This window comes from Leptinotarsa decemlineata, unplaced genomic scaffold (genome assembly GCF_025532065.1).
Source record: "Leptinotarsa decemlineata unplaced genomic scaffold, Ldec_3_MD MMD2_tig00000035_RagTag_RagTag, whole genome shotgun sequence".
Lineage (NCBI taxonomy): Eukaryota > Metazoa > Arthropoda > Insecta > Coleoptera > Chrysomelidae > Leptinotarsa > Leptinotarsa decemlineata.
Genome location: NW_027412540.1, coordinates 12,269,242 through 12,488,759, shown reverse-complemented (window position 1 = coordinate 12,488,759; position 219,518 = coordinate 12,269,242). Strand labels below are relative to the sequence as shown.

Below are 219,518 nucleotides of genomic sequence, written 5' to 3'. Positions count from 1 at the left end.
TACCATATTGTGGCAATTGATTGTGCATTATTAAAATTTTCGGGTTGTGGCGATAAGTTGATAACAATGTAATAACAATCTGAGTAAACATAATTCACTGATTCACGTACATATCAATTGTCGATTGCAGTGTCGAAAAAAAAAACAAGTTTATAACTATTGACACATCGTAGGTTGTAGAGGTCCTAGAAGGATTTACAGTTCCGAAATACCACGATACATTTGGCCTTTGTTCAACCTGGCAGAACATGGAATACGATGGAATACTGGGGATTCTATAGAAATTAATAGGTTACAATTGGGCATTTCTGAAAGAAACAGGTAAACAAGAAGACGAAAATCATTAGTGGGAAATTCATAAAATTGGTCGCGAAGATTGTGATAAAAATTATGACGGATAAACAAACTGGTACTATTGGGCCTGTTGGGCATCGTCAGTACCGGGCAGGCGGTCCTTGATTAAAGACAAAATGACGATGCCTAACAGACTGAAACAGTCTACCGGTGGCTCTTGAATTGAAATCAATATGGGAATGATCAGAATAGTACTTATCTATTAATCTTTCGAATTTCATGGAATCATTTTCCAGCAGCTTGACTGCATCAACCTTTCCCAATTCCATATCATTTCTAGAAATATGTGGAATCGTTTTCCGATGGTATTCCAGGATAGCTTCCCGAATTCTGCTACCGCAGTTGTCGGTTGTTTGGTCAAACCACCAACACTGACATAAAAACTTGGCAAGTTGACTTGGTTGTCACACCAATAGGTGGTTACACTTATGTTTCGCTTGCGTTTACGCAGTTATTTTCATCAGGTACTTTTCTTGGTTATCCACTTTTTGTCTTCAATCGAGGATCACCTGCCCGGTACTGACGATGCCCAACAGGCTAAACAGCTGTTTACTGGTGGCTCTTGAATTGAAATCAATATGGGAATTATCAGAATAGTACTTTGTTTGAAGGTGATTAACAATGTTTCATGATGAATTTAATTACTTCGGATTTCCATTGTCTGATTACTTTCACAATGGAGAATTGTCCACAACGAATTGTCAGTGAAGATGACCGACACAAAATGGAAAACATCTGTATACCGAAAACCCACTCACACGGGACGGTATCTGAACCATGTATCCAACCACCATCAATCGATTGAAAGAGGAATCATCAAGACTCTATTAATACAAAGAAAGGTCTCGAGAAGGAACTAGACATAATCGAAAATGATCTTTAACGGAATGGCTACTCCAAAGCGATGGTGGACCAGACTTTGGCTAAAAGACAGCAGGAGCCTCGCAAGAAAGAGGAACTGTCACAACCAGTGTCTATACTTCTCTACATCAGAGAATTATCGAAAAGGATAAGAAGAATGGGTCCAAGTACAAAATCAGAACCTGCTTCAGATCTGGAAACACTGTCTGTAGCAGCCTCACGAAAATCAAGCCACCAAACGCGGACTACGATTCCAAGAATTGTATTTACCGGATACCCTATGAGTGCGGAAAATTCTAAATCGGTGAAACTAAGAGGCCATTGAATGTTATAATGATAATAATAATAATAATTTTTATTTTCCTTAAAAGTAGAAAGTAGATTAAAAGAAGTTAGGCATACTAACAGTACAAACCACATTCTTATTCTAAAGATAATTAGATTACATAAAAATAAAATATCACAAAGATATCACAATAGAGTTACATTACATTACATTAGCTTACAGAAAAAACAAATCCACGTCATAAAAACATTTTTCGATCAAGTACGATTTCAAGCGAGATTTGAACAAAGGTGCAGGTACACAATTTCGAATATCATCGGGTAGAGAATTGAAGACTTTAGGCCCTATTACATTTGGTGACATATCATTGTTCTGCAATGGGGAACATCAAAATTATTTTTTTGTCTTGTATTAAGATGGTGAATATCAGATCTCAGTATAAATTTAGCTTTATTATTAAATACGTATAAACAAGTTTCAAATATAAATATAGACGACATTGTTAAAATTCCCATATTTTTAAAACTAAAGCGGCAGGATTCTCTTCTTTTCAGACCAGTCATACTCCTTATAACTCTTTTTTGAGCAATAAATACTTCATTTGCCAAGGGGGATACGCCCCAGAAACAAATTCCATAACGAAGTCTATTATCGACTTGTGCTTATAGAGTTGTCGTAGCATATCAAGACTGAGGATATGTCTTAGGTTCCTCAGCTGGAAGTTCGCATCGCTGAGCCCAAGAAACACACACAGCGGGGGGAAACCAGCAAATCAGGAATAGCAGAGCATGTTTGGACCCATCAACATAACATCGAGTGGTCTTAAGCTGAGATTATACACAGGGAGGAACATTGGTTTAGGAGGAAATTCAAGGAACCCGCATACATGTCGTCTAACAATGTATTCAGCCAAGCTAGCAGAGAGATACGCAACATATGGAAACTCATAATCAAGCGAAAAATGGCCAACTCCCGCTAAACGGCCATCTCCCACTGAACTGGTGAAGCGAAAAAAGGAAAGCGGAGATAAGTGAATGTATTCGAATGACTCATAAATAGTGATACTTCAGTGATTCATTTATGCATTCCAAATCTGTTACTTTCTTTGTCACCAGCCAATTTCATCTTGACACCCTTTTAGGGACCTCTATTTTAAATTTGTCATGGATTTCGGTATTAGATTTGTAAGTACTAACCGAGAACTATATTGTGAGAAACTCTCTTGTAGAACTGCTAGTTATTGTTTGGGTGTCTCCCTTCATTTGTTTCTAGAGTTTTGAATTTTCTAGAAACATCTGCATAATGTTTGTTCATATTGACGATTTATTAGTTTCAGTTGAATCGTCCAATATCACTGAACGTCTAAAAATGCTATAATTCTGTCCAGTATATATTAAATAAAATTTCAAATATATATACAGAAGTCAATCACTAAATTGGCTTCAATAAATTAGTTGAATTTGTATCACTGAAAGCCAATAACATTGTTTTCTTCGCAATAGCTGGTTTAGTAAATTTGCGCTGGCTTACAGGATGCCCAAGAGAAGATATGGGGATTTACCACAGTTAAATTCAGAGAACAGGATTGGATTTTGACCGTAAAGTAACATATAATATGTTTTGAATAAGCAGGATTCTTTCGTTCATTTTGTAATTGATGTTCTCAATGAGAAATAATTCTAAACATTACATATGGAAGAAAAGATACCGTTTTATCATCATAATTTTTATAAAGCCAGGCAATCAGTAGATCTTGTATCGATTGATCGATACAGAACTGAATGTGAACCCGATCATGTTTACTAATAGGAAGGAAAGGTTATTTGTTAATAAAATCTTTTATGATTAATTTGTGTATGTATATGTACATATATCATAGCTACCATAAGCCGAAAGTTACCTTTGTAGGATTGAATAATGATACTAATAATGTTCCTACACGAAATTATTATTATTATCGTTTTTGAGCTGCGTTTCAAATAATAAAAGAATATTACGTGCTTGCTGACATACACTAAACACTGAGCGTCTGTCCGACGAGAGAGGAGGAGCCTGCCTTCCGCTGATGTATGAATGAGAGAAAGGAAAGGCAGACAAACTGGCGCTGTTACGCATTAGGTAACGAAGCGGTTTACCCTCCTATAAGAAGTTATCACTTCAAAAATAGATATGAGTCTGAGTCTGATTATTATCGATCCAAAACAAGCACTGCTCCAAAACACCAGGACTGCAACACTTTTTGGGCGTGTCTTCCACAAAAGTTGATGTCTTCAGCAGATGGAGTAGGCGAATGCTAAACCTAAACTTGGTCTCTAAATCACCTTCACAATGATTCAGGGTAAAAAATTTACGGAAAACAACAGCGATTGATGTAAAGGTAAGCAGTAGGCTGTTTGGAATAGCATCTGTGTTACTGTTCATTTTTCTCATGCCACACGTTGCTATTTTCAGATTTTTGGCACAAAAAAAACTACGCATCCGTAGATTTGTTCGTGTCGAAAGGTGTAAATATATCATCTGCATATTGGATTTGAAATTCGTGAAAATTAATCTAACTCCTCTTTTATTTACATACATGATTAATATTTTGAGTAAAATGAATTGTGAGGACTGTGACGAGAGTATATCGGTTCTATTAAGCAAGCTATCAAAACTTGTTTACAAAAAAGCATTGCAAAATCTAGTGTTACTCAACATACTTTGGAGAATGACCCTAGAATAAATAGATTATCTAATCCTTGACGTTTTCCCATAATTATTATCTACCAATTTTTAAAAATATTTTTTGTTGACTGTGACTATATTTTCATGGGACATTATTATTCTTATTTTTCTTTCTGTAGTGTGCGCTGGTCAAGCTCTATCCCCTGAAGCCCCGATACATTCGAGAGGGCGTGCCAGCATTGTCAACCAATGACCACTCCCCACACCGTTGGGTAAGTGATCATTTGGTCCGAGAATCGTGTGCCCTGAACAAGCGCAGTGAGCCAAGAATGACAGACTTCTGCATTTGCCCGGCTAAGATTTCTGCCTTAGTGCGGCAAGACGACATAATTTTGAGATTCGAGAGTAGAGAAGGCATCATTCGACCAAGGATTCCAATAATCAGAACAACCATCTTGACAGAGTGGTCTGGATAGAGTCTACGGATTTCAAAGAGAAAATCTTGATGTTTTATACGTTTTTCCTCCTCTTTTCGGACGATATTGTGTTAGCAGGAGCTAAAAACTCCACGACAAATATCGTCTTGCTCTGGTGGTCGAGAAGGACTACATCAGGCTTATTGTCATGTATGAGCCTGAGGGTAGGGAACGAATCGTTCCAATACTTTCGGTACTTCTCGTTTCTCACAATGGATTCAATGTCCTCCGGAGTGTAGGGCAACACCGGTGTCTCGTCAATATCGTAAGAGTACCGCAGATGGTAATACAACACTCTTATGGCCTCGTTATGCCTATGGATATAGGCCGAGACCGCATATGCTGGATGAGTTGACAGCAAGTACATTAGATTCTCAGACACCTTGCGGCAGGCCCTTCACCTCATTATTATTATTATACAGAATCCAGAAAAGTGAGTAAAAAAATCATGATTATATGAAGACTGTTACTGAAAATGAATGAATGTGAGTTTATTTTTGAAGAACTGGACATGATTCTAGAATATACAGAATTGATCAAACAAATTTATAGCACTCGTTTGACAAATATGTACAAATATGTATTTTGGAGGAAAATTGACAAAACAGAGTTAACGAAATTCAAACGCATTCAAAGTGAACACATCTCCTTGTACTTAAAGCCCACAAGAATTTTTCACGTTGTTGTTACGTTGATGATAGCAAAGCATGATAGCAAAAGAACGCTCATCAAAGAAGCCACTGAGACTGAACATTTCTTATTACATTTATGTCGTTTTTTCAAATGAATTAATATTAATGTATCTGACCATCAATATCTGAAAAAGTCTTACAAACATAACTCGTAATTTAATTTTTGAGAATTTCTTGATGCATTTTTCAGATGCATTAATCAGTGATGATACATTCCTAAAAATACAGTTTCGTTCGTTTCGTCCTCTTGTAACTGAAAACCACTATCTGAATTAACACCACAAGCATCTTTCGACTTAATATGCTCCTACAGTATGCAACCTTGATAGTCTGGAACATCGAAGAAAGGTTGGAGATTGGTTTGTGTTCTATAGATACTTTCACGGAAAGTGTTCAAGTGACTTGGCACATTTGATTCCACCAAGAGCGGTACATATCAGAAATAAGCGACGGACTGTGTCTGCTCATAGTTTTGAGGTTCAACTCAGTACACCTTGAACTTCACTGTTTAAGAACTCTTTCTTTTGGAGAATGGGTTCATGTGAAATAAACTTCCTGATAGTCTTTTTTCAAATGGGTTTAATTTCCAGCGATTCAAGTCCAATGTGAATCGCTATTTTCTTACAGGCACCGCTCTTAGAGCGCTTTGAGGATTTTCTTGTAGTGCTTGTGTATTGTCCTTGAAAAAAGTATGCGGCACCGAAAGCGAAACAGGTCGAATATCTTCAAGACCTATTTTTTTCCTCACCTTCCATTTAAAGTGACAAACATCATAATCCGACTATTATTGATGAAGATATGAACTAGTATTTTTGACACGTCACTATTTCAATGAATTTGCCTCTTTCCTTTTAATTTAATGTTTTGAACTTCCTGATCCGTGTATCGTTAACGAAGCTTCAACTTAGTCCCTTTTCGGCATGCAATTATCTTTGATATTCTTCTACCACTAGTTATCGGCTTCTCACTCATCCACGCCACTCATCTTATTCTCATACATGTTACACTCCGCTCGACTTGGGAGTTTCACAAGGTCCCAATTGGTGGTCCGATAGTAATCAGGATGAACTTCAATAGAAAAGCATGGTATTTTGTCACCGTACTCGTATTGTATATTAACTTCATCCTCGTTTTTTCGTAACATGCTCTTTATATTAATTTAAATATTTTAAAGTTGTCACTAATTGTTTCGACAAATAAAAGATGACAAGTGACATTTGTGGTACTACTCACTCGAAATATGCTTCTCATATAAATTTTAAATTCGTTGTCCTGCACAGAAGCCGTATCTTAGGAATAGGCAACATGACAATCTTAATTTTCTTACATGAAAATTGTATGTAATTTTCCAGCAAGGCCCTCATCCGAAGTGAATGCTGAAATATTCAATATTGGCCAATATTTGATGAAAATCTATAACTCATTCAAGTAACACATTATTGTGAGATTTTCACTGGAAACTCACAATGGCTTTCTTAAACGTTTTTATCTCACAATAAAAGAAACAATTTCATATTGAACGGTATTTTGTCAGAATTCTTTATCCGGTGCATTCCTAATAATTCTTCTAAATTACGACTTAATGTCCTTATATCATTGTATGACGAGCTCTCTCCCTCACACACGCATAATCAACATAAAAAATGTTCCGATAATAAACTACGCTGCCCAAATATATACCGAGCGCTCAAAACTGGTCTTGTACAGGAATCTCCTGATTTTGATTGTCGCAATTCTCAATTTTGAGCTAGTCTTCTCATTTTCATATTACTTGTGATACACCATGATTTTATCTTTCAGAGTTTGTGAACGGCATGTCTGGTCGATGAAGAGAACGATAGTTAATGAAGTTATGAAAGTTGTCAATTGCCACAGTCTTCTGGAAAAATCCATCGGGATATTGAATTGAATCAGTATCATGATCAATTGGACCATAGTGGTAACTAAAAACTCTATGTTGTTCATAGAGATATTTCATTAGGAGAAAAAGTACCCAAATTTTCTGAAAAAACCCAATCATTACTGATGATTAGTTGACAATATTGAAGAAAAAAAACAAAGATATTTTCACAGATATTCATTGAATATTTTTCAGAATGTTTATAGAAATGTGATGAAAGAGGTACGAATTCAAAAATTGTGACCAAATTAATTCAACGCCCTATAAGAGATTGTTCTGTATCTGTAGAGTAGGGAGGGTGAGTGTAAGCCCACAGCACTTAGGCCTCATGTGACCCATTGTATATGACGAGTTGTGCTCCTTGATCATCGTCCATCCTGTCGTTTCCAGGAAGATGGACAGGTCTCTGAGATATATCTTCTTTATATCGGCAGGTGTAGACCAAGACTCGCCGAACACACACTCTCTTATTGACGATAACTCCGGGCACTCGCATAGGACGTGCCTGACAGTTTCATCTTCCTGTTCACATATCCTGCATAGAGGTGTGTCCAGTAGCCCCATATTATGGAGGTGTTTCCTTAGTTGACAATGGCCAGTCAGAAATCCTACTGTTGAGCGTAGATTATTCCTGGTCATCGCCAGATATTTCTTCGGCGCCAGCTTCCCAGGGTCGCCAGGGTGGTCCTGGCAAAATTGCATCTTTTGATTCCATCCCGTCTTTTTAGGCAGTGAGCATGGGTGTAACATTTGACTAGTTCCGCAATTGTCGAAGTCATCAGGCCGTGGGTGCCACTGGGTCTTAAAATTCTTAGTCCAGCTGCTTCCTTGGCTAAAGAATCGGCAATGCGATTACCTTTACTCCTGTCGTGCCCTTTAAGTCACCTCAGTATAATGTTATTATCTACCGAGGCTTTGGCTAGATCTTGGTGGTACTCTAGTACTAGCCCTGAGATAACACGTTGTCTGTCCAAGGCTAATAGGGCTTGTCTGCTGTCAGTGCAGATTGTTATGTTTTTGCCAGAAATTCCTTTCCTGGTTATTTCTGTTGTGACGATTGAGATACCAGCCAGTTCTGTTCGGAACGCGCTGGTATTTTTTCCCATTCCCCACTCAATCCTTAGTGATCTGGAGTACACTTCTCATCCTGAGATTTTTGACCCGTCTGTATATATGCGTATTGCATTTGTAGCATCTAACTCTGGGTTCTGTTTTATTTGTATTTTGTAGAGTTTGTTAAACACAAACCTCGGTTCAATTGCATCATTAGTTGGCTGCAGAAATTGTTTTACATTACATTAAAAGTTGCAAAGACAAACTATTCAATCAGCTTATAACATTTCAACGGAATATCCCCACATATGTGATTTGTTGAAAAAAATTGAAATTTTTAATTGTTCCCCCTCTATTTCTTGAATGTGTGCGTCTCTGGATGCCTGACAGAAGTGATAACTTAAAATAATCTCATTTGAACTATTAAGTATTGAAATTGTTCAACTTCAGAAAAAGCTTAGGTTATTACCTTAATTTTATGTTTATCAATATAATACTGTAAGGAAATTTTATTCATTATTAAAATATTATTTTGTGTATGTACTTATATTATAGATACCATAGGCCTATTGTTACTCTTGTGGTAATACATAATGATACTTATAATTCACATATACAAAATTAGTATCATCATTTTTGAGCCACGTTTCACATATTGAAAGAATATTACATGCTTGCTGGTTAAATTTTTGTAAGTAATACATACTGTTAACAGTATATGTCTACACTAAACACTGAGCGTTTATCCGACGAGAGAGGAGGAGCCTGTCTTCCGATGACGTATGCTTGAGAGAAAGGGAAGTCAGACAGACTGCCACTGAAACGCGTTAGGTAACGAAGTGGTTTACCCTCCCATAAGAAGTTGTCACTTTAAAAATGATAAATAGTTCAATAATGTGCTTTCTAATTTGCAACTTTACCTCCATTTGACCCCATGCACTGACTCCTCTAAGCGTATATTCCATTAACGTGATATAATAGAAAAAAAATATGTTTAAAATCTGTTTTTCCGTTAACCAGCTATCGCACCCCCTACGAATCACAATCCTCAGAAGTCTAAACTTGTGCGAGCTATAGATTAACGAGGTCTCACCTGTCAACGTGTGATACCTTTTGATATTTGATATTTGAAAATGTGTTTCTTATAGTAATAACCAATGTTTTCGTTAAGATTGATGTTATAATTTTTAAATCCAGGTGTCACCCACTTCGTGGTCCATTCGATTAGGAGTGAATCAAAGTGAAAACAAAGTTAACAACTGTTTGAAGTTTCTTGTTAAACACCCTTGATAACGTAAATACGAAATTGGAATATGCAGTTCAATTTTATATTGAGCCCCCGATAGGATACTCGTAGTGATATCTTCATTTAGAAAGCTAAATGAACTCTTACCACTTTATAAAACAAAAAGTTATTACTATGGAATCTTTACTGAGTTTGTTTCGTGACTACTAGATGTCGGGACTTGCTGTATTATTATACTATAGAAACTACAGATATATAAAAATTTGCTTAGAGTAAGGTCATTATATAGGCAGTGACCATTGATACAGTTGAAGCTCACTTTGTAAATACAACAGAGAAAGTGACACATTGTTTCTGAGGAGATCGTTTTTCACAAATTTCAAAATTAAGCTGATGATATAATGAACAAATTGAAACTTCTCTTTCTTCTCTATGTCGATTACTCAAAGAGTAGTGTGGAAACTATATGGTTTTCGTTATGTTAGATTCAGTTCCCAGAAGAGCAAAAGAGATCAGCCTCATCAGCATAAACCTGAAATTGTACAACGAATTGAATACGGATCCAATACTGGGTATGTCAGTGTATAATACAGTCTGTCAGAACAATTTTTATAACAGCTTCAAAACTATCACATCAAACAGAGGGGACTGGAAAAACGGCCAACCTTTTAAGGCGGAAAAAACTTGGTGTAGGAACAGACGGCTCAAAAACCTAAGAAGGAGGAGGAGCCTGTATATATGAAAGCAGAGCGAAGACGAGGATTGCAATCCTCCCCCGTTAATGGATGAACAATTTTTCATCCAACCCACCCCAGTCAGGTAGGGGTGAAGGGCGGTACTGATGACTGAGGACCTTCATACCGCCACCACCTCTCAGTCATGCAAGGCCATGATGGGCCCAGAACTCTCCTGTGGAATGGTGGATGCAAGTATAAAAATATCTATCAATTCGTAGATGCAAGCTGAATCGCTAAATTGGTGGAACAAACTTTCAGAAATGAGGCAGGCAGAAAAGTTCATAAGAGAATACTCGGCTGAATTCACAGAAGAAGACCTGCTAAATTACAACCGCAACGTTGTGAGGGGTGTGGTTGGTCTCCTAACGAGGCATGGTCGTTTCATGCAACATGTGAACATTATGGGCCTGGCGGAAGAGACTCCATGTAGGTTTTTCCAGAAGAAGAAAGCGCACTACACGTGCTATGAGAAATGTCGAATTTATTGAAACTATTATCTCCCAACGCTCACTAGAATACGAGGTCAAAGCACACCACACGGTATGGGGGAGCATCGAGATCAACGCAAAAGGTGAGTCACTATTATAATATGTCTCAGGAGACCCGTTTATTATGGTAGGGAACAACCTTTTTCACTACTGCTCAGAAAGAAGTCTTGGATCTGACAGTAAGTATGAGCAGGGTGATTGTATAGAGAACTGGACGGTATCCGATGAGCCGTCGTGCTTCGATCACAGGCACATACGATTCGGCATAGTGAAACCATCACAAGACTGGGGTGATGTTAGCAAAGCGTTAGTGTTAGCGAAGCGTTAGCAAGGCTGGTACATGGGAGATGCAGGAATGAGAAACCAGAGGCTATCAGCTATATATATAGTTGCCAATATCAAGGCTTTGAAGTTTGATTAATAACGTCAAGCTAGATAAATAACTCTGATGACCAAGGACCATCACAATAGATCTGCAAAGGTCGCAGTGAAGCATGTCAGCTTCTTTATAATCTAATCTAATATTCTCCACTCACATACATACAAGGGATTGAGCCTGATGGGAGTTCTTTTAACCATGAGAGTAGGACGGTATTCATTGTGTAAAAAAGGAAAACTCATTCAATATCGAGATTTTTTCTTTCAACTCCGCAGCCTCTACCCAGACTACTCTGTTAAAATAGTTGTACTGATTATTGGAGTCGGTGTAATGATGGCATCCCTCCTTTCAAACCTCAAGATCATGCCGCCTTCCCTCACTAAGGCATACATTTTGGTCAGATAAATATACAAGGCTGTAATTCTTGGCGCCTACTTGAACCCATTGCATACTTATCTCACGATATAGAAAGTAATCCCGACCGACGCCACCTTTAAGGTAAAAAAGTGAGAGTAACACTTTGTTTTGAGTTCATTATCATGTTCGGTTCATTTGATTTCATGCTGAAGGTCATGAAAAAATACTTTGTAGAAACTATATCCGAATTGATTTACCATACATATTACCGTAGCTTTTTGTTTGGTAAGAACGAATACCATCGTTGTTCAATTTTGTAAATTATTATTGACATATTCAAACTTACAGTTTGGCATTTAGAATCAATGTCTCTTTTAGAATCATGCGAACAGATCATTACACATAATGAAAGAAAGGTCTCTAGTGATTTTACTAACTATATATTCTGTACTATTTTTTTGTAATTTATTGTAGATGAAATAATGTTAAAAATGTTTATATTTATCAGTAAATAAGAACGAATAAAATATTTTGTTACCTCTACATTCTCTATATTTTCATCATATTTGTTAACTAGTTTTTTATACTGTATATAACATAAATTTTGTTGTTTCAATATTTCATTTCATTACTCCGGAGGAATTGAAGACAAGTATTTTTAATACCGAACTTTGAGAAGTACACTACTTATTCATTCATTACATTGTGTGGCGTTCCTATGAATGATGTCTGTTTCATTCACTGTTTAATTCAGTGTTGATATAAAAGTAGTTGTTTCAAAAATTATTATTTTTTGTGTAATTCAATACTCTTGTGAATGTAGTAGAATACGCTTTTTCTTCTGGTTTGAAGATGGAGAATTAGAAAGCCAGAACGCCTCTTTTCCGAATACTAAATAAACTACCTTAAAAAATATCTTTTTCAGTCAAATAAAAATAATTATTCACATTGTAGATGTAAACACGCACTGCTGAGTAGTTAAGAAAAAAACTTGGAAAGTATCTTTGGGTGATCAGCAGAACGGAAGTTATTCCAATATTTCAATAAAATTTATCATCATCTTCAAGGAAAAGTTACAAAAATTTATATGAAAATCATACATTTTTTGGAAATTTACAAAAAGGTTGAAACTTACTATTGAGGAGGATGGTCATGTCAAAAAGGATGTGAAATTTATACTTGTATTATTCATTTGTATAAATTTCATTACGAAAAAACATTTCAAAATCAGGAAATTTTTTATATTACTTCAATTACTTCATTTTCAATTAATTTTCTAAAAATATTTGTTTATCAATACCAATAATCAAATGCATGATTTTGGAAACTATATTTTTCAGATATTTTTTTACATTTCATTCACCAGGATATAATCGATTTGTCAATTCTAGCGTTGGCGACAACGTCGTACATAATGTATAGAAATTTAATTCTGTTCTGATGAAATTTGTTTGAATTTATTTGAATTTTTTTTTACACGATTCATACTTTATTTCTAGAAAAAGTTGATGTCACATTTGCATCGAGCAAATTGAAATACATAGTTTTCATCAATGAGATTTGAGTTGCTTGATGATATTGTGCTATACAAAAGGTTATTTTCTTGCAAATGAGAAAATGTAGAAAATGAGTTATAAATAGCCTTTGTACCAGAATATGTCCAATTTTGAGAACTGAAAGAAAATTCATTGGAAATAATAGAATACAATCGAATTTTTTTGGAAAATTCTACTGTTAAACTCTTTTCAACAGTCAGTATATATTGATTGGCTAACCACCGACTATATAATTTCGAAAAAAGATTCCAGTTAGTTTTAAGGTGATTTTGAAAAATTCTGCACTGACACCTGTCGGATATAACCCAACCTCCTTCGTGATATTAGCCAGGGGAGTAGTTTTTTCCGATAGGTTTCAGTCGATTAACCTACAGTGTAGGTGAGTTGAGACTGGCCTGAAAGGATTGTTCTTTCACATAATTTGATTTTGAAGTCATTTGATTTCTTAAAATGTCCATTTTTACAAGCTTTTATTCAACTTGCAATATTTTCATATGCATGTGTGCGAGTGTGTTTATAGGTATGTATGGTTAGCTAAGTGACGCCATTGTATATCCAAAATGATGGGCTAGTTGTGTTTTATGCACCTCCATGAGAATGATTGAATAAAATGATTCAACAATAACTTAAAATAATTTATTACTGCAGTATTGCTTGTGGAATACTGAGGAATTCACAATTTGAGTACTTAAATTCCTATATTATACAACCTACTAACAAACATCTGAACTAAATATGCATAATTACTGTACATTTCCATCTGAAAAAATCAGGAAAATAAAATGATATAAATTATGTATAACACAAGTCGTGTTAATCTGAAGCAGGGCCAAATGATGAAATTTGGACATGCTTCGGATTTTGGAACATTTTCAAAATGTCTTAAAATGAAGTTGAAGGAGATCGTGGACTTTGATGGTGTAGAAAATAAATAAATGTTAATTAAAATCTGAATGATTGTAAAACTAATTTAAAGACACACAAAATTGTATCTACAGAATATTACCAGGATTTCTTTGAAAATCTCCATTGAAATCCCGATGAACCGTATGTCCACGAACTCGATTTGCAAAACTGAGTATACGAGTATGAATAAATTGATCTAGAGGAGAAATTTTGTCAGAGGTAAGTACTCTGATTTCCAAGATGTGTTCAATTTTTCATTGTTCATAAAACTTTTGGCAATATACCTAGAAAATAAAGAAATCACACAAAAAAGAGTAATTGAAATTACGAGTAATTGAATTCAAACCTGAATATTGATTTCTATGCAGATATTCAGTTTGATGAAAAATGAGTTTTTCTTAAATTTTCAAGGCTGTATGGCTGGAAACTTTTGAATTCTGATTAAGATTTAAATCCGTACAATCGTGAATAAACATTCGGAATCAATTTTGAATGGTTGAATGTTTTCTGATTTATTATAAAAACTTTGTTTTCGTCAGCTTTCTCTTCAAGTGAATTATTTTGAACGGATATTGAGATCACTCTTTGTTTTTCAATAATTCGTAAATAAAATTTTAACAAAAGTTGTATTTACCTGGACACAAAAATTTGTTTTGATTTTTTCCAACTGATGCCGAATTAAAAACTTTTCTGTTAGTTCCTACATTTGCACTTATAATATTCACTCTCTTTTGCTACGTAATACTGTTTGTTTCACTTTCTCCTCAGTTTTAGTGAACTATCTCATCTGCCAATTGAAGGCACATCGAAGAAAAAAATAATAAATGGAAAGGTTTGATTTATCTACAATAACTTTTTTGATCAATGATGCTTTTAAATATCACGTACCTACACACATACTGAATAGTCTAAGTAAAATAATTCAGATAAAATATTATATACACTGTGGATAGTGCTCGACCTGTATGATATTGGCAAAAACTGATCTAAATACTACTGCATTTCAAGAAAAATGTCGTAATATTATCGGTACTGGTCCCTTTCTTCTAGAAGACTGCGTATCCAAACTCATCGAGGGTCAGTTAGAATGCCTGGAACAAAATGGAAAAATTAGAAAATTTCTCAACAATGGAAAACATTGTTGTGAAAAAACTAATAATAATGATCTTTAATAATCCCAAGACAAACAGGGATAAAATTTGAAATAGTAAATGAATAGTTTCATAAATAGAAACACAAATATATACATATACCATCACACAAATACAGACACACACACACACACATATATATATATATATATATATATATATATATATATATATATATATACACATATACACATATACATACATATACGCACATATATAAATATATGAGTAATTGAATTATAACAGTAATTAAAAACAAAAAAAAATGGATTAAGGAGATCAGATTTTTAACTATAGGAAGGAATTTCTTCAATGTTTTTGTAGTTGAAAGAGAAATTGATATGACTATTCTTTATAATCACCTACTTCAGCGCAAGTGCATAATGGGAATATAAAAATAAAAAAATATTTATTATTATACACTTTCATGAAGTCATGCATTAATTTGTTATAATGGTTCAAAGAGATTATTTTTTTCGGGGCTATACAGGGAAAGTGACCTTTCTTATGAATAAAAATACCATTGGAGATAACTGGCCATTTTGAAGTTAATATTTTGGATTTGACATGACGAATTTTTCATATATGAAACTAATGAAGGTTTCCATATGTTGCGTATCTCTACACTAGCTTGGCTAAATGCGTTGTTGAACACCATATATGCGGCTTCTTTGAATTTTCTCCTAAACCAGTGTTCCTCCTTGCGGATGATTTCCAGCTTGAGCCCACTTGATGTTATGTTGATGAGTTCAAACATGCTCTGCTATTCCTGATTTGCTGGTTTCTCCTTGCTGTGTGTGTTTCTTGTGCGCGGGAATGCGAACTTTTAGTGGCCTCTTAGTTTCACCGATGTATGATTCTCCAACTCGCACGGTACCCAATAAATGCAATTCTTGGAATCGCAGTCCGCGTTTGGTGGTCTGGTTTTCTTTAGGCTGCTACGGATAGTGTTCCCTGATGTGAAGCAGTTTCTGATGTTACACTTGGACCCAATTCTTCTTATCCTTTCCGACAATCCTCTGATGTAGGGAAGTACAAGTATTGGTTGAGGCTGCTTCTCTTCCTGTGAGGCTCTTGCTGTCGTCTAGCTAAAGTCTGTTGCACCATCACGTTGGAGTAACCATTCTATTGAAGGTCATTTTTGATGATGCCTAGTTCCTTTTCGAGACCTTCCTTTGTATTACAGAGCCCGAAAGCACGGTCTACTAGAGTTTTGATGATTCCACTCTTAGTCGATTGATGGTGGCTGGATACCTGGTTCAGATACTGTCCCGAGTGAGTGGGTTTTCGGTATACAAATGTTTCCCAGTTAGTGTCGGTCCTCTTCACCAATACGTCTAAGAATGACTTCCTTCTCCATTGTGAAAGTGATGGAAGGACTTACGTTGTTGATGTGCTTCAGGAAGGTGTCTAGTTCTGCATTCCCATGGATCCATTTTATGAAGGTTTCGTCCACGTATCTCAACCAGACTCGGGGCTTCTTGTGGGCTTCTTCAATTGCCAGAGTTTCAAACCACTTTATATATATTTTGGCTATAACCGGTGAAAGTGACGATCCCATTTCTTGTTAATGATTTTTAAAATTTTTCCTCTAGTGTTAATATTTCAATTTTTTGGTTGTTTTATTTCATTGTAATTTTAGTTTTTTGCTTTATTTAATTGTTACTTTTCATCTAATCTTTTTAATTTTTTACAGATTCTTTTAGGGATTTCAAATAAATTGTCAACCACCTTCGAACAAACGTTATTTCGCTTAACCCCAAACATAGTTGTAGATATTATGAGTATGTTGGTGTCGAGATGTGTTTTGGAATATTTTTATCGTATCATTTATTAGATTATTCGTGGATAATCATTTCTTGAAAGCAAGCTGTAGAAATCTACTGTTGTGAACTATGTTATGATTCCCGAGAAAAGTTGAGAATAAAAGGTGAACTGTGCATTTTATTGAAGGTATAATGCATCATAACACTTAACAAATATTGATTAATACCCAGATCATAATCGCGGTGAATCAACAAATTTCAAGATATTTCGAAATCAGTGTAAATATTTGCCTGTAAAATTTGACATCTCAGAATTGAATTCAGGGCAAATCCGTGTATAAACAATTCGAAACCAAATCCGGTTCGTACTCCAGACATCTTTTGGTAGGTTTTCAACCTTCCTAAAAAATTAACTAAGCTCATTCGGTAATATAAACCATTGAAGAGTCCAACTGTCAGTCAAAGGAAATTTACCTGTTTCCGTTTTAAGAGTTTTCAGAAGTGATTTTTTTTAGTTTTAGAACAAATAGGTATACTTTCCGAAATATTAAACGTGTAAATTTAATATTTTCCACTGTTTATTTAATTGGCAAGCACATTTTATGAATATGACAAACTACTGACTAATTGGGCTCTACAAACAGTCAATAATTTTGTGGACTTAAATTTTCAGTCTACTTTTTATTACACTTTAACATATACTCCCTTGAAGTGGTTTCGTATATTTTACAAAAAGCGGAATGTTAAAAACCCAAAAAGTCAGCGAGAAACATTGATTTCTTCAAAACGAATATATTCAAAGAAAAAAAAAAGATTTCAACTCCCATAATTCACACTGAAGTATTTTTTGCTTTTTTCTGATCCTTTTTCTTCTATTATTCTCTATTAGATAGCATAACCCCTTAATTTTTATTTTATACCAAAAAATTGATAACAGATAATAATTGAAATTTTAAATTGTACTAGAAGATAAATTGTAAGCACGTCATTGTCTTAAAGAAACTCCAATTGCAAAGCTTAACTTCTTTCAAAACCAAAATGATTATAAGATGAGGCCACTTGAGAGCTGAATCCTCTCGAGTTCACTACAAAATTGATCACTACATTATAATTCATTTCGCAGAACTTGTTTATCTCTTGTGCATAATCTATAGCTCATAATTACCTGTCAGGAGCGTGAAAACAATTTCGAGAAAAAATATACGACTTTAGCCATGACATAATGTTTGGCTTACGATGGGGTAATTTTTCAATCAATTTTGTTTTCAAACGAAATGATGTCATACTTATTGCGCGAAATTTGAGGAACTTCTTGATTGACGACTGAAAATTCCCGCTTCATATCAATTAATTAGCATAAATCATAAAAAACGATTTTGGTTTGCAAATAAAATGAATTGCAAAATTTGCGGTACTATGAAGTTCTTTATGGTCCACAAAAATTCAATGTAATCAATTGATATATTTGATGATATTAATAACCGACAGGAAAAAGGTAATTTAATTTGGTAATATTCAAGGTGAACCTACGGATATGGAGTCCATCACTATACATCACACGTATAAAAGTTTATAGGACATGTTTAGATTCTCGCTAATTATAGTCGTTTGGCCTATATAGTGATGAGATTTTGTTATACAACTTTGATAATGACTATAGAGTTTTTCTTGAATATTGACACGTGAACGTTATTTGTCAATTCAATTTTAAAAAGTTTCAAGGAGAGAGTACAAAAAATTTGTGTATTGTAAATAAAAGACATTTCAATAATTTTCCACAATCGAATGGAATTATCCACGTACTAGGAATCGCACGTTGAAAGGTAAGACCTCACTAATCCTTAGCTCGCACAATTACGCACTTCGGAGGGTTGTCGTTCGTAGGGAGGCGACAGCTCGTTAACGGAAACCATATTTTTAACATATTTTTTTAACAGATTTGAAATATTTTATCGCAGTCGAGTTCAGAATACAAGTTACTTACTGTTTTTATAATGTCAACCTTACTTAGTGGAAAGAGTTCTCATTATAGAACTAAATTTTTTGAGATACATCTGTTATAGCCTTTATACACTGGCAAACATTTTCTAATAATTTATAATTTTTTTTTTATCTCCAAAACCAGGAAGGGGACTTAACTCAATTATTCAGTCCATAGGAAGTTTGAAAACTCACAACCTCACATCACGGATTAATCTGATTTGAATTTTCCTAGCCTACCTTTCAAACACGTCATTAGGGTATTGGATTTTTTCCCGAACACATCAGATTAAGGACGTATACAATGAAAAATGTTCCGATATTTTCGAGATATGGTGTTTATGAATATCGAGAAAAGTTAAGATGTGCCACATATTACAACATACATAAGAATGCAAATAAGAGGCTACTTGGCAATTGGTAGTGAATTGAACAAGTGAAATATTGTTTTCTATGATATATCATCTATTCTAAAAAAGTAATATAACTTTATATTTCATTTTCGGGGATTGTTGAACGTTTTGGTCATTTTGTCGTGAAATTTGATTGAGGATATCAAGTGAGAGCCTGTAGTCCAAAAACATATAAACTGCCGCAAGATTATTCAAGAGTCAACTCTCAAATTCAGTTAATTTGATAAATGGGTTCTTCCAGTTGTTTATTAGCACATTTCATCAACTCATACATATATTAGTTTCATATTCCTCGAATCTAATAAAACAAAGTTTTGAAACGTCATTTCGTTATCTGTTCAATGAAACTATCTTGTATTGAAGGTGCAGGGTGTTTTTTGGCAACATCCGTTGCTTCAAAATGTTGCAAAAAGAAATATTTTTTTCATTATCGACTCGAGACTTCAATGAACATGATATCATCTTTCAAAAAGCAATAAAAAGCATCCCTTTTTGAAACGAGCACATGAAGCTCGACCTTATTGTTTATGTAATCATTACATTACTCTTTTGTACTGTTTCTACAATGCCAAGTGTTCATTAAAACAACTATTGCTTTCTGAGATCAGCAATTTTTTTCTTAGAAATGCGTTCTTCTGATACAATGAATATTTGATTTGATTTGAAGGGGTTATATTTTTAGGAGTGACTAATTTTTGAGAAAGAAAGTTTTTGGCTTTCTACTACTCCATGTTCATACATGGGAATCTTCCAAAGAAAGGAAGGAAGTAATCAATTTTTAAAGATTTAACTTCATACAGAGATAGATGTGTAGATCATGCAAAGAAGTAACTTTCAGACACAAACTGGAAGAAAAAAGCCTTCCTGAAACAGCTACTTTCATATAAACATTAAGTTACACGAAAAAACATTTTTTCGAAACAAATACTTTTATATGAACACTGAATTATACAGAAAACTCTTTTCTCTACTCAGTTTGTATTCCAAACTGAGTGTTCATATAAAAGTATTTGTTTCGAAATATTTTTTCTTTCTAATTCAATGTTGACACATATATTCGATAGATTTTTCAGGCCCCCAAGCCCAATATTTTCCATAGTCTGGCTTTGCTTGAACTCTTTTCAAGTAAGTGTTATAATAGGTTTTCTTCTTATCGAGGATGATATCTAGATATTTCACGTTTGTTTTATCATTGAAGAAAGTGGAAATTTCTATCATCCAAATACTCATCCAGTGCTCTTATTCCTCCTTCTTGCACCAACTATGAACCTCGTCCGTAGGTTGGTAGGTTGGAGGATAAGCACATGAAGTGGAAGATGCATAGTAAGTCCTCATAATGAATTACTATTCAATTAGATTCCAACACAAATTTGAAGTATACTGGTTTTTCCTTTTTAGCAAGTCTTTGATTTTCACCAGTGACAATCCCCCTTTTAGTTAAGAAGATTACGGTAGAATATTTTCTTAAGTGATGTAATATATCAGGCTCGTCATGTACGAATAATCCTTATCGCTTTTCTTACTTACCTACAACTCATAAATGTGTTACGATAATCTCATCATCGATGTCATCCTTTTCGTCGTCAGTTTCTTCTGGTTCTGGCGGCATTACGACTTTGTTCCTTTCTGCTTCGGCCGCCCTCTTCTCCTTCTCCTTCTGCTTGCGGATTTTGTGTAGATGGTGGATTTCCACGGCGACGTAAAGCAGGAACCCGCACAGCAGCATGGCGAGTTGGACGTATAGCTTCATCCTAGCGCAGAGGTGTGTGCTGTAAGCGTAAGCTATTACGAAGCCTACACTCTCCCAGAGACGATAGTTAGAGAAGGCCGCTTCTTTGTTACGTCGGAACAGAGTACCATAGAGTCCTGAAAAGAACAAAAAAGGGTCAAAAATATTTTTTCGAACAATATATAATAGGATTATCGAAAAACGTCTTCATTGATGCATTAACAAATGTTCATTTTTTTTATTGAAAGGTAAAACTGTATCCTCTGGTGTAGGATAAATCCAAAAAACCACTTTTCCTAAAAACCACAACTGCAATACTTTCCTCGATTCTGGTGTTTAGGAAAAGTACTTGTTTTGGATTAATACTCATTCAGTAACAACTTCAGAATAGACCTATCAACCTATGCCAACCTATAGAATGACAGTTGATATTCAAATTATAAGGATAATGTCTTTTATTGGAAGTTGTGATATGCCGTTACTGTTTTTTGACATTATTTGAAGGTTATCAAATAACCTCCTTCATTGCTACTTTTCAAGCTGTACAAGATGGCGTTTATAATTTTCAATCCGACTTTCCGTTTTCTAGAAACCATCATAAATTTTTTAGTTGAACGCGATAAAAAAATCAACCGGTATTAGTTAACAAAACAACTTCTTTGACGTATTACCGTAATGGTTTTATTGGTGAATTCTAAAATGAGATCTGAAATGGGCAACTTTTTCCAAATTTAACCGACTTTGGTATGGTTTCCATTTCTCTGCTAGCCCTGTAGCTCATCTTAGATAATATTGTGAAATGGAAAAGACTAGCTCTCAAGTTATCGAGTACGAATTCTAACAGACTATCGTTGTCACCAATATTACGCCTATGTGTGGTTCTTAATGAATGAATAATTGAAATTCTTTTCAAATTCGTCTTTTTAATCATTAAAAATAACAACAGAACACTGTATTTTAAATCCACTTAATTGTAGTCATTTCACATGTTCACATAGGGTTTTTTCTTCTCGAACCCAAGTTTTGAATTAGAATTGAAACTATTTTAATCTGCTTCTGCAACTTGTCACTTCATTGATGATTTTGTTTTCCTCGTCTGTTCACGATCGCAATCCAGTATTTTCGCGTTTGCGTAATTTCGCGTCCGCTTCTCAGAAACGACTTGACGCCAACGCGCGTGATTGACTACATGTTGTCAGTAGTTCGTTCACTCGCTATCACCCCTCTATAGACACACTCTTTTAAACTTACTTCGTCTCGAATAACTCATCTACTTAATTCTGACGTAACCTTTGGTTCCTGCATCCTGCATATATCACATCAAGTCGTTTATCTTCTTCGTCATCAAGTGAGGGCTTTTTCTTCTTTTCTGTACCTTGGGATATATTCTATTTTTCTTCTGGGGTCGCTATAACCACATGACATATCTCCTCGGTTGAATTCTGTACCGGTGAATTTCTAGTAAAACTACTTCTTCATCTGGTAGTCGATAATATGAAGACACTTTCTCTTGAATGTATGAACTTTTTCCAATCGTTTTCAGATTTCTTCCAAAAACTCGGCTCCTGAGTAGTGTCACTACTGGGTGGCAAGTCAAATAGTAGGAGAGATGGTAGTTTCCTGCCAGTTATTAACATAGATGGACGAATAATGTTGGTACCAGCTTATGTCTTGTTTTTCTGATTTTCTGAAACGAACGTAGACAGGTACGGGCTTATTTTTTGTTGTGTTGTTTTCTATAGTTGTACGTGTCTTTTTTCATTCCTAATATCTCTCTCGAAATTATGCTAAGGTTCTTTCGAAGCCGAAATGTCCTCCCACTCCATTGTTTCATTTTAGTTCTCATAACCGTGAAACAATTGGCATCGTGGAGAAGTGAGGCTCAACCACTGAACCCAGTGAACAGTTGTTTGAAGGCTTGATGCCAATCAGGACGAAATTCGATGCTCAGCCAGCTTCAAATCAGCTTCAGATCATCTTTATATCGCGCTTGTTCCTATCTCACTCATTATCCATAGGTCTAGTCACTCCAAATCCGAAGCAGGGTCGGAACCAGTTCTTTCGTTACAAATATCAACTTCAAAGGCGTATTCTTTGCTGCCCATATTTCATTGGCGGATTTTATTTCCTTTCTGGGGTCGATGATCTCTGCTTTTCCTATGATCTGTGTTTTTCTCGGACATTAGTGATCTGTTGTCAGCCATCCAATCTATGTTATTTCTTCTGTTTTGTTTTGTTATGGGAGTAACATCTTCCTTCTCTTCGTTTTGTGGATACTTTTTCCTATCTGATAATCTAATATTCGTCTTTGATCGGTCTAGTACAAGAAATCGATATAATTACGAAAATTTGTGATTGTTTGAACGATTAGATATTCTAGCATACCGACTTATGTTCTAATTATTATGATTATTTTTCCTAGGGCACATTTTTATTGTGTGGTTTTCCATGAGTGATACAAATCTATGCAATGAATATCCAATGATGTGGTTAAATGATATTTGCATGGATAGATTCCTGGACGGAAACTTAAATCCAAATGGAATTAACAGTTATTTTCATTGAATTCATTGATTATTGAGTGACTCTAATGACAAGAACTTTATATTTTTCTCGAAATACAACAAGTAACCTATGAAAAAGGTTATGAAAAGTATTTCAGAAGCAAACAATTTGAATTTCATATATTTTTTTGAGAAAAAGTAATGCAGTCATGAAAAAAAAACATTAGTTTGAACCTCCGTGATAATGAAATGATATATGGTCCTTATTTATTACACTCTGATAAGAGGAAACTACACCTGAAATTCCTACTTTGAAGCGAAGTATACAAACGGATTACTCAATTAAAGACGTTACCGCGACTTCGATAATATTTTGGCTCATTTGAGGTTGCCAACCTTAAGGTTGTGCCGCTAGTTCTGGACGAGTTTTCATAACTTTGCAAATAGCATGGATCTGGTGATGAGTAGAACAAAATCCTGGCGTATTTTGTTATTCCATTTCTTCAGAAATCATTTGTGAACCCAACTCCTGAGAAATATGTTGGCATAGGCAGAGACTCATTACTGGTACACTGAGACGGGAACATATAATATCTCATCATTAGGTAACTATAGGATGTTAACACATGCATGCACTTTCATTCAAAGAATCCTTATTAGAATAAAATCCATTTATCTTCGTAACAAAATCACATTTCGAACCTAACATTCAGAAACATACTCATATCCCTTCAGCACAGAAAGTCGCATTATGGTTACTTGGTTTGACAATAGACTCAATTATAATTTTAATACATTCAGGAAAAGTCCCGTCAGCGTTATCAATCAATGACCACTTCCCACACCCCGAGGTAAGTGATCATTGGGTCCGGTAATCAGATGTCCTAAGTAGACGCAATGAGACAAGAATGACGTTCTGCTTTGTCCATTGTCTGGCCTTCGTGCGGCAAACCGGCAGATCTTGAGATTCGAGAGTAGTCTGGGTAGAGTCTGCGGAGTTCGAAGGGAAAATCTAGATATTATATCAGGAGCGAAAAACTCCACGATAAATATCGTTTTACATTGATGATCGAGAAGAACTATATCAAGCTGATTAGCTTGTATGATCCTGACGGTGGCGAACGAATAGTTTCAATAAACTTGTCAATTTTTATTTCCCACAACGGATTCAATATCCCCTGGTAAGTAAGGCTACACCGATGTCTCGTTAATACCGTGGAAGTGTCGTATATGGTAATAACACACTCTCAGGGCCGCTTTATGTCGATGGATTATTTTTTATCAATATTATCATTACTATTATGAACATTTCAGAATTATTTTCGGGTTTGTTGGATGTGATCTGCAGGTTTTTATGTCTGACATTATGCCAGAGGTAGACATTATCAAAGGGGACAAGGCAGCATACGAAGTCCTCTATTTGTCCTCACAGTAGATATTACAACTTTGGTTTGGATTTTCGTTTCTACTTCATTGGTAGTACTGTATATAACCTAACTTCATAAAACATGTATGGAAAGCTCTAGAATTAGTTATTGTTGGAAATATCGGTATATTTCAAAATTCATATTTTCAACTCAACAACCAACTTACCCATATGATCAAGAAACTGCGGAATAACTTCTCATTATTGATACTATTAATGGCTTCAAGCTTTAAAATTGAAAATTATCATCTGGCAACGATATCACACTGAATTGGCATAATTTAAGCATTTATCTAAACTGGTGACTGCGTTTATTATTTTACTTGATATTTTCATGTTGTTTGTGATAAAATTCAGAAGCTGTAATATCTATATTTCATACTCCATTGAATTCATATACACATATAGGTATATACTCATGGTATGCTGACATTCTCAACAACTTTTCCAATAGTGATTCGGAGATTCTTCATAACAATTTTTTACCAACAGACCACTTGGGCAATTAACTCACCATGAATTCATATTTTTCATTAGCGAACATTCGAATTCGTGACAGAACATGATGAATCGGTTTCAATATACCTAGGTTACTTTGGATTAATTGCGAGGTTAAATTTACATCTCTCTAATTTCTCACTAGTGTTCTTAATGATATTTCGTTCATATTCAGTGAACAGCTGAAGATAAAGATATTGATACGTATCAAGAATTTTGATTAGGAGTCAGTAATTTTCCTATATTTCACAACAATTTTATTAGATTTCTATTTGATTAAGATAACCGCTATTTCAACCTAGAAATTGAAAGTGCGAAGCCAAGTAATTAAGTAAATTCCGCTATTATTTCCAAATACACAAACATGGGTATGCAAAACTTCACACTTTCACAACATGCACGAAATTCTTACCATAGTCAATACATGGTGATTGGAGATATTAATGAAAATGTCAAAAAAAATTGAATGTATATAATTACGTTATTTTCAAAAAATTCATACATTTGCAAATATGTTTCCAACTTTTTTTATACGCATGATACCTCATTTGAAACGAATTCCAAACTCCATTCAACCTGCAATGTTTTTCAAATTCTTTTGTATATATGTGGCTCATATTGTATGACAGTGGTCATTTCATATCTATACAATTATCGTTCAACCACATTTTGTTCACGTCAGACATTGAAAGATTCCTTATCTTCGTCATAGATTTTACTGATATTGCTTTGGAAATGTCAAGGTAATCGACAACAGAAATTTCTCCGGCTAGATAAAAAATGTATTCGCAAGAAGTGAATGACCACCTCAACATTGAAGTATAGTATTTCTGCAAATTCAGTGACGAAAGTGCCGTACTAAATTTGAGATGTCATAAGAACTTTCTAATCCCGTTAGTTACGTTAATTTGAATGGGAACCGGTCTGTTGAACGTAAACTTGTATTAATCAATACAATATCAGCAAATGTACTCTCAAAAAGGTTTCAACTAGTTTTGCGGAAGTAGTGGCCATTTATATGGTTGTTTCGAAATCATCATTCTTACGTGTGAGTTTTGATAATAATTTTTAACCAGAGTATACTTTCACGAACTTGAATAGGACAAATAGTATGGATTATTATTTTTCAAATTATGCATTTAAAATACATAAAATTTTTGTTCGAAGGTGGTTGACAATGTTTCATGGTGCATTTCATTAGTTCGAACTTCCATTCTTCAATATGTTATAACATGATTTGAAATATCTGAAAGAATCAACAAAATTAGGAATATTAGCTGAAAAAATAATTATATTGAGTGAAAAAACCTAAAATTGAAAGATTTCTAGCCAAGTTACTGGTTTCTCCTCGCTGTGTGTGTTTCTAGTGCTCGGCAATGCAAATTTTCAATGGCCTTATAGTTTCACCCATGTCGGATTTTCCGCACTCGCAGGGAGAGAGAGAGAGAACGAGAGAGAGAGAGAGAGAGATGATGTTGTTCAATTTATGGAAATAAGTTGACGGAGTCTATTTTGGATTAATTCAAAACTAAATCTTTTTTCATCATTGAAATTTTTACTTCGACATAAAAACAAACAAACAGAATAAATATTACGATATTACGAATTATATTGTTCGTAAACATAAAATAGCAGTAATCTACAACATTTTATTCTTGAATGCAGTGCTTTTTCAAAAGGGAAGTGTTTTTCGCTGAAATATATGTAAAAATCAAGTGAATAATAACCATGATGCAATATTTTTTCTTTATTTATATTACATAAACGTTTTCGAAAACTATCATAAAAAAGTTTGAATATATTATTTGATTACCGCTCTATTGTGTTTAAGAACACACTCATAAACTGGACAAAATAAATATTGTTTTATGATAATATCTCCTTCGGCAGTCGTAAAGGTTAATGCATTACGATAAGTCCTGAAATATTCAATATATAATCTTGAAATACCTGTGTTCGATGTCGATATTCCTGTTGATTACTAAGAAACGGTTTTCTCAAACCAACCTACCTTGCCTGGAGCTAAAGAAGAACCAGTTTCAGCTAACGTTAAAAAGCGTTTCTGTGAAGATGAACTCAGTCTTATATTTATAACTTATAATGTACATTGTGTTTAACATGAATAAGAAACGCGCAACCTGAGAATAACTTTTTTAATGAAAAAACATTTTCGAAACTGTTTTCTTTTTTTAAATGACTAGGGAGTAATCGATAATCTTGAAATACGAAGTATTTCTGATAATGAAAAATCTATAAATTTTCTTAGTAAAATTCAAATACAGGTTATCAAAAATTGATTTCGATGGATATTTCAAATCGAAATGAAATTCATACATTTCTGGAAATCAAGTTCATTTTTACCGCTTCAAATGGATATGAACAGGAGAGTGCCATGTTATTTTGCATATCTTTATTTTAACCTCAGAAGTGGGTATCACAACTTATTTTTGTTGAAAAAAGTCAGAGAGGCGTATAAAATAACTACAAATGAGATAATATCTTTATTTTTGAAAATGTAATGAAATTGGCCAATACTTGATGAAAATTCAAATAGGAAGAGACTTGAGAATTCTCTCTCTTTCTCTCACTCTCATATTTTTCTAACGCACGCACATCTAGTGGGCGGGACCATAACAGAATTCTGACAGCTCTTCCTACATTCTACAAGCTGTAATGTATTCTAATTCAACACTTCATTGTGAGATTTTCACTTAACAGTTTACGAAATCGCAACACGTGTTTCCCGATACAAATTGCAAACTTTTCCTTTTGTCTGCATAAAACGTTCAAATTTTACCTGATTAATATGTTTGAAAACAAGGATGGCCACTAACATTCTTGGCCTTTGGTGAGTTGCGCCACCACTTACCTGAGCAACTGGTGCAAAACTGGACCGGCAGCCCAGGCGCACCTGGGAAGGAGGGCTAACCACCCGGTAGACCCAAAACTTGGTTCGTGGTAATCGAGGAAGGGGCCTCTACAATCGACCCGTTCGGAGGGGTCAGAGGCAAAGTGGTGGGGGCCATAACGATGATTCGCCTACCGATGACAATCATGGCATTGACAGTGGACGCTTTGAGTGGACGCATGAGCTAAGAGATAACCACATGCATTGCTACGAGAGTAGTGAGCCCGCGCGAAGAGGGTACATGGCGAGAATGCATGCTCTGTGGTGTGAAACCTATCCGGAGCATGCCGCCTTTTCCGCCCAAAATCTTAGGGATTACCTATGATATCTTCGGCGGCATGGCTATATAGCTCCTTCCCAGCCTGCTAACGAAGTGATAAAAGTGACAGTTCTACCACACCTTGGCACGGCTGGAGAGGAGACACGCATCATGCCACCTATGGAGTCAATCAGAACACGCAGAGCGCTCCACAGAATTGGGCCCCTGAAGCCACAAGAACTGGCTTGTTTTGATGCGGAAGTTCGTAGTGTTCCAACAGAAAAAGACGATATTATTATCATTATTATTATTAATTCACTAATTCCGATATTGTTAGCCGTGGTTTGAAGGTTTTCATGCCTGAAGTTTCGCCCAATATTTCCCAACGCAGAAACTATAATGCCGGTATTTAAGTGGCCTTGTTCGTGTATAATTGGGGACAGGCGGTCAGATTTCAATAATGTTCATTGCCTTATATCTTTTATTAAAATTATCTCTGTTTTTGCAAAAAGATACAATTGAAATTCAAAAAATACAGGGATGAATTCGATAGAAAAGGAGAGGCAATTAACATTAATAAAATATTGCTACCTGTCCTTCGCTGTTCACGAACAAGGTCAGGCAATCCAATAATAATATAAAACCGGAGTCAGTGTATATATTTGCAATTTTCCTAAGTCCTTCCTATCATGCAAGCAGCACTATTATGCTGATTATACACAATTATATTTGCCATTCAAACCTGAAGAATAATACTCTCAGGCTAGTAGTGCTTTGAATATTGATCTGTATATTCTTGAGCAATTGTCTATGAACCATTGCCTGAAACTGAATTCAAATAAAACAGTTGCAATCGTTTTTGGTAGAAAGAATGCAAGGAAAGAATTTTTTGGAGGGGGTTCTTCAACTTCCCAATGAAGTTAATAATCTGTGTTTTGTGGATTGACCAAGATATGAGATTGTCTTATCATATCAGCACAAGTTTACAAAGAGCATACTGTAACCTCTGATTTACCACTGAATAATCAAAATAGACAGTCGTTGAATAAAAGAATTCAAAGTTTACCATGTGACTCTTTACATGTTATCCAGAATGAATTACTCGCTATGTTATTTACGCTCTTTGTATCTCCAGATAATATTATAGGATTTCATACACTTCGAAAACTAACAACTGGCTTAATATGAGCGATCGAAGGTTCCTTCATTCTGCTTGCTGCTTTTACAAAGTTCTAAAATACCAAAACCCTCCTATTTGTATAATACGATAACATTTCGCTCTGATACACACAATATTAACATTCGACGAAAAAGTTTGCATACTCCTCCATATTTCATACATAATTTTACAGAACATCATTTTAATAAATTGATGGATATAGCCGTTGTTACTACGTGGTATGAGATCATAATGAAAAGAGAAATGAAAATTTCTGTTTTTTACCACTTTTATTTGTAACTAACGTTACTGCAGATTCGTCCTATACGGACATTCTCAAACTTATACAATAAACTAACAATGATTCATTACATTCGCCAATATATACCATCCCTGTAGGTACTAATAGTAATAGTAACTTGATTGAGTACCTGAATTTACAGTTCACAATGCGGATGTGCCAATTTAAAAACCGGAGAGTAAATTAAATCGATTTGATCATTTTACAGGTTGCACCTGCAATGTTTATTCTTGTGAATTTCCAAGGATTCTAAATAATTGAGTTTGCAACCCTTCCTTGCATAGTGCAGAATTTCCGTATCGTTTAGATTCGGAAACTTGTGGTTGCATGCCAAGGAATGGTTTGAAAACGTCGAATCATTTTTTCCTATTCTGAAGGAACTTTCATGTTCAGCATACCGTTTTTGGAAATTTCGGCCGCTTTGTCCCACATAAACACTATTACACTCCGGACACTTAAGCTTATAAACTCCAGATTTTTCCAACTTGTCGACCTTATCTTTGGCATTGAAAAGGAAATGAGATAACCTGGCATGTGGTCTGAATGCTACTTCCACATTGGTTTTTCTGAAGAAACCTGTGATTATTTCTGTTTTTTTTTCCAAAATATGTTCGCGTTACCCATTTCGTGATTTCTGGTTATTAATCTGTAAGTGAATTTCCGGCTTTGTTTCCTGACTAACTTCGGGATAGTATCTGCGTTGAAACCATTATTATGACCTATCTGTGTAATTGTATCAATTTCCCTAGCGAGATTGTCCGCAGACAAAGGTAATGAGAATGCTCTGTGCAACATTGAATTGTAGGCTGCTAATTTATGACTGTCTGGATGGAAAGAATCGCTTGGGATGGTGATGTCTGTATAGCTAGGTTTTCTGAAAACATTGAACTCGAATTTATTCTGATTGTGTGTAATGGCCAGGTCTAAGAAATTTATCTGTTTCTCTATATCATCTCTATCAGATCATTTTCTTATCACATTTCCAAATGTATGAATAAAATATGTACTCGTACCACCAGAGTTGAAAGAACTCTCGTTATCGACTTTCTGGATGCGTATCATCAGATTTCTCGATAGATAGTAGGTACGTTCTATTTTTATTTTTAAGTTCTGTTTATTTCGTTTCTAATAATAAAAAAATTATCACTCTTTATCTCCAGTTCGATCTGAGAATTATTAATTCAGCATTTGACTATGTTAAAAAAAATTATGAATGTTTCCTTGACTGATCTTCATCTTCAATTCAATCTGAGATTTATTAATTCAGTGACAGCATTGTTTATATTATTTGTAACGTAAGTGCATTCAGAAGTAATCATTTTTTGTGTTTGTTTTGACTTGACATTTATTTGTAGTAGTCTGTTTCGGGTTAACTGGAAGAACAGCTGCCAGTCTGCACAACTGAAAATTAATTAATACATTTTTTATTATTATCATTAAATACTAGCATTGGAGTTTCGTCGTTGGTAACAACGGCACCAACTTGGGCACATCGACCTTTACCACATCTACCGCAGTAGTAGACGAAACGTCAGGCACAAAAACCTACAGACTACGATCAAAATACCTGGAAAATAACCTCGACACACTAAATTCTATTGTACTCAATTAGCGCTTGTTAGGCCTCTTGAATTTATTTTCTCGCGCGATAGTTCTGATAATGGTAACTCCTAAGACATTATTTCGGAGTGTACGGTGTGAATGGCAAGCCCAAAACCACGACTTCTCTCGAATAACATCGTCATATTTCAAATGCATCACAGAAAACATTGAAGAATTATTGTCCATTGGAGGAAACCGTATGAACATTAGGTCAGTAGTTTATGCCTTTATCTCGCAGACAGGCACGATGGGGAATTCTAATTCATAATATTACTAGCGACACGCTCCGGCTCCGCACGGGTGCAATTGTGATACTAAATATACATATAGCAGCGTGCAATCGCTGTTAATCATGAACATATAGACATAGAACCAGTAAAAAATATAGCAAGTATTGTACCACGGAAGTTAAAAACCCAAAAATGAATTTTGGATCTCTAACTCTGCATAAACTTTTCAGAAAAAATTTTGTGTTTTAGGTTTGTACATAGTTTCAGATGCTACAAAGTTTTGGCTGTGTAATGTCTACTTAGACTGGGCTACTCTTCATGTTCACAAACTAGAATAAATTGTGACAAATGAGAAATTGAACTTTCTATGTTTTCTGATGACCTCCTACTACGTAGTAACGACTACAGCCTTCATATTATTGGAATGAATTGTTATTGGGGTTAGAACTGAGAAAAATGGTATTTTTTAGTTTTTGGCGACGGCCCCTTGAAACTGAGAGTAATCATTGAAAACTAGTTTGAAGTTCTGCTTCCAGCTGAAGAAATTCATAACATTTGTCTGTTTTTCCAGAAAATTATGAGATATGTGTGAAGAACTGTAATTGGTGAACGATGAGAAACTTTGAAAGGTTTTTGTTTTTTACTTTCGGACTAGCATTGTTTTAAAACTTGCAGTCTATAATAACTTTGCTAATTATGATAATTACTTATTTCTCATACTTCACGATTTTCTCACAAACTGAATACTAGTAACGTCTTTGTACTGACCTTGACCGTACCTACCTCGGCATTGTTTGTTTGTTTTGTATTGAAAAAATTTCTGACTCATGAATAATTGAAAAAAAAAATCGTTGAGGATTGTTTAAAATGGAAGCGTGATTACCGCAAGATATCATGGACAAAGCGGGTGATTTACAAAAATTGTGAGTTCTGCAGGATAAATGCCGGTAGTTTGCTTTAATCAAAATTGAATTCATTAAAGAAACGACGTTTCGCGTTAGTCAGGAATGAAGTAATTGCGTTACTGTTTGGTATTAACAATATTCAAATATATAAACAGAGTTCGTACATGATTAACGTCGTTCCTGTCAACAATAGCCGATCAACTTGATGCCGCTAGATACGAATACGTCGCGTATTCTTCACGATTTCATTGAAATTCAGAATAACGTTTCCATTCGAATTAAACATGTCTTATCATACGATTATGATCTTGAGATTTCTGGATATCATATGTAAATTGTTGGTATTCAAGGACGACTTTCAACTAACAGATTGCTGTCTTATTTTCGTGAGATTATGTGGATCAGTGAAGTGTACCAATCCTTTTTTTCATTTCGTTATGTATCTCTTCATTGTACTGGTGTAATATCAATTTGAATTGTCTGAGTTAGGGTCTAGCCTAGATACTGTAGAAGCATTAATGGGAAGTTTCAATATTCAGTGATTGAAATTGTGAGGATGATGCATAACTAGGCCCCGAGAGTCACGTATGATTCAAGAATAATGAATGAATGTTGTTTATTGATGGTAAATGAACATACTGAAGTAATACACGATAAATACAATAAACATTACAATGAACCAACAGAAGTTGTTGAGAGCTTCAACAACGTGTACGTGGTAACACAACACATAATTACATTTTTTACAATAATAAATTTAGTACACTAAACACAATATTCTATCACATAGGTTGTATAAAGTATATAAGTACAATAATGAAAATTAAAAGATTTATACAACAAACAAAAAGAATAAAAGTAAAATTTGAATTGTAGAAACAAGACAGCATCATTCAATTATAGTTTACCAGTATTATCTTGATAATCCACTCAACGATGTGTAGCTATATTTATGATTATTATCATTATCATTATTGTACCTCAATCAACTGACGAATCTCTCTCCTGGATCTATTTCTGATATGAGCTATGAGGCTCCTTTTGAATTTTCTTACATTATTTTCACTTCTGATATATTCCGGTAGATATCACCAATATGGCTTTCAGAAACAAAAATCAACAAGCGACCTTCTATCGTATGTCACCCATATTTGGAATAAGGCAATCAAAAACATGGAGAGTCAAGAGCTGTTGCGCTTGATATTTTCGAGGCTTTTGACTGTGTGTGGCCTGAGGTTTTGCTGTTTTGCTTCGATGCTATGGCTTGTTGCATCACTTTTGTATATAGCTCTCCAGTTTCCTGAAAGAACGTTCCCTGCAAGTTGTCGTCGATGGATTTATCTTGAATACTTTTACCATCAACGCTGGTGTTATCCAGGGATTTATATTGTCTCCCATCGTCTTTTTATTATATATCAACGACTTATTGAAAAAAAACAAGAATTCAATATATTGTTTCGTTGTCGACAGTACACTTGACTCGTTATTCCATTTGGATTCCAGGACATCAGCTGCGGATGACTTTAATCATTTTAATACCAATTTCAAACGATTCTTATTATCTTCAAACTATTAACGATCCAATAGCTACCTACCTATTACAAATCTATAAATAATCATAATATTTTAAGATGATTAAAAATACTTTTTGTTTATTCCTTTGCGTACTAGGCGACATTTTTGAGGTTAAGTGGAAGAGCAATTGAATGATGACTTGTCATCATGCAAATTGAACTTCGCCTTTTATCTTCATATAATAAATGAACTGTTCCTGATTAATTTGCTTTAAATGTATTAGAATATAATAAAGACGATATTATTATTATTATTATTATCACCGTAGTGTGCGCTGGTCAGGCCCTATCTCCCGAAGCCCCGATACATTCGGGGGGCGCGCCAGCATTATCAACCAATGACCACTCCCCACACTGTGGGGTAAGTGATCATTGGGTTCGAGAATCATGTGCCCTGAGCAAGCGCAATGAGCCAAGAATGACAGCCTTCTGCATCTGTGCGGCTAAGATTTCTGCCTTAGTGCGGCAAGCCGGAATGATTTTAAGATTCGAGAGTAGAGAGGACATCATTCCACCAAGGACTACAATAATCAGAACAAACATCTTGACAGGGTGATCTGGATAGAGTCTGCTGAGTTCGAAGAGAAAATCTCGATATTTTATCCGTTTTGCTCCTCTTTTCTGGCGATATTCGTCTCGCCAGGAGTTGAAAACTCCACGACAAATATCGTTTTGCTCTGGTGGTCAAGAAGGACTACATCAGGCTTATTAGCTTGTATGAGTCTAAGGTTGGGGAACGAATAGATCCAATAAATTCGGCACTTCTCGTTCTCCACAACGAATTCAATATCCCCCGGAGCCTAGGGCAACACCGGTGTCCGCGTTTTTATTATTATTATTATACACATCTTCACCGGCAGCAGGAGGTTGCATATCTTAATGAGGATCTAGGAGTGATTTCAAATTGGGGTGAAAGAAAGTAGTCAAGTTCAATTCAACGCCACAAAAACCCTTAGGCATCGATTTTCTCCAAAAAGATGAATGTCTTCGAACCGGATATAATAGTGTCAGGACATATAATCCCACCTTATGTTTCGATAAGTTTGTTGGGGGTTAAAATGGACACCAATATGTCTTGGCACAATCATGTCGTTAGAATTGCGAAGGCTGATTCTCAAAAGTTTGAAACACTGTTCCGAACCAGAAAACTGTACATACCTCAGCAATTTTTGTATGTTTTATAAAGCTCATTTTTTAAATCTCATTTTAATAAATCAATTGGTATGTGTGCAAGAAAAATTAAAACGAAATGAATAAGATATCAATGTTGGCATCAACTCAAATTCAATACATCAATTATATTAATATATCAATTAGTTGTGTTGATAAAACCATGAAATTAAATACAATTAACCCATTACGATCATTACAACTATAAACATATTATCAGTTGTATTTTTGTGATACTGAATATTGTCATCGACTATTCAGTGTGCCAATGAATTAAAAAAATTACAGTATCAAATCAGTTGTCAACTACAAGGTTCATTTCTAGGACCCTTGTTGAGTTATGTATATTATTTTTGGCATAATAAATTATTCGTCAATGTAATTACTGTAATGAATTTTATAAGATCACAGTTAATCGGTATCATTTCACAAGAAGTTCCTGTAAACAATCAAGCTAAATTAGAATGAAAATGACTCACTAATCAGTTCGTATGACTAATCTATATAATGACTGAATTTATTAATTTTAATGTTTCCTGGTATTTTCCTGAATGAAATACATCCAACTCGAATGGAATATTTTTCAAAATCTCATCACGATTCAGTTTGCATGAATAAAGTTGAATTGAATGAAGCTATTAGAATAACTCAATTAAGGTTTTTACGAGAGTAAAATTGAATTTATCATTGAATACAATGTGTCAAGAAAATAACAAATAGTGTTTACATTCGTATTAAAATATTGCATGAATGTTCGGGTAGGTTGGTTTATGTCAGGTTATTATGATTTTACAAGGCGAGTATTTTCTGAACTTTGATATTGGTAACACTTTTTGGTTGGTTAACCTTGATGATATAATAAGATGGGATGAAGAATATGTTCTTTGAAATGCTATTTTAGATATAAAGAAGTAAAAAATATTGAATGACGATGATAATCATGTACTTTACTGGTGTGTGATTGTAGAAATACAGTTTTCTGTTCCAAACTTCACATATATTTCGAATTGAAGACGTTTCGCCCCTGGTCAGGAGCATTTTCAATTATATGTTTTACACATATGATTTGTAATCTGAGCAGAAACTCGAGAATTATAATACTGTAGCATCTTTGCATTATTTGTGAAAACCATTACAATAATTTTTTTGACAGCATGTCTCGTTAAAATATTGATTGAATATGGACGTTTTTTTGTAGTACGTTCATCAAAATATGAAAAGAGGCAAAAATCATCCGAGCTAAGAATTGACGAGGTCTCATCTTTCAACGGGCGATTTCTAGAACAGGTTGTACGATACACAGTGAAAATTGATCGTTCAGCCGTAGAGCTCCACGACTTTCTATATCGATGGAATCATTGCCGCAAGATGGCAGTGCAAAACTCAAGGAAAACAAGGAAAATGTAAAAATGATATTAATTATTGAAATTTCAGTAACATATTAATATTGTTATTTTTACAATGCACATTGTAAAAGTATTGTTGTGAACAATCCATTTCGCTACATCAATAGTCAAAGATGAAGCACTTTTCAGTAATAATCATATTATATTTGCATGAGGTAGGTAGAGGATTTGTCGAAGAAAAAAGTTTTTCCCTTTTTACTTAAAAATTTTTTCACTGGAAACGTTTCCTAAAGAAGAAAGATTATTTCTGGTATCTCCAACAAATGGCGTCTATAAATTGTGTATGTGAAGTAGGTCAGGAACCTTTGAGGTGATGGAACTCTTTTTCAACTTATTTTTCAGAAAATGCCTCTTTTATCAAGAATATAATAGATTGAATGATTGCTAATAAATACACATACATACACTCATTTTTATCGAAGTGTACAGTACACGATGAACTCACAAATTTTCTGATTGATTTTCCAATTCTGAGTATGTTTCATCTCTTTGCTTGTTTTGAATCTTAGGAAAAGCTTTGCACGAACATATTGTCTGGTATATCATTATCAAACTAGCTTACTATTGCTATGAAGAGCTCAATTTTGAATTTCTGTAGAATATTAACACAGATAAATTAACGACAAATAATTGAATGTTTGTGAATGCGTATCTTCGTAATTTGGTTTTTATTTATGTTTAATACATATGTAAATTACGATTACCCTTTGAGGTAACACTATGATTGAAGTGATCGTAAACGTACAGATTTGTATTACTTGATTGTTCAGCATTAATTGAGTTCAATTATTTCCTGTCATTAAATCATACTGATAGTTATTACGGACATACATACAGAGTGAAAAAATATGAATTGGCTTGAATTTCACATTGAGATATTATTATATTAATATAAGGGAGGCGCCTAAGTTGTACAGTGTCATCCCCATGTCTTAATATTCAATAATATCAAATCACAAACATCAAAATAAAATAAGTATTTTGGAAAAACTCATTGATTTTCTGGAGATTATTTTGAAGAATTATTTTTTACAAGAAAATATCCACATAATCAACTAGTTTGTTCCAAAATACCTAAGATGTTTTGTGATTTGATATTATTGAATATTAAGTTCTCGTTACAGTACTGTATAATTTTGAGTAATTTTCGGTGTTAACAAAAAATAAAAATAACTTTGCACAAAAAACTTTGAAAATTATTTTACTGTTCCAAAAAATTGACCGTGGTCAATACCATAATTGTGTAATTCATAATATTACAGGCTTTTAAAATGAACCGTCTTATACAGAATGCTATCTATTTATCGTTTTAGCAAATTTTTTTTCGTAGTTGCCCATTTGAAAAAAAATTGGTAAAAAATAAAACTTCGCTTAGATAGCCATGACTTCAAATTTTGTTGTATTTTTCAATGCTGAACAACTTTTTTGAATTACATTTCCCGAAATTTTTCAAAATAAGAGTATTTTACTCTTGTCTCAAAATCAAATATTTGAAGGTTCCTCTTATATTACGTGTGTTTTACTCTATTTTGTTGGTGCATGTTTAGTTTCAGGAGATGCACAAACTTTTATCAGAAATAACTTTTTGTCGAAAAACTCTTAATAAAGAAGTTTCCCATACTTTGGGGATGACACTGTATATGAGATACTAGTACTCTTAATTTGACTAGAACCATAAAAAATTGTTTCTTTGGTATTGTTACCTAAGTGGGTGTGATTTCATAATTGAATATTGATTTCAAATTTGAACAACTTTTTTGAATAAAATTTTTCAATAATGTCGAATATAGGGATAGTTTCTCTTGATCAAAATTTATATTTTTTGTTCTCCCTTGTACACAGTGCGGAAATTAAGAATTTTGACAACTCAAATCCAAGTTTCCCGCAATGTATTAATTTTTATCAGAAATGAAATTTTCTGACAAATGGATAATAAAAAAGTTTCCAATATGGTGCAAACTTTTTGAAACTCACTGTGTACGTTACCATGCAAAGCCTAATAATATAACACTGATTTCAATAAAACAATGGGAACTTGATTTTTCACAAAACTGTGTGCAGATTCGTGCGAAAATATCTGAGTGTAATTTAAAACAGAATTTCAACTGTATTTTGTTTTCTGATGGAGTGAAAACCTCAGTAAAATACCTCCTCTTTTTAGATAGTTCACCCAGTTATCTTCGATTTATGATTAGAAAGATGATCAGAACTCACCATTGACTTGAGTCTGCCACACTGCATCTCCAACTCCCCATAGCCCTGCGGCTACGAAGAACTTGAAGGGAGTATCGGGGTGCGGCCTCCAAAGCAACATCCATATCTGCAGTCCAGTATGTACTAGCACACCTAGACCCATGATGGGTGCCCTTCCGATGTATTTCATGATTGATCCGAATAAGAGACTGCAGACAGCGTTGACGCATCCGAAACATATCATTACGTAGCCTACTGATGGAATACCCAAAGCACACGAAACGTAGGCTTGGGTGAAGTCTGCCCCGATGAAAGCTTGCTCCATGCCTATCCATACGGTAATGGGAATCAGAAGTTGCTGGTAAGGTTTCTTGAGCTGGTAGGCCGTGGCAGAGAGAAGCTGGATAGGGGTGAGTTCGACTGTGCTGTTTCTTCGACCTTGTTTTTCACCATACCTGTAATGGAATATTGAAGTGAAGAGTAACATAATTTTGAGTATTCAAAAATATGTTAGCGAGATTATGAAATGTGAAAAATGCCTCAACACGCAAAAAATATAACTTTACGTTATACGTCTTATAACATTCAATGCAGATGTATAACTTAGTAGATTCTCATATAATTGAAGATAGAATATTTCTTCACACACTGTTTGACTGACAAAGCAGCGATATGCAAAACATTGGAAAATGATTTTCGATTTGACAAATAATACCAATTTTTCTACTTTCAGAAAAATAATTAATATCAACTATAATAATAATAATAATGTGCGGCACTCTTACGGTATTGACGAGACACCGGTGTTGCCCTACGCTCCGGGGAATATTGAATCCGTTGTGAGGAACGAGAAGTGCCGAATTTATTGGAACTATTCGTTCCCCACCCTCAGGCTCATACAAGCTAATAAGCCTGATGTGGTCCTTCTCGACCACCAGAGAAAATGATATTTGTCGTGGAGTTTTCAGCTCCTGGCGAGACGAATATCGTCAGAAAAGAGAAGGAAAAACGGATAAAATATCGAGATTTTCTCTTCGAACTCCGCAGACTCTATCCAGATCACTCTGTCGAAATGGTTGTTCTGATTATTGGAGTCCTTGGTGGAATGATGTCCTCTCTACTCTCGAATCTTCAAATCATACCGGCTTGCCGCACTAAGGCAGAAATCTTAGCCGCACAGATGCAGAAGGCTGTCATTCTTGGCTCACTGCACTTGCTCAGGGCACATGATTCTCGGACCCAATGATCACTTACCCCACGGTGTGGAGAGTGGTCATTGGTTGATAATGCTGGCGCGCCCTCCCGAATGTATCGGGGCTTCGGGGGATAGGGCCTGACTAGCGCACACTTAATATAGATGAAAGGTATACATAATTCTGGAATATAACAAAGGAGAAAATAAACAACGACATCACAGAAGAAGCATCGTCGAATGGGTGTTCTTTGTACGTGTTATAGCCAAGTCAGTAAATAATAAAAAATCAGTACACATGAGGAAAGTAAAATTAATGTTGAAAATTATTATAATAAATGTGTATTATAAATCAGTGCTTTCTATCGGGCTAATATTTACAGTAGTTCAGCGACAACAGTTGAACGGTTGAACGGTTGAACGCAAAATACATTTTGTATGTGATAAAATGACCAATGTTTGTAAAAACAGTGATAACTAATATGAACGGGGATAAAATAGTACAGAATGATATGAACAATAGCTTAGATAAAGTAATTATGTTACATGGAAGGTTCTGAAAATAGCCGCTATGTTTTTGAAATTTGTTTGTCTTGTGTGTTTTTCGTTTTTTTCTTTTTCTCTGGAGGGTGATGTTTATAGGGAAACAATTTTGTTTATATATATATATATATATATATATATATATATATATATATATATATATATATATATTCCGTGTTAGGAATCACACGTTAAAAGGTAAGACCTCGTTAATCCTTCGCTCGCACAAGTTTCGACTTCTGAGGGTTGTCGTTCGTAGGGGTGCGACAGCTGGTTAACGGAAAAACAGATTTTAAACAGATTTTTTAAACAGATTTCAATTATTTTGATTAACTAGTTTATGGAAAAATGATCTTTCGGTGAGCAATATCCATTTTTTGACTTTTTTCTTGAAATTGTTGTTATTATGATTGTTTTGGATTACATCCGGTATTATCTGGATGAATTCGTGGTCCCAAGTAACATGCATTTATCTGTCCAATCGTTTTCTCACAACGAGGGGCGATCACATAATTATCCATGTTTCTTGTGTGGTGAGAGTGTTCAGCTAGGGTTATCTGAATATTTCCTTTTTGAATATTATTTAGAATACTCATACAGAATTATTGCCTCATGTCAAGGATCTGTGTGTCTCTGAAAAAACTGTCACTTGAGTATGCTAGGCCTTTGAATTGTATCAAGATTCACCAAATAACAATCTTCAACTCCTCCCCATCGAATTATCCCGTAAGACAATTGTGACTAAACATGTGCCGAATATAGAGTTTTCAAGTATTTCATGTCTAGGAAGTTTCTGTGATATTGGAATTTAGAAAGTGTGCCTCTCATCTTTCTTACTGTTTCTTTTATGTGTAAGTCCCAAGGTGTCTATCAATTGTTACCCCTAGATATCTAATTGAGTCACTTTCAGTTATATAGTAATTATAGTTGATATTGAGTTGTTCAATATCAGGCAATCTGTTGGAGTATGACGTGAATGGTAGGTAATTCGTTTTATCGAAGTTAATTGTGAGTTTGTTCTGTCGAAACCAACTTTCGATTGCTAGAACATCTTCTTCTACACTTAACTTGAGTTGTTCCCACGTAGATTCTGTGTAAAGGATGGCAGTGTCATCCGCAGAGCTCAAAACCTTACCTCTTGTATCAAGAAGGAGCAGTTCATTCAAGGAAATTGTGAAAAGAACGAGGCCTAGCACTGTTCCTTGAGGTATTCCAAAGCCCACAGTTTCCGGATTACTCATTGTATTACCTATCCTGACCCTCTGGTCACGATCATTCAAATAACTTTTGAAGAGTTCATACGTTTTTCCGCGAATACCAATGTTTTCCAACTTTTCTAAAAGTTTAGGGTGACTCACTGTACCGAAGGCTTTAGAGAGATCGATAAAAATGCACTGTGTTGGAATCTTTTTGTCTGAAGAATCGTAAATTTACGTAAAAGTTCATATATTACATTTTCTGTCGATCTTCCCTCCCTAAATCCATATTGTTCATCAGCGATCAGTTTATATTTATTTGTAAATTTCACAAGACGCCTCTTCATGATTTTTTCAATGATACACTGAGCTCAGAAGAGCTCAAAAGTGAAAATTATTAATCAGTTTTATTAAAGAATAATATTGGGAAAAAGAGGTTTTTGGCTTTCTACTTCTCCATCTTGATACAAAAAACATGTGAAATCTTCCAGAGAAAGAAAAGAAGCAATCAATTTCAAAAAAGTAATTCTATACAAAGATATGCAGATCATGCAAACAAGTAACTTTCAGACACTAACTGTTTTTTCAAAACAGCTACTTTCATATAAATATTGAATTACTCGAAAGAAAGAAAGAAAGAATATACGAAACGAATACTTTTATATCAACACTGAATTATACAAAAAACATTTTTCTCTATTCAGTTTGTATTTGTATTCGTTATGGAATTGAATCAGATTTTGCGAAACATAATGTGTAGGAATCCTGTGAATGATATCTGATTCAACTCTATAACGAATGTTTGGAATACAAACTGAATAGGAAATTCAGTATAATTCAGTGTTCATAAAAAAGGTTTTTTTTCGAAAGTATTTTCTTTCCTGTAATTTAATATTTATATGAAAGTAGCTGTTTCGAAGAAGCTTTTTTTCCAGTTTCTGTCTGAAAGTTAAGGGGGCTTTACACGCAACGATAAGTTGTAGCAATTTATCGTAATGATCAGACGTTACAATTTATCGTTGTGTGTAAACGGGAGATTGTAGCGATTTATTGGGATTGGAGTTGGAGTAGATGAAGCCGGCCGGCATCAGTTTCTGGGAATCGTAACGATGTGTTGGAACGTGTAACAGTTTACCAATTTATCGCTACGATTTCACTCAGTGTCCAATCTGCTTTTGCACTGTAAGGTTGTTTCATGACATAGTGTTGTAGGTTAACATGGCAAAAAATGCAAGTAAACAAACACCTCGTGAGTTTTTAATTGAATTTATAAAACTTTATAGAAGTTTTACCTGTTTGTGGCTCGTTAAGAGCAAAGAATACTCCGACAGGAATAAAAAAGACCCAGTTTATATTGGGCTAGTCAAAAAGTTCAAGGAGTTTAAAAAATCTGTTTTTCCATTAATCAGCTGTCGCCCTCAGACAAACGCACGGCCTTCCTATCGTGAATCGGGCGCACTACCACCGCGGCCAATTCCGTCTGCTGATAGGAACACTGTCGTAAAAAAATTAACGCGTTGCGTACGTTTTATAAGAAAGAACTTTTGAAAGTTGAGAGTTCGGAGAAATCTGGGGCTGGTGCGGATGACATCTACAAACCTACTTTGTGGTATTTCGACCGTCTTCATTTCTTGAACGACCCGGACTCTGCAAGACCAAGTGAGTGACTTTTGACAAGAAATCGTTAAAATTTATTGTAGCGTGTAAACAGTGCTCTAATCTTTCGATTTGTTGGAGCGATATATTGTTCAATCAATTGTTACGATTTATCGTAGCGTGTGAAGCCCCCTTTACTTCTTCGCTTGATCTACACATCTTCGTATAAAATTACTTTTTTGAAATCGCTAGCTTTCTTGGAAGATTCCCACATTTTTTTTGTATCAAGATGAAGAAGTAGAAAGCCAAAACCTTCCTTTCCCAAAATATTAACCTCTCCTAAAAGTATCCCCCTTTCAATGTCCATTATATTGCGTTTAATAACATCTCAAGTTTTGTTGCCCAACCCTAATATCTTCAGTGGCTGACCTTCAGTTGAGTATTAGTAATTTAAAAACCAGTTAGATAATGAAAAAAAGTAACCAACGTAAGACTTTGTTTATTTACTTCACTAACTGCTTAGATATTGTTCAAACAAACAAATTTTGTTGTTAAAAATCAGATGAATCCAATCAGATGATTCAATGACAATGAAACCCAGTATTAGTTAAATCAAATGTAATTATATTCCAAGAGATTGGGCAGTGTGACGATCGAGGATGAGACATGAAAATCTAACCGAATTGCATTTACTTGGGAACAATGAATCTGATTCAGAATGAATGTGATACGAAACACTCTAAAAAATGCAGACCGCAAACACACGTATGTCTGGCTTATTGTTCGTCATCAGTACGGTAGAGCCAAGTGCAAAGATGAGCAACATTTGCTTGCATGAAAGAACACAAATGCACGGTGTCATCAACAGAAGCCTGTCGCACTTTGTGGTTTCAGCCAAATCCAACTCGAAGTGACCTGACCGACTTCTGTTGATGTTCCGGTTCCTGTTTAGTGAATATTTTTTTAATACGTTATGTATTTTCATCAAGTACCGGCTGATTCCATCAATAAAATCACTGTCTAATTGTCTGTGAGCTTGTGCGCGCAAATCTTTCGCGGTTTTCACAAATGTATTGTGGTTTTACTTTCCTTTTAGTGCTTAATTTGTGTCAATCGGTTCATAAATAAAAACATTATACCAATTTGTAAAACCACACTCAAAATAAAAAAAAAAACGAAGATTGCTGCTAAACTTATTTCTGATTTCCGTGATTTGGAAAAAAGTATCTACAGAGTCTAGTCTGTGGGAAAGAAAATTATGGGGGTGCCGTAAAACGTAGCTTTTTGAAAAATTAATAACTTATAATTTCAACCAGAAATTAACTTCTGTTCGATCAGTTTCGGAAAATAAATTTCACGAAAAAGTATCAGGAGAATGTCATCCATCGATGAATAAAATACCGGGTTGTCACAAAAAGTATTTTCTGAAAAATTTATTTCAGTCTTCATTTAAACATTTTTTTTTGGAAATGTCCAATTTGAAAGGTTGATATTTTGGAGAGTATTTCAGGAAAGTAAATAATCTTTCGATGAGTGAAACACCAGGATGTCATAAAAACTACTGTCCTGAAAAACAAGTTTCAGCCATTATATGAAAAAGATTTTTTTCATAAATGTTCTCATCGGTTTGGGAGGAAGATATTTTCAGGGAGGTGTCTAATAAATGAAGTGTTTAGATGAGCGAAATACTAAGTTGAAGAGATATTATTAGGGGAGCCCAAGCGGGATTTCAGGATTTACTAAAGCGCGGCAGATTAATATACAGGGGGATACCTTGTACCCGGTTAAGAACCTCCACCAAATATGAGCCCCATATATAAGGCCGCTTGTGAGGGATAAAGGATCAGATTAGTAAAAAAAAATTAATCATCAGAAATTCTTGAGCGCGTCAGATTAAAGTAGGGTGAGTTAATTACCTGCTAAAAAGTGTATATTCCAGTAATCTGACAATTCTCGAGCGTAGCTAATTTTTTTTTATTTTGAAGGAAATAATTTAAGGATAACGAAAAATATATAATCTGACGATTTCCGCAAGCCGAAATAATAAAAGTTCGTCGATAAAGTTTAATGCGTGCAGCTGTGTGATACCTATATTTCCCTCTCCGACTTTCTATTCCTCTATTCTCTATTCATTTTTTCTCTATCTATTACTCTCTCACTCCGTCCCCACTCTGAATTCTGTTGCCATGACGCCATCACAGCTGATCACAGAGACTCGTTCGTGATGAAGATGAAGATGATGATTAATTAATCAATTGATTGATAGATGTAGCCATTACTACGTGGTAGGAAATCATAATGAAGAAAAAAAAATTAAACTTTCTATGTTTTTACCACTTTTATTTGTAACTGACGTTACTGCAGTTTCTTCCTATAAGGACATTTTCAAATTTATATAATATATAAGGACATTTTCAAACGTATACAATATATAAGTTTGAAAATGTCCTTATAGGACGAAACTGCAGTAACGTTACTTAAAAAAATAAATAAATAAAAGTGGTAAAAGACATAGAAAGTTTCAGTTCTCTTTTCTTCATTATTTAATCAATTTATTATAAAAAATTAAGCATTTTGAAAAATTATTTTCTTATAAATACAAGTATTCTACTTTAAAAACATACACTTATTTATTTGCATGCTATTTTCTGAGCTTTTTAATCAATAAAGTTCGATGAATTAAAAAAAATTGAAAAAAAAATTGTTTTTGTCAGATTGAGCGAATCCCTCTAGATAATCGTCAGCTTATGAGACAGCACGTCTAAAACATAAAGATGAACCATATATATCTTAATCTGACGCTCTTGAGTATTTCAAAATGACGATTTTTTTTTGCACATTATAATAATGGCCGCAAGTTTGCGTCAGATCGAAATCGTCAGATTATTGAATGAGAGCTTTTTTTTGTTGTACTTAACACCTCATTAGAAAATCTGAAGCGCTCGATAAATTTTTTTTTCATTTTTAACCCTTACGTACAACTACCCACATAATGCAAACAATCAGATTAGCACACCAACATTATTAAAAATACGTAGGACATTGATGCTATCAATATCTCACGCGCTCGAGTATGTCCATGCAACAGTATTTTTTTACATATTTAAAAATCTATAGCCGCTTCCCCCACCGATGAAAAGGTATATATTATATAAAATTTGTTTCTTCTTATCATCTACCTAATATGTCTCAATGACGCTCGAGTACATCCCCATTTTGCATCGTGGGCTCCCCTGCTATATGTTTTAAAAACAAATTTCAATGTTTATAGATATAAAATACTCACATCAGATTGTCAGGATGAGGGGAGTATAGGTATCTAATGAATGAAGTATTTCGATGAGAGAAATATTAAGTTGTCACAAAAATAGTTTTTCAAAAAGAGCATTCTAGGCTTCATTGAAATATTTTTTAAAAACATTCCATCGGTTAGAGAGGGTTGTATTTTCTTCCTCATATTTTTTCAAGTGGGAGGATATTATTTTCAAGTGAGTATCTGAAAAACGGAATCTATCGACGAACAAAATACAAGGTGTCACACAAAAAAGTTTACTGGAAAATAAATTTCAATTCGAACTCCACGTGAATTGAATCGGGTGTAGTTCATAATTCATGAAGAGTTCTACAAGGATTGGAATCTAAATTGCAAACGTCGTTTATCAAATTTTTTCAGTTGCATAAGGAGTTTGTCAAAGAATAAACATTTTACGCAAGAATGAAATACTTTTATTCTTGAGAATATCGAAAATTGTTAATGGAAAAGTTCATTAGAATTTAAAACCACGTTGAAATAAGTAATTCGGTCAATTTGCAATTTTTTGAAACCCATCTTCACAATAACAATACATTTAAAAAAACGCGTTAGAATTTTTGGAATATTTATAAAATGAAAAAGTTAGTAAAAATAAAAATAAAACTGATTTTTCATCAATACTTCAATACAATTATACAGGTGAACGTTATTTTTGATTCTGATCAACTTTTGTTCATAACAATTTTTGATATCTTCAAAATGAAGGTACGGAGTGAAGAATACTGAAAATCAATCCATAATTGAAAGATATTTGTCAACGAAACAGTGCCGGTATCAGGAACCGTGTCAACATTTTAGGAAAACTCAAGGATTCCTCGATTTCATATTGGAGGAAGGAGGATGTATCAGTATTTTACTCCACCACTTCCAAAAATGTTTGAATGGCCTAGGGTTCAAGTAAGATGTCGTTTTGAAACGCTTGGTACACATTTTATTTTTTCATTTCGAAAATTGAATTTGTTTAGGTGTTTATTCACTAATCAGTGAATTGAATAATCAACCTGATGAACACCTGCGCTAATACAATAATTACTATTTCGAATAAAAGAATTTCTGGATCGATTCGACAATACTCTGGAATATTTCTTGGAGGCAAATTTCCTTAAGACGCTGATACGATAATGCTTTTTCTTGATTGATTCTAAATGAGTAACGATTTAAAAACATCCTAATTATTATCAACTCATTTGTGGACACGAATGGACCAATTTCAATTAACTACAATAAAAACTGCCAATTATCGAGGTTAACGATGGGAGGCTACATTGTCAAACAGAAGAACTCACCAAAACGATGTTAGTGACATGGATAAAATAGAGATAATCATCGAGTAGAATAATGAGTACCTACTACTGATATCATGTGGAAAAGAGCAATATTTTTTTCCTTTCTGTTCATGTGCGATAATTTGACACGAACGTCAAGTACCAAGGTCACATTTTGACATATTCTTCGACTGTAATAGCTATTTTCCATGCATATTATATTCAGAACCGGCAACAAAAATTTGCAAATTTCGACGTAGCGAGTGAATGAACTGAAAAATGAAATAATAATATTGTCAGTGTCCACAAATGTTTCTGAGTCGGTACGTTAGTCTGAATATTTAACATCAATATCAGGTCGCTCACTCTATTCAAATTTCTCTTTCTCTTCGAGAAAAAAAATTATGTGAAACAGGCAATTCCGGGTAAGTTCAGCATTACCCTGTACAGTATATGAATATTTGTTTCTGATTTTGAGGTTTGAATACTCGTATCGTGATATTTGTTGTTAATTATCCTATTATTTTGATTTGAGGAAATAATCCATTGTATATTCAAGAGCAAGATTCAATTTCATATATTCACAGTGCCAAAGTTCATGAAATTTCACTTTTACTCGAATCTTTCACGATATTTTCATAATTAAGAAACTAGGTCATGATATATTCGGAGAGTCGTAGTTGAAAAACAATATTTTGGCAATAAATTACCATAAATATTGTGGCCAACTTTCGAGTGTCAAGGCCTCGATATCTGCTAATTAATTTAATATATTACGATCCATAACTGATAGTCGAAACATGTGTATTTTTGTCTTTCACTCCAGTTTTGGAACTTGTTGAGATATGAATCAATCTTGGGGCTGATTGCCTTGTTTCGATCACAACTTGGTAAATGCATTCATATTATGATTAGTGGAGGCAAATTGGGAAATGAAGACTTATGGAATCGACTGATTCCATTACAAATTTTATTACCTGTAAACATTTCTGATGGTTTGGAAGATTTGCTACATTTATGTAACTCACTGAATCTTGAAAAATATTAAAAATAAATCATTCACAACATTCTTATTAACTTCAATCAGGGTAATAAAAAATCATTATGGTATTACTTTAATGACCCGGTTCACAAAAAAATTAAAATTTAATTCACCATAGTTCCTATTTACGATTCCAATAGGGGAGACCGGATATGGTTGTCACACGGGTTGGTTGTCACGGCGGCCATATTGGAAAATTGAACGAACGAAAGAGTTTATCGAACAAAATCGAAGGATTGCGAGAGCAATATCTCCATTCTAACGTCACTTCCGTTCACTCTCACACTTTGTGAGGGAGATACATACATATGTTATCATTTCATGTATTTTTGATGTGACATATGTGGTTCATGATATCACTATCCGTTTTTATGAATGAATATCAATTCAGAGTTATTTCAGGGGGTTATATTTTGAAATATGTTTTGGGGCTGGTTGTCTCAACTTGACGGGGGCTGGTAGTCACATGTGACAATCAACACCATATATTCGTGCTGCATTTTTTATTGACTTTTTGAGCTTCCGCTACATACAATTTTGTTTGTTTCAGAAAAAGTCATAGGAATGTCATGGCATCGTATGAGAAAGTCTGATCGACTAGTATTACACGCAGTGAAACTGCGTGCTGCAAAAGAATATATTTTGGAATTAACTATTATCGCACTCTGACACGGTTTTGTGAAAAATTCACTGTTGAAGAGATAAGCAACACGGTGTTATTAATACCATCAACAAAAATTGATTATCAAAGGTATAGGCAAATCTTCACCGACGAATAGAAGGAAGAATTAGAAAGATACATACTTATGGCCATAAGTATTTATTTCGGTTCATCTCCCGAGGATATTCGAAAAAAAAGTGTTACAGTTACCAGGTTACATTTGTCAAAATTGTGATTTCGAATTTTCACTGAATTTTAGACTGACTAAATATAATTTCGCTAGGATGGTTATTTATAGTTTACAAGCATTGCGGCCTGATGGATATTTTTGTTATTTTAGTTACCAGAAGGATGACACTGTGTGACTAACACGAGACTCAATTTGAGAATATAAATGAGGCTTCCGGAGGCGGTTCGTTGCAAATCCAATCTTCTAATCGACCACCGATCGAAATTATTTCTCTGTATTTCTTTGCAGCCTTTAATGTAAGGCACCTAGATTATTTTTCCTTTGAAACAAATGAGTAATTTGATTTTCGTTGACATGTTATGCCTTATTATATTCGTAAATCAGAATGTAATATTAAAAGTTTCGAGTAATTATCAAAAAATGAAACGTAATGCCTGTCTCACTATTGACCAATCTATATATGATAATAACAGAAACGTTACTTCCTACTCATCATTTAATGACTCATTTTTTTCCAAAAGTTTTTCTCTGTCTATGACCGACATATTTTGATCGAGCAGAGAGAGAGAGAGCAAATTACTTTTTTCAGATGGGCACATCTGGAATGGATTACTGCGAACAAAATACATTTATATTACTAGATAGGATCCACAAATGTAACATTACTTTACAATATTTCTCTTTTAGACCAATAGGTTACCAAACAGGTAAACTTGTTTACTCATCGTATCCAAATATTCACAAAAACATTTTTTACAATGCTCACAAACTGACAGACACAGACTTGATGATTAACACCGATGATAATTTTTGATTCTTTTGGATTCACAAAAGGGAAATAGGGAAAATTTCATACATTTGCAAACATAACCTAAAATAATAGTTTATGGTAATGGTATCACAATTCACATCACACACAGACACACCACTGTACCATCACACGAACAGCGATATAAAGATATATATATTTATAAATGAAATTAAGTAAGCCATATTGGTCAACAGATCTACATAATAATTCTACACGTATGGAGTCGCTACACCAGTGTATAGACATTTTATTGTGGACGCATTTTTAAAATTGAGCGTTTCTGTTGGATTTTTCAAGAAAGAACTTTCTTGATAAGCCAACTAATATTTTCAAAAAATCAGAATGCTATGTGGAAGGTGGGATATTCAGTGGAGAAAGTCAATGGGAATCCAAAAAGCCAAGCAATGAATTAAATATAAACCTTAGAATAAAGAGATAGAAAAAAAGATGACTTCAATACAGAAAAAATGTAAGAAATATTTTTATTTTACCCTGAAACCAACTTCGAACAATCGACTCCAGCAAACAGAATTTGAAAAATTCAAATACCTTCTGCAGGTAAGTCATAAAGAGTATTTTTGTATGCATTTCAATTACGTTAAAAAATTTTACGCCTACGCGCTGAAAGGTCAGCCTCATAACATTTTTATGTTATAATCGACAGTCGAAACTTCAGATTAGCCAAACTGTCTACTATGGTCAGGGCCGGATTTGGAGGCCCTGATGCAATGAAGGAGTGGATAACCCTTAAAAATAAGTTGAATTTCCAACTTCCCGCTAAGAAGTGGGAAGTGGGCGAAAATCGATGCGTTCAATAGATAGTTTCGTTTGAAAATTTCCATTCAAGTGATTTCGTTGAATGATTTTTAAAATTTTGAGCTCGATGAAGCGAGAAGTTGTAAGGATGATCTGCAGTATCTACCGTTTTAGAATTGATTTTCCTTATTTTACTCCTCTTCAACTCATAGATACAAATTAAAAATTACACATTAAAAAAAGGTATTGCCACTGAAATGCTCGAACAAATTAAAAATTTATAATGAATGGAAACTTGCTTTCTGATATATCGATAACATTATTATTTTTGTGCAAGTACTATTAGATAATATGAACAAAGAATGTTTGGAAGGAAAAACGTGAAAGTTGCTTGAATATTTTTAATCTTCATTGTGGGGCCCCTCTCCTGTGGAGGCCCCGGGGCAGTATCCCTCCTTGTCCTCCCCTTAATCCGGCCCTGAGTTTGGCTAATCGGCAGTTTGCACTGTCGATTATAAAATGAAACTGCAATACTGACCCTCAGCGCCTATACGTATGAGTTATATTAACATTCATTTTATAGGATGTCAATAAAAAAGATAGTGTTTCGTGGTATGAAGACGGATGATTTATTCATTTCTAAAGAATTTTCAACATTGTTTCTACGTTATCTAATTACTTGTTTGTTTTACATTGTTCAACAATTCTAGGATTTCAATATCAAATTACCCAGCTCATTGGAATATATCACTTTTGGCGTCGAACCTCCATATGAAAATCAATGCAAATATTTTCAAACTATTGAATATCTCAAAAATAAACTCTGTACACGCCAGTGAATTTGAACTGAATTGTTCCTTTCTCCTCAGCGGAGTTCACGATCAAGGAAAGCAATAACGGATTTTTTATGAATTGTTAACATTATCTTGATGCGGTTAAGTTCTTGTTTCCAGTCAGCTGATTGGTCGTTGAACCCAATCAACCGCGTAGCTTCGACAATAATGTTTCTAAATCAGAGAATTGATAAAACGAAAGTCGTATTTATGTCTGACTGTGCAAAAAATTTCGACTAAGCGAATATTTCTAGTCAGGTTAATTGTTCATGTTCTCAAAATTATGTCTGGTCAGTTTGAAAGTAGAATGGTGAATTTCACTATGTCGGACTTCAATTGTCTGATATGATTCTAATATGATTTGAAATCTCTGAAACAACAAATAAAATCAAAAAGAATAGTTGAAAATATCAATTAAATTAGGCAATAAACGTGAAATGAATTTACAATAGAATAAAAATAAGCAAAAATGAAAAATTGAACAAATCAAAACAAAATTAAAAAAAAATAAAAACAAATTTGAAAGAGATTTCAAACCAAGTTACTTAACGACGTTTCGATTGTTAGTATCCACAATCGACTTTTAGTAATGACTGGGTCAGTCAAATCATATTTAAGTCATAGTAGACAATGTCCGAACTGGTAAAATATGTCTGGTCGAGTAATAGAAGCTACATAAAGACATTTCTGAAATAAAACTATTTTCTTGAAAATTATTTTGTAAGTTTCGAAAAACAAGCTTTTTCAGCCATTAAAAACTGATCTAATTGAAATGTGCTCACTACGGATTTCATCGAGTGGGTACCTAATGGTCAAATACTTTTAATAAGAAATATGGAATTTGATTGCGAAGGTCAGTACTAAATAATTTCCTAAAAAATATCAGAGGGTAAAACAACTGCAACATTTGGGACACGAAGGTTTTTGACTTCCTACTTTTCCATCATTATACAAAAAAAGTATGAATCTTCTAAAGAAAGGAAGAAAGCAATAATTTCAAAATAATCTGTTTAGAAAAATGTGTAGATCAAGCAGATAAGTATCTTTCAGACACAAATTGGAAAAAAAGCTCTCACAAAACATCTACTTTCATAGTAGATTACACGAAAGAAAAAAATCTCTCGAAACAACTACTTTTTTATGAACATTGAGTTATACAAAACACTTTTCCTATTCAGTTTGTACTCCAAAAACTTGTTATGGAATTGAATCAGATATCATTCACAGGATTGCTACATAATATAGTATATGGTAGTATATCATATACAGCTTGTCAAATGTAGTGAGAGATTTCTCAATTCCGTTTTGGTTCCGCCCACTGGATGTGCGTTCGGTAGAAGACGATGAGAGCGAGCGAAAGAGAGAGAGGTGATTGTAGGCTCCTCCTAGATTTACTATCATATTCTTATTGAAACAATTTTCATAAATCATATTGATACGAAAAAGAAAAAAACTCATCCTTTTATATTAATAGAAAGGTGATAATGTTGGAGTTGAGAAAAAGTGAAATGAACCCTTGAAAAATCGATAAGCTGGCAATGGAAACCAAGTTATTACTCTAAATTCAACGGGGATTTGTTTTTTGTTTTCGTTATTCACAACCTGCCATTTACCAAAATAGACCAAAATAGAGTAGTAGAGAATCCTTCAATTCACCATATCACACAATTTAGATGGTATGAAAGCTTGTCTCGAGATTTATTTATTATATGAATAAAATAATAATTTCCCTAAGGAAGGCAAGTGTCTTATAGCGAAACAGCGATGTCTACCAGAGAGGATGACAGTGTTCCATGTAAGTGCAATTTGTTACCATTCATTTAAAGTAGAACTCCTGTGAATTATATCTGATTTTATTCCATAACAAATGTTTGGAATACAAACTGAGTAGAGAAAAGTATCTTCTGTATAATTCAGTGTTCATGTAAAATTATTTGTTTCGAAAGAATTTTTTTTTCTTTCGTGTAATTCAATGTTTATAAAATAGTAGCTGTATCAGGAGGGCTAGGCTTTCTCCTAGTTTGTGTCTGAAAGTTGCTTCTCTGCATGATCTACACACCCATGTATAGAGTTACTTATTTTCAAATTGATTACTTCCGTCTTTTCTATGGAAGATTCCTACATTTTTTTGTGTCAAGATGGAGTAGTAGAAATCCAAAAACTTTCTTTCCCAAAAATTTTTCACTCCTAAAAAAATAACCCCTTCAATCCAAATAAGATTCCTCTTGGCTGGGATTTATTCAAATAGGTGAATGAATGTCATTACGATGTCGACGATGACATAAGTTGATCAAACTTATTCCGTGACATTAAAAATCGTTTTTTATGAATGAATTGTGTGTATTTTCTATAATGATATCCAATTTGGGATATGGGATATGGGATATGTGAATTATATCTAAATTTCATTCCATAACGAATGTTTGGAATACGAACTGAGTAGAGAAAAGTATCTTCTGTATAATTCATGTAAAAGTTACTTACTTTCAAATTGATTACTTCCTTCCTTTCTTCGGAAGATTCCCACATTGTTTCGTATCAAGATGGAGTAGTAGAAAGCCAAAAACTTTCTTTTCAAAATGAGTCTTCTTATATTCTCATTTCTATTTCAAATAAACTGTGTAATAGAATTGATGGGTTTGGTTTCATTCGGAGTTTATTTTCTTCTTTTTAGAGCTGGTGAACGGAAGCTTGCATTTGGGAATTCAAAACTTTTGTTTCTCTTTATTTTTCAATTATCATTGAACTTGTTCCTCAGTCTGTTTATTTCATAGAATGTGTCATTTTAGCATGGTCTATCCCGACGAGATTCGTTTGAGCTCCACCAAACTATACCTAACCTTTAACGACTTGAACTCTTTGAAATTGGTATGCCGCTATTTCAATTTTTCCCCCTTAATTTCCTTTATTTGATGATATCTATACTATAGAGTGCATAAAAACATTCCTCATTCCATTCATTAAAACTTTACATTTGATCTCATATTTTGAGGGTGTATATAAAAAAACGAGTCCGACATCTTGGGCGGTCCGCCATGTTGGATCTAGAACATAGATCCAAAATAAACAGAATAAAAACCACGGCAAGCGAACTCCAAATTGGCTTCAACTCACTTATTTTTAATAGTGAAAGTTTATGATTTTATAGTTTCTAGTTTAATTTGCGGTTTTTATTCCTTTCCTCACTCCACGAAAAGATATTATACAGGATGTTTATTTAACATGCGGCAAAAAATTAAGGAACTATTCCTTGGAATATCATAAGGATATTTTGTCCTTTGATGATTTTTGATAGGGCGGTTTGTTTCGAAGATACGGGGAGAACAAGAATTTCGACAAGAACCATTTTGCTAATTTTAAAATTATTAACGTAGCCGAAATAACTGTATAGCGTATTACACTGGACCTACCAAGCAATAAAAAATCTAACAAATTCGTTGGTACCGATCCACAACATTCCGATTACAGTGGAAATATTGCTGGGTGTAACGCAATCAGAAACGATCCTGGTGTTTTTAAAAGAGTTCGGTAGCCGATAAGGACAAGATTGGATTCTTGCATCCGAGCGGGTGGTAGTTATTTGTAACAGTTCTTGTAGATTAAGAAACATTACATGTAATTTTTGGTAATAAATGTTTATTGTCGAAATTCGTTCTCGCTCCGTATCTTCGAAACAAAGCGCCCTATCAAAAATCATCGAAGACAAAATATCCTTAGAATAGTCCAAGGAATAGTCCCTTGAATTTTTGCCGGATGTTCAATAAACACCCTGTACCCCCCGTATGCGTTAGTGAATGTTTCATCGTAACCTTAAATTTTACCTTTTACGATATAATCTTATATTATATTTTCAAAACTGCTACAGTTATTTTATGCACTAGAGAGCCAAGAATATTATTTTACGAGAAATGGATTTATTACATCACTTCAGATTGGCGAATCTGAGAAATTATTTGACTTTACAGTTCAAGATGGTAAATGATATTTATATTTTATTTGGATAGAACGAATCTTCTTTCAAAACGAAAAATTATATTGATGCTATCAAATAACTGAAATCAATATTTAGGTTAAAAGGTAAGACCTCGTTAGTCTTTAGCCCGGACAAGTTGTCGTTCGTATGGGGCGACAGCTGATTAACGGAAAAACAGATTTCAAACAGACAGAAACAGATTTCAAGTAGAATTGTTATGAAGGAATAGAACCTAATGAAGTAGTAAAGAAAATGGGGGTTCACATGGCAAGTTCGATCGATTGCTCTGTGTTGATGATGATATAAAAAAATAATAACAAGATACTAATCGGAACCTTCAGTCTCTTTGACATCATTGATTATTTGAAAACATGATACCTGCTTTCAGATTTAATTACATGGTAGCAAAAAACTTTATATAGAGCGTCTGCCGGATATTTGTGAATTTACATGTGGTAGAATTTGAAAGTCATTCGCCCGAAGATGTTTATGAAAAAATAAGCGGACTCGATCACAGGTTAAGGCTGAATATAACCAGTGGCGAAGTGAGGGGAATCCGACAGTTAGGTATTCAAATCCCAACTTACCTTAAATGCAATGGAATTGAATTTTTTATGAATTTTGGTGAACTCCAACAGTATTAAAATGCTGTTCTGAAAAAACTTAATTTGAAAACTTTATGTTGAACAATTTTCACAAGTCGATTCTAGGACTTGATCAGGATGTTTTTTCAATAAATGAAACAGTTGTCTATTATTTTATGACCATTTAGCTGCGTGTGTATGATTTCAAAAGAAGATGATAAAATCAATAGAATCACAAGCTGACAACGTTTTCGTTTTAATTAAAAAATATTCTGAGAATTTGGTGCCTACTATTATGAAATTTTAGTATAGTTGTATTTTAGCGGCCCGGAAAAAAAATTTAAAATTGAAATTATTTTCTGTCGGTAGTAATCATTTATAGATTGTATTAAAATTTTTGTTATACATTTGGAGTGTTTCCCTTCTTTGAAATTTTTCTGTGAATATTGAATCCATCAGAAAAATATGCATTTCTGAAAAGTAACTTGTTTCATAAATGTCAACAAAAACATTCGGCATATAATATTTTTCCTCCGTTGTAAATCTGAATAAGAGTTTAACCGTGACACAAGAACTAAGAAACTGGTTCTAGCAATACTTTCGTTTCAATGAATTCAATATTATTTGAGTAGTGGCGCCAAATGGTTGAAGTCGTTTCTTTTTACTAGACTTCGTAAATTAGTGGAGGATTATTAAAATTCAAATAAGCGGAGCATGTTCTTGATACGGTATCTTACAAGAAAATCATATTCTCCGCTTGAGTTAGCACTGATCGTTTGGAATTCAGTACCTTTCTCTCACGAAGGCCGCCATCTTGTTCATGTTGCGATTTATTATTCATTTTCAGCAAGGTCACGTACTTCGTTGGAATGTATCTAATTATACACAAATGCAGACAATTTGAAGATATTTGATCCACAGTACAGACTATCGACGCGACCTTTCAATTTGTTCAACCTTCCTCATTTTTTCAATAAACACGAATGTTTTGTTTTCATTTGAAAATACAAGTGAACTATATTTAGACTGTATTTGAAACCGCAATAGCGGTCACCTGTGTACGTGTTGAGGTTCATTTGATTTCGATAAGTTGTTGACGTCAACTTACTTATAGACTAATCATGAAACGTAGGCCCGTGCTAAGTTTATGACTAATGTGTGCAGCATAAACAAAAAAGCCCGATTTTCATATAAAAAATTAATTTCACTTTTTCAAAAATAACATTTTGGTTAGTTGCGATCCCAAACGTAATTAGTATCTAAGCCTATGAAAACCGTTCAAGAACTTTTGACAAATTGCCTTCTCACCCACATTTTTAAGTTGATGACTATGAAAATCACATATTTTCGAAAAGTCTATTATTTCGTTTTATCTAACAAAAGGGAAACTACTGCAATGAGAAGGTATTCCAGCAAAATATATTATGAAATTGTCAAATGATGGATGTAAAAAAACCACCCTAGCGAAAAAGTATTCTTTGTTTAGAATAGCATAAAAAATGCCATATACGTATATTTCACATTAGACTCAGGAGTACAAAAATCGTAAAAAACCGGTTAGAATGATTGTGGAGCACAAAGTAATTAGCGATATGGATTAGCAAACAATTAGCTTATGTCTGTCTTGATTTCATAAATCTGAAGCGAACAGAATTAATATATGTTTTTGAATGTTTTTGAAGTACATTGACTTGAAATACGAGGTCCGGCTACTAAATAACGAGACTGATCACGAAAAAGGGTTTTATTATAAACATTATTCTACATTCGAATGCAGCCCTTCAATATATTCTCGTCTCCTCACCACAAACCTTTCCATACGTTTTTTCCATTGATCGAAGCAGTGCTGGAACTTTTCTTTAGCAGCTCTGCGGTTTTTTGTTTTACCGCTTCCATCGACTCAAATCGGGCAGATTTTATCTTCGGAAACAAAAAAAAAGTCGCACGGTACCAAATCTGGCGAGTACGGCGCGTGTTTGAGCACTGGAGTGCGTTTATCAGCCAAATATCGCTTCACAGATAGCGCGTTATGGGCAGGTGCGTTGTCCTTGTGCAAAATCCTCGAGTTGTTCTTCCACATCTTGGGCACTGTTGCCGAAACTGACAAATAGTAAGTCTGGTTGACAGTCTGACCCTCTGGAACCCATTCAGTCATCACGATACCGTTAATGTCGAAAAAACGATCAACATTGCCTTGAATTGTGATTTGGACATCCTTGCTATCTCGACCCTCACTGAAGCGCTTACACCACTCAAAGATTTCCCAAGAGAAGATTCCCAGATACCCAACGCACTACTCATTTTCCCCACCCCTTTAGGGCACCCACAGTCTTGTTATTTAGATAATAGCCCGACCTCGTATGCTCGTGAAAATGAAAGTTGCGGAAGCAAATGCGAAAGTTCAGCTATTTTTCTCTACTACGTTTCAAAAGTTAATAACGCCTGCGTTGAGCAGGAATCTCCAGGTTTCTAATTATGTAGTATTCAAAACAAACGGTCTACTGAAAATTTAAAAACCTAGCAAGTCAGTTACCCTGATTATGAAATTTGTAAATGACTAATCACATAGTTCGAGATTCTCTAGACATTATAATCAGTTTCAAGTGTTGATTAAAAAAATTGAAGAAAACATTAAGGATACAAAGTTGCGGGATGGAAATATTTCAGTATAATCTGATATATCTTCGTTTCCAATTGAGAGAAAAAATTGAATATTTCAGTGTTTTTTTATTGCCACTAGTCTGTCTAACTAGGTGTCATAATGGGAAATCCACGGTCCCTCTTCATAGCAAATTTAAACTGGAACCAAAAGAGTAGTTAGATTTTTTTCACAGACTTTGATACAGTATGTAGATGATGTATTCATGATTTTTGAGCCAGAGAAATCCATCATAGAGGACTTTGAATTTTCAACAGAACCCCGAATAGTAGGTTCACATATGGAATTGAAAACAATGAGAAATTGCCGTCCTCAGCTGTCTTAGCAATAAAAAAAAAGAACATCAATACTTTTGAATATATTACTGATATCTCTCAATATTGTTTATAGGCTTGTTAAATTTTCTTTCAGTGGAGAAATATATGATATTGAGAGAAATATTAGGCTGGAAGCAATGGGTATTTGAGAGCATCTTCGTAAATCTACGAATTTTCGTGTCGAGAAGAGTTTTGCAGTTCTAGTATGTGGGAGAAGTGTTTATTTTTGATTTATTCTACTATAAAAGTTCCAGTCATACCCTTCAGCAAATAGAATATCAACAAAAACATTTACTTAGCATCATGAAAGAACAAAAATAACTCCTTGATATCGATATTTAGCAACAAATAAATTGTTAATTATTCCAGTTGAACATTTTTCGAAAAGAGTTTTTTCCTCAAAAATCATTTTTCTTATCAAGGATCGTGGCACCGGTAGCTCCGGTAACGCAGAGCTACCGACCCAAACTGATCTCCCTCTAATATCGGATCAAGAGCGAGAGCTTTTCAGTTCTTCAACTCCAAATCCTGTTATTGAATTCAGATCAGGTGGTGCAAGCAGGAAGCGACTTGTTCTCCTATACAAGTGCAGGGTATCTTATGAATCTGCCTTGGATAATTTTTTAAGCAGCAGAAGCTTGGTCTGCTTGAGTTGAGAAAACAAAATCCCTCCTGCGCTGATCTGCAAATGTTTACGCTCAAACTATGATCTACCTAAGCCAGAGTGAAAAAACCTGCAAGGCTGAATTAACATCTCGCGACTTACAGATGCCCTCATATGTTAAGATCGCTGAGGTCATTAAGGTGGTAAATTGATACGTCAAACTCAGGAGAACAACTTCCCAAGACACACATTTATGTTGCTTACCTACCTGACGAAACTTGCAGAGTGAGCGGTGATAAGGACCTCACTGAACTGACGATCTTTCTACCTTGAAGTGGATTATTCTTCACAAGGAACTGTCAAGCCTTGGTAGAAAAACATACACTGTGGCAGCCCCGCCGTCGACCCGTTCAGGTGCTCAGCGTTTGAAAGAGTCTGATCCTTTCTAGTTGACTCGAATGATCACTCATCAAAACTCATCACTACATGGCACACTATAATGTGGGAAATTACCGAACTTCGTCTTTCCATTATATCCGGTCTGTCTAATATCACGGGAATGTGGTCGAGGTCCATCACTAGGAATTTTAACACTACTCTGAGCAATTTCCTTTTATACTCTAGACTAACTACGTACCGTAGGGCGGCTTTGTTAATAACTTTTTTATTTGGTTGAGTTTGAATGGGTGTGACTGGTTTAAGCCACATATACCCTCGTGGGTTACGGTATTTACGGGCATGAATACTGATGATACCGTTCCGTGAGATGAGATTTTTCCAGTTCCTGTTCTTTGAGGAACCTTTTCTGAACTACCAATATCCCAAATAGGTTTGGAGATATTGGCAAAAAGCCTATTCTTTGGCTTGATTATTTACTTGTATATAATGCAATTTTTGCCGACAATTCTTCGAAAGTTTCAAGATGTCATTTCAAATAGAAATTTTCAGTTTCGGAGAACAGGTTTTCGGTAAAATGCCTCTTGTAAACTAGACTAAACCACACATCATAACAGTTCTCGGTGTACGTTTCTTCAATTTGACAGTCATCAAGTCCTGCTGTTTTAATGGAAATCAGCTTACCCGGCGGTGGGTAGTCTCTTTTTCACTGATTGTCAGATATTTTTGTCTTCAGGGGCAATAATAGAAAAACACATACTGACTGAATTGAAGGTGAGACCAGTTCATATGTTGTTACGACTGCATATTATTGAGAAGTTATGTCGAGTATCTCTCTATTAGATATTAATGGCAGTTACGCAACTAAGGACAACAACAACGACGTTGTCGATCAATAATGAAACACCATGTACCCGTATATAATTGCAATAATTCTTTGTTAGAAATTCAGGTCATGTTATTTCCACACGTAATAATTGAATCCAGACCTACATGGCTTTCGCTTTAGATACTGAAATAGTAAAGAGCCCATTTACGATGAACGAACGATAATGTTCAATTATATTCAAAAGGAGACTGAAATAAAAGTTTTTATTCTAATTTTTGTATATTCCGTTTCGATGTAATTTAACGTTTCATTCATTTATTTTCTAAAATGAATTCATTCGTTTTGAATATTCAAATGAAGTTGTAAAAAAACATTGTTATCTACCACCAGTGAAAAAAGTGCGTATAATGAAAAGACATATTCTATAACACAGGAAATTGAATGTATAGGGTCTTTCAACAGGTACTTCCGAACTTTGACAATTGATAACGGCCATCTTGTTGAAGTAACGTCTGTCAAATTAGTTGTCATTTATTCAGTCTGTTTTGCCAGATCGCCATGGACGGATATAACATTCAACAACACGTGCAAATAATGAAATTGTTGTATCAAAATTGCGCACTCCGCCCATTTTACGGTTGCCATAATCGTCCTATCGAGGGGACTACTCGCAATGTGGTGGATGAATTTGAGTCCACTGGTTCAGTGAACGATTGATTAACACCCGTATGTCGACCAAACGCAAGATCTGTCTAAAACATCTCCGCTATCTGTGAGAGTGTGCAGGAAAATCTGAGGCTGTCGCTCACGAGAACTCGGCTTCTCGCAGACCGCAACTTGGCGAATTTTGTGACAAAGACTTGTGTTCTCTGAATGGGCTCTGGAGCAGTCGACAACTGATTCTAACTTTCATCGAAAAATCATTTTCAGCGATTTGAGACGATACTTATCAGAGAGCATCCAATGCACCTCGAAAAAGTCACGGTTTGGTATGGATTTTGGACTGGAGGCGTCATCGGTCCATATTTCTTTGAGAACGACGTTGACCAGGCCATCATTGTCAACGGTCTATAGGTTTATGATCACCAACTTTTTTTGGCTGAATTAGATGATCTGAATGCCAACCACATGGATATCGGATATCTCACGTGGAGGTGATGTCAACTGGCCACCGAAATCGTGCGATTTGAGCCCGTTACACTTTTTCTTGTGGGTTTTTTTAAGTCGCAGGTATATGCACAAGCCACAACCACAGCTGTCCGCAGAGACAACATAACCTATGTTATCGATCAAATTTAGCTTGATTTTTACGCCTTATTTATGGAAAATTGGACGTTTCAGATGCGCTTCACATATAATGACCCCAATAGGTCTTTCAAACGAATAAAAATTTCGATTTCTCACGTACACTTTGTTTTATTCAAATTCAAAGATACGAAGCGCCTAATGAATGACCCTGTATAGTTTTGTATGATTATATCTGATCTATAATAAATCGTGTTTTAATTTCTAAGGTTGTTTCTAAATCTTTATAAAATTATTCAAAACAGTTTATTTTCAGTAGAAACCGAATTGAAAACCATTCGACACAAATATTCTGCGAGAAATTAAAATTATTGTTTCAGAGTTTTGTTTTGAATTTGGTGAGATATCAATTGAAAATTGCCAATTTTTGAGAATATGAAGTTGAGGAATTCCACCCATTTCTGTTTTCCATTAAAAAATGTTAGGTTAGGTTAGTGAGTGGTCCTATTCGACCCTCCACCGCAAACCGCAAGGGTTTATTGTGGCTCACACCTATTCACACTCGACCAAATAAACCCAGCTTCTTAACGAAGCCGATTTAGTTTGTATGCTGAGTGGTCTTTCAGGTCACATGGTAAGAGTGTGGCTCTGCCGAACTCTAAAAACCTGATTCGGTCCCCAGCGGGACAGGCTAATTCATCATTTTCTTAATAGAGGCGACACACACTGTCTTCCGACAGTCCGAGTCTCTGCATATGATGATGCAAATGACAGTGACCTGTAAGAAGGCCTGTTAGGTATCGTGTTTCGAAGCTTCGAGCTTCGAAGGGTAAATAAACACCTTGGAGTGAGCCAATTCTGGAAGATTCTGTCAGGGCTTCTTGCCATTCAGGTGTTCAATTACTGTTTGGCAAAGTCTAAAGCGATGCCAATGACAGGTTCTGGTCCGATGAAGCTGCTTGCAGCACCCTCCTTTGCAAGGAAGTCAGCAGCCTCATTGCCTTCCAGGCCAGTATGGACAGGAATCAAGACCAGACACAATCTGTTAAGTCTTCCTATTGAGGAGAGTCGTTTTTGGCAATTTGCTAACAATTCAGACGTTGCTCGGTAGGAGCCAAGAGCTTCCAACGCCGTTTGACTGTCCGATAATATTTTTATTGACTTGTGTATGAGGTTGGATTCTTCCAATCTCTCCGCACACAATTCAATAGCGTAAATTTCCGCTTGAAATACAGTCGCATAAGTTCTTAGGCAGGTTGATATCTCTGTCCTGGGTCTACGACTGAAAACACCTGCACCAGAACCTGTAGGTGTTTTTGATCCATCTGTGAACCAACAACTATCTGCTCTTAATATTATTGAGAAATGTACATTTGTACAGTGCCGGAAGATATTGAATATTTTTCAGAAAATATGACTACAAAAGGCCCCCTAGTGATTGTTTTCATAACTGTATTTGGTAATGACCCTTTATACTACAATAAAGATATTGAATTCAGTAATAGAGAAATTTCAATGTAATAGTAGTAGTTATAAAATCGATGATACATTACATAAAGAAGTACACTATAAAAACTCATTTATACAGTTTATTGTATGATTTTTACTTTAAAGGGTTTTACAAAAACCGCGACACATGTTTCGCTATACAGTAGCTTTCTCAAGCGTTAATAATTATCAACGCTCATTATAGTGTAAATCATACAATAAATTAACTTTCAATATGTATTTTCATCAAGTATTGGCCAGTTTTATTCAAGTACACTGTAAATCACACGGAAAGCTCAAATATTCACTTACCTTGAGAGTGGATCGACAACAAGAGCTATTAAAATAGCTGCCACGATAATACATCCCAAATATATCGAGGAAATTTCATAAATTTCCTGATCGTCAGGTCTTGAAAGGTTCTCGTTACTATTCAGGGTACTAACACAAAAATTGGCACCACATACATCAAAATTTGTTGTTGTAGTGTTGCTGTGACTGCCTCCTCCACCATGGGGGTTGCTCAAAACTGAAAAAAGAAATAAATACAATATTTTCTAGAGAAAACTTTCCAGTTCAATTTGTTTACGATGTAATACAGTGTGTAGAGTATCAAAATGAATGAATGTCAGGATGAATCAAAATTTGTGACAAATGTTTTCAGTTTGCTTGGCTCAAATTGATATAACTTTCCATCGACACGTGTTTCGATTACTAAGTGATCATCGTCAAGGGGAATATTAAACTAAATATACATAAATTGTTATCCTTCAACAAGCTATACAGGGTGTTAATTAGGTATGTACCATAAATTCAACAGACGATTCTTTAGGTAATTTTAAGACGAAATGTTCATATAAACATGGGTCAGCAAATCCTTCGTTCTCGAGATACAGGGTTTGAAATAAAAAAAAAAGTTATTCGTAAATATCTTAAATATCCTTTACCTAATTTTGTTGTAATTTGGCAATGGTATTTATAACAACAAGGAGCTAATTTAGCCCGAACGTGATTCAATTTTTCAAGTTTAGTGGCGTCTTGAGCGGGATTTGAACGAATATTTTTGACTTAAAAATGTACGCCACTGACTTTTGTGCAATTTTTATTATTTCTTTGGATTGAGCAATTGGAAATACAATTTTTTTGTGTCTTGCATTTTTTTCGTATCTTGCTTAGTTTTTGAGAAAAAAGACGACCTAATTGCATATTCCTGGACCTCACAAGGAATAATATCGGAAATTAAATGTTTCTTTTGGAAATTATTATTTTTACAATTTTTCATTACTGATTATGTAACAATAACAACAAATATTAAGTAAATAACACTACCATCTAGACTAACGAATTGCACTAAATTAAGTGTTGGAAATGGCCTACTTCGGCTTCAATACAACCGTCTAGCCGTCGCATCATTGAATTTCGCACTCTTCTGAAAATACCTGGCGTATTTTTTATTAAGTCACATGAATTAATTATTTAATTCCGTAAATCCTCCTCACTTTGATTAGCAGTTTTGTATACCAACGCTTGGAAGTGTCCCCAGAGAAAAATCTAAGGGATTCATTTCGGGCGAGCGAGGTGGCCATGGGTGTGGGCCTGCTCTCCCAATCCAGCAATTATGGTGATTTTCATTCAAAAATTGCCGTGCCACTACACTAAAGTGTGATGTACCATATACGGAATCTTTCCATGGAATTTCTTCTAAAAGTCCAGGTAAAACAAATTCTAAAAACTTTCGGTATTCTTCTCCATTAAGTCTAGGTGGAAGGAAGTGAGGCCCAATGAGATGGTCACCGACAATTCCAACCCAAATATTAAAAGGAAACTGTTCTTGAAAATTATTTTCCATCAAGGCGTGTGGATTGTTTCCGGCCTAAATGTGATTGTTGTGGAAGTTAATAATTGAATTGCGAGAAAAACAAGCTTCATCTATAAACAATATTCGACTTAGGAAACCTGGATTTCTTCTTATTTTACGTAACCAATTAGAAAAAGCTAGTGTTACAGGCAAATCTCTGGGCAATAGAGCTTGCACACGTTGCATGTAATAGAGATATAGCTGCTGGGTTCTTAAAATCTCTCACACTGTGACATGGGTAACATTCAGTTCTTCAGCTATTTTCCGACTACTGGTATGAGGATTTACTTCAATCTCATTTAAAACAACTTCTTCAATTTGAACTGTTCGTACCGTTGCAGGCCTTCCCATGACAACCATCGATCTTTTAAAGCTGCCTGTTTCAGAAAGTCGTGCATGGAGACGTACAAAAGTTGTTCTATTAGGCACTACATGCTGAGAAAATCTTTCATGGTAAATGCGTCTTGCAGCATTCGAGTTTTCGTGAGCCATTCCATAACAGAAATGCATATCTGCCATTTCACTGTTAGTAAATTGAACCATGTTTTACAAAAATGCTTCGAAAAATAACCACTAAACACACTTTTTATTACAATTATAAATTAAAAGCTTATAAAGTTGACAACAACTGTCAAGTTGTTTATTGAATGCTGCAATCGTTTTCCAAGGCAACCCTTGATTATTATTTATGGTATTTCCAGAAGAGTGCGAAATTCAATAATGCGGCGGCTAGACGGTTGTATTGAAGCCGAAGGAGGCCATTTCCAACACTTAATTTAGTGCAATTCGTTGGTCTATATGTTAATGTTATCTAATATTTCTTGTTATTGATACATAATTACTAATGAAAAATTGTAAAAATAATAATTTCCAAAAGAAACATTCAATTCCCCATATTATTCCTTGTGAGGTCCAGGGATATGCAATTAGGTCGATTTTTTTTTCTTAAAAACTAAGCAAGATACGAAAAAAATTCAAGGGACAAAAAAATTGTATTCCTAATTGCTTAATGCAAAGAAATAATGAAAATTGCATAAAAGTCAGTGGCGTACATTTTTAAGACAAACATATTCCTTCAAATCCCGCTCGAGACGCCACTGGACTCAATAAATTGAATCACGTTCGAGTTAAATTAGCTCCTTAATGTTGTGAATACCATTGCCGAATTACAACAAAATTAGGTAAAGGATATTTAAGATATTTACGAATAACTTTTTTTTTATTTTTATTTTAACACCCTGTATCTTGAGAACGAAGGATTTGCGGACCCATGTTTATATGAACATTTCCTCTTGAAATTACCTAAAGAATCGTTGAATGTATGGTACATACTTAATTAACACCCTGTATAGTATACTATTAGGTATTGGTCCACCATCATTATTCATAACATTATTATGTTTACTCATTGCTACACTCTTGTAGGCATCTATGTGCCTGTTATCAACTTGTCTAACTAATCTTAATCTTTGGAAATATTTTCAACGAACTAGATATGTGGTATTTGAAACAATTCATACACTATAGAGCCTTTTAGGACAAAGTACAAAGACGGGAATTCGGAAAAGTCTGGAATTAATGATATTAAATGTAGGGACTGCGATGCAAAATATTATGGATAGACAAAAAGATCTATTAAAATAAATATAAGGAACACTTAGCACACCTAAAACTTGAAAGACCTGAAAACTCAGCAGTCGCCCAGTATATTTAGTTTAATCTTTAATGATCATTTGATGATCGAAACACGTATCGAGGTGTAAAAAATGACGGTTTGGTGTTGGGATTAAACTCCAGTAATATTCAGAGCAGATAACATAAAAAAATGATTAAATACCGATCTCTGATTTCAGTGTCTTTTAGTCGAATAAATAGTTCAGTTCTCTAAATCCACATTGGGCATAATTGAACAGAATTTTTGTGATATGTTAATATTTTGAAAATATTTCCAAATCAGGTAAGGACTTCCTTACAATATAAAAAGATATATTAACCGGTATCGAAGAGAATCCACCTAAAGCGATTAGACAAAATTTATCCGAAATGTGAATATTGAGTATGTCGTTTTTTGAGGAAATATAGTTGTATCATATTTTTCGTCACCTTTGTGAACGATCATTTTCAACATTATCTAACATTAAAACCTTTTTACTGGTGATACTAACAAAATTGAGTACTGATAATATGGATCTTCAGACATTTCTCAGTTTAAGGTCAAGCCTATTAAGATTTTGAAAAACTAAGGATCGACAGGCCTTGTAGAATAGAACGGCCAGCTCGTTCTCTTCACCTGAATTAGGTAGCAAATTGACCAAATTACTCTAGACACATCTCTTGCTGTCTTCAATTCTGATGATTTTAAACTTTCAATTTCCAACGTTATTGCAACAGTGAAGTAAATTAATGAATTATTGAGTGAATGTAATACATGTAATAAGCAACCTTATTATAAAAAAAACTATATGACAGGAGGCACAATAGAAATGAGTTTCAACTAATATATTGCACATCCCGTTCTATTCAGAAAATTTGGGTAGGTCGAGATCGTTTATAAATGGACGTATTTCTAGTATTTTCTTGTGATGCACTGTTTGGAATCTTTGGTGTAGTAATGAATATTACTGGAGATTTTTCCCAAAATCTCAAACCGTTATTTTAATATTTCGACACGTGTTTCGTTCACCAAGTGATCATATTCATGTCGAGGTGTTTAAATAACGGTTTGGTGTTGGGAAAAAACTCCAGTAATATTCTTTAGTATTTTCCTTGAAAATTGGCAGTAAAGTTGTACTGCACAGTATAATCACATAATATCTAAAACACAGAATGTCAAACCTTGGAAATTCAATAAACCACAATAAAATTTTGATTTAAAGCAGTTCTTGTGCAAATAGAAAACCATTGTGTTGCGGTATACAATGAATAAACAGGCACTAATAGAACAATAATTACTTGTTGACTTTTCAAGTTATATCATTACTTAAACGGAAGTAAAAAAACTATAGAAAAATACTCTCTGTCCTTGATTATTTCTTAATCACGTATTGAAATTCTAATTGAGCGTGGCTGTCTTCATTATTGGCAATACCGAAAAGTACGGATATTCAAGGATTATCTGACCATCATTATCTGACCATAGTTATTCATTCGAATATCAGTAAGAGTTGATTTTAGATTCTAAAATCCTTTTGAAACAAATTATGTTCCATCAATAACGCATTTGAAAGGTCACTGAGTTATTCAAACTCAAAGATGTTTAATTAAGAAGAAAAAGGTAAGATGAAACAAACAGGTTTTTTTATTTCTTCTGATTCACTCGTCCCAAACATGAACATATTCAAAATTAAAAAGTGATTAATTTACATTGTACATGTTTCGGAATATTCATGGGGATAATAACAGTGTAAGTTTAATTTTTGTGGTGTTTTTGAAATGTTCATATACCATTTTTGAGTCATGTCCTTTTCGTCTCCAAGACGACTTCAGTAGTTCTCTAAGAAGACTTCAACAGAAAAAATATATTATTGCTCGACGAAAGTTTCGTAGATAAAATAAAAGTTCTGTTTGAAAGAACAAAGCTGCAATTTGGAAAGCAAAACCATTGAAAACAATAGGGCTTGAACTGATAACTATGATATGTAAAATAATTATACTGACTATAATCAGTCTTCATGGAATGAACATTTCAATTTTGAAATATGATTTACATGGATGCGGCTAGTGGGAATATATATCCATGATCAGAGACGGTATACAAAACAATCGATACATTTTATTACAAACGTTTGAAACTTATATGGTTTGAATGACAATGTCTATGATTTGGGTATTAAACGAAAAGGTTTCCCGAAAATAATTCGAAAAATATTATGACTAGTTTTTTATGTACCCCCGTATTTTGGTTTTTAAATGAAAGCATTTGCAGAAGTGAAAACTACGAAAAACATTACTAGAGGCAGATATATCGGACTATCCGTGAGGCGGACTAGGCCCATGATGTCACTTCAAATTCAACATGGCGGACTACCTAAGATGGTAGGGATTAATTGGTGGCCTTGAATAAATATTGTGGGGGCCAACCATACAACAATGACTTCTTGATTAAAATAAAAGACTGAGGAACTGAAAATTGAAGATAAATTAATAGTGTAGAAAAATGTTCAAAAACAATCTTTTCAAAGCATGCTATAAAAAGATGAAAATAAACTTTAAATCAAATCAAACCCAATAATTTATTACATTACACAATTTATATGATATGAAGAAATTTTGTCTTGAGATTCATCTTTGCAGATAATAAGGAATACAACATGTTACTTAATTTAAACGTTTATTTTAGAGCATGCATAGAAGTTTCTAAAAATATTTTCAACTATCAGTTTCAGTTTCATGCTTAATGTATGTTCACATATACAAGTTTTTACTTCTACCATATGAGAGTATTGATTATAGATTATTTATTCGTCAGTTCCATTAAAATTTTCTGTGTGAAAAACTCATTGAAAATAATGATGTTCAAAAATACGTATGAATTATTCATTAGCAAGTTTTTAGAAATTCTACAATAATATTGTATTTTGTGTTAATACTGCTCACAATGGGTACATTTTTCATTCTGGAGAATGAAATAGACTTGTTAGTTTGTAGCCATCGTATACAGGGCCGTAGTGAAAAGAAACACCAGGGGGAAAAAGGAATTCAAATTTTCCCAACCCCACCAGCAAAATTTTCCAACTTTCGAAAAAATGAAAGCCGAGGGATTAGTTACTACTTAGCTATCCAAAGATTGGCTGGATCTGAATGCTTATGCCCGTTAGGGTATGCACAAACAAAAATAAATTTTGGTAATTATAAAAATAATAATGGGAATTATTCTACTTTGGACCAAGGTCCTTGGTCTTCCACCATATTCACCATGTATAGGAATATTCAATACAAATGAAAGGAAACAACACTTAAATATTATTGTGCTTATTGTTTTCTACTATTATTTTTTCTATCTTCACGGCCTGAAATTTACCAACTTTTCCAAGTCGAAAAAACAGCGAAAAGTTGGGAATTTTGTAAAATTGTCACTTCAAAATTTGTGGACTGTTCAGGACTGTTCTCTTACTTGGGAGAAATTAAACTTTTTTGAAGTTTTCAAACAACTCAGAATTTCAAAGTATGGGATCTCCAAGTTATGCATATTGGGAAATCCCAACCGTCTCCCGGTTCTTTCCCTTTTCTTATTACCTCTCCCTTTCTTTTTTCTCATTTTTATTTTTTTTTATTTCCATTCATTTTTTTACCATTATTTTTTTCTATCTTCATTGCCCAAAATTTCCTAACTTTTTCCCAAGTCGAAAAAGCAGGGGGGGGCGCTCCCCCCCATCCCCTCCGCCCCATGGCGACGGCCTTGATCGTATACATTCCACCTTCTCTACCTCTTGACAATTTCATTTTATTATTCAGATAAAACTATTATTTTTTGGGTGACACTATTTGTGCATCTTTTATTAAAAACAATTTAGAAGACAGAAAAACTAGCATTATCATAAATATAATGACTTATTTGGATGTGAAACAATATAATTATCCTTTGAACGATTATACTAAAATATTAGCTTGGTATCGAGCAATATTGATTATAATGTATGCCGCGGAACTGTAGCACTGGTCAACAAAGATTTTTTTCATTTATCTATATCTATTGATCCCTGTATTCTTTTCACAAAACGAGACAACTTCAATTTGAATAACACTGACGGATCACTGAATTTCTTGGACAACCTAGTTGATGTAAGTGATAGCGTTGAAAACGTCTACAATAAGTTTTATGGAATTTTAAGTGCTCTCCGTTATCAAGAAATTTCAAAAATGTTCAACCGATTTTGTATACAAGTGAACTAAAAAAACTCATTGAAAAGAAAATGCACAATTTACAAATGAAAGTACAGAAGTATTGGTTACAACTATAATCATGATGAATTTTGCAGGTTCAGACGAAATATCAAGGAATCACTTAGTGACGCATTTTTGCAAAATATTGAACAAACACTAATAGATAACCCCCAAACGTTCTGGGCATTTGTTCATAACAGAAATAACGCTACGAGAATTTCAGAAAGTATTATCTTGGATGGTAAATTATTTAATTTATCAAAATTCTTACAAAATATCAGAAACATTGTTTTTGATAGTTTTTTTGAGGGCGCGTATTCGTTACCTATAACGGAAGATGATAACTTTATATTCAAAGGATTATATTTTTAGGAGTGACTAATTTTTGGGAATGAAAGTTTTTGGCTTTCTACCACTCCATCTTGATACAAACAAATGTGGGAATCAGTTTCAATTTCATTACGATGTCATAAATGACATAAGTAGATCAAACTTTTTCCGTGACATAAAAAATCGTAATTTATGAATGAATAGTTTGGTTTTTTCTCATATTATCCAGATTGGTATTAAAGAGCCCTACGGCAAGTGTTTTATGGCGAAACATCGATGTCTGTCTACCAGTGAGGATGACAATGTTCCATGTAAGTGAACTTTTTACTTTTCATTTCGTATATTGTGTAGAAATCCTGTGAATGATATCTGATTTAATTCCATAACGAATGTTCGGAATACAAACTGACTGGAGAAAGGTGTTTTTGTATAATTCAGTGTTCGTATGAAAGTATTTGTTTGGAAAGGATTTTGTCTTTCAAGTAATCCAATATTTATATGAAAGTAACTGTTTCAGATACTTTTTTTTCAGTTTATGTCTGAAAGTTACTTCTTTGCATGATTTACACATCTATGTATAGAATTACTTCTTTTAAAATTGATTGCTTCCTTCCTTTCTTCGGAAGATTCCCACATTTTTTTTTATCAAGATGGAGTAGTAGAAAGACTTTCAAGTCAAATCAAATCAAATCAGCATGGAAAAAGTCAATTGAACTAAAATATAGAGATTCACAATACAAATACATAATTTTATATATACACACATAAAAGAGTAAAGATATGAAAATATCAAACAGTAGTATGAAAAAATATGAACAGTTGAGTTTGAATACTAAACTATTCAATATGGAAGTTGAGAATACAAATACATAATAACATTAAATTGAAAATAAAACTGAAAATATGACAATTGAAAATAGTACAGTCGAAATTGTTGCAATCAAGTGATTAATATTTCCAAATCAGCCTGGAAGTATTCATTGAGAGAATAAAATGTATTGTCATGTAACAGTTTTTCAACATTTTTTTTAAGGAATGCAGGTTTGATAGCTGTTTAAGAGAGATAGGTAGTTTGTTGAATAACTTGATGATCATGAAAAACTTTGTTCTCAGCTTTGATCATAATTGCTCAATAAATATAAAAGCCGAGCCAATTATTGAAATTGAAGCTAGTGAAAAACTTAAAATCGAATTAACTGCAGGTCCTGACAAAATACCACAATTTCTGATGATGGACTGCTTAAGTGTATTGTTACATCCATTACAAATTCTTTTCAATCTTAATCTAAAGACGGAAATTTTTCCAGAAACTTGGAACATTTTTGTCTAATTCATGAGGCGCAGTATCGTAACGTTATTAGTAACTAGAGGCTAATTTCTCAACCACTTTGCGAAGCAATTGTAGGTGATTATGTATAACCGAATTTACTTGTCAACCAAACATAATATTTACAATCATTTAAATTGGGTTTTATCAATTTCAGATGCACAATCAGTAACTTGGCCGTTTTCAATTAATTTTTATGTGAAAAACTGGACCCTAGGGGCCAAATTGATGCAGTGTACATCGACTTTTGATAAAATTAGTAATGCGACTGTCATTCATAAACTTATTGGTATGGGTTTCAATGAAATCTATAGTCATCATTTCATACCATATCTTGGTCAAAGGAAGCAGAACGTCTACTGAAATGGTTTCTCTTCATATATTTATTTTCCACTAGAGGAGTCCCTCAAGGATCTAATCTTGGGCCATTATTTTCTTTAATATTCATGAATGATTTGTGCAACATATTATACTGCAATAGATATAAATCACTGTACTGGATTGAAGGAGCAGTTGAACATTTTAAATTACTGGTTTGGTGAAAACTGACTCCATTTAATTATCTCCAGATAAAAAATCGTATCATTTACCAAGAAATGCAATACAATACAATTTGTATACAGTATCGATGAAACTATCTTAGTTAGAACTAACACTATTAGGGATCTAGGTGTTCATTTTGATTAACAATTTTTTTTCAATAATAACATTGATTTTATTGTTAACTCTGCCTATCGCTCTTATAGTTTCATTGTCAGAAATTATTTGTAAGAATTTAAATAAAATGATATCGCTTAACTTTTCTACACTTCAGCTTCATAAGGTCAAAGTTAGAATTTGCATCCTTAATATGAAATCCCATTCATTATCAATATAATATATCAAATATTGAAAGATGAAAAGAAAGTTTTTGAAATACTTAAGTTTTAAAACAAATGAGGTGTATCTTCGAAGAAATTGCAATAATATCGGACCACTGCTAACATTCAATCTTGTATCTCTTGAAAGTAAAAAACAATCATGTTTTTCTACATAAGTTGTTGAACGGTAGAATTGATTCTCTGGAATTAATTTTTGCAATAGATTTTTTTGTACCAAGATCAACAACCAGAACTAATATCACTTTTTTGTGCAACAGAGCTCAAACCAATTTATTGTTGAAATCATCAGTGAATCAGATGTGCAGTAGTTACTGGAAACCATTTGCCTACCTTTCATTGTAGCATATGCAAGGCGAATAATAAATTTCGTGCACATTTCTATGTTATGACTATGATTTAAAGCCCTTTTTGTATTATGTGTGATGCAATTCCTTTAGTATCTGGTTCCTTTTGTTCTATAAATAGAAAACTGTTGGGCAATAAACGCATTGGCTTCATGTTCTGGGTAGGCAATGTTAATAATTCCTCGAGCCACGTAGGGAGCATCATGGCCATTCGCAGTTCGTCAGTAATGTAACGTTGCAAAATCATTTCAGTTTCAAGTAGATCAATTCTCCCGAGAAAAATATCTGGTCGAGGTTGGGATCGGGAGGGCGTGAGTCGAGCGCACTGCCACTGCGTCAATTCACCGCTGCTATCATTATTATTATTATTATCATTATCATAACTCTTTTGATTAGCTCATTTCAATTAGAATCAGTTGATATTTTTTTAATGCGGTTTCGTCAAATTTAAATTTATAAATAAACTTCACTAAACTTCAACAGATTATACTTTTTATGTTATGTTCTCTATTTCTACTCCATATTTTGATTTCATACCCTCAGGACCAGTTGAGTCAGTGACCGATTTCAATTATATCACTGTATGATACGAACAGTTCAAGAATATAGTATTCTGAAACCACGCTGATTTTCAATCACTCTCTCCTGACATTTTCATTTTTCCAATACAAGTCCTGAAATTCCAGTTCTATCTTCCTTCTAAGAAAAATATAGTTCCGTATTGAGTTTCATTCATTTTGAAAAAATACCACTTTCGGAAAATGTTATTATCCAATGAAAAAAGATGAATATTCTTGTTGAACTTACCAAGAGAAGAAATGAGATTGCCCCACAGCTCTGCCGTCTGCCAAGCCAGAAAGAAGAATCCAAAGAATCTCACTATGATACCGTCTACAGCTTGGTCCGTGAGTTTAGCATATACGCCTGCTACCTGTGTGAGATAAGTTGCCTTGGAAGCCCACATGGGGGCAGCGCCTACACCGAGGAGAATTCCAGCAGGTACGAGTGTGTAAAACCTGGGGAAAAACTGGGCGCCGATGTAAGGCGCGTACATCAGCAGGGAAAAGCACAAGGTCCATTTAACGGTGAGTTTTTTTATGAGGAAAGTTGGCACGAATATGCAACTAACTACTAATGCCGCGTATACTGCACTGAGGGAAACTGTGCCGAGACCGTCCTTGGCGTTTATACTACTTTGTAGGTTAGCTGTGCCTTGGAAGGCTGTGAACTGGATCATGAATGCACACGATATGGCCGAGACGTTCTTCAGTATTCTCCATTTCTCCTTGGTGGACATTTTGAATTTCCCTTGCTGGGACGCTTCTTCGTCCGTGATTTCGCGGGGTGGTTTCTTTGGGTCGCCATTGTTGCCGTCGCCTTTGAAGCCTTTGTTGTCGTAGGCACCAGTGACGGACACGGTGTATACATCAGAGTGATTGTGGCTGGCGTCGTGGTTGCCACCATCACCCCCACTGTCGCCGAGGGACGCGGTCATCTCTGGGCCGCGATCACCCTCCTCGATCTAGAACAAAAACATTTCGTTGAAAAACCATTGTACTGTATGACGTTAGTTTGGGGAATATTGAATTCACAGGCAATATTTTTGAAATCGAACCATTGGGCGATTATTTATCAGGTTTCAATGCCAATGCAAGTCCCTTCTGTGCCATTAGCAAGTTTGACTACTGAGGGGGATATAAATAATTCTTTAAAATTTCTGTGAAATAATAACAACAGAACAAACTAGAAAACAGAAAATAGACTGAAATAATGGCACTTGGGGTAGGGGTAGATACTATTTGGGCGCTCAAGTGCAATGAGAGTTTTGCTGTTGTCACCTCGATGGGGAAGGGCGAGAGAGACGTAATCGAAAGGAGAAAAGTTTGTCACTTCAGATCTGGCTCCTAGCGTTGATTTGATACTCGACTTTGACACTATTGTTCCTGATGTTGCTTCAGTAACAAAATGTTATTTTTTGACCAACCGTATTGATAAATTATCTTTTTCCTTATTTGGTTACCTTTTGAAGACATTTCAGTTCTTCAATTTCATAATTGTAGAGAAAACACAAATTTTTATCAGAGTGTATGTATTCCAAGAGTTCTGTCTCGGACATAGGCTCTGTCACAGAATACCTTTCAGAAGAGATACTCATCTGGCGGCACACAAATGAATATCTCAAGATGCTGTTATTGAAAGTATCGGAAATTTGTGAAGAAATTATGCTTGCTTACTCGTGAATAATATTTCAGGGTGGATTCATGCATCAGTGTTGAGTTACAAATTGTTCATTATTCATGCATTTGTCGTGAGTTGAAGGCATAACGAATTTTGGCCGGACTGAATTTATACAACTTTGAATGATCAAATAACTTTCAACTACTTCAGAACCACTGGAGTAGGCTCGGTACAGTTTAGAAAACTATCCCCACTACAAAAAGTGGGTAAGCCGATCACATTGAAAACTAGTTCATATAACTTTTCTTTATGTTCAAAATGCCTTTTGGTTCGTATTGAGTTTTGAGTTTTTTCCGTTTTTGTTTCATATCATAATCATTGAAACGTCGTATAACTTTTGTGTAACTAGCACTTATTTGTTTCGAAATATAAAAAAATACAGAACTACTCTTTTGTCTAAACAGTTTAAAAAATTTGAATTGAAGGGGTTATATTTTTAGGAGTGATTAATTTTTGGAAAAGAAAGTTTTTGGCTTTCTACTACTCCATCTTGATACAAAAAACAAGGATGAGGGAATCTTTCACGGAAAGGAAGGAAGTAATCAATTTTAAAATAAGTAACTCTATACATGGATGTGTAGATCATGCAAAGAAGTAACTTTCAGACACAACCTGAAAGAAAGTCCTCCTGAAACAGCTACTTTCATATAAACATTGAATTACACGAAAGAAAACATTCTTTCGAAACAAATACTTCTTTATGAACACTGAATTATACATCTTTCGTTATTATACTTATTTTAAAATTCATTACTTCCTTCCTTTCCGTGGAAGATTCCCTCATCCTTGTTTTTTGTATCAAGATGGAGTAGTAGAAAGCCAAAAACTTTCTTTTCCAAAATGTTTAAAAAATGATCTGAACATTTCTTTCATTACTGTAATCATCCGGAAAATATTTTGGAAAAACGAAAATATCGAATATCTTGAAAGTGATGAAAGTTTTCTATTCTTTGATTTCACAAAGGTCATGAAATACCTATAATAATGGTTATGTCATATAAATTGAAAGGGTATATTTTTGAAAGAGATTAATTTTAGGCAAAGAGCCTTCTATACCAAGATGGAGACGTAAAAGGCCATAAACTTTCCCAAAGATTAAGTTACCATCATTATGATCAAAGTTATTATCCAACTGTTATTTGATTTCGTTCTAAAGGAAGAAAGGACAGTTTTCATACCAGAAGTTGCGAACACAAACCTTTTGGAGCATTTCTAACCATATCTCTTCCATTTTCAATACTGTTGTAACTTGAAAAGATTACTATTCCGCTTCTATTCAGCGATTTTGTTATACATTTCACAAACATTTTTGAAAACTGAAACTTCAATTTCACAGGACTTTGCCATCATGACAAATGTTTATGTCAAACTGACAGATAGTGTGTGAGATGTATAATCTAAAATTGAAACTTATCCAGAACCTGACTCAACTTGATACCTAGATACTGAGATGAATACTACGAAATTATTTTGTGTTTGAAGCACCAAGTATAAAAAATAATCACAACTTTTTTCACCTTAATACGGGAAATTTTAGAATTGAAATTATAAGTAACGAATAAGAACCGTCTCCTTGAATATTTCAAAGCATATAATTATTGAACAATCCTCCCCAAAGTGCTAATTAGTCAGACAATATGTTCCTCATAAAAGGATCCCATTCATTATGATTAAAGTATGAACACTGGACAAGGGTACGATCATTAGGTACTGTTAATATTAGCACAAAGAACGAAAACGTCTGAAACTGCTACCAATGATGACAAAAAAAAATTGATGAAACCGCATTCTCTGAATATAAATACATATTCTCATGGGTAAAGTATCATAAATTCAAACAGAAAAATATAGTTGAAAGGTGTGGTTATGTCACGACTAGCTTTTTATAGTATCGTGCTTTGAAAAAGTCCTCTCAAGAGATACAATTTATCATTATCTCATTTCCAGGTAATTCGTTTCCACCACCAAAGACTGAAATACACGAGTATTATGCTAAGAGAAATTATATAAAAGTAGACCTGCCTATTTCATTTTATCCATTTACGCAATAAGACAGACTACTGAGTAACTGGAAGGAATCAAAACAATCACTAGCAATTAACTGTATATCATTCGAAAACAAATCGTATCTCTGTTGAAATGCAAATGCGGTGTACACTCCTCAAGAAACGATTACTGAACCACTCGAGAATTCGAAATAACAGTAAAAGACAGTCTTCACTGATGATATTGAAAACAACTACTGTTCGATAGTAGTACTGGCCATTATCCTCTTGTCCAGAAAATCGATTTTCATAAAATCAAAATTATTGAATATTACGGTGTTAGGTATAGTCTTTATCGCATCTCACAACGATACACACATGTGGGTGATTGCCAAGGACAACAGGTTTCTTGAAGAACATCAACCCTACGTGGTTCTGACCTGTAGAAATACAGAGTGGTATATTTAATATTATCCGTTCGTTTTCAATTGTGAAATATTTTTTCCTTTATTTTTTCAATCGACTCTGCCTATTTATCGTACCCCAATATTTTTCCATGAGTTTCTGACTAAGAACGAAAATATTCCGAATATTTTTTGGAGAAAAAGACATTCAAAACTCGAGATAGTTGCTTCATTTTAGTTGGAACAAACATAGCATATTTGAAGTTCTATACAGCGATAAACTTCACCTAGAATTCATTTGCAGCTGAAAGTACCAAACTGGAGTACAGAAACATCTTCAACGTTTTAGAAGCATTCAAGTTTCCCGCTATTTGTCACTGTAGTAAAACATGAAGTATTGACAACAGACTTACATTTTTAATTTTTACAAACTTAGGACTACGGACAAGCATTGAATTGGATTTGAATTTACTGATAGTTATTTAGTATCTTGAAATATGAGACATACTTATTGAACATTTGATCACCAACAATTTGATTTGTATCTGCTCGGATCTATTACTGACAGATACATTTACATAAATCTCACCAAAGATACTGTGCCGAGTCATGAACTTTTCTGTTCTCAACAAAAACAGTGCAGAGTTAGAGGTGATGATTATGACTGCTCTTGTTAAGAATATAATTTTTCATCCATAATCCTATCTTGTACCATTAATGAGACCTATGGTAGGTTGACACAGTGCTGTCTGGTATTGGATCATAGTTTTATAGTTTCAATACTTATGGGCTGTAAATATAGATGGAAACCTATTTCTTATTCGGCGGTCGGTGTCAAAGGTCGGCTTTGCAACGACCGCCTTTGAAACCTCTATCTGTTTTGGATATTCGTGGTTTCAGTTGCTTAAAAACAAGAACGATGAATATTGAGTTATATGATATTGATAAATGAAATGGAACTATAGGACAAGTCAACAAAACGCAGACACGTGTTTCTTTCTACTCAGCCTTAATCAGTATGGTACAGCCTACGGTGTTGCCTATCATGAACACTTGGCTGTACCGTACTTCCACTCAGTAACGCTGAGTGGAAGAAGAAAATAAGTTTAAATGGCTCGGAAAAAAGTTAGACGAAGGCTTTCAATTTCCTTTATTTGTCTATTATTCAACGCCTCTGCCACGTTTCTTTTAGAAAATATGTTCTTTGTGTACCGCGCTAACAGTAGTGACATAAACTTTCTTGATAGCGTCGTAACTCGATGTGAACAAAAACCACCTTGCAAGCGATCTTAAATCATAATCAGACGCATCTTGAGATAGCTGTTTTATTTATGTCTTCGGGTTGTACAGCATTCCAAGTTTAGCAACCTGAAACACGCTTCTCGTTCCAAAAATAGCCACCAGAATAAGAAAAAGTCGATCTGCAACGCAGTGCAATTATCGTTTTTTCTTTGCTGATTTCGCATGCAGGCAGGCATTTCTCCTTCTTAGTGTGTGATTTTGTTATTTATGTTTCAGCCTTCACATTTATTCAGTTTATTCAAGATTATATCGTTCTCTATTCAATCTCATGTAATTCATCCAGTTTAAAGTTCAGAATATAGTTAACAAAAGGTGTGTCTTTTTTCAACTATAATACAATATTGCGCCGTTGAATGTTGTACTTTAATTATTGATATTCTCAGTTATGTGCAATCATTCTGATATTTCCAGGACGTCACGAATCCAGGTGAATTATTCTTCTTGAGAGTTTTGATACAGTGATATAGATATCATTTTTCAGCTGTCATTTTGTTTCTTTCAGATACTAAATTCAATTTATTTTGGATAACGAAAAATTATTACTATCGGCAATGGGAAATAAGAATTGGGAACACCTCTGGTTCATTAATTCTTTTCTTTTGTTTCCTTGTTATTATGAGCAGAAGAGGTCAACGAGAGAAAGTCTTCAAAGTCATAAATTTTCAAATACCAAACGAATACGAAACAATGCCCACATCAAAAACTACTCCAAAATTCTAGAAACATTCTGGAACCATACATTTTACAGGAGGACACTCCTTTTCCAAGCGATACACCTGAATATTTTGAAGACAACGGAAGTCGAATAAGATGTCTTTCCGAAGCCCAGAAATCAAAGTTCCGCTTAATAATTTTAGAAAAAAATTAACCTTTGAATTTTAAATATTTGTTCAACAGCCTGTTTGCTGCTTTATGGATCAACTTGATAACTGATCACCACCCGCGGCCAAAGAATAATAAAGATTTCATTGGAAATGTTGGTAAGTTGATGTTTCAACCAGATGGAGCTTTGGAGTATGCCTTGATTGTGCGTCAATATCTAGAATATTTTATGCAGAACCTGACTAGAAGAAGCAGCACCGAATGACCTAAATAGTCACCAAATTTATCACAATTTTGTTTAATATTTTTTTGCATGTAATCTGTAAATTTTGAGCTATTTAGCTCCTCAGGGAGTAGGCTACCACCATAATTAATTCATTTTTTTTTATTTTGATGACTTATTTATTTTGTGGAAATTCATCTTCAATTAGATATAAGAATAAAATACTTTGTCTAATTTCCACTTACTTAATGTATTGATATTGATACGACCAAGGTAGTGCTAGAACACTTGAGAATGGTGTAAAAACCGAAACCTTGGTCGTATTAATATCAATACATTAAGTAAGTGGAAATTAGAAAAAGTATTTTATTCCTATATCTAATTGATAATGAATTCAGAATGATGGCAAATTGCTTATCGTATTCCACTCATCAAATTCATTCATTTGACACTCATACCAAAGGGAAATGATAACTTTTTTTGTGGAATATTGAACTGAAAATGCTGGTATTTCATTGAACGTGCATTGCCTAGAGAACCAAACTTGTGATATAGGTTGACTAGTTTGGTATTCTGTTTTATGATTTGTCCACACTAACATAAAACAAGTCAAGTTAAATATAAGTTGAATAATAAAATAAATTTGAACACAAAATTATTGATGGGAATGACTTATTTTGAACGCACAAGCTTAAAAAAGGTCCAACAAAAAATTCCCAAAAATGATTGAATTTGGATCTATGAAAAGACTGTCCGATTTGAGAAATCGCAGAGACTTGGATTGGATTCATGGCTAAGAATTTGATACAGAAAATAGTTATTGACAATTCTGAATTGAGATAACAATCAGAAAGTAGTTTTGATGGAGTTTGAATTACGATTTATCTTAAAAAAATGAAAGATTGGTACTAGTAATTCTCAAAAGCAGGTAGATAGAAAGATAGGTAGATAGAGAACATTTAATTATTGTTGTTCAAAATAACGAAAAAACCAAGAATCCAATATATTGTTTTGCTGACGACAGCACACTTGTATCGTCATTCCATTTGGATTCCAGGACATCGTCAGCGTATCTACATCTTCACTGGCAGCAGGAGGTTGTATATCTAAATGAAGATCTAGAAGTGATTTCTAATTGGGGTGTAAGTAATCAGGTTCAATTCAATGCTATAAAAACCCAGGCATCGGTTTTTTTTCATGAAGATAAATGTATCCAAACCGGAGATAATAACATCAGGTCAGAAAATTCTGCTTTCTGCTTCGATAAGTTTGTTGGGGGTTGAAATGGAGACCAAAATGTCTTGGCACAATCATGTCGCTGGAATTGGAAAAGCTGCTTCTCAAAAGCTTGGAATACTGTTCCGAATCAGGAAACTGTTCACACCTCAGCAAATTTTGCTACTTTATAAAGCTCAGATCAGACCTTCTTTGGTGTATTGTTCTCATGTATGGAGCTCCGCTCCTAAGCATACCTTGAAGCTGCTGATTGGAGACGCGAACAACACTTGCAACCTTGAGAATCTGGAATATCGGAGAAAAGTTAAAGATTTGTCTCTCTTCCATAGATACTTTCACGGGAATTGTTAAAGTGATTTGGCACATCCAAAAGCGGTACATATCAGAAATACGCAACGGACTGTGGCTGCTCATCGTTTTGAGGTTCAACTCAATATATCTTGAACCCCACTGTTTAAGAAATCTTCCATTCGGTGAATTGTGTTTATGTGGAATAAATTTCCTGAGGCCTGGAGAATCTCCAGCGATTCAAATCCAATGTGAATCGCTAGTTTCGCACAGGCACCGCTCTTAGAGAGCTTTAAGGATTTTCCTGAAGTACTTGTGTTTTGTCCTTAAAATAAGAAACGTGAAATTATTGAATGAAAAAAAAATATCCATAATGTGGGACGATGTGGAGCATCTTGTATTACTAACCAGGGGACTGCTTCTGAGTCAAACTGAAAACTACCCTGAGAATATTATCAGATGAGTATAAAGATGTTCAACTTCAAATACTGGGGGACTTCTATTCATAAACTTCATATTTCAGTTTGTGAATCATTTGGGTAAGGGGTTATACAAATTTTGTTCAAGAAAAACTGGTCGAAATTCGAAGAAGTAAAATATATCTATTGAATTATTATATTTTTGGTTATGGTCGAGAAAAATATTTGAAAGATTCAGGTATTTTATGAAATATTCTGAACAGTATGGACATCTGCTAAATCGAACATTTCAATAGTTTTGTCATGATTGACTATGACTTTTCGAATTACGAGTACACTGTATTCATAAGAATGTATTCTAAAACATTTCATTGAAGAGATAACGCTTCAACTTGCTTGATCCATCTTACAAATCAGCAGCCGTAGCTAACATATTCCGTTATTTATACTGTTTTTATATTTTTATATTTTTGATTGATTCATTCGATAATGTAAGCATATAAAAAGGACAGTTTTTAACTTCCCTAACCATTTAACCAAGATCAATTGGAACAAAACCTCCATGAACAAGGGTAATTACGTGATTAGTCTGTAATTCTTTCAAACGATGAATATTTCAAACGCTACGACTCATACGAGTAAGCTGATTGTTTTCATTTTATGAATTGCACATTATATAATCATTTACATGTATCTTTTTCAATTGAAAATTTCCATAGATTAACGAGAATTTACATATAATAGTTTTCATAGTAACCCCACTTCTGAACCAGCAGCGTACATCATTCTGCATCAGCTGCTACATCACCTCAATTATCAGTTAATGAATGATACTGGTTGGAAATAATGAAATCGTAAAAAGTTTTTTTTATGGGATTTTGATATTCTCATGGATAATAATTAAAGGATACTGATGTTTGCATGCGTGCGCACTCTACGATGACCTTGGTACTCGGTGGCACGGAAGCTTATAATAGTATGTTTCCGACATTTGAATTGTGGATAATAACAAATTCATATATGAGAACTGAATTTTTCAATCATCAGTGCACATCTACGGAATATTCGAAGAAAGACGATTTAATTGGGATCGTTGATGATTTTATTTATGATCTATAGGTACTAGTCTATATATATATATATATATATATATATATATATATATATATATATATATATATATATATAATCCATACTGATATTGTAAATGTGAAAGTTTGTGAGGATGGATAAATGTATGTTTGTATGTATGTATGTTTGTGGCTCTTTCACGTCTAAACGACTGTACGGATTTAGATGAAACTTTCCATAAATACAGCTCTTACATCAGAATAACATATAGGCTACAATTTACAAAGATTTTGTGTAATTTTGGATATAATATAACGATTAGTTTCAAGTAAGTCGGAAAAATTCTTACTACCTGAGAGCCACCAAGACGTGCGCTGCTTATACCGTTAGAGTTACATGAAGATAATGTACCGTAAGATTGTTTATCTTGAATGGTACTGAATAAAAGTTAACCACATAAGAGGTGGAAAGTCCACCTCTTATGTGGTAGCCACTATATGCACGATACTGAGCCATAAATACAATTCAATTGGATACTTTTTTACAATGCACATTTTAGAATATCTTATAAAAATATCTTTGAACCCGTATTTTTCCTCCTTAGCAGTGGAAATTCCCTTTCTTGATGCCTATTTACGCTATACAAAGAACCTACCTGCATATTTCAATGAATATGTACCCACTTATACAATACTAGCTGCGGGAACTGTGGGAACCTACCCAGGTCATGATCCATCTATGTATCAACTTACATTTGAATCCGTTCATATGTTTAGGCGTTAAAAAGTAAAAAAACGTAAATACATTACATTTCTCCATCCTCACAAACGTTACGCATTTATAATAATATTAGCATAGGATTAATATTAGAGTAGGCTAAGTAAAATTACCAATGTATTTTATTCTAATCCTTTCAGTTTTTTTGCTGATGCTATTCAGTACACCTGAAACTACTGAACCTAGAATATTGAAACATGCAGGTAGGTTCTTTGTATAGTGAAAATGAGCTCAAGAAAGGGAATCAGGAATTTTCATCCGCAAGGGGAGAAATAGGGGTTTAAAGATTGTATTGAATTTCGTCAGCTTCGAAGTTTTCGGTTGATGAAAATATATTGTTACTATTTGTTTAAAATGATCTGTCACGAAACTTAATGTGACATTACCTGCAAATCACTGCATAAAATTATGAGGGTTGCCTTTTACGTTTTTACAAACGACCGTTAGTTTCTTAAATTTGTGATCATCTGTGGAAACATTGGGTTATTCATTCTTGGCCAAGAGACTGTTTCTAATTTTGTTTCGGAATAAATATAGTTTCATAGTACGAAGTGATGGCTCGATCTCATTATAAAGCTTGAAGACATTGTAAGTAAAGCTTCTTCGGAACAAAGAAGTTTTGTAAGGTGAACGCGAGATATGACCAGTATGACGTAAATCAAGGTTATGAATATCTGTCCTAGGTTTCATTTTATTGTAAAGATATGGGGGACACTGTTTATTGATTACTGCATGAGTTGAAATGAGAAAATGAAGTTTTCGACGATCTTGCATTTTTAACCATTTTGCGGATCTTGTGAGATATTGGATCATATTTGCGAATACCGTAGATCAATCTAAGACGTAATTTCTGAATTTTTTCTATACAATTAATATCGTTATGATCTAGGCATGGTCCATACAGAACGTCACAAAAGTTAAAGTGACTCAGGACAAGTGTATCATTTAACTTTTTTTTTCAAGTGATTGTGAAAGAACATGTCTATGAGGGTAAAGCATTTTCAATGAACAATAAGCCTTTTGAAGACAAGAATTAATATGTTTTCTAAATCGACGTTCTGTATCTAAGTGTAAACCTGAATTTCTTGCATCACTTGTAAATAGTAACTCTTCATTTTGAATTTGAATTTCGCATAATGGTTTCAATGTGATATTTGTTTTTTCCAAATATCATTACTTTAGACTTGAGTGCGTTGATTTTCAACTTATGCGCATGTGATACTTCTACTAATTGGTTTATATCTTCAGATATAACTTTTTGAGCCTCAAACCAGTGTTCTGTAGCAAATGAGTGATACAGCTGTGTATCATCAGCATAAAAGTGGACATAAACGTGGACAAGTTGTAATGCTCGAAATGAAATTACTTGTGTATATACTAAATAATACGGGGGTTTGAAAATATAGAAATCACCCGTGAAAGTTATCGTGGAAGGATATTTTACGATTTCAAGACATATTCAACTCGAATAAAATGTACAGAATCGCTCAATATTTTTCAATATCTACTGTTTTATATATATATATATATATATATATATATATATATATATATATATATATATATATATATATATATATATATATATATATATATATAACCCTCTGCAATTTCTTTTTAGTGGTCGACATTTCGGGTGATGACCCAGTCATCACCCGAAGACGATTGTAGATACCAACAATCGAAACGTCGTGAATTAACGCGACTTGGAATCTCTACACCTTTTATTTTTTTATTATTTTCTTTTTTCATTCCTTTAATTTTTATTTATTCAATTATTATATTTTCACTTGTAGGTTATTTAGGTTTATTGTTGCTTAATATAATTGTTATTTTCAACTATTCTTTTTTAATTATTCTTTTTTACTTGTTTCAGGGATTTCACATCATTTTATATAGTAGACAATGGAAGTCCGGACTAGTGAAATTCATCACGAAACATTGTCAATCACCTTCAAACAAATGATGTTGTAATGTTCAGCGGAAGGTAGGTACATGTGTTATTGCTAGTAAAAAATCAAATATGTACTGATGAGACGTTGGAAACGAATGTTCGACCCGAAAATAAACTTTCAGAATAGTAGATTTCCAAATAATTATTTTTTTTCTACATTACGTTATGTAGTATTGGTACCAAGTTATTCTTCAAATTCATGTCCATGATCACATCTTTGTGAAGAGTTTATTCTGAAGTAAATTGCGTTTTTTGTCTCTTCAGAAGATTCTAACATATTCTGTGAGGAGACGAAGAACTGGAAAGCCAAAAAAGTTTCGTTACAAAAATAGAAAATATTGAATTGATTACTCATTACATGTATTTTCCTGATTTATTGCTTGAGAACATTTTCATTCTCCTGGAAGAATAAAAAAAGAGTGCACCAGTGATTTCATTCACCTCAAAAAGCTTTCTAAAACAAGTGTTTGGGATGATACAGAGATGTATCAGTGTTACATGGGAATGTTATGAAAAACAATAAGACAAACTGATTTAATCCTTGTTTTATATGAAAACTTGAAAGCTGAACTTGTTAATAGCAATTCTTAATTGAACAGAAATAGGTTGTGAGTAATTTGTAAATTAATTTTTTGATTGATTCGACCGTTATTTGATGAAGATCCATAAACTACAACCCAAGATTTGATCTTCACAAACTTTATTTTAAAAAATATATTCAAAAAGCTATTGTGATAGCGCAACATGTGATATATTTTTGAAAATAAAGTTGTACAGATCAAATCCGATATATCATCAGCAACTCAATTATAATGGTTAATTATTTTCAGAAAAAGCCTTCAGTGCCTATTTACTGATAGTCTACTGAAGCATTTTCACCATGAAAGTTTCCCAAAACCGCGACACGTGTCAAGCAGAAATGATCATTCTATTGAATAGTGGAACCCGTTTCGCGGTTTTGTAAACCTCCAATGAAGAAAATTTACAGTAAATCATGATATGGATTTTTCTGCCAGTTCCATTCAAGCCCCCCAGTTTATAATTGAGCAGCAAAATAAACAGGTTCCGTTATATACAGGGTGTCTTTTATAGAAATATAGAACTTTGAAATAAAATAAAACAAAGATGTATTTTTAAATTTGACACGAAATTTACTTTATTCCAAAGATGATCTTCTGGCATTATGATTCAAATTTGACTTTGGCATATGAACGCCATGGCTAGCTCGGAAGTAGTCTTATCTGGAGGTGCAATTTTCGATGACTTCTTCCAACAATTGTGTGCGTATATCGGCAATAACCCGGTGACTGTTATCCTCCAAGTGGTTAATCGTTTCGGCGTAGACTAGCGACTTCACATATCCCCACAAAAAATAGTCTGGCGGCGTTAAATCGTACGATCTTCGAGGCCAATTCACGGGTCCGAAACGTGAAATTGTGTGGTTACCTTCAATTAATGAATTGTGGTGATATGTTGCACCGTCTTGTTGAAACCACAGCCCCTGCACATCATGATTGTTCAGTTGATGAACGAAAAAGTCAGTAATCATGGCTCTATAGCGGTCACCATTGACTGTAACGTTCCTAGCAGCATCGGACGGACCAATAATTCCACCAGCCCATAAAGCACACCAACAGTCAGTTTTTCTGGATGTAACAGTGTCTCAACATACATTTGATGAATATCACAGCTACAAATACGACAGTTTTGTTTATTGACGAATTTATTCAAACAAAACTGAGCTTCATCGCTGAACAAATTCGCTTATGAAAATCGGGATCAACAGCAATCTTGTTTTGGGTCTATTCACCGAATCTATTCCTTGCTAGGTTATCGTGAGCCTTCACTTCTTGCTCAAGTTGGATTTTGTGAGCACGCAAACAAATATCTACCCGAAAAATATTTCATAAAGTGGATGGACACGTATCCAATTCCTGTTTACGGTGGCTGATAGACTGATATGGGTCTTCCTCAGCGCTAAAGCAGCAATGACTTGTTTTCCACGCATTGTATGACGTTTCTGTGGACGCGTATTATCATTCAGAGTAAACGTGGTGCGAAAACATTCCATAGTTGATCGAAATAATTGCTCTGATGGACGATTATGTTGACCTCAAAATGGATGTAGTACGCGATACGTACAGAACAGCCTGTTGAAAAAGTGCTGCCAACTTAAAGTTCTATACCTCTATAAAAAACACCCTTTATATGATAGAATCGGCCGATACTTGATGAAAATCAATAACGTATTCAAGAAACACTTTGTTGTGAAATTTCCACTATCGTTATGATCGAAAAATTAGTATACTTTTTTGAATGATTAAAAAAGGTCTATCAACAATTTAGATTGTTGTGAATTTTGTTACTATAACATAGATTAATTTTGAGTATAATTGGGCTAACCTGTTTCGGAAGTGATTTCCGTAGTGCATGGGAAATTGAAGTTTGAAACACGGTGTTTTCATTACCACCATATTTGTCACCATAATATTATCAGATTCCCTTTGAGATTACGAACAGATTGTGTATGCAAATACTAGTAGTGTTATTCTTGTATTAGTTCTGGTCTGAATGAATGTTTTGCCGTTAGGCTACTTTCTATGAAAATCACTGCAGTCCAGTTTGATGAATGGATATTATACCACAGTTCCGTTTTACATAATATGCAAATCCGGCTCTGGCCGATAACTGGAAAAACATCAGTAAGTTGGAAACCGGAGACACGGTATTGATTTCTCGTGTCAGGTTGAAGTAACGTGCCTTGAAATTATCGGTGACAACAAATTCACAAAACTACTGTTTCCATTTATCGAGTATTGTTTGTGGTGTCTGAGAACTTCAAAGGTTACTTGGTTGGTTAACCAGAAAACAATAAAAATCAGAATTCGAATTCATTTCTCTTATATGTATCATCAGTTTTATCCTATTGTATTGAAGTAATCGTGTAACCATTGCGATGAAACTTTTACCTTCATTTTTACTTGTAACAAGTTTCTACATACGAGTGTTTATTGTTCATGGAATATTTGGAAAATCAAATAACCATCTTGAAAATTTTAATGATCAATTTTTTTTTCTAGAAGGACTAATTCTGATATGGAAATCCTACCCGAAACTTCACCCCCCTGCGGTCAGCAACTACCCCTCCATTTTTTTCAAAGGCATGGGGGGGTCGAGTGATACATCATTTGAAAGGTCTTTTCTCCCTCTATTACTTCCTTGATTTTTTTCGAAATCGGTTCATTTGTTATTGAGATATTGAATGTTGAACGTTTCATTTATGAAAAAACAGAAAATTCGCTGTCGCATATTTTATTGAGAAAATCAACGAAAGTAATATCAATGGCAACACAATCAACGGATGAAGTGTTCAAAAAAATGACCTCCATCTAGTTCCATACAATAATACAGTCTACTTTCGAAAGCGTTCCTTACATTATTGAAGATGTCCGGAGTCAGAAATCGGCATTCCCGAACAATTTTCTGTCGCAGGTCTTCCAGATTTGTAGAATTTACTTAATCAGTAGCAAACGTTTTGCTACTGATTGTTGTTGGTTTTTTCTGCACTGGTAGTTTTTGTTGAATCTAGTTGTTTCAGAACAAAAAGTAGATAGTTGGCCCCTGTCACTTCTTCACGAATTATTATTCAGTCATTCTTGTTCACTGTATTCCAACATGGTTTATTTTACTGAAGAATAGAAATTGTTGCAACCTATTATCGAAATAATGAATGTGCTGAAGCTACTGTAAGAATTTATAATACGAATCATCCAGACCACAACGTAAGCCATCAATACATCGATAAGTTAATGGATACATTTCGAACTTCAGGTTCTATTCACAACAGAAAACATGAAGTATCCAGCCCCGTCAGAATTGACGTAGCTGAAGTTGCAGTTTTAGGACATCAACAAATGGATAATCGACAATCTATCAGACAGGTAGCTAGAGTATCTGGTGTATCTGGTGTTTTTCGGATTTTGAAAAGAAAAATTCCATCCTTTCTAAATAAGGCTAGTTCAGGAATTGAACGAAGATGATCCTGATCGTCGACTTCAGTTTTGTGAGGATTTCAGTGAAAAATTGACCAATAAACCAAATCTATTATGCAATACATCACGAAAGTTCATTCATGTTGAATGGTAAAGTGAATAGACATAATTGTCGTTACTGTAGCGATGTGAATCCTCATTTGGTGATGAAAACACATTCACGAACTCCACAAAAATTTAATGTCTCGGCTGGCATTCTTGGTAATCATATTATTGGACCATTCTTCATTGAAGGTAATCTCAATGGAGACACGTACCCAAATACATTACAAGACTGTGTAGATCCTATGATTACACAAATTTCAGAAAATGATGACAATTTAGTAGATAATGGAATAACAGGATGGTGCACCCCACATTTTGATGTTCGGGTGAGATAGTTTTTGGACGAAAGTTTTCCAATGCGTTGGATCGGTAGTCCAGTGGAGTGGCCAGCTAGATCACCTGATCTCACACCGATGGACTCCTTTCTGCGGGGAAATCTGAAGTGTACTCTACTATGCCTACAAATCTAGAAGACCTGCGACATATCATTGTTCGGAAATGCCAATTGCTGACTCCGGACATCTTGAATAATGTACGGAACGCTTTCGAGAGTAGACTGTATTATTCTATGGCACTAGGTGGCGGTCATTTTGTTTCTACTGACATTATTTGTTGATTTTCTCATTACAATGAACGACAACAAATTCTCTGTTTTTTCTTAAATGAAAAATTCAACATTTAATATCTCAATAACGAATGAACCATTTTCGAAAACAATCACAGACAGAAGTAGTAGAGGGAAAAAGTCCTTTCAAATAATGTATCAACCGACCTCCCATGCCATTGAAAAATTGGGGGGGGGGGGGGGTTCGTTGCTGACCGCAGGAGGATGAAGTTTCGGGTATGTGTTCCATATTACGCACACCGACTTTTATCCTATATTAATAAAAATAATTTAATATCAGAAAACCAACATGGATTTCTAAATTAGAAATCAACAACCACAGCACTATATTCCTACTATCACAAACTAGTGTGATCTCAGCAGGGCATTTGACTGTGTAAATCACAGAATTCTTTTGGATAAACTCTATCACTGTGTTGTGAGGTGTACACACCTCTGGATTGGATACGGTAATATCTTTGTGAAAGATGGCAGTATGTCCCAATTAAAAAGGAGTCATCTGGGTACTAGAAAAACGACTTGGGTGTCCCACAAGGGTCAGTACTTGGTCCTCTTCTATTCATAATTTACATCAAGGACACAGATAAGCTCCATGTGCCAGCATCCTTCACTATGTACGCAGATGACACCTCACTTATAATTTACAATACCCGAGAAAGTTCTATAACGGAAAACTGTGAGGAAACTTTATCCGCAGTTAATAATTGGTTCTCGGCAAATCGTCCTTTTCTGAATATTGATAAAACAAAATGCCTATGATCTCCACTAATGTCACAAGAACGAAATTTCTGGGATTAAATGTTGATAACCATCTCTTGTTTCTTAGCTCCACACAGTTGCCTTTCAATTTAGGAATATAAAAGGAATTCTGAATCCTGATCAGTTGTTGCAGCTCTATTATGCACAGGTAGAAAGTAGACTACGATATGGCTTGACCTTCTGAGCAACATCAACTTCATCGTCTTGTGTTTTTTATAGCACAAAGACGTATTATATGTCCGTGAACACGTCCGTTTCTGACTTACAGGAGGGTTCAAGTTTTCGTTGGAACCCCTGTATATTGTAAGTAGGTATAATGGCAGAAGATTCCAAATATCGGATACTCTGAAAACTGAGTAGATTAGTCGAATGGCAGACTAATGGTGCCTGTTACGAAGGTTACCTAACAACACACACTTCAAACATGTTAAACTAAACAATAAATAACCTATAGTTGATCACTTTCCATTTAGTTATCGGAATACCAAATCGATATGTAAATTTTACATGATATTAGTAGAAGACATCAAGTTTCATTCCACGCTTCAATAGCACAGTGAAAATTTTGATAAATCCGTTATTAACTACATGACAGTATGAACATTTCAAAATAGATTATTTATAATAATATTTATAATTAAAATAACCAAAAAACATATCACACCTGTCTGCGGTTTTTGCAAAACTATTCCTCCAAACATTATTTACAAAAATTATCAAATTAGAATGTTGAATCATGAAGAGGGATATGATATGGGTTGTGTTCTATACATTTTTTTGAATGGATTTGAAAATTGTTCTTTGAATATCCATGAAAACTTTATCGAAATCACCCAAATTCACCCCCAAATTCAATAACATATTAAAAAAACTCAATTATTGTTTAGAAACAGGCAACTAATGTGAAAAGTATGACTAGATTTTTTTTATTTGACTTTCAAAAATTTTTTAAAAAAAAATTTATCAATAAAATATCTGAGTTTCATAAATTTTGAACGATTACAAATTGCAGTTTGCAATTCAATCGATTACTCCTATTTGAATATTTCTGTTCCGAAAGGTATATTTTCTGCAGTTCTCAATTTGAATAGTCTCATTTCAAATAGTCATTAACTTATAGTTTCTTCACCATGATGTCTAGAGATTTTTTATTTTGAGGTATATTTTGAAATGAAATGAATATCAACTTGAAAAAAATCATATGAATTGGAAATTCATTCAAACAATTTTATAATTAGTCAATTCATATTCAATTTTCTCTGTATTTCCATTATATGAGTAAAAAATACATGGATTTACAAAGTTTTGAAAGAGTTTGAGAGGTTTGTTGGAAAAATAGGTGGCGAAAACTAACAAATATTTTCAAGAAGCATTTTCTTGCAAATTGTAGAATTTTGAGAAAAGTTTTACAAATGTTTTGTAGTGCTGTGTTTGATTTTATTGAATGAAAGAAATTTTGTAAATATTTTTACATTGCCATATTTATAAACGACATGTGGAATCTATAATGACTTTACTGTATTTGTGATTTGTTTGAGATATCAATTGATGATGATTCTGAATGTCTGAAAAACGTATTCGGATTTCTGGGAAATCTTAGCTTGATTCATTTTTTTAAATTCTACTTTCCACAAAATAATCTTGACAAAGCACAGACTCAACAATATTACTAGCATTATATTATTGAATTCAAAAAACACCAAATTCAAAATATCTCTTCTTTTTTACTTCACAGATAACTGAAATATTTCCAAACTATTTCTCAAAGCTATAGAGATAAAACTGAAGCCTAACTTCAGAAATATTTTCCATCCTACTTTTCAGAATGCTCAAAATAATAATAATAATAGCGTTTATTGCCCAACAGTTTCCCATTTACAGAGCAAAACTAACATACTTGAAGGATTAATACTATTTGATATAAGATCAATACTATAAGATATAAAAAAAACATAAATGACTTATAGGTACGCACGAGACTTATTTTTAATTTCATAAATACTGCAACAAAAAATATCGATGTTAGTAGAGAGCTTGTTCGCATTACGACACATCAGATTGATTGGTGATTTCAACATCAAGCTAGTTTGTGCCCTTTTGCATAAAAAAGTATTGATGTGCCTAGAAGATATTCTTGGGAACAAAGATATCAATTTCTGATAATAGTACAGGACAATCCAATTTGCCATTCAATAGCTTATATAGAAATAAAACAGATGCCTGATTTCTTCTTTTTCTAAGGCTACACAGTCAAATCTGCATAGCAGATCAGGGTAATCACAGTTGCTTGGAGGATAAGTTCCGGTCATTCTAAAAATAAGAAATTTAAAAAAATACTTTTGGACTCTATCAATTGCTGATGTGTATTGATGGTATATGGGATTCCATATACTGGCCTCACCAGACGGACGAATACAGAGAGGTCAAGGTTAGCATGTTATGAAAATTTTTGCAGTTCCTTATTATAAAACCGTATGCGCGGTAAGCTGAATTTATAATATGATTAATATGGTAGTTGAAAGTTAGTTGATGATCAACAAAATAGATTCCTAGATCCTTAATATTCTCAGCTCTTTCCAATATAATGTTGTCGATGTGGTAAGGAAATTCTAGTGTATTAAGTTTTCTACTGAATGTAATAATTTTACATTTAGATATATTCAAATGGAGGCGATTCTTGAGACACCAATTTTGTAAAAGATCAATCTCCTTTTGCTAAACTGTTTTTAGATGTATACAGTTTCAAATCATCTGCAAACATTAATTTATTGCAAATTATTGAGTTGCACAGATCATTAATAAATAGTAAAAACAATAAGGGACCAATATTGGATCCTTGCGGGACTCATTTGGTTGCTAAATACACATCTGAAGAAAAGCCGTGATAATATACGTATTGATTACGTCTGCTAAGGTATGATGCAAAAAAATTTACAAATTAGTAACTTATGGCTGACCCTATCGAATGCTTTAGAGAAGTCCGTGTACACCACATCTACTTGCCCTTAATGAATCATTGCAAGTTCACTAATAGGTATGAAAATAAATACTGAAAATCTGAGGCTTGAAGCCTATGGCATTCATATTATTGCATTATAATATTTGCGAATAGTAATATGGTTCGATTGAACGTTTTAAAAATATTAATTTCAATCAACATTAATAACGAAATAAAAAATTGAAACTGGTTTATTTTGAGGAGAGATTAATTATCGGAAAGGGAAATTTTGGGTTTCTACTCCCTCTATTTTTATTCAAAAAATATGGGAATCTTCCAAAGAGTGAAAGAAATCAATAAATTCCAAAATGAACCATTTACAAATATGTGTAGATCATACAAAGAAGCAACTTTCAGACACAAACTGGAAGATGGGGTTAAAACATTTCTTTCCGAAATAGAAAATAAAATGATCAACTGCATTTTTTCAAACCTGGATATATATTAGACAAAATTATAATAAGCGGGCATTAGTTTCAAGAAGAATAACTCTAAAGAAATTTTGGGAATCATGATTAATAATGTCTTTTTTGCTTCTCGATATATTTCACTTCATGGAGGACTATCAGAATTATTGAGCTAACTGTTTGTTTTTTCCAATTATAGAAAATATCATCAAGTGATGATAGTCTGAATAGAGTAGAACGGAAAAGGATCTTACGATCTATAGATTATTTCCCCAATTAACAGCCAACTAACTCAATAGTAATTTAGTACTTTCAAAGTCACTTTACTTGCTACTTACGAATAGTCCAAGACAATTTCTGCTATAACTTCAGATTCTGCTGTAACGGTTACTCGATCTTTATTTATTCTGAAAAGTCTGAACAGATTGCGGAGATGCGTTTTTCAATTGTAAAAAGTCAGTAACTACTTCCTTTTTTATTATAAAATAGAAGAATATTGAAGATATCGTACTTTTTGTTTTGATATCATCGTTTGTCCGTTTTTAACAGAAATCATATTTTTTCAATCAGACATTTATTTCTAGTACAAATACCCAATCTACATTTTTACTGAGGTAAAATATAACTACTTATGAAAAATTTGTTGTCGAGTTGAATTTGATCAGAAAAAAGATTAGTACGTTGTCTTCCACAATTTTGAGGTTTTCATGATCTATATGTTTTCATCTATATCGATTGCCCAAGACAGTAGTTGTGAATGGCCGCAAGCTTATTGTAACGCTACGATAATTGTCTCCGATGGAGATAGAATATGTGAAGTATTCAGAGATGAACACTATTAATAAATTGATGGATGTAGTCGTTACTACACGGTAGGAAATCATAATGAAGAAAAGAGTTCAATGTATAAGTTTGAAAATGTTCTTATAGGACGAAACTGCAGTAACGTTAGTTACAAATAAAAGTGCTGAAAAACATAGAAAGTTTTCAATTATTTTTTCTTCATGAAGGCTATTGTTTGAGTATAGTTGAATATGCAAATAACATAAATATGCATTGAATATAGTTCATCATCATTATAACTAGTGTCAATCTGAAATTTTGTATCGGTTGCATTTACAAAATATTAATCTCCTTTTTGTGAAACTGTTAGTTGAATCAAAAAGCATGGTATCCCTTTTCCACTGCTTCATTTTATCATAGCTTTGACAGTTTGTGGGATATTATAATGTCAATATATGACATTTAATTTTTTGATGACTTCCACAGCTTTTTGAAAAGTAGAGGTGGGACCTCTGACGTACAATGAATCCAAAACAAGCACTTCTCCCGAAAAACTAACTTGGTTGGTGAAATGTGCGTCGAGGAGAGAGTTGCAGTTCTGCTTTTTGGATGATGTTCTTGTTTTGGGCTCACACATCTACCTTAAACTTTATAAAACGCAATGGGACCCGCACCGACTGAATATTATGATGAAGAGTAATGGTTTTGAATAAAAAAAAGAATAAAGAAGACCAATGAAAATTTGAGCAGCGACAATTTTATCAGTAGATTGGCGTGTGCATCGCCAGTATTTCTGGACTACGCCTTCACGTTTGATAAAATAACAGTTTGTCATCATCACTCCAGATTCTTATCACAAGAACTCTACTCCAAACGACAAATAATTTACCATAGGATTGACCATGACCCAGTAGAAGCTTCTGACCGACATCCTCCGTTGTTTCGGAGCCAGGGAAGCCGGGAGGGCTAGCGAAAACCTTCTGTTTGCTTGGGGGTCCATTTCGTATTCCGTCTGTAAAAAATTTCACACAAATATCATTAATCACAGACCGTCACTTTTGCACGTTAACTCGGTCAAATTGGCCATTTGGATCGCGATTGGAATGCACCGCACGAAGTTCCTTCACTATTGGAGTTTTGAGCGCACTGACTTTTTACTTACTTGCGTAATGTGTAGAGGAATGATTTCATGCTAAGTTTAACAGCCTTGAGAAGGTATAACCTGCATATTACGATTATATCGACAATTGTTGTTTAAAATAACAGGAAACACATTAAACGAGGTGGTAAACTGAGGAAAAACCATTTTTACGTTCGACTGAGATGAAATATTTTCTACAGAAGAATTCTGAAGTAACTTTCGATGGTTAAGAAAATTTGTATCACAGCATAAAAACAATGTGATGCATAGCATGATAACAATGACGTCAGTTCTTACAATTCATCTTTTGTATTTTTATATCGCATTGGATATATGTCGAGATCAGCATGAGGGATATCTTCGTGTTTTTTCTGTAATTCATTAAATTGTTCCTACAAAAGCATTAATACCATTTTTTCTGATTGATTCGGCCGTTTGATCTCCACAAACTTCTTCAAATAACTATTGAAGAAGCTACTGTGTTAGCGAAACATGTCATATATTTTTGAAAATGAAATTTGTGGAGATCAAATCGTAAGGTGTAGTTTATGAAAAAAGTATTAATACCATTTAGGAATGAAAAATCCATTACAGTGATTGGGCAAACTGGGGCCTCAATCCACCCGTAAAATCATCATCATTATCTATCATTAACAGCTTACTATTGCAGAAATGAAATGATACTATTTTCAGTGCTTCAGTGAAGCTTGAAAAATTGGTAATTGCGAGCAAAACAAAGTCAGTTACGTCATGAGCTGGTCATTTGCCTTAAAGAAAAAGACCCAAGAACACCAAATAGATAATTATGCGAATATACTCCAGGCCACCACCATTATAATGAATTGTTCTTCCGAAGTTGATAACAATGGTGCAATAATATTATTACGAACATTAATATTCATAATGCATAAGTAGAAACTAATAATTTAGGACTCAAATCAGTCTATATTGTATAATCACTTGATGGTCTAGTGATTTGAGAACGATTATTCGCGAATGGTTCCTGCAAATATCAGTATAAAATTTGAACAAAATGAAACGACGGAATCTATTCAAATCAAATACGTTTGTATTGAATGTTTTATACTCAAGGACGGATCCTGCTTTGGCGCCAGGGGGGTTATATAGTCGTGGTCAAGTCAGAAGAACCTATAATTTGATAATGATAGATACAACTAAAAAGTAGGTATTTTGATAATAAATGTAAGTACTGTACTTAAAGATATAAGCCTACATTTGAATAACAAAATCAGGTGTAAAGTGTGACGTGACATAAAGGTGGCGGTTGCGCGGTAAAATTCAAATTTTCGATGCGTTCGTTCCCGAATAATGCGTTTGCCATCAAACAAAGTATTATATTAAATTAATTAAATATTGAAAGTAATTGAATAAAAGCATTATGTTTAACAATTATAATTAGTGGTCCACCTATGTCCTGGACCCAGCCCAAGGGGGGATCATGACCCACATTACACCCCCTTGGATCCGCCCTTGTTTGTACTAGGCAACTCCTGATAAGTTTGTATGAAGTGAGTTACTGTAAAATACACCAAATTCTTCTTTGACCATGCTCTCAACACTTTTTCGAATTTTCCAAGAAACCAACTCTTCCAAGAGAATTTATACAACAATAAACTGCGGCCTGGTGTTACCGTGGGTGGTTTGCTCGACACACTCAATCGATCGCTGTATGAACCAGTGGTTCAAGCTGCGAGGACAGACAATCGATTTTCACTATATATCGTCCAACCCGTGTTAGGAATCACACGTAAAAAAGGTGGGACCTCGTTAGTCCTCAGCTCACACAAATTTCGACTTTGTACAATAGTCGATCGTAGGAGAGCGACAGCTGGTTAACCGAAAACAAGATTTCAACAGATTTTTTAACAGATCATCATCAGGGATACTACAATACGGTGAAAGAAATGTTTAGATCCATAAAGAGAGATCAGTCAAAACAACTTATAGTGTATGTCAGGTTAAACAGCAGGTATAACATCAGGACGTTAACGAAAAACAATATTTCACATACTAAAATGATAGTCAATTTAAAAAAAACCTGTTGTTTCTTGATGGGGAAAATCGCCGACCATGGAGAAATATCAAAATTGCAGTTGACAGTTGATTCATTCGTATATGTGCAGTACCAGCCGATGACAATGCTTAAGTGAACCTGAGCAAAACTATTCTCCCAAGGTTGAAAGAATAATTTTGAAAGAATAGCAAAAAAAATCAATCTTAAATTCATCAAGGTTTTTATGTCACCTTCAAATTTGAAATGGTAATCAACAAGCAAATGTCAGCAATGACAGTTGTGAACACGACTAGTATTACAAGACGCTCAACAACTTAATATGTGTAGCTTTCACAACAAGAAGATAAACAGATTTTTTCTACACCCGTACTCTAACAATACACTTATATGACCATAATCCGTTTCATAATTATATCCATTATGATACAGATTTTTCATAACGATACAGATTATCAACCAATAGAAACCCATAATTTTTCAATCAAGAATCCTGTTCCTTTGTTTGTCCTAGATTCTAACCTAAGTAACTAATTGCTTTATTTGTCAAAATCAGTTTTCATATTACCTACCTATATTATCAAAAAGTCTGAAAACAGCGATATAGAAGGAATACCATCGACTCCAATATTTTTAAAAGATCAGATTAATTACAGTTGTTATATTCAATATAAATATAATTAGAATCTTTATAGTTTTCATATATCCATGATAATACCATTAAGTTTGTGTTTTTTTGAAAAAATATGAGTTAATTACTGTAAATGTGTTCAATACAAATATAATATTTATAGTTTTTCATTATTTATCGGGTTTAGAAAAAATAGCGTATGCAACTATCATGTAATGGTTATTAATACACTCGCATGTACCATACAAAACTCGCCTTCGGCTCGTTTTGTATCCCGGTTAATGCTCGTGTCTTAATAACCATCATTACATGATCGTTGCATAATATACTAATATCATCTTTTAAATGAATATACGACATTCATATCATTTTTATCGACTTGATCTGTATTATGAACGTAGTATCCCTCCTCTCCTTTCTAGAATATGCACCAATATTACAACTAACATTTGAAGTTAGTTATATCTCTATGAGATTTTTCGGAAGCCACAATTCCCAAAACGTCATTAATTTTGTGTTGAAACTTTTTAACCGTAATACGACACCCTTTCGTCTTATGAAAGTGGTAAATAATTAATTCCTCTGATATTGGAATACTCATACCCGGGAATATCAGTTACTGATGCTTTTGTAGGTCGCTTCTTTCTTGGGGTGGAAAATTTTACTTCTCCGTTATTTGCAGAAATCAATTGCTACCCTTCATTAATCACTCTTTCAATGGTTCTTATTGAAATACCTAATACAAAATAAAGATTTGTGTTGAAATAGTTATTTTTAAATTTATTTAATGTTACCTGTAACGAGAGATGTTTCATTTTTCACATTTGATAACGTATCCGACTCACATTTAACACTTTGAAAATAATTGAACACTTTAAAAATTATTTCACGTGACTGGTTTTTTTCAGAAATACCACAAATTATTCAGATAATGCCAAACGCCAACAGCACTAGAGGACAAGTAACGATACGCCTCTGTACAGAGCATTTGTATGTCTTGTAAGAACTGTAGTGGGGGTTATATTGAAAATTAGTTTGTGCGCATGGGGGCGGGCTCGCCATCACGTTTGGCGCTTGCTGTACACATCTTTGTAAATAGTTTATTTTGAAATTATTCGATTTCGTCCCTTATTTATAAGGTTGTCACTTTTTTTATGAAGATGGAGAAGAAGAAAGCCAAAACCTTTCATAATAACAAAAAATTTGCTGATTAAAATTTCAATTTGAAAATTATAAACAATGAAAATCCTTTTCCAATTGAGACTCCGCGCATTTATAGAATATATTAATGTAGTTCAGGGGGTGTAGTGTAAATGCCAAAGTGACTGAATTAATTTTTTATTTAGGAATGATTATATAATTTTGGCCTTCAACAGAAATTTCTGCTGAGCAATGGTAGATTTCCAGAAAAATTTATCTAGTGGTAGAATTTTCAATAATTCCACTTCACTTTACAATAATATCGAAATACAAAAAAAATATCATTCATCTTTGAGGCTAGGGTACTGTGAAATTTTGATATTGCTCTCATTCTGCCTATTTTTAGGCAGAATGAGAGAATGCCTGTTTTGTTTTGATTACGGTTTGAATTTAGGAACACTTCTTCATTTGCGGTGATGGAAATTCTGAGTGAAAACTATATCGGATATGTTTGAGGTCGACGACAGGAAATTACAAATAAACAATAAAAAAAACTTTCATGATAATGATCGACTGATTTTTCACAGCTGAGACCACTAAGAATCGTTCTGCGAAATAATAAACCACAGGATTCTTCGCCGGAATGTTATCTTCTGAATATTAATGTTATTTGAATTGTACTCAATAAAACAAATGCATTCAACTATACAGGGTGAATCTCCAGGAATTACATCCATCGATTGTGAAAAAACTATATTCAGAAGGAATCTGAAAGTTGATAGGGACAACCTGGCTAAAATATTTTCAAAATGGTGACACTTTCGGTTATACCGAAAATAACTATCAACTACTTTATCTTAAATGAATCACCCTATATATTATTACATTTTTGGGTTTTACATCAGAATCAAAATACTTTTTGTGTTCAATGTTCTATATCTAAGTCTAACCGTTTTTGACATATTTAAGTTTTTATGTCAAAAATGATGTTTACAGACCCTACAATAATTACAAATTTTTTCCTATATGAAAACCTTTATCATTATGTTTTGATCGGGTTTCTTGTAGAGGAGAATCAAATTTATACCATACATGGTACATTTTACAATACAGTGAATAACGTCTTTTTAATCATGTTTATAAATAAAATGTACCATACATGGATCCATTTTTCTCAAAAAGCTCTTATTTTTGTAGGAAAATATCAAATCATGCATTGATCCATTTCAACAAATTTCAAGCTACTACGTGACGAGATTTGATCACAATTATTTTCTTCATTTCATTTACAAACGCCGTGATTTTTGTCGCAACGCGACTAACGACTAAAACCACGTGCATAAAAGAGGCCTAATAATTGAGAGAGGATATTATGTTTAATCGTGGAAGTTTTATAAAGACCTAAATATAATAATTCCAAGATTTATGTTTGGGCCAGAAAAATATTAGACAGAGGAACACATGAACATGTCAGGTGTGTTATATTTCATTGAATCGAATGGCGAATATTTTTGGTTGAACTACACTTACGACTGATTTTTAATCCTTAGCATTCAGTAAATCTTTCAGGCAACCGAAATTCCTGGCGACCTGAAGTAAGTAACGTATAAAAATAAGATCTAGATTGTAATGATTTTAAAAAAATTATCTTCCTCTCACAGTAGTATTTAGCTACAAGGTAGAATATTAAGGATTTCCAGATGGAAATAAATGAGCACTCTTTGTTTTGCATAATTGCATAGGATATTTATGAATAAATCACAACAGGAAAACGTAGATGAGGAAAACTAAGTTACCTATTTGAATATCCAACTATGAATGACACTCGTATCGATAAACGAATCTGTAACCTTTCATGCTTGCATAGTTCATATCAAATAGTGTTGCGATCTGATATAGCAGATAATTAGTGACCGGAACTATAAAAATCAAGGCATGTGTTATAATTACTTTTCCCACATGCCTACGTAAACACATGGTTATTCCGAATCAGGTAATATTTACTAGACAGGTCAATAATGCAAAAACAACTTGGAAAGTTAACGGCTCAGACAAGGATGCTCAAATCTAACATGACGTTTTATATTAGTTGCCAGCGACATTACTAATATTATCATATACATGGGGTGATCAAAAAGCAGGTGTGATGTGAAAGCAATACTACGTTTCACAAAATTTCTTCGATAAACTTCTAAATGATCAGATTTCTGTAAAGTCTCATAATTTCATAATTTTTTCTCATTTTCCTGAACATATTTCGAATTCTGACAATAAAATGGCATAACGTCTTCTGTTGATGAATGATTTAATCCCGATAACGCGAGTTTCTTCTGTTCAGCAAATTGCAACCGGCTTTTTCTTATTAACACAGGTTTCGAATAATTTTTGATTTCTCCTGTGTATCAACTGAACATGTTATTCATTATTGATCTTGACGTTCCAATTGTTTCTTGATTTATTTTCGGCGATGTGAGGCTCGCCATATTCATGAGATTATGATTGCTACATATAGAGCTTTTATCTAATCAGAATTTAAATAGTGGTTCGACACTCACTTGATATCATCTATTGAGCAAAAAACTCTATACATACACCAGGACTATGACAAAGAAAAAGAGGAAGAATGAAAAAAGAATTTTTGTTGGATTCATTCTGTTCCAGAGATTATAGTTATTCATTTCGAAAAGAACCTGACATTCTTACTTTGAAGACACTGTTCATGGAACCGACAGAAAAATCAAGCCCCTTAATCAAAGAGATAAACATAATGCTGCAAATTATATTTTGAATTATTTAAGAACTTTACTTCGTCGTTCGCCCCGAAAAATGATCAGGTTGCGTAATAACATATCGTAAGGCTTGTGAACTGTAAAATATTAGGTTAGGTTAGGTCCAAAGTGAGTGGGTCTATTCGACCCTCCACCGCAACCCGCAAGGGTTCATTGTGGCTGACATCTATTCACACTCGACCAAATAAACCCAGCTTCTTAAAATATATAACCGACTTCATTTTGAAATCTGACAAAACTAGCATTTTTAATAAGTTCAATCCTTCTGACATATGTAAAATAAAAAGTAGTGTCAAGAACATCAAGTTCGATAAGTAATTGAAATTAATTCAAATATAATGTTGGAGAGGAGACTTGAGCCATAGTCATGTCATTTTCATGGAATTATCACGTATTTCATGATTGTTCTCCATCTATCACGTTTATGGTAAAACTTAACCACAAAATACATGTTTATTATTGACGCGAATCGGCTTCTATTTGTCTAAAAAAATTGATGGGAGAATGAGTAACGAATATGAATGAATAGAACGGCATTAATTGATACGCGATGATCTTTGGATAGTACCTACTATAGTAAAATTGTTCTGATTTTGTTGAAAAGAGAATATAGATAAGACTGTGCCTCCCGTGTTTTTTTCATATTTGGCATATATGCGTTTGTTAGGCATGTGTTATAATTACTTTTCCCACATGCCTACGTAAACACATGGTTATTCCGAATCAGTTATATTAGTTGCCAGCGACCTTATTAATATTATTATATACATGGGGTGATCAAAGAGCAGGTGTGATGTGAAAACAATACTACATTCCACAAAATTTCTTCGATAAACTTCTAAATGATCAGATTTCTGTAAAGTCTCATAATTTTTTCTCATTTTCCAGAACCTGTTTCGAATTCTGACTATAAAATGGTATAATGACTTCTGTTGATGAATGATTTAATCCCGATAACGCGAGTTTCTTCTGTTCAGCAAATTGCAACCGGCTTTTTCTTATTAACACATGTTTCGAATAATTTTTGATTTCTCCTGTGTATCAACTGAACATGTTATTCATTATTGATCTTGACGTTTCAATGATTTCTTGATTTATTTTCGGCGATGTGAGGCTCGCCATATCCACGAGATTATGATTGTTACATATAGAGAAACATCTTTATGTTTTAGACGTGCTGTCTCATAATCTGACGATTATCTAGAGGGATTTGCTTAATCTGACAAAAACAATATTTTTTTAATTTTTTTTTTAGTTAATTGAGCTTAATTAATTGAAAAGCTCAGGAAATACCATGCAAATAAATAAGTGTATGTTTTTTAAGTAGAATACTTGTATTTATAAGAAAATTATTTTTAAAAAATGCGCAAAAAAGTTTAATTTTTTATAATAAATTTATTAATTAATGAAGAAAAGAGAAATGAAACTTTCTATGTTTTTTACCATTTTTATTTATAACTAACGTTACTGCAGTTTCGTCCTATAAGGACATAAGGACGCTAAAAATGTCCTGGTGAATGCGATTTCAAGAAGTAATACTTTGTAACCGCTTTATTTCTATTTCATTAAGATGGTGTATACTGTATTTCAGGTATTATCAAAAAGTACAGGAAATTGAAACTTTCTATATTTTCCACCACTTTTATTTGTAACTAACGTTACTGCAGTTTCGTCCTAAAAGAACATTTTCAAACTTATACATTAAAGAGTTTAATGTATGAGTTTGAAAAGTTTCTTATAGGACGAAACTGCAGTAACGTTAGTTACAAATAAAAGTGGTAAAAAACATAGAAAGTTTCGATTATCTTTTCTTCATTATGATTTCCTACCACGTAGTAATGGATACATCCATCGGTTTATTAAAAAGTACATTTTCAGAAAATTCAATGTACATTGGCTTTTTAGGATACAAAGTTCGGTATTCAAAACTTGACAAAAAAAATCATCTGTAGTTTTATTACGTCGTTTTGTCCGTTTAAAAGTGACGGTTTTTTTAGCTCCATTATACTGTTGTATACACTGTTTGATTGAGAATTGTGTCCATTGATGCTGTTATTTTTTTCTAAATTTTAATTTTTTTTTCTCTTTTCAACTTATTACTATAATGTCACGTTTCTGTTCTGTTCTGTCTGTTCTTCTTTACTTCTGAGAAACCAAAACGAGCCTCATTTGGATCGGATCATCACGTGTGATGAAAAGTGTATATTGTCTACGACAACAGAAGACCATCAGGTTTTTGGTTGGACACCGATGAGTCACCCAGGCATATTTCAAAGGCAAAAACCCACCAAAAAAAAGACCACAATTACTGTATGGTATGGCGTTGATGTTATGTCTCACCCTCCATACTGCCTAGACCTCTCGCCAACAGACTACCATCTTTTCAAGCACTTCGATAACTTTCCCACCGGTAGAACCTCTATCAATCAGGACCAGGCATAAAAGGCCTTCGTCGACTTCATTGAATCCCGAGCACATAATCTTGTGCTGGCATATAAAAACGGACAGAACTTTTGAAACATCCTAATTGACGAATAATATTCCGAAATGGAAACTTTTCCATTTCTTTGTTTTTATTTTTTGGCAGATTGTAAAACTAATATCGCGTTACTCCGGTACCATACGTAGCAGCTGACGTCATCGACTATATATTTCATTATAATGGTAAATCACTCAAACCTCTTGAATGTTTCGAATATTTAATGAAGAACTAGGAACCAATTATTCTGTACGATAAATATATCGATTACTTTTAGAGGCTCATTAGGATACCAGATAAGTAGGTATTTGAAAACATTTTTCGAACGACCGGTTCAAGAAATGATTATTGTGATACATTAGAAACTAGAACAAATGAAGATTTTGCCAGCTCACATTTACAATTCTTAACGCTTCTGGTATTTAGGAAAGTAGATAACTGCGACTTTAGTACTTTTATTTTGATGATTATACGTCAGGTATTTCCTCACCGGCCTTGATGAGTGCATTTTTGTTCAACGTAAACGTAGCTTCTTCCAAAATCACCGGGAGAAAAAATGCTATAAATGACCTACTCAAAGATATACCATGACTTGCAGATTCTCATCTGCAGGAAAGGGAAATACTATTTCTTCATGTTATGCCTTGCTCATCTGGTTTTTCCTTTGTCTCACTTTTGTGTATGTTTTGCTATATATTTTACCTTATTCAAGCTAAATAGATTATTAATATTTACTTTGAAATTTATAGCCTTCGTTTTTTTTCCCTAGTTTTACAAAGATTCATGAATTACTCACTTATCAATGTATACTAGGTAATTATTTTTATATTTCTATGTAATACATGTTATCCCCTAGATTAAGTAGTAAACCAGCCTCGGCTGAACTTCGCTTTTTTATTGATTTTTGTATCTACTTCTTCTTTATAAACAAAGTATGTCAATGAATAAAGTCCATTTATTATTTATGTTATTATACCGGTCTCTGTGAGCAGAAGTTCGAAAACGTTTTCTTTAAAGGTCAATATACAAAAATTACTCGAGATTCCTGGCACTGAGAGAAATGGGAATGCACCAAACATTGAAGAAACATCAACCTGTATTTTTCCAAAAATTAGAGGACATCGTTGACACCGCACAAGAAGAATGGCGAAGGCCCTTTGTGGTATTACTGAAATAAAAGTCATAGAACAAGATCTAATGAACAGTTTTGCAGTAAAATGTCAGTCAATCAACGATCCTGTCGAAGAAGCACTTCAAATCAAACAGAGAAAGCTAATCGAAGACGAGAACCTGAAAGCCAGAAGGTGATTACCGAAGTGATCATAGAATTACTAGAATTCTGAGTTTGGAACTGCTATTTCGCGATGAATGCACTGCCAACAAGATCTCCACTTTTGACTATCATATATATTCAGTGGTTGACTATTGAAGCCCACAAGAAGAACGAGTTTGGTTGAGATGTGATGATGACATCTTCATAGAAGAAGAAGAATATATTTATTGAAATAGGTAACCCTAGTATGGAACAGAGGAAACAAGTAATGGTGTGCCTTCCTGCAGCACGTCAACAGCATGACACTTCTCATAACAGTCACCATGGAGAAAAAAATCCAAAACAAATCATACGTGATTGCGTATAGGACCGACAACAAGTGAGAAGTATCTGGCACGATACTGGCAGGTACTGCCTGAATTACGAATCCAACCACACTACATATATCCTGACAAGACAGAAAGCGAAGTTTCGATAAAGAATCGGACTGCATCAAGAAGGCTCTTCTATAGAATTGATATTTCAAAATACTGGTGGGGAAAAACAAGGGAGGGAAGCTATTACAAACAATTTAACCTCAGAAGACTCTCGGAGAGGAAAAGATGGGATGAATCTAAATAGTTCATTAGAGACCCCTTCGGGTTCAGGTTCACCATCTGGAGCAGCTTCAAACAAACCAAATCACCAAATGCGGACAACGACTTCAAGAGCGTTTACCAGCTGCCATGTGAATGCGGCAAATTCTACATTGGTAAATTATCTTTTGAACCTAAAATTTGGAAGTACGAAACTCTAACAGTCGCTAAGAAATACACTCATACGAATAATTCGAATACTTCAAATAGATCATCTCAAAACACTAGAGAAGCCTTTTCACAATCTTCATGAGATACAAGGATTATAAAATATCTGTGAATTGAAATAAAATGTTACAGTTCAGTTTCTACACTGAAAGATGAAAGAAATAAAAATGTGTAAATTTTAAAATATGAGGTAGAGAAAACAAATTTTGTGTTGATTCTTGATTATTCTCTTTCCGACCTTATGAAAGCGATATATGAACTTTCAGCATCGCCTACCAGTGGGAATTACAGTGTTCCGTGTTAAATTTTCACCTTTCATTTTGTATATTGTGTAGGAATCCTGTGAATGATATCTGATTCAATCTCATAACGAATGTTTGGAGTACAAACTGAGTGGTGAAAAGTGTTCTTTGTTTAATTCAGTGTTCGTATGAAAGTATTTGTTTCTGAAAGTAGCTGTTTCAGAAGGGCTTTCATCTTCAAATTTATGTCTGAAAGTTACTTTTTTTGCAGGATCCACACATCTATGTTACTTTTTTGAAATTGATTGTTTCCTTCCTTTCTTTGGAAGATTTCTACATTTCTTTGTATCAAGGTGGAGAAGTAGAAAGCCAAAAACTTTCTTTCCCAAAAATTAATCACTTCTGAAAATATTATCCTTTCAATTTAATGAAATGTTGATGGTAATCGAAATGAAATTTTTGTATTCACAAGAATCCACATCGAATGATTTATTGGATAATTAATCTGATTTCTTACCCTGTAATAAGTTCGTTGCAACTGCTCGATAATTTGAGTTTCACTACAATTTGGCTAATTTTCATGGATAAACTGAACTTCTCAAAGTTACTAAAATTACAATTTGATGCTTATCATTCATATGAAGGCAAGTCATATTTATTTTGATATAAATCAACAAATTATGGAAATCCTGTAACAGCCTGGTTGGCGCCAAAACCTCTAGTTATATTCAGTACGATTTTTGCAATGCTGAGTTTCTATTCAGCAACTAATTAAATATTAGAAACTTGTCAACGATCCGCTCCCATAATAAACAATTATAATTACCAAGCACGTTTGCTGCCACAGGTACGTGGATTCGCAAACATTTAATTCGTGAAAAGAAACAAGCTAACATCTTGTTCTTCGGTATGTGTTGTAATTTTGTGAACGACACGATACGAGTTCTTTATTAATCACTCCACAATCATGAGGAGAGGTTGTTCAACTTGATTAACAATTAGTTAGAACTAACGAACGTTGCAAAACCGTTGATTTATATATATATATATATATATATATATATATATATATATATATATATATATATATATATTTATATATATATATATATATATATATATATATATATATATATATATATATATATATATATATATATATATGTTTGAAAATATGTTTAAAAAACATACCCAATAACCACCAGATATGTTCGTAGCTTTATTTATTTGAAAAATGTTTCATTATTTTTTTATCCAAATCAATGAATATGAAAGCTGCCTCATCACTCTTCTATTCCATTGATAACGTTGAATTTTACACTACAAATAATAGATGCATTTCTGTTGTATCTGTCTGATGACATTCTTTCAATTCTGCTACATATTTTCAACTGAATAATATGGAAAAAGCATTTTCCCGAAACGTTACTGTTAATATATAATGTAACTGTAAGTAAAATACGAAGATAAAGAAGGACATGTATTTGTCGCTAGGTATATTGTTTATCTTATTTTAATGACGTATTTTCTGATCTGGAACATCTGGTTCGCGACCAGAGTTGATGAGAGTGTAGTTGATGATACGTATATCTCACTCATCAGATTTTTCGTTGTCTGTAACTTATCATTATGCGATTCCATGAAAGCACGAACGCCTGTATGATTGATTTCATGTTTGTACTCGTCTGCATTATCGAATATTTGTTCGATATCCAAGAATGCAGCGTCCTTTCTCTTGTGAGCATATTTAACTTTTTCCATGACTCAACATTAATACGTTAACGTTGGCATACCTAAGATTTCATATGCTTCTGAAGAAGGTTCTGATGAATTCATACCAGTTTTCAGACTTTGATAATGTAATGAATTCAAAATGATTACATCTGAGGTACAGATAAAAACTCAACTTGTAGAGTAAAGTGAGAAACCTGCATTTCTGAAAGTATGTTCATATCTCTGAGCCACAATAAATCCTTGCGAGTTGCGGTGGAGGGTCAAATAGACCCACTCACTTTTGACCCAACCTAACCTAACCATCATATCTCTGTCCATAGTATTCCATGGCAACAGCTATCGTATATCATACAAATCTTCAGTTCTGCTTCGATGATTCACAACGAAATTTATTCAGGACATTATTGATGAACAGGTTGGCAGTCTTCAAATAGCCTTTGGGTACTGACTGGAAAACCTCCTCAATTCTAAAATCCAAGAGCATATTCAGGATTTTGTTTCAAGAACAAAAAACGACGATAATGAACAGTCGATGATTTTCAAGCATTTCAATGAAAGTGGGTTATAAAATTGAAAAACTCTTCAGAAAATAACGCCATAAAAATCAAGATGTCAGATCGAATCACGTTATTTAAAAAAAACATGTGACTTTTTTGAATTTTGGAAGGGTAGCTTCAACTTGCCAACATACTGCTCATTGAAATTCAACTGGGTACATTTGATAAACAACATACGATGAAAAAAACATTTTTTCATTTTTCGATATGATAGGTCTCCTGGATATTTAAAATCAACGTATAGTCTAAAGAAACAATGCTGGCAAGTCGGAATCATATGCCTCAACATGAAAACTACTCTTTTTAAAATAAATTTTCTGGAAATCTTCCACTCTAATCTTTGGAGAATCGAAATTTCACATTTCATTGTAAGTTTATCACTTTCTTATACAATATTGTGTAGAATTTATGATTCAATTCTATAACGAATATTTGGAGTACAAACTGAATTGCAAAAAGTGTAAGAAGTAGAAAGCCGAAAGCTTTCTTTCCTAAAAAATGTGTAGCCAGATCTTTTGGAAACTTCTTTGAATTTGAACGTTTGATGAATACAATGTGAATTTTATGGACTTCATTAAAGTAATTAGCATTATTTATTATTAAAGAAGACCGAGAAACGGTTTTCAACTAATAAGTATTCAACGATTCGCACGTTGATGGGTTAGACCTCGTTAATCCTTAGCTAGTTTCGACTTCTGAGGGCGGTTGTTCGCGGGGAAGGGACAGCTGGTTAACGAAAAAATATATTTTGAATTTTTATATGGCTCTTTTGGATAGGTAGGCAGATAACATATTGTATGGATATGAACATAAAAGAACCTTCACAATATTTGATTTTTCAGTGTTCCTTTCTCAGTTCATCACATCCCTTTCTCAGTGTGTCAGGACCTCTATTTGGATAAATGTTCAATGTTCCTCTAGAGAAATCAAGAAACAATTTTTTAATCGAACCAAAGAGACTGTGAGTCTGTGAATGAATGCAGCAGCAATCTTAGTGAAAATATGAATACAATTCATCATACTCTTTTCCACAAGAATATGCTCCAATTCTGTAAATACAGTATATCTCAATTAAAATAATTGTATACTAGATGTACCCTGTCTGTTTGAAAAAACATATGTATTCACTCACCAATTTCTATTTTGTCACCTTCAAATCAGTCCCACTCAGATATAATACACTTGTATCCAATATCTGAAACAGTTCTGATATGGACTTATTGGTATGTACCTGAGATCTTTCAGCGATTTCGTTTTTATCGAAAACCGCCATCCTTTCATAGGTCTTGCCAATCTTGGGAACAGATAAAAATCGCAGGGGTGCAAATCTAGTGAATACGGTGGCTGGGACATGATTACGATGTTGCACTGATGCACTTTGCCACAGTAATTGAAGAAATTATTGATCAAAACCTTGACATTTGATGAACTTGGCGTGCTTTTTTTGGTCTTGGCTCTCCTGGGCTTTTCCATTGGGACGATTGGACTTTGGTTTTGGTGTCATAACCATATACCCATGACTCGTAACCAGTTATGACCCTTTTGAGCAAATATAGCAATTCTGGATCGCCGTTGATGCTAATTTTGTAATTCATTTTTTTCCATAGCAGAAAATCGCCGAATACGCAAAACTTTTTAACTTTTATGTCTTTCACCAACAAACTAAACATGCTGTATAGCCAAAATTGTGATCATATATTCGAGACGAAACTACCAACATAAAAAAATCTCTAATCGCATAGCCCGTGAAATTTCAGTTCTCAACACATTTTTTCCAAAAAAATGTTCAGAAAATAGAGTGAGTATTCGTTAGATCAACGTGAACTTGAATATTCAGTGCTACCTTTTAATTACTAACAGATATGCTAGTGGTTGCCCAAAGATAAAGACAATTTTAATTCATTTTATTGAAGGAGAACTCACCTCTGAATGTGATATTGAAAATGTCAAAATTTTTGCACAACTTTGCCTTATAAGGGGATGAAAGAAAGTGGAACATTAAAGTTGCACAAAAAATATTACGACCAACAAAATTTGTTGCCACTCTGTAAGAGCTCCGTTAGCCAACTGGATAAGGAAAATCCGGAGCGTCAAAGCAACCTTTTCTGACAATTTATTTTTGTCTTAGCTTCCGAAAACAAAATTGTTGACTCAAACAATGATAGCAGACAAAAATAGGATCGGGATTACGTACAGGCACTGGTCAACGTTACGTACGTTGAAAACATGCTCGCATGAAATAATTTTTGACAGATTCAGTGGGTGAAAATAACACGGTAGTGCATCGTGACGTATGATAAATATTAGCTGTTCAGTTCACAATGGATTGCAGCTAAATATAGTAGAGGATCCCAAGCCAATCAATCTTCACCAATCTGATGACCAGGTGAAAATTATATTTTAACGGTTAAAATATGTTTGTGAACGTGTACACCAATAAGGTGCAGTAAAACAATGTTGGTGGCTATGATTATTCAAAATTATGCAAAATGATATTTTTTTCAAATTTGGCTGTCTTCATTATCAAACGATTACCACTTGATGAATATATATTGAAATATAGGTAATTTGATTGCGAGTAGAGTAATATAAAGTTGCTCGTGAAAATCTGTTCATAAATAACGGTAGCAAATATGTGTGAAAGAAAAGTGTTGGTCGTACTATTTCATGTGATGAAGGACGCAACAAAACAAGCGCGCTATCTTACCTACGTGTCGCATACAAAAAGCTTTCGATAAGGTCTTGCACATCGGCCTGATCAGGAAGCTTATTAAAATACACCTACCGCCCCACCATCAGGATGATAGCCTTCTACCTCTCCAACAGACAAATCCGTGTCAAAGTCAACACTCATTCTCTGGTCACCTAACACCCAAATCCGGGTCCCCCAGGGATCCGTAGTAGTCCCCGTCCTCCTAGTCCACGTACACGACGCCCCTACGTCCCAGAGAATCCTACAATACACAGACGACACAATACTGTTCTCCTTCACTCCACCATACCACACCAGACAATTACAAAGACAAACACGAGGCATGATAAACCACTTTGCACTGTGGTGCAAGTGGCGCATCAAAATCAACCCGACAAAAACCCAGACTCCCAGACAATCCTCTTCAGACATCCAAATACCTCAAACCGACCGACTCAACTTAACGCTAACAACTTGAACCTCGGACTTCTAGGAAAACACCTCCCGCTCCAAGACTCGGTGACCTACCTGGGGGTTACCTTCACAAGAACCCTTAACTAGGAAGCTGACCTTAGAGATACCCTAGATAGAGTCAAGAAAAGAGCAAACCTCCTGAACGCCTAGAGAGTTGCGATAGCAAAACCCTATTATACACCTACAAGACGTAGATAAGACCGATCATGGACTATAAAGCCATGATCTACTGACTAACACACCGCTTACTAGAGACAAATACATCACCAGAACAATCAATAGCAGCAACACCACCGCAATTGAGACGCTGGCCACCCCCAAGACGCCCCGCGGGGGCCCAAGAAGGATCCCGAGAAAGAAGCTCACATTTTACCCAGCCAGGCTCCTAGGAGCCATGTATGATATCCCGGAGCGGTTTCAGGACATCTTTGATGAGTTCCCGCTGGCGATCAGGTAAAGGAAAGCCGACTGCCAGAGAAGACCAGAATACATAGTTTTATCTATCCCCCAAGACCCACCAGAACCTGAAACAACTAACGAACCACCAGCAACCGTACCCGGACAACTCCACTAAGGATAATCCATATACAGAACAGCAAAGCCCAAGGAATGAGAGAAGACCCACTAATCCGACCAACATAGGACAAAAGCATTGTTCCCACCAAAACCAAACATAAACACCCAGCAGCAAGAACTTATTAATCACTTAACTAGATTAAGCTACACATAAAGACAATCATAATTTTTATTTGGAAATTAACACAGCTGCTGAAGAGGCACTTGCCTACATCAGAGCACCACATAAAACACATGTAATACTAACTTACCTACATTAATAGAAAATAAACGTATTCGATCAATCGAGAATGTCTTGGTTTTGTTTGTTGTGAATGAGATTTTTCAAGAATAAATTTTGTATTCATTCATTCAATTCGTTGAGAGTGAATGATTTGAATGCAGTATGCCTATGGCACTAATAATATGGTAACAAACGTTAAACATTTCATGCACATAAGAATAACACTAAACAATTCAAATCAATATCTTAGTCGTCGTGAAATAAAAATTATCGCGTGTGAAAAAAATCCAAGAGGTCTCACAAATCGATGCGACACGAGTTATGGAACGACCCTCCCACGGTTTACTATTCTCATGGAAACATGATCTGCTGACAGCGCTTTTCCAAGAAATCCTTATCTGGACTTGCAGAGCGATATACTATTTGAACTTATATTTTATTCACTCTGTTTGTAACTCCTGCCAGAGAGAATCGTCTCTGACTCTATTTTGTGAAATAAATACTTTTTAAAAAGACCATTTTCCGTTCCGAGTATTCAAATCTCGTGTAATTGTAGAAAGATGTTGCAATTGCGTTGGTTTTGTTGAACGTAATGAATCACTTTGAAGGTTGCAATCACATTTTTGTTTTGTGTTATCCTATTCTGAACAACATTTGAAAACTGAAATCGATAGTTGTGAATATACTTTTCTGAGTAACTTTCATCAACGTTCGTTATGATCAGTTATAAGCTGATGTGAAACTACGACAGAAAACGTAGGCATATATGTTCTGCTACTCAGTTCGGCCCGCTAGTTTATTAATGAATTTAATAAGAAGTGATACAGGGGAATTATCTAACAGTTCACAGAAATGAAACAGTCAACCACATGCCCGACAATCATTGCAGCGTGATGATTATTGTTGAAATAAATACCTAGAGGTGTTGAAATAGCCGCAAAATGGTTATCATCTGACCGCACATTAATTGAAGCTGTTAAATACAAGCCTTGTTTTAATAAAAGATACATACTGCTGTCTGATTACTGAGAAATAACTTTTTTATAGAAACAACTATTTTACAAGGAACAACAACGACAAAAAAAACGGATAAGTGTGGTAGATACTGGTGAACGTGTAAAAGAATTATGAAACAAATAAAATCAATGCATATAATAATTTTATTTGCAACATTATCTTTTTTGTTGAAGCTCCAACGATTCATTTTGTTATTACATGAAATCCCCTATTAATAAAACATTTTTTCACCTTTTAAATGTTGATTAAGCTGAGTATTCGATCTGCAAATATACATTCAAAAGTGTTGAAAATGCTGCTTCAAAAATACATTCTTTTAACTTTGGGTGCCACTTTTGTCTTTTTCCATAAAGTTTTTCAAACCGTTTTCATGAAAACTGTGTATGTATATTAACTTGCCTCATGTGAATATGTTCATAATTTTTACATGAAATCCCCTGTTAATTAAAGATTTTTTCACCTTTTAAATGTTGATTAAGCTGAGTATTCGATCTGCAAATATACATTCAAAAGTGTTGAAAATGCTGCTTCAAACATACATTCTTTTAACTTTGGGTGCCACTTTTGTCTTTTTCCATAAAGTTTTTCAAACCATTTTCATGAAAACCGTGTATGTATATTAACTTGTCTCATGTGAATATGTTCATAATTTTTCCAAAAACAAAAAACAAATTATTCAAGAAGGAAATTATTCATGGTGATCATTGAGTTTTTCTATTCAGCGGCTATTTATTAGGTAGAAATCGACATTTTGTATACAATGTACATTCAACAGGTAGAATGGACGTAAACCAGTTTTGAATAACTAATTCATCTACTCAAGTGCGAGGATATATTCATATGAAACTAACTCCTGAATACATTTGAAAAACTACCCAATCTGAAAATATAGAACGGAAATATATAGTATAGTTATTCACAAAACTAGAGACAAATTAAGTATTCAAAATATAGCAATTTATAGCAAATATTACAGAATAATCTAATTTGATATTTCGTTTGGCAAATTCATTCAAAATTCAAGAAACTACCGATTTTTAACAATCTTTTCAATGGGCTTGTTTCATGATTTTTGGTTTATAGTTCACTTGACAGAAATTTCAAATTGAAAAACAATGCACTTTGTTTCATCTATCTAAGTACCGTGGTTTTCCCGTAATTAATTATTAAAAATCGAATGTGGTAGAGCGATGACGTCACGCTCCTACTCCCGCTTCTTGTTCGATTGACTAATAGGAACAATAGAAATAATCAACATTGTCAAATCGTAAAATTTACGAAGCCTATAATTATTAATTTAATTATGGAAGTGTATATGAACCCGTTAACGTTTCAATTGATGAAAAATTCTCCACATGGAATAAAATGTACACGAAAAATCATGTTTGCAAATAAGTTCTATATCTAAAATCGGACCACAAAGTCGATAGATCACAAAATATTTACCTGAACTATGATTTTATGCATTATTTAATAATATACAGTTATGAAAATCAAAAAATATAGCAAACTGGATTGAAGAATCATTTCAAATATTCAATTTATTCTACAATCCTCAATCTGTACAACTGCAATTTATTATAAAAAGAAAACGATTCCTACATACATACTTCTTTCTAATAAAGCTTCTAAATTCAAGCGTTATAGCCTCGCTTGGGTAATCTGTTGAATCTTCCAAAACCTGAAAGGAAGGTTGGATGAGGTCAAGTATAGACAGAATTGATTGTACTCGAACTGATCCAACAAAAGCTTCTGAGGTAATAATACCATTAATCATATGATAAAATTCAATTAATTTTGTTTCATACTTTCAGTAACAGGATTAACTCCAGATAATACTTTCTGTGGAGAATACTTGAAGTTGAAATGAAAAACTCTGTCACATTCAATATTTTCATTGCCCTTTCATTTATAGTCACTTTTTAAATGATTTCTATAAAGTCTTGGAAGAGTAGAAGGATTGTAGTTCTTTCTTTTCAATACTTTCACCCATTTTTTTTCTCATCATTTTTTCCTTTGGGAACCTAAACTCATTACATGAAATAACTCACTTTTATAAACCAATGCTCTTTCTGTTTTCTTGTGCCTTTTCGCACAATTAAAATCAGCACAAAAATGCACCATATTAATATTGAAATATATCTCTAAAACACTTTCAAAACATACACAAACTAAACTCGATGAAAAAACGAATTGTTTCTACGCGAGCTGTCAGCTAAGAAAAAGTTGAAACTCAATGTTGCAAAAACAAGCAGAATGGATCCGATATGACATACATTTTCAATGCCGAATAAACCAATAAATTGCGATATGGGTACTCCATTTCCCTGAGAAAATGAACGATCAATTAAATTTTCTGTAATTATTCATTCATTTTTTTTAAGAATGAAGCCCGTAAACAAATAAATATACAATAATAAGATTGCTCGAATAACTTAAATGAAATGAATAAAAACACTTTTGTCTAAATACCACTGGAATTTTTTTTTCATTTTTTCATGTTGGTACATCCCGAAAATATGCTCACTATTTTAGCTGTTTAACATGTTCAGTTTGTAGGCGAGAGACATAAAAGTTAGAAGTGTTTTGCATTAAATTTTGTGTAAACATTGGATATGAGTGCTCAAAAATCCTTGAAATGTTGACAGTGTCATACGGTGATTTTACTCTTAGTTAGAAAAGTGTTTACAAGTGGTACAAGAAGGCCAAGAAGATGTGACTGATGACACTTGCCCTGAACGCTGGAGCGTTCAGGGCAAGTGTCATCAGTCACATTGTGCTGGAGCACAATCATAACCGATGAAAATGTTGAGAACTGGTCATAACTGGTGACGAAATGTCAAGGTTTTGCTCACTGTTTTCTTTGATTACCGGTGCGAAGTGCATCTGAAGTTCTTGCCACATGGTCGTACGGTCAATAAGCAGTATTATCTTGAAGTTATGCGCCGCTTGCGAGGAAAAATACGAAAAAACGTCCGATATCGGTGAAAAACAATTCATGGCTTTTGCATTATAACAATACACCCTACACCTGCTCACTCGTCATTGCTTATCCATTATATTTTGGTCAAAAACTACACCGGAATCATGCCTGAGCCACCGTATCTACCAGATCTGGCCCCATGTAATTTTTTTGTACCCAGGATTGGAGATACCCAGGAAAGGACGGAGTTTGAGTAGATGAAAACCGAATACTAAAAATTGCTTCGACGATAGGAAAAACCGCTGGTACAAGGTTATTATATCTGAGGGGGACTACTTCAAAGGGGACAAAATATAAATTGATGGATGAATAAATATTTTTTGAGAAAAATGAAAATTCACTTTTGAACAGACACGAGGACATAAGAAAATGAAAAAGTTATTTTTCTCAGTTGTCACTTGATATAATATTCTGATTATATTTTAGGTACTTAATTTTGCAAATGGTACAAATGTTTTTGCAAGATCTACTGTTGTGATATATATGTTCTTTATACAGTGTATTTCTTTAATGTCCCCCCCTTTTATTTTGTGAACGGGTCAACTAAAAAAATTGAAATTTGGGATAATGAAATTAATGCATAAATACTTTATTTTGAAGTGAAATTGACAGATGAAACGTTCAAGATACTGACTGGGCGCCATCTGGGTTTTATGACACACCTTTTTGAATCCTGACAAATTCTCTACCATAGAATATAATGTCAATATCTTCAACTACTGAAAAATGGCGGAACTTTTAATAATTGCCTGAATACATTGACATTTAACGACATAATATGAGGTAATGAGCTTGAGGTCAGTTCAGAAGATGCTCGAAATGGTTGCCATTTTCCTGACATATGAACAGCCTATCCGATATTTCACGCCGAACATTTTCGAACACAGTAACGTCAATATCTCTACAAATATTTATTATTCTCTGCCGTATTTCCAATATTGAAGCAGGTTCAGTTTAGTACATCTTTTGCTTCGAATAGTCCCATAAAAAAAGTCCAAATGTGGCGAGCGGAGTGGCCATTCTTTAGGACCTCGACGGCCAATACAACGACCGGGAAAAAGTAGTATCCAAATAGTTTGTTACTTGTCTGGAGTAATGTGGTGGTGCTCCATCTTGTTGGAATACATTAATATGCATAAATACATGGAATACATAAATTACTAAATGTTCCGTGTTAGGAATCACACGTTAAAAGGTAAGATCTCGTTAGTCCTTAGCTCGCACAAGTTTCTCAACTTCTGAGAGTTGTCGTTCGTATGGGGCGGCAGCTGATTAACGGAAAAACAGATTTTAAACAGATTTCCGCCATTTTGTAGTAGGTGAAGATATTGCCTTCATATTCTAGGGTTGTGAAGTATTCGTCAGGAGCTTCGAAATGATGTATCACAAGACCCCCCTTTCCATTTAATTTATTTTTTTCCCAGATAGTGCTCAGTCGCTATTTTGAAAGTTTCATTTGTCAATTTCACTTCAAAATGAAGTACTCATGCATTGGTTTTATTATCCCAAATTTCATTTCTTTGAGTTGAGGGGGTGGAAATTAAAGAAATGCGCTGTATGTATTCGATATGCTATAAATTATCTATTTATGTGAATTTATAGTCAACAACATTGTATCTAAATTTCATGTATATGTCTCTGCTCCTCAATTTTAAAAATTCACAAACACGAATCAATGGAAATTGTTCATTCTTTCACATCCAATTCTGAAGGCATACAATCATGGCATGTCCAGGGGTATCGAATGATGAAAATAAAAATTACGAATCACTAAAAAACATGAACTCTTGAGAAGGTAAATTGTCCAGACAATTCAACGGGTCTCTCTCTCTCTCTCTGAGTTATTCACAGAAAAAACTGACGGATTTTATTTAGATTTATTTCAGAATACACGTTTTTTGCAGCTTGTTATGTAGATATTTGCCTGTGGGGATAAGTATTTGCTTTATTAATCAAACGAGATAATTAATGAGTTTCTTTGTTGAAGATAAATAAAAATTTGAATTTCACAAAAACATTAACCAACAAAATACTCAGAATGTTGTTTCAAGAAGAACAAAATTGATTCCACGAAATATTGTGAGATACACCTTCTTATTTTGTTCGCTGTCCACTACTTATTTCTAAACTGTATAAAAACTATTGAAGTGAACGATAGTAAGTGAGCACACCTCTCAACCTCAATAATCCATATGAGAAAAACATTCTGAAGGGAGATGTTCTTGGCAAAACTAGACTGAAATAAAACTTCTTTCAATTTACCATTCATATAGTCCAAACAAAATTTTGTACCAATGCCATTTGAAATATTTCTTTTATAGAACCATAATTAGAAAAAAATCTCAACGTGGTGCCTCCAAAGATATTCAAAATTGAATTATGTGAAAACATTGATTCTAGATCAGGAAAACCTGGGGGAAAGTTGCATATTTTGGTTCAACAACTTTTTGTCTAAAACTGGCTATTTTTGAACTAGACAAGGAGCGGTTGAAAATCATGATTATATATAAGAGATTATTCTAATTGCATTTTTGTAAAATGAAGAAAACTTGAATTTCATGAATAAAACCAGTACTATGTTTCTGTATCGCTGCTGTTCTAATGTTTTGACAGAATCAGAATCAACGAACTTAGGCGTGCGCAGCGTTATAGAACAGTGGTTTCAAAAAATTGTTCTACAGCGCCATCTAGTGGCGAGTTACATAAAAACCAATAGCCTAAAAACCTTCTCTATGAAAAATTACTTATGCATGTCAAGTTTCATCACGATCGGTTGAGCGATGTAGAAGTTTATCACCAACCAACCAACCAATCAACCAACCAACCAACCAACCAACTAACCAACCAACTAACCAACCAACCAACCAACCAACCAACCAACCAACAAACATCCATTTTTATATATTAGAATGTGTGATTGAAAACAACGCGATAGATGATGACTGTTCAGTACTCTGAATTTTTTTAGGACTGAAGTGATAATAGTTGTTTTTGGAGTTTTAAACGTTAATTCATTCATTTTTTTTCATTCTTCACAGTTATTATCTATTTTTTACTATGAAAACTTCATCGATCTTCTTTGTTAGGTGCTAGATAATTCATTCATTTTTTTTCCATTCTTCACAGTTATTATCTATTTTTTACTATGAAAACTTCCTCGATCTTCTTTGTTAGGTGCTAGATAAGAATAAGTTTTTTTTGAGGACAAAACACAAGCAGTATAGGAAAAACCTTAAGGAGCTCTAAGAGCACTCTGGGTGGAATCAAATGTGCCAAGTCACTTGAACACCTCTCGTGAAAGTATCTATAAAACCTTTCTTCGATGGTTTAGACTATGAAGGCTGCAAGTGATATTTGTGTCCCCAATCAGGCGGATGGCTCTTTACTGGATGTAATCCAACAGCTTCATACATATGAACAATACTCCATACATACATATGAACAATACTCAAAAGAAGGTCTGATCTTAGCTTTAAAACGCATCAAAAGTTGTTGGGGATTGTACAGTTTTGTGTTTCGGAACAGTATTCCAAGCTTTTGAGTTGCAGACTTTGCAACTACAGCGACATTATTGTACCAAGACATATTGGTGTCTATTTCAACCCCCAACAAACTTATCGAAACAGAAAGCGGAATTGTCTGTCCTGACATTATGATATCCGGTTCGGAGACATTTATCTATCTCGAGAAAACCGATACCTGGAGATCCTCATGAAGATATGTAAAAGATGTGCATTCGCAACTGATGTCCTGGAATCCTGGTTTTAACCAATGAGTCTCTGATATGAGTATGAATCCCTGGGGAACACCAGCGCTGATGGTAAAATAATTCGAGATGAATCCATCGACGGCCACTTGCAGGAAACTTTTTTTCAGGAAGTTAGAGAGCCTTACACAAAAATGATCCGACAAGCCATAGCATCCAAGTTTGGCCAGAAAAATCTCATGCCACAAACGGTCAAAAGCTTTAGAAGTATTAAACGCAACAGTTCTTGACCCTCCATGCTTCTCGATTGCGTTATTCCAAATATGGCTGAATTGAATAGTCAGTGTTATTCTGTTCGTGTGAAAAAACTGGAAAAACTACATTCTTCAAACCCAGAAATGTTACTATTGCCTTACAAATTTAAAATTGTTGAAATATCTTTTTAGTATCGCTTTGTATGTATATGCCTTGATCAAGTTGAAGACTAAGCAGCCTATAATATTTGGTAAAGTTGCTGACCTCCAACGAAAGGAGTTTCTGTGATATTTTAGTAAATGGATGTTACGGTGTTGTAGACAATGCAACATATGAATAATCAATATATACGAGGTATGTTCAAAAAGTAAGGTGAATGTTCAAAGTTCCCTACATACGTTCGATTAGCGATTTTATATATTTTTCATGTTGGTTCACTCGTTTCGAACATATGTTTCCAGTTTCAGCTCTTTGGAATGTTCAGTTTGTTTTTTGCGTATTCGGCGATTTTCTGCCATCGAAGAAAAGGATATAAGAAGTTGAATAAAATTTTATTCAAAAAAACGGAATTTCGTGCTCGAAAACACTTGAAATGTTGACAGCGGCATATGATGATTGTACTCTGAGTCAAAAAAATGTCTTACAAGTTGTACAAGCTTTTCACTGAAGGGTCGAGAAGATGTGAATGATGACGCTGAAGCAAGTGTATCACATCTGAGGGGATAACTTTGGATTGTCAAAATAGAAATAGAAATTGAAATAGATGAATAATCTACGAGAAAAATTAAAATTCATTTTATTTTTTTTAACAGAATGCGTAACTCTTCATTACGATAAGCTGGTTCAAAAGTGACGAGATGATTATTATTCAAACCAATGAATAAGCAAACCTGGCTTCTCAGAATGAGCCGCTAGATAATCCGATATGACACCCTTAGACTTTTTGTAAGACTCTTGAAATCCATAGTATATTACACACAACGTCAATCCAATACAGAACGAATAGAATGAGACCTGCTTGCAATGGAATCACCTCAGGATATTTAATATTTACCGCCCTAATTTACCGCCCAAGGGAAGTAAAATAGAGAAGCAATTTCGTGAGCTTGGTCATGTGGGGCAGATAAAAAAGCAGCTGCCAATGCAATGAGTGATAAACGATGAACTCAAATTAGATGTGATGCTTGAGTTTGAGGAAAATCCACAAGCATCGAGTAGACAGGCATCCACTACATTCAATGTTAGCCATACATCGATAGTAAACATATTGAAAGAAAATAAAATGCATCCCTATGAAATTATACCTACTCAGAAGCTCATGGAAGACGATTTTGATAGAAGAACTTATTTTTGTGAGCAAATGATGGATATGTTGGATAGCAATATCATTTAATTAGAAGACGTTATGTTTTCAGATGAGTGTACTTTTTCTCTTAACGGTCATGCTAATCGGCAAAATTGTCGCTACTGGTCAACGGAAAATCCTCAAAAGGTTAATGTTTGGGCAGGGATTGTAGGTAACCATATCATTGGTTCCTTTTTCATTGAGTGCAACTTGAATGGCGATAATTATACGATATGGTTTCAGCAGGATGGAGCACCACCACGTTACCAAGTTAATGTTTGGCAATACCTCGATACAACATTTCCCAATCGGTGGATAGGGAGGCGAGGATCGATTGAATGGCCAGCGCGATCACCTGATCATTCATCATTAGATTTCTTTTTATGGGGATATGTGAAGAGCAATGTGTATAAACTATAACTTCAGATTTGAATGACTTTAAAGAACGAATAACGCTTGCGATTAGGTCGGTCACGCCTGATATATTAAATAATATTAGAAGACAGTTTTATTTGAGATAAGGATGTTGGCAAGACGTTCGCGGTGAACATTTTGAACATCTACTTCCTTATTTCATCAGTTCGGACTTCCATTGTCTAATATAATATAAATTGATTTGAAATTCCTGAAAAAATATTATATAGATTAACCGAAAATTTCATTTGAACAAAAAAAACTGAAATTACATAAAAATAACATAAAACCAAACAGCAACCAAAAAATGAAAATTTAAATATTTATAAAAGCTGAAAATTAAAAATTATTATTGACAAAAAATGAAAAATATACAAAAAAATAAAAGTAAAAATTAAAAGGTTTCAAACCAAGTTATGTCACGACGTTTCGATTGTGAGTATTCCAATCGTCTTCGGGTGATAACTGATAATTTTTTTGTAATTTCAGTTTTTTTGTTCAAATAAAATTGTTATTTTCGGTTAATCTTTTTAATATTTTTTCAGGAATTTCAAATCAATTTATATTATATTAGACAATGGAACTGATGAAATACACCACGAAACATTGTCAACCATCTTCAATCTACTTCCTTAATATCCATAGTTGTTTTTCGTATTCTACATTTGATTACGTTTTGCATTACATTTTAGTTTTTTAGTGTATTTTATCGAATTTCGGTAACCATATGTTTTTAATTTATTTTATCTCAATTGTTGCAATACACTTGAAAGCGATAACATTTTTAAATAGAGAATGAAGAGACCTTTCAAAGGATATATCAGAAACTTATACTTTCCATTTAAAATATTGAGAGTTGTACCTGTTATTCGAAAGGTGGTGAAGGTAGGGTTGGCATTGTTGCGTTGAAAAATGTCAAATTATGATTCACATTTGACGTGTAACCGTATAAATAACCGAAATAATGAATTTATTTCATTTCGCTTTCACACACTGTATATGAGCAGACATAAGAGTTAGTGGGTTAGCCTAGCCATTTGTCTGAACTTGACACATCTGAGCAATACTTTCTAATGTTAGTTCAAGTATTCTCTTCATTTTTTTTTCGGCAAGGATAATTTTCAATCATAGCACTGATCTTTTCGGAGAAAAAATTGGATACGTGTTGGAGGTATAGTTTGAAAAATGTAACTCGATATCTTTTTGTTTTTGTACAAAAACAAATATTATTTTTCAATTATTATATTATTTTATTTGTTGTTGTTTGAATGAAAAAATCCTGTCACGGAACAAAATAAATTCAACAATGTTGATAAGGTAAATTAACTAGAAATTTATTATGTTATCCGTTCCTTTGTAAAAATTACTTATGTATGTGTTTCACTTATTAACGAACGATGGTAATATAAATCTACCTTATCCAATCTCAACAATCACGTTGCGAACAGTATAATATTGTTAAAAAGTGAAAATGCATTTTTTTTTGGATGAGAACAATGATAGTGGATCAATCCATAAATTATTAATGGCTTTTGAAGAATGAACATCGATGACCCACTTGTATTTGGTGGGTCAAGGCTGATGAAATTGAAGTTAGCCATACAGTCGAATGTGTATATCGTTTTGTATTATCAATTAGAACTAAGCGTGGATGTATCTGAATGATCATAAACTGAGTATTTTATACGTTGAAAATATGAAACACACTTGGTAAATTGAACACTGATTTTTTTTTCTATAGTGAATACAATGCTGAATTCATTAATAATGGATTTGACTAATTGACAATCCTTCTTGATTTTTTTACACACGATTATTCGCAATTAATGTTTTTCACACACGGATACAGATCTGAAACAAAGCAGGCTCATTTAACAAGTTATGAAGTTGGAGAATATTCAGGTATATGACGTCAATCTAAATATTTATGAATTGAAATATGTCAAGGAGCGGCTGGGTAGTCTTGTCTTGCTTCCGTGTCTGAAATTACAGACAGTATTTCGACACTTCAACTCCTATTCGAAGCTGTTGAATATTGCTGGAAGGTTCATTGGCTTTTCAAAGGAGGACGGATATATTCTTTATATAATTCCGAAAGTTTATTTTATCGGACACAGCACTCGGTAAAAAGCAAACCATAGTTATATGTTTCGGGTTACTTGGACCTCATCAGTATGGTGTAGCCAAGTGCAAGATAGCAGAAAGAAGCACAAAGCACGGAATCATTAACATAATCCAGCCGTTAATTTGTGAATGTTGGTTAATATATCTTTTGTTTATAAGAGAGCTACTAAAATTATCACGGAGAGCACTCAGAAAAAAACGAACTAATAACATGTGTTCCGAGATATTTGGCCCACATCAGTGTGATGTAGCTGAGTGCAAGGATGGGCAACCCTTGACAACACTTGTTAGGAATCACACGTTAAAAGGTAAGACCTCGTTAGTCCTTAGCTCGCACAAGTTTCCAACTTCTGAGAGTTGTTGTTCGTATGGGGGTGACAGCTGATTAACGGAAAACATATTTTTTTAAACAGAAAGAAGCACAAAGCACGGTTACATTAACGGAAGACAAGAGTCTAACTGTGGTTTATGAAAAATATATCTCCTGTTTACAAGAAAGCCACTGAAATCATCACGGAGAGCGCTCAGAAAAACGCAAACTATCAGCATAGGTTTCGAGATATTTAGCATCCAACATGATGATGTACCTATATAATTGCAACGGATTGCACCCACTGTCCGATAAAATTATCTCTTGGATACATATAAAGACATTTGATATCTCCAAAAAATGTGTAAAAATCCATAACTTTTAGATCGTGGGTCTAGATGCATATTTGCAGTGGAAACAGTACAATGGACCATCCTTGTGTCGCTGATTTATCTTTGCTATTGAGTTGAGTTGAGTTCGAGTCGATAGATGGCGTTTTCCTAAGAGGAGTCTTCAACGCTGTATATTTTGATTCTGTTTCAGACAGTCCTCCATATTTTACGTGAATGCTTTGAACGTTTCAATGAAAATTGTCTGAAGTTTGACGGATACAGAACGAGCGATGTGTGTTGGGATTGTTATCCGATGATAAAAATAGTGACGAATATTATTATTGAATTTTGTGAAAAAATTTTTTGAATCGAACCGTACGATAAGATAGGAGTGAGGTGGCATTTAGTTATAACACAAAAAATAGTGGGTGGAAGATGCTTCAAGTTCCATTCATAACTATCAACCTCACTGAGTTATTTATTGAAGTATGCTAGCAGATTCATTATGGATTTGAATATATTTTGGACATGAATCTTCTCAGGATCAATACAGTTCCTGAAAAATGTACCTACATTCGGAATAAAATTAGACAAATTGAGAAACTGCGAAAGCGTTTATTTGAAAGTTATTATTTTTGACAAAATACAACAGATTTTGCAGGATACGATATATTCGCCTTTCATCAAGGCTAATACAAAGAACAAAATTATTCTCAGAACTTTTCTTCTCGATATCATTTCTCAATTGTTGTGACATATAATATATTTGTTTATTTTATCATATTGTCGTAATTACAACTACTTCACAAGTTTTATTTTCTGTTTGGCCGGTTTATTAACATCAATTAAACACATTTTTACAACTTTTTTGTTGTCGACTAGACAGGATTGCGAATCATTTCCTATTATGCATACGATAAATAGTACTAATAATCGACGTGTGGATTTTTTCTTTTCGCTAACACTTTCTTCGTCTGGATAAACAGAAAGATTCATGAGAGTAATCTTTGATGTATATTTGAGCGAATGGAAGTTTGAGTATGTTAAATTTCAATGACCCTAAGTGAGAAAAAAATAAGGTGAAATGAAGAGAAAGCAAAATATTTTCGTGTAGTTCCATGTAATACAACTCATGGTGTACATTTCTGAAAAAAAAAATTTTGATAACATTGAATATTTGAAATTAGTGTTCATCAGACGAATGCAATGAAACAAAAAATATAAACGTTTTGAAGGATTTGCATATTTAACCCACAGTTTTTAGATATCATGAATATTATCTGATTTAACCAACTTAAAAAACTAATATATTGAAGTTATCTGCAGTAATTTTATATTTTGTTTTAGTTGTTGATTCTTTGTTAGACAATAAACAATTTCGTTTAACTGAAATCATAAAAATGGTTTCATCATTTGAATGTGTGATAATAATATCGACAAATAATTTCCAGAATTGATACACTTGCTATAATGACAATGGCAATGAATAACTTTTTTGTTCATTCCTCTCTTATTTTTTGGGTGCGGTGGTTGTTTTTTGGTTCAAGAAAAATAACTTAAGAATAATGTTTTTATCATGATCTACCTTCAGGTAAGGAAGAATAAAATGTTTTATTAGAGATGATATCATCTCCGTTTCTGTTTTTACTACTTCTAATCGAAATTTCCTCACAAGAATTAAGATAACGCATTGATGAACTGTAATTCATGAAACCCTAGGGTACATAATATTTTAGATTTTTCTTTGCCATTGTATGAGATTCAGAATAGCAAACAATGAATGGTTCACGGTATGAGTATAACTCAGATTCATAAATGTTTATTACACTTTTGATGAGACGACAACGTGGCAATTTCATAAGCGGTCTTCCTCAATTTCGCAGCTCTTTTGTAAATTGTGAAAAAATGCAAAAAGGGGAATATTTCAAATGTATCATGTCATCAAGCAAATCCATCAATCAATTAATCAGGTTGAGGGTTCTAAAACACATTGATTTTAATTATTTTTCGAAAGACTTTTTTGTGGAGGACTCAAAAATTTATACCTTCCACAATCTGAAAAATAATCAAAGCTAAATCAATTAACAATCTGCTGACAGTGGGAGATTATATACCCAGAAAAACAGTAGAAAATGTTAATTCAATTATTTGAATGAACTCGACGTCACATTAGGCAAAGCACAATTACTAACACTTACAAAATAACATAACTCATTTAATTCTGAAAGGAACAATTTCAGATAAATTTTTGTGGAAAAACACAAATTTATGGAGACCCTATTAATTTGAAATTGTTTATAGTATGCCTAGAACCATTTTTTACCAATTTGTATCCATACTTCAACATGCATAAAACATGTTTATAGAAGTTTTCTGAAATGGACGTATTCCAAAAGAATTAGAATGATTTTATCTACTATTGATATTGAAGATGCGCAGGAAAATCGCCAGCAATTTTAAATGAATTAAATCAAAATGACCATCTGAAATATGAGCATATTTCACAACTAACTGCTGAAATTACTTGATCTGTTTGTTTGAAGCTGGTTGACAATGTTTCGTGGTGTATTTCATCAGTTTGGACTTCCATTTCGGGTTACCACCCGAAGACGATTGTGGATACTAACAATCGAAACGTCGTGACGTAACTTGGTTTGGAATATTTTAATTTTTATTTTTCATTTTTTGTTAATAATATTTTTTAATTTTCAGCTTTAATTAATATTTCAAGTTTTTACTTTTTAATTTTTTTGGTTGTTTCTTGTATGTTATTTCTTTGTAATTTCAGTTTTTTGTTTAATAATATTGTTATTTACAGTTAATCTTTTTGATATTTTTCATGGATTTCAGAGCAATTTATATTATAGTAGACAATGGAAGTTCGAACTGATGAAATTACTTGATCTGGTTACGTTGTTGCAAAATATAACAGAAATGAAATAGATCGAAGTAATTTGAATGAAGTAAATGCATCTTTATTGCAGAACTGACCATTTCAATTGTGGTACCTGTCGGAAATGTTGAAACGGCAAATGAGATTGTTTGGAAAAAAATGTTTTGTTCTCTATTTGTCCATTATTGAACAAGATAGAACTCCACCATACCACTTCTCTCCAGTAAGAAAATATACACTAATTACCACTTTTCAATCATCTTTATGGGGGCAATTCTAAGTTGATTATCTAAAAAACATGGATTCAAAGTTTATTATAAATGCAGTAGATGAAAATGAGTGATTCTTGTAGAATGATCCAACATAGAGTTTCCAATGGAGACTTTATTATCGTTTGATACCTATTGATAACATTTTGAGCGCAATAAAATAAATAACTTATTAGTCACTTAAATATTATATTATTAATTACTTCATTTGATGAATATTTTTATATTGTTTTCGAAAACTAAGTAATAGAATGACCAAGTGAGTTGTACATATGACTTGACCTTGCACCATCTGTAAAATAGGGTAACTATTAACCTAATTTTCGACTTAGAGTTCATTTACACCTTCTCAGAAACTGTGATAAATTTACACTCCTAATGGTTTTTCTAATCGATCCAACATCATAATTTTTCAGAAAAGAACAAAATTTTTGGACAAGTCAGTTTATGAATTTCAATAACATCATGAAATGTACAATTACTATTGAAAATTGTTTTCACACGATGATATCGATGTATACCTGTGATCGATTACCATCGGTGGTACTAAGCTACAATTAGGAAATTATAATATAACGAAATGGATCTATTAGTTAAGTGAACTGGTATCTGATGGATGCTTTGATTTTTTTGTAATATATCTATAATATACTGTAAGAAAATTTGTATAATGTAATGGCAATGGTCGATGGATATACCATGGGCAAAACCAATCAATCACGAATTGAAATCAGTATATGTGACAAAAACTGGGACCCGTATATCGTGTTTACTATTCCTGAAAAAATTACCGAAACGCGATGACAAAAACAACAACAAGGCTAAGAAAGGACGGTGACTTTTCAATTAATTAAGAGAGTGATTAAGAGACATGCTAGCAGTTGTTTAATGAGTTTTTGTGCGTTGTTCTTTTTAGTTAGGCCTACAATTATCTGCTGAATTACGGATGTCGAACTTTCGGAATAAAAGGAATTTCATTTGAGGTCATTTCTATTTATATCGAAAAAGTTTCAGAAAAATAGTCAACAATTTTTACAGATGGCATAATGTCTGTCTCTGTACCTTCTTCACTCTGACTATGGAGTGGAGAAGGTAGTAAATAGATAAAATTATTTCTCACTAAAATATAAGTATTTGATTATTTTCAATACTGAACCACTTAGAAGATATTGATTTTTCTATCGAGTCACACAAACATATTGTGGAATTAGCTTATATTTGATCACGTGCGTACTTTTTCTTCTACTGCTATTCAAGCACAGGGATTGTGACCTTTTATGGATCGCAAACACGAAATAAAATTGATATTGAAGTAAGCTTCTGTTATGAGAAGTCTTTCAGTGAAAAAGAAATTGAGTAGAACCGAAAAATATTCCTTTAGAATCGTTGTTTCGACATTGTCTTTTTCATTCACCAGTTTCTATTTTCTACTGAAATGAATCAAAATGGGGATTTTTGATATTTTAAGGGTATTTCGGAGAATACTCAAAATCAGTCCAAAACATTTTCAACTTTACATTCACACCACATTCATAATGGAAATTAATTTTCAATTATTCGTTCAAAAACTTTCAGTTCTGTCTTATAGGCTTTCCAATGTGTTTTCCAGGGTATTCACCGGACACATTCCATTTCTCAACATAGTTACTTATAGGTGTAGAATCTATTGTTGAGTCTATCACATTCCTACGTCTCGTCTTAATGACGGTAAGTTCATTGCCTACGTTCGAAGTGTTTCAATTATTTGCCATAACAAACTGAAGTAAATGCTCACCTCTTTCATTGGTTTCAGTACTCTCCAAAGTCAGGTAGTCCGCATTGGCATCACAGCCAATTATGAACTTTGATCTAAAGCGCTTTGATCTTCCTGTGAGCTCTCACTGGCTCGTCCAAATTTCTCGTTGGTGGTGGTTCCTGACTATCGTAATGAAGGTATGCTGATTCAATGACGATTTCTCAAGGTCTGCCCTTACCATTCATCTTCAGTTCAACCGCCGTTAAGTCCCTGGTTGAAAGTTACCCAATGACAGTATATTCAATACTGTTCCCAAAGGATCTCTGCTAGTTCCACGATATCTTCCCTATAGATCCAGGGTTCTTGTATATCAATTAAATTTTTCCACAACCTTTGTGAGGACTGCCAAAACTGCTTTTACTACTCTCATTGCGAGTCAGATGAGTCCTCTTTTCGTATGTAGTTGTGGTTCATTGAGTTTCCGCAAGTATGGTAAAAATGTTGTTCACATACTTGGAGTCTCCTGCATGGATATAAGACTGAATATTCTGATAGGACTTCTGGTATCGCAGATGTTCTTGGTGATATCTGATGAGGAATAGGCTTCATCCAGCGCTGGATGAAGCCCTTTTTTCAGTTGCCTCTTACTACAGACAAGATTTACCACAGTGCCGCGGATTGAAGTACCTTTCTTTATCTGACTTTTGTTCTCCAGCCCGTCCAGTTTGGGAGGTCCTACCAGTAGCTAAGCTACCGCCGGTATGACTCTCAGGATCATTAAAGTACGCAAGCTTCACCTCTGGGACAAAGTAAGAGGGATACATCCGATTGCATTCTATGATGGAAGTTAGTCTTCACTATTATAAAATCGATTATGAAGCCGTTAACGTGACAATGACCTGAAACCTTAATAGAGTGGATCAGAAAAAGGACCTGGGCATATATTCTCAGTACCAATACAAGAAGCTGTACAGACAGGGAGCGAGGTAATTTAGAAACTAAGTAGATATTCAAACACTTTTAGGCAAAATGCAACATCGAATATGCGGAATTACAGTTTGCTAACATCCTATACCCAAAAATATAGCGAGATGTATGCACCAAGCAGGAAAATGATCAGTAGAATGAAGAAAAATGGAGAAAAAGAAGATAGTGATAATCGTCATAGATAATCTATGGAATATAATGTTCATATTGGAATCCCACTTTCAAGAATTCTGCATAGTTATGCCATCCAAGAGCTAAAGATCACCATCTAATGACTATCTCAAGGTGAAGTACAAACATTTTACGCATTAGAAGATGTCAATTACTCTGATTCGCAGGTACTTATATTATAGTCTTTGGTATGTAAATTATTGAATCCTAAATAACATCTCCATTCCATGTAACAGTGAGTGTGATTTGAAATTTCAGGTTGTTACTTAGGGAAGCCTTATACTACAATCTGGTAATTTACATTCACTAAAGCTTTCTAAGAGGCGCGAGAAGTGTTTTCAATAGATTCACTTTATTTTTTTCAAGGACAACACACAAGCACTACAGGAAGATCCTTAAGTCGCTCTCAGAGCGGTACCTGTGCGAGAGTAGCAATTCACATTGGATTTGAATCGCTGGAGATTAAAGCCATTTGGAAAAACGTTTTCGGAAAGTTTATTCCACATAAATGCAGTTTTCCAAATGAAAGAGTTCCAAAACAGTGAAGTTCGAGGTGTACTGAGTTGAACCTCAAAACGATGAGCAGCCACAGTCCGTCGCGTATTTTTGATTTTTGGTGGAATCAAATGTGCCAAGTCACTTGAACACTTTCCGTGAAAGTATCTATAGAAGGGAGACAAATCTCCAACCTTTTTTCGATGTTCCGGACTATCAAGGTTGCAAGTGATGTTCGCGTCTCTAATAAGGCGGATGGTTCTTTTCTTGATCGAATCTAGCAGCTTCAGGGTATGCCTAGGGAAGGAGCTTTGTACATGAGAATAATACTCCAAAGAAGATCTGATCTGAGCTTTATAAAGCATAAAAAGTTGCTGAGGTGCCACAGGTTCCAATTCCACACAACATGAACCTATCTATCAGAATATTTTTATCTGGTCAGTCACTAGGTTTTCCAAAGTATTGTGAAGATGACTGTACATGAGTGCATTGAAAGTTTTGGTTTCATATATTACAATAGAGAAGCCTGAATCAAATATGTTATCCAAAACTTGTGGTATTGTTCTCACTCTTTGATTAGTTCTTGACTAGTGTTGATGGCTGATTAATTTTTGTTTTCATTGGAAACTGTTCGTACCATCGATGAATATGATTATTTACGATGATGCTCTATATCGTTTCGAACTTTGATTAATTCTGGGGCAATGTACTCGTATTTACATTCTAATAAAAACATTACATAGTAAACATCAATTACCAGACATATTTCTACTCGCATATCACAACGTGGAATGTATCGAGATTATAAAAACTCTTTTCAGTTTCGAAGTTCAGAATAGACTTGTTAGAGGTGAGTTGTAATTTGAACACGCAAAATATCGACATGTCACTAAACTATTATATAATCTCAAATAATTAGAAATTGCTTCACGTCCCATTTTCGTGGTGAACAATTAAACAAATTTGTTTGCAATTTCGACATGAATATATTGTTATCAATATTAATTGGTTAGCCTTTCCAAACCGGTTGATAGTAAAACATAACTGGACACAAAATTGGACGAGTGGTTGATATAACTACTTTGAAGCGAAACGCAGGGTTTATCTGGTAATGCAAGTAACAGACAAATGTTTACAAGCGTGAAAATAAAAGATATGTCATAGTGAAACAAAGTTGTGAAATGCAAATAGATATAATTTTTTTTTTCATAAAGAATATGAAATTTTGGGCAGAAATCAATTATAAACATTTAACTAGATAATACGTAACATTAAAATGAACAGTTCAAGAATAACTTTACAAAACGCTCAAAGGTGCGAAATCGTTTCCTCCCTTTCATAAAAGAGGATGTATGCATCTTTACTCACAAGCGATTTTGGTGAAATTGGTGACACTTGTGAATCATTGTATTCGTGCCACGTGCCATTATAAGGATGTCTGCAGAATACTGTATAATGTCCGCTGTAGGTAGACCCACTGTGATTTGAAAGTGCATATAGATTATAGCGACAAGGAGTCACATTATCTGCTGGTATGGGGAGTGACAATCTTAGAGTTATATGTAGTCAAATAAATCAGCCATGACTTTTGTGCTTTTTCGCTGTCGCTCAATTTTTCGTTGGTCTCCGTTAAGGTCGGTTTAGGTTAACGAAGGAACTCCTGATTATGATTACATGCAGCTGTTGCTTGATGAAAATTATTAACAGTATCAGTAAGGTAGTTGAATCATATCTATGATAATAATTAACCAAATTTTCTTTGAAAGACACCGCTGAAGGGTAATACAGGCAAACTGGACAATTCAATCCAAAAATTCAGTGCGGAATATTAACCTCTGAAACATTTTTTGTCTTGAAAACGAAAATATATTACCTTCAGGATCGTTAAAAGTTTTAAAGAAGCTAAGTATTTAATTTTTATATTTTCACTCATTCATTTTATTTGTAGGTAAAATTTGTGAATACGAGAAGTCACCTACTGATTGGTGTGAAGAGGTGTGCAGTCAAAATGGTGTACAGTGAAGACGTGTGTAGTCATTCAATGATCAGACAAGATCAGATAGACTTATTAATATATTGTTTTATAAAAATAACAAATGATATCAATAATCAGATTCTACATAATGTTTTAAACGTTGCTGTTGCTCTCTTGAAAAATTCTAAATTTTGACTCAAGCCCTAATGACTGCACATCAAAGTGAAGAGGTGTGCAGTCTAAAGGGCTCGAGTCAAAGTGAGTCCAAAATACAGAATCAAGAAATAAATGTATGCTTCAGATAGAATTACTACTACATTGTTTTATAAAAATAACAATTACAACTAATACTAATAATTAGATTTTGAATAATGTTTCGAACTTTGCTGTTGCTCTCCTGAAAAATTGAAATTTTTGACTTGAGCCCGTATCATGAAAGATATTATGTATCAAATTTTAGGACTGAACATTTCAGTTTGCCTTTTATTGTACTTTGAGAGATTCTCTAATGAATTAGCTTTGTTATTTCCTAGTTAAATACCACAATAACAGTAAAAAACAATACTTTTCACACTATGAACTTTACTAAAAACGCTTTACCCTCCATCGTAACTTCTATAATTGAACCGGTATTTCAAAGTAGTCTAAAATGTATTTTAAACAACAGAATCTGATTGGTCAATAAAGATCCATTCCAAGTAAGTGGGTAGATTTTCAGGAAAAGAAGTAACAACACAGTAATAATTAGAAAAATCAAGTGGTTGATAACGGAATTTCATGAAAAAAATTCACTAAGAGCAAGTGATTGAACTTTTTGTTGGTCATTAAATAAAAGTTTGATAGTTTCGGTTCATTAAGTTCTAGGGATTTTAGCACGTTTATTTTTGTCTTTTATTTTTTGTATGTAATATGTTATAATTCACGTCGAAATCGTTAATATCAAAAAATAGGTTAGGCCTATCTTTTGGCAGCCAAAAACCCAATATTTACTGAACAAAAAATTGCGAATTGTTTGAAAGGATGGTAACTCTTGAGATTGATTTGTTGTTATTTCATAGATCCATATTTTCTAAAGAGTGGACCTGGATAGGAAGAAAGGGTATAATTGAGTGGCATCCTCAGTCACTCGACTTGAGTCCTCTAGATTTGTTCGTGAGGACTCATGAAAAACGAAGAATATTTCATTCCATCTGTCTCATTGGGAAACCTGTGCGAACGAAATATTAACGTATGAACCGACTTTAGAAAACGAGGTTATAATAGATTGGCGGTTGACAGTTCCGCCTAAAAGGTTGTAGGTTCAGAAATGATTTTCGGGTCTATCTTACACGCAAACTTGACGTGTTTATGGATTTTTGAAAGAAGTTTTGTTATGCCATGCGATACGTTTCTGATGGACTAACCTGCATAAATTGTAATTGTAATAATAATAATTTTCAAACATACTCAGTAAACAGGTGGAATTCTAAACACTATTCGTAGGATTTCACAATTTAGATTCTACTAATTACATTTGTGATTCATCTCAGTCTTCATGTGTACATAATTTACTACGAAATTAATATACCTGTCTGCCTGATTAGATATAGGGACGTAGAAACAATTTTCTCTTCACTGAAATGAAATTTTTCCACCGCATGTTTTCGTACATGCTGAATCATAAAAATGTTCTGTTTTTCAAGTTGACAGCATGTCAATTTCACTGAATTTCTAGGATTGCAATTCCTTTATCGAAATTATAATAGCCTTGCGCGTATACGGCGTATATTTTTTGAACGTTTATAATCATATAGCATTTTAATGGCATTTTTCAAGAAATACATTTTCTGATAATTTCATAATTTAGTGTGCAATAACGATGGCTGAAAATAATATAAAATACGTAATTGTAGCACTAAATATGGCGTCGGTTTGAATGTTCATGTTTGTTATGATCATCAAACGCACAATAGATGAGTGCAATAAAACATAATTGCACAAGTGCAGTAAAACCAGTTTTTTCTCTCTAAATCAATATTCACAAAAGAATCTGTTCATTGGTGGAATTCACTAACTTAATTTATGTAGTTGTTTATTCAAATAGAGGAAAACGAATTGCTCTATTCAAATAGAGGAAAACGAATTGCTCGAATATAGTTTCAGTAAATAGGAAGGATTCTAGGGAATGTAACCTCTATTGCGTTTTTTTTTATTGTAGACATATAAGGATGACAGTTGCGAAAAACCCCTTGAGATTAAAATCTCTGAAACATAAATATAACAATAATCTCGTAGTTTCTCAAGCAAGGTTATTTTTCTTGGCTGCAGATAAATATTAATTGTACTCTGTTTATTATTTTCGAGTATTTTGTTTAACATCATAAATTTTGAAAATCCGTTTATCAGTGAAATAACTGCTGATTTATTTGCAGCTGGAACGACTTATATTATTATTCCATATTTTTGTCTGAGATTTGGTGTTCCACATAACATACGCTTCAGTTTAAAACAATTGCTAATTGAATGAAATGGATCATAACATACGTCAGCGACATTGGTATCAACTCATGAATGGTAAATTCTCTAAATCTATCTAGGAGAATTCTGAATATTATGACTGCATCATAATGAAGTTCATCAATTGTTTTTGCATTTTTGGACCTAGTTAGAATTCATTTTCGTTATCAATTCAAAAAAGAAAATGAATGACATCAGATTGGTTGAACAAAAGATCGATGAAATTGCGAAAAAACTATGTTTTGTGATATTTCCAAATTAAACGGCGAAACGTACATTTTCGAATTAATTATAATGACTCTCCAAAATGTTACCCTGAATCAAACTAAGTCAAAACAGTAAATAGACAGAAACATTCAATGTTTCGAAATTAGTTATATAACTCATGTGGAAACACACTACAGAAAATAACTACCGATTTGGTTTCTCAAATCCTGAGATGCCGGAGAAATCCAAATGAAATGAATGACAGAGTTAATTTAGACCCCAGAAGATAATTTTGTTCGGTGCTTGTATCATATTTGTTAATGACATTGAAGTTGTTTGTTCCATCATTTTCATCTACACCATTTCTGTTATGTTGATATATTTTTAATGTTTCTCATCAGTGATCCACTACTTTCTCAGTTGCGAAAACTCAAAAATAAACATTGTGAAACGAGATGAAGATGAAGATGAAATTGACAGTCGAAAAAAATAAGATAATATTATATTATTCAGATATTTGATATTTATTTTTTTTTCCGTTTACAGATCTTCAGAAGAAATATTTTCTTTTATATTCTCATGCTTTGGTTTGAAATTAAAAAGGAATCAAAATGAATGTCCCAGATATACAATGTGTTCAACATCAGGAGAGCCGCTATGGAAAAAAAATCCGTGAGAGAAACTGGTTAAATTAGAAAAAGTTCCGATTATGTATATGATCCAATAGTTGAGTTGTCACAAAAAAATTATAGCTTGTGATTCTTTTTTTCTGGTCCATATAAAAAAATAGAATTAGTGATGATTTCTCAGAAAAGAAATATAGGCTTGAAAACGCCATCTCATAAAAATTGAAAGGTGGCGATGAGAAAGTATTTTTTGCTTTTAATATCGAGCAACAACAGAAAAAATGTTTGGCGAATTTCAATTCTATTCGAATATCTATCAGTCACATTTTCCTGCATTTTGAATCATTACTTTTTTTCCTAATTCAACTAACTCAGTTTCCGATTTTTCTAAGCTGGAAACATTTTTTCCATGTTGGGAATTTTTCCCATTGGTTCTCATCAATGAAAATCTGCAATTTAAAATACTATTTGGAATGACAATTTGCCTCCCACTCCACAGCCGATTTTCTGGAGAAGGTACCAGCAACTATTTCCACAGTAGAATCCAAAATGCTGGAAATTACTTTTCGACAACTTCTAGTCAGGGGAATTTTGAAACAGCTCAATATCAACAAGGCGTCTGGTCCTGATGAAGTGCCGGTCATCGCACTTGCGAAGTGCGCAAATGAACTCGCACTAGTATTTTGCAGACATTTTAACCTGTCTTAGAGGTTTTTTCTTATTGTTGAAAGATTGCTCGCGTTCAGCCTATTCCCAAAAAGAGCAAGAAAAATCTGCCAAATAACTATAGATCAGTGGCTTTGTTATCAGTGATATTAAAAATCATAGAGAAAACCGTAAGGAACCATATCCTTAAATATTTGGATGGCTTCAACATCTTAAGCGATCATCAATATGGCTTTCGAAAACAAAGATCAATAGGTGACCCCCTATCGTATGTCGTATGGAATAACGCAAAAGAGAAACATGGAGAGTCAAGAGCTCTTGCGCTTGATATTTCAAAGGCCTTTGACCATGTGTGGCATGAGGGTTTGCTGGCCAAACTTGGCTGATATCATTTTTGTGTATGAGTCTGCAGCTTTCTGAAAGAACGTTCCATGCAGGTGGCCGCCGATGGATATCTCTCGAATACTTTTGGCATCAGCGCTGGTGTTCCCCCAACCCTCTTTTTATTGTATATCAACGACTTATTGGAGAAAAACAAGAATCCAATATATTGCTTTGCTGATAACAGCACACTTGTCGGGATGGACACTTTCGTTTCTGCTTCGATAAGTTTATTGGGGTTCAAAAAGGAGCTCAGATCAGACCTTTATTAGAGTATTGTTATCATGTATGAAGCTCCGCCCCTTAGCATACCCTGAACATCACTTGCAACCTCGATAGTCTGGAACATAGAAGAAAGGTTGGAGATTTGTATCTTTTCTATAAATACTTTCACGGCAAATGTTCAAGTGACTTGGCACATTTGAGTCCATATCACAGCACACTTGGGTACATATCATTAATACGCTACGGACTGTGGTTGCTCATCGTTTTGAGGTTCAACTCAGTATACCTCGAACTTCACTGTCTGAGAACTCTTTCATTTGGAGAACTACGTTAATGTGAAATAAACTTCCTGAAAACGTTTTAACAAATCCAATGTGAATCGCTACCTTCACACCGATCTTAGAGAGACTCAAGGATTTCCCTGTTGTACTTGTGTTTTGTCCTTAAAAAAACAAAGCGTTACAGACGTGGGAATAATATTTTTAATATTAACCATTCGTATTACTCCAACAGAAATCGAAAATCCGACCAAAAACTCAAAGTATATTGTTTACAAAGTTATCATGTCACTGGACTGAGATGAATAAACTAGGAGAATTAGATAAATAAAAAATAATGAAACTGCCTAAGAGAGATACATCGTTATCAACCTTGAAGATTTCTGTTTGCTAACAAAGAAATCACAAGTTATACATACGTTCAAGGTCGAATTCTCCGATTTATTATTACAATAAAAAGATATGGAATGACAATGTGCTTAGTATGCATTTACTGTAGCGAAGAATATTCGATTAACGATTTATTCGATTAGTCAATCGAAAAAGTATTAGTTATTGAATGGTTATTAGATAAGTATTGACTTATGAAATGAGGCTGTGCAATTTTCCAACAACGTTTTGGTTGCGAAATATTGTTGTATAAAAACACCAAGTTATAATACTTCCACTGAACTTCGCATTGAAAAGAACTGATACCCCCCGCATATAACTATTGATGATGCTTTTTGAGGAAGTTATATTTTTGTTATGTTCGGATAACATTTCGATCGCAAAAATGAAAGACGGATCATTCAATACCACTATCAATAACTATTTTCAATTATGAATTAATAACACAGATGCTAAGGTTGTTTTCCCTTGTAAAACCTCACCAACAATAATTTCACAAACCCGATCTTGTGTTTTTCTAAATTGTGTTTCAGCCTAGCATGGATTTGTAACGAGTTGAAACAGAGCTGTATTGATGCTGAATCATTTTGTGCTCTAATTTATCAATTTATTAAAGTTGGTTCATATAATAATTTGAGAAATGGAATACTTTATTGTAATTATTTCTTTGAATTCATGTATATTATGTATCTACTTAACTGGTGGCCAATTATTATTCAACATGTGTACGGTAATTTGGTGAATTCAGCAGAGTAGATATAATCATAAAGTGATTATTTAGGATCCACGTGGTCGAGTTGAGGTTTATGTTAGCTAAAACAGTGGACGTCCAAATGAAGTAGTAACACCAGAGAACGTAAAAAAAACAAAATAGTTTTGAATGATCGCAGTTGCGTGAGTAGCTGACATTGTAAAGATACCAAAAGAACGTGCTGGCTTTATATTGCTTGTGCATATGACTATGACAGAGCTCTGTTCAAAGTGTGTGCCGCGAGAGGTCACTATTGATCAAAAACAAGAACGTCCTGATGATTCTGAGCAGTGTTTGACCATGTGACAATAGATAGAACATGGATCCATCACTTCACTCCGTAGTCAAATCGATCGTCATCTGAGTGGAGAGCAACTGGTGAACCTCGTCCAAAGCGCACGAAAGCATAACAATCGGCTGAAAATACATGCATGCAGATGCATGAGTATCAGCTGGTAATACACTTATTTGTTGAAAATAAAAATTTTATTATCTTGTTGAAGATTTGGGGGTAATTTTTAGGTATAATTTACTGCTGAGAGAATCCAGGCAATAGAGTTGTTTAAGCAGATAAACGTGGCAGGTAGATATGCCAGGATTCACAATTTTGCTAACAGCGTTTATCAATTTATTGGGTAGTAACGAAGTAGATACCGATATGAGCTAATCACATTTGGATTATGCTTGACCAAGTTAGTTCAAACTAAAACATCTTAACATCTACAACTTCTCATCGCTTCAAGGTTCAAGGAAACATAACACAAACTCTTTTAAATTTGGAGAACGCCGTCTTTGTAAAATAAATTTTCCGAGAGTATAACTTCAGAAACGCTTCTCCCTATTCTTGAAAAATACCCAATGCTTTCCAAATACAAGCTCAACTGAAAGTTATTTCAATCAGAAACAGGGAATATGAAGAGAAATGATGATAATAAGAAAATACCTTAATGATAATGATGACCATTTCATTTTGAATTTAATGTTTAGGAAAATTCCATGACCTTTTATAATCCCTCTATTAACGAAGCAAGCATATTATGTATTCAACTTCAATAGCACCTCTAGGGAAAGCACGAATCGTGTTTCAATACAAATTAAATCAATAATAATAGTTCTTTTTCCCAAGAGCAACGGTCTGAGCACATTCTTGAGGAACAAATCATTTTAGTAATCAAACCTGAATGGCATCCTTTCCACCTTCCTCAACGTACGAACCGACGTACAGTGTTATATAAAATCACAACTCAACTGCGGTTTAACCTACTTTCACGTTGGCAGCTTCTAAAATTTGGAAAGTTATTTAAATGTATAGCATTGTGCAGCTCATGATGAGGAGATTTGTAGGCGTAAACAAATCGAACATTTATGTCAACTCGTTTGACTGGTGAAAATCAAAACAGCAGTCTGGCATTCGGAATCCGCTGGACATCGACAAGATGTTTAGATCATCGGTGTGTATAAACATGCTGATGAGTGTTGTGAGTACTGTATTGATATTTCAGGTAGAAAAGAATAATAGTTTCAAGCTATTTTCCTATTCATTTTGAAACTTCATATTTTTCCATTGTTCTCACTGAACATAATTATGAAGATAGAGGATCAATTCAAAATCTTTTTCAGCTATTTAAAGAACATCATTTTTGATGCTGCATGAATCAAAATTTTTTATATATTGGTAAGGTAATTTCATTTTACCAAAACCGTAATGAAATTGTATGAGTAAATTATATACATGTGAGGTTTTCCTCATTCTCTTCTTCAAATTAATAATGAATGATATTATATTTATCAATGAAAAAAATTATTTTCCAACTAACAGTTCCGAAATAGAACAAACCCGACTCAAACACTTCTCCGAATTGGTGTGGGGAATCTAGGAAAATATGTGGGGACTGTGTCAAAAAATATGGTGGTTGAACTAGTCGAGCTATAAAAACTCATTTCAAAGAACACCATTTATAGACCAGAAAAGTCCGGTGTCGCCATATATGCTTTGGGGAATGAAAATACGTTGTTGAGACTGGTATATGACGGTAGACTTTTCTAAGCTTTCAAAAGTGACATGGGTCCCATTCCATGAAACCATTGTTTACTTTATATGAACCCCTCACTTGAAATGATCGATTACTAAGGATATTGATAAGGTTATGATATTGATCAACGACTTAATAATTGAACTTATATCAGCACACCACGGGAATGCCGTTCATGAACAACTTTGCCATAATCTCTCTAGGTCTTTATGCTCACAATGATTGGCCGATGACCGTCATCGGCGAATCATCAAGATGAATAAACCTCTGAAGAAGCCAGCCACTCGGGCTGGCGAAACGTTTAAAAAAACTGTTTAAAATCTGTTTTTCCGTTAACCAGCTGTCGCACTCCTACGAACGATAACCCACAGAAGGCGAAACTTATGCGAGCCAAGGATTAACAAGGTTCTACCTTTTAACGTGTGATTACTAACACGGGTTGGACGATAGTAAGTGAAAATCGATCGTTCAGACTGAGGCTTGAACCACCGACCAACACGGCAGTCATTTCGAGTGAGTGAACAAAGCACTCACGTCGAATCGCCTGGCTGGATGCAGTTCCAAACTACGACGGGTTTCAAACCCGAATGAAGATAGTAAAACTGAAAATCTCGGCCGCCAAAGGCTTAATCAGTTCATTTCAAATTATGTCTGTGGAAATTAAACCAATTGAAAAGCCGATGGAGAAAATATATTCAAAACAATATGCGAAAAGGAAAAGTCGCAAGAAAATATTTCAATCTTCAGATTAGATTGAAATCAGATACAAGCAGCTGAAACGTCATTTGAAATATTCCTTTATGATTTCTACATTTTTATAATACTAATATTGATTTCCAGTTGGCAACATATTTTTCATTTATATAACTCACGTAATTTTCAATGTTGCTTCCCATTTTGTTTATTCAATATTAAAATCTTGATCCCACGATAATTTATTAATTTGTTTTTTCATGAGTTTGCTTTTGAATTCAAATCTGTATTGTTCATATTTTTCCACATTCATTCTTAATGATATGAAAGTATAAAATACATATTGCAATAATGGTTGATGTTTCTCTAGCGATTTCTCTGATATTTGATATGTACATGTTTGAAATGTGAATGCTGTCTGGTTTGTATTTAGCTGCGATATTATTCTGTAGATATATATAAAATATTCAACCAGCTTGAGTTTGCTTCAGCCGACAATAGCAGAACGATACTTTCATAACAGCAATAATTGAAAGTTAAGTACTTGTAATTAAAACTCAGTTTGTGGGAACGCTCCCAACAATGAATTATATTAATGAAAAACATAACAACCAAGTCGAGAACACGTTGAGTCAGTTGATTGAATATTGTAGTGTTCATCAGAAACCAATAGGAAGAGACGATGCAATAAAAAATGAAAAGCTCAAACTAACTAGAGAATAAATCAGTTAATCACGTTACTATCATGCGGAATATAGTGTTCCGGCCAAAAAAATTGTTGTGGATAATTTTAATGAATTCTATCTTTTTTCTTCTTTCATCCACTTCCAATTGTAATTCACTGGAACATTGAAATGTTTGACTGATAACATTTCTGTTCCCTTATCAATAATGCTTTTTTTCTGCCAGTATTGACTCAGTTATCAATATTTGGCTGCTTGGAAGACGTCTGACTTGCCAATTCTTTCCAAATATCTGCAGACTTCTGGACTTACTGCACTATTTTAACATCTTTTCGTAACACCCGTCCCAACAGTCTCATTTGCTGGATGGATTTGTAAATCCTCTGTTGGCTTTTCGTGATATTATCCTGGACTTCATCTCTTAGGATGCAGCTGCCACTTTATTGCATTGCTTAGAGCTGAGATCATCGTTATACAGTATCATTTCTTTCAGATGTGTTGCGAATGGATAGCCATGTAATTAGCTTTTGTTAAATGGTTCGTATCAAAAAAACTACTCAGTATCTTTTCTGTGAGAGAAAGGTTATTCTGAATACGGTCTGATTGAATATTTAAGAATCGTCCCACAATACAATTGATTCGAATTAAATTTTGCAGTAGCAGTTGAATGAAATAATTGGGGAAATCAGAAGATATCGGGAATATCTACAGCTACAGCTACAAATGATTGCGCAGGGTCGAAGAAAGAAGTGTAGTGAAAAAATTGGACATCTTCTTTGAAAGACATGTTCTTGTAGGAAAGTCAATGTTTTTTGTTATTCTTTGAACAGAAGAGAACTCACAATAAAATTCACGTTGTAGGAAAAACTGCTTATTCAACTTAATTTCGATGATGTGATGATCAAAAAATCGATAAATACTCTGATACGAGAGTTCATTGAAAAAAAATCTCATACTAAAAGATATTTCCACACTTATCTGTATCTGAAATGTTACAACTTGCGAGTATGTTCCCGTTTTGTCTAGAAATTATGACGAACTGGTTATAAATATGATATGAACACTTCCAGAAGGATTAGATATGAACAATTATGCAGCAGACAATGTGGCCCCTTGTCGTTATAATCAGCACTTTTGAGGTGTTTTTTTTCTGTGATTTAAAAAAAAAACTAAATTGTTATCTCCGTTATACCGATATTCATAAAATTATTTCTGATGACACCATTGAAAATAATTGGATGATTTGAATTTTTCGTTTCAATTTACTGTCGAACGTATAATTGAGAAATAACATAGCACCCCAAGAATGGACTTTGTATTCGTTTCTATCAATATCATCAGAGAAGCACACAGTATTGAAATACGAATTTTTGACTTTTGGTCATAGGGGCGGTTCTAGTATTACATAAGCATATTTATTACAATGATATACCCCCCAACCCCTCTATCAGCAAGAGTAAGCAAAACTCTTTCCCCCCCACTCCCATGCTTACGTAAACATTGTTATATGAATTTTTCTTCTGATGTATTCTGTTTTCATTGATTCATGAGCAGTAGTTATAATCCTAGAAATAAGAAATTAGATTTCGAATAGAGGCTTTTACCGCACAAATTATTCATACAAATATACAAATATTATAATCTTAAGTAATATTATGAACAAAACAAACTTCTTTAAAATTTTTGATATACATATAAATTCCAATTAACACTCTTCAATCCATGACACCCAAATCCATGATTCTAAGTTTTCAATGACATTGGATGTTTGCTGCTCATAGTTGTGTGTCTGCTCACTCTCATCCAATTTTGAAATGTCTTAAGTCGTTCTCATCGAGCCATTCAACATCGCGGTCCTCTAAATTTTGTAAAATGCACATCAGTAATTTCCCTACTCGGTTCTAAGCGAGTATCTGAACGTAAACAGTATTTGTGGTAATCCCCAAAAATGCGTTTCGTTTTCAAACATAGCCAACGTGTGGCTTACCATATGTATAAAAAAGTAAATAACTATTGACGACGGAATCACCATCTAGACCCCCTGCTGGGGAGCACACTATCAAGTCATCAGTAAGTCAATTATATTTTTATATTTTATAAATGAAATTTGCATTAAGCTCGCGTATATTTGGTTTGTCTCAAGGGTCAGTATGAAAAATAATGCACTAGAACACTTGTTTGAAGACTGACAAAATTGTATTTCAAAATTAACTGATAGTGAGTAGCGCTCGAATGTTTTTCTTATTTGTTATTAACAGGAACATCAAAAAATGTGTAAATTGATTTTCTAATGATAGTGGAATTTATATTGAAACATTTATGATTATATTTATAATTCAAGATAATCAGTAATATATTGCAATAATTAGCTAGGATTCTTGAGTTCACTACTATATTGAATTCATATTAAATATTTTATTACAAATTTTTATACATATTTCAGGTCCCAACAATCACAGGAGTCACAAAATATTATTATAGATGTTTCACATCTACCAGGCGTCCCGTGACGGCTCACAATTATTTTCATTGGGTTGGCAATACTGGGTCAGATTCTGTCATGCCTTTTTGTAGAGTTATACTATTTTTCTGGAAAGTGCCGTTGAAATGCTCGTTTTTGAGTGTATTTCACTTTTGAGTTATTGAAAATTGATTTTTTTGGAAATAGAATGAAATTGAGTTCGTGTTATTTTGTTGTTGATATGTAAAGATTCATTGGAAAAATGGTACTAAAATAACTGTCAACTGTGTCTACAACAAAAAATGAGAAATTATGAACAGGAACATCATGAATGAAAGATTCGGTTGGAAGCAGCTCAAAGTAATTGATCCCAAGGAGTTATCAACAAAGACCAATTGTTAAAAATATTCAGTTGTGAAAAATATTCAATTTAGTTTAAACCGTCAATTCAATACAATCTTTGAACCCCCATTTTTCCTCTTTTGGGGTGTACGTTCCTGATTCCCTTTCTTGATGCTTATATGCGCTATACAAAGAACCTACCCGCATATTTCGTGATTTTAGGTTTAGTAACTTCAACTGTACGTTAATATAAGAGCAGGCATCAGATAGTAATTTATATTTTCACTTCGAAAACACAGAAACTGAAAAAGTATACCAACTGCACTAAGTAATGAATAGCTTCGAGAATCGAATTATGCTACCTAACACAAACGTCAACGACGTCTGCCTTCACGCGTCTCGGGTCGCGTTCTCGGCGATGGCGCTTCATTGCTTAGACCGCCCCTCTACCCCGTGCATCGTTCAACGTCATCTTATAGTAGACGCGACGCGTTGCGTCAACTTAGTCTTATCGTGATAATTTTTAAACGATTCGTCAGAACTACTTAGTAAGACAAAGTTTATCTATATTAAATACTCATATCGACAATTGTACCAATTTCATAAGAATCTGATAGATATTCTAAATTGTGCATTGTAAAAAAAGTATGCAATTCAATTGTATTTATGGCCCTTTATTTATTGTATTTATGGACTATTTAAGATACACAATCTGACGGTTAATTATCTGCATTTAACTCCAATGGTATAGACAGCACACGCCAATATATCTCTAAGAGACCAAGTATTTTTCCGACTTACTTAATACTTATTGTTATATTATAACCAAAATTACACAAAACCCTTGTTAATTGTATCCTTTATGTTATTCTGATGTATAAGCTGTATTTATGTGAAATTTCTTCTAAATCCGTTCAGTCGTTTAGGCGTGAAAGAGCTACAAACATACTTACATCCATTCTCACAAACTTTCACATTTATATTAGTATAGATAGATACATGATGAATGGAAGTATTTTATTACCATTTGAACAAACATGAAGAAACTTGCATGCAAATACAAAGCGATTTATTGAAAATAGATTGATTCAAGAATGAGCTTTTACATGTTCACCGTGTTCAAAACTTCAAATAGAATTGGTTACTAATTTTGAAACTTCATGACTGATAGTAGTACAGCAGGCATATACAAGTTATCAACGGTGTATGTTAAAACGTAAAATTTGTTTTCAACAACATCAGTTCAGATTTGTTGGGGATAATGAATTGCGAATGACTAAGACACATTTATCACAACTGCTTATCAACTTCTAGAAGTCACGTCGGTTTTACCATGCTAAACACGCGAGAAACACGAATGAGAAATAATTTTCTTACACATGGTACAGGTACGCAGAAATTCATTTTTGAAACCTCCATGTATTTTATAGTATTTGGAAACTTCCTGGGTTGAATATCTTAATAACTATGTCTAGATTGAAAAAAAATATTGTAAAGATCCTTGTACAACAAAAAATTCGAATCAAAGGACAAAATTGAAAATACTAGTAAGTTCCACAAAATCTATCTGTGCGATTGGGACGCTAACGATGGAATACTACAAACGAATGTTGGGTCATTGTCAAAAACTTTCAGATATTTAAAGGAAATGTTTATATTTTCACGAAACTGTTGTCGGAATACCGAAATGATAATGTTTATGACTGAAATTTAAATAATTCACCAGAACCATAATGAAAAAACCAATGCAAACTTTTCAGTAGCTTATGCAATTCGGAAATATTGCAGAATTTTATACAAATCAACATTTGCTGTGAAAATTACATACTCTAATTTTAGGCAACTCAACTGTTTTTCATTAGCATAAAGCATCCTGATGATGACGAACACTTTGGAATTTTGTATTGTGAATAAATTGAACGAGTCTCATCAAAAGGAATAGAGAATTTTTTAATATTTATCTCGAAGAGTTCGTTTTTAATTTGAATAAATACATTTAGATGGTTCAAACTTCAAATTTACATTTTCTTACACCCGATCATCTTCTATCATTGAAATCTTCAACTGACGAATTTCAGGAAAGACCCTGATTTTGATTTAATATGAGACACTTTATTATAATTTCGAATGATATAATTGGGTTTTCATATCAATAATGACCCTCATAAATCGCAACTTTTTCGATGCGGTATTACCTTTTATAGAGGATCCGATGGATATCACATACTTGCTTATGAATATACAAAGTCAAACCGAAATATGAAATTATTGGATACCAGCCGACGAATTTCAACTAATGATCAATAAGTTGCTTTTTCGAAGATATGACCATTAAGTAACTATAGGTGACGTACTAATAGTAATCCATAGTTTTCTACCATATATCGAAAAAAAAATGAATGGTCTAATATATTTCATATGAAATACGTTTGTCAAACACATTCTTCTTGAATAACATAATCTTGCTATAAATATTTTTAACACGCTTATATTAGCTTCACCTGTATGTATGTATGTATGTTTGTTTGTAACTCTTCTTTCCCATTTGATCTGTATTCGACAGAATTATCGACATTATTCCTTGATCTATTCGCGGGCAGTTGGCGCTGTACGTAACCCCCTTGATATATTTCGAACTCACTTTACATGTATATGCCTTATTTGTAACCCTCCTTTGCGCGTCTCCTGTCTTCCTTGGGCTTGGTAGCTGATTTTCAAGCTCCTTCTCCGGAATTGAAAAATATCAATGGTCATTTTTCTAAACAATATACGGCTCATTGATTCCAAAGTTTAGATGAAATAAATATAATTCAAAAAGACTAAAAAACATGCTTTTATAGCCTACGAAACTAAAAAATTATAAATAAATATAGTTTTAAAAAAACTAAAAAAAACACGCTTTTGAAGGACATCGAACTGAAAAGTTGAAAATATTTTTTTTAAATAAGCTTTGGCGCGTGGGCGCTTTGTGCCATATTTTTTGTATATCAGGCGCCTGTCGCTTTTCTCACAATTATACAAGTATTTTTCGTTCGTTATTGTTCTAAGCGATGTTTTTTAAAAGCTTGTATAGTTTTTTAAAACCATATTTATTAATTTTTATACCTTATCTTTTATTTCAGGTTTTCTTGCTAATATGTATCTTTAGTCATATGGATTTCTCAGATACCTGACACTAGTAAAATATGCCTCACATTTTCAAATTCTAGATCACTTTCATTCCGTTTGATTCACAAAAAATGTGAAAAAGAAGTTGTTGAGGCGGTGTCTATTCATTTGACCTCATCTGGTCAATTCAAATATAATTCCTATTATCTGTGAAATAATAATGTAAAGTCCAATGCTCACATTGATGATAGTGAGAGACAATTATGATGGGCTACTGCTGATGTTTTCAAGACAAAATTATGTTGAAATTTATTATACTTGTTATCATATCTGATAATTGTAATGACAATCCAATGATAATTCCTTGAATAAATTGTCTCTTTGACAGAGATAGTGACATTTGTATTTATATTGCCTGGATGCCTTTATATTCACAATAGAGTGGGAGCTGAGAAAAATGTATAAAAAGTCAGAATTCATGAATGTTTTTGATGAGGCATATTACAAAATTACAAATTAGCAATTTTTGTTATCATTGACAGGTAAACTTCAATGTTTCACTAAATAAATGTGAATCATATACAAAACAACTGTTTGTTTATAAAATAATTGTTATTGCTGCCTTTAACTGTAGTGTTGTTTTAAAGTTTTTTAAATAATAATAATTTTTTAAATAGTGATAACTGCTTCAGAGTACCATATAATATCTTCGATATTATTTACTTATAATCAGTTGGATATATCCCCATGTGAATAACTTGATGATACTTATAATACTTTCCTAATGGATACACTTCAGTGGGTATACCCAAAGATAGACATTGTTCAGAAAAATGTATATGGTCATTGCTATCATTATTTCCGGGACTTTGCGGTGACTTAATGATCACACTATCACTTGGTATGCACTTAATATACCTTAGAATTGATTGAAACAGACAATACAACTAAACTCATTAACTACAGCATATAACATTTGGCAAGAATATTCATCAGAAAGTTATAACTCGATGTTTTCTAAAGACCTGAGTATGGAATCTGCTGTTGAAATATATATTCCAGAAGATACAACCAAAGATTGTTAAATTTGGAGCTGAATTACCTAATATAAGATACCAAATACCTTTCTATGGTACATAGTTCAGAGTGACGGTTCAGATAATATGATTCACGAACAATACTCATACTCAACTGAACACTAACAGGTGTTGTGGCAAAAACTGAATGCTGAATATATTGACATGGAAAACTTCGAGCAATCGGAAGAAAAAATAAAAAATTTTGGAATGTTGAAGATTTTTGAAAACTTTTGGAAGTTCCCAAATTCCAATTCGTGATTTGAAAATACTATTTTTCAGGAATTCAAAATACTAGAAACCACTAACAGAAGCAGACATTTTATTCTAAATATTCGTATTTGAAATTCAGAATCGAATCTATTTTGAAAATATCTGCTAACGAAATACCACAAAGTAAAACTTTACATCCTGTATAGAAAGTGAAGCAAGTTGATTTTTCATTCAATTCAGTTGAATCACTCCTGAATAACTATTAACGAAGTGTATATCGTGAATGTGAAGCTAATATAATTCAAATCAGTGATACGGACAATTATTGTAAATCAATTACAGTCTTTTGTTTCTCCAAGGACGCTTACCACTGCTTCATTAAAATATTTCAAGGAATATAACAAAAAATTATATATTTCTCCTAATTGTACAAAATTGGCACCTGGAAAGCGGAAGTTGAATTCTGAATACATTTCGTTACAGAATAAATGAAAAACATCTTCGTAGTTCATAGTGAATAACCCAGTAGGTTTACCGGTAACGTGATCTCAAAAAGATCACCTAAACAAATAATAAATGAGCAGAATTATATCAACTGAAATTGTCATTTTATTTTGACAAATTGAAATATCTGCATATTTGCAAATCATGTTATAAATGTTACTATCGACAAATAACAACCTTTACAATTGCTGAAAATGCTCAATTGGATTTTCAATTGCATCAAAATCACTGGCTAATTCGCAATTAAGTGGCGTATTCCAGGATAACCTAAATGAGTTTTCTCTAATTTATTTTTATTCTTCAACAGAAAAAAAACTTTGTTAACATTTCAGCTAACTTTTTCGGAAGTACTAATTCATAAAAACCCAAAATACAAGAAATCACTAACAGAAGCAGACAGTATAACAACCTAGAACGTTATTATTTTCTTTCAAGAAAAAAATATTCGGAATTCAAAATCGAAAAAAAAACTGAAAATATTACCATTATATCTCACAGATGAACTTTCACTCTGTACTATTTCTGAGACATTAGCCGGTTGGGTTAGAGTTAAGGTGAGTGGTTCATTTTATTCTTTCAAGCTACGGTTATGTGGAACAATGCTTCCAGCCCTATGGCTTGATGATATATTTCTCTCGTGTATTGTCCAATCAGTCGTAGAAATCGCACTTTGAAAGGTAAGACCTCGCTAATCCTTGGCTCGGACAAATTTTTACTTTCAAAGAATGTCATTCGTAAGAGGGTGACAGATGACTGACGGAAAAACAGATTTCAAGAGATTTTTTTCCATATAAAACATACGCAGGTTGATTCCAATTCAGATAAATCACATCTGAATCAGTAAAAATGAAGTATGCAATGCAAATATAAATATCATCAGTGCCACAGAAAATTAGTGAAAATTCAATTACTATTCTTTGTTTCAGCAAGCAAGTTAACAACTACTAGATATATTGACTAAATAATTTATGAAAATATGATAAAAACTTACATGAAACTGTTAAAAATATCCCAGTTCTTCGGTTAGGTGAGAACTCCAAGTGTCTATCGTCGCCTTCCTGGAGAAATACTCTTTGTAAATTTCGTATAAAAGTTCCTGGGAAAGAGGTACGAAACACTGAAGTTAACACCTATTTTCACCGAATTCGCCAATGCTGCACCCAGGATTGACGACCGCGAAAACGAATACGAAAAAAATCAGCGAAAAGTATCGGTACCGTTGGAACTGTTGGTACTATTACCCCGCTCCAATATGCACTTCAACGTCCAAGAGCTACGTTGGTACTGACAAGAGAAGTAGCAGAGTGGTGGACGTACTGCAGAAAACTTTTCCTCCGACCAGCTTTTACAGAGGAGATTCACGTGCTTTTGTTTCGGCACAGACAATTGTCTTCTCACCAATTCGCCAGCTTTGATACGTCAGTCAGTTTTAAGTTCTGCGGAGATAACATCTCGAGATTTATGGGTCTTTTGTTTGATTTTGGATTTTTCCTCACTTTTAGTGATTTGTTTGTCACTAGATTAGAGCAATCAGGCAATGTGTGTATGGGTGAATTATTCTCGAATATGATTACAGGGAGATTGAGATATTCTGACAGTTTGTTCTATTATGAAGAGAAAAATTGTAATGCATCTGATAACATATTTTTTCTGAATTTGTATCATTGGATAAAATAGAATTCAATGAAATTCAGTTTTCACCATAATGTTTATTTCTTTTCCGTGTCTATCAATGACCAATGGAAGATTTTTCAGAATAGGGTTATTTTACAGGAATGATAAAAGGAATTCAACAGTTTGAATTATCATTTTGTGAAATATATCATGAGAACAAGATTAGAATGATTTACATAACAAAGATTTGTTTTATGGGAAGTACAGTTTTTGGCTTTCTACTACTCCATCTTGATATAAAAAATGTGGGAATCAAACTGGAATAGTAGAAAACCAAAAAATTTCTTTCCCAAAAATAAATCACCCCTAAAAATATAACCTTTTCAATTTAAAAAAGAATTGTTATATTTAAGGTTTTGGTATTCAGTAATTTTAAATAATGTTCTGTGTTGAAGAATAAAATTTGTTTCAGAAAAAACGAAATTTATTTTCAAGTAAATGAAAAGAATGGAACAGTCGAATTTTTTTCCGATGAAAAAACTCACACCACAAAAACATTAACAAACTGAAACAAGTATTTATTAGAATGCAATATTAGCAACATTTTAAATATCTCAATGTTATTTCTATTTATTTTCATCAATTCTTCGAGATATACGCATTACCAATGACATTTTTTTCGTCATTTTTAACGACTTTCATTGAAAATGTAGTATACTGATGGTAAAAAAAGTTCATCAACGATTCATGTAACGATAAAGTTTCAGTCGAAAAACAATCTACATAATTGCTAAAAAACTCGATTGAATTTATACTGAAATGAATAACTTGCCAATTCACGCAATTTAATTTCAGCAAAATTAGTTTTTCTAAAATTATTTCTGTGCCTCAACAAGTACCTACATTAAATTTATCAACCTTTTACAATAGGTTACTTTTTTATATTAGTTCATAAAAATCTAAAACGAAAGAATCATTCAAACAAAAGCAAACAGAGTATTCCAGAACACCAAGCAATTTCTCTTCAGCAAAATTTTCAGAAAATATTTGAAAAAAAATTGAAGAAAATTTTTCTGTTGAACGGTTTTATTGAAAAAAACAAGATATTAATGATATAGATAATGTACTAAAAGCTAAAAAATAAGTAGGAAGGGCCTAGGTAGCAGTCATCACACCACTCTTCTCAGCAATCTACGGTATTGATCATATAAAAAAGGTGAAATCGTTGGGCGTAGCATTCACATAGTAACCCATTATTTTATTATTTTTTTATAAAACCGTTCAACATACATTCTTTTTACTTATTTTGTTTTCAAGTTTTTAGTTTCTAATTTTTCTTCACCCTAATGCCACACAGCTCTGACACATTTTAACCTTTTACCTTATCTGTGGTGTATCGTTAACGACGTATCATTTTTAGCCACCCTGACGTCACACAGTCCTCGACACGATACAAAATCTTGAGTTGTATCTTGTATCCCGATTCTGAGTTGACAAACTTCTTTGAATAGAGTATATTGGATTTGCATCTTTTTCAAAGTGTATTACTATTCTACCACTCAAGACCTGTCATTTGATACCCATATTGAGGTAGTTGTGAAAGAATATAAAGTCCGCCATTTTTTAGTTGCGGCCATTTTTTTCAAAGTGTACTACCACTCTACTAGTGAAGCCTGGTCATTTGATATCCATATTGAAGTAGTTGTGAAAAAATATGTAATCCGCCATTTTGTAGCTGCGGCCATCTTGGATTTTCAATAAAATAGAATTTATTGAATCGAATTGGCATCAAAACTAAATATGTGTACCAAATATCAGATCAATCTGTCAACAGGAAGGGGGTCAAACTTCAAGTACTCGATTTGACGCAACAGGGCAAGCTAAATAAAACCGTTCAGTTAATAATGTTACAATTTCAAAAAACATATGTATTTAGTGAATAATTTTATAATGATTTTTTTTCCTGATTCAGAACAATAACACTGTTTGTAACCTTTGGGGTAGTAATGAATATTACTGAAGCTTTATTCCAATACCAAGCCGTTATTTTAACACTTCGACACGTGTTTCGATCACCAAGTGCTCATCTTCAAGAGAAAGATTGAACTGCCTCTTGAAGATGATCACTTGGTGATCGAAACACGTGTCGACGTGTTAAAATAACGGTTTGGTGTTGGGGTAAAACTCCAGCAATATATATTCAGAATGGTGATATCATGAATATATCAATTTTTCATTTCAAATTAGTACCAATTCAGATATTTTTCAGTAGGCAAGAATCCAATGTTTGAGAATTCAAAAAATGAACTGGTTTGACTGAATTCCAGAAAATACAATTCGATCCCGAAAAGGGTTTGGATGAAATATATATTATGCTCAAACTATTCAGCTATGTGAGAAAATTTGAGATTTCAAATGTATTCTTGATTGTCTGGATTTTTTAAATTTCGTCGACAAAAAAAATCTTTTTGGGAACCGATATGGAGTAGCAGTATATGAAATGTTTTCATGTTGAGAAAATGATTATCTAGTTTTTCATCACCGTTTTTCATTTGAGTGTTAATCTACTTTTCGCCAAATAGAGGGATTGACATCCTCAGAACTATACAGACAGGTTTCCTTTCTCCAGGATTATACTAATATGTTTGCGGTTGGATGCTAATTACCCGGTTAATAACATGGAGTGTTATGATAATGATAAATTAATGATGCATTTTCATGTCTGAATGGAGCAGGTAGCCTGGCATAAAGTTTAGACTTATTGAGTTGTAGACTCAAATAGGAAAAAAATATTCACGTTCAGCTATGAATTTTTGAGGCATAAAAGTGGTGGCCACTATATTCGTGCCATTTGTGACAAAGAAATTGAATTTCGAGTTTATACCAGAAAAGTTACCCATACATACTTCAGTACATACAATTTATCGGAAAGTAGGGTTGATTGCAGAACAGTATAATCTTCAGCTTCGTTGCACTGATAAATTGGTTAGAAGCGACATCGGCATGGGTGGCAGCTCTTTAGTGTCAATGCAATAGCATTTCCTGTCAATGAGTGCAGAGTGAAATATTGAAAACTATTTCTGATCTGTCCTCAATTATTTCAGTGGAAAATCGTAGAACATTCTTGGTTACCCGCTCATGGATATTTTTTGTAAATTAGAAAATGAGGCTGAAGAAATTTCCCGATTCGTCTCTGTCATGAAAAATTTCAATTTGTTGAAGTTGCTTGGCTCGAAATTGACCGTCATTAATCAATAAAGTCCTTGATGTGGTTTTCCTATTGCCTTGACTGTATTTTGGAATTTGATAAATTTCTTGCTACGTACTATTGGTATGATTTAGTCCAAATTGCACTATTAGAAAATTTCGTTATTTGTGGTCTGCACAATAAGAAATTATCCTCGCCTGACGGTGCATCGAAATTCAACAGATGAAAAATAATTTATTTAAAATAAGTTATCTACTTTTACTTACTTTCAGCTTTGTCTACCAAAAGATTACAAATTATAATAATTTGCGTATATTCTAATTATTTTATTATTTCGAGCAGAAACGTCGAGAAGAACTTGTTTTCCTCGCTACATAAGTAAATTTTGAAATCTATTTGAGTTACTGTGAGGAATACTCCTTTCCATATGTAGGAACAGGGGTATTCAGAACTCAAGGATTCATTTTATCATTTAATTAATTCAATTCACACCCTAATTCATTATTAAATAACGTTATATCGAGGATATTAAATACTTTATTCTTGACCTGATCCAGGGATTCTCAAAAATGAAAAAGCATAATAAAAAAGCATGGCCACGCTTGTGGCCCATGTGAGCTTGTGAGCTAGCTTCACTTGGTGCAGAAAATTCCATAACGAATATAATGATAATAATGATTATAACACTGATAATTCGTTTCCAGTCCAAAGGAAAATTGATCATATCTGATGGCTCATATCTGATGGCTCCCAACCATATAGGAATTGACGTAAATAAGAAAGCTGACACTGCAGGAAGAGTTGCAACTGAAAATGATGTCGATGTGAATACACCTGTGAGTCCAAATGATTGAAAACATTCACAAAAAACCTAATACTCAACTCATGACAAAATGAAAGGACAAACAACGATTCAAAATCGAAAGATATTAAACCCGATATTGGAACTGTGAGGCTTCCACAAGGGCTAACTAGAAGAAAACGAGTCATAATAACACGACTTAGAAAAGGTCATACGAACTTAAAATCCTGTTATATAGTGAGAACACAAAGACAACCACGATGTGAAAATTGCCGGTCAAACATCTTCTCTTAGAATGCCACCAATATGAGGCTGTTCGACAACGATATGATTTACCGGATAATATCAGATCTTGTTTCAGTACCAAATATTTCATAAATGTTCTGAACTTTCTGAAACAAACAGACCTCCTCAATAAAATATGAATAGTAGACGATACCAGAATAATAAAAAATAATAATAAAGGTCTTCCATTATTTTTCTTCTGGAATCTACGAGTGTATACGATAAGGCTCGTCTGAAAGCAGAAATGATCAAGGAATCGGGTGCTTGGCTGAATGCTTTACCTGTTGCATTTCTTGGAACACTATTAGACGATGAATCTTTCAGAATAGCAGTAGTACTTATTTGTGTGCCTCATACTTGTGTTTGACGAGAAAGGTACACATGATTTGAGTTGCACGAGAAGTGCAGACCGTAAATCTCGACATCACCAAGTGAACGACATATTTAAATGAGCTATGTTGTCAGCGGATGTTCCTGCAATTCTGGAACTCTTAGATACCAGTCGAGATGATGGTAAACGACCAGATGGTATGTCTCTCTGGAAATACAGTAAACCTGTGGTATGGGACTTCACTTGCGTTGACACGATCGTCGCTTCCCACCTAGCCGGAAGTTCGAAGTCTGCTGGAACAGCAGCATTGTCTGGTGAAAAATTGAAACGAAAAAAAATACCAAAATCTTGGTAACAACTATCTGTTCCAAGGGGTTGAAAACTTTTGGTGTTTATGGCCCGGAGTCTCTGTTATTTGTTCATGAACTCGGAAGGAGAATAGGACAAGCAACGAAAGATCACCGTTCTACCTCTTTTTTGATAGAAAGAATTAGTATTGCCATTCAACGTGGTAATGCTGCTTCGGACTTTGGAACTATTCCTCCTTCACATAATTTTGATGAGATCATGCATTGCCCTTCAATATCTTCGAAACCATCCGAGATATGTGGATATTCATTAGTCTCCTATCAAGGTTAATTCGCAAGTGATTGATCCACCTTCTTCTTTTTCAGTGCGGTCAATGGACTTATTGAGTCATTCTTGCCCCCCAAATAAGAGTTCTCGTGGTTCTGGTCCCCTTTCATTGGAAGAGCTTCATGGAGCAAGAGCCGAATCGATTCGTATACGAAACCCTTCATCACTTGAAAGGATTGATCGCAGCTTGAGAAATGGTTCTTATGCTGATTATGTGAAACATGTTCTTCCTTACGAATCAGTAGTGAGTTGTCCTGAAAATCTAGAGAAGAAAATTGGATTGGATATTTTAGAAAACACTTGCTACATGAGTAGCATTTTACAGGTGTTGTTCATGACGAAGAATTTCAAGAACGAGGTTGTAATGATGAACGAGAACAAGAATGATCTTCCAAGATGACTCAACCTCTGACGTAAGCACCATACTCTTAGGAAGGTTTGAAATCGATGAACACTTCAATCTAGCAGACCACTATTATAATATTCATGCAGTCATTGTTCACTGTGGTCCTGGTGTTGAATTTGATCATTATTACGCCTTAGTCAAAGACGAAACGGACTGGTTGATGTTTGACGATAGTCGTGTCACGCGTGTTCTGGCGATGTACTGAATTTATTGGAGCCTCTGGAGACACCGTACATTTTGTTTTATGAGAGAGGACATTGGCAGATCAAGATCTTCAGATGATTTGGTGCTGCAGGTTTTTCTGGGTTTTCCTGCAGCTGAAAAAGCAAATGCTCCACTGGAATCAATGAAGTCGCCCTGGTGCACCAATTAATTTTTATTGTTGTTTCATAATTTCAAAACTTGTATTTCAAAGAATACATAAGTTTTCAGTTAATTCATGCAGGTGAACTGAAAAAGTAAATGGGGAGATTCAGTATAGCTGTAGACACCGGAAGGTGCAGACTGCCATCTGTTCTTCCACCTAACCCAAAACAGACTACTAAATGACAAATCAGAACAAACACAAAAAATATTCATTACTTTAAAATACACTTACGTTACAAGGAATATAAACATTGCTATCAATGAATTAATAAATCTCAGTTCAAACTGAAGATGGAGATTAATCAAGGATAAATAAATATTTTTTCAAACATAGTAAATGCTGAATTAATAATTCTCAGATCAAACTGGAGATGAAGAGTGGGAAAAGTGAACAGAATTTCACTCGAGAAATCTGATGATACGCGTCCGGAAAGTCGATAACGAGAGTTCTTTCAACTCTGGTGGTATTTTATTCATACATTTGGTAATGTGGAAGGAAAATGAACGTCTGTAAAATTCTGTATGAAACTTTGGGGAAGTAAGCAAACTTATTCGTCGAATATTGATATCATGTACATCAGAGTGGAATGTTATCTTATTGTACAAATAGGGGGTTTTGGTACTTTAAAACTGTAAAAAAAGCAGGCAGAATGAAGGAACCTTCGGTCACTCATATCAAACCAGTTCTTTGTTTTCAATATGTATGATATTCTATCGTATTTTTTGTTACCATAGATTAACCTCAAGCAACTATTTTGGAGCTTTTGAATTCGTTTGATATCAATGGAGTTTATACAAGGAGCGTAAAGAACATACATAGTAAATTTTAAATCATTTTATCGAATAACTGTCTATTTTGAAAAATCAGTTTGAGATTACAGTATACTTTTTGTAGACTTGTGCTGACATGATAAATAAATTTCATATCTTCGTCAATCCACAAACCCAGATTTTTAACTTTATTAGAAAGTGTTAAAGGACCCCCTCCAATCTGAATGCTATTAAAGTAGGTTGCAATATATTTTTTTCTTGCATTCTTTCTACCAAAACCGATTGCAACACTTTCATTTGAATTCAGTTTTAGGCAATGCTCAATAGAAAATTTTTCAAGATTATATAGATCAAAATTCAAAGCACAAATAGCCTGGGAGCGTTCTGCAGGTTTGAATGACAATATCATTATGTATCATCAGAATAATAGTGCTGCGAGCATAATTGGAAGGACTTGGGAAAATTGCAAATATATGAACTGAAGGGAAGGGGCCCCAATACTGACCCTTGTGGTACTTCTTTATTAATTTTCAAAAATTTAGAAACTTTCCCACCATATAGTACTGCCCGAGTTCTATCAAAACAGATACTTTTCCTTTATCAGTAGCATCAAGTATGTCATCAGTAATTTTTAGAAGAGCCGAAGTGCAGCTATGACCTGACCTAAAACCAGATTGGTTATTTTCAATTTTCATTTATTCATTTATGTAATTTACAAGATGTGTAACGTGTGGTAGTAAAAATGGAGTGCAAAGATGTAACGAAGAAAAGAGAAATGAAACTCTATGTTTTTTATCACTTCAATTTGTAACTATTGTTACTCTTATACGTCCTATACGGATATTTTCAAACCTATTGTATAAGTTTGTATATTGTATAAGTTTGTATAAGTTTGAAAATGTCCGTACAGGACGAAACGGCGGTAACGTTAGTTACAAATAAAAGTGGTAAAAAACATAGAAAGTTTCAATTCTCTTTTCTTCATTTTAATTACCTACCACGTGTTAACGGCTACATCCATCAATTTATTCAAAGATGTAACGTTAAAATATTAATGCCATCCGTACCTGTTACTCTGCTTTTCAATTTCTTTATTATAATAAATATTTCTGTCTCACTGACTTGTTCAAAATCCAAAGGGGAGAATATTGAATTTAATAATGTCCTCTTCAGGTTCTAGATTACGAATATTTTTAATGAAATGATCAATTGTTCCGATAAATACGTATTATTTTTTCTCATTAAATTTTTGAGAGTGATACAAATTTCATTTGTCTGGAAGGTACCGGTTTATTTGACACATAAGTCTTTTTATCTTTTTTTACAGCTAGTTACCATATTCCTCATTTGCTTGTAATGATTGAAAGCAGTTAATTTTTCTGATTTTTTGAACAACACCTTTGTCTTATGTCTATCCTTCATCATGAGTTCAGTATCTGTGAGTCAAGAAGCATATGATTTGGTGATTCTGTAAGTAAGGAATGGTGTTTGTATATCTGAGAATGTGGTGATACTATCGACTCAAAAGTCAACTCGACAAAAAATCAACTTTGCTGACTATATCATTTAGTTCATAGATGATTCTCTATGGAATAGCTTTCAGATGTCAATGAAATTAAGTATAGTTCAATTGTTTGAAGTCTCTAGTAGTGACAAAACGTAATGTCGAAATTCTAGTATTTAATTTTATTGTAGCAAAAACAAGTTCATGATAACTCACCTCTGGTACATCTTTCACCCCTATACCGCTACAATATCTTCTTTAATTTAATAATGTGGCTGACTTATCTGTTATGCGGTTACGTTCATCTATCATTTGTTTCAGCCCCAGAAATTCAAGATATCACTTGTAACCTCTGAGCTTTTGCTATCACAATCAAGCTGATCGATATTAAAATAACCTAGACAAAAAACTTCGTGAACAGTTGTAATGACTGTTGAGACTTCAGTTTCAAATTTATTAAACAAATCCAAATAATTTTTTTGTGGAGGTCTGAATATGACTCCAGTACCTAAAATATTCAACTTTAGTTTGACTTTGATCTATATTTGCTCAAAGTCATTCGATGTTTGAATTATTGATGTTTCCAATCCCTCTCTAACGTAAATACCAACTTCCCCACTCCTGGCCTCTCCATAAGCACGGAAAAATCGAAACCCTTCCATATTTACATTATCATTGGTAATAGACCTTTTCAGCCAAGTTTCACTAACACCAAAAATATCGATGCCAGATATAACATCAGATTCCTCAAATTATTGATGTGTACCAGAAAAGATCTTACATTCAAATGAGCATATTTCATTTTTTTATTGAACATAACAAGTAAAATAATGTAATATTGATGAAGAAAAGAGAATTGAAACTTTCTATGTTTTTAAACACTTTTATTTGTAACTGACGTTTCTGCAGTTTCGTCCTATAAGGACATTTTCAAAATTATACATTAAACTAACAATGGTTGATTACATTAGCCCCTTATATAATAGCACTCCTTTAGGTAATAATAGAGGTACTTGGCTTGATTGAGTACAATGCGGATATGCTAATTTGAAAACTGGTGAGTAAACTAAATCGATTTGATCATTTAACGGGTTGCAACCCGTAATGTTAATGCTTGTGAATTTCCAAGGATTCAAAATAATTGAGTTTGCAACCCTTCCTTGCATAGTGCAAAATTTCCGTATCGTTTAGATTCGGGAATTTGTGGTTGCATGCCAAGGAATGGTTTGAAAACGTCGAATCATTTTTTCTTAGACTGAAAGACTTTTCATGTTCAGCATATCGTTTTTTAAAAATTCGACTACACTGTCTCACATAAACACTATTATATTTCCTCAGTTCTGACTGTGTAATATAATATAAATTGATTCGATAAACCTGAAAAAAATCAAAAAGATTAACCGAAAATAACAATTTTATTAAACAAAAAACTGAAATTACAAAGAAATAACATACAACAACCAAACAAATAAAAATTGAAATATTAATAAAAGCTGAAAAATTGAAAAAATTAAAACTATTATCAACAAAAAATGAAAAAATAAAAATTAAAAGATTTCAAACCAAGTTATGTCACAACGTTTCGATTGTTAGTATCCACAATCGTCTTCGGGTAATAACTGGACTTATTCCTTCGAGATCTGACTATTTATAGGTCATTCGAGTGCTTTCACCTATCCCCTCTTCCCTCTTTCCGCTTCATTGGTTTTGGCGGGAGATGACCGTTTGGCAGGAGTTGGTCGTTTTTCGCTTGATTAGAGGTTTCCATATGTTACGTATTTCTATATTAGCTTGACTAAATACGTTGTTGGACAACATATACGCGGCTTTTTTGAATTTTCTCCTAAACCAGTGTTCCTCTTTTTGGATGATTTCAGCTTGACCCCACTTGATGTTGTGTTGATGAGTCCATCAACACAACACAACATCAACATTCCGGATTTACTGGTTTCTCCTCGCTGTGTGTGTTTCTTGTGCACGGCAATGCGAACTTTCAATGGTCTCTTAGTTTCACCGATGTATGATTCTCCGCACTCGCAGGGTACCCGGTAAATGCAATTCTTGGAATTGCAGTCTGCGTTTGGTGGCCTGGTTTTCGTGAGGCTGCTACGGATAGTGCAGATCTGAAGTAGGTCCTGATGTTATACTTGGACCCTATCCGTCTTATCCTTTCCGATAATCCTCTGATGTAGGGAAGTACAAGTACTGGTTGTGGCGGCTTCTCTTCCTTGTGGAGTTCTTGCTGTCTTGTAGCTAAGGCCTGTTCTATCATCACTTTGGAGTAACCATTCCGTTGAAAGTCATTTTTGATGATTCCTAGTTCTTTTTCGAGACCTTCCTTTATATTACAGAGTTCAAAAGCACGGTCCAGTAGAGTCTTGATGATTCCACTCTTAGTCGAATGATGTTGGTTGGATTTCTGGTTCAGATACTATCCTGTGTGAGTGGGTTTTTGATATACAGATGTTTTCCTTTTAGTGTCGGTCCTCTTCACAAATACGTCTAAGAAAGGCAATTCGTTGTGGATTTCCTTCTCTATTGTAAAAGTGATGGAAGGCCTTACGTTGTTGATGTGTCATTGTCAACCATCTTCAAACAAACACTATTATACTCCGGACACTTAAGCTTATAAACTTCAGATTTCTCCAACTTGTCCACCTTATCTTTGACATTGAAAAGGAAATCAGATAACCTGGCATGTGGTCTGCCATAGACATTACCTCTCCAAGTCCAGCATTTTTTCACACTTATTCTTTCTTGCACTTCATTAAGTAAATCACGAATTGCCTGCAGAAGCATTTCGCTCATTGTAATACCAGTGTCTTTTAATCCCTTCTTCGACATGTAAACGTCTCTCTTTCATTTATTTACAAACACAACTACAGCAGCTCTATCAGTTTGTATCTGCTTGAGGGTGAAGGATAAGTAGTTCCAATGAATTTGACACACCTCATCCTTCACAACGAATTCAATATCTCCGGGAATATAAGGTAACACCATTGTCTTGGTAATATCGTAGAAGCATTCTAAAGGACCGCGATATGTCGCTGAGACCACATACGCACGTATGCTGTACATGCCAATAGCAAAAGATTCTCAGGCTCTTCGAAGTATCTGGTGTCAGGGATCTCTATACACATCATACGACTACGGTAAACTAACGTATTAAAAACACATCCTGACAGCGCGAAATATCATCATTATTATTATTATCAGTGGATAAGACATCTCAATAAGTATTTTTTTATTTTTACTTCATGACTAATTCCGAAAGAAATAACCTGTGATATATTAATTTAGATTGTTTTGACTGCCTGAAAAATCTCGAAATATGTGAATGATAAATCCATAAGCCTTATTTCATTATCATTATTTTAAGAAAAAATATGAATTCACATAAGGATTAATATGTATTCGATGTAGATTATAATATGTGAAATAATCGACGGATATTTGATGATATTAAGCAAGGATTTTATCAAGAATTCATGAATGCAAATATTGCCTTTGTGAATAAATATTCAAAAACTCTCTTTGCCATTTCTTAACGTCATATTGAATGATACCTTACTGATAATTTTAATACTAGTCATACTCAAAAACAAAGTGGGTAAACAACTCTCATTTTTGAAATAGAAATAATTCAGATTGGGGAAACGAAAACTTTCGTCAAAAATATTTATTCATATAGAATATATATGGTGGGACATAGACAAGTATTGCATGGCAGATCACCTAAAAAATTGTGCAAAAAAAATAAAAAAAGTCAATTTTGTTTATGAGGAAGACATATTTTTTTTATGGATATCTCATTGGTCGAGTGAAACCTCATTGAAAAAAGGGCTTTAGAGTTCCCATACATTACTGATCTGCTTTCGAAAATAGGTCTCCCCGTTCAGAACACACAGATATTGAAATATCGAAACAAAAGTTGAATCGATTAAAACTCGAGGTGAATTCCTTCAAAACAATTTTCAGATTTTGCCGTTCATTTAGTGAGTTCATCTGTGAGTAAGTGCACACGTGCATTACCGGAGTCCCGACCGAAACTAAAGTTTTAGTGGTTTTTTATTAATGATAAATTTCTAATTTCGCATCAAAACGACAGTGAAAGTATCGCGAGTAACTTTGTGAAGATGAAAATCAGTTTTTAGACCTGAGTTAGTGATAATAAAAAGAGAAATGAAAATTTCTATGCTTTTTACCACTTTTATTTGTAACTATAACGTTACTGCAGTTTCGTCCTATACGGACATTGAATTTCACTAGTTCGGACTTCCATTGTCTATTATATAAAATGATTTGAAATCTCTGAAACAACTAAAAAAATTGAAAACGAATAGCTGAAAATAACAATTATATTGACCAAAATAAACCTGAAATGAAATAATAGTGAAATAAAATTCAAGTAAAAATAGAACAATTGAATAAATAAAAATAAAGAAATGAAAAAAGAAAATAAAAATAAAAAAGTGGAGAGATTCCAAGTCACGTTAGTTTACGACGTTTAGATTGTTAGTATCTACAATCGTCTTCGGGTGATGACTGGACTGATTCCTCCGAGAGATGACTATTTATAGGTCGTTCGAGTACTTTCACTTATCCCCGCTTTCCATTTTTCGCTTCACTGGTTCCGTGGGAGATGACCGTTTTGGCGGGAGTTGGACATTTTTCGCTTGGTGATGGGTTTCCATATGTTGCGTATTTCTACGCTGGCTTGGCTGAATACGTTGTTGGACAACATGTATGCGGCTGCCTTGAATTTTCTCCTAAACCAATGTTCCTCTCTGTGCAAGATCTCAGCTTGGGACCACTCGATGTTGTGTTGATGGGTCCAAACATGGTCTGCTATTCCTGATTTGCTGGTTTCCCCTCGCTGTGTGTGTTTCTTGTGCTCGGCAATGCGAACATTCAATGGCCTCTTAGTTTCACCAACATAGGATTTTCCGCACTCACAGGGTATCCGGTAAATGCAATTCTTGGAATCGCAGTCCGCGTTTGGTGGCCCGGTTTTCGTGAGGCTGCTACGAATAGTGTTACCGGATCTGAAGCAGGTTCTGATGTTGTACTTGGAATCAATTCTTCTTATCCTCTCTGATAATCCTCTGATGAAGGGAAGTGCAAGCACTGGTTGAGACGGCTTCTCTTCCTTGCGAGGCTCCTGCTGTCTTCTAGCCAAAGTCTTTTCTACCATCGCTTTGGAGTAGCCATTCCATTGAAGATCATTTTTGATGATGTCTAGTTCCTTCTCGAGATCTCGAAACCTTCCTTCGTATTACAAAGCCCAAGAGCACAGTCTAATAGAGTCTTGATGATTCCTCTTTCAGTCGATTGATGGTGGTTGGATTCGTGGTTCAGATACTGTCCCGTATGAGTGGGTTTTTGGTATACAGATGTTTCCCACTTAGTGTCGGTCCTCTTCACCAAAACGTCTAAGAATGGCAATTCGTTGTGGATATACGGACATTCTCAAACTTATACAATAAACAGTGGTAAAAAAACATAGAAATTTTCATTTCTCTTTTCATTATGATATTCTACCACATAGAAACGGCTACATCCATCAATTTAGAGTTAGTGATAATTTAATATGATATTAAATCGATTCAGTTGGGACCAAACAATAGGGCCTGAAATTAGCCACATCTGGGAAGACAAGTAGATAAATTACACCCTACCAGAGGCGTACGAACAGTATTTTGTAATAATAAGTTGTATATTATATCGAAAGTTGAAATTACAAAGCATCTAACCAGTATGCGGTCGGAAGTAACTGTTGAAGTGAATTCGTGGATCTCCGTAAATATGTCTTATAAGTGTTTCAAAACCAAATCAATGAGTTACTATATAAGCAGAACATGTTCAGGTATTTATCATAAGAGTTGCTTGACAAAAATTAAAGAAAAAGTTCGCTTTTTGAAAGATAATATAATCAACTGCTGCAAAGACGATTCTGATTCAAATATGGATTCGGATATTAGCGTTTTAGAAAAAACTATCAGTGACTTGAATGAGGATAATATCACCAAAGAAAAATAACTTGAAATATTGAATGACGAGCATCCATTATTTATTCAAGAGGCACTGAAAATTGAACAAGATATGAACCTTATGATAGACCAACAAAAGCTAATTATATGCGAATTAAGAGAAAAAATTAGTGAACTGCAGAAGAACCTTGACAAAACCTATACAGGGTGTCCCATATAAAACTCCGCGGGAAAATATCTGGAAAATAGGAGAGAATATCTATATTTCGTGAAGGCAGATGATTTTGCTATCGAAGGTTCCTCTTATTTGCGAAGAGATCCAGCAATAGGCGTCATCCATTAGGGCGTCGCGACACCGACGCCAATTTTCTTAAATGGTAACCTAGATTTTCCGATTCGTTTTTGGATTCTGCATTGAATTCTGAATTCAGCCATATAGCGCACTTAAGTTTTCCTTGAATACTGATGAAAAAAGGCAATTTTATTGCATATTATAAAGAGGGGCATGAATAAGTGAAAATGAATGCAATAATACGAGTTTAATAAAATGAATCAATCAGTTATGATTTCATTGTCTATTCAATTTTATCTAGTTGCGTATTTCTGTACAAATTAAAATAAATGTTTTAAATTACCAAAAAATATGTTACTTTGACAATAACTCGACTTACATGATGATAACGAAATCAATTAGTGATAACAAGAATCATTTTAGTAAGTGGTGTCCGAACTGTCTCCTTTCACGTTGAATACACATATTGCATCATTTTAGTAATTCCCTTGTGCGAGCTAAGGACTAACAAGGTCTTACCTTTTAACGTGTGATTCCTAACACGGATGCAGAATCATCCCAGCTTCAATCAGATAAATTCTCTCGAGAAAAATATCTAGTCGAGGCAGGAATAGAACCCACGGTATTCCGATCGTGAGTCGGGCGCACTACCACCGCGGCCAATTCCACATGGAATATCTGGCCATGGTATTGAACCCTTATTTCCAATCCATTTCTCATTAAAAGTATCATCCAAATATTGGGTAACTATTCTATTATTATGTGGAGGTGTCCCATCTTGTTGAAACCAAATATTCGGACGAGTTTGTATTGGTAAATTCTCCAAGAGATTCGGCAACACATGTTGTAGAAAAACTAGGACTTCTCCCATTGAGAATTCCTTCGAAAAAATGAGGTCCTATCAAATAACCATCAATGATTCCGCACCAAACATTAACCCCCACACAGACTCAAATTCCGTTTCTTGCACCCAATGAGGGTTCACGTCAGACCAATAGTGACAATTATGTTTGCTTATTATATCGTTGTTATGGAAACGGCTTTCATCACTCCATAATATTTTTTTCAGAAACTGATCGTCATCATGAATACGGGTGGACAACCATTCAATGAAGTTCAATCTTCTATCAACATCTCCTGAATATGGGAATATATTTTATTTATTAAAAATAAAACATGAAGCAGCGAATGTTTTGTCTGACGGTAATTTTCTGTCAGGATACCGATACGCGTATATTCACACTGCTTCTTTTGAATTCCTTCTTGCTTCAGCATAAATACATATTGTATCCAACTTCTCTGCATTTGAAAATTGAACCATTTTTCAATTTTACGAAAAATCAACACACACTTTCGTCTAATCTGACAGGTCTTCTGACAGATCGATAAATACATTATTGCATTAATTTTGACTTATTCATGGCCCTCTTTATAATACGCAATAAAATTGCCTTTTTTCATCAGTGTACAAGGAAAACTACAAGTCTGCTATATGGCTGAATTCAGAATTTAATGCAGAATTCAAAAACCAATTGAAAATAGTCGGTTACCATTTAAAAAAATTGGCGTCAGATGACGCCTAGTGCTGGATCTCTACGTAAGTAAGACGACCCTTTGACACCAAAATTATCTGCTTTCACGAAATATGGATATTCTTTTTCATGTTTTAGATATTTAACCGCGGAGTTTTATATGGGACACCCTGCATAGAGACAAAAAACTGCTATACACAAACAAATAAAGCAACCACACTTGAACAATAAGACAACTGATTCACTAAGAGAATATCGCAGTGGCGTAGACAAGAAGTTATATAAACATACTTTCACACAAACTGATCATGAGTTCAATTATAACATACAGTCTGTGTTGAATAAACACCCAAAGGAAACCTTAATGGAGAGAAAAAAGTGAAAAATTGTTCTTGTCTCAGGTCATAACGGAAGAAACCACGAAAAACCACTTCTCCATCCATTCCATTGTAAAACCTAACTGCAGCTCTATTCATAGTCTGTCCGCTGAATTGCGATGAAGTGTTCAAAAACTATTTTATTTCATTTTGAATTTGTGAATTTCGGGGTGGGTGCTCAAATCCAGAAAAGGTGGAAGTGATTGGAATGTTTTCTTTTTTCATTTGGCTCAATTCCAAATGACAAGAAGCTGGGTAAAATTCCAGTACTTAATGAAATCATGGAGAAGGCAATAACTACCACTGTGACGGGGTTGAGTCATAAAAGAACGAATATCAACTCTATCATATAAGATTCGTGCCAGAAATAAATGAAGGCAAATCTGATCATTGCTCAAAATTTTGCAAAGTCTTGAGTAATTGGGTAGATAACTGAATAGATGATTTGAAATGAATTGAACACAGTTGGTATGTAGGTCAATTTTGTTAATAACATTGAGTAGACCAACTAGTTATAATACGTTGATTTAGCAGGGGTATACTAACAATATATGTCTAAATGTTCTTCTTTCATATTGTCACATCAGTTTTTACATAAAAAATGATCACATTTTTATCTGCAAAGTGTGCTTTTGAAGATACAGGGGTTGGATTGTTTCTAAGGACAAAACACCAGCACTACAGGAGAATCCTTGAAGCACTTCCACAGCGGTATTTGTGCGAAAGTAGCGATTCACATTGGATTTGAATCGCTGGAGATTAAATCCAATTGGAAAAAAGTTCTCAGGATGTTTATTCCACATGTTTCCATGCAGTTTTCCATATGAAAAATTTTTCAAACAGTGAAGCTCGAGGTGTACTGAGTTGAACCACAAAACGATGAGCAGACACAGTTCGTCGTGTATTTCTGTATGTACCGCTCTTAGTGGAATCAAATGTGCCAAGTCACTTGAACACTTTCCGTGAAAGTATCTATAGAAGAGAGACAAATCTCCAACCCTTCTTCGATGTTCCAGGCTATCAAGATTGCAAGTGATGTTCGCGTCTCCAATCAGGCAAATGGTTCTTTTCTGTATGGAATCCAGCAAATTCAGGGTATGTTTGAGGGCCGAGTTTCATACATGAGAATAATACTCCAAAAAAGGTCTGATCAGAGCTTTATAAAGCATCAAAAGTTGCTGAGATGTGTACAGTTTTCTGGTTCGGAACAGTGTTCCAAGCATTCGAGAAGCAGCCTTCGCAATTCCAGCGACATGATTGTGTCAAGACAAATTGGTCTCTATTTTAACCCCCAACAAACTTATCGAAGCAGAAAGCGGAATTGTCTGACCTGACATTATTTTATACGGTTCGGAGACATTTATCTTCTAGGAAAAAACCGATGCCTGGGTTTTTGTGGCATTGAATTGAACCTGCTTACTTTCACCCCGATTCAAAATCACTTACATCCTCATTAAGATATGCAACCTCCGTAGCCGATGTCCTGGAATCCAAATGGAATGACGTGACAAGTGTGCTGTCGTCAGCAAAACAATATATTGGATTCTTGGTTTTTTCAGATAAGTTGGTGATATGCAATATAAAGAGGGTTGGAGACAATATGGATCCCTGGAGAACATCAGCGTTATTGTAGAAAATATTTGAGAGATATATATCGACGGCCATTTGCAGGAACGTTCTTTCAGGAAGCTGAAGAGCCATACACAGAAATGATTCGACAAGCCATAGCATCGAAGTTTGGTCAGCAAACCCTCATGCCACACACAGTCGAAGGACTTACAAATATCAAGCGCAACAGCTCCTGATTCTCCATGTTTTTTGATTGCGTTATTTTAAATATGGGTGACATAAGATAAAAGGTCGCCTGTTGATCTTTGTTTCCGAAAGCCATATTGATGATCACTCAAGATGTTGGAACCTTCCAATTATTCGCACTCTAGATTATTCTAGTCTTGAAACAATATGTTATGTAATAGAACATCCCCGATCATTTGGAAATGATATGTTGTATAACAGCTAGAATTCGTACCTCCAAAAATAGTCCAAAATATTGGAGAGTATTCGGTAACATCCTTCAATATTTCAAAACATTCTGGAGGTTCCGGAATAGTCTAAACCGTTCTAAATCATTATGAATTTATTCTGAATCAATATGTGTGATTGATGACTTGTTTAATTTGTGAAATTCATGATCACCCCTCGATGTACGCAGGTTTCCACTCTTGAATTTATAAGTTTAAGAACCCCTATAATCTTCAGTGCTGAATTTTATAGTTGGCTCCCTTGTTCATTCAACTTTATCTCCTTCTAGCTTACCTAAAAAATCCCGATATAACCGAGTTTTCAGATTTCACATGTTAGTTTTATACTCCTCCAGAACTGAAATTCTCATCTCATGAATGAGATGAAGGTTCATCAAATTATCACATTATCCAATTACTTGAACCTAAACTGAACCATGAAGGGGCATTCCACCAAGGACGGACTGTCACAAAATCCCACCATTGAAAACTAGACGAGAATTCCACAAATATAGGAATTTCTAATTGCGCTAAGACCGGAAGCTCGCTTTTCAATTTCGACTAATCTATATAATATTTTATGGTGGTTTTCCATTACAATGAAGTTTGAGGAACAACGAATGGCAAATTAGATGTTTCAAGTCAAAAACCAGGGCTCAAACACAACGGATTCATGATTCAACACCACACAGCGCTGTTTCGACTCGCTGCAGGTCTTGTCAGTGGTGCTAGACTCAACTACAACTGCATTGATGGACTCAACTGTTCTTGAAGGACAAGCTTGAGTGAATAAGAGCGATGATATATCACCTGCTCAAGACGCCATCTATGGGAACGACAAAAAACATCAGAGCCCAAACACATGGCATTTTGTATGAGCTCTGATTTTGGATTTATTGCCTTGCTTGCAGCAGAAACTGCAGTGAAAGACAGAGGATGAATATCGTCGGCGGTCGATCTCGAAGCTTGGCTTTGCAACTGATCGCTTTGGAAAACCTTGTTCATCTACGATATCCGTAGATATAGCTCTCTGTCGATCCCAGAATGTGGTGTGAAGGAAATCATTGTGAAGAGAGCTCATTACAAAATGAAACGGATATATTATCTCCGATGAATTACCAAATATGCTAATTGATGACAGGTATCACCATAATAATGTTATTACATCTGGAATACGTTACCTACATCATGGGTAATGCTCATCGGGCTAAAAATCATGTGTTTCTCAGCAGACGCAATGCATTTGTTCAGCTAATATCGCTGCCTTAGTGCGATATTACAAGCTTCCCGTTGGGAAGGGTAGCTTGTAATATCCTCCAAAGCATTGGACGTTGTTCACAGTTAGTGCCTGAGGGAGCAGATGTCTGTCAACCCGAGCAAAACTGTGATAATCCCCTTCACCAGAAGGAGAAAATTGGACGATCTAACGCCACTTTCCCTCAATGATGAGGTCATTCCATTTGGAACGGAGGTGAAATATCTTGGCATTGTCGTTGATAAAAAACTCAAGTGGAACGCTCACTTAGAAAAAGTTTTACCCAAAGCCAAACTGTACTTGTCGAAGGATTCGTGGTATAACCTGGGATTTAGGTCCCAAACAAATCCATTGCATTCATGTGATGATTGTCAGACCAATGATCACTTATGGTGCAATTGCCTGGTGGCCAAAGTCTCTACAGAAAACGGCCCAGGCGAAGCTCTCTGGCTTACAGAGACAGGCTTGTCTGGCTATCTGTGATACCATCAGTACCGCACCGTCAGCGTCCATGGATATTCTTCTAGATCTACCTCCTTTCCACATTTTTCTGAAGAGAGACGCTAGATGGACTGCATATAGACTTGTGCACATTGCCAATTGCACAAATCAATTTAATGCAGAGTGCAACAGACTGTTGGTTGATACTGAAGTCACAGCAGTCTGGAAATGACCTCTGACGTTTTGCCTCTGTCAACTACGAACTGCCTTATAAAGTACTGTTTCCGAGTAGAGAGGACTGAATCCCCTGGAAGAAGGAAATATTAGGAGCAGATAGTTGTTGGTTCACAGATTGGTCAAAAATACCTTCCAGTTCTGGTGCAGTAGATAGTCACAGACCCAGGACAGATATATCTACATGCCTAGGAACCTATGCGACTGTATTCCGAGCGGAAATTCATGCTATTGAATTGTGTGCGGAGAGATTGGAAAAATCCAACCTCATACACAAGTCAATAAAAATATTCTCGGACAGTCAAGCGGCGTTGGAAGCTTCTGGCTCCTACCGAGCAACGTCTAAATTGGTAGCAAATTGTCAAAAACGACTAAAGATTCGAAAGTAGAAAGGGCTACATTTCAGCACGAAATCTTATTATCATTATTATCATTAGAGGATGAGACGTCTCAAAAAGTCATTTCTAATCTTTACCTGATGACTTAGTTCGAGAAAAGTGTTTCTAATTCTGAAAGAAATAATTTGCGATATATCATTTTAGCTTGTTTTGACTGCCTAAAAAATCTCGAAATATATGAATGATAAACCTGTAAGCATTATTTCAATATCATTATTTTGAGGAAAAATATGAATTCACATTCATTGGATTAATATGTATTCGATGTGGATCATAAAATGTTGAATAATCGACGGATATTTGATGATATTAAACAAGGATTTCATCAAGAATTCATGAATGCAAATATTGCCTTTGTGAATAAATATTCAACAACTCTCGTTGTCATTTCTCAACGTCATATAAAATGATGACTTACTGATAATTTTAATACTAGTCATTGTCAAAAACATAATGGGCAAACAACTCTCATTTTTGAAATTGAAATAATTCAGATTGGTAAAAACTATTTATCCTAATAGAGGGTGGGACATAGAAAAGTATTGCATGGCTGATCATCAAAAAATGTAAAAAAATAAATAATAAGTTCTATCAAAGAAGATTCGCGCAGTGCCAGAAATAAATGGAGGTGCCTTTGATCATTGTTCAAAATTTGTGTAAATAATTGAATAGATGATTTGAAATTAATTGAACACTGTTGGTATATTTGAAAATTTGTTGACAAGCTTACTGAGTAGGCCAACTAATTGTAATATGTTGGTGTAATATGGTGGCTCAGCACGGGTAGCCCAACAATGAATGCCTACATTTCTTTCTGTCATATTATTTCACGTTTTTATTGAAAGCGTACTTTTGATGATTTTAGAGATTGATGTTTCGCACTCTAGATTATTCTAGAACAGTTCAGATTACTAGAGGATGTTCAAGAGCATTACACAACATTCCAGGAAATCCTGAAACAATCTCTTATGTGGTGGAACATTGTGGTGATGTAATGATATCCTAGAATCCTAGAAATTCTATGTCTCCTTACTGGAAGCACAAATATGCGGTGGGCTTCAGTTGTTGAATCCGTTCGTTTGTGCTGTCTTCCCGTTTTCGGCAAGCAAGTGATTTCCATATTTGTACTTGACTACACAACGATGATTAAGCCAATAGCCAGAAACACGTCTTAGTAGTTTGCAAGATACTCCCCTAGATGCAAGGGTTGTTGCTGGAGAATGAGATTCCGAAAGAGGGAATGACTGAAGTGTACGTGGACGCCGGTATGATTGAGAGCGACGGAAGAACGGTCATAGGCTGGGCATACGAAAGTAAACGAGAGTGGATGGGTTCTAGGGATTGAAAGGATTCCCGTACAGAGCAGTGTGAATGAAGCGGAACTGGAGTATGAATCTGGAATCTGGAGTATGAATGATAATGTCAGAGTAGTGAGTAACTCCTCTGTAGTAGTAGAAGTGATGAAGACAGTACGAGGGAAGAATAAAAGGGTAGCTATGATTCAGCGAATGATTGAGGAAATGAGGAAAGGAATATAAGGAGAGCACGGACCGAAGTCGTCTGGCGGAAAGGACACCATAATAGGAATTCTGGAAATAAAAAAGCGCACCTTGAGGCCAATAAAGGGATGAATGAAGACAATATATCATGGGAAGTCAGGCGAATGAGTAGTAAGAGAGAGGGATGGAAGAGGATAAAGAAATGTATCATAGAAGAACGGCAGAGAGAGTGGAAGAATGGTATGACTGTGCGACTGCTCTACATATTCTGTAGAGCAGTCGTGTATGAATCATTGAACCTGTAGAGGCAGGCAGTCCAACTATTCACGGGGCACGATAATTTTCCGGGATACCTGGCCAGGTTCAACCTGGGTCCGGAGGTACCCTGCCCATGTGGATGGGGGGAGCCTGAAACGGCAGAACATGTGATTGAGAGATGCTGGGTGGCGGGAATGGAAAGAACGGCTGGAACGTGAAAAGAAAGTAATGAAACTGGGAGACACGAATGGAAAGAGGCATGAATGGATACGTGTTGCTAACGAATGGGCAGAGAGCGTGGTGAGGGATGAACGGGATGGATGAGAGGCAAGCTGTTGCTCGCCTTCCCAATATTCCCAATCTGGACAGAACATGTCCAAGGCACATTGTGCGTTGTGTACCTCAATTGTATAGGCTATCTGGCAGACATTGTAATTAACAAGATGAATCCAATAATTGATGAATAATGAAAAACTAATAATTCATGTTTTTTTTTTTTGACTAACTGTAGAAGGATCTGAATTTTCGTTATTATTTTTGTGGTAGTTTTCTCTTCCGTTTAGGAAATGTAATATTTAACATATAGTTGTAGTAATTAGAAAAATTTAACGTCATTTTGTATATGCAGCAATTGTAATTCGAGTTGAATTAAATAATGTTGGGTCTTCTGCTCCCGCTGGTTCGTCCCACTTATTTATATTCATATCCTGGATCAGGAAGTTACGCAGGTAGCTGTAGCTGCCTCCGTGGTAATGTATAGGATATTCTAGAAATTCTAGGTCCCCTAACTGAAGTAACAAATGTAAGGTAGGCTCTTGTTGTTGATTCCGTTCGTTTGTGCTGACCTCTTTTCGGCAACATCTTTGCACTTGGTTACACTGAGCTAATGAGGCCATATTTTTTCAGTGCTTCTTCGATGTATTTATCTTTTTTTGACTATACTTGATTTTTTCTTTATCATCTTATTTCAAAAAAGAAGAAAGTTATTGAAAATCCAAACGACTTCACGTTCGAAGGTTGTAACATAGATAATTGAATGTGTAACCATTTTTGGCAATGACAATCCTTTCATTTAATCATAACTGATATTACTTTAATCCTATTTCTTATCATATGTTTGGAGACGTTGTAAATGTTTCATGACAATGTAATCGAAGCCTAAATCATGTTTACCCAGGGAAACAATCTGAAAATGCAGGAATTTGAATGATTGTATATGGCTCAATTGGAAGACATGGACAGAACAGATATAATTTTGTTCGAAATTGGGAAATCGATCATTTTCTCAAAGACAGACTTCAAAAAGTGAATATGGAGGTTTTTGTCAATGTGTTCACCGAACCAGGTGAGAAAAATTATGGTGTTAGTTTAATGGGTAAGGTGATATAAATTTTAGATAGATATTGTTATGGAAAAAAGAGTCTTTTCAGGTTATATGTTTTTGTACCGAATGATTATTCACCCAATGAGAGCGAAATAGGCGTCAAGGGACAGCATTGCTAAAAATGTTGTGTTTTTGAAATATTGATGTGATTCATGATCAATTTGAAAATCTCGCCGGATCAGATTTCGACTCCTGTCACAATTTTGCTTTCTTTTTGTCAAAATCAGTTTTACCATTAACTAACTGTTGCCTCACAACGAACGAGAATTTTCAAAAATTGAAAATGATACTATATCCTGGGCACAGTAAGCAGTGACCACTTCCTTTCAATTCTATAAAGTGAAATAGTCCCAGAACATCTGTTATCCGAAAAACAGGTTCATATTCTTACCTGAATGGCATGCTCCTGAAGATATAAGGGCTGAAAGATTCGCAGTTTGAAAGTTTCTAGAACACTAAAACATATTCAAGAGGCTTCTGAACCATTTTGGGAATGATCCGGAATGTTTGGGAAAATCCCAGATTAGTGTGAAACATTCCAGAATACTTTCGAATGCTGCGAAATGATCTGGAATGAATGAACAAATTCGCAGAGCATATGGATGTTTGAAATTAATTTACAGTATCAGTCAATATTAATAAAGAAAAATCAAATCGATGCTTTGAGAAAGCTTAGCTTAGTCCAGTTTTAATTTTGCAGATAGTCTGTATGATCCAAATCTCACGATTTTGTATAAAAAAAGATACCAAAAATACACAATTCTTGTTTGAGATTGATTTTCGGTATTGGTGAATATGAAGGCATCACCCATACTTTGAAAGTTATAAACTGGTTAAATGTGGATGACCGGATGTTGCTCCACTCTATAAGCTTATATCATAGTACAATAAAAGCAAATTCCGAACTAATGTACATACATTGAACTTGAGTTTTGAAGGGCTTTTAACACCCCCACTGCATAAAACAAAACAATATAAAAGATCTTACAGTTATCAGATGTCGAACATTCACAATGAAATTTCGAACAGTTTGAAAGAGAGGATAGTAGATAAGTTTAAATATAATCTTAAAATGATTTTATTGATAAAACAGAACACCCTTCGATAACTATGTTAAGAAGTTTCTTTATTTTGTTACTTACTTATCCGTTATATGGTGCTTTATGAGGTTGAGTGAAAGAGCAGCTTAATTGTATAATCGAACAATATTTCTATACAAATTTTAAAAGCTGAACTCCGCCTATTACGCCAATATTTACTTACTTGAGTAGGAAAAAATTATTTATTATGTAAAATGGAAAATAAAGTCGCTATTATTATCATTATTATCAAACATTGTGTATCATTCAAAGTTTGTTGTGCATGGGTGGGGCTAACTATTGGTTGGGGTCGTCGATGTCTAATAATATGAAATTTATCCTTTCATTAACAGTCGTACACAGTCTCATAGTTGTGCCTTCGAATAAAATTCAACAAAACAAAAATATTTTCACAAATATCAATTCCAATTTCGAAACAGTACTTCTCTTAATGTCGTCATTGTGAATGTGAAATATGGAATCTTCGAAAGTCCTCAGATACATCTATTCTTCGAATTTTTGTTTTTTGTAATATTACTTGTTTGTTTGAATGAAATATACAAAATTCATATGAGAAATTCATTTTTGCATGACTTAGAAAAAAGTCGTATAAGAATTAGTTGAGTTAATAATAAATTACTTCTGAATTATAACTATTTTATACCATAACACATTACCTACTTGTTTGCTTAATTTCAAATAAATGAATCTACCTGTAAAGGTTAGGTATAAATTCATTAACTATATGAATAAAGTAAATTTCGGAAAATACTGTAATTATATTTAACTTTTCTTACCTGAACACAGATTTAATAATGGCGAATTATTCAGTTTAGTTTGATAGTTCATAAGATATTGGGAATTTTTTACTTTGTTCATTTCCATACTCTCCAACAGGTTAAGTTTCAAAGCTTTCTTCTGGACCCGAAGTGCGATGGAACTTCATTGCGTAGACCGCCCCTCTACCCTCACGCATAGTCTCTCGTCGTCTCACAGTAGACGCGACGAGTAATGGCTTACTGCGTTGCGTCAAGTTAATATTATCGTGATAACTTTTAAAAGATTTGTACAAATTACTAAGTGTAAAAGATGGAGTTTATCTCAATACTCAAAAAGACAATGGGGAGTGTTCCTCCTGACGAAAATCAAGTAGTTTTCATGAAAGAGCTCTAAAACAAGGCATTTTGAACTTATCATTTCAACCTTTTTCTTTAAAAAATTATTTGAATACTAAAAAAAGAGGAATGAAATAATGCATTCAACATTTAAAGGGATTCGTTCCTATTTCATCATTTGGCAACATAGGTTATAGCTAATAAAGGACAATGAATCTGTTACCTGTATGAGAAAAACAAAGATGACATATTTCAGAGGCGTGCTGTTCTGTTCACTTATGTTCGGAGTATCGAGACATTCTGTGACATTTTGTGCACCTAACCTATCTTCCTCTATATAAATAAATAACAAAACAACTGTTGTTTATGTGGCTTGTGGAGGTGGTACTGAACTATAATCTATAGTTTGCCTCAATTGTTGATTTATTAAGATAATTTTCCTTTTTTAAAGTAGAATATCTAGGTACGTATAAATTATTTCAACTCGATATAGGCGCTATTGCCAATATGTGAATTAGAAACAAATCCCTTTGAAAACCAAAACCCAACATTTGAAACATCAATTTGAATATTTTTCGAAGTGAATTTGAAAAACTCATGAATTGAACTCAACTTTATTTTGTCCAAACTTGCATTTGGTGTAATAACCCAAATTGAGGAACATTCCCCATTATATCAAGTTTTATAAGACTTCAAAAATATGATATTCTAAAATGTGCATTGTATTTATGGCCGAGTATTTTGCATATAGTGGTTACCACATAAAAGGTAGATATATACTATCGCGGACTTTTATTCAGAACTTTTCAAGATAAACTATCTAACGGCACATTATCTTCATGCAAGTCCAACGGTATAGGCTGCGCACGTCAAGATAGCTCTTTGTGAATTGTAGCCTATATGTTATTCTGATGTATAGGCTGTATTTATGTGAAGTTTCATCAAAATCCGTTCAGTCGTTTAGACGTGAAAGAGCCACAAACATATATACGTACATACATTTATCCATCCTTACATTTATAATATTAGTGTAGATATATATATATAAATCAATACAGATGTTTCACACCTGCTAGGCTCGTTGAGCAATGGTACTATAAAATTTCTGAATGATGATTTATATGTCTAAAATATTCGTCCTTTTCACATTTCGTTTAGGCCAGTCAGTCTATCAGAAAACAACTACTTCCCCGACTAATATCATGAAGGGCGTTAGGTGTCAGTGTAGGATTCTTGACAGAAGTAGTTACTGCATATGCTTCTGACGATACAACTGCTGGAATCAATTTTCAACTATTAGAACGGGCACACTTGCATACCGGTTTCAAGCTATTTGGCCTCTCGTCAGTGCGTGCTACATCAACACAAAGTTGATGATTTCGTATAATTGGACATCAAATCTTTTCAGAGGATCACTCCTCGAACAAAGCTGAAGCGAACGACAAGCAACATATCTGCCATCGCCCTCTCTGTCTGTAGACAAGGTTATAACCAACATTGAACCGGTAGAAACCTACTTGTTGATTTTATTTTCAGAGAACGCCACATTCGAATCTTTATTGATTGGACCATCAACAATAATTTTGTGATCATTTCTCACCTATTCATAAAATCCAAAACAAATGATGACTCATTCACCTACACGTTTACACCGTTATACTCCACCAAACTATCGATACGCGTTTCCAAGTTAATCCTTCTAATATCCGCCTAAGTTGATAAAAGACGAGTAATACCATTCGGTATGTTGGCGAAACTAATTTTCTTCATTGGTATACTGTTTTAATAGTTTTCTTATCGGATTCATGGTTTTGAATTTGAACACGTTTATGATCGAAGAATTTTATTGAAATTGTATATTTTTATTAGAAAACAAATTGTTTTGTGTTAGAACTTGACATCACTGATCAGTTGGGAATCGAATATCTATCATTTGACTTGTTTGCTGCTGAGTGTTTTGTTGATTAATGACGACGGACATTTTCAAACTAATAAAATGAACTCAATCGTTAGAAAACGTCCTCATAAGACGAATCTGTAGTAACGTTAGTTACAAATACAAGTGGTTGGCGTCCCGACGGAGTTATCACTTCCGTGATAACTCAAAGTAATCTAAGTTGAACTATTTAATATTGAAATTGTTTACCTTGAGAAAAGCTTAGGCTGTTGCTTAAATTTTGTGTTTATTATTATGATAGTGTAAAGAAAGGTTATTTATTAATAAAATATTTTATTGATTATTTTGTGTATGTACATATATTATAGCTACCATAAGACAATTGTTACTTTTGTAAAGCCAATTCTCACTTTTGTAGGATTAAATAATGATGCTAATAATGTACATACACAAAATGAGGATCATTATTTTTAAGCCAAGATTCACATAATAAAAGAATATCACGTGCTTGCTGGTGAAATTTTTACAATAATCATAAACACGTTCCGTGTTTTTGTTCTGTAAGTAAATTTAAAGATTTAATACTGTGTTGAATATACAGGGTGTTTTATAACTGCGGTAAGAAACTTCAGAGGATGATGTGTCGAAGCTGCTTCGTTTCTGATAAATAGGACGTTTAATTAAAAAAACAGGAATTTATGAAATATCATAAATATCCTTACACCGATTTGGTTGAAATTTGCTATAGTTGTTTTGAAGTAGGTTATAAGGCGCTCATTTAGCCTGAACTAGATTGAAATTATTAGGTCCAGTGGAATCTCAGTAGGCACCTCAATCAAGAATATTGTAAAAAAATACATCATTGACTTGGTTAAAAATAAAATATTCTCTTCGTTTGTGTTTCCTTCATATCTAGCTTCGTTTACGAGAAAAGAAATTGTAGCCACTTTGCATACCAGGTACATCTCCTTTGTAGACCAGCTGACACTGGTAGTGCTGTCAGTTCAGTGAAAGTCAGACTTTGTCAATTAGTAGTGATTCTATCATGAATAATTTTACTAATGCTGAAATGGCTGACATGCACTTCATTTACGGACCAACAAATGGAAATGCTGAAGAAGCATGGAGAATTTACCAGGACAGATAGGTATCTTAACAGAGTAATTCCATGTGCTGCTAAAACATTTAGAACGCTACTGGTGAAAGACAAGAAATTGTAGCAACCCTAAACTATACTGAAGCTATACTTGAGATGCAATTGAAGAAGATCTTCCAAATAGTACCAGGAAGAGTGCACTGCAGCTGAAAGTCGGTTCAAAAACCGTATAGACAGTTTTTAAAAGAACCCTTTTATACCCATATCACATATAGCGGGTCCAAGCTCTACTGCCTCGAAATTTTCACCCAAGATTAATGTTTTGCAGGTGATTGATTCATACGATGGCACACAATAATAATTTACAGACGGAGCAAATTTTTTACGAGATGCTATTATGAACTATCACAATGACCATTTTTGGGCCGACGAAAATCCCAACGTTATTAGAGAAAGTCATTTTCAACAACAATTTTTGCTGAACGTTTGCGTAGAAATATTGGGGACTACCTAATTGGCCCCTTTTTTCACCAGCACGATTACAGGTGATTCATAAACTCACTTTTTGGAGATCATTCACCCATTTTGTTAGAAGACGTGACGGTACTTGTAGGATGCATTATGTTGTTTATGCACGACGGGGCTTCAGCTCATTTTAGTTTTCTTGCTCGTCAGTATCTTGTAGCACCTACGCTAATCGCTGTATTTGACGTGCAGAACTTTAAAATTGGCCAGCTCGCAGTCCTGATATGAAGCCTCTAGATTTATATTTATTGTGTCATCTGAAAATTCTTGTTTACAAAACTCCTGTACTGGATGTGAGTCACTTGAGGAATTGAATGATTGACAATTGCGATGTCATGGGGAATAGATAGATAGTTTATTCAACCATGTTATGTGAAAATAATTACATTTGTAGCAAATCGAAACAATATTGTTTGAGCTATACAAACATATGAACAACCAACAAACATTTCAAATAGATTAAAAGTATCACCACTGGTGATAGTTGTGTTTTTTGTAAATGAGAGATACAAACATGATGTAGATAATATGGTAATGTTCGAAGACCAGCGTCTTTGCTACAATGGGCCATTTAAATTTTCTCCTTGCTCCCCAGATCTAATGCCACTGGACTTCTTCATCTGGGGATATATCAAAGAAAATGTTTATGCGGATCCTGTGAGTGATAAAGAAAACATGAAACGAAGGGTTCTGAGAGCTTTCAATAATTTGATTCCTGACTCCATACAGAAAGCTACAAATAGTGGTATGCAAAAAAGAATATATTTTTGTTTAGAACAAAACGGCAATGTCTTTGAACATCTGTTGAAATGAACCACAATATTTTTTGAATTTGAAGAAATTGAGTTGAATTCTGAAATTGAAGTAAAATTCAACTTTAAAAAATATAAACAAAATAAAATTACTGTATTCGATATTTTATTTGAATCCATTTATTTTCATGTTGAGTTACCTTTCACCACGACAGAGTTAATATTAGTTCATTTGTTTTCCAAGCTTTGTTGGTTTTGTATTGCTTCGAATTATTTACATTTCAAATATTTCCCAAAATCGGATATATCTTGCCAGGGGTATACTTTAGGTCTAGGACATTCTTCATGAATTTAATATCTTAACATTGATGATTACTAACTTCTACAAAATTACATTGATGACCTGTAAAAATGTTACTTATTAAGTATCGTCCAGTAGAGAGAAGAATCCAGAAAAGTTCATATATCATATTAATGCTTGTTTACTTCACCGAACAGATCACTTAATAGATTTAGGAGTAACTTTTTAAGGTAAAATTGAATTATTGAATTCGATAGTCACATTGATTACATTAGTCATCAATTTAGAAAATCCTCTGGTTTCATAAATATAATAATCACAGGAGGGCTCTTTCTTCCAGTTTACATCTGAAAATTACTTCTTTGCATGATCTACACGTCCATGTTTTATAGAGTTACTTATTTTAAAATTGATTACTTCCTTTCTTTGGAAGATTCCCACATTTTTTGTATCAAGATGGAGTAGTAGAAAGCCAAATACTTTCTTTGCCAAAAAATAATCACAGATTTTGATAAGATTGAGTATGTCAAATATCTGTTTAATGTATTTGTACGAAGGCATATTTGGAATATGCCTCGATAATTCGAAATCCATCCACTGAATCCAAGGTATATGTTATGGACTTCTTTGATTGACGACTTGTTTATTTTGTGGAAATTCATGTTTACTGAGGATACACTACAGAAACACACTTTTGTCTATTTTCCACGATATTTCTTCATTTTTGACTAGTTACGGCTATTACACCATCCTCAGTGATATGTTATGGAAACTGGACAAAATGAAATTTTCTATTCTATAAGAGAAAAATTGGATATGATAAAACCGGAACACAGAAGAGAACAGCGTAATATAAATTGAATTTTCTAGTGCATCGTCTTTTGACTTTTTCTCTCACACATGAGATGTTCACAAGAGCAAAACGTACAATACAGGAAAAAGCAGCCACTAACGGTTTCTCGAGAGATATTGTGGATAATATAATAAGGAAGGAAAAGGTTAGGTTAAGAATGAACGAAATCTCAACTTTTAAAATCGACAATAACCAAGATAAATATATCTGAGTTCCATACCACCAATACACGATAAATTTTTTTTAGAAAAATTCCTGGTTTCTTAAATTTATTTGCGATGATGGATTTTAGCATACAAAAACACGTGATTTGAGTATATTTCTGTTTGTTACTATTTAATGAATATATGAATGAATGGCTGAATAAATAAATGAATGAACGAACAAATTATTGGTGTGGTTCTTTCGTTATTGAGTTACTGTCGATAAAAGTTTGAAATTTTGTGGCAATATTTTCAAATTTGTCTGGGAACTTCGGGTACGTTGAATATGGATGTTATTGTTGTTGACTCGCTGCAAACTGTTTCGCATATACATACTTGTATTCCTATAAAACTAATTTGATGACAGTTTCAAATCCTGAATATAGTTGTAATCTCTTTTAGCTCTTTCATATAAAACACGCTGCGTGATGACTACGAGGTTTATCGATATTTGGGATGACATAAACCTAATAATATTTATGTATAAGACATTTGTTTTCATTTCATTTTGATGTATACAAGAGTCCGATAAATTATGTAATGTATGCTTACAGGTATAGTGATTACAAAAAAGTTCAATTACGACTAACACTAACCGTATGTAGACAATATTGAAATGTAGTCCTCTGGAATGTTGAGGATTCTGCTCTAGATAATATAATTCGTTTATGTATGATATCGATTCACTTGTAAAGTGAAACAAGTAGACAGAAAAACGGATCAAGAAACGTTGGTCCAGATAATAATATTTCACATATATATCGAAGGTGATATCAATGGAGTGAATAAAAAACAACGATATTTGTGATTACCGGACATAATACCAATTGATGTCCATGTAAGTTAGGTACTAATTGAATCATCAATGAACACGCTCACCTCAGACTATGAACCACATCATCTTTCAACGGTGCAGCAAGCAAGGTAAACATAACCTACATTCGTAATATATTTTGGCAATGATATTCGCAGTAATTTGATAATTACAGAATACATCGAACTTGAAACTTACCGAGATAGATAACTTTCATAATATGCATATTTCTGAGTAATCCAATCGGCACATACACAAACTATTCACATGGATAAACAGGAAAGGTTATCGAAATAAATAATGGTAAGACTCCTCACATCAAATAAAAACCACTCGCGCTGAAAAAACGGACAAAGTGAAATTGAAAGATAACACTTGTAGGTAGAGTGGTGCAAAGGTATCTAGAGAGAAGTCCAAAGGGTATTGTTATGTTTTCACTCACTTTCTCATTACTTTATGTATTAAACAAGTTTCGTTTTTCGACTGATGATTTCATACTCGTACATTTATGTATTCACTAAGTGTGAATTTTAGGTCTGTTGTCGACTTTAAAATAGTTTTGAATGTTTTTTATATACAGGGTTGGAACCGAAAACAAATCAAGTGGAAGTCAATAATGTTTTCTTCGGAAGTTTGCACATTTTAGGCATAATGATGAAATAGTAAGCATTTTTTCTCCCAAATCAAGTCACTTTTGGAAGATTTATAAAGAAGCAGTCTACAGGACGTTTCTTGCTATATTCTAAACCGTAACAGATACGAAGACGATTAAATGGGAAACAAGGTAATTGTCATCGGGAACAATACAATGGTCGAAGAAAACCAAACCAAAAAATGCTGTTTTTCGTTTTTTGGTAAATTTTCGTTTTGTGGACACCCGGCGATTTTGAAAAAATTTTTGACTGTACTTACGTATTTTGATGCATAGATTACGAATCCGAAAGAAAAAAGCGCCGCTCCCCCTTATTTAAAAAGTTACGGCCGTTCAAAGTTCAGAAAAGGGCAACTTTTCAGCCTTCTTTTTCACCAAATAAACTATTTAAAAACACAAGCATTTATTCACTAGGTCACCTTTACACCTTATTCCTCCTTCTTTGACACTTTTCACTTCAATAATCAACATTTTTCTTGTAAAAAACTTAATTTAAAAACGAATGCTTCTCCTGGTGACACTTATATTTGTAGGTTAGATACTAGTGACATTTCAGAAAAAAGCGGTTGGTATTTGTCGTCACCTACTATTTTGAATTCGCAGATTTGAATTTTTAGTTTGACGTGAGAGAAAAAACAAAATGAATTTGAATAAGATTTGAATAAGAAAAATGTTGATTATTGAAGTGCAAAGTGTTAAAGAAGGAGGAATAAGGTGTAAAGGTGACCTAGTGAATAAATGCTTGTGTTTTTTAAATAGTTTATTTTGTGAAAAAGAAGGCTGAAAAGTTGCCCTTTTCTGAACTTTGAAGGGCCGTAACTTTGTAAATAAGAGAGAGCGCCGCTTTTTTCTTTCGGATTCGTAATCTACGCATCAAAATACGTAAGTACAGTCAAAAAGTTTTTCAAAATCGCCGGGTGTCCACAAAACGAAAATCTACCGTACTATGACGATGTAATAATTAATATTCGATAAAACGTTTCGTGTCAACATGGTCACCATCAACTTTTTTTTTATTATGGACCTGTCGTTTTTATTACAGATATTGATAAAGCGATAAATTCACGATCCAGCGGTATATCACATTTGATATTTTATAGCGTTTCAGTTGAGATAACCACCATCATCAGTGACAAAAATTTTAAATTACGGTCCTGTCGTTACTTCTTTTATAAATTTATTCTATTATGAACGTTTGGGGAAAATAAAACCGATACGGAAAATCAAAGCTACATTGCAATCTACATTATATGCTCGAATTGACAACCTCTCCGTTGAATGCACATAAGCTGTCGGTCCAGACAATTTCTGTGGCAATTTAATAGCATAATAGTTGTAATACGAATACATGCATCTCTTATTTTTTGTTTGAGATGGTCGATATCTGTACTTGGTGTTAAAAATCTTTATTTTTCATGTATCCGCAGACAAAAATACTAAAGGAGTAAGATCTGGGGATCGAGCTGTTCAGTTAAATGGTCTATTGTTCACAATCCATTTTCTTGGGAATATTGCATCTAAATTTTCCCTTACTATTGCTGTATTATGGGGAGCAGCGCGGTCCTGTTGAAATTATTATATTTCATGGCGGATATTCAGTGACAATTCACCTAAGTAGCCTTTCTTGGAATTTGGTTTCCCTATGAGTAGTTGTTTACAGCTGATTCTCGGCCTCCCCCCACCACTATGACGTATTAATTGCTTTTTTTATTGGTTGTTGTTTGGTGAAGTTTTTTTGTTGTGCAGTGAAGTCAAGGCGTTGTGACCTTGAAGTGTCTGGTGCATGGATCGTTCAGATTTTTTTTTCATATGAGATTTTGTGTGTTTATGTGTGTGTAGGAGAATGCACGGTACAGGGTTTCATCATGTGCTTGTTTGTCTATGTACAAACATACGTCTGCATACTTCGAAGATCCTCCAAGTAATAAATGCTCCATCGGTGTTAGGGCACCAAGTTAGTAGTGGAGTGACGTCACAGCAATAACCGTTCAACGGCTAGAGAGCGACATGTTCACTCCACGACGTGTGGCAGAGTAATGCGTATTCATCGGTCTGCCCTCACCTCTCCCGAAGCGATGAAGGTTCGCTCTAGCTCCGCTATCGATGGTGACACAACGGCAGCCGAGGACCGTTTGCCTAGCGTCTACCCTCTCCGAGACCGCAACGACCACTGCTTGCTCGTATATCGACATCTGTTATCGCATTCAGTTGGGAGGTAATCTTGGCGCATGTAGTTGAGAAGTGGGGTTGGCTATGACGTCTTGACGGGTCCTATCAGAGTGTATTTAAGAAGCGTACGAGTGTTGGCTATGTCAGTTTACATCAAGTGAGTTAGTGAGAACTATTATATAAAATGTATTCCTGTGACTGTGGTAAATCTTTCACTCGTAGTGATAATCTTCGTCGGCATCAGCTCCAGAGTTGCCAAGGAGGGCCTGCAGTGAAACGGGTGAGAGTGGATAATGCAACACCTATGTATACGTGCAATTGTTGTAATGTGACAATTCCTATGAGCCAAGTGAATTCTCACCGAAGAACCATGAGTCATAAAAATAATGCATGTGTTCAATTGTCTGACGGTGTTCAAATTATAACGAATGCATTCAATTGCCGCATTGCTACATACAGGGTGGAGAGTTCGATTGTAACCAGTGACTACATGTCATTTTTCAATAAGATTAGGCAGAAGGTCATTGAATTACTGGAATCAGCCATCAGGATCCATAAAAGCATCAAGGTGAATATGGAAGTTTTTGGGAATTATATTCTTCAGACTGATGATTCGAGGGACACGAAGTCATTTAATTCCCAAAATAAAATAGTGGACCAATCTTCAGATTTGAATGCTGTTTTTGATGGATTCCGTGATGTAATTGTGGCTCAAACGACTGAGTTCCAGGATCGTGACTCAGGTATTTATTTTTTAAAAATTTTAATAAGATTGAATAGTAATATTTTTTTTTTTATAATTCAGGTTGGACTTGTGAAAAAATATTGTTTCTCGAGGTCAACATTAATAAATACAGTCCACTGGAAGGACGTTCATATGTGAAGCTGCCTCAATGTATTCAATGGAAGAAAGCTGTTGTGAATGTTCGTAATGAAGATCAATATTGTTTTGCTTGGGCTATAACATCAGCATTATATCCTGCAGATAGTCGAGTGTCCGAACTTACGTCATATCCACATTTTTCCACTGTTTTAGATGTCACAGGTATGGATTTTCCGGTTAAAGTTAATAATAAGAGTATCGAAATATTCGAAGATAGGAATGATATTTCAATTAATGTTTACGGTTTAGAGAGTACATTTGAGAAGGGTAAAATGAAGTATGAAGTGATTGGTCCATTGCGATACTCACAGAGAAGACTCCGGAGACATGTCAATTTGTTGTTTATAACTGATGACTCCGGTAATGGTCACTATTGTTGGATCAAAGATCTTTCAAGATTAGTTTCTAATCAACTATCAGCTCATAGACAGAAAAAATATTTTTGTGACGGATGTTTGATATATTTTTCTGATGAGAGATTGCTTTTACGTCATAATATGTATGATTGTAATCACATTAGTACCACAACACCAACTACTAATTTAAAGATCAATAAATATGGTAGAATGGTTGCGGAAAATAAACTAATGTTTGAAAACATTAGTTTATGCAAATTAGGCAAATGAGGGTGCCATTTGTAGTGTATGCTGATTTTGAATCAGTGCTTAAACCGATTCATGTGAATGAGCCAAATCCTGGAAGTTCATACACGATTAAACATTCAAACATGCCCCATATTCATTTGCTTATTTGATAAAGTGTTCATATAATGATGATTTGACAAAATTTGTTACATATAGGGGTGTAGATGCAGCTCAGAAATTTGTGAGTAGCATTGAAGATGATTTGAAAGAGATACATGAAAATCATCTCAGAAACCCTAAACCAATGGATACACAAACTGTCGAAGAAGAAGAACAGTTTGTTGCAGCCAGAACTTGTGGTATATGTAATAAAGCATTTACTGATGGTGACGTCAAAGTAAGAGATCATTGTCATGTCACAGGAAAGAAAAGATCACATGCCGCTCACTCGAAATGTAATTTAAATTTCAAAATACCAAACTTCATACCTATCATTTTTCATAATTTAAGTGGTTATGATTGTCATTTATTCATAAAAGAATTGTATAGGAATAAAGAGAAAGTTGATGTTATCCCGCAAACTAAAGAGAAATATATATCTTTCACGAAGCATCTCTTTACACACAGCTATACCGATAAAGATGGTGTGGTTAGGAAGAATTATCTCAAAATGATATTTATCGATAGTTATAAATTTATGACTAATTCGTTGGAGAAGTTGGGTGCAAACTTGACCTCCGATCAATGTTTGGAGATGCACAAACATTTCCCACAAATTGAGAAATTCAATTTGATGAGACAGAAAGGTGTATTTCCATATAGTTTTGTTGATGACATTGACAAATTGAATTATCCATTACTTCCGACAAAAAATCAGTTTTATGACACACTCAATTGTGAACATATATCGGAAACTGATTATGATAGGGCTAGAAATGTTTGGAATTTATTCGAGTGTCAGAATTTGGGGGAATACTCTGATTTGTATTTGAAGTCGGATGTATTGCTACTATGTGATATTTTTGAAAATTTCCGCACCACAAGTTTAGAGATATATAACTTAGATCCGGCACAATATTACACTGCACCTGGATTATCATGGGATGCCATGTTGAAGTTCACTAATGTTGAATTGGAATTACTAACTGACATTGATATGATTCACTTTTTTCAAAAAGGTATACGAGGTGGAATTAGTCAATGTAGCGAGAGGAAACATATAGCAAATAATAGATTTTTACCCAATTATAATCCCAATGAACCTTCCACATTCATTACATATTTAGATGCAACAAATCTATACGGTCACAGTATGTCACAACCTCTACCAACAAGTGAATTTACATGGTTGACACCAAATGAAATTCTTAATCTTGATGTGATGGATGTGAGTACTGATAGTCCGTATGGGTATGTATTTGAAGTGGACATTCATTATCCACAAGAGTTGCATGATAAACATTCTGACCTTCCATTTTTAGTCGAAAAAATAATACCACCTCGTACACAATCGAAAATTCCCAAATTAATTCCAAATTTGAATGATAAAAGAAAATATATTGTTCATTATAGGAATCTACAGCAAGCTGTCAAAAATGGATTGATTGTAATGAATACACATAGAGTATTGAAATTCAAACAATCATGCTGGATGAAACCCTATATAGATCTTAATACTGAAATGCGTAATAGGTCTAACAACAAATCTGTTAAAGATTTCTATAAACTAATGAATAATGCGGTGTATGGAAAGACAATGGAGAATGTAGATAATCGAATTGATGTTAGACTCGTTACACATTGGGAAAATATAAAGAAAAATATAGGTGCCAGCACTCTCATAGCCAAACCAAATTTCAAAAATTGTTCAATTTTCACTGATAATTTCGTTGCCATTCAATTGGGTAGAGTGAAGGTTCATTACGATAAACCATTATATTTGGGATTTTCCATATTAGAATTATCTAAAACAGTCATGTATGACTTTTTCTATGGATGCATCAAACAACACTTTGATGAAAATGTCTTTTTACTTTACACAGATACCGACTCGCTCATTCTTAAAGTAAACACAGAAAATTTTTATGAATTCATAAAAACTAACATAAGTAGATTTGATACATCCAATTACAGTATAGTTAACCAATTCAATATTCCAGTAACAAGTTCAGTCTTGGGTAACTTCAAAGATGAATTTCCAAATGATCCAATCATGAGTTTTTATGGTACAGGTGCTAAAGCATATTATGTGAAATCTGTTGATGGTGAATTTAAGAAAGCCAAAGGGGTTAAACGATCTGTAATAAAGAATGAATTGACATGCGAAGATTATCAAAAAATCGTGGAACAAGGTGGTATGATATTCAGAAAGATGAATTCATTTAGAAGCGTGTTACATGATATGTATACTGAATTAAAAAATAAAGTTGCATTATCATATCACGACGATAAACGATTTATCATTCCGAATACTACCCACACTCTTCCTTGGGGTCATAATGATATTGAATTTTATGAAAACGATCCAAATGAGAACATTCGTTGGATAAGTAATATTATTCAACAATCACAATCTCAGGAGACTCCATTGGATCAATTGATTAATTTATTATCTGCCGAGATCAATGATTGAAATATCATTCAATATCTTCAAAACCGGAAAATTCAATATTGATATTTATGTAGCCATTTATAATTAATAATATATGATAGAAGTAATGTGATATTAATGTATTATGTATGTATGTATATGTATTACTGTAATGAATATAAAATGATTAAAATTTTATTTGTATTATTTCTATTTCCCTAATCAATTACTGCAATATATAGTATAATGTAAATGACAGAAATATCAGTTTGAAGAGAATCATCGTAGAGTGCACAATGTCTAAAACAATCGATAAGTTTGGTAGAAAAAGAAAATGGGGTGGTAATGTCATTCGAGGTCCTCCTGGGAATGGTTTTAAATTAACAAAAGATGGTCATTATGACATGCAAAGGAAAATATTGAAAAATACAAGTGAACCAATTGACAAGAGTGATTGTGTAACGGTATCATATCTTGAGGGGGAAATTAATGGAGCAAAGGAAGTTATACTTCTAGCCCTACAAGCTGCAATACAATCCACAATAGGCAATATTGCTCGGGACGCCCGGCAAGCATTTGACGATAAAATTGCAGAGGCTCGGATAACTTTCACTCGTAAATTTGACAAACTTACAAGTGATGTATACATAAAAATGTCTGACATAACAGCGTCTACAAATAAAAAATTTGATGCTATGTCAAACATAACAGGGACTACAATGAAAAAGTATGATGTACTGGAACAGAGAGTTGAAGTATTGGAGAAAAACCATAAAGAAGTTTTGGAGAGAAACTATAAAGTCAGGCCATCATCATCAGGTGGACTGGGATATCCAGGACTGAACATTAATCCAAATCATAGAATAATACAACCAAAACCAAAACCAACTGATGATGTATTAATGGAACCAACATGGTGAATGTATTCCCTCGTTAGGTTAGGTTAATAGTTACGTTAGGTTAGCTGCATACTTACGTTAGGTTAGGTGTTAGGTTAGTATTCCCTCGTTAGGTTAGGTTAGGTTAATAGTTACTGTAGGTTAGGTTAGGTTAGGTTAGGTTAGGTTAGGTTAGGTTAGGTTAGGTTAGGTGTTCGGTTGCATAGCGGTAGGTTAGCGTACTAGGTTAGGTTACGTTAATACATACGATAGGTTAGGTGTTCGGTTGCATAGCGGTAGGTTAGCGTACTAGGTTAGGTTACGTTAATACGTTAATACGTTAGGTTAGGTGTTCGGTTGCATATTATGTTACGAACGCGCGCGCGAAGAGGGCGTAGATGTCTCTCCAGATGTCCCGCCTACCTGGGGCCGGAGGCCCCACCCACCTGGGCGGAGCCCAGGCAGTGGGCGTGGTCCGTTAGGGCCACGCCCCCCCCCCGTCGCCACCAACTTTTCGGATACCCCGCCCCTTTCCGAAGCCCCGCCCCCTTTCCGAAGCCCCGCCCCTCCCCTCCCCGAAGCCCCGCCCCCCGACTCCCAACATTTGCGCATGTACACCCCTACCCTCATCGCGCATGTGCGCTCCCACCATTTTCCCACCGCTCACGCATCGAAGTCGATACCCTCCGGAGAGCACTCCACAACATTCAGTTCGAGAAGTCATCTCATCGAGAGCAGTCCACTCCACAACAAGGCAGTACGTTCCAACGACCAACTTGATATTTGAGTAAGTAAATTAGGAATGTTATTTTTAATATCAACTAACTTTGTATTATTTCTTCTTTTTCAGAATGGCAACCAATACACAGGAGGTGAATAATGCTGTGGCGTCTATTCTGCCGGTGTCCGCTGACCAGGAGGAGGCAGCATCTTCGAGAGCGGTGACGGTTGACCAGCCAACCACTTCGCGTTCGCGAGTTAGGTGCAGATCTTCTAGCCCTGACTTATTCGAGGAGGAGGAGGAAGTCAGGGCTGTGAAGAAGGTTTGCCAACGACCTGCAGCAAAGGTTGGTCCTATTTCAAAGTACCGAGCTACTTGCAATAGGACTAATACTTATGCAGGTAGTTTTTCGACCTCTCGTAAGAGGGCCTCCACACCAGCAGCAGCACCAGCAGCAGTGGAAATTCCGAGGAGTCCTTCTCCGGAGTTGGTGATATTGTCGCCGTTGGTGACGCGACTACCACCGCTGCCAGCGACACCGGCGGATCCTGAGGTGTTGGTGCCACAGCCTATCGGAGAGGTTAGTGAAAAGATGAGTGTTTTTCTGCAGAGATGCAAGAAAGCAGAACGAGCTGCCCGATCTAGCGAGGCCGCGTTGGTTACCATGAAGCGACAAATGGCTGAAATGGATAACCGACGGAGGGAAATCCAAAAGGAAATGGCCGAAATAGATCGGAATTATGCATCTCTGCAGGAAAGGTGTAAAGCAGAGACCTCTTCGATGAAGCTGTACAAAAAAATAGTGACAGTTATGGACACTCTTTTTGTAGATGAAGTGTAAATATAAGATTAGTTTTAGGTTAGTTAGGAGTATTTAATTATGGTAGTTTTAAGTTTATATTTGTTAAGTTTATATTGAATAAAGGAAAAGGAAGTGAAATAAAGGGTGTACACTGTTTTTTGGTTTGGTACACATTGAACAATGCGATGGTTGGAGCATTTTTCTTCACTTCCTCTTATTATTATTATTATTTTTTTTATTTCAATTCCAAGTTCTTCTAGACAAATACCTCACATCAATTTTTGTGTTCTCTAATCACTTGTAAATAATTTCATGTGAAGAAAATTTAAAAAATAAAAAATAGACATGTTTCATAGTGAAATCGACAAGTATATTTCATTTGTATTTTATCCATTCAAGTATCTCTTTCATTGAATATGTCTTATGTCACTTTGCAATTTACCCCTACTCATTGAATATGTCTTATGTCACACTACAATTTACCCCTACTCAATGTTCCACTCCTCTCCCACTCCCTCTCGAAAGTATAAAAGTAGAAATCATCTGATGAAACATTCAGTTGATCAGCTAGCATCGAGATGGAACCCGATTCAACCTCCGAACCCTATAGCTGCCCGGATCAGGGGTACAACTTCAATTACTGGGATAACAGCCAGGTACAGGTAGTCTCTTCCACCACGGAACCCCACAGTCCGCCAAACGAATACCGGGATCACGACATCAGGATGCAAGTTCAACATGTCACTGGCAGTGACGAAGGACACTTGGATGACTCGGAATATCCAGATCCTGACGGATGGTGGGACCCTGCTTATGATGACATTGTCCCAATGAGTAGCGACGACGACGATGATGACGACGACGACTCTGGTGATGATGCTGATGACGAGCTTGACGTTAGACGTCCTCCACCATCCCCTATCCTCATCGAGGATAGTCCTCCGCCATCCCCAATCCTAATCGATGATGATGTCCTCAATTCCGATGATGATATATAATCATCTACTCGTCCATCATTTCCTTTCCTTTCCTTCCACGGAGTACACACTTTTTGGTTGGTGTACACGAGGCACTGCGAGGCTGGGGCAGTGTCTTCCTCCCTTCCTCTCCCTCTTATTAGTTTTTTTTTCCATAATAATCACTAGAATTTCTCCTAATAATCGCTCAGAGTTTCATTCTTGATGTTTTCGAATCTCAAACACTGTTCTACATTTCACCCCCTCCATTTCATTTCTTCCAATATAAATATAGCAACAATCCCAGTTCTATATCATTCTTCCACAATGTCGAGTACAGGACCCATCCAAGTACATGAAATAGATTCAACGTCTGATCATTTGAGTACAACCTTCGCTCAATTTCTGCAGCGAATCTATGATCTTCCTGATGATTTCGCAGAACGAGTGGAACAAGGTATTCAGGACGACATAGATGCTGTTGACGATAATAATGCGGATGATGTGATTAGTATATCATCTGATTCAGCTGATTATGACGACGACGACATCATGAGTATATCATCTGATTCAGATGACTACTATGAGGATGATATCATTAGTATATCATCTGATTCAGATGACGATACCATAATTATTGTTTCTGATGATGAGGAGCGTTAGTCCATATCATTGCATGGATTAATAAAAAAATAACAGCCCTTTTCAGGGCTACAATTAAAGACTGAAACAATAAAAAAATAGCTCTTTTCAGAGCTACCATTATACTTTCAAACAGAAACAGATTCATACCATTGTTAACATTATGTTAACATTATAATCTCAAACGAAATATATGTATGTGAAAGTATTTATCATTATATGCATATGAATGATTGACAAATGCCAACTTCAACTTTCATTTAAAGTAGTACTCATCATATGCATAGATATTCAATGACTATCAAATTCCAAATTTCGACTTTTCAGTCAAAGTAGTAATTTATTTGTCATATAATGTATAGATATTCAAAGACTAACAAATAGTAATTTATTTGTCATATAATGTATAGATATTCAAAGACTAACAAATTTCCAACTTAGACTTTTATTAGTCAAAGTATTCATTTGTCACATAATCTATGAATACTAATACAACTAACAACTGTTTGTGTGAATAATGTAGCCCTGAAAAGGGCTGTTGTTTTTTTTTGACCAGTAGGTCCACGGTTATTGTGCCACAGGTTGGACATTATTACATATAATACATGTAGATACTCGGGTGAAGTTTGTTAGTGGCCTCTCGCAAGCTTCACACCAATTCTGTCCCATTTCCATAATTGAGACAGTGTTGTGGGTGTTGACATGGGCATACCACCCTCCATTATTGTTTCTATGCGAATAAAACCGAAAGCAGCACCAACATAGTTTTTTGTTCTCTCCATCTATTGTGCTGATCAATACGTATGCATCCAATGCACAATACAAATCCAAGGGATCTTCCAGTGTCTCACTGACATTGAGTGTTCGCATACCGATCCTTATAGCACCATCACCTTCAGTTGTGTCAGCTTCTATCCCTTCATCATCTCCTTCTTCATCCATGACCCTCTCAAACTCCATCACGTCATCATCTTCGTCGCTTTGGTTGGCCTCGTTTTCAACTTCGTCTATCTCATCTTCATCGACTCCAACATCTTCTGCTTCAACTATTACTTCCTCTAGCGGAACATTGACATCCTCATCATCTGATTCGTCTATCCAATTGTTTTCATCAACGGCAGCTATTCTATTTAATGCAGCATTTATTTTTGCAGAATTCATCTTGTTGTTGTTTGCTCACAGTTGTAGAGAGTGAATGAATGAACTCTAGGTTTGCAAGTCAACTTATATAGGAGGTGATGCGACTCCCACTTGACTCGTTTAGAGTGGAATAGTAGGAGAAGTTATCCCACTATACTTCCACATGATGTTGATTTGTATAAATAGAGATCGTAGGTATAGGAGAGAGCATTCAGAGTTTCTGTAAGTCATCTCTTAATATTTCTAATCGAATTAGTAAAATGCCGTTTCCAAAAGAGTGGAATGAAAAACCAAAAGTGGGTGTCTACCCAATGATGATTGCAGGGGCTATTGTGTGCTACTTTTGTCAAATAAGTAGACCTAAGGATTCAATCAATCCATGTACTGGTATGTGTAGTGATTGCGTGTTGCGGATTCAACTATCGCCTCCTTCTCATCCACCGAAGCGAACAAAATCGGATTATCGTCAACAACAGTTACAGTGTCTGAAGTGTTCCGAACCTATAATATTTAACAATATAGGTATCTGTAGAAATATTTGTGGTACCTGTGCTGCCGTTCCAACTCCACTGCAACGTTGTTTGCGTTGTGATACATATTCCATGAATTGTTGGAATCATGTATGCAATGCATGTAGAAGTACTTGGGATCTGTGTGAGAAGGTTGGTCAACTCTACCCCAATAGGAGAATCCATTTTTTTCAATGTTGGTGTTTGACGCACGAGCAACAACTATTGAGGAATAGAGTCAAAGAACGTTCCACATCCACAGAGACATATTAACATTTTTCATTTTTTATTATCGTTATTGTCCTCTATTATTAATATATATATATATTTTGAATTTATTTGTATTATTTTCTAACATTTAAAAATACATGCATGCAACACAAAGTTTTCCTCTTAAATGACAAAGATTGTTACATGCGTGAATAGTTTAGTGAGAGAGCGCATGTGCCAGTTGATGCTATTGCTATCACATATCATTCCTCAGACCTTAATAATCATGAGCTCTATGCCGCTATTGATTGCTGAAGATGGTTCACCACTTGTTGATATCGATCAGACTGATTTTGAAAATATTCCAGTATTACATTTATCGAGTCAAGATTCGATAAATGATTTTGATATTAACGACTTCGTTAACTTTGCAGATGTGCCAGAACCAAATGAGCAAATTATTATTGAAAATCCGATCGTTTCGCAATTATCATCACTCAAACACTCTTCATCTACCCTTCCTCTTGGTGTTGATAAGAAATCTAGAACAATCAAGAGGAAGGTTACTAAGGCATCTTCATCGATTGTCACTGACTTTAAAGAAAAGAAAGAATCCAAAAGTGTTGTGCGACAGAAAAAACCCGCAACGAAAAGTGACAGATCGAAGAGGAAGCCAAAAGGTACTCCTAAAGAAATGAAGAGTGATTTGAAAGCTGAACCGCTATCTTCTTTCAGTCCCCTCCATCGGTTTGGGGAAATGAAAAGGAAAGCAAAATGCCGTCTTGTAAAGGCACAGATGACTATTGCTGAACTTGAAAAGAGTGAGCGAGCTATTAATGCTAATAATGAAACTCTTGAAGCATTAGATGCCAAGATTGCATTAGCGAAGGTTGAATTGGCTAGAATGTCTAAAGATGCTGATGAACTCCGTTCAAAAATTGGTAAAGATAAGCAATTCCATCAACGTTCGAGAATGCAAGCTCAGGCTGAGCTTGAGGAGTCGACTAAGCTTTATGAGACAGCATTATCAGTGAGAGATAATTGGCAAAAAGAGTTGGATACTGCATTTCAAAGTGACGGCGATTAGTTTTGGGAATGATAATGTGTTTTCAATATCGTGAGTTGAAAAATATAAGCGGGAATGGAGTATACAATTAATTTGGTTTGGTATACACAGAACATTGCGAATGGCTGGGGCAATGTTTACCGCTGCAATATTTTTCAGTTCACATACTTATAATTGAAATGAAAACAATAATGAACTTTAATATTACTTTATTCATAAAAGTCACTATTATATACATTTAAACCATATTTGATTCATCAATCCAAGAATTTTGTTCGCTAGGAAGGCCTAACCACTTTACATATACATTATTTTTTCTTCTCTTCAACACCTTCTCAATCAGATATACGTCAGGATTCTCGGTTCGCAATAACTCTTCTTCGTAAAAACATCCTCTAATCGGCTGTTCATTCATATCTTCAAGATTATAAGTCGTTGGGATGGTTTTATTAATTTTAACAATCTTGAATAGCTCCGTGGTAAAATTCGCAGTGTAAGACTTTTCAAAAATATGTTTGTATTTACTTATACGTACAATATCATTTAATTGGAATTTGGGTTTACTTTGTCTTCCTCCATTTCCATTGATACCCTTGAATTTTAATTTTGTTGTTGAATCAACATTGATGGGTGCCATACCTATTGTACGATGAACTTTATTATTATATCTACTAGTTATAATTGGAAGAATATCAAGCCATTTGTGGTGACCTCTCATCGAAAATTCCTTGTAGAGCCATGCCTTTATTGTACGAATCACTCTTTCTGCTATAGCTGCCTTCTTTGTGCTAAATTTTGAATAATGATTGATATTATATTCTCGCATGAGAGATGAGAAGCTTTTATTGAAAAATTCTTTCCCTTGATCGCTTTGTATGTGTTTGGGGGAGTATTTGGCTTCTTTCAGTACATGTTTCATTGCATTAGTTACTGTACTACCTGTTTTATCTTTAACTGCTACAGTCCACAGATATTTGGAGTAACAATCTATCACTACAAGTATATATCGGTATCCTTCATTACTTTTTGCATAAGGTTGCAGTTCAGCTAAATCTATTTGCCATAGATCTGCAAAACCTTTGATGGTGGTTATTCTTCTACGAAAATTACGTCTTGCAGGTTTATGTAATTCATTAACAACTTGTCGTTTGACATCACTTATTTCATTAGTCATTCTATTTCAATATGATTAAAGAGAAAAGGTGATAATGTTACTGCATTGAATGATGATGTGACAGTGATCATTACATGTGAATATGTTAATATATTATACCTTCTTCACGTAATTCTTCAATTATTGAAATTATTTCATTATCATGTCCGGTATGTCCGGCTGACTTTGAAGCTACCAATAGTCGTAGGCGAGCAACTAACTCTTTCGGTGAATTCCAGTACACATAATTCACAGGTTTAGAATTATATATTTTCTCCATTTTCACTCGTTTGAGTGCTCCACCAATTTTACTTCTACTTCTTATTGGATATTGTCGTGAGTCTAATAGAGGTTTGATAACTTCACGAAATTTTTTAGAATTTGTATTTTTAAAACCATTCTTCAGATGATATTGTTTATATGGAGCATTCGTTATTTTCAATATTTTGGAATATACTTGACGAGTTTCTTCATTATCAACATCTTGTGGATTCTTCAAAAAAATCATATCATACAATTCTGGACTACCTGCGCATTCATATTTTTTCACTTTATTAGCATCCCAAAATGAAATGTTTCCATCTTTGAAATTTACCACTAGACTTCCCATTTTCAGCTTTTGTGTAATTGGATCCATACGTACGCCAAATGTTCCATCATATGCTGGATTTCTAGATTTTATATTATTCAAATGTTTCATCAAAACATCTTCACCACTTTCATTCATAACAGGTGAGATGTCAGGATCCGAGGAATCGATGTGGGACGATGATGGTGTTTCGAATAGAGTTGTTCTCATATCGTCTTGAAGTGTGCTCGTGTCACTATTCACAGATGATACACTACCAAAAGATTGTTTTCTTCCTATTGGAGTACTCATGGGATAATTTGAAGTAGATTGAACAGTTCCATGATTTGGTGATAACACTGGTGATTTAGAAATAGCGTTTGATGATAAAACATTCAATGGTTTCATTATGGGCTCATACAATCTTTCAAGTGTCGTACGATTTTCAATATTATCATTCTTGATAGAGTTGAATTTCTGCCTGACAGCTTCTGTTGTCTCTACTAGTTGACGTTTCAAATTTATTTCATTGTTTTTATTTTCAGGATCTTTTTTTGTATTCATAATGCCCTTTTTTGAATTAAAGCTTAATTCGTTGGTGAAGTGACCACTACAATATTCAGTGATCGAATAAGTTCCAAAAACAAGATCATGGGTATATAAAACTATCGAATCCTTTGCGATATCTACCTTCATCTATTTTTCTATCCTTATCAATGACTAGAAATCCATATTGGTCCTCCCAGCATTTAACACACATCAATTGGAATTGTTTGAATGTTACATCGGGTGAAACATGATCTGAATAAATGTGATGTAAATTCGTCTCATCTTGTTTGAACATTATAATGAAATTGGTATTGTCACGCACTAACTGTTTGGGTACCCGTGAATATGTCTGTGCTAGATAAAAACAATCAACATCCTTATGACGTCCCATACAGAAATATGATCTAATAATATCTTGCTTTTCACATATCACATCATCGAAAATGAAAACAGAATTAGGCTTAGCGTCGGAGGGTTCCACTATTTCTGCATTATTGCTGAATGTATAAAAACCTAATCCTTTTATAGGTTCCAAAACACTTCGCAAGTACTGATATTTAGGTTGATTGAGTGATTTCGAATAGAGATACACATTTCTAAATCTCAGTCCTTGTGGATGTGTTAATAGTGATATCATTGCATTCGTCTTTCCACAATTTGAAGGTCCTATAATGAGTCCTCGAACTGATGATGGAAGTAGTGGACCATGTCTGAATACCCTTTGTCCATTCAATCCACAACCAAATTTCTCATCTAGATTATCTACAGCAAACTTTTCTTTCTGTTTTACAATGCGCATCGTGCCGTGGTTGGAGACTATATAAATGTTATTAGCTTATTCATTTCAATGTGTACCATCAAACGATACGGACGTATTGAAAGTGATCGTAAAATTAAAAGAGGTTGTGGTTTTGTTAATGATTTAATAAACAAACTTCCTTTCGAATTACATCTACCGGAGGTTATCAATACTGTGGACCGGGTACAAAATTGAAACAACGTTTAGCTCGTAACGACCCTGGAATCAATAAATTAGATATTGAATGCAAAAAACACGATATTCAATATTCTAAGCATCCATCCGATCTTGCAGCAAGACATTTAGCCGACAAAGAACTTGAATACAGCGCTTGGGATAGGGTTAAATCGAAGGACCCGAGTATTGGGGAAAGAGCAGCTGCATTACTTGTCACCAACATTATGAAAGCGAAAAGACATATGGGCATGGGTTGTAGTACCAATAAGAAAAAATGTAAGAGGAAACAAACGAAGAAAAATAAAATTAAAAAAGTTGCATTTGGTGCTGGGATAGTCCATAAAGTGCGAAATGTATTGAAGAAAGCTGGTGGGAATCAATTTGTGACGAATAATAGCAAAAAAGCTATCACTGTGGCATTGCAGGCGGCACGTAAATACCTTAAAGCTGCCGGTGGAAAGAAGAAAATCCGCACACCACGCATAATTCCTGTTCCCAAGATCGGTGGACTTTTACCATTGATACCAATTTTTGCTGGACTATCCGCACTAGGAAGTTTGGCGGGAGCCGCTGCTGGTATTACCAAGGCCGTGAATTCGGCAAAAGCCAGCAGAGCGGCTTTAATGGAAGCCAATCGTCACAATAAAACCATGGAGGCTGTAGCATTAGGCAAACGCGGAAGTGGAATATATCTCAAACCATACCGTAAAGGTTTAGGACTATATTTAAAACCATACAAAGCCACAAACAAAACAAAAAACTAATTGAACCCCTACCTCAGAGGCCTCTTACTGATCTCGATCTCAGTTATTATGCACAAAAAATGAAAATTCCACATTTTCGTGGTGTTTTTATGCGTGATAGATTACCATCTTCAGGTCCAAAACAAAACGAGACAGCTATTGTTAATTTAGATGGAATAAGTGGACCAGGAACACATTGGGTGGCATATAAAAAATGTGGGAAAGAAGTCACATATTTCGATAGTTTTGGAGATCTACCCCCACCATTGGAATTGACTCGATTCTTTCGAAAATGTTCGAATGTAAAAATCAAATATAACTATGATCGACAACAGAAATTTAATACAGTTCTCTGTGGTCACTTGTGCTTGCAGTTTCTCTCTAAATAATTTTCCAAATAAAAATGGATTCAACACCAAAACTGGATCGGGAGGCTATCAAGGGAATGGGGTTTTCACTTAGAATGTTTTCAAAATATGGTACCTTGAAAAAAATGGATAAAGTGATGCTTGCAAATATGCCTAAGGAAGTGATACTTGCATGTGTTGCACATGAGATTGCATATGTTTGGGAAAAGTTGCCTAAGCATCTGCAAGATGACATCGATATAATGAAACATAGATATTGTTATGAGCACCACCACCACGATCAAAATTCAGAATCGGATGTTAATGACGGTCCTATACCTCGGAAATCTATGTGTTGTATTTGTAATATAGAGGATGTGAATATTGGTATCAATAAAAATGATACTTATTACAATACAACACCTTCCAAAAAGTGTAAATTGTCTCAAATGTGCTGTTGCTGTGTACAATAATGAATTGAAATGTGTTTCAAAATATTCATCAGTCATGTCACGAAAGTTCGAGCTACAAGCTGTCGGGACAAGTGTCTTGAGTGCGGATTTTTTTCCACCAATTGAATTGGATAGGAACAGTCGTTATGGATTAGGACTTTTGGGATTCTATGGGTGCAATACAATCAATAATATAACTGAAGCTAATAACTTAGTTAGTTTTAGAATCAGTAATGACAACTCATCGATACCCCAAAAGTTGACAATTGAAATTCCATGTGGTGCTTATGAAATAGAAGAGATCAATGCCGTCATACAGAAACATATCATGTTCAGATTGTTTCATGATAAAAAACCAAATGATGTCGTTGCAGATGATATTTTCTATCTACACGCCAATAATAATACATTCAAATGTGAAATGCGATCCAAATATGAAATTGATCTGACACATCCAAATTCAATAGCAGAAATGATGGGGTTCGCTCATGAAATATTTCCACCAAATCAGATACATGAATCATCATTACCAATAAACATTACAACTGTGAGACTTATCCGCTTAGATTGCAATATAATATCTGGTTCATATATAAATGGTGAAGAATCCCACATTCTTTTCTCATTCGATATTGATGTTGAACCTGGCTACAATCTCACTAAAGAACCACACAGTATTATATATATGCCTGTCAGTCCAGAAGGTCGTCAATTGATTCACAACATTACAGTGCGTATTTTGGATGAAAAAAATAACCTTATCGATTTTGGAAGTGAAGAAGAGATTTTCATTATTTTGGAATTGAAGAAAATCGAATAACTGTTGTTATGGGTTTCATTTATAATAGACAAAATCGCATTGAACAATCCCAAACGAGTTGCACTATCAAAAAGAAAGGTGTGCATAAAAAGAAGCTCATTCCACAAGTGTATGCTAAACAGTTAGCACATAACGCTCTGTCTGTGAGTGATCTTAAATTTTTGAAATCGATTGGATTGAAAGTGAGAAAATAACAATGGTGCTCGAAACAAACAATGAAAAGTTGAATATATTCAATGAACCAGTGCTCGATCATTCTCTCATAAGTTTACATGAGCACACATATAAGCCCTATGTATCACCGCTATTCAGGAATTCGGATGAAATCAGAATTGCAATCAATAATCAAGATGTTATACTAGATATTGCCGAGAGCTTCATTTACATAGAAGGTAAATTCACCCCAAAGATGTAGCGAAAACATGCTATCTCTCGAATAATGCAATTGCATTTCTCTTTGACGAAATTCGTTATGAAATGGGTGGTGAACAAGTGGCTGTTGTTAGAAAACCTGGGATAACATCTACAATGAAAACCATGATATCATTTGGACAATCTCATGCTAACACATTATTGACATCTGGTTGGGGACTTTCACAATTGAAGCAAGATATCTTGGATACAAACAGTCATGTTTTTAGTGGAAAACTACCACTGAAATATTTGATGGGTTTTGCTGAAGATTACAACAAAAGTATCTTGAATGCCAAACAGGAATTGATTTTGATTATCGCTCGATCATTCAAAAACTCATATATAGGTGAGGTTGATGCTGATTTGGAAATAAATAAAATCGAATGGAAAATAAGGCATATTGTACCAGATGATAAACACAAGCTCAAACTTTTGAGTAGAATAAACAAAAGCGGTCTGAATGCCAAAATCAAGTTGGCGTATCGTATGTGGGACCTCTATGAACTACCATCATTACGTGGGACTTCTTCAGACATATGGGCCATCAAAACAACTAACGCATTGGAAACTCCTCGTTTTGTCATCATCGCATTCCAAAGTACTACCACATCTGAAGATAGAACACAAGATATTACAAAATTCACAACTGCTGATATCAATTGTATTCGAGTATACTTGAATTCTGAAGTTTATCCATATGAGCGTTGGAATTTGAATTTCGATAAAAAACTTGATGCTCCTGCTTATTATGCTTTTGAGAGTTTCCAGCGAAGTTATTATGATAAAGATATGAGTGAACCTCTGATGGACATTGGACAATTTAGAGAGAATCCACTATTCGTCATCGATTGTTCCCATCAACCGAATGCAACAAAATCATCAACTATTGATATAAAGATTGAGTTTGAGACGAGGAAGACCAAGTTTCCAGACAACACTAAAGTATATGCATTAATTTTGCATGATACAGTTTTAACATACAATGCATTGGATGGTTCAGTTCATAGCAGATATTGACACTTTTTTTTCACTCTATCATGTACTGTTTTATGATCTTTTTTTTTTCTTTATTTGTAACTGACTTATATCATGTATTGTATTTTATATCATATTTATTGTTTTGTAATCATTTTCTATTGTATTTTATCAGATTTAAATAAATAAAACATGAAAATAATACAAAGTTTTTTATTTGACATTATTTATGATTTACAGGAACATACAGACTATCTAAAATAACTTCTTCCTCATAATCATCATTTTCGCGACCATCTTCAATTTCCTCTCGATTTTCATCATTCAATTCAAAGTGATGAATAATCCATTCTGGCAAGTATGGTTGGAGGCTATACAGGAATCTTCTTAGGTTCAGTTCAATCATAACCTCACAAAGTTGCCACAATTCCAATTCATTATCCAAAAATTTGTTGCAAACTTCTGCACCACTCCAATAGTTCTCAGCATCACGAAGGCATAATTCGATTTGTTTTTCATCATAGCATACACTCATATCATAAACGCTTGCATGTTCGGCTCCATCACCCAACACCTTCAATTTAGACGACAAATGTTGAACCGATGATTTGAGATCTACAATATCGACCCAATCTTGACTTGCGTACTGCATCCACATCTTTAAATGGTGGAACTGAAATCGAATAAAAAAAACAATAAGCAACCTCCAATTTTTCAGTGATATAATACTCACATTCCCATTTTACTTGTAGTTACAAAGTGAGTGTATTCAACTAAGTTAGTAATGTTTATATTTCCATATAATTATCATCTAATATATGAATATTAATAAAACAATAAGAAATTCATTATAATTACTATTATTATTCAATCATATTGAATTTGACTAGAGTTATCGTTTTCACACCAAAAAAACTTTGTAAGCTATGACCTAAAGAAATTCACTATAAATTATTACTATTATTCAATCATATTGAATTTGACTAGAGATCGCGTTTTCATGCCAGCAAAACTTTGTTGGCTCTGTCCTAAATACATCATCGTATATTTACCACCTGATGAGTTGATACAAGATATATCGTCATCACTGAATTGCAACGAAATACGTTTTGGTAGCCATGTTTTAAATAATTTATCATTGCTCACATCTTGCAAAGTTAATAAAATTGATTTACCAAATCGTGTAGAATAAGTTGACATATTTTTAATTATGTACACTTCATCAATTGGCAATGATGATAAGGCCTTTTGCTCTAGTATTTCAACCTCCTGTACAATCAAATTATTAATTTTATTCAAGTCTACTTTTGAAACGGACATGATGAAAATATATATGAAAATATAAACAATTTCCAACAGACAAATACACTCACCGTCTTCCTTCTATTACGAACTGAATAACACTCTACCAATTGCTAACTGCTGCAGATATATTCGTCTACTGATTTCATGGTGTTCCAGGCATTTCTTTTATATTAAACAGTGTGAGTTACCCCCACCATGAAACAGTGAAAGATTCACATTGCTAGTTGCTATCCACTAGAGATGCCTGACGTCACAGCCAAGCCCATCTCCCAACTTGATGCGATAACAGTTGCCGGTACGAGCAAGCAATGGTCGTTGCGGTCTCGGAGAGGGTAGACGCTAGGCAAACGGTCCTCGGCTGCCGTTGTGTCACCATCGATAGCGGGGCTAGAGCGAACCTTCATCGCTTCGGGAGAGGTGAGGGCAGACCGATGAATACGCATTACTCTGCCACACGTCGTGGAGTGAACATGTCGCTCTCTAGCCGTTGAACGGTTATTGCTGTGACGTCACTCCACTACTAACTTGGTGCCCTAACACCGATGGAGCATTTATTACTTGGAGGATCTTCGAAGTATGCAGACGTATGTTTGTACATAGACAAACAAGCACATGATGAAACCCTGTACCGTGCATTCTCCTACACACACACACACACATAAACACACAAAATCTCATATGAAAAAAAAATCTGAACGATCCATGCACCAGACACTTCAAGGTCACAACGCCTTGACTTCACTGCACAACAAAAAAACTTCACCAAACAACAACCAATAAAAAAAGCAATTAATACGTCATAGTGGTGGGGGGAGGCCGAGAATCAGCTGTAAACAACTACTCCTATGTGAATGTTCATTTGTATTATTCCACCTATAATGGATATTTCTGTTAAACCAACCATTCTTGGTGAATTTTGATTCGTCCGTCCATATTATTCTTTCACAAATATTTCCAACTTCTCTATTTCTACGTTTTAAACACTTCGCAAATCGTACTCTTCTTCCGTTATCCCTTTCATTGAGGTGATGAACTTTGCGTATCTTGTAGCATTTATATTTGTTCTTTTTCAAAATAGTTCTGGATTTTACAGAACTCCCCATTTCGTGGACAATTCTTCGTAAAGAACAATCTCGATTAGCATAATTTTTGTTACTGGCCAAACCTAAATTTAAAAAAAGATGTTTTCACTATGTACATTTTCAAGTGGTAAAATTTGCTTACCCATAACATTTGTTTGATTCCTCACACTTCCAGTAAGCACACATTTTATTGTTTTCTTTCTGTTGAATGTACCACAGTCTCTCAATTTTTTTTAATCGTGTAAACATTTGGATATCCGGAATACGACGATTCGGGTATAGCTCAACATAGCTCCTTGCCAAAAGAAGATTTCTTGTTGATTTTGCATAAATAAATAGCATATCACTCCTTTCACCATTTGAACACATCTTTGATATGTTCATAAACGTCTGACAGTCAAAAGATATCAACAACGCATTCATTTTTCCTGCCATAGAAACCAAGCAGAGCCTATGCGTTTAAGATGGTAAATGAATTGTGATGCTATTTGATCACACCAAATTATACAACTATGGAATTTCGATCACAAAATTATATTTTCGTTACTTCCAGAATTGAGAATTATAGAAATATTACGAATTATAATCGATTAGGGAGAAATAGGTCTTGAAAGGATTACGGCAATACAAAAATTTACAAAACGAAAAAGTAGGAATTTTCATTGTGAGGGTACCTACTTGTCGAATCTATTGGGTTGTCTGATTTCTGAATATTTTGATGAAATCGAAACAATTTACAAAAGAAGTAACGACAGGACCGTAATTTAAAATTTTTGTCACTGATGATGGTGGTTATCTCAACTGAAACGCTATAAAATATCAAATGTGATATACCCTTGGATTGTGAATTTATCGATTTATCAATATCTGTAATAAAAACATAATAAAAAAAAGTTGATGGTGGCCATGTTGACACGAAACGTTTTATTGAATATTAATTATTACATCGTCATAGTACACTTCGAATATAATAACATTTTCAATTTCTATTTTTATATCCTCCGAAATAACAATTTCATTCTAAAAAAACGAAAAACAGCATTTTTGGTTTTCCCCGTATAACTCGAGAAGGGCGAGAGTCCTCGTAAATTTTCTTCGACCATTGTATTGTTCCCGATGACAGTTACCTTCTTTTCCATTTAATCGTTTTCGTATCTGTTACGGTTTAGAATATAGCAATGTTACCACATGATAAAAGAAACGACCTGTATAAAGCTCAAGTACTCTTTTAACACAATTTCGAATCTTTTTGAGTAATTTATTACCGTCTTCAGGAAAGCTACAATATTGATAAATGTAATAAGAAATTATGGAGAATTTTGATAAAAAATTACTGTACAGGGCAGGTTATAGAAGGTTCATGATGAAGAAAACATTGCAGTATTTTAATACGACATTGAACATTTACATATAACAAGAAAACTTTGATTTCTACATACATGTCGTCATTACTGTGAAATCTTTCGAAAAAACTTTGTATTACACCACGTGTGTACATATTTTCTTAAAAAACTCAAAACGAAAATAATGTTTCTAGTAACAGCTACCCTCAATTTAGAATAATGCAAGATAATGGGATTGAGTAAGGTGAAAAAATTGAACTGTTGGCATACCAATTAGTGTTTTAGGTTGAAGTAGAATATAGGGAAACGCAAGACTGCCACATATTTTTATTTGTTTCATAAGAATTATGACTTCAAAACTTGAGATTTCCAATAATAAAAATATGAAGTCCTTCTGCGCTTCCGTAGAGATGATGTCATTTGCTAGTGAAACGTTTTTCTATAAGAATACAGGATGTTGTTCAACTTGTCGAAAAACAATTTTAAATGCGGATCTGTATTTTTGCAATCTTTTTGATCATTCGAATGGAAGCAATCCTTACCTATCAAGTACACATCTAAAATGAGTTAATGTCACTATCCTCCAATATTTCCAGTCCTGTAGAAAATTCATACGGCAGAAGGTCAATTATTCCTGAAGTGAAACCAGGGAATATTGGACTGTAGGTTTGTCACAGAAATAATTCCAATTCAACAAAAGTGTTTGCTTGTTCTTCAAAGTAGAAGTATGAACTCTCCTGAGAAAACTAGTGTATAGTTAATACACGTGTTTTAGTTTTGAAAAATGTTCAGTGAAGATCTTACTTGAATTCTTTATGGACTTTCATCAGCTAATTTCATCACATATTTCTTGAATATATTATAAGGTTAACACTCTAAATCTCCTGCTGGCTGAAATTTCCATTGATAATTTGAAATAAAAAATATACAGTGAACCACTGGTTGGACATTTCCTGTATTGGTGTGGACATGTCGATGACATTCTACATGTTTCACATGGATAAATAGACAACTGAATGAGCTCGTGAACTCACATTCAATAAATTACATGGATAAAATATTAACAAAAGTTTATAAAAAAAACGAATAACAAAAATGTTTCTCTACCTGATGAGAACCTGTCTGAATAGTACCAAACAAATCGCAATCAACTATAGTTATGATTGCAATTTAGTTTGTCCGTAACATTATACAAGAAATTAACCCGATGATTGACTCATTTCAAACAACTTGGCATTGGGATTTCTAAAGTATTATAAAATGAAGAAGTAAACCCATTTTTATGAAATTAATAATAACTTGAGCGTGCATGTGAATGAAACAGGAAGTAAAGTTGAAAATAAGGTGTATCTACAGAAACTGTTGAAAATGACCACCCGAAAGTTCGAAACTTGCCAGTAAATAATCTACTGGATTTAGATCTAGTTATCTTTGGCTTGGTAGTTGAGCGCCTCGTTCAATCCATTTTGCGGAAAATGTTGTTCAAGTACTCACTACTGAAGTACATGATAATTCCATGGGGACCAGGAATGTTTTAGGATATTTCTGAACATTCCAGAATCTTTCCGAACATTTCAGAATGTCTCAGAATTTTCTGATATGCTGTGGAATGGTCTAGAATACTGTAGAATGTTCTTGATTATCCTAGAAATTTCTAAATAGTGGAAATTCTAGTTCTAATACAGTACTCTCTCGCTCCATAATCCGATAACTACTGTAATCCGCCGTTTTTTCGCAAGTTGATCCAATCTATAGACTCTCTGTAATCCGCCGTTATTGAACGAGTTTGGTTCGGTAATCCGCCGCCGCAATCACCTCCCTCTCTTTTTTTTCTGGAATGTTCTATACATCGCCGTTTAGTCTTAAACAACTATGTACTCGTTAGTCCGCCACTAGGAACAAAAACGAACGGTCGCGCGTCTTTCTTTCTTGTTGTTAATTAGCAAAAAATGGCTTCTTCACCACAATCGCGATCTACTAAACGGAAACACGAAACTTTAACTTTAATGGAAAAGATGGAAATCTTAAAGAAAGTGGATAGTGGTGTGCCTTTTACAGACATAGCAAATCAGTTTCATATTGGGCGGTCAACAGTTTACGATATTCGGAAGAACAGAAATAAGATCGAAAACTATGTCACTAACGCCGAGTCTGGAATAGGAAAACGTCAAACGATGAGAACTGGTGAATATCCACAGTTGGAAGAAACACTTTTTTCGTGGTTTTTACAAGAGCGTTAACGTCACACACCGATAACTGCTGAAGTGTTGCGACAGAAAGCACTCCAGTTCTATGAGAAAATTTATAAGAAAAATGATTTCAAAGCTAGTGAAGGATGGCTTACAGAATTTAAAGCAAAATTTGGAATCAGGTTGCTGTCCATAACTGGAGAGAAATTGTCCAGCAATGAGGCTGCTATATCACCATTTCTTGAAGTTTTTATGAAAAAAATTGAAGAGCTTAATTTGACGGCGGATCAAGTTTACAATGCCGATGAAACTGGCTTATTTTGGCGACTTTTACCACATAAAACGTATGTTCACAGAAGTGAAACGTCTGCTCCAGGCAGAAAAGTATCCAAGGAGCGGATAACCGTTATGCCGTGTTCAAATGCAAGTGGCAGTCATAAGTTAAAACTCTTAGTTATTGGAAAATCTAAAAACCCTAGGCCATTCAAGAACATAAATCTCCCGGTTGTTTATATGAGTCAAAATAAAGCCTGGGTAACCAAAGATTTGTTTTACGACTGGTTTCATCATGTTTTCGTGCCTGAGGTGAAAAAATTTTTAAAGTCGCTAAATCTACCACAGTAAGTTCTTCTTGTGCTTGATAATGCTCCTGGACACGGCCCAAATGACGAATTATCATCTAGTGACGGCTGTATAAAAACACTTTTCCTTCCTGCTAATTGTACGCCTCTGCTCCAACCAATGGATTCAAATATGATACAAATGATGAAAAACAATTACAAAAAGAAGATTTTACTTAACGCCATAAGTCGAGAGGCAAACATTTCTGAAACTCTGAAAATGTTGAATATCAAAGATGCCTGAACAGAAACAAAGATGAACAGAAATGTCCACCCCAATCTACCGCTCAGGATGAGGCTGGACATAGCAGATCACCTCCAATAGTACTTCCTGCGGGGGGCGCCAAGAGCTCCGCTTCTAATAAAGGCAAGGAACCGGCCGCCCCTGCAGAAAAGTTCCCTCACTTGTGCACCTCCACGGAGGGAACCCCAAGAAGGTTGAAGAAGCCGCGCAACGACAGTAATATCGCTGCACCTTCCAAAACCTTCTCCTAGTGACCTGTTCACCTTCCTGGAAAGGACAGGATGGACGATGACCTAGGAGGACAACTCCTCGAGAGGATGTACAAATGGTCACATGTGGCCTAATTGCTGTGACTCTACACTCACCCTCCCTACTCTATAGATACCAGATACATAAAGAACATAAATTAGCAAGAAACGATTTTCTTTTATTTTGAAAATGGAGTCCGAATAATTACCTACCAGAAAGATAACTTTCACCTGATTTACACTCTCCATTTGCAATAAGTCTATCGACATTACCGCCTTCTCTTCATAACGAACATAATTTTGTTTCAATATACCTATAATTGTCGCGTTTAAAATAAATTGTTGGTCACACATGTTTTCTAATTCGGTCACACCAATTGTTTGTGACGTTTCTTTGTTTTAATTAGAGATATGGTCTGCAGAATTTTTTCAAGGATTGTTTACTCATTTCCCGAAGTTGAACTGGATTTTGTATTTGTCTCTGAGCTTCAATAATCCCAATTGAAATTTCGATCATATCCGGTTTCTTTTTTATGAAAACATAGTAGTGATAGTAAAAGTTATATATACATTCTACTTCTCAAATATGTTGGTGTTGAATTAGTAATTCACAAGTTGAAAATCGTGATAATTCTGGTAACATATATGTTGGGTTTTACCTGAAATATCTAGGTTTAATCCGGTCTCGAAAAACGAAATATTGAAATTCAATGTCAGTCAAAAAAGTTTTTTTATTCTTCTTGTTTTAGTTGAAACAACTGAACATCAAACTAAATATTACTATATACAGGGTAAAAAATAGAGTAAACAAATAATAGTGAATATGAATACTGAACATTCTCTCCCGCAGTAATTGATTCAAATGAAAATTACTTCAAATCTGATTATTCTCGGGAGACTCCGTTTGAATACATCAAGTATACAAAGTGTAGATACAGCTGGCTTGAATGTTGTTCCACAAGCTGTAACAACATCAACCACTCTGATTTTGCCATCCTTCCCAGGGTGAACATTAGTAATTCTTCCTTTCAGCCAAATATTTCGCAGACTAATGGGTTCATAAAATAGGACAATATCCACTATTTTGACATTTCTTCGGTAGTTTCTTGTTTCGTCAATTCGTGTTTCGCCACCTAAGGAAATTTTACCTGTTATGACCCATTTTATTCTTGTTTCGTCAACTGCAAAATATACCTGCTTACGGTGTTCTTGTTTCGTCACCTCATCTTTGCACCTGCGCTAGTGATTAAGAGGTTTCTGTTATGCATTTTTTATTTTTATTTCAAAAATAATTAAATACGGTTTAAACAATTCGATTCCAAATAAAGTCTGGAAATTGGAAAAGTTTGCCTTCTCCAAACAAAAAATCAAATCTTTCCTCTTCATAATATTGGTGTAGATTATTGATTAATATAATAGTATTGTAAATGAGCATTAAAAAGAATTTAGGTTTACGGACTTTTACGGCCCTAGTAGTCCCAGTTGACGAATGCGGAATAAATTATTACCTGCGAAAAGGTCAAGAGGATACAGGTGACGAAACAAAAAATTTTGGGGCAGGTGACGAATCACGAATTGACGAAACAAGAACAAATCATTTCTTCTCTGCTGGTGCCATTTATCTCGTTTTGCTAGAGATGGTAGATATTCTTTAGCCCACCTTTGCCAGAATAAATCTGTGAGCTTTTGTGCTGCCTTCCATTTGTTCAATAAACACAAATCCCTTTCATCGGTTTCAGCACAAGGTAATGCTGAACAATAAGTCCCAATCAAGAAATGATTTGGAGTTGAAGCCTCCATATCATCTGGATCATTGGGTACATGGGTAAGTGGTCTCGAGTTCAAAATATTTTCCACTTCTGCAAATACTGTCCTTGAAACATATTCCTGGAGATATCGTGTTGAAAGAACTTCCGACACATTTTTCATGATGAATTTTATCAAACTCTCCCATGATCCACCCATGAAAGGAGCTAATGGCGGGTTGAAAAACCACTTCATATTTTTCAGCGTACAAAATTCCTCAATTTTATTTTGGTCGAACGATTCCAAACCTTTTTGGAGTTCTCTGTCACTTCCTTTTAAATTCCCTCCATTGTCACTATAAATCTCTTGCGGAAAACCTCGCCTACTACCAAATTTTCGAAAAACATAAATGAAACCATCTGTGCTCAGGTCGTGTGCAATCTCTAAGTGAATTGTTCTTGTCACCATACAAGTGAATATCACCCCATATCGCTTCTCGCGACTTCTCTTGACCGATACTAAAAGAGGTCCAAAATAATCAACTGCGGTTTTTATAAAAGGTCTCACTGTCCGTCTATTCTACATGTTGAAAGCTGTTCCATAATCGGAGGTTTCGGCAAGGATTTCCGGTTCTTACACTTTTGGCAGTTTGCCCAGCAACTGCAGATAGCTTGTCACATTCGTAGTATCCAAAACTTTTGTCTCATGCTAATGTTCTAATGTTCTAATGTTTTGTCTAATGTCCTGTTCATGTTGATTGAACTTCTCGTGATAATAAAATATGAGCAATTTCGTAATTTTGTGTTTCGGGTCTGAAATTATCGGTCTTTTCACATATTCATCTATAAGTTTGGAATTAACTAATCTTCCACCCAATCTGATCACGCCTTCTTCATCAAGGAAACAATTCAATGTATACATGCGACTTGTATTGTTCACAATACCATGAGTTCTCAAAGATTTCATTTCTTCATTAAATGTTTCCTTTTAATATCTGCTAAGTAGATTTTTCTCAGCTTGATTTATTTCTGATACTTCTAATTCACCTGAAGTTTGCGCTCTTGTTTAACAATTTTGTATGAATCTATATATCCAAGCGGTTGATCTCAATAATTCTTGCCACTCAAATAATTTGTTTGG

General features: G+C 34.3%; 3 protein-coding genes across 6 annotated transcripts; 1 reads left to right on the top strand and 2 right to left on the bottom strand.

Moving 5' to 3' along the window:
• Positions 1-13,671: 13,671 nt before the first annotated feature.
• LOC111509256 (UNC93-like protein) lies at positions 13,672-189,276 on the bottom strand. Of its 4 annotated transcripts, XM_074171900.1 has the most exons (7): positions 114,378-114,452; positions 98,523-98,645; positions 76,053-76,767; positions 64,935-65,151; positions 39,151-39,584; positions 20,793-21,131; positions 13,672-15,046 (listed from the first exon to the last, which is right to left on the bottom strand). In XM_074171900.1, exons 2-6 carry the CDS (start codon positions 98,631-98,633, stop codon positions 20,800-20,802), a joined length of 1,809 nt encoding a protein of 602 aa, XP_074028001.1. In that variant the 5' UTR covers positions 98,634-98,645; positions 114,378-114,452; the 3' UTR covers positions 13,672-15,046; positions 20,793-20,799. The 4 variants fall into 4 exon arrangements, with proteins under 4 accessions (XP_074028001.1, XP_074028000.1, XP_074027999.1 ...); XM_074171899.1 differs by lacking the exons at positions 98,523-98,645; positions 114,378-114,452 and adding an exon at positions 189,001-189,276; XM_074171898.1 differs by lacking the exons at positions 98,523-98,645; positions 114,378-114,452 and adding an exon at positions 155,555-155,960.
• Positions 189,277-197,053: 7,777 nt separating this feature from the next.
• Positions 197,054-198,243, top strand: LOC141481013 (uncharacterized). Its single transcript, XM_074171897.1, has 2 exons — positions 197,054-197,345; positions 197,409-198,243. The coding sequence occupies exons 1-2, from the start codon at positions 197,194-197,196 to the stop codon at positions 198,118-198,120; spliced, it is 864 nt and encodes a 287-aa protein (XP_074027998.1). The 5' UTR covers positions 197,054-197,193; the 3' UTR covers positions 198,121-198,243.
• Positions 198,244-218,093: 19,850 nt separating this feature from the next.
• Positions 218,094-218,846, bottom strand: LOC141481118 (uncharacterized). The gene has a single exon (XM_074172233.1). The coding sequence runs from the start codon at positions 218,844-218,846 to the stop codon at positions 218,094-218,096; it is 753 nt and encodes a 250-aa protein (XP_074028334.1).
• Between the last annotated feature and the right edge of the window lie 672 nt (positions 218,847-219,518).

Excerpts from the sequence above, each read along its gene's own strand:
- LOC111509256 (XM_074171900.1), bottom strand. The coding sequence starts at position 98,633 with ATGGACCCCCAAGCAAACAGAAGGTTTTCGCTAGCCCTCCCGGCTTCC. Across the intron at positions 39,585-64,934 it reads GTTGTCGATCCACTCTCAAG|GTATGGTGAAAAACAAGGTC; the intron begins GTAAGTGAATAT and ends ATTCCATTACAG. Across the intron at positions 21,132-39,150 it reads GTGGCAGACTCAAGTCAATG|GACTCTATGGTACTCTGTTC; the intron begins GTGAGTTCTGAT and ends TGTTCTTTTCAG.
- LOC141481013 (XM_074171897.1), top strand. The coding sequence starts at position 197,194 with ATGTGCGCTCCCACCATTTTCCCACCGCTCACGCATCGAAGTCGATAC. Across the intron at positions 197,346-197,408 it reads ACGACCAACTTGATATTTGA|AATGGCAACCAATACACAGG; the intron begins GTAAGTAAATTA and ends CTTCTTTTTCAG.
- LOC141481118 (XM_074172233.1), bottom strand. The coding sequence starts at position 218,846 with ATGGTGACAAGAACAATTCACTTAGAGATTGCACACGACCTGAGCACA.